Source organism: Hippocampus guttulatus, chromosome 10 (genome assembly GCF_054856545.1).
Source record: "Hippocampus guttulatus isolate MCC_2025c chromosome 10, RoL_Hgut_1.0, whole genome shotgun sequence".
NCBI classification, from domain to species: Eukaryota; Metazoa; Chordata; class Actinopteri; order Syngnathiformes; family Syngnathidae; genus Hippocampus; species Hippocampus guttulatus.
The window spans coordinates 14,609,333-14,896,159 of NC_141270.1; the positions used below are offsets into that span (position 1 = coordinate 14,609,333).

The window sequence follows — 286,827 nt, forward strand, 5'->3', positions numbered from 1 at the left end:
AACAAAAAAAATTCAACTTGCAATCTGTTGTTTTTCACATGCTAAATTATAGTTTTGGATTGAGAATAAAGACATTTTTTCGATCAAATATATCCTGCTGTCCTTTTTATGGAGATCATAATTATAATTTTTGCCCTGATGGAGTGACATTGTAATATTCAATATTATCCTACAAACAATTGCGTAATAGTACAAATAGCCAGAAAAACTTTTGGAAAAGTTTCCTTCTCTGTGCGCTACGAAATATTGTTACTGTGCAGATAATGTCACTTAGAGGTTAGTCTTTACTCTGTATGTGTGTGTGTGTGTGAGAAAGAGACGATCTTGCCTTAACGGTAATGGCAGGCCATGTCCACTTGCGCTGCACCCTCACATGTAAATCCTCCATTTGTTCACAGCTTCTGTGCACCGAGATAACAGATTCTTACGTCAGCAGTGACAAAAATAAGAGCACTACCGTACTCAAACCACAACAGTATTTCTAGTCGTCATTCTCAAGAGCACGATCATTATGATTTGAAATGAAATCGATTTTCCATTTGTACTTGGTGTCTCACGCAGGCCAGCATAAGATTGTTTACTGCCGGGGGCAGCACAACAGATTTAAATGGCAATAACGCCCCATTGTCAAGTGATTGACACGGATTTGAAAAGTTTGAATGGTGGCACAAGCCAGAGCAGATTAAGCAAGCCTCTGAGCAAGATGCCGGCCTGGCTTCAGCGGGGCAGCAGGAATTAAACGCCATTGTGTGCTAATGGCTGCGTGGAATCGCTTAGTTCAGAGTCGCTGAAGCGTGAGCGTACAGAGCTGGACCCAAACGCTCTGCTTCCAAAAAAAAAAAGATACATATAGCAGCAGTGGCTTAACTGTAGCACCCAACTGCCACTGGACTACTGGGCTCCGCAAACCGATTTGATTTGGAGAAGACGTATGGGTCCATGTGGGAATTTCCATCCCCCAAAATGTCTGAGATACGATGCTCAATCATACAAGGCCTTTAAATGACACATAACGTGACACGCATGTGACATGAGCATCGAGGGGCATTTCGTTTTGGCACTAGAAGCTGGACGTAGCCAACACTGATACAGATGGTCATAATGACTCATTGGCCACATTAAATGTCTGCATACCTAATCAACGTTTTCTGACGGTTGGCATGTCAAAAATGAATAGAGGGTCGAGTCAAAAGTGCGTGTCAGTGACACTGCAATTACGCACTTCATTAATTCAGTCACCAGCAGCGAACAGTTGGCAGCAGGGAAAAAAAAAAGTCAACTGATTGATTACCTCAGGAGGAGCACATGATTGCATGAGTTGGGAATCAGTGGCGACAACAATGTGCTCAGCAGGACAGTAATTAAGAGGATCCAATCACAAAACAATGTGGCATATTAAACTACTGAATTATTAGGAAGACTTGACACAACATGTTTACAATACTGTATGCACTTTGAAATTGTTTTGAAAAATGACATTTATCTACGGTTCGTGCATCTGCCTCACAGTGGAGAGGTGCAAGGTTCCTTCCTGTGTGGACTTTGCATGTTCTCCACGTGCCTGTGTGGGTTTTCTCCGGGTTTTCCGGTTTCCTCCCACATTCCAAAAACATGCACGGCAGGTGAATGGAACACTCTGAATTGTCCCTAAGTGTGATTGTTTGTGTAAATGGTTGTCTATGTGCGCCCTGCGATTGGCTGGCAACTGGTTCGGAGTGCCCCCCGCCTACTCTCTAATGACGGCTGGGATAGGCTCCAGCACGCCCGCGACCCTCATGAGGATAAGCGGGTCAGAAGATGGATGGAGATTACCTACGCAAGTGTGTTTGCGTACAAAAGGGTACGTTGAAGGAACGTGGTAAAAGACTAAGGTGTTGTCTCAAGAGGTAGGTAAGAGTATTTAGAGGAGTTGCCTTAGATCTCTAGGTCAGCTCTCGCAACTTTGTTTCACTAATTTTTTAGCTTATATTATTACTGCAACTGTATTATTAATTAATTATATAATTATATATTACCGCTTTATCCTCACAAAGGGTCGCGGGGGTGCTGGAGTTTATCCCAGCTGTCTTCGGGCAGTAGGCGGGGTACACCCTGAACCGGTTGCCAGCCAATCGCAGGGCACACAGAGACGAACAACCATCCGCACTCACACTCACACTCACACCTAGGGACAATTTAGAGTGTTCAATCAGCCTGTCATGCATGTTTTTGGAATGTGGGAGGAAACCGGAGTACCCGGAGAAAACCCAGGCAGGCCCGGGGAGAACATGCAAACTCCACACAGGGAGGCCGGAGCCGGGATCGAACCCGCGACCTCTGCACTGTGAGGTCGACGCGCTAACCACTGGACACCGGGCCGCCCTCAGATGATACAGAAAACTGAAATATATGATGAACATCTTTCAATACGGCGCAGTGCATTTCTACAGCACAAAAATTGACATCTACTATAATCAACATACAACAGCCACTGCGATATTGCCAATAGAAACAAAGCAAAGCTCCCAATGGCACAATTTTTATGATTAGTGTAAGTCGAGATCAATGCAACATGTTCTTTGAGGTCGTAATACCTACGTAAGATTAAATGTAACTACACACAGTTCCTTTTAGCCAGTCAGTCAAAAAGAAATTTATTCTTACTATTTTCCGTCACGGGATACCTTTTTAATTTGTCAAGATTTGTGAAATCCATCATCAAGCCACCATCATACTGTCGCCTCAATTTCCTAACGATGACGACAAATGCTCCTGCAGAGGGCCCAGCAGCTCCTCCCTCCACATTGCTTATGTCACCTCCCCCTTATAAGCATCCGACTGCGCAGGTGTTCAAAAGCTGCCCCCGCCGCCCTGCTCGACTTTCCTCTCTGATCCTGCACCATGAAGAGTCTGAACAACCGTGCCGAAAGCCACCTGTCCAGCCAGGTGGAATGCGAGTTGGAAAACATGGGTTCATGGGTGAACCAGGGTTACATTGACAACTCGCCGCCCTTGCCCCGAGTTGTGAACACCGTCTACAACCCGCAGCCCCTCTTTCAGGGCTCCATGGAGAGCATCTACAATGTGGACATCCCTCGCTCGTTGCCGGAGGAGCCACACTTGGCTGATAAAATCTTGTCGAAGGAACGCAGAGGCTGCTGCTCTTTCATTAAAGGTAGGAACATTCTGGTCCTACTCTCAACGTCAACCTTAAGACTCATCTATGAATCTTTACCAAGACAATGATCACTCCCAAATGCATGTTAATCATGATCTACTAGTTTTATGGATGCTATAGCACAACAATTTTCTTCTTTCCTCTCCCTCCTTCTTTTCAATATTCTTGGTAGGTTTGTGGGGAACAACACTGACGGAGAACACCTCCGACAATCGGGAACTGTTTGTCCGCACAACTCTACGGGAGCTCATGATCTATCTGGTCTTCTTAGTGGATATTTGTCTTTGTAAGTAATAAGATCAATGGAAGAAATGAGGGTGCCTGAAATGTGGTTATAAGACATGTGAAATGTCGATGAAAATTAGACTTATTTGATTTCATACAGGATGGTCAAACAACAAATTTGATTTTTAACCCAAAACTTTACAAAGATGAATTAAGGGTCAAGTTTAGTTGAGATGGATTAACCAAAAAAATACAATGTGTAATGTTGTCCATTAACGTTTTATAAGGGAATACGTTAAATTAGATATTCAAATTTTTTTAATAGAACAATGCAATTATTACAACATTTGCCAATTCCCACCTTTAACCCCTCACAAAACACCCCCCCCCCCCAAAAAAAAACAAACGAATATTTCATGACAAGACTTTTGGACAAATCTTCTCATTTATATCATGAGCGAGGCCGTCCAAACTTTCGAGTCGTCATCCAAAGGCGCAATGGGCCCTATAAGAGTATTATCAAAAAATACTCTGCCCTTACTAATTGGTTATGAATAATGCAGTTTCATTTTAAAAATATTTATTATGGTGGCTGTTTGCATTGATGGTGAACTGCATTGCAGCATCCTGAGAGCTGTTGATCATATTTTGGTTGCCTCATTTTACATGGTCAAGAACTTGGTGAGTATTCATATTACCGAGGTTGGTTATAATTATTAATTGTCACAACTTTATCATCATGAAGGAAACATGTCGTTAAACCGATGCGAGACACTAGAAAATGTTTGACCACAAATGGTCCCTTGATTATGAATACATGTGACAGCGTTCTAAAATGACTTATGAATTAGCGCAAAAAAAAAAGAAAAAAAGAATTGAGAGCATGAGTGAAAATGTATCAATGAAATTGGAACAGTCGCCTTCCCATAAAAAGTGCTCCAGCACACTCCTGCTTCGATGCCCACCACAAACGTCCTCTCGAACGCTCCACCTGAGAGCTTTTGTCGAGCCATTAGCCGTGAAAGGGACATGACCGCAAGCCTTTTTGCCTTTTAGCGATAAGCGCATTGGGCCTCGTCCATTGTTTCTTTGTCTGCGTTACATTGACATTGTTTGACGAGGCTATTTGCGACGGGGCTGGCGCGCTCTCTCCTCAAACAAATTACAGCCTCTAATCTGGATCCATCTGATGGTGGCAACATAAATACATCCGAGGAACAGTGTCCAATGATAGCTTGTGTGTGTCCTGCCTTTGACGTGTCTTATCTTGGGAGCACTGAAAGGAGCGACGTTGAAAGGCGAGCCTGTACAAAGCAAGATAGCATCGCGTGAAGTCGTGAATAATGTCACAATGTTGTCTTTCAGTGACGTACGGTATGACGAGCTCAACCACCTACTATTACACTAAAGCCATGACTGACCTGTTTGTAAACACAGCTGGAGAAAGTGGGGTTAAGTTTCAGTCCATTAGCACCATGGGGGATTTCTGGACTGTGAGTATTTATCCTGATGGATTTCTCAGATTTTTTTTTAAACACAGTAGGAGGCAATTGGGTTATTTTGACAATTTCAACTTGTTTCTCTCTATATATATAGTTTGCTGAGGAACCACTACTCGATGGCCTCTACTGGACTAAATGGTACAATAACCAGTCCCTGGCCACTGGAGATCAGTCCTTCATCTACTATGAGAACATGTTGCTGGGAGTTCCCAGGATGAGGCAGATCAAGATCAAGAACAACTCCTGCAAAGTTCACAACGACTTCCAGGATGAGATCACAGGATGTTACGATGTCTACAATGAGAAGAAGGAGGACGATATCAACTTTGGCCTCATCAACGGCACAGCGTAAGTTACACCTCGTCAGTGCAGATTCACACTGTCCGGGTTGCTCTTCTTTCCTGGGCGGCTTGCCGGTAGAAGGCTCAAGAGTACCGCCTCACCGCCAATGTACTTTGAATAAGACTAAATAATAAAATGAACAAGTCATAATACACTAAAATGACAGAAATGTGATCTAGGTGATGATGAGAGCAGTTATTTCGTTCATCTGTGTTGTGACGGGTTTCCACCCTGCGCTGCAAAAAAAAAAAATCATGACTGACAGACTCTCATTCAAGGTTGCACATGTGCAATAGCTGCTCAATACAAGACTGCCAAGTGCATTTAGTTTTTCGTGATATTCGCCGCGGGAGAAGCTTGCCCATGTTTGGAAGTGTTTCTGTAGCATCCAAACAGAATGTAACAAGCAGGCTTTTTCTACTGCTTGCTCTATTGTTGTTAGAACTCTGAAATCACTCCGCCAGCCCTTCCCCTATTGGATGCGCCTTTTTTTTGTCACAGCAAAGTATGCCCACCTTGAGTGTCGGGGCACAACGCAGAATAAGATAGTCGACCATGCGCTGTGGGTTAGGTGGAGTGTAAAAAGAAGCATGTTTGGGTGCACAAGTACACAAACTCGATTTAAATAGAAGGACCGTCCAGGCTGAAATGACATCGGTCAGTCAAACCACGGTAGTTGGGAAGCGGAGGAAGAGATTTTAAGTAACTCAGTGAAATCGCTTAGACAACACCTTGAGAGAGGAGAACATACAAGCAGAGGTTTGAGATGAAAGAGTGCAGATCTGATCAGCTGAACAACAAATTTACCAAGTTGTCCAAAGGCTAGCGGAGACAATACACACCTGACACCATGTTTCGCAACAAAAGTTGGCGGACCGCATGCAGCGAGAATAAGACACCCAACTGACCACAAGCATCCAACCAGACCAACAGAGAACCTCGACATGGGCCAATACTTGATGGCGTCCGACACATTGGAGAGGTGTTGTCTTCATGCATGAATCGCTCTTTTTGGTTTTCACTGTACATGGAAGGTGTCAGTGTGTGTAGTGTTGTGTGGATTAGCAGTTTGCTTAACCCTGGAGAACCCACGGGGTCAAATTTGGCCCCTATTAATTCTGCTACTCAAATGCTACCCGTAAATCCCAAAGGGTCAAATCTGGCCCTAATCCTAAATTAGGATTAAAGCATTGAATATTTGAAAATACATATATTTTGGTGTTCAGTGAACATATAGCAGTCATTTAATGTATAATTCATCATTTTCCAAAGAAGAAAAGAGTTCTTGGGTTCTCCAGGGTTAAAGGTCAACATTGTGGATGGAGTGACCCAAGGCGGTAGGGGAGCGGTGTGGCTCGGCAAATGTTCTCGTCTCCCCAATACAGTATTTTAGAAGAGCCTTTTATTGTGTGCGGCACAGTGGTCCTTTGATACATTTTATGACTTATATTTTGATTATGACCTGTATTTTTTTTACAGTGTAATTCGGCATCCTTTTATTTTTATTTTTTACATTTTAATTGAGACCAATTTGAATCCATCTCCTCCCTGCCATGTCTCCTGTACAATAAACTAATAATAATACAACTGTATACTTGTTTTGAACTTTGAGCACATTTAAATGAGAGAAATGTGAATAAATACTAATGATGAGATTTACAGCCTTAAAACATATCCATATCGTGTAATTGTTAAAAAAAACTACTTTTTTCACGTATCGCGGGTTATTTTTTTAAACATAATCCCCGCGATAAACGAGGGACCACTGTACAACAATCATGTTTGCTAATCACCATTGTGAATTGCCATACATGCGGCAAAGGAAAAGTGCTCACAAACATAAATGTACACATCTTTGTGGACAATATTTCAAAGAGATATATGTATTTGTTTAGCCTACATCGGAGAAAGGCTACGATGTTTGAGTTAAACTCATGTTGCGTATCTATTACAAATTCTCCGCTGGAGAAAACACTATCAGCCGCTGACTTCTTCGGATATTTATTCCATATGTGACCTCGTACCTCTGCAGATGGAGCTACCACACTGAGAAAGTGATCAAGGGTTCCTCACATTGGGGTTTGCTGACCACCTACAGTGGAGCCGGATACTACCAGGACCTGGGTCGAACCAAGGAGGAAAGCGCGGTTCTACTCAGGGAGCTGGAGGAGAACCTCTGGCTAGATCGAGGAACCAGGGCCATCTTCATCGACTTCTCCACGTACAATGCAAACATCAACATGTTCTGTGTCATCAGGTACAGACTGGGATCCAAATCGCTCGATCGGAATGGCAATTTGTGTTTGACGTGAGTCTGTTGATAGGTTGGTAGTGGAATTCCCGGCAACGGGCGGAGCGATCCCTTCTTACCAGATACGAACGGTCAAACTGATTCGCTACATCAACTACTGGGACTACTTCATCCTGGGTTGTGAGATGGTCTTCTGTTTATTCATCCTCTATTATGTTGTGGAGGAGATACTTGAGCTTCGAATACACAAGTTCTCCTACTTCAAAAGCATCTGGAACATACTTGACATCGTAGTCATACTGGTAAGAAACATGTCACTCGGGAGAAATTCTTCCAGTTTTCGGTAAGTTTAAAACGATGAACGCGTCTCTCATTTCCAGCTCGCCATTGTTGCCATTGTGTTCAATATTTTCCGGACAGTCAAAGTGGACAAGTTGCTTGGCAAATTATTGGACCAACCGGAAATTTATGCCGACTTTGAGTTTCTGGCCTTCTGGCAAACACAATACAACAATATGAATGCAGTCAACTTGTTCTTTGCATGGATCAAGGTAAAATTCTGCCGCGCTCCAACTCTCAACGTTGACATGTGTCACCTTTCCTGAAATAGCGTGCGCTCTTCTTGTCATTGTAGGTGTTCAAGTACATTAGTTTCAATAAGACCATGACCCAGCTGTCCTCCACGCTGGGTCGCTGTGCCAAAGACATTATAGGATTTGCTATAATGTTCTTCATCGTGTTCTTCGCGTACGCTCAGCTTGGATATTTGCTGTTTGGTACAGAGGTGGAATCCTTCAGCACCTTTGTCAAGTGCATGTAAGAGATATATCCGGAACAGCAGAATAACTTGAATCTACGTTGTGCCTGAACTCATCAGTCTTTCCATCTCTTCCCCCCCCCCCCCCCCCCCCCCCGCAGCTTCACCCAGTTCAGGATTATTCTCGGAGACTTTGACTATGATGCAATTGATCGTGCAAACAGAGTTCTCGGACCAATTTATTTTGTCACTTATGTTTTCTTCGTTTTCTTTGTCCTGCTCGTAAGCCATCCTGCTCCGCAAGTCATTTAAAAGTCAGATAATACCGTATATTTACAGTTTCATGTTTCCTATCTCTTCAGAACATGTTTCTCGCCATCATAAATGACACGTATTCGGAGGTGAAAGAGGAGCTATCATCCCAAAAAGATGAGCTTCAAATCAGCGACATCATCAAACAGGTAACACGTGGTGTACCACTGTTTGGGGATTCAACATTTAAATAGGATTTCACGTGGTCTGGATTCTTTCCAATCAGAGTTACATGAAGACATTCATGAAGCTGAAGCTTAAAAATGAGAAAATATCCGATGTTCAGAGGGCTCTACGCGCTGGATCGGGCGAAATTGAATTCAAGGATTTTCGGGAAACTTTAAAAGAGTACGTGGAAAAGATTACGACCGCATCTTATTATGTCAAAAGATTGAAACACAATCCTCACCACTCCGATGATGTCGCAGGATGGGACATGCGGATCATGAAATTTCTGCAGCTTTCTCACAGTTTGACCGTGATGGGAACCACATTCTAGATGAGGATGAACAGGAAAAGATGAAAACAGAGCTGGAGGAAAAGAGGGTTTGTCGAGTTACATGCTTTGACCTCGACACCATTTCAAACATTCTCATGATCTCATATCTTGCTTTCTTTATGTGAGCAACAAAGTCCCGTAAAGCTTTTGAATTTTCCGATTTTCTCAGGATGCCCTTGCTGCTGAACTCAACAATCTTGGAATGAACTACGGGATAGAATTAGGGCAAAAGACTCCAGTGATCTTAAGCGACCAAAAGAGCAACTCCGGTCACACGTTTATGGACCGAGAACAGTTTCTAAGGTCACATTTCGCCTCCCCCCCAAAAAGTCTACATTTTATATGACATTAATCCAAGTCTCTTCACAATGTCTCTCTGTCAATTGCAGATTGGCCAGGCAGGTTCTCCACCTTGAAAGTGCCATGTCTGGCATTACAGTGAAGATTGAGTTGATTTTGAAGAAAATTGGGATAGAGGACATAACCGAACTAAACAAAATGAATGGGAAGTCGGTGACCAATCATATCGTAAGTATAAGCCTCCAGTGTCGGCAATATTGAATTGTATGGTAGGTTAATTGGACACTGTGGAATTGCCCGTGAGTGTGAATGGTTGTCTACATGTGTCTTAAAAGATTGCATCAGGTCTGTCACATTAGTACAGTACCAGTATATGAAATGACTTGACCTGCAATAACTTAAGAAGAAAAAAAAGTGTAAAAATGTGTTACAATCAGAATACATGAACAAATTGATGGCTCATGATGGAAATACGATCGGCATGTATGTGACTTCTTTTTCTAATGACCGCACGCAGGCGGATAAAAATGCCTCTGATGGGAGTATTTTGGTTTGCGTGGACCGAGGGACAAAGGCTGCGCTGCCATCAGGGAGAATTTGCACTGTCCCCACATATGACTGTCATATGTGATAAAGCCATGAGATGTGACAAAGGGGATGAAGAACGAGTTACAGATCAAATATGTCAATGCTTTAAAAGAAACCTGTCATAACTGAAAATATCCTCCAAGATTAACACTCTCAACTCAACACACAAACACTTGAACTTTGGACCGGTCAAGTTTTACTGAAATCTATAAATTATGGGCACTTTTTTTTTTGCTACTGTATCTAGACATCAGATAAAATGTTCAAGCACAAAAACTTAGATGACTATAGTGTTAAATGTTGTAGATTTCACTTAAACATAAAACTACATATTAGAAGTGTTGTGTAAGTTCTCTATATCTAAATAGACTGTTGTGCAACACAGTATAACAAATTAATAAATGCCTAAAAAGTAATTTTTCCGTTTACTCAAAAGTCTGTCAACTTCTTTGCTTAGTATGTTGAAGTATGAGTAATGGTCTTAAATGTTAATGTGCAATAAAGCGTTATTCACGTCCGTCCTGGTCTTGAGCTGCAAATGCTCGAATACAAGTGAGCAACGTTGTGTTGGTTAGATGCAAGATGCAGCTGAATACGTGTCTAATAAACATACTAACAGAAGTGGTTTGAACGTGTCTTTATTTCAAGTGACTAAACTGCGTTTTCTATTTTTTCTAATGAAAACCATCCCCAGCCTTTATTGAACATCACTTATCACGGAAGCAAATTGTCATTACATTCAATATCTTATGCAACAAACATATACTGTGTGCACGTCACAATCGTGCAGTTCAAGCTAAAATATCATCTATGCTTTCTGCTACTTCAAGAAAAAGGACAAATCCGCAGTGGGCGATTTAAAATTGGCCAAACCACTTGAGGGGCCCCCCCTATATGAAATGAATCATATTGACTGACAAGGTTTTTCCAGAACATCCAACCCATAGTGATGTACACAGCATGACCGTAGCTGCAATTATTTGGGGATATTGTTATTTTGTCAATTGTCGTGTTAATCCCAAACAGCTCTTTTAGCCCCCCCCCCAATCCGAACAAAAAAAATAAAATCAAGTCTATTACACACGATACAACAAATGGCACATAATTTCAAGCCAAATGAAAAGGTGCCTATGATTGAAATTCACTTCAGAGTACACCAAGGGGCAAATGTGGAGAGGGCGGGGGTTGCCATATTTACAAATCCTTCCACCAACATGCAAAAAGCCCAAAAAAAAAAAGTAAGGAAGGACATACGATCTGTTTGTCGTTACAAAGGTGGTTGATTAGAAAATGCTCCATAATCAGGGATTGGTCTTCAAGGAATAATGAAAAAGAAAGACTTTATATTCCTCTAGGAAACCAGCCCAGAATCAGCATAAAGATTATCTGTTAACAAGATGATGAATTGTTTTAACACTTCAATGCAACAGTGAGCCTATCTCAAAAGGTTTTTGTTTCCCTCCTTTGCTATGAGACAGGTTCACCAACACAAAATATATCAAAAGCTTACAAAGAACATGCTGTCAGAGCAGTGAAAGTAACATGAACTTTGCTCATCACTCAGAGAAATCTCACCACTGCTTTAATTATTTTAAAGCCACAGCACACGATCGAAATTGTTGTGCTCTGCAAAGTATTTCAGGAGGTCTTTTTTCCAAAGCACTTTTCATTCGCATCAAAATTGCAGTGACTCTATGGCTATTGGCTCAACACAAACCAATACTGTAAGGTTGCCGTGGCTCATTGCAATTGTTGCAGATTTAAATTTAAAATATCAACTCAAGTCTTGTGACTTTTTCTTACCAATTGTATCAAATAGAAAAAAAAACGCGCCAAGCACGAGCAGTACATAAACATTCGCACTCGACTACAACGAACAAATGGAAAATATTAAATGTAGTTTTATATTTGTGAAGAACACGATTGGAGTATGTATTGCTGTAGTTCGAGGTTTCAAGCGTGATTCCACCAGAACACAAATATAGTTTTGGTTGCAGTGATGTGATTTTTACGTATGTATTTTAGAGCTTTTTCTCAAATTTGAAATGTGATTGGGGCGAGTTTTTCCTGCGAGGTGATCTTGAGCATTTCGCCCATAGCCAACAGATACTGCAGCTGTTCAGTAGGACGACTGCATTGAATGTCACCTATTGTCCCTTTGCTCTGGTCCATATCAGTAAAAACAGGCAGGTGGCTCACCTGTGTATTGCAGTACAAGATGGATTCGATGTCTCGTTCCAGAATGCAGGCAAATACAAGGTTAAGTGCACCATGAAGGTCATATGACATGAGGATAATTTTTACTGCTTAATCCCTGATAAAAAAAGATAATTCTCACAAAGGGGCCAACAAGAGCCACAGGAGTGAGAACACAATCGGACTGATTAATTTGATGGCGATGTTTAATGCTAGACTTGCATTTCATTGTCCTGTAGCATGTTCATACACTGAAATTTTCATTTGAGGAAAAAAATAAAATAAAATTAAACATTCTTAGTGAAATGGGCACAATCATTACAAAAAAAAAAGTTATTTGTCCTATGAGGCAAACAGATGCTTTATGTATAATGGTTTGACCAGAGCTGGTTCTTCTTAGTAATGGGCTTGTGTTCGGACCAGCTCACTGTGTCTGGTAACCTGTCATGTTGAAGTTGGTCAGGTTGGACACGACTGAATTCGCAGAGGCTGAAGCCTGAGCCGATTGAGATCCAAATCCGCCGACCCAGCCGGGCGACTGAGACTGCCTGTGAATTCGATCATTTATGAATATGCAAGTTCATTGCAAACGAGGAATATTTAATGAATGCGTTATAACTTTGAGGAAGCATCATGGCAGTCAAAGGCTGCAATGAAACGTTGCATGATTTTGATACATACTCTACTCCAAAGCCTTGTTGGTTCCATGACTGGCCATACATGTTGTAGGAGGGAACTTGCCATCCATTAGTCACATACTGCTGCCCATATTGCTGCTGTGGACTTCCATAGACCTGATTCCACTGCCCCCACTGACCATATTCAACCTGTGACAAGAAATAAAAAAATAATGGAGTCATACAATCGGGAGCAAACAATCAACTTGACTGGAAAGGATGCATGATTGACGTTGATTCCAACAACATAACAAAACATATGACTTCAAGAGAATTACTTTACCTGCTGTGAGCCTTTGGTCATATCAGGAGATTCTTTGCCCCAGTAGCACTTCACTATGTGTCCTTCAATGCCTGTGCCATTAACTGACACAATGGCATGGGCAGCACTGTCATGGGAGGAAAACCTTTCAAATAGAAGAGTGTTATCAAGCAATTTCATCCGACAAGAGAACTTGGTTGACATCTAGGGGCCAAATGCTGTAATTACCTGATGAAAGAATACCCTTTCTCTGGGAAAACTCTGATTTCCATGATCTGCCCAAATGGTGAGAAGGTCTGACGCATTAAGGTATCTGACATAATGAGAAAGAAAGAGTACTCTATAGTACATACTGTATGTCAAAACAACACTAAATGCAAACTACTTACCAGATAGTCCTGACTGGATGCCGCCACAGTACACTGTACAGTTCTGCGGGCTGGATTGGCTCACAACATCATCGAACCGCAGTTGTTTTGAGCCATCTGAAAGGTACAAAAATACCCCCCAAAAAACTTCAGCCCACCATTGCTGTACAATCAGCAAACATTTGCATTCTAAACTTACTGTCCTGCGAATTCTTTGGAGCAGGTGGCTTTCGCGTTGCCCAATTGGTCCTGATTTGGCGACCTCCGAGCCACTGCCCACCCATATGAACAATGGCGTTCTCAGCATCCTATAGGAACAAATCAAGAAGTCAAAACCGAGTTTACTGAATACATTTCTGTATACCGACTAGTAATACTAGTGATCAATAATTGAACATGCTGAATTTAAACAAATAGCGGCCAGCTTACTATAACCGCAAAGGGGTTGGGGATGTTTAGTTTGAAATAGGCAATCTTGGAACACTATCAGAAAAGGACTGTAGCGGAGAATGCTGAAAATAAGACATAAAAAAAAAAAAAAAGCTCTTTGGAATAGTCCCTGGTGGTGTACAGCCTGGACTGATCGCTGGCCAATTGCAGTGTTTTACAATAATATTTACAATTATTATCATATGTACTTGCGGCTAGATATCAAAGCATAGAGAGCTTCTGTCACCAAAAGGAATGGGTGCAGCCTTTGAATGGCGCAATCCATCGCTGTCAACAGCTTCTCAAAAATTTCAAACACTCTCTCCTTGATTTGTGCCCGCTTTCCTTTCTTTGAGGCAATCCACATCTTCCTTGACAAATCATGCCATGTTTTTAAGGTCCGCTTTAAAAAAGATAAATGTGCGGCGCTCTACCGCTTGGCGTACGGGTGTAAGCGGACGACTAATTTTTTCACAGGGGTCCACTTCAGTTGCGGTGTTCAGCGAGCCGAGCCTGAAGCAGATGATGCATCCAGTGACTCAACGAGGCGTGGCCACTATGTGGGTAAATTCAGCAATGACATTCGGGCTCGTAATCTACATATGATTCTGTTCATGTTATTCTCAACAGTGTTATAGTAGGAGGTTATGCAGGTATGACTGTGTGTATTACTATACACTTCTATAGCTATTTGCCCAAAAAAAAAGTAAGAATAATAAACAGGAAAAGAAATAACCTTTCATCTGTGTTGCGGCACTGGAGCCTTACCAGTTTGTTGTAGAAGGACACAAATCCATACCCCTTTGATTTGCCTGTCGCCATGTCCTTCACAACACGAGCATCTCTGGAGCGAAATGTGAAAAGATTTTCAGTGAGTATTCCGGTCAAAATGCATTATTAAAAAAAAAAAAAGGAGCCACGCAAGACACACTGAACTGTGAATCCACTACACTGTCCTATATTACTGGTAGCTATCAGGACCCTGGACTGAGTGCTGACTCACTGACTCAAAAGCAGGAATTTAAGTAGGCATACATGCAGTCTACAGATAGATTTTACACATCGTAAAATGGATTATCAAATTATTGCCACAAGAGCACCACTTTATCTCCTACTCTTAATCTCATGAAATATACGCTGTACACTACCATGCATTCTTAAACTAGTCTTCTGGCCTACAAATTAAAAATGTATAGAATATGTAAGAGGAAAAAAAGGAATAAAATGGCATACATGGCTAGATTTCTTTTTTCCCTTGGTCAATTCTTTACCGCCAATATGGAGAGTATGGCATTTGGGGAGCTGCAAATTTTGAGAAATTGACAATTTTCAGAAATTTGGGAAGAAGACCTTAATGCGACAAAACTTAATAGACAATTGAATATGAAACACTTGAAATATAGATTTAGAGGAATACATTTAATATTGAATGTGATCGTCTATACTATATCACGTAAAGACAGAGCATCTACAAATAAAGACAGAGGAAAAATGGAATAAATAGAGAAAAAAAAACTACATCTGAGTCTCCAGAGTGCACAGTTCCTTGCTGTTAGCCTTCAAGCTCCTGTCCAATCCTATGAGCATTTCTGTAAAATAACCAAAATGCTATTACTTCACTGAGACCCACATCTAAAAGCTGTTCAGGTTCACATACACAGCTTACATTGCGCTGACACTTCCCATAGACTAAATATGCATAGGAGAGCAACACTAGCTGACACAATGCAGAAAACACAAGTGAACAACGATAAGAGAGCACTTCAGTATGTGATTGATAATCGACAACTCCAAATGCGGCCGATACAATTCTCTCAGGGAGTTTAAAAGGACTTCAGTGTCCATTGTTCTCTGGTTACGGTTTCGGATGCTGGTATCACCGGATGGCTCAAGTTATGTTGGCAAAATCTACAGCTTTGTTTTTAATGCATTGGGTGATGTATACTAATTATTAGAACACTCACAGAAGACTTTTATTTATTTTTTAGACCACATTGAATTCGAAACAGAATCAGATCTAAATGAGGTGTAATTTAAGTGCAACTAGATGCCCAGATTGCAATTAAAGTTTCACAAAAATAGGAATGATGGACACTATTTAAAAACATAAATGTCCAGAATCATTGACATAATGAACAAAAACAGGCGGTCATTTAATTTGTCTTCCAAAAGAACAAGTAACTTGGATATTCTTGGCCTTTTTGTGCAAGCAAAGATGATGGCTCTGCCTACAGTTATGTCATATGAGCTCATCGAAAATCGGGGTGATTTGCATAAAATAATCTGACATTATTTCCTCAATGGTAAATATTTGTGGGAAAATTGAAAACTGAGAATATGCACATCAATCACAACTTGACTGTATCTCTCTTTCCGATGAAGGCAAAAAATATAAACTCTGTGGCTCCTCAAACTAATTCTGAATTCAAAATCAACATAAGACGACGAGAGAACATTTTAATAAACCTGCAGAGGTATGCGTTTGTTTTCCTTCCAACTCATCTTTTCAGGAACACTTTACAGAATTTACCAGGCGGACAATGTATACACAAATACTTTTGTTTTGCTTTTATTCTTTTATGGCTTGAAAACAGCTATCAATGTCATTCTTCTGTCTTCTCAATAAGGTAGTACATAACATTTTGAGTACTGTATTCTATAAATATTATTGCTGCAGTAATACTAGCTTTTGAAAATTGGTGACAAAACATGATTCTTAGAGGAAAGCTTCAATGCTGTGATAATGAAAATAAATATAGAAATAAAGTAAACTTACGAGATTCTCCCAAAAGGTGCAAATGCAGCCCTCACATCTTCAGTGGTAATCTCGGGACTTAGATCACCCACAAACACATGAAAGTGATCTATAATGGCATAAAAACAATTACCGTTACAAAAATATCTTCCCTTTTCACTCCCAGTACATAAATGTTCCAAACACTTACTGGATGTGTCTTTCTTTTGGCTACTGGGAGTGGTGGCCCAATTTACTTTGACTTCCTGAAAATAAAGGAAACAAACATTTCATTTTTAACAGCAAGGCAGGCATTTTCTACGCAAGAAGCAAAAAATACCACGGTTTCAAAATGACTAAATTTGTACCAATAAAGGTATCCCACCTTCCCTAGTATTTTCCTCCCATTCATAGCTGCTAGGGCTGCAGCAGCATCTCTGTGCTCAAAGAATTCCACAAAGCAATAGGGGTCATTGGTTGTATGCTACAAGAGAAAAAAAAATTGGCTTTCAATTACGTTGCATACGTTAAATGATGACTTTAAATTCCTGTCACTTTTTTTCATTACTGAGGGAAAAATTAAATCACTGCGAATTTCAAATTTCCAATGTAACGCTTCAGGTATAAATCGAATCGCTTTGCGTACATTGGTAACACATTCATATTTACATTCATTTTGGCATTTCTACTTCAGAATCGCAATATAGCGCTAAACTAAGTTCACCACTTACCTCGGTGATCATTTTACAACTTTTACAAGGCCCTATTTGAGTAAAGAGTTGCAGAATCAGAATTTCAGTCACATCCCTGGAGAGGTTTCCCACGTAACTGAAAGGAAATAAAATAACCTCTGTAAGAGTACTCCAACAATTCAATAATATCAACAACAACACAAGTGTCGTAAGGGCTTGTGAGCGATTAACCTAGACAAGCCAACGTGTTAGTGCAACTTAGTTCCATTCGCTTGAAAGTCGGACAAACCGCCGAGCTAATGCTGCTAATTTAGCTGCTCATGATATTTGCGGTAGTTTGACTCCATTCGACTGTTACGGAGCATATTGAACGAGCAACAAAAATAGCTGTGAATTTATATTTTCACAAACACTGTGGGTGGACGTTGTCTTCAACTTCACTGTTGCCAGAAATACAAACCAATAAACGCCTGACTTCGTGTTGGCAGCGCAAATTAAGTTAGCAACCGCGTTTTAAAATTAGCACAGCAAACGTTTCGCAAATTAGTAAAACTATTGGAATTTACAGTGTCCTGGGGTAGGAATCGTCGTCCATTGCCGATGTCGACTGTCACCAAAATCCAAAAGCAATGAAGAAGAAAAAATCTATTTGCTGGTAAACTAAAGTTTCTCGCTTCCTCGGTACGCTAAATCAACTTGCTAACTAGCCAGAAGCTAGCTAACCGGACACCAGGCTTACGTCATGCTGCTACGCCACAAGTGTCTAGAACGCATGCGTATTCTGTGACGCCATGTATGACAGAGCGCCAAATATCTTCTTCCTCCTCTTTTGGTTTTGTCATGGTGGTTGCCAAACAATTTAATGCGCCATTACCGCCACCAACTGATCTGGAGGGTGAGTCCTAATGATCTCCAAATATCTAATTTAACCCTCGTTTTATTTATCAGTGCCTGGACTCACAGAGTTCGTTGGAATCTTGGTAGCACCCCCCTCCCAAAATGTTCTCAGGCCTCGCCCTCCAAAAAATGATTTTACATAAATTAAATTTTAAAATAAAAATCTGAATTAGAATCTTTATTGACCAAGTATGTAACACACAAGGAATTTGTCTCTGGCAGTACGAGCTACACTTATATTGCAGTAACAAGCAACTATGATCAACAAAAACATGCCATATAAGTATAGAAAGACCTTTTGTAATGTAAGGGTACCATTGTGCAATAGTACCACCCAATGACAGCTGTGTGACAATGCGCAGAGTCATCAAGCAGAGATAAAGTGATCAGTGGTGTGGTACTTACAAAACTATGATGTTTGTGGAGTTGGTGCCGATAATCGTATGAATTCAGAATTAGATTTATTGGAGCCAAACATAGTTACCCCAACACAAGAGCATGGAAGGGATCATCTGGCACTCCCTGTTAAAGATGTTAAGATCTTCAGTCTGCACATCCTCAGCCATTCGAGACTACCTCTAATGGTTAGGTAAGTCTATGGCACATGTGTCAAACTCAAGGCCCAGGGGGCCAAATCTGGTTTCCCATGTCCTTTTATGTGGAGCATTCGCTTCACAGTACAGAGATCCCGGTTTCGCATCTGTGGCCCGCCTTCCTGTGTGGAGTTTGCATGTTCGCCTGTTTGGGTTTTCTCCAGGTACAGTACTACGGTTTCTTCCCTCTTTCCAAAAACATGTTCCTCGGTGTGATCGTGATTTTGAATGATTGTTTGTCTGTGTGCCCTATGATTGGTTGGCAACCATTTCAGGGTGTAACCTGCTGCCCGCAGACAACTGGGATAGGCGCCAGCATGTCGGCGACCCTCGTGAGGATCAGCAGTTTGGGTAGTGGATGGATGAATGCATGATTATAAAGTGGACAGCAACAAGAGATAAATATAAGACAAATTAGTTGGCCCAGGTAATTTCAAAACTACGACTTTAATATGATTTATCTTTAATTTACACGTCATTATGTAATGCTGTTCTTCAACCATTTAGGCACATATGTGGCAAAAATGTATTCTCTGTCACTTCAAAACTATTTCGGAGCAAGCGTTGTTGAGTGTAGTGAGCCATAGTCATGTCATTCGCCTCTATGCACGGAGTCACAACAGAGTGACAGCCCGAGTTGCCATCATTAAAAACAGATGCCATTCTTTGATGCTACCACACACCAAGTAGGGAGCAATTGCAGCGATTAATTTAATTTTGATAACTTTATTAGCTGCTCAAAGAGAAATTGTTGTCTGAAATTTCCTGTTAATTCAAAATGATGAGCTCAACTTACTTTGTGACCTTTTTTCACATACAGTTTTGCATATACTGTAACAATGTGATCCCCCCCCCTTTTTTTTATGATTAATGCTATAACTCCGTGTTGGTGTAATGTACCAAAAAATTACAGACTGAAAACACGACAATTCTAATGTTGACTTTAAACTTTTATAAAGTACATACACTATTTTCAATCTTAATTCACTGCTTTGTGAAATTAAAAAACGAAGGCACATTCACAATCAGCACCCAAAAAAAATAATCTAGAAAGGTTTACTTGCATCTCAGATTAAAAAAGAAAGTAAACGTTTGTTGACCAGTGGAATGAATAATTCCTGTGTTTGTGCATTGTATAAAAAACAACAACAACACTACAAATCTAACAGTGACCAAAAAACTTTTCAACTGTGTTCTACTTTTGTTTGAATCTGAGAAATAACTGTCTTTGAGATGTTTGTGCTTCGTGCTACATTTCTGATGGAGAAAGACAAACTTAATAATATCATGTTTCAAAGTTTCATTTCAGTATATGCTTGATTGACCTCGAACGCTATGTTCTCACAACTTGTACACAATGGAGCACACAGAAAAAAGGTCAAACTTGAGCTGAATGAGGCCAAGGCCTCATTAACTGATAATTTCGACAGGAAGGTTCAACTTCGGGAGGGCAGCATGTCACCGGAAGATGTTTTAGCCTCCAGGTGTCCACTGAGGGGCATATTGGTGGGCTGGGCTGGGAAGCGCGACATGCAAATAAGAAGGAATGTTTTTCTGATATGTTACTTGTACTTTGCATATCCTGTGAATAAAAAGTGGTCGGCGGGGGTGCGAAGGTGGGGGTTCGATCTGAGAGGCAACGCGACTTGTGCTGCCTTCGAGGAACTTCGCCCCCTTTGCTGATCAGCAAAAGACAATCTGTTCCTGAGTTGAGTCGAGTCTTTTCACTCAAAGTTCAAGCTGTGAATTCCCTGACAATTTCCTTTACAGCCCCCACACACACTAAATACTCAGACACACACGCACACGTACATACATACATGTGTGTGTGTGTGTGTGTATATAAATAAATAAATATATATATATATATATATATATATATACACACACACACACACACACGCGCGCACACAAACACGCAACAAAAACAAATCAGCCCCTGTCCACATACCCAAGTGACGCCCCTTAATATTATGAAAAGAACTTTTCAAAGGAGTCCCTGTTGGAAGACTCTGTAAATCCGTTTATAAACCACTATTAGTGTACTAAAGTACTGGAATATAGTGAGAAAAAAACTAATTTGGGCAAAGAGTAGGCCTAATTGTGAAATGATGAGACGTGTTTACTGCGTGTGCGTGTGTTTGTGTGGTCGGGGTTGGGGGTGTGCTGCGCGACAGCCATGCCTCTGTATCCAGCGCTGTCCGCCCCCAGCATTAACCCAGCTATTTCGAGAAACTTCCAGCCCACTTTTCCACGTCACTTGAGGAATCTTTAAAGCGTCCGTCGCCGGTATTAAATGTCTCAGTGCTGGGCAGCCAGAAGCATGAACGGCATGAAGACGCAGTCGCCGACAGCGACGATGGCGAATAACGACAACGATCCCTTGCCCCTCGGATGGGAAGTCAAAATTGACCCCCAGACAGGCTGGCCCTTTTTCGTGGATCACAACAACCGCACCACAACCTGGAATGACCCGAGACACGACACGAAAAAGGTAACGGCGCGCGATAAAGTTGTTGTATTGAGGAGCGCGTGTTATGTCATCTTCATCGTGCCACCGGCCGTTCCGATTCGTGAAATGTTCCGAGGTGCGCAGTTAGCTCCGGGTGTTTGCAAGGAACCTATTTTGACGATAGGCCATGTTTCCCCCCTCAACTCCCCCTCACACGCGCATTCTCCTCACGAGCCTTTTCGAACGGCTCACCAATCCTGTTTTGTCGCCGGGTGCTGATCTAACGACATAATTACTCGGTGACTCATCCTGCAGTATATGTTAAGACCACCTTTGACTTCCAATACCAGTTCCTTTATGGCGACAAACACCGCGACGTCCTCACATTAAACTTTTCCCTTACAAGGCTTTGACGCAGGACCACTGTGGTCAGGGTGCAGTCTATATGTTAGAATTACCATATACTGTATTCATATTCACTGGAAGCATCGAGAAAAAAATTAGATATTGACGAAATGACAACGGACAGAAAGGGGGCTCGCACGCTGCCACTTGTTAATCTTCAGCGAGACGTCGCTGTCGAAGGTAGAAGCTGCTGGAAAGAGGACAGCTGTCAGTGGATAAAATGGGTGCAATGCTGTTGCCTGTGCGCAGCCTCCCATAATGAAATGGCAGAGGGCAAAGGGTCACTCCCTGAAATGTTACAACTTTTGTTTTAGACTGACAACAGATGGGAAAAGTGTCTTATCATCTGAATGGTAGTGGCATTTAAAATCAGTTTTTGTTTTGATATCTTTGAGATTTGTTGTCAGTGGTTATCCGGGCAGAAATCAATGAACTATGAATAAACCTGTTGCTTGTATTCCGCCTTAGCTGTCACTGGCAGTTGCCTTAGACACTTGAGTTATGTTGTCAACAATACAAAGCCGTTTTTAATTGCAAATCCACATGAACTGTAGAAGCAGAGTACATTTATTACTGCTCCTTTTTATAATTGTTTTGGATGCAACTCCATAATCCAATATTTTATTGTTGTTACAGCCAAAATAATGATTCAGAGAAAGCTGTTGAATAACTGAGTGCAGAAACCTTTTTTTTTTCGTAGTAATACATGAATTACAATTACAGCATCTTCCTGAAAGAGCGTCTAAAATACAAAAGCCCATGTATCTTGGGTAATATCCTTAGTAAAATTTCAATTTATAACCTTTGCATTTATTTCAGGATTGAGACCCTTCATCTTTAGGCTTTGGTTTTCTAGAGACCTTTTCACATTCAACAAAAAGGCAGATGTGGCACGGTGTGCGAATTGTTAGCACATTTGTCTCGTGTTTCGGAGATCCGGGGTTTGATTCTGTGTTCCTGTGCGGCATTTGCATGTTCTCCCCCTGCTTGTGTGGCTTTTCTCTCATATTTCAGAAGCATGATTCTTGGGTCAATCGAAGACCCCAAATTGTGCATGGGTGTGGATGTGTCTTTTGGACTGACTCAATTTAAATATAAATATTGCTATAGACTTGAATAATTTATGAGGTCCAAACATTAATACATTCACCATTACACATTTCCTCTTACAGAAGCAAAAATTAGCTTTTTAGTGTTGGAGCATAATAACTTAAAAGTGAAAACATATTTATTGGCATAGTTAATTTTCAGAGATAGCTATAGCTGAGTTTGTCTGAGTTACTATTACTGCATGTAACATCAAACTTGACGCCTGCCAGCTTTATTACATTTCAATTCATGTGTACATACTTCAGGTTAGGGAAGTATCCACGAATGGACCCAGCACACCACCAGAACCAAGCCCTCAGGAGACGCAGAAGACCTTTGTGAAAGAGATGAAGCACCCCATCCTTCGGCCAGGTTATGTCCCCATCCCAGTCTTCCATGAGGGTGCAGATCTGAAACAGCAACAGCAACAGCACCCGTGCTATTCGTACATCCAGCCAAGCACTGCACAGAATATCAGGACAGAGGGACGGATACCTTCGCCGACACCAGGATTTCATTGTAGGCCAAGGTCACCTCTACATGGATCTGGTGACACCTGCTCCACAGGGCCGGGGAAAGCCAGCTCACCTGTATCTCAAACAGCAGAGGTTGGTCAACAACAAAGACTAAAAGTCCTGCGCTCTATGGTTCTAGTTTGCAATTAAGCAGATGCACTTTCGAATGAAAATAAATGAGTGTGACATTTTGACATTTTCCTTTTGCTTTCCAGGTTTATACTGGCCCGCATAACCAACTCCCACGGACCAGCAGTAGCGGTCTTCAAGCAGGTTACATCCCAATCCCAGTGATCCATGAGAGCGCAGGAGGCCAAACGCAAGCACAGCCTCAGTTCAATCCATCCGTCCACTGTCAACGCGTCCCCTATTCCGAGCATCAGCAACCCTTCCACCGTCTTCAGCAGGACCAATGGCCCGGCTATTCTGCAGCAATGCAGCCTCCTCGAGAAAGGGCTTCTCCCGTCTTGTATCCTCAGCACCGCGATACTGCTGCTATTCACCTACCGCATAATATCAGAAGTCAGTCACCGATTGTAACACAGGTGCTGGGCGAAAGGCCGCAGGTAATAACTTCGGACTTACACCCAGATTTGTAGTTCATGTTGGTCCAGATATCCACATATTTAATAAACCTTTGAATGTCCACAGCAGAACATCATGAGAGAGCCACCCCAGAAAGTGGAGCAGGAACAAATGAGCCCTCTACAAAAAACGGAGAATATCCAGGTTCCTCAGCCTTTGCGCACAGACGCTGATGGCCAACAGCCTCATTCTCAACAGCCTCCACCTCAGCAACGTCAACACTTCCAACAGCCTCCGCCTCAGCCACATCAACCCTTCCAACAACCTCCGCCTCAGCAACCACAGCAGTTCGAGCAGGCACCGCCTCAGGCATCTCCGCAGTCCGAGCAATTACCACAACACTTCCCGCAGCCCCATCAAGCGGAGCAAAGCGCTGCCGATGTCACCGAGCAAATGCCATCAGAAACAGAAGCACATGACGAGGAGGCTGTTGCCGCAGAAGTCCCGCCTGTCAAGATGGAGGCCGAACAACCGCCCCAGTGTCCTGTCCACCCAGGTTTGGCTAAAGTACAGAAGATAGTTGAGCGGGTCGCTAAACTGGAAGCGGAGGTGAGAAGCTTTGAAGGGAAAAAAAATGATAAGAAGTACTTGTTGCTGGAGGAACTGCTGACCAAAGAGCTCTTAGCGTTAGACTCAGTTGATCCAGAAGGTCGCGCCGATGTACGGCAAGCGAGAAGGGATGGAGTCCGTCGCGTTCAGACCATACTGGAGGAACTGGAGCAACTGGAGGAGCCGTCCACAACGCCTGCCTGCGAGGCCTCGGCGGAGGGAGACAGCCCGACACAGAAAGGAGAGCCCAGCATGATCACCAAGGAGAATGTTGAGATGGCAAAGGAGATATCCTAACAAGAAGATGCAAGTGTTTATTTGATGGTGAACAAGATTACACCCTGCACTGTTTTTGTGAAAATTGCATGCATTCATTAACAGTGTTGGTATTTTATTTTATTTTTTGGCATTCACCACATCATTGATGGGCGCTCTGTGTTGTCATGCTTTTCGAGATGACATTGTTGCCTTCTGTGTTGTGCCAGTGTCTTTATAGCAAGACACCTGTCAAGAGCAAGGTGTTGACATGAAGTATGAGTCAAATTCAAGTTTGATGATGAGGCCTTTATCATACAATCAAGAAAACAAGTATTTTCTTAATGTTACGTGTAGATCTTTTGTCTTTACTCAACATTGTATGGAGCTTTACTCAATCCAGTCGGCACATTTGTTTGTATACAGTGCATGAAGAGTGCAAACATTTGGGGCTTTGGAGCTGAAATCGCTGCAAAAAGCTGTCAACAAAAGCATTTCCCCTTTATTACAATGTTGGAGCTGTTTTGTGGCAAAAACACAATGAATTTGTCATTGAGGATGCTGCTTTTTGGGTCGTGAGTCATTTTGTCATCTTTGCACCTCATGGAAATGTATCACAGTGAATGATCAGTATCATTTTTGAAATATGTGTTTCACCACTTTTGATGTGTTTTGAGTGTTTGTATCGACATCGGTGAATGTGTACTTTCAATGCAATATATCAAGTATTTATATTTCACTATATAGTATTTTACTATATTTATGACTGCGTAAAGACAAATGGACCTGTGATGTGAGACAATCAGCACTTGGTGCTAATAAGGAATCAAGAGTTTTAGATTGTTAGAATGGTCTTTGCAGAAACACCAAAGCCACAATCTGTAATATCACAGACAAAAAAAAAGGCCTTATCAGTGCAATACGACACCAAGCTATCACTTGAAAAGTGTCAAAATCTATTTTATGATTAGCCTCGCACAATTTGTGTAAAGATTTGTCACCATGGTAAGCCCTCTGTAATGCCTTATAACCCTCACAAATTATGGATTGTGGCTTAGTATATCGATCACAGGTGACGAGTCACAGATAAATGCATTGTTGAAAGCAAGTCATATGGGTATAGTTGAAATAAATTGTATGTGACAGTATTTCTGACTAATATTTTGGTGCACTAAAGTACTCACAACAAGCACAAGTATACAGTAGATACTTGTGTAAAAACAATAGACTATCAGTAGTATTTGGTGATTCACGTTCTTCCATGTCACTGCTACCTCTGCTTTGTTTTTCGTTATAACTCTCAATCAAGATTTTAACCGGGGTTGACTTCATCTCTACATATTTTTTTTACAATGTGTAATCATCTCCGGAGATTCAAATTAGTTCTCGGGTAAGATGTAGAAAGTGCAGATACCTGTGTTCAAAATTATGAAGTCGTCAGAGAAATAAATACGTAAATTCCAGATAGTGGAAAAATCTATGGATGTACAGTCACAAGTATTTGTGGGCCCACTTCCTCAGTTACTAAATAAAGTACACAGTAGGGGTGCAACTAACAATTATTTCAAGAATTGATTAATTGGTTGATAGATGACTAGAGAAATATTTACTGTTGAGAATGTCAAATTAAGAGAGTTTGGGCAATTTTGAGTTAAAGAATATCTTCAAACTAGTTTTTCAAAATAGTTGTTGAAGAATTGATTAGTCGATTAAATGTTGTACCTCAAGATCCCGATGCAACAGGATCATGTCATTTTTATTTTTAGCGAGTCCACACCGAATGTTGAAAGGGTTTTAGTGCATTTAAGAGCTTCAAATACAATCGTCTTCGTGTTATTGTTCAGCCGCACTCTGTATTTCCCCCTAAGGATGCCTCTGAGTCACAGAGAGAAAGCGTTAACCCCTCGCTTTCTGTGTGGAGGGTTGGGAACATTGCAACTTCAAGTACTAAGACATATTGACATGAAAATTCCACGCCCGAAAAATATTCGATAAAACCACATTTGGGTATTAGCAACACTTCTTTTTAGTGTGGGAACTTTCCACTCCCAGTAAAAACAGGTGACTCTTGGCTTGCACGCTACCTGCTTTCCCGTGGTGACGACAGGTCACGTGTCATTGTTTGGAGCAGGAAACTGGGATCTTCTGGATGGCTTCCGCAGCAGTTTACAGAGACAAGTCCACATTTATTTACGCCATACTTTTATGTCCAGCCTAACAATGGGGAGAAATGTTTTTCCAGTGGCGAAGGAGAGCAATCGCCAATATGCATATAAGTGGAGCAAAGTCATCGGACAAGCATCCAGCTGCTGTTAGCTTGTAGCCGTAGCGCACAAGCCGGAGGGGAACGAGGAGCTAACCGGAGTTAGCGACTCGCCGCTTGGCAAACTGCTGACATCCTCTCGAGTTACTTCTTCTCCTCTCAAGGCTGTTCCTCTAGCTAGTAACTTATTCTGTTGAACGTATATAGGCAAAATGGAGTTGTTCCAAGCCAAAGACGATTACATTCTTCAGAACGGGGACCGCGCTCTTTGGTGTAGCCGAAAGGACGGTTCCATGACAGTCAAACTTGGTACGTATCATTCCGCCAGTCGGTCTTTTCTTTGACTCGAAAGCTTATTATTTTCTTGACAAGTTCGAATCAAAACACCTCATTCACATATGGATAGACACTTACATGCAAGACAATTGTGGGGTGATTACTAGTACCACCAACGTCACCCACTCACTACATTCACAATTTGCTCGCCTAATAAAAAATAGTACGTACACATTTGGCCAACTTCACTAACAAATTGTCTCGTACAAAATAGTGTTTGTGCCATTTACTACATTTTTGTTTTAGCGGACACGCGAGAATAAAGACAGTATGATGAGTTTTCTTGTAACATTTTATGTTGGACACAGAGGAGAAAACCAGACATTCAAGTTCTTAATTATGTGAATTAGCTGTAATAGACTTCAATCGCACGTTTATTTCATGAGAGCTTCCTTGACTAAATTGTTTTAGGGAACACTTAACCAGCGTGTTATCTAGGGCTCAATTCCTGTAATCTCATCTGTCACATAGTATGAAACCTTGTATGTGACAAATAATTTATTGTCCTTTTGTAGCTATAGCTGACAATGGAGATCGCAGTACAGTATATGAATGAAATAAGTGATGAATTAATAGAGCCTTTCCAGACTGCTGAGGATGTTGATACTTTAAGTCCTTCGGTTGTGTAGACATCCTGAACAGGTTTACAGTTGCACCACTGTTTCATAATTTAATTGGAACAAGGGTTTCCGCTCCTCTCTCAATTTCCACTCTACTCCTCTGCTCAGAGCAAAGCATTTCTTGAAGGTACACGGAGAAGAGTTGGGTTTCTTTCTTCAAGAATTCGCCTCTATTAATTTGTGGTGTCTGTAGAATAGAAATAAATACTCATACCAATGTTCTGCTCCATTTGCCACGCCCTTCACATGGTTCCAATTTCTTCAGTATGATGGTGAATCCATCACCAGCAATCCAGTTTTCCTTTGAGTCAGCCTTCCCACTGCGTGGCCTTAACTGATGTCATGCCTGGTCTGGGATTTGCAGCAAGCGTGTTAGCAAACAGTGTCTGTGTTATGACAGACTAATGTTTCTCCTTTTAGTATGAATGTGAGGCGCTTGATGATTGACAGACCACCGCAAATTGTGCTGCATCATATGTTAAAATATATTGTGTTTGAAGTGATGTATCTGCGGGAAATTGCTGACAGTTATTCCATGAACTTCAGTCACACTTGCACAGACACTTCCATTTCTATCTTTATTTACTTTCAGCTACGGACCTACTGTTTGCTTGGAACCCAGTATGTTTAGGCCTGGTGGAAGGAATCATCGGAAAGATACAGCTTCACACAGGTAAGACGATGGACTACTCATTTGACGTTTCGTCTTAAAAGATCAGAAAAAAAAATAGATCTTAGTCTTTGGCTACTTCATATGGCAACTCTTCTATTACTGTGACTCGTTTCACATTCACAAGGGAAGGTGTGAATATACTTTGAAATGCATGTAGTGATGAAGAGGAGTGATGTGGTGGTGATGATGCATTTGATGATGATTTTTTTTTCTCTCTCCATACTTGGCCTCTCAGAAGCACAGAGCAGGAGTTATTTTTACCTTACACAAGGACAATTGTGTTATTTTCACAGACATGGTAGTCTAACATGAGCTAATACTGTTTTATTCAACATTTATTTACCAGATGTCTTGTACTGCTGTATTAGAGTCAATTAATAGCTGCTTTGAGTGTGGCTTCTTCACACCTTTTAGAATGTGAGGAATTCTGCATCCGTGTTGCAGACACGCTCTACCCACCTCCCCTTCTTTTACTCCTCTTGCCAGATCTTCCTCTCGGCCTTGTATTAATCCGCCAGAAAGCGCTTGTTGGCCATTTGCCAGGCGACCACAAAGTCTACAAGATTATCAAGATCGCTGTCATTCCTCTGTCTGATGAAGAGCCACAGGAGCTGGAGCTGGAGGTGTGCATCCTAAGTTTGTATTCAGACAATTTGCAGAGTGTATGATGCTTGACCTTAGTGAGCATATGATGAACGTATCAGTGTCTAATTCATAATCGTTTTATTAGCTGCTACAATATATTTCAAAAGCTTTGTTTTGTGGAAAGTTTCGCAGAAAGGTACAACTGAAAAGATTGTTAATAATCTAAGCGAAAGATGGGTATTGCTAAGATTTCAGTCTTTCAGGGGAGCTTCATGGATGGTGAGGCACAATATTTTCAAGTGAGTAATATTGATGGGGGGCGGCCCGGTAGTCCAGTGGTTAGCACGTCGACTTCACAGTGCTGAGGTACCGGGTTCGATTCCAGCTCCGGCCTCCCTGTGTGGAGTTTGCATGTTCTCCCCGGGCCTGCGTGGGTTTTCTCCGGGTTCTCCGGTTTCCTCCCACATTCCAAAAACATGCATGGCAGGCTGATTGAACGCTCTAAATTGCCCCTAGGTGTGAATGTGAGCGTGGATGGTTGTTCGTCTCTGTGTGCCCTGCGATTGGCTGGCAACCGATTCAGGGTGTCCCCCGCCTACTGCCCGAAGACAGCTGGGATAGGCTCCAGCACCCCCGCAACCCTAGTGAGGATCAAGCGGTTCGGAAAATGGATGGATAATACTGATGGTGAAAGATTGCTCCTGAATAGACTGTTTTTAGCCTTCACCCTGTTTTACATTGTGCTGCGGAATAATTATTCCTCCCTCCCATTCTCACTCTTCTGTGCCTTCTACAGAAGTCCTGTAGCTCCATGTAGCTGTCAGGCTGTTTACCAAATTAGTTTTACTACTAGGGGTAGTGCTCCTCATTTTGTCAAGTTTACTCTTATAACATCACGTCTGTCTGAGTGACATTTTGTATATAACTTGTACAGTAAAATGACACAAGTTCCTTTTTTTCAGCCCTGCAAAAAGCATCATTTTGGAATTGACAAGTCAGAGAAACTGGCTCAGTCTCCTGATGAGTCCAAGTTAATGAAAACCTTAAGCCAGATAAAATCCAATGTGGCTGTGCCCATTAAAAAAAAGGTAGGTGTCTGTTCAGTTTGTCACACACCTGATGCTTTTGGGGTTTCTGATGCGTGTTCTTCTCGACCAGTTTAACTACCTGCCTACCTCCCTAATCTACCTAACCTAACTATTTTGCCCAATCCAATATTCCCCTACCTTCCAGGTAAAGGAAAACAAAGAGAAGGAACGTCTAGAGAGGCGGCTGCTGGATGAGCTATACAAAATATTCATGGATTCTGACTCCTTCTACTACAGTCCCACCTATGACCTGACAAACACAGTGCAGCGCCAAGGAGACTTGGAAAGGTCCGATTTACCGCTTTGGAAACAGGTTTGAGGACAAACATAACTTGGACCAAGGTCCCAAATTTTCTGTGAATGTCAAATGTAGAAGTTGGTTGGATAAAATAAATTGTTGATTTTTATTTTTTTTTGTCAAAGGTGGATGACCGTTTTTTCTGGAACAAACACATGATTCAAGATCTTTTAATCCTAAAGGTAATGATTTTTCTCCACATTACATCATGTTTTTTTTCCCTCTCACACTATGTTAAGACTGGAATAAAATTACTGCATCCAGATGTCGACATTTGTTGACCTGAGCAAAGTTGTAGTCATTATGTGACGTGATAATCATAAAATAAATGAAATCATGCAAAAAGATAAGAGCGAGTACCGGTAGCTCTGATTTTATGAAAAAATATCTTTTGTATGCAAGATGTGATATATGCAAGATGGTATGTTAAAAATATTATTTGCATCTTAAATAGGTAACATGATGCTCCTACTCCAGTAGAGGTTGATTTTCTCAGATTAGCAGTTCATTTACTTTTGAACACTTGCAATTACAAACTGATTGGTAAAGGACTTATGCTATTTCTTTGGTCAAATCCTTCCTTGTGTGACATCAGAACTGCCTCTCCCATGTGCTGTGACAATGAAAGACATTTGCTCTATTGTCTCGTTCAATCTCCTTAGTTGCAATGGCCAGTAAAAGCACCAAGATACATAGCAACAGTATACTGCAGTCTTCTGCTAGACAGTAGTACAACCGTGACTCATAGCGATCAGTTTAGGAGCAAAGTGACATTTAAAGATTAGATGACCATTAAATGAGTTTGTCCAAGCAAATATAATCTCATCAGCCATCACTATTTTCAGTTATTTGGCCTTGCACCTGTAATGGGTCTGTGAAAGCTATTCTAAACAATAAATATTTTTGCTTATTTCAGACCCCTGAGGTGGACTTTTGGGTGATACCAATCATCCAGGGCTTTGTCCAAGTTGAGGAACTTGTAGTGAATTATAACGAGACGTCGGATGAGGAACGGAGCAGTCCGGAAACTCCACCGCAGGAGGTGACCTGTGTTGACGACATCCATCCCCACTTCACCGTTGCTCTCATCTCCAGACGTAGCCGCCATCGAGCAGGTACACTGTAGCGCTTCAAAACTCCACTAGCCCCAGTGTCCTATGTAAGGTTAATGTCACAGCTGGCCTAAATTAACAGCATTGGTTATTTCCAAAAATCATTTTTACCTCTCTGTATATGTACAAGTACTTGGAAACTCTATGCCCGAAAAGACTGTTTGAAGCCTTTAACTCATTCACTCCCAAAGACGTATTTAGATGTCTTTTCAGATGCCACACATTTAATCCCAGCTCCTCATTGTAAATTGACTGTACTTGAAAAGGGTCTGAAAATGGCCCCTTTTCAAGTACAATTGACTGTACTTGAAAAGGGTCTGAAAATGGCCCCTTTTCAAGTACAGTCAATTTAAAATGAGGAGCTGGGATTAAATGTGCGGTGTCTGAAAAGACATCTAAATACGTCTTTGGGAGTGAATGAGTTTTAATGTAATATAAAGACATAAAATAATATTTTGAAATATACTGTTTTACCAAAACACTCAATGAGCAAGACTCAAATCTGTGTACACAAAGGTGAATTTGGTTTGAAATTCCCCATTCCTGTTCAAGATTAAAAAAAACAAAAAAAGAACTACTTGAAAGCAAGCACTTCATGACAATGCAGTGAATGTTGTCTTTTTGACAGGTGGTCTATTATCCAGTAAATTCCTAAAGCATCTAGCTGTCAAAGCAATTAGAACTGATTTCAACTCTGTCTTCTAATATAATTATTTACATAACACAGAAACGGTTGTATTTATTCTATTGACAACAATCTTTTCATCGTCTTCATCCATTTTCTTTGCCCAAAGGGATGCGGTACAAACGCAGAGGAGTAGATACAGATGGCCATGTGGCTAACTATGTGGAGACTGAGCAGTTGATCCACGTGCACAGCCACACTCTGTCGTTTGTGCAGACTCGTGGCTCTGTGCCTGTCTTCTGGAGCCAGGCAGGATACCGCTACAATCCCCGGCCACACTTGGAGAAAGGTCAGTGGAACCACTTTGTGTGTGCAGTCAGTCGACGGAAATAATTTCTCAGGAATTTTAGCAGTTCTCAGATTTGTGGTTAATTCTAACAGTACTTACTTCAGGACCAGTGTTCCAGTGAGACATGGTTTTAGTTATTCTAATGTTCAGTAGAATTTGTGACAAAACACACAATAGTAAACCTCCCTTCATCGCGGGTTCCGCGTTTGCAGTCCTGCTATTTTGCAGATGTATTTTTTCTCTACAGTTCATACCTCTGTTCGCTACTGCCACTTGTTTATTTTGGATGTAATTCTACTGTTTTTTGTACTATTTAGTTTGACATTAAATTTGACGGACGAATAATATTTCAAACGGGGAGTACAGTATTTCAGCTCATCCTAGTTTTTGCTGAACAGTATTGAACTTCAGTCCGACTTCTTACGCCTACACAAAGCCACGGTTGTGGGTCAATTTTTTTAATGTACAACTTTGGGCATGATTATTGATGTATATTGTAAAAGCTATGTTTGGGAAATTTTTGATTTGTTTACTATAAATACATTGAGGGATCGGTACACTGTTACACTGTTTTTGTACATTACTTTTATAGTCTCCGTTTCACTTGCTCTGTCTCAATATATTATACTGTACGTGTTAAATGCGTTTGTGTTATTCTAAGTGTGTTTAAAGATGTAAAAAATGTTCTGTGAAAACATGCCTAAGGTGTATTTAAGTAGGGCATCTCAATATTGCGCATTTCGTTTATCGCAGGAGTGATCTGAAACATAACGCCCAAAATGGAGGGGGGAATTACTGTACAATTTCAAGGAAAATAAAATACATAATGTGGTCCAAAAAGAATCAACACTATGTAGCATGTTAACTATTTTGTAAAACGTACTGTCATTAAAATTGTTTATATTTCTGGCATTTCAGAAGAGAGGGAGACCATGCCGTACTTTGCTTCCCACTTCGAAGAGCAACTTAAACTCTATAAGAAAGAGGTATGTTTGCAAGTGTAGATGTGTGTGTGTGTGTGTGCGTGCGTGTGTGTGTGTGTGTGTGTGTAAGTTTGTAATTTTTGTAATTATTGCTGTCATTGCACTTTCATGAGCATTTGGTGTGGATGTTCTTAGCGTCCTAAGTAGTAGATAAGTAGTTTACACTATCCCAAAGGGTATTTAGACAGCTACCGTTTATTCATATATTGTAACATGAGCGTTTGTTCGACCAGCAGTGAGCAATTCAATTTCCCCAGAGGCCATATGATCAATAGTCGAGAGTGCCGTATGGTTAGATGCTTAGAAAAAGTTGGTAGCAATATGTTCCACATATTTATAAAATCATTGTAAATATGTCCTAATTACCACCTAATTTTTGTATGTGGGGAACTTGCGCTGGAAACTCCTAAATGCTATACGTTTTGCCAGTCGATTTCATTCTTTGTTCTTAATTTCAGGTCATCATTAACTTAGTTGACCAAAGTGGACGAGAGAAGTTGATTGGGGATGCCTATCTGAAGCAAGTGCTTCTTTACAACAACTCAAACCTCACCTATGTGTCATTTGACTTCCATGAGCACTGGTGAGAGAAACACTCAGTGTGATGTGTTTGTAATTCTATTTTTGATAACACTGTATGTTTCCTTCCTTTCTATCTTCCTGATGCGCTGTATCTCAGTCGAGGGATGAAATTTGAAAATGTGCAAATACTGACGGATGCTATCTGTGACATCATCACTGACATGAAATGGGCCTGGTAAGTGTGACTCACTATTTTATAATTAGCAGAAAGGTACTATTAAGGTAAGGACAGTTTGCCATTTTGATTTGTTATTTTTTTACCTTACTGCAAATTTGTCATCTCACACACAAATAATGCCTCTCGGTCTCTCCGCTAGGGTGGACCAAGCTGGAGTCATCTGCAAGCAAGAGGGCATTTTCAGAATCAATTGCATGGATTGTTTGGACAGGACCAACGTAGTCCAGGCAGCTATCGCCCGTGTGGTTATGGAACAGCAGGTAAAATATTTGAATCACCAGTACAAAGAACAAGAGCGTCTATTTCCCCTGAATCTATTTCAGCAGTTGTTATGATGCAGCGTTGAATGTCCTATTCCCCGTAGCACTTAAACTGGAGCTCACATGGCCCTGAGTCAACCTCTTGAGTTAGTAGGAGCATCCAGCCAACAGCATTAATCAAATTCTATGACTCATTTCTCTCAGCTGAAGAAGTTGGGTGTGATGCCTCCAGAGCAGCCCCTGCCTCTTAAATGTTACAGGATCTACCAGATCATGTGGGCCAACAATGGTGACACCATCAGCAGACAGTATGCTGGCACAGCAGCACTTAAGGTATTGCTACTGCTATTACTGGCTTCACACACAGCCCATAGAGTGTGGGTTATTTCTGAGATGCATCCATAAATGCAAACGCCTGCTACTCAATACATCAGTGCGAACACCGTTTTGTTTTTAGGGAGATTTTACACGGACGGGTGAGAGGAAACTGGCTGGTGTGATGAAGGACGGCGTGAACTCAGCCAACCGCTACTATCTGAACCGCTTCAGAGATGCTTACAGACAAGCAGTAATCGGTAAGAAACTGAGAGGAAAAAGAACTGCTAACAGTGTGTCTGCGCTCAGAAACAACTCTTTACGGTGTCTCTCCATTTCATTGCAGACCTCATGATGGGTCTTCCAGTGACTGAAGACCTCTACTCAATTTTCAGCAAGGAGAAGGAACATGAGGAAAAAGAGCAGGAAAGCCAAAGAGGAGCCCAGGAGCAAGTCAGCCTGTTATTGCAGACATACATGCAGCTTCTTCTGCCGGATGATGAGAGGTTTCATGGTGGTTGGGCTCTCATTAACTGTGACATGAGGTTTGCAGCACGTTTTTGTTCTCAGTTATCTTTTGGGTCTTTTAAAATACAAACCGACGACTTTTGTGATATATTTAGCACACAGCCAACTTTAGATGTTGACATTGAGACTGTAGCCAGAAATGTCTTAAGTCTTTGCAGCTCAGTGTGTGTCTTCTGCTTGTCAGCTTCATTGATGCCACAAATAAAGATGCGGATGTGCTTCTGCTTTAAGTCTTTGGAGCTCAGTGTGTGTCATCTTCTTCTCAGCCTCATCGACGCCACAACTAAAGATGATGATGTGCTTCTGCTTCTGTCTGACAAAGCCTACTACATTGCGTAGTAAGTCTGAACTATATATTCCAACCTACTAGTATGAATCTGTTCCTTTGAATCATCAGCTGGTTCTGTTCATCCGTAGCTATGACGAAGAAGCAGATAAGGTCAACCAGTACCAGCGCCTCAATTTAGAAGGTTTGGAAAAGATTGAAATTGGTAAGTATTCAGTTTCACTAAAAGCAGAAGCGACTGGGCTTTTGTGCCCTGACTGAGTCACCCAGCACTTCCGAAATGTGTGTGAAACAGTTTCTCTCAGTACCCTTGAAGTAATATTGTTGAGGAATATGATTCATTCAAGGAAATGGACCAAAAATGGAAGTTGTAAGTGTGTGTGTTCTTTTGCAGGTTCAGAACCGACGCTTTTTGGCAAACCAAAGTTCTGCTGTATGCGCCTGCATTACAGAAGTGAAGAGCAAAGTGGATACTTTCACACACTGCGAACATCCACCCGAAATCCTGAGGATGACGGAAAAGGTTGCATATATAACTTTGATTAAAACGAGCCACCCATATCCCTCTAATTTGTGATATTTAAAGACCTTATGACCACATACTTTGTTGTTGTTGTTACTTTAATTCGAAAGCAATCTGTCTGCTGTGCGCTGCTTTACCCTTTACTGCTCTAACTCTGTAATTTCTCTCCTGGGGATGATTAAAGGATTTTCTTATCTTATGTTTCAGATACACTACAGTGCATTGCTGAGATGCTTCGCATTACAAAACAGGCCAGGGGGCTGGACCTACTGGTGGTTGAAAAGAAGCTGGAGAGGTCATTAGGCTATATATTCATAATACGGTCTAAAAACAGTGTTGGTTATTCCTGACGCTAATGTTCTTTCTGGGTGTGTGTCTGTGCCTGTCTGTGCTTCAGGCGTCAGAGCAGACCTCATGAAGATATTATGGGGATCCAGAACAAAACTGGTGAGCAGGCACAGGGCAGCTCTGGGCTAGCTCAAGGCAAAAGTTTCCTCCTCAATAAATTCTCCTCTCTGAATCAGAAAGTAAAACAGACCAAAACAAGCGTGAACATCAGCACCTTCAAGCCTCTCGGCAAGCTGGGAAATTTCTCTAAGCCTGAAGTCAAGGTCAATTTTCTGAAGCCAACTATGCACGTTAACCTGTGGAAGTCAGACAGCAGCTTGGACACATCGGATGGCAATTCCGGCACAGCAACCTTAAAAGATATCACCGACATGAATTTTGATATGTCCGATGACTCAGACTCTTACAATTCTGATCCAGAGCACCCGTGCTCGGGGTCTTTTGAGAACGTGGACTATGTGCTGCCCAGCTGCGGCATCGTAGCATCTAACCCAAGACTGGGCAGTCGCTCCCAGTCCATCGGTAGCGCGGAGCTAAATATTCCCTCTGTTATCCGGGTCAGTGGCTGTCAAGGCCAACAGGAGAGCTCTTCTCAGGTCAACGAAGACCAGTCCCCAGGGGTCGCCTCAGTGGCTGAAGAAGCCATTCTGATTGACTTTGGCACTCCCTTCGATGTCTACTGCCACCAGTTTATCCAGGACGCACAGACCAAGCCCGTCGAGGTGTTCGGAGAACGGCCGCCCGTGGCCGCCCATCCGCCCAAGCCCATAGTGCCTGTGCAGAATAAAAGCCCAGCGGACCCCAATCAGCCAAGCACAAAGCCACAACATCAGCAGGAGGAGCCCAACCTCCCCAGGCCATCCCAGCTCGATGTACAGACCACTGCCTCCGCTTCTAACCTTCTCAGCATTCAGAGGCCCACCTCTGCCGTGTCAGGCGGCTCTCAGAGGAGTCTAGGCTCCCTGCTGGAGGGCAGCCTCGGCCCTTCGCCCGCTGACAGTAACGGCAGCCGGGTCGTGTCCCCCTTTGCCAAGATCAGGAGCTCCATGGTCCAGGTGGCCAGTCTCACCCAGGCGGGGCTCACTCAGGGCATCAGCTTTGCCGTGGCGAAGGTGCAAAAGAGCCCAGAACCCGAGACAGTCAATGAGGTCCAAGAGAGTGAGTTGAAGGCAATGTTTACGCAGTGCCAGACCAGGATCATTCAGATCTAGTGCTTTCCTTGAAAGAAGCATTTCTGGAGGACATCATGCAGAAATGTGTTACTCACTCCTTGGCCAACACCTGTGCCCTCACTTACGCCCTTTAGTCCAAGTAGCCACTGTTGTACAGAATCTAGAACCATCGGCAGTAATAACGTGGCAGTGAATGTTTACATGCACACAAGAACATGCGGTTTCCCTTTTTAAAAGGAGCATTTTGCACATTATGATCGCCTCCAAATTCAGGCGTTTTGTCAATTTTATTGGTTGTCAGTTGCCATCATATTTTCTTGGGATATCTCAACTTTTAAAGCCACTCCTGACAAAATGTGAAATGTAATACTGTATGTTAAATAAATCCCTTCTTCAACAAATCTCGTACTTACAACACTCCCACATCAGAGTCACAATTTCTATAAATTGCTGTATACAGTATGTGCATCAAAAATCAAACATTCTTCTATTCTAGATCAATGGAAGAATTTAACATGTGCTGTATCTGTTGAAGACTATTTTTTAAAAATAAGTTTACATACTGTGTGATTCAATTTAAATGACATCTGAGCGGTCATTCTGGGAAAAAAACTTCAGCATAAGTAAACGCAGATTTTAACGGCGCAATCTTATGTAGTTGGCATAGTGTGCAGTTTTTCGTGCATGTAAACATGGCACTGCTCTTGAGTGATTTTAATTATTCACAATGCTTGCATGACAGGTTGGTGCTCATGGCCGACTTTGACCGAGCAGATAATTATGAGCTGCATGATAATAGACCAACTCTGGATTAATAATATACTACACAGTATGTGCAGGCCACCTATTGGTATTCGTGATAGATGATAATAATAACCTTTTGGAACAGCTGTCCTAATGTCTGACCAAATAACTTGTGTGGATCCAAAATGATGTTCCGGTGTTAACTGCTGTATTGACCTTTGAATAGCAGTCAGAAACTAACAAGACAACCAACTGTACGTAGTTAGCCTATGTCATATCAATATTGTCAAGTGTTGCTATAATATGGTACAAACTTTGACTACACAAGACCTTAGTAAGAGTATCATGAATAGTGAGTTTGTCCAGAGAATTTACTCCCTGTTTAACACCTTCCCTTAGGATTATGTTGTTGTTGTTGTTGTTTTGTTTGGCTGGTAGGGTGGCAGCAAAATGCAGAGAAGAGCACATTAAAAAAAAAAAATATATATATATATATATATATATATATATATGTACATTGTATATCATAATGTAAATATATTTCATAATATAAAGGCATATATAATATATATTTGGGAAAGTTGTTTCAAGAAGGATGTCTCCACATAACCAGTCTTCGAGCGGTTGGACCAATTCAGTGTAATGTAAATTTGCATTGAAGATTGTTGTTGTATCGTCGACCAAGACAGCTGAGTAGCACATTGTCGGTATATATGCATATGCACCAATTCAACTAAGAAGAAACACTCCCAAAACTGAAACTTACTTGCCTTAACGGGGAATTAAAGTGGGACTATTATACGTATATCAGGTATTTATGGTAAACGCTACATTTTGAATCCATTCTCTTACATGTTACGCTGTGTACTGTACTGTATGAAAAAATGTTCTGAGTAACTCCGTTTCATCTTGGGATATTTTATGAGCTGATGCTTTCTTTCCTAATTTTGTGAGGCCCAATATTTTAATGACTCGGTTTGTGTCTGCCATTTTGAAGGTAAAAGGGTTATACCTGATGCAGATTTCAGAAAACTAACCGAGTCCAAGGAACCTGCATATTTTTTTCCATCTTAGCCTTGTGATTAGAGGCGTTGCCTCATTGCTTTCTGAAAATGTTAAATTGGAGAATCTGCCATGCATAAAATACCTAGTCAGATAAAACAATTTAAGTCACAGTATAAAAGCGATATATTGATCTCTATACTCCAATAATCTTGTCAGCGTTGAGATGGAATATCCCAAGATCATCGATCACATGTTTCATATTTACCGTTGTTAAGTTTATGTTTCCTGTAGTCAGCTTGCTGACGATCAGACAAGGTGCGGTTTTTGCTTCGTGGTTGCTGTATCATTATTTTGGAGAGTGGATCTGCCAAAAGCTCTCAGAGATATTGCTGGAATGCACAATTTTAATAATAATAATAATAATAATAATAGATTTTATTTATAAGCGCCTTTCAAGACACCCAAGGACACTTTACAATAACAAATAACACAAAACAATACGGGTTGAGCAGCGGCAGCTAAAACGCGCCAGCGTTCACTCAACCCGAAAGTCAGAAAGAAACAAGGGAGGGAGAGGGGGAGAAAGTTTACTATATATTCGTAGTTAAACCGGGATCCATTGTGGGGGGGGGGGGGGGGGGACTGTTTTCAGTAAAAGTGAAGTGAAAAAAACAATCATTCGTTGTTTACTTTGGTTTTATGTTACCGCTGTATGGTTTTTTTTTTTTTTTTTTTTTTTGCAGAAGTTCTATTTAGATGCTGCATTAGGATTACAACACTGGAGCTAGTTTAAAAGGGATGATAATCCTCAACATTCCTAATCAAGACAATAATGCTACAAGTTTTGTTTTTTTTAATGTAAGAGTTTGTAGTTACGGTAATGTAGTTCCGTTATGCAGGGTGATGTTTTTCTTTAATTTTGACAAGTGCTTCAGCAACCCGCTGTTAATTTCTGTCTGTTGCACCTGTCCCGCCCTCCCTCAAGGACCCCACAACATGTCATCCTCTGAATACTTCTTAAAGCATTTGTTCAACAGTTTCACATCATCTGCTTGTGGTCACACCTGTTTATCAACACTCTTGCAGTGTTGACATTGTATTATATATTAAAGTCTCCTATTTATTCTCATTCTCTTTGGGTGTTACCTGATGGCAAAGTACATTGTAGACTTGGTCCAATGTTTCACAGGAATAAAAAGCGTGAGGGACTGAATGTGTCGCATGAGGTTTGTTAAATATAGTAAGCTTACTGCGCTTTTGGGAATGCCAGGATACATGCATAATTCACAAAGGGAAAAAACCAAAACGACGCTGTAACGATTTTTCAAGAACTTTATTTACATTTGGAAACAATTATAAACATGAAAAACTGTGCACAGGCACACAGGTGTTAGCTGGTGGCATGTAGTGACACAACGTACATGAACATAAATGAAATGAGAGACGTTTTGATGATAAACCTTACGTAACAAAAGGATAACAATAGCTAACAGTAATCACGGCTCATTTCCATTGACACTCTTGTGCTGCTCCATCCGACAACAACGCTGAATCTCCATGTGTTTGGCCCTCAGCCAGATGTCTCTGGACAAAGAGGTGTGTCCCAGGCTCAGAGACAGCAACCTGACAACAGAGACCTGGTTAATCGCATCCCATCGCACCATTCCAGTGCTTTACGGTGTTTCCCAAGGCACATATTTTATATTTGGAAAAATCTCAAGTATGCCATACAAACATTTCACAGAATGTGGTTAATCATGTACCTTCCGCCATCTAGTGGAAGAGCATTTCATTGTTTTGGCTGTCAATATGTGTTGCTGGTATAGAAAGCCGAACAAAGATACGTTATTTGTAGAGATAAATCATTTTCAGGCCAATAAAGTGACATTTTGTCATTGCTGACAGCTCACTTGATTGTTCACAGCATACTAATTGGGAAACACCGCATGCAGCCAAAGCCACTGTGGGGTTAAAATAGTATTTTTTCAGATTTTGAATTCTGAACTTTAAAAAGTACTCCCGATAATACAGTATAGGAGGTCGTTTTTTTTTAAAAGGCCTATATAATCAAAATAAAAACAATTAAAGAGCCCACCTTGCTACAATAAGCATTCGGTGCAGGTCCTCAGCACTTATGCTTTGGGGGTCGTCCTTCCTCATGTCTACAAAATCATCCTCGACTGACTAAAGACGACAGGAAAAGAAACAATTTAAGCAGCTGGAATTGTCTTAACTGACGGCTCAATATATTAAAACACACTGCAGTCTATGTAAAATGTTTTGCCTGCTGGGCTTGCAGCTACAGGGTTCCCGTCAAGTTTTCTGGAAAGGACGAAGAGAGGCGAAGAAGATCTCACCTTCGTCACGTCATCTGAGATACTGTAGTCCAGCTGCCGGGCCACACTCAGATAGAGTCGGAACTTGTTGAACTGTGAGGATGTTTGCGCATGTATGGGGATGCTAGTGAGATATTCATCCATGTTGTCTGGAGCCACTTGAGGTTTCAGGTGTATCTGACAGTCTGACTGTTGAGTTCAAGAAAGAAATATGGTAAATGTTTGACACTGTTTCAATTCCATGTGTTGGAATGCATAAGTTTCTTTGCTGTCTCTCATTATATCACTGCACGCCATCAAGGGGCAAAGCTTGACCAGCCCTCACTGCAATACAAACAACCGGACCTCAGGCCAACTCCCGAGGTTGTTTACAGTGTGCTGCCCTTCTCTGCAGACTGACGCCTCTCTCTGGTTTGTTCCTGTGGCACACAGCTGCCGCCATGGCAACATAACAGCCCAGCACACAGGAATAGCACACAGTGCATTCCTTGCACTGTTCACAACAGAGTGAGACCCATGCTAAAGCCCCCAGCTGGAGGGGGTTTCTGTGTCCAGCCAATAGCAGCTGAGACAGCAGTGTGATGCTGGCTGGAAACAACCGCCAGCGTTAAACATGATCAAGTCTCAGGAGAGGCTAGCGGAAACCCAACACCTGCCAGGCCTGGTAGGGGAGAGGCTTGGTTGTGGCGTGGGCGAAGCGTCAAGTGAGATCAGTGTGGCCGCATGTCCTCACCGGCAGCAGTGAGCGTCCTTCCGATGCGACGAGCACGTTAATATTGCAGGGGAATTCCATCTGGTGGTAGTTAAAGTCATAATCAACCTTCTGCCATGAGATCACATTCCCCAAAGCTGTGACATTGCGCACACCTACAGCACCACACACACAGAGGTAGCCTCGTTAGTGTCAAATCATATTTTCTGAGCTCGCCAGCTCGGATCAAGTCCTCGTGGCATGTGCACGTTTCACCTGTCGTGTCCAGTTGTCCTTGCTCCAGTTGGGTTTCATCAAGGAAAAGGGAAGTGTTTTGGGCCAGCTGCAGGGCTCCGCTCACCAGCCGGTTGGCCAAGTAGTCTTTCTTTGGCACCATACGCATCTGATTCATGTTGTGAAGGCTCATGGCCAGATAGAACGACTACAATGTGTGGATAGAAGAGGGGTTGGGTGGACAGAAGTAATTTTTGAATCCATCTAGTCTTTTCAGAAATAATTTTGTCTTCATGGGGGGGAACGATATTAGAAAGATTTCCAACTTGTGTCCCTTTTAAGCATTTTACAGTACCTGCCACCTGATTATTATTATTATTATTATTATTATGTCCAACATCAAATATGCGGTTCTTCATATAATAATGTCTTCATCTCACAGTAAGCAAATACTAAGACACTAAAGATGATTTTACTTAATATTGGGAGCTAGATGAGCTCAATGGATTCTTTGAGAGACCACATATGGGGCAAGATACCCGAATCAAATAAATCTTGGATTTTACTCACAGAAGGAACAAGTTGCTGGATGACCTTGTAGAGGCGTTCCGTGTATGAGGAGATGGTGGGACATCCACTCAGGTTTAGCGTAAACTTGCCCAGTGGTAGCACATCTCGTCTGGCATACCTACAAAAAAAGCGGCTGAATAAAATCTGCTTCTGTAACTTGCAGCGAAGTAACAACGCATACACATGATACATACACGCTGGAAATAAGATGCAGGATGAGGTACTCGGCAGCCAGGGAATCTCCCAGAAGGACATGAGTTAGATATGCAAGGAAGTCCCCTCTGACTGATACCATCTCATTCAAGGTTGAAGACAAAACTAGAGAGGGGGCACAATCCAAAGTTAACACTGGACATACATTATTGATTAAAACAGACTTTTCAATATCTAGTAGACCAAGAGTTGGATTTCTGAAGAGCATGCTCATCTGCTCAGTACAATATTACATTATCCCTCTTATTTATAGGAGTAATATGTCTTATGTGTGGAAAGAAAGCTGTGCTGCAGTTCATACACTGGCATGTTCAATAGAGATTCAATCTGAGAAAAAAAATGCACAGCATGTTGCAGTTAAGATCACAGGGCACAGACAAGGACTTTGCTCACAGGCGTGATTGTCTTGCAAGGATGCAAAGGGCAGCAGAGGGTTGTTTTGTGCCAGTGGTTTGGCGTAGAGCATGTGGAGACGAGGAACCAGTGACGCAGGTGGGCTGTGCACTCTCTGCTCCTCGGCTGTCTCCATTGAATCCGAAGCGTCGATGAGTGATGAGGACACATCCCTGTATGGATGTACAAAGCATCAACGACAGACGTCCAGGTCACCATTTTCGAAGCATCAAACTACTCTGAAGAGTGTCTTACTTGTCTTCTGCCAGAGCGCCGAGAGCAGGACTAACTGAGAGGATCCCATAGACTTCTATGGTGTCATTCAGTTTGAAGCTCTCCCAGTCCTCGTAGACCTGCCAGAGGCACACCTTCATTTGTGGCCTTACACGCACTTCAGTCCAATAATAAGTCAAGCATTGGGCTCGACACAGATGGATTATATACCTTGATTAAGCAAGATGGGCCTTTCTCATCCGGGAGGGGGAAGTTGAGGTCAAGATGCGAGGCAGACGCCGTGTAGTTCAGAGCAACCTCCGTCTCTTGCCGCCGGGCGTCACCCGTGCAGTGTTGGTCTGGCGGAATCTGAAGACCTGCAGATAAGAGACGGGAGCAATTTCATGTCGGGCAACATGGCTTAATTTTCAAATTATTTGTAATCAAGGGGTGACCAGCAATGAAAAAGCTGCTGGTCTATGACAAAAGGGTCATATCTTCTAGTCCTAAAATATGTATCCTGGGACTTGATACAAATGCTGAAATATCACACCAAAGAAGAAATACAGTACTTCCTACATTCATTACCTCAGTCCGGGGACACACTGTTTTTAGGTAACGAATGGGACACAATTAACTAGTTTAGTTTGTGCAATGGTAAAAGAATACGTTCTCCAGTAACACAATAAGGAACAATCAGTTATCGCCATACTTACTATTTTATTCCATTTGATTACTTTATAATTACTGCCTTCAAGTGTTTTTCATACAAATATTGCAGTCTGCCTTCTGCGTTAGCAGAAGTTGGCGATAGACCATGGTTTGCCCCCAACTTCAATTTCAGGTTGTGTCCAATCCAATGACGCCTGTACAAATGTGATATTTCGTGTTTTGCAGACCAACACTTGCATTGCCGTTTGGAAAATACATAAATAAATCAATAAAAATCACAGGAGTCATTTTGCCATAAGGCAGTAAATCGTCAGAACATACAATTTGTAGGATGACGCAAAAATAACGATTCCACAAAATTTTGGTGTCGCATTAGCCAAGGAATAACCCATTCAGTTTTGTTTAGAATATGGACAAAAGGAATGAATACAGGAAAATATTTTCAATGCAACAGTCAACTTCCAAAGAATGATAATGGCACTGTCTATTTGTCATCACCCGTAACCTATAGTGCCCCACTTACTAACAAGAGTGCATGGACACATTTTCTCCCCACTATTGGTAGAGGCTGAGATGGTTCATGCTCTAGTCTACAGAGTGACATTTCTAGTCATAGGTCATGATATCATTATCAACCCAAAAATGTAGTCTGTAACACTATTGTCATACCTGTATGAGGTTCCCTTTGTTTCTGTGGCTGAGCATCGACGCCATCCATGTCATCATCTTCATAGCTGCGCTTTTGTCTGTTTGGCGCGTACGAGGTGGACGGCAGCACTCTTGCTTGACTCGAGGCAGCATAACAGTGCAAAAGAGTTAAGGGAAACTAGGTAAGAGTGGAATGAGACACACTTGTTGTTTCATCATGGTTCATGAATCAGACACAGTCAGGATATATCTTTCACCCAAGCATTTTCCCCAGGAACAGGTACACAGTAGAAAGTTTGTCTTTCGGAAGTCACAATGCTTTTGGAGTTAAAATCCACCTGAGAATGTATACAAGAGTCAGTCAGTGAGTTGGGACATTTATGGATCTGGCATGAACTAACCATGGTGGACTTACCCCAAATTCTGTCACATCTTTGTACTTTCCACACCGTAACACCTGGTATCAGTGAGAAAGCAAAATAAACAGTAATTAATATATTTAGAGTAGGCATGGGCCGATATTAGATTCTGACTGTATGATAAGGGTGAGCAAAAGTATTACGGTATCACGGGATTAAAATTACAGCCCCAAATTGTGCTTTTTTTGAGGATTAAATAAAATAGCATTTCCCATCCCACTGAAGATAATATAGAATATTTGGTACATTACCAGTGCCATGTGGCATGCCATGAAGAAAGGAAGAAAGACAGAAAAAGAATGAAAGAATGATGAACATTCTTCCTTTAGTTTAATTCTTAGTAAATCACAGTGTCTCATCAATTGAGAGCTATCTTTAGAACAGACCGGTGGGCTACTCATGTTGTCATTGAGCTAACTAGTCCCCGCTGGCGCCATGTTTTAGTTTTTTTTTAAATTCTGGCCAATGCACATTAATCGACATAGCCTCCATAAGTACGTTAGAGTTCTCTCTGTCATTGCCCTCTGTCTTTCCGCTCCCTCCCTCCCTCTCATTCCTGGTTTATTTTAGTGGTGCTTGAAACCTTGACTTTTTAAAACCACTGCAAAGTGTCAAACTGGTAATCGTCCCATGTCAGATTGAGCGTACAGTCAAATATACTGTGAATATGTGAAAAAGGCTGACTCAGAAAGGAATGGGCGGAGCTCACTTTAGCTTGTGATGATGCATCGATAGTTTCATACACTCCCATGTAAAACTCTGGATCGAACATGTCCTGAATTAAACAGCGGAACTTGACCAGGCTGTCGGGCTTTAGGTAGTGCAGTGGGATGTCATTCATTGATGGAACCTTAAACAATAGGAATACATTAATATTTTCAGGACAAAGTATGCTGTGACAAGTGCAGGATTATTCTCAATGTTACCCATGTGTGAGCATCCTTTTCATTTAAATGGCCTTTGAAGAATTCGACCACTTTTGCCTCCCAACCAGAATTCGGGTTGTTCTGAGATCCAGCTGAAATACCAACAAGAGCACATTTATATATTAATTTTGATCAGATACATGGGTCGAGGTCTTTGGATGACAAGTGCATTTCAAACAATTCATAATAACTGACGCATCAGCATGTAAGTAAACTTGAATACATCCCATGTATGGAGTCAAATATTTTTCTGTGCAAAAAATATTTTTGCACAGAAAAATACTAGTGACACATTTATAATGAATCAACGTGCGTCAAGTGGATTCTTACCGGCTACTGCATTGTTAAAACGGCCGGTTTTGGGGTCTCCATGACCCGGAACCCTCATAATCATGTGTTCCGTATTGTCAATTCGCGCGTGTGTGTGGACAATGGTCCAAACTTGAGAACCGTCACATTGCTTCTACAAAACTCAAGCAGCGTTACGGCAACCGACGTGAAGCGGTGTTACTTATTTAAGTGACGGAAAACAGACTGTGTGCTGCCTCCGATGAAGAGAAAGAAAGTCACATGAGTAGACAATGGCTCCCAAGCTAACCAGCTTACACTCACGCGCTGAGCTTTAATGTTGAATAGGGAAGTTAGTGTGAGGGTCTTACCAAACATCTCCTCGATAACATCCAGTGGGTTGTTAATCCAGTCATGTGTGGAAGGCATCGTTGCCATAGACGAAATTTTGATGTATGTGAATTCAACCAAGTAAAATAAATTACTTGAATTGAGTTGTGACAGGATGGCAGAAGAAGCTAGGGCGGGAAACAAACGTCACTGGGTGAAGGCAGGAGTGCGTTTGTTTGAGAAATTGAGACCTCCCGGAGCAAAAATAGTGTGGAGGTCACTTCTGGATTTGGTTTTTGTTTTGTCAGTTTTATGTTGTTTCTGGAGCGACGCAAATTTAACCACTATGAGGAAATGACACACTAAAAATTTCAGATTATAAAAAAGAAACTACAACTACCACTGAGTAAAGAATACTTCCCGCCAAAAGATGGCAGTAAAAACGGGACGTTATCTTCTCTCCAAGCCAACCAACCATCGCGCAATTTTAGTAAATCTCTATATGATACTGAAGTTGATACATCGGCGATGAATGAGCGTAATGTTATAGAAATCAGTCACATCCTTGCCGCGGGCGATATCCGATTGAGGATGCCGCATTCGTGTTAATTCGGAATTCAGCAAACTATATCGTGATGGCAGTTGGAAATTTTGTATTTACAGTTGTGACATGGCGTGACAACCTAAACGAACGTCTGTTATCACGCGTTTCTGAACGAGTTTACCGCCATCGACCCACAATATTAGACTAATGCATTCTTATTTTTACATTCTACAGAAAATGGGACTATAGGGTATCAATATCAACATTTGTATTATTCTTATTCTTATTTGGTAAACGTTGATTCTCTTTCTTCCCAGGAGATTTGAACGCATCATGCCCAAACTGCCTGCCTACTCCGGTAGTGGCTACGTGTAATTTAGAGAAAAATGGCAGATAGAAAAAACAATAATGTTCCTAACCCTGGTGCAAATTTGTTATTTAGTGGGGCTCCTGAGTTTAACTTCAATTTGCCCTTCATGCCAGTGAGTCAGGCCTCTGGTCCGGCCGTGCTGTCGGGAGGTAAGAAGAAATACCGATTGCCGAAACATTAGCATGCAAGCTAACTAGTTAGCAGACTTCCTGTTGGGACGTCAACTGTTTTTTTTACTCCACACGTCTGAGAAACTGGAAGGAAAAGAATATTGTCAAATTTTATTTGTCTGACAGGTTAGCCCCAATTTGCAACCATGTGATGTGGCCAGAATTTATTCTAATCTCATTGACATGTACAGTTCTGTTAACGTTAATCATTGTGACTTCTCATGTTGACTGTATGTTAAGATGAGATTCTGTGACGAGTACCAAATTGCACAAATTTCTTTAAGTTCTTAAATTGTTTTGTTTGTTAACAGAACATAATTGGTCTGTAAATTGGTCTGTGAATTAGTAATACTGCCTTACATTTTATTTTAAACTGTCATGTTTTATGCAAAGCGTAACTGTTCACCAGTTCATGCTTTAAATGTGCACTATGATATCCATCAGATGATTCTACTGAAGTTGGCGAGGAAGACAGCTTTCTGGGTCAGACTTCTGGAAATGTACAAGCTCCTTCTACCTTTAGCTACTTTTCTAACCCAGTAACCAGCAGTGACCCGTTTGCTTCGATTGGCCAACCATCATGCCCACCCCCATCATCATCATCAGCAGAAGCAGCCTTGTGTGCTGTCACACAGTCTGTTCCAAGCAGTGTTAACATGGCTCCTCTGATGCCTCCCAGCTCACAGTTGAACACTACTTCTCCTGTTTTCAGCAGTACAGTGTATCACAGCCCAATGGGGCGCCACACTCCTCCCCCTAATACAATGACCACGCCACCTCCACAGATGCAACCACAGAGTCATAATCCCTATAGACACACCGCTACCAGCAGCAAAGCCAGTCCTTATATTCCAGCTCCAGAGGTTCTGCCGCAAAGCCACACATCACAGCACAATCCCTACTCTGTCACCTCAGGGTCTCAACCATTCCCACTGTCCGGACCCACATTCACAAAGGTAAACTTCATCAGTGACTGTGCTGGAATAAATTTGTGAGCCTAAATGCCCTATTATGCATATAAAAAAAACATTTCCTACTCTGCTCCACTCAGCCTCCTCCCGCTCACGTGCAGGCACCACCACCACTTCCTCCAGCCAACCCTGCTGGTGCAGTCGTGCCTGCTGGCCCCATGATGCAGTACAACTACAATGTTTATGAGCCTATTCAGCCACACTGGTTCTACTGCAAGCTAGTGGAATCCAAAAATGTGTGGCTTCCTTTCAGCATCATTGACTCCCTCCAGCTTGAGGAGACTTTTAACTCTGGTACTTCCTGCACGATCATTTTTACTTAACATCCCTTATTGTCACTCATTGTAATCTAGTGAATCAAGTAGGAATTCAGAGATTTAAAATGTGCGCCGTTTTATTTCTCTAGTTCAGCCAGACCCAGAAAATGTGATCGTGCGTACAGACGGTGGCCGGTTTGATGTGCATCTCTATGACCGCATGCGATCAGCGGTCTACTGGGAAGAGGAGGATTCTGAGGTTCGCCGCTGCACCTGGTTTTACAAAGGAGATACGGATAGTCGCTTCATCCCTTACTCTGAGGAATTCAGCGACAAACTAGAGGTTTGTTATCCAACTTCATTTGACTGGAGTTAACTAAAAATCATTACTGTGTAAGTCACATTTGGAGTGGTCAACCTTAAAATAAATGAGTACCCACTAGTTTCCTTTCAGAATCAATATTCACATACAAAAAAAAATCTTCACTGAAATGTGTCTGATTGATTGCAACACACGTTCAGAGTAAACACCAATAAAGTAGAGAAAAGCTACATTTGAGATGAAACAAATATACGATTCACTGGAATTCATTAAGGTGGCCCGGTAGTCCAGTGGTTAGCACGTCGACTTCACAGTGCAGAGGTACCGGGTTCAATTCCAGCTCCGGCCTCCCTGTGTGGAGTTTGCATGTTCTCCCCGGACCTGCGTAGGTTTTCTCCGGGTACTCCGGTTTCCTCCCACATTCCAAAAACATGCATGGCAGGCTGATTGGTCACTCTAAATTGTCCCTAGGTGTGAGTGTGGGCGTGCATGGTTGTTCGTCTGTGTGTGCCCTGCGATTGGCTGGCGACCAATTCGGGGTGTCCCCCGCCTACTGCCCGGAGACAGCTGGCATAGGCTCCAGCATCCCCCGCGATCCTAGTGAGGATAAAGCGGTTCGGAAAATGAATGAATGAATGAATGGAATTCATTAAGATCAAAATTCTGAAAATTGTTGTGTTTTTTACATATGGATATAACCTGAGGGTACAGACCCTGTCGCCAGACTTCATTCTTTCAGCGAACCCAATTACTAATACCCTACAACAACTGCGTGCATGCATGTGCGCGTGTCTCGAGTGCAAGAGTGCATTGTTCTACGCATTCTTTGATAGAAACATTCGCTTAATAATTATTTCTGGCTTTGGAAAATACCTCTCACAATTTATAACGTTTTTCAATACTGTAAAAATGTTGTGATATGTTTGTTTCATGGGGTGGATCATAACATTGTTATACTCGCTTGCTTCGTTGCAGTTTTTGCTAAATCGGAACAATCTGCACAACACCTCACTCAGGTTTCTCTTTTCTCCAAAACACCTCCAAAAACCGAAGGATTATTTTTTTCTTTTTTTGTCTTTACGTCTGTCGAATGTGTTCTGCAATCCTTTAACTTTCGCCTTGTATATAAATGACCTGTGAACATCTCAGTCATGACTCCTTCCCTTAAATGTTTGTCATTGGCTGTCTCCAGTTGTTGTGCCATGCCCAACATGAAATGAGGTCTGCGATTGGCTGGCTTTAGCATTGCATTCAAGTACAAGCATAAAAACGAAGTGTGCATGCAGGGGAAACCTGTATTATTGACTTTGAGATATTAATATCTTGAATTTTCATATTTCTATGACAGGGATAAATTGTTCCGTCCGACAGCAAATAGGACCAGCGACATCAGCTGCAGTTTAAGGGGTCATCGGAGGGACGTGCATTGCCAATACATACACACACTTCAAACTACTTCTTGACCGTCACAGGTTGATGTAGATTATATTCCCAACAATCAAACACCATTGCTTCTTCATATTTCTAATATCTGAGTGGTAAAGAACGCCACAGCACTATGTCTTTACCCAAAATAGATACAATGATTTAAAAAAAAAAAAAAGTTTGTTAGTTTTTGGAGATCTGTGCCTCAAGTTTGGGGTGGGGTGCATGGTCCCCCCAGGTGCTGAGTGTGCTCATTTATGTTCATCACTGAATGATGTAAATTTCATTCAGATTTTTATTTCCTCAGGCAGAATATAAGAAAGCTGTATCTACCAACCAATGGCACCGTAGACTGGAGTTCCCTTCTGGAGAAACCATTGTCATGCATAATCCAAAGGTAAACCTACTAAAAGTCTCATCGGCACTTAAACGTTTTTTTCAAAATTAGAAAAGTGCTTTAAACACAGGATTTATTATTATTATTATTTTTTTGCTTTATAGCACAGTCACACCTTAGTGTGTTATAGTGCACGAACTTTCTTTTGTATATATTTGTATACATATTTACAATAAAGATAGAAGCTGAAACGTGCCGGACCTTGGAAAAGTTGTGTGAACTATGAGAATAGGTTGAAGTGATAGCCGTGATTTGACGAGTGCCAAAACTTTGTTGTCTACGTTTCTGTAGGTGATAGTGCAGTTCCAGCCCACCTCTATGCCTGATGAGTGGGGAACCAATCAGGATGCACAGACCAGGCCCAGAGTGGTGAAGAGAGGGGTTGATGATGACCATGATCAAGTCCCCGACGGTAGACAAAATCCTCTACACAGCTGACTTAGCCTTTGTCCACACGTAAACAGATATGGCTCACGGTCGAGAGATTCTGGGCTCAAATCTCAGCTCAAGCCTTCCTGTGTAGAGTTCACATGCTCTCTCATGCCTGCATGTTTTTTTTTTTTTTCTGAGTAGCTACGCGTCTTCCCACGTTTCAAAAACATGCCTGTTAGGTGAATGAAAAAGCTCATGGGGTAGAACCAAAATCCAAGACGCATAAAAAATGTGCATTCATGAAGATATCAGTGTACGTGTGGCGATGAATATAAAACTAAATTGTAAAGTTCAGCTTTTTTTACATGGAAGGGAATTGTAGTTCCTTAATCTTAGCACAGGAAGAAAGACTATTATTTAAAACTGCTTTTTAACGCATGCTAGGTAAAGGACCAGCTCTCTCAATATAAACAGACAATAGTACTGTGAAATACCTTTTAATGCACCATGACCAAATGATTGATAAATGCCGTGACAGAGCAAATCCATTCTCTCTACCTTTTCCAGGTGAGCTCCCCAAAGTGGACCATCTTGTGTTCATGGTTCATGGAATTGGTCCCGTATGTGACCTGAGGTTTCGAAGCATTGTTGAGTGTGGTAAGTTGATGCCAGTATTTGTGCAGCCTCTTGGTGGTTTACATCACATCCCCCCAAAATTGCTGTTGCAATAAAAACCGTAGTGCATCTACAGATATTATTTAAGGGCTTATTTGTGCAAACAGTGCTCGAACAGGGAGTACGGCACACTGTAACAGTTTAGTTAGAAGACATTGAGTTTCCTTTCAGAATATTTTTGGTCCATGCCGATACGACATTCTACAATACCTTCACAAATGCAGGCAATTTATCAACGTGTGCACCAAAACGTGTCATGCAACAAATTCATTCATGTTGTAAAAATGAGTGCATGCAAATGTTAATTTAGTACGTACTGACAGTGACACATCATATATTTTAAGAGTTGATTAAATTCCATTCAATTGTTCCATTGATGAAACAAATAATTGTATCTAAATGTAATTTGCATTAAAATGTCCTGCATTATTTTTTTCTGATTACTGTTTGGTAACGGATGATTGTTGTTTATTTGGTATTGTTTAATGATTTAACAAAATCAGATAAATAACAATATCACACAAGAGGGAGCAAGGTTGTACTCACTGTTTTTCACACAATTACTTCTTGGGTACTGATTAACGTGAAGGGCTACGAGTTTCATGTACACTTTCGAGACTACTTCAGATTTAGCACAAAGGATAACCAGTGTGCTTACATGTAGGACTCCAGAAACCAGATCATATTGACTGTTCATAGGCTGAAATGAGAGTATTTTGACTATTTTCAGTAAATTATTTGCGCTAAACGCTCAATCGATTGTTGATTAATCGATTAATTTTGACACCTCTAGCCAAATAATTTTTTTTTCACACGCCTCAAAATTGGGAAAATTGTTCTTGTATTCACCGACAAATTATAAAAGGCTGACTTTTCTTGTTCTTGATACTGTATGATAAATACAAATCACTGTGCTCTCAGTGGACGACTACCGCAGCGTGTCTCTGAAACTGCTGCACAGTCACTTTAAGAAACCCTTGGACGATCACGCCATCAGTCGGGTGGAGTTCTTGCCTGTCCATTGGCACACGGCCCTCCATGGCGATGCCACAGGGGTGGACAGGTGAGGAGACCTTACATCCTTGAGATGCTGTGCTATACAATACATCTAAGCTTGGAAAAGTTAAAGTGCAGGTTTGTAATTTTACTCTACAACCTTTTCATTTCTCTTTGCAGGAGAATAAAGAAAATCACTTTGCCCAGCACGGGACGATTACGTCACTTTACAAATGAGACCTTGTTAGATGTTCTATTCTACAACAGTCCTACATACTGCCAAACCATCATGGACACAGTTTCCTCAGAGATCAACCGACTTCATGCCCTGTTCATGAAGAGAAACCCTGATTACAAAGGAGCAATATCCGTTGCTGGGCACAGCTTGGGTAATGCACTACTTTTGGAAAAAAACAAAAAACGAAAACTAATGTGCTCAACCTTTTTGGAGAATATGTAGAATGCAATTCTGAGGCATTTCTGTGTGGGGGTGGCATGTTTCCCCATGTGCATGTGTGCATTCCAAAAACATGCCTGTTCCATTTAAGACTCTAAAATTATCGAACATTTGAATGTGAGTTCATCGGTGTGAACAGTATGTCCTCTGCGATTGTCTGGCTTGCCCAAAGTCAGCAGGGATTGGCGCCACATTACCCGCAACCCTAATGAGGACATGTGTTATAGAAAATGGATGGATGGACACGATCCAGCCTCAACTTTATGTCCCCTTGCACAATATTCTGATATCCATTACAAGGGCTGTATCAGTTATCTGGCCTAAAACGACAATAATGATGACAAGTTCGAAGAGGTATTCATTTCTCAAAAAGTTCAGTATTACAGCTCATTATATTTTCAAGTGGTCATAATGTTGTGGCTGGTCTGTGTTCGTAGAGTTAACAGAATGATCCTTTGAGCAGAGGTTTTAGACACCGGCTAATTTCTTTCTTTTCTTGTTTCCTCGTGCTTTGTGTCATTATGATTGATACTGTCCTTGCAGGGTCCCTTATACTCTTTGACCTGCTGTCAAATCAAAAGACTGACATGACCCCTCCTGTGGTGCCAGCCATCAATGGAGGAGTGCAACAGGTGAGTGCCATTTTAATTCTGTATCCATCGAGGTTGGCAAGCCATAAATAATCATAGCCAAATATGCTTCAAAGCACTTCAAAAGTTTGCCTCTAAAATCCAGGTGGCAGCTCCGGTTGCACCGGCCGTCATCCCTCCAGCTGCTGAGGAGGTGCCCAAAGAGGAGGAACCAGAGGACCTTTCCGCTGTGCTGGAACATCTTGGACTGTCCGAGTACAAGAGCACCTTTGACGAGGAAAAGATTGACATTGAATCTTTTGTAAGTGAAAATTAAATGCCTAATGAGAAGGTCCTGAGCAAACCGCGGTTTATTGACATGATCCCGCTTCAAATAGAATAGGCCTTTTTTATTTTTGTGTTTACAGCAGTGCCCCAAAAGGTATTTCTGTGGCATCTTAGGCAAAAGGTCGATCGGGCTAATTGTAGCCTTCCCATTAGAATGTGCAGCAGCTGCTCTAATTCAGCTTTTATCTCTGTGGGTATTGGAATGCAAAAGCAAATCACATTGGATCCATGTACTACAATAGTATTTCATTCTAATTGATGTTGTTGTTGCTTTCATGATGCAGCATTGCGAGACGATTGATTAGCACATCTACCTCAGTGCTGCGGTTTGGGTTTTGAAGCTCAGCTGCGGACCAGTGTAGAGTTTGCATGTTCTCCCTGTGTTTGCAAAGACTTTTTCTGCGTACTCCTGCTTCCTCTCCCATTTCAAAAACATGCATATTGAAGACTAAATTGTCCTTAGCTCTCAGTGTGAAAAGTTGTTTGTTTAGATCAGGGGTCAGCAGCCTTTTGAAACCGAGAGCTACTTCTTGGGTACTGATTATTGTGAAGTGCTATAAATTTGATACGCACTTCTGAAATAACTATTTTGTTCAAATTACATTTATGTTGTTATATATATTCATTTATGTGATGATGTTTTTGATTTCTCATCTAATGTCATATGCAGCACTTTGTTTCTATTAAAAGTCTCAGCCAGTGTTGGCATTTTTAGAACAGGCCTGCGGGCGGGCTACACCCTTGTGGGCTACCTGGTGGCAGCGGGCACCAACTTCATGATCCCTGGTCAAGCGCTATGCTGACTCTTGCCAAAGTCTGCTGGGATTGGCTCCAGCTCACCTAATGAGGACAAGCATCATAGCAAAGGGCGGGATTTTTTTGTCACGAATAATAAGTGTGAATTTGACTTTGATGATTTGTGTCTTTGCTGTTTATTTCTTTTAGCTCATGTGTACAATTGAGGACTTGAAAGAGATGGGAATTCCCCTTGGGCCCAGGAAGAAAATCGCCAAATTTGTCAAAGAAAGAGTCACGAAACAGGCAAGTTTGTCAAATTGGTTTTCCGAAAAATGGGCCCCTTGAAACAATTGTATGACCAGCTCTTGTGTACTTTGGCGGCTGCTCAGGAGAAGAAAGCTGAGGTGCAGGTGGTCAGTCAAGTGGCAGAGCCCGCACAAGCTGCTGAGACTGGTCCTGACAAGAATCTGCCGGCAGGCGTCTCCTCCATCCACGTCGACTATAACTACTTTGAAGTTGGTACTGGACAGGTACGTGCGGTCATGTCGTTAAAGCACTTTTTGATTGGTTGTTGAAAATGTGAGTGTACCTACATCATGCTTTGCTTCTTAGGTGTCGGTGGTCTACCACAACCTAGACTTCAGTCCAGTGAATTTCTTTGCCTTGGGTTCTCCAATTGGCATGTTCTTGACTGTCAGAGGCTTGGAGAAGATTGAAGATGACTATCAGCTGCCAACTTGTAAAGGATTCTTCAACATTTACCATCCGGTAGGCATTCCTCCTCATTGTGTAGCAGGCCCTGAAGGATTCAGAAGACGGGCTTGGGGATTAATCAATTTAATTCATTAATCGATTGTTTTTTTTCCAAATGTGATGTCTGCCCTTAGTGACTTTTGTAGCCTGTTGATGCACACAGTTGACACTGAAGACAGCCAACAGTGATGAGCTAGCTTACACAGAGGCAACGTTTCATCTGTCATTTGCATTTGGTTCGCTTTTGCCACGTCAGACGATGAGCAAAATCCCCTCGCTGCACGGCATGTTTAAAGGTTGTTGAAATCAAAGCGAGGCGCTCGCCCAACGCATTTCAGCATTTGCTCAGTTTCAGAAACGACTTTGTTCAGGTCACGTCTTTTTTCATGGCTAAAATGATCGTACAGTTATTGGTCATCGTGCCTCCGGTCACTTTTGAGCACACACAACAGCCTGCAAAGGAATGTTGATGTGGACAGAATTTTGTCGAAAGCAGGCATGTACATGCAGACATGGCATCGGTCCTCCTGTCTGACTCATTATTGTCTCTCACCTCTTTCAGTTGGACCCAGTGGCTTACAGGATTGAGCCCATGATAATACCAGACTTGGAATTGAAGCCTGTTTTGATACCGCATCACAAAGGAAGGAAAAGGCTGCATCTCGGTAAGGAAAAAGACTTGCTTGCGTGGCCGTTTCAATCAAGTCAAATGTGTTGGAAATATTTAAGACCGAAATTCTGTTGTTGTGGGCCCACTAACCCTTTAGGAATGTATGTTTGGTGTTTTAGAGCTGAAGGAGAGTCTCTCCAGAATGGGCTCGGACCTAAAGCATGGTTTTATCAGTTCGTTGAGGAGCGCGTGGCAGACACTCAATGATTTTGCTCGCGCCCACACCTCCTCTGCGCAACTTCAGGCAGAATTGGCTATGGTGGCCGATCAGATTGAAGAACAGGAGAAAAGAGCACAAGATCGTGAGCTTCTCTCTCTCTCTCTCTCTCACATGTGCCGACTGGATACGTTTGATTCATTTTGTAATGTTAATGCTCTGTTTTAGTTTCAGAACAAAAAAACCCAGAGATCCCTGAACCACAGAAAGAAGAAGAGCCTGAGGTCAGGATCGGGATGCTGAATGGAGGGAATCGGATCGACTTTGTCCTTCAGGAGAAGCCCATTGAGAGTTTCAATGAGTATTTGTTCGCCCTACAGAGTCATCTGTGCTACTGGTACACACATTTTTATTTTTATTTTTTAGGGTTTGGCAGTGCGTCTGTTGCATATACCACATGCAAAGATGGTAGTGCCATGATCACGGGTGAAAATACAATCCATGCTGCCTTCTTCTTAATGGGCACCTGGGTTTGCTTCACACAAGGCCTGCACAATATATTGAAAACTATGTTCATCGCAATAATGGCCCGTGTAATATGCATATTGTAAAAACATACAATCAGTTTCATATGGAATTGTGTGCTCTGACCTGACTTTGACCAATCAGACGCACCGTGAAATGTACATCACCATCCAATGGGGGAACATGATGTAGGGGCATTACTAACACTAAATAACTTTAAAAACACACTCATACAATATATACTGTGACAGACACATAGCTGTCCATTCATCCATCCTTCCATCCATTTTCAGCACCGCTTTTCCCTGGCGCCAATCCCAGATGATTTTGGATGAAAGGCGAACTACACCCTGAACTAATCTCCAGTCGCATGGCACATAGAGACAAAAGAAACATTTGCACACCATTACTGTCAGTTAATACAATTAAATAATACGCCTGCTTATTTTGCTGGATGAAAATGTATTTCTTTGACTGGACAACAAAAAAGTCAGTTCTTTTGGTCTCATGGTGCCCATGGCACTTTCATTCGCACATCCCAGAGTAGAGGGAGGTTGGGTGAGCAGTGACTAATTTGTATGAGACCGCTACTGCATGCCCTTGGACAAGATTATTTCAAGAGGGTGTTTGAAATTTTGAAAAAAAATGTGGTGTTGCTTAATATTTCGAACATTTGCGCACACTTTCTGCTTACAAGGAATAATGAATATTGAATTTGTGTTTTATAGGGAGTCTGAAGACACAGCTCTGCTTATCCTCAAGGAGATCTACAAAAGCATGGGGGTGCAGCCAGAACATGGTACATTAGCACAATAAACCCCATCACGAAAGACTTTTTCATTTGGATTATTTCGTGCCTGGATTGTTTGCCATTTCTTTTACTGTCTATCTACATGATTTTCTGTAGGCAAATGTGTAATACAACCATATTGTGGTGCAGACCCAATTCTAATGAAGTTGAGATGTTGTTCTTAAACATAAACAAAAACAGAATACAACAATTTGCAAATCATGTTTGGCCTATATTTAATTGAAAACACTACAAAGACAAGATATTTAATGTTCAAACTGATATTGTTTTTACCAAATGATGAGTAACTTAGCTGCAACAAGTTCCAAAAAAGCTGGGATAGAGTCATGGTTACCACTGTATTACATCACCTTTACTTTTAGTAACATTCATGAAATGTTTGGAAACTGAGGACACTAATTGTTGAAGCATTCGGGGTGGAACTCTCTCATTCTTTTGCTTGATGCATAGCTTCAGCTGTTCAACAGTCCGGGGTCTCCGTTATCGTATTTTACGCTTCATGATGCCCCACACGTTTTCAGGTCTGGACTGCAGTCAGGCAAGTCAAGTATCCGCGCACTTTTACTATGAAGCCAGACTGTTGTAACTCCTTAACACATTGTAACTCCTTAGCACCGCATGAGGGATCGAAGGTCACGGGCATTCAATGTTGGTTTTCGGCCTTGCCGCCGACATGCAATGATTTCTCCAGATTCTCTGAATCTTTTGATGATATTATGGACCATAGATGACGAAATCCCTAAATTCCTTGCGATTGAATATTTTCTCACGCAATTGTTTACAAAGAGGTGAACCTCGCCCCATCTTTGCTTGTGAATGACAATGCCAATTCACAGAAGCTCCTTTTAGACCCAATCATGTCACCCACTTGTTCCAAATAGGTGTTAAATGAGCATCCCTGCACGTTCTGTTTCTTTTGCCACGTGTCCCAGCTTTTTTTTGAATGTGTTGGAGCCATAAAATTCCAAGTTAATGATTATTTGCTAAAAACAAGTAACGTTTCTCAGTTTGAACATTAAATATCTTGTCTTTGTCATGTATTTCATTAAATACAGGTTGAACATGATTTGCGAATGATTGAATGCTGTTTTTCCTTTGTTTAACACAAGGTCCCAACGCCATTGGAATTGGGTTTGTTTTTGTCTTAAATTAAGAAAAGCGAATGCCATTGTAGATTTAAAGAGGTGACATGTTTATTATAACATTTTGTAGTATAAATTATACAGCTGGACAAGGAAAGGAATGTGCGTCATATGATAAAATGGCAACAGATAGCAACAAATTAGCAGCAGTTTTTGAATAAAGCCTTTTCTGAGTCCAATGGGAAAATTGCCCAATAAATCATTTCCTTGCACATTTTCTTTGTGTTCAGTTGTTTGGCTGAGTGGAAGACAATATATACTACCCAAATTAACTAACTGTTTGATTTGCAGTAACATTTATGACGATCACACAGAACTTCGCCCTGCTGCCTTGAAACATTTTCTGGGCTCCTGTGTTGACTTCATCCATCTAACATCAGCGGGCAAATCAACAGTTAACATGGCCTCTGGAACATAAGTAAAAGAGTCTGCAGGAGTCCAAACATCGCAACATGGGCATGAGATCAAAAACAATCAATTTGCATGAATAAAAGACATTTTGAAAAAAATATTTACAAGAATGTAGCGTTCCAACAGAGTCCTGTAGTGTGAATAAATACTGCCAATAAGCCTCGCAGGGTGAAAAACGACACATTTCGGAGAATTAAAAAATCGGGTGCCTTCGTACCCGATATTCGTTTTGCATGGTCACGTTTGATCTTTGCACCTTCAACAATCACATTAACATGCTTCTCTCTATTAAGACAGTAACTGACTGTCACAGAAAATAAAAAAAGGTCCCTTTCATCAAACAGCTAATAAATAGAATTCTAACTAAACAATATGGCTCCACAATTAATATTAAAAGTTGATTTCTCCCAATTTGCAAAAACAAATAACTAGGTTTGCAACTGCAACCCAAGAAGTGGAATTTCACCTTTGTTTAGGAAATGTCAACATGACCAACTGCTGAAATCTATTGACCAAGGTTACAGTTAAAAGGTAGCTCAGCAGCAGTAAGAAATATGGTGGGGGCGGCGTTGTCGGGTCCATTTCACAGCAAATAAATGGTCAATACCTGCAAGGCGAACTGCTTGCTTTTTGGAAAATGTGTACAAAACGCAGCAGGGTAAGCAGTGACGTGATCATCTGCTCTTTTCAGTTTGCCGTAGCTCAACTAGCCACGAAATTGTTCTTTGTACATTCATTTGTCTGCAGCTGTGCATTGATAATGTCAGCATCTCACAGGCTTTTCGCTGATGTGACACTGGACACGCGGCGAAGCTGCTCAGTCTTCTGCTTTGTTCTGAGGCTTGAAGGCCTGCTTGCGGAGGTGAGCCTCAATCTCCTCCCGGAACACGAGCATTCCCAGGTAAGAGTGAGAGGCCTCGTTCATGGCTTTGGACTGGATGCACATGCGGTACTGTTCTGGAGTCAGCTCATCAGCGCACTGCTTCTCGTGCCATAGATGAAAGAGAGTGGACACCGGTGTCCGAACCACCACGAGGTCACTCCGAAGATACTTCCTGTACAAGTGGACGTCTTCAACGCCCCAGCCTTTCACTTCAAGATCAAAACCCCCTAAGAGAGAGAGGGAAAATGAAGAGTGACGTTGTGGGGAAACCGACGAGTAATACATTAAAATCTGCCCTTACCAATACTTAGGAAATCAGAGCGATATTGACACGTCATACCGAAGCCAAAATCTCTCCAGAAACCAGCATCCTTTTTGTGAACCTGTTTCAAACAGACATTTATGCTCCACATTCTTTTATTTACATAAAGATGGCAGGATTAGACTGTATTCAGTCATCAAAGGTCTTACCAGCTGAAGTTCAACAGGTGGAGCCAGCTCTAAATTTCCATAAACTATGGCAGGATTGTACAGACTAAACACTACTGGATAGAAGACTTTCTTGTCTACAAAATAGAATAAGCAGCATGTTTAATCGCAAACCTGACAACAATTTTTTTTTCTTTTCGATTCAAATGGCAGATGTATAAGCATACGTGGATCTGCGTGGAGACGACACGTATTCAGGAAGTCCAACGTGAAATGGATGTCGACGTCACAGAAAAACATCAGAACGTCGCCTTTAGTCCAGGCACGCGCGCCAATATCCAGGCCCCGCCCTCGGGAGAAATCCTCCTCCACCGGGATCAGAGTGTAATTAGAGAAACTCTCCTCTCTGACACACACACAAAAACAAACAAAAGGATATATTCTTTATCCTCTTTATGACACGCTGAATGACCATAGCTTGTGAGCAAAAAGGACAAACCTTGACATTGTTTCCAAAGATGACTTCACCTCTCGGAGCCCCTCTTGGCCAAAATAAACGACTGTGAGGTGAACTCTCTTGTCCTGCTGTACACACACTTCCCTAAAAGCAGTTAGTGTTACACATTTGTCTACAACACCAATTACAAGAACAACAATTAAAAAAAACAAAACAGATGGGCGAGTATCGAATGAACAAGCGAAAACATGTCAGAAGAATCAAATGTTCTCACCTGAAGTTGTGTAAGAACTGTAAAAAGGTTTCTGCTCTGCCCGCCAGCGGCACAATGATGTTGATGATCATTTCCGTTGTGTCAACAGTCATGCTCCTGACTTTCATTAGTGGACCAAAAGGCCTGAAAAGGGTGACGTGGCGGAAGGTGCTGGACTCTTTTTTGGCAAAGAAGAGCTCGTAAAGTGACCCTTTGTCCCGCTCGGTTCTGTACATGCCTGCCGACCAAGGACAAGATGATAGCCGATGAAGGTTAGTGTGTGGATGTGACAGACAAGCACGCCTGCAAAAAGCTCATTTTGAGCTTGCTTGAAAACAGTGATTGCGCAACAAGCATTTATTGGCTCCAACATACTGATTCATATGTACTTGGGAATGGGGGAAAGAACCACAATTGGTTACTTCAACTAAACAAATAAATGATTTATTCCAGCCAAATACTAAAGAATTGGTTCGGGTTAAAATGAATTAGAATGTTGTGATAATGTAAATGACAATGCTTTGACATTGTCTTGAAGTGATATTGTACAGAGTGTTCCAAAACATTTTCACATGATTTCAGTTTTATCTGTTCATTTTTTTTTAAAGGTGAAGAATGACATTCAAGGCAATGAAAAGGCATTTTGTGTGTTCATATGCTCAAACAAGAGTGTGCAGCTTGCATTTGAGGAAACTCAATAAAAATACGACAATTGGAATGCAGATTTGAACTTGGCACAAAATACCCCGAGGGGAAGACAAAATGGGAAACGTGTGTTGTATCATAGGCGGCGCCCATATTGAATAGCTTTGTGAAAATCTGTATCCGCTTGAATATGTTGCTGGAATTCGATTTTTTTCCTTTACCTCTCAGTGTTTTCGAACCTCTATATATCTTTAAGCAACAGATATCGGCACACATGCAGATAAATATAATACTCATAGGCGCATGTTCTTTGTCCTCTGCAAAGAACAGCCTTTCAACCGGAAATATTCTCTGATTTCTGTTGTCCTCAATGAAAGCAGATTGCTGATCTTTGCAAACATCTGGTTTTGCTCTGCAAAACAATGATCAATTTTTGCCGATTCTCTGACATGTTATAGACCAAACCAGTAACTGAATCAAAATGAATTAATGTATGCATTTTCTGCGCTGTCAATTTGAAATAATATCCTGTTTTTGGAATACAGGGATGAAAATTAAAACTTGTTTTCTGGATTAATTCATGAGCCGATTATGAAAGGAATTGTTAGTTGAAGCCCGAGTCATCACTACACTGCCCATGTCATCAGAAGACACCTTAGATCAGGGGTGTCAAACTCATTTCATATTGTGGGCCGCATACGGCCTCGGTCGATGTCAAGTGGGCCAGACCATTAAAATTATACCATACTCTGCTATAAATAACCAAAATATGTCTCTCCTTTGTTTTGATATAGCGAAGCACAAGTACATGAGGAAAATGTTGAAATGTACCCACATTTCATTTACCTAACATTTCATAAAACACCTTAGATTTCCTTCGACAAATGTGCCATTTAATTTTATCATTCACATATATGCAGTGCAACTGATCCCACTGATTGTACAAAGGCACAAAACTTGAACAATTAGTATTTAAAAATATAGTCATGCATTTTAAGATTAAACAAGATTTATAAAGAAAGGATTTTTTAAAACCATTTACACATGTCCATATGAAATCTAAATGTAACCCCCACCTACACTTTACAAACGAAAGAGAAAACAATGACTAGCGGTTAATACATGAATTGCATCTTAATAAAAATATTCGTTGTGTGTCTTTTATGCTTTTTTTTCATTTTTAAATTATCCCGCGGGCCTGATCGACCCCCCTCGGGGGCCGGTTCCGGCCCGCGGGCCGTATGTTTGACACCACTGCCTTAGATCGTAACGTGATGCCTTCAGTAGTGTTGTTGTTTGCTTTCTTTTGGTAAAACAATAATATCGCTCAGCAAAGTAAGTAAGCGCATTGTACAGGTCGTTAGTCTGCTTGTTTCAAGGAACATCCGGTGATACCTTCTATGAAGTGGCCCTCTTTGTAGGCTTGCCTATGCATGGCCATGTCATCCTCCACACCGTCCTCCTCGTCGGGGTTGTTGATTATTTCCAACGCGGCCTCAATGACCTCCACCAGTTCGTCCCGCCGATCTTTGCGAACGGGTTTCTCCTCCGGGTGCCGCGTCAGACCCATCTCCAGCTGGTAAACCTTGGATGAGGTGAAGCTCTCAAAGGGCACCAGCGCGTACTCGCTGGGCAGGCGGGCCGCTGTGTTGACCTCGGCCTTGTCAATCTGAGAGTGCAGGTAGTCCAACAGATCTCCGGGCTCTTGCTCCTTGTTCTCAGCCAAGCCCTGCGCCTCGGGGAGCTCCTTCTTCTCCTGCAGGAGTTTCAGCTTCTCGCTCATTTCCTGCAGCTCCTGCTTGAGCTGCACAATCTGCCGCTTCAAGCTGGCGGCGCGGTTCAGGTGGCGCTCCTCCTGCTCTTGCAGCAGGGCCTGGTAGTACTCCTTTCCGTAGGGCTCGCCCGCGATGCCGGGAAGGACCAGGCTGACGTCGGCTTGAGGGGTGCACTCCAGCAGGTAGGCGAAAAACAGCAGTACCAGCAACAGGAAGAGGCCCAGGAAGAGCCAGCGGACCCGGCCGTGGAGCAGCAACCCCCGTCTGGGCATCACGCTCTCATACAAGCTCCAGCTGGACAAGTCTGCATTCCGTTTCTTCTCTCACACTCTCATTGACATCACTTTGGACATAATTCGGAATACACTTTGCACAGGTAACATTTTAGATTTTTTCTTGAAAGACATTTCAAGAACACTGTGTGGCAAACTAATTCTGGTGATTTCACTCGGAAGTCGCTTGAAACCTTTGGTGAAATATTCCCGTGTAAATCCATCGATCGTCACCTATGGAGGAGAAAAGAAAAATCCACATGAAGACCACGATGTGCTTAACCATCAATGGCAAACTACACTAGCCAACAAATGTTTATTAGGAGATGAGAGCAAACTTTTCTAGATGCGTTTTTGCACTGTTTCTCAATCTGCCCTTGTTTTTACTCTGTCACATCAGGTTTCATAATAAGAATAATTTAATTATGGAATATAGTAAAATGTTCCTTAATATTCATGAATTAAGCGTTAGGTACAGCAAGAGATGGACTTTTTTAAAACATCACAGCAATAAATTACAACACATGGTCAAATGTGTACTGCACAAGCTTTTTATAGGGCAAACTTGAAAACAATGTGTCAAAAGCCTTGATGTGCTGGAAAACAAGTAGACATTTTTCAAACCAGCGTCAAAAATACTTTCAGGGACATAGAGTCATCTCTAATTTAAATGTTCTGTTGACCAGGGTTATTAAGCAAAGCTGGAGAGAATAAACATCTCCACAATGAATATAATGTTCTGTTTGTCTGGAATTTGTTTAAAACGGGATGATTTATGTCACCTACTAAGTCAGACACTACCAGGCTGACGCCAGTTACATAACACCAGTCAAACAGCACCACAAGGCTCCAAAATTGCAAGAAAACACACACACACACCTCTCAAACAGACTCAACTGTCCTGCTACGACTGCCTAACAACAATACAAATTTGAAGCAAGCTACTTCCTGTTAAACACGGAGTTAAAAAAATAAAAGCAAACCACTCACACATAGAAACACTAATGTTGTCAAATTCAGGAGATGATACAAGGGGATACAATAGCACGATATACAATTAAAGAGTTGTATTAAATATTCTATCTTCACAAAGATAATATTCAGCTTTGATTGAAACAGTCAGAGCAGTTGCAGTTTGCAGTGGAACTGCATCACCATGAGAGCCGTGCCTTCTATTTCTCACTAATGTGAGAGTCAAAAAGACATGGAAAGTGCAACTTTTTAAGAGGTTCTCTACTCAGCTGTTCTCTTAATATAAAATTGTGTAAAGGTTAGGCTTGAAGGTCATCTAATCAAGCTCGCAGCAGAGTGGTGCAATTCTTCTAACCTGACAGCTTTGGTCATGACCTGGCCTTTCTGGAGTAAATCAGTCGCATGGCTACAATGAAAAGCAGGAGGACGCAAGCAAAGTCTACCAATGTAATTCTTATGTACAGCTTGAGAACACAATTATCTTGAATGTCCGTCAACATGACAGTTTTTTATTTGATTGTAAAAAAAAAAAAAAGTAATCAAGAGAAAAGAAATAGGAAATGGTATTTTGACATGTGGTAAATCAACAGGGTTTCTTTCATGTGAACTTTGTGGGTGGAGAGGCAGCAAGTTTTGGATGGTGAGGCAGCAGGGTGCACCCAGTGTGGACTGATCGCCAGCCAATTGCAGGGCACGCACGTAGACAGACAAACCACCATGACCAATCACAATCATACCACTGGACAATTTAGAGTCTTCAATTGCGCAACATGCATGTTTTTTGGAATGTTGGAGCAAGCAGGCGGAAATACAGTCGCACAAACACCGCATGGGCATGCAAATTACATACAGGAAGGAACCCCGAACCTCAGAAGTGTGAAACAGACTGGCTGCCACAAAACGACATCTTGAAAAAAATTCACAAAACCATACTGTATTTAGACATAGAGAAAGAGAGATGACAAACACGTTTAAGACTTGTATGGCTTTTCCTTGAGCTCCACACACATTCCAAAAACATGCATGTTCATTGTAGACTTTTGATTATCCATAGCTGTGAACAGTCCCGGGTGCAACCTGGCTCGAACTCTCATGAGGGCAAGCACGACAGAAAGTGGATGATGGATGGACTTTAGTTAGGTGATTTATCAACTGTACATCACATACAGTATCGGCCATACAAACCAGGTAATTAGTGGTGTCGGGCGAAATCTCTCATATCGTGCATCACTAATATATGTAATGCCTGTGAGGGAGCGTGGCTTCGGACTAACGGCGTTTATATTCTGTTTCATAAAAGCCGAAGTGAACCAACAATCAGTCAACAATTATTCTGAAATGTCCCAACCGGAAGTCGCCTAGGTTGTGCTGTTGGCTTAGCGACGTTGGGTTATCGCTACGGTTTCCAGTAATTTGTCTGTCAATAAAGCGTCCCGCAAAGCAAGTCTGTCGTGCAAAACCAGATACTCACGTCATCTTGTGCGTGTCCCTTGCCGTTTGTTCTTGAAGCTGGAGGTTAGGAGGGAAGGCCACAGCGAGGGGGAGCCTGTGTTGCAAAATGCCACGGAGCAAAAAGAAAAGAGTGGCTTTCCATCCACTTCCGGTCCGCACGAACCAATAGAACTCATAAACGTCACACTACACGTTGACGCTCGTGATAATAACAAAATATAATTTAGTACTGTACTTAAAAATATCAACAGAAAACGCACGATGTCAGTGTATTATTTACAGCAATTGTTTGTGGCTTCTAGCGGAAACGGACATGCAACATTTCCAACAACGCATATTGACCAGGTTAAATTCCATCCCAGTGCAGGACTGACTGGACTGATATTGTTTCACTTCCATTTTAGACAGCATTTATGATTCAGATAAAGCCTTCACCAAACCTTTGAATTCGAATGGATTCGTCTGATTTATTTATTTCACATTCGGAAACAATGTGTTTTGAATTACATCACGTGGAATTACGAATCATGCCCTTCTGCATGGAGGAAGTACTAATAAGAATTACATAATCGCAGTGATGCAGTGAGTTTTTTTTATTATAATCAACCCCACCTCAACCCTCAAAAGAAAATGCACCATGAATATATTGTACATTTGTATTGTTTATTAACTGTAACATAATCAAAGTAAAACAGCAATGATAGCACTCATTAGTTTACATACGTTTTCCATTTACGTTTGCTTTTACACCGAGAGAGAGAGAGAGAGAGAGAGAGAGAGAGAGAGAGAGAGAGAGAGAGAGAGAGAGAGAGAGAGAGAGAGAGAGAGAGAGAGAGAAAGACATTTTGTCCAACAATGAAAATGGCCACAATTTGCATGAAGTCATCAAACAAAGTCGGACTATTTTACTGACAATTTTCATTTAATTAAAAAAATAAAATAAAAATAAAAGTAAGGAGTCAGTTTAACCTCTGTTTGGAAATGTTTATGAAATATTGTGTAGGTAGAACAGAAATTAGTCTTTGGACATAGAAAGGAGCGCAGTCCTCCAAGGTAGAAACTTTACATTTTTTTTCGTCCACGCAGTTCCAGCTGTCTACAGCAGATGATGGTAAAGGTGTCCCCTTTAATTCCTGGGCTGGAACAGTATCTTCACAGTAGCACATGAATATTTGGAGGCTAGTGTTGAAGCGGCACAGGCACTTAAAAGACATTGACACTGACATACAATCTGGTACAACAGTCATGCAGTGATACAACGTGGCCAACATGACTGTGAGGTAATAATTAACATACATAAGAGTTGAATGAAACATGGTCTGCTTTGATCTAGCTAGTTTGGCAGCAAAAAAAAATAAAAAAAATACCCCAGTTTGAATACCCGTGCAACAGAATTAAAAGGGAACCAACTTTAGCATCAGATTATATATACACAGTCTTATAGAAATATACACGTCTACCAACACATCTTTTCTACAATGTGGATTTGTCTTGTCACATCTAGCTATCAGGCTTGTCCACGTTTTTTGCGGATGAAGGCAAAGCCATCCAGTTTGCATAAACACTATCATTGGCATATCTTGTAAAGACTGGATTAGTGGCATCATGTCTGTTGAGCGGTACCGGGCTCTTCTCGGGCCAGTTCGGGTATGACATGCCTAAAAATGAGAACACATCATTTTTCTGCACTCAGTGAAAGATAAGCAGCGTGCAGACAGCAAGGCTTTTAAATCAAACTCTGCAGTGGCTAGGGTGGAGGTCGGTTATACCTTGATCACCATTATCAATGGTAGGTCTTTGTAATGCATCAAGGCATTGCTTAATATTGCATTAGCAACCTGAACATTCGGTCTATTCAAGTAACATCGCCAAAGAGTTGCACTCAAAAGCCTTACTGTGTCTCCATTCAGTAATCATTATTAGAGTAACAGCTACACATGGGGAAAAGCGAAGAAAAGTAGTGATTTGATTCGGCGAGGACCTGTTTCAAATGTCACCGGTTTTTGGTTTCGGTGGCAAAAAAGGAGGACTTTATGACTCCAAAAAAGGTAAAAAATAAAATTAAACAAAAGTACAAATAAAAAAGTTAATGAAGGGGGAAGGGTGTTAAATAAATTAAAAGGATGAGTGCATTCAGTATTTGCAAATGTTTTTGGTCAGCGTTCCTGTACATTAGAAACAGGTCCAAATAAAACAAAATGTACGACCACAGAAAGTATTGTATTTCTCAGAGCCTCTAATTTACGATGAAATGGTCAGGAATAATTGACTAAAGGCATGCCCAGATCACAGTCTCACACACACTTGACTATAGAAAGCCAAACAGAACTTGCCAAAACAGAGGGGCTGTTTGTTTGCCCTGTTTCTAAAATCGTGTAAATGCATGGGAAATTCTACCATAGAGCTTGTTTTCAATCCAAGTGGAGGGGAGGGTTCGAGGGATAGGGGCGTTATTACAGTCCACAAGTGGCGTGTCCTCTTCGGAGAGTGCGTCATCGTACAGTAGGGCGTCAGCAGGAGTGGACGCTGCCAGGTCCAGGTAATCCTGACAAAAGCAGATCAAGGTGTGATTAGACTGATTAGGTGGGGCGGACTGAGGTTTTTTTTTTTAATCTCTCTGCTTTCATTAATCTACAACCCTGTTTGAACAAGACAGAATCCAGGCGCAGTGCTTTAAATGCATCTTTGCCAAGGCCACATTTTTGTTATTCAAAAAACAAATGATAGGTTTTAAAGCTTATCAGTCAGACAAATGGAGCCTGAGGTTACATAACGTTGGACCAATAGCTTTTCTGCAATGTAGTTCTATATGAACAGTATACGAGTGCAGTTTGCCTGAAAACATGAGTTTGAAATATTGTTTTACTACCACATTCGTGCATTTAGTTTTACTTGTATAATTGATGTCATCATATACAAGATTTTTGTATGGACACAACAAGCCTCACTGCAAGGCAATAGAACCACATCAGCAGCCGATCAGTGAAGAAAAGTAGTGCTCATAACGCAAAAGTCATTGTTAAATATCATGGGAATAATTGCGCATTATTTGTGCTCTTGAAGGAGATTTGTTTGGTAATGCTTCACCATACCCGACTTTTAACCATCATCTTTTCCAGTTCTTTGCTGATGTCAGAGAATGTTGGCCTCTTGTCTGATTCTTGTTTCCAGCATCGACCCATGAGGTTATACCTACAAAGCAAAGATTTTTGCAGTTGTTTGCGCATTTATTTTGGGATTTTCCCAGCAGAGTGCATCGTGCGATGCCCTGCACTTGTCAGATGTTGCAAACTAACAAAGAGGAGAGCTCACATTTCCTCGGAGCAGTTCTCCGGTCTCTCCATCCTGTAGCCAGTCTTCAGCAGGTTAAATAGGCGTTCGGGTGCAATCCCTGGGTATGGATTACCTCCTAATGTCACAATTTCCCATAAGAGCACACCAAAGGACCAGCTGGACGAAAGAAGAAACATTCTAGTAAACACCATTCAGCGTGATGTATATGATAATGAAGCATTCAGACTTATTTCTTTAAAAACTCAAACATGACGACTGTACTCACACGTCACTTTGTGTTGTGTAAATGTGATCAAACAGAGACTCTATCGCCATCCATTTAACAGGTATTCGACCCTTCAAAAAAAAAAAAGATTTGGATATGAATTCAAAGATGATGGGGAAATGTGTGTTCTTTCTGTCTTCACCTTGCTCCTCTTAACATAGGAGTCCTCCTCATACACATCCCTGGAGAGGCCAAAGTCTGAGATTTTCATTTTCCTTCCCTCTGCTACGAGCACGTTACGTGCTGCAAGGTCCCTGTGAACAAGCTGTTGGCCCAAAAAAAAAAAAAAAAATCAGAAAGCATAATCACAATATATCATGAAGATACACATGGAAAAAAAAAGAGTCAAACCTTCATTTCCGCTAAATACTGCATGCCTCTGGATATCTGCCATGCAAAGGAGATCAGGTCACCCATAGTCAGCGCTCTGTCGTCTGGGTTCTCTAAATAGCTGGAGTTTCGGTTGGCGTCCATTCCCATGAAGCTCGGGCCAACTTTCCGGCTCTCGCGAAGGAAGTTGCGAAGTGACCCGAACTTGGCATATTCCACGATCAGGTACAATGGACCTATTCAGAGGAAAAACAGTCTTTACACTCCATGCACAAAACCGGCTGTCACCGAGGAGCTTTGCTGAGGTCCTACCATCCTGGCTGCATGCTCCATACATCTTTATGACATGAGGATGGTTCACTTGCTTGAGTAAAGTGAATTCTGACAACAGGTCCCGTAGCTCACTGTGGGAGGCGTTTTCTATCATGGAGAATAAAAAGGATTTTGTATGAAGAAACAAACAATCAGGTCAGAGCATGTCTTAATATTGACATACTGGCCACAAGCATTAGGTACATGTACAAATCCATTTTCAAATCCAGTCATGTACCATAGTTACATAAAATAACCATACCATTAGGAACATCTCTCAGTGTGATGCAGATTTCTTCTACGTCACTGCAAAATTAACCGTTACATGAACGTCTCTCTGACAGCGTGAGGGCGAGTGAGAGCTGTTTTGCTCCCCATCTGTTTGTTTTTAACTTTGCTTGTTTGTTAGTGAGAAGAATTTTGCAAAACCTCAACTGCCAAATTCCATGAAAACTTGTGGAAGTGTGGAACACGTTTGGAACATATATTTCTTTCTTGTCTTGCAGTGAAAGTGAACTATTTTTCTTCTTATAAAGCATTCTTAAAGCATAAAGATGGTTTCGATAAGCATAATGAAATGTCTGATGGGTTTATCATCCGATCTTTGAGTTGCATTTGCTGTGGTTTGATCGCGCTTACCTTTCAGCATTTTCACAGCCACAGTCGTGTAACCTGCTTTTCCTTTCAATCTGAATGCTGTTGCTTTGACAACTTTGCCAAACTCTCCCTCTCCCAAAGTCTTGCCAAGCACAAGGTTCTTACGAGGGAATTCCCATTTGGGATCCTCCTGTTGAAAGAAAATAAACACGATGTTCCACATGTCTAAAAGCCTCACCAACCAAAATGTGTAGTGTGAGAAGCAGCTCACGGGTATTTTGAAGGTGTCAGTCTCGATGGATTCCTGCGAGCCTCTTCGTAGGTTGTTAGCAGGGAAGCTGATGGGATAGGCCTGGGCTGGCCGGCGGAAAGTCATCTCAGCGGATGCTATTGGTGGCTTGGGCGAGTTCTTGTGGTAGCGGTGGAGGAAGTATGAAGAAAGGAGGATAGAAATGATGAAGGAGAGGAGCAGAACTGTGGCGATGACCGTCTTACACATGTCGTCGCAGAGCCCCTCTTTTTTGGGAGGAGGAGAGAGTAGAAAGATGGAATTAGTATTGACATGAAGCAGGATCTCATAATGACATTTTTAATACATTATGGCAATCTGCCAATTTTATCCTATGACAAAAAGAGAAAACATTTTAATTGTGCATAATTTCAGTTACTCGAAGGAATGTCTAAATAACAAAATACAAAGATGATGACACGGTGGGGTGTCTTTTCCTAGTCCACAAAACACGGGTCACAATGGTTGGGCAAATTCCCACGCGCCCTCGGTGACCTAACTGAGGATGAAGAGTTGGTCCATCGTTCCACAGCCAGGACAATGGACCCTTCTTCCCACCATGCCTAAATATACCTTATCAGGGAGGCTGAGGAAAGTGATCCCCCTGTAGTTGGAACTCACCCTCCGGTCACCCTTGAACCACCACCATGTTCTGCCAATCCAATGGCACTGTCCCTGATGTCCACGCGATGCAACAAAGCCTTTAGGAACCCTGGGAGGATCACAACCAACTCCTGGGCCCTGCCACCAAGGAGCTTTTTAACTGCCTTGGTGACTTCAATCCTCGAGATAAGAGAGCCTGCCTCAGAGTCTCCAGATTCTGCTTCCTCAAAGGAAGGCGTGTTGGTGGAATCAAGGAGGTCTTTGAAGTATGACCTCCACTGACTTGCATCCCTGAGTTGAGCACCACTGTACCCAGTGTTGATGGTGCACTGCTTCGCCCTCCTGAGACACCAGATGGTTGACCAGAATTTCTTCAAAGACATTGGGAAGTTTTTCTCCATGGCATTGCCGAACTCCTCCTATGACTTCCAAAAGGTGCGTTCCGCTTGGCCAACCAGTACCCATCAGTTGCCCAAAAGTCCCACTAGGACTCCTTCTTTAGCTTGACAGCATCCCTTGTTGCTGGTGTCCACCAATGGGTTCGGGGATTGCCACCACGACAGGCATCGACCACCTTACCACCACAGCTCCAGTCAGCTGATCCAACAATGTAGGAGTAGAACATGGTTCACTCCGACTCAATGTCCCCTGCCTCCCCGCGGACTTGGGTGAAGTTCTACCGGAGGTGGGAGTTCAAACTCCTTTTGACAGCGGACTCCATCAGATGTTCCCAGCTGACAATCACAATAAATTTGGGTCTGTCACCATTCGAACCAACAAAAACAAGGTGGTGATTGGTTGACAGCTCCACCCTTCTCTTCACTCAAATGTCCAAAACAATACACCCGCAAGTCTGTTGACACAACCGAAAAGTCAATCATTGAACCATGTCCTAGAGTGTCGTGGTACGAAGTACACATTGGGATACCCTTATACTATACAATAAGACTGGTACCAAAGCCCAAGCGGTGTGTTGCCCGATTACATTGAGTCGAAGTCTCTCCACCTCACATACCAGCTCAGGCTCTTTCCCTGCTAGTGATTTGATGTTCCACAGTATTGGACCGTACGGTTCACACCTTCAGGCACTGCCCAACTGTCACTGCACCCGACCCCCTTGGCCCTTCCCAAAGGTGGTGAGCCCACGGGAAGGAAGACCCATGTTGCCTTTTTGGGCTGTGCCATCAAGCCCCACCTCCAGGCCTGGCTCAAGGTGGGTTGTGGGGCAGTGACCCGCATCCGGGCAAGGGATGGGTATATCCATAGGTGCTATTCATTATGTGGTTTCTGAGCCATGCTTTGTCTGATCCCTCACCTGGGACTTGTTTGCTCTAGGTGACCCTACCAGAGCCGAAGGCCCCCAACAATGTAGCTCCTCAGATCACTGGGACACACAAACCCCTCAACCATGATAAGGTGATGGCTCAAGGAGATGAAAGCACTTCTTTTTTCATTCATATTTATCAGTCCTTATTATGCTGCCAGGTGTGTCTTTATCATTAGACAAACACAGACAATTGCTTTGGGATTTCCACAGGCTCTCAAATGTTTCATAAAAAGTGATACAAAAACAAATATTAAATAATCAATAGTATCGTTCGTTTCAGTCTTAGTTCACGATTTTAAAACCAAATCAAAAAGGCTCAAACTGCCGTGATCGTTTCGATTGCCCGCCTCCCTAGAAAATCAAGCCTGTCGCTGTTTTGTTGTTTGTTTGAGGAAAATGAAAAGTGGTTTGAAACACTTGACCCTCCTGCCTCTTCTCACTAAGTAAAGCCATGTGTCTTCCGGTCACATGGAATAGTTTGAGTGAGTAGCCCGACCTTACTTAAACAAGGGTATGTAACACATTTCTTCACTCCTACCACTCAATTCTGATATATTATTATGATTATCAGCATATAATAACTGGGAAACGAATGCGCCACACCCCATCAAATTGGCCCTGGAGTGTGTCTCTCCTTCACTGTATCTAAAGGGAATGAAAGAAGTCGCTTCCATTGGCCGGAAAGTCAAAGTGGACTGTGTTCATGCCCACAATGGGACAAGCCCTCATTTTTAACTGCGCTTGTGCGTCAAAACAAAATTGGACCCTGAAATAGGTCTCTGAATGTACATAACTGAAAACAGAAAGCTCTGCTCTTGCTTGGGGCAGTAGCGCTGTCCGTGTCAGCCAATGCGGATGCAGTCGTGATGAAGTGGTTGAGTGACATGAATATAAAAGCAGTGGAAATCATAAACTATATTGAATGTGGATTCTTGTTCTTATCAATTACAATAAAAGAGAAGGTTCACTTTTCAGAGTTTCCAGCGTTCATGAGTGATTTATTCACTCATTTTAAATATGAGTTGCAATTAGTTATCTGACAACTCACCCTCAATATCTTCCTTTTCACAGAAACATCTCTCCGTCAAGCAGTAACAGGTCCCGTAGCCAGCCTGGATGCCGTTCCTCAGGCCGAGTTCGTGACCTCCGGTGACAGTTTGCTCTTCGCATCCATGCACACGCACACACAAAACATGCATAAAGACACACGCGCACGGAGTCACCATTGTGAAAGCAACAGTCAGGATCTGCCATGACTCTTTAACCCAAAATGAATGATATCAGAACTTACTTGTACAGTCTTGCGGGCATATTGATGTATCTTTGCTTTCAACTGCATCGCAAAAGCTATCTGGACATGTGCGCAGGTCTGGGGAACAAGTTGAGTAGTTTTCCGCAATTCCTGGAATAATAATCATATTTATGTTTTTGATATTGAATTAGCGTGGGGAACCTCCCATGTTTGGATCCCCAGGAACAATGTTTCTTAGTGCTTCAAACGAAAAAAAAACAAACGACTGTGTAGTTTTAAACGACCTTTTTCAGTGCCTTGCCTCCACTGGCATCTCCCCGTAGTTGCGCCCAGGCCTCTGGTGGACTCACAGTCTCCTCTACGTCTGTTTTCTGCGCAGGATAGGAACTGCTGACTGTCCTGGTTTACTGCATAAAACAGGCACAAAACATAGTCCACTAAATGGAACGGGAAGAAAAAAGCAACATTAAAAATTACACAGTACTTCATTCTAAACGTTGGGAAAAAAAAAAAAGCAGGACTGAGATGAAATGACGTGCTGATAAACTCAGCTCAAGAACTGAATTGACATTTATAAACATTGCATTGATGAGAGCATTTTCCTGGTATTCCACCTTCAGTATCCAGAATGATTTGGATCTGAGTGCTGGCTTCCGACTGTGGGTGGGCCGTCTGAGCTACAACCATGTACTGCAGATCCTGGCACTCGGGTCTTCGCAGAGGCTCAGAGTCGTTCACGTAGAGGAGTGCCCACATTTCATCGGGTGCCTGGGTGATACTTATGGCTGCATAGCAGGACAGCTCGTCAGCAGAGACGTTCTTATCAGGAACCTTCAGCTGGTATGTGACACTGAAGCCATCAAACTGCTGGCAGTTTTCCACGCAAACTCTGCCAACCTGAGAAGAGGCGAAAGAGGATTTGATGTCACTTTTATATGTGTCCTGTGATTGCCCGGTGACCAGTCCAGGGTGTCGCCGACAAGTAGTTTGTCTAGCTTTCAGATCACCAATATTGCTAAGGAGAATAAGATGTACAGCAAATGGATGGATGGATGGCGTATTCCGATGGTTGCTGTAGAGCGGGGGTGCCCATTACGTCGATCATCTTCGCTTCGGAAGAGGAGAAAACAAACAAACAACCATTTGTGTGTCTTTGTGCATATTAGAAATATATTTGTTGTGTTCATGTACACTGCACCCTCATCATCCTATCAGTCTCATTTTCACAAAAAGTATTTAAAAAATAAAATAAAATAAAGCAGGTAAATCGTTAACCTACGGTGGCGCGTGACATGCGTCACCGGAGGTTGTTAACGCTCTCAGCAGTCTGCAATTGCAGCTTCTGATCAGCGCTGTTGCGCTATATCTTTTATCGTGATCATCATTCTCATTCAGAGTTTGTTTCGTGTACAATTCACCGAGGGCACGGGCAAAGAATAGGAATCCAGAGGGCCGAGGGAGGCACTTTAAAATGTGTGAGCTACGATAGTTAACAGGCTGCAAAAGTGCGTCGCCTGCCTCCGTGTCGGGCTGTCGTTCATCATGGCGTGCGTGTGTATGTGCGTGCGCGGTAACAGGTCGATCGCGGGAGGTTGGTTGATTGAAAAGTCGATCTTCGGTCCAAAAAGTTTGGGCACCCCTGCTGGAGAGTCAGCAGCAGGCAGGCTTGACAAGAGGTAGAGATTTGTCACTGATAAAGCTCTGTCACTTTGATAAAATATCTACAAAATACGTGGCATGTGTTTTTTTCAGGTAAGGCAGACAGCCAGATTCTTACCCACTCAACTAAATAGCGTTTTTGGATTCACTACAATTGTGTACTGAGCAATTTTGGTATGTTCCATTTGCTGAGGTAAAGTTTTATGAAATACATTTTGCGAATTAAGTGTAGTGCTGTATGGCTTCACTGTACTTTTGGCGTTCGGTTCAGCAATCAGACATCTCTTGGCAAAAGTAAGATCTTACCATGTCGCAAGAACAACACAACACAGTAATATATGCACCAAATATTGGCTATCACGTACTAAAACAACAGCATTTATAAAATTATGTATTCCAAATTGTTCTTCCCGGGCCTGCGTGGGTTTTCTCCGGGTACTCCGGTTTCCTCCCACATTCCAAAAACATGCATGGCAGGCTGATTGAACACTCTAAATTGTCCTTAGGTGTGAGTGTGAGCGCGGCTGGTTGTTGGTCTCTGTGTGCCCTGCGATTGGCTGGCAACCGGTTCAGGGTGTCCCCCGCCTACTGCCCAAAGACAGCTGGGATAGGCTCCACCACCCCCGCGACCCTTGTGAGGATAAAGCGAATCAGAAATTGGATGGGTGCATGGATGTATTCCAAATATTCACATGCTAATACTAAAATAAGTTCGCTCGTGTGATCCAATGACATTTTTGACAACTTGCTTTGACGATCTCCCCTTCACCTGAATTTAGTCTAGTCATAAAAATGTGTTCTCTCGAAAGGAAACCACCAGGGTTTTGGGTAACTTCGTTGACAAAATACTTGATTGATCAGGGTTTTAAAAAACTGGAAAAATTGGGCAGCTGCAACAATCAATCACCACAACTAAACTCAAACCTCAAAGATTATCTTGAGTTAGTGGATCGATCTAAATTTCCCATGATCCTCCAACAAAATAAAAAACGCATGACAATTTTGCCAGGGTAGGTTGGCCTTGTGTTTCAAAATTAGCCCACGTTGACCAAACGGATAAAGTCAGACTTAGAATATGCCCACATCAACGGACAGCTGAATTTGAGTACCTGAGCATAAATCGAAGCTCTACGCATAAGCGTGAAGATATGTGTGATGTTCTCAAAGTGGATGTGGACGGGTAAGATGGTGACATTGAAGTGAAGCAACACAGTCGCATCTAGACCGGGGTAGGCCGTGTCATTGACCAGGTAGTCCAGCTGCACGTTGCGATTCTCTGTCACAAGCAGGTTCCTCTTCAGGATCAGCTCTAAAAGGGAGGCACAGCAGGTTTTCTTCTCAAACATCTCTTTAATTAAAAAAAAAAAAAAAGATACAGTTGATGGGATTACTCACGATAGTGATAAATGGTTTCTCTGACGCCGTTACGAGCAGCTTGCTTTTCACTGAAGCTGCGTTTCACATCAAATGTATCCCTTGTCCAGGAGTCAGCGTTGAGCAAGGTCTCAACATACCTATTGTGACTCTGGTCTGTGGAATAGATGGAGGTCAAGTCCCTGTCAAAAACTGACAAAGTACCATAAGTACCACCCTGGAAAGAGACAGATGAGATGAATCGGCATTTCTATGAATACAATTTCAGATCCAGTCTTCTGTTTGTTTTCTTACTTTCGTCCGATTGAAGCTGATGACAATATCTGCTGGGTCTGTTCCATTCACATATGGTGCGTTATCGTCCTCGTCATTGACAAAAACATCCAGAGGGGTGTCCAGCGTGGTGATGGCAGCCTCTGTGCTAACTGTGCAAACCAGCACCAGTCTATAACGTTCACTCTCTTCTCGGTCTAACGGGGCGGTCACAACCATTTCGGAGGTGTTCTGATTCACAGCGAAGGGTGCGGGCGTCTCTGTTAGGACAAGAGCAAAAACAAGGCAGCTTTATTTACATCAAGCACATTTCATGCGCCGGGTAACTCAATGTGCTTCACACAAGAAAAGATGCAACTTTGAATAAGCATTTACAAACACAACAGTTCAGAGGAAATATATGCCACCGTTTAGACAAAATGCTACACTGAGGATATCTGTGATGAAGTCAGAATCCGTTAGATTGTTTCAGGATATAGTCTAAGCCGGGGTCACCAACATGGTGCCAGTGGTGGGCACCGAGTTACTCCCAAGGATCGCATGTGTCACTGTGCGCCCGTTCTTAAAAAAAGCTTACCAGTGATGTGATGTACTTGTTGAAGTGTTCAATTGAGTACAAGTACGATGTTAAATACTACAATACGTTTTTGGTTCAGCATTTTTAAGAGTGACAGTCACAGAGGAGCAGTTGAAAGCAGAAGTTTAACACTGGCTGTAATGCGCGTCACTTCCCAGAGTGTGAAGTGAGAAATAAATGGCCACGAGCATTTGAGCTCCTCTGCACATTAAGCTAAAAGAAGTGTAGAGCCGTGGAAACATTTTGCATCCTTCAATGCCTAAATTTAGTTTTAAATGGCTAAAAATACAAACAATGAAGTTCCTTGATTCTTTTGGGGTTGCTTTTACTCATGGTTTTTGCTATGGATTCGATCTTGCTTTCGAGGCACTTCATGCATGTGTAGGATCGAAATGATAATGTTGCTATTGTGCCAACACCTTCGACATATAGAAATAAAGTTTTGCTGATTGATATTTGTCTCCTACCTTTTTAAATCAATGTCGATCATTATTGTGCAAAATAATGAACATGACTTCTGTCTTCTCGTGGATAAATATAATGAATTACCTGATTCCACACTGTAAGAGATGGTGTAGTTGGGGCACACGTTGCGTCTCGTGAGTCTTCGCAGCTGCATTACGGCCCCGGGGAATCGGTTCTCCATGATGTGTGGTTTGGAGATGTCTTGGTGAGGGAAGCAGAGCTCTTTCATATCTGTCTGTGCACATTGTGGCATCGTGGCATTCACAAAGTCCAGGATGATCCGAGGGTTATTTCTAGTGATGCACCAGGACTTCTTGGTGAACTTAGGTTGTACCATAACAGAGAGGGACAACTTCTTCACAGACCATGAAGGTTTATCTGATGAGACGCAGAGAGAGAGAGAGAGAGTGAGAGAAAACAGAGACATTTTAATCTCTAACAGACCTCTTCCTGATGATGGAACTTCTTTATCTGTATGGGAAGAGTGTAGCCAATCTAATTGAATCATGATGTAGAGGATACCTGACAGCATCACTACAATAGGCTCCTACATCAACGTGAAATGCTTGTATGCCACTCACATAGCGAGGCAAAGTCATTTTCGTCCAGGGTTTTGTTCAAGGACAGCACTCCGGTGTTGGTGTCCATGTTAAACCAAGAGATGTAGGCGGGCCGCTTCAGCGAGCTGGACCAGCACAGGTAGAAGTGCGGCTTCTCGAACTCGCTATCCAGCATGGCGTGGACCTGGAGGACCCAGCTCCCTGCTGTCTGGCCAACATAAATGGTCTCCTTGTACTCATTTTGAGGAAAGTACAATCCTTTAGCCCCTAGTTAACACACACAAGGATAATAGTCTGTTTAGAAAATAAGAGCGACATGATATACATATACAGTGTATAAATGCACACACATTCACATTCACACACACACACACGCGCACACACACACACACACACACACACACACACACACACACACACACACACACACTCAGCAGTCCCCCCCACCCCCACCTTCTCGTCCACTCAGTTAGCAGAAATTGAAAGGAGGGCTCAAATGACACTTAGGCAGCTCTTTTAATGAATTTCTCATGTGGTCGATAATCATGTGGTTCCCGATTGTCCTTGTATTCACCTTGAGATGTTTAAATTACACCAGATCACATGATGCAGAGGGGAAATGAATCATGAGGAGAGGAAGGGGGTGGTATATGTGCTTGTAAGGCTAATCCGTATAGGAGCTGCATCGCATCAGCTATATGTTTTCACAGGAAAATTGAGATGCGAGTGTGCGTCCTGTAATTACATCCCTGCTATGATCCCCTTTGACGACAGTGGGCGACCATTTAGGGAGGGCGCTAATGTCATTAGCAGACAACAAAACTAGATTTTCTATTTCTGTTGGTGCAATTCAGGCCTCAGCTCTGGTTTCAGACATTGATTTAATTTCACAGGACTTGGATGACAGGAGGCTGGATTGATGGATAAAATGTTCCTTCCTGAAAGATTATGATTCACTCAGGGTGGCTGCAACCATTTTTTTGGTAAAAGTGTTCCTGCGGAAAACAAAAAAACAAACAAACAAACAAAAAGCCCTCTTGCTTGTTTCTCCTGTGGGACAACTTCTAAAAATTTGATTTCAGTCAATTTAATTTGATTACTGCAGAAAATATTTTTCAGTGACAGCCAGTGTGTGATCAAAATGTGAGCACCCACAAAAAAAAAGCCACAATAAAATACTAAGTCAACTAAAATAGAGTTGTTTGTTGTTTTTATGGAGTGACTGTCAAGTGGCAATACTTTTAATTAATTGCAATGTTTCAACATTATATTAAAAAGTGACCCGAGACAAAATGATTGATAAAAACAGTGAAAAAGACAATCTTAAATTTGTTGTCTGAATAATTAAAAGCCACTTGCAGAGCGTGCTTTTCATGTTTCTCTCCTTTAGAAGGATTTTTGCTGTCAAAAAAAAATTAATTTGAATTTGGCAATGTTGGGGAAAGACACGGGTGCAGAAAAAAGGCCGGCCTCTAATTATACCAATTATAGCCTTTAGAGGGCACTATTATCTTGGTAAGCGAGACCCACGCTTGTCTTCGTGGAAAGCGATCAAATGATTCTCATCAATCAGCAAACAAAATGACAATAATGAATGACAATGATTTACTTCTAGACACAACGATAACAGAAATATCATATTAAATGGAATATCAGCTCTTCAAAGAAGCAACTAGTTGCAAACCAGATGCGAGCAAAACAAATGTTGGCTTGAAGCCACCGGGGTTATGCGACACAACTTGTTCATATCAGTCAAAATTCAATTTCTCTCCAGGACCGAAGCCAATGGAAAGCAGGTAATCAGACTTAATTGAATGGATCGAGCTGACCTCTGAGGGCAAATAATATCTTTGGTTTGTAAAAATATCATGACTCATTACCTAACCCCCCTGCAATGATGCAAAAGTGACATTTCAGTTCCTCAAACCATGCAGGGTTTATAGTACATAACACAGCAAATGATGCTCTTCCAATAATTGGAATATCACAGAAAATTATTCCCGGAACAGCATTAGCCTGTTTTATCAAAGCAAATATTACCTTGATAAGACAAACCTATTCAACCATCAAACCGTCATAAAAGCTGGTTCTGAGCTGCACCTGCCACATACACGTAATCTAAAGTAGGCGTGTGTAATTTTGCAGACAGATGCTTTTGGAACGAGAGGTCTCTTGCATTCCCTCATGTTTGCAAGAGCTATTTTCTACCTCTGAGTGGATGTGAAAAACACTAGAAAAACAGCCACGGTGACGGCACACTCTTTGCTTGACCTTGGTGCTTTGCCAGGCGGTAATAATGACCCGTGTGTCCATTTTGCCTCGTATATTATCTGCGGAAGGACAAAGGGGACAGAGGCTCATGACAATATCTGTGAGATGCATCACAAACCAAAGTCTGTCTAGAGGTGCTGCTTGGGTGGGACGCCCTTTTCTGTTGTCCCAGACAAAGACGGGAACTCAATTAGTTCAATGCACGCGCCGACTGATAGATTTACCAGCAATGAGCTCATGTGCTTGCTCACGGCGCAAATCTCAAGGAAATAATAGCGAGAGCCGCACACCACATCACAATTCGCAGAAAGCGAGCAGCGTCTCTGATACGGTCCATGTTATTCAACCGCTCCTGCACAGAGGCCTGTGTTTGCCAAGGTCAACATGCACTGCACGTGTCCTTGGAAACGACCCATTGGAAAGGCAGCAGTGCAATCAATAACCGTACTAATCAACAGTGATGCTGATTGTTTTCCTCTTATGAGACAGACATGGAGCTGAAGGCGGCACGTGTGAAATCATCCCACGACACACATAATTGACCGGCTCCATTATTAGTTTGCGAGCATGCACGGGCACGGCAAGACAAAACGTAATCATTTGAAGCTTCATGCACATCAAATGTGTGCTATCACGATCGTACAGTTCAGTAAAATAAACATCACGTTTACACCAAAATCATCAGCTATCATGACAACACCACTTCTTATTACGCAACAGTTCTGGGACCTGCTCACTGCCAGGATTTCCATCAGCTAAAAAGAAATTCCACTTATGAAAGCCATTATTGATCATAACATTTTAAAGTGTCTCCTACACCATATGCAATATTGTTTCATCATATCCACGCAGAAGACCTTTATCGAATAAGAATAAAGCCCGTGCTCTCAAAGCAAGAAGGTGTTCGTATGAAATAGTCATTTCCCGTAACAAGGGCGGCATGATGATATATCTGATCACTTTCCAGCAAAAGCTAATCAGGTAGTTTACTGTGCTGCATACCTTAACATAATAATCCATTACACCACAATGTAATCCAATTAGCTCAGAGGGAAGAGAAGAGCACAAGATCCAATGTACCATGTTCATCAGTCATCAACAAATCTAATAGGACATCTCCTTAGGGGTTAGCTGCAAGTACATATTAAGTTTTAAGAACTCCCAGGGGTGCGTCAGAGGGAGCGGGTCGGTCACGTGACGCAGGCTTCAAGTCAGTCTCCTGCTTTGAGAGTACATCTCATCACAGCGGCAGTGATTAGGCAGCTGAGCATGATGATGATTTCACCTCCAATTCTAGATATAAAGGACTGCGCAAACTCATAGGGTGTTTTTGTTTTGTTTTTTTAATCAAGGATTGAATAGAATGTTGCAGTAGAGACCTTACAGTGATCAAAATTGAAAATAAAAGTGATTTTGTTATTGTTTATTTGTTTATAACGAAACAGGCCACCTGCTTGTTTGAACTGGCAGGCATATATTGACATTGATACAGTGATTAAAACGTTGAAAATGAGTAATAAATGTAAATAATAAAACCATAGCTTTATCTGGCTAGTGATCAACGTTTGGCCAACCCTGTGAACATTTTTGAATAACCTGCTAAAAAAATATAAAATGACTGATAAAACAAAAAAGCTAATTTTGGCCTATAAGGTTTTCAAAGCATATTGAAACATTTCATTCCCACTGCAATATTGCTATTACACATCATGAATGCATATTTGACAATAAATTCGGAATTTTCGATGATTGCTTGATATGAAACTTTCAGCACTTTAAACAGTGCTACTTTGTAGTTCCCATTTCTACAGCTGTTCACTTCTGCATCATCTTCTACAATGAATTTTGGGTGGAGTTTGCATGTTCTCCACATGTCATCAGTGTTACTGGGGTGCCACATTGGACCATGCACTTCTGAACCAGATGTATGACAAAAATGTTATTTTAAAGATCGACAAAAAATGTGCATATCGTATGTGCAAAATATTTGCTCTGAATATATTTAATTTGCGATAATACACAACATTAAGTGCAACTCGTTTTGGACATTGTTTCCCACAAAAATCAACTAACTCAAGATTTTAACATTATTGAGGTCCGATGTTTGTCCTGCATCTCATTCCAAATGCACAAAAAATTATTCGGCCTGCTCACATTACAATGTATGACAGAATACAGTAAAACCCAAGACGTTTCTGCCATCTGGTGGCGATTGGTGATATTACCACTTAAAACTACATTTGATTCCTGCCTAGCCACTGATTCGCATACTTATTAATAGTTTATTTTTTTCATTTCAATGTTAATTTTGGATTTTTCCCTTTTTTTCTGGGATTCTCCCCCCATTCCACATTTCCACCCGTTTTTCGGGGGAATTTTTTTTTGGAAGTAATTTTTTTTTTTTTTTTTAATCAAGAGTCCACTCAGAGTGTCCCCGTGACCCACCAGTTGCCCATCACTGCAAATATATTTTTTTGGGTCTATGTGTGCCCTGGCCATCAATTCAGTCCATACGCTACCTCCCATTGTTAGTCAGCTGGGATGAGCTCCAGCACACCCGTGACCCTCGTGAGGTTAAGCAGTATGGAAAATGGTTTGATGGATGGGTTTAATGTGGAATCCAAAATGGTGAACGGTACACTAATGAAATAAGAATTTACAACTATGCCTCCCATGTGGATCTGCGGTCGTCGCACGTCCCATGAGGACACAGATGCCCTTCTTTGTTTCGCTCCTAGTTGTAAATACTATGTCAAACACGCTGGGTACCACTAGGGAACTGGAGAATAACTTGTCAGGATCTGTGTGAAACAAAAGGGCCACATTCCCAAGGGGCAAAATTTCAATCAACGTCTCCTTGTCCTTTCACCGCAGCAAATTCAATTCTAACCATGCATGAGGAGGAAGCATGACCCATAACTGACTAACGGGTCATGCACAGAGCCGGGGAAGCCTCCATACAGTTAAGAAGGGGATGTTAAACCTCCCAGCAGTAACAGGAACATTACTTCCTCCAGATTCTAATTGGATGTACATTTTGTTGCGTTTCCTGGAACGTCTTATTGAATATTATCATTAGACCCCGTGGAAAGTCCTAAATCGGAATAGGAAGAACCATTTCGTAAACCATCAAACAACTACATTTGCTAATAGGAATAAGCTCTTAGTGCATCGTCACCTGAGCATGAGTCAAGAAAAGATGAACAACATAATAAACAAATACATATGAGTACCTGCATCTAGAATTAGGAGGAACACACGTTGATAGAAAAAATATGGAAGAGACACACTCTTCACCAAATAATTTCTCGCAGCATGTTTTCAAATTGTATTAAAAGAAGCGGAGTGACAAGACGAGAGACAAATTGACAAGATTGATGACGCTTCCACATTGGCAACGCAAAACAGAAGCTTTACTAAACCATGTAATGTAATAAGGAGCTAAATCAAATAGCGGCATGCACCAAATGAGATTTATTGGTTTGGTGCCGCTAAAAGAGAAAGATGTTGATGAAAACGATGCAAGCTAGAGGGGGGAGATTCGAGAGATGTTGTGGCCGACTCCGGCATGGGCAAGAAATGGCTGGAGGTTACCACTAGGTTAAGGTTACCGAAGGGTAAAGGGGGTCAAAGGTAGCGAAACACGGTCACGGTGGTAGATAAACCGCTCGATGCTTTCATGTGAAGACATCTGTGGCTCTCCTCACGAAAGTGATGGATTACGTTTGAATGTTCGCTACTAAAAGGATTCCAAAAAAAAAAAAAAAGGCTGTCGTGAGTTTTGTGTGTTTCCAGCTAAGCTTGCAAATGATTCGTTTGGCCTTCATCAATTATTAGTCGAGGAAACCATTAAGACAAATCATTAGCTTCTTACAATTTTAAGAAAGCCTTTTATGCACTAAAAACGTTTCCCAGCAACAATTTTTAGATCTTTGACCTTCCTGAAGGTGTAAGCTGCGGCTGCTATTTGCCATCAAGCGTTAATTGCCCATTTCCTCAGATTCATTAGCTCAGCAAAAAAAAACAAAAAACACTTCACCGATCCGTTACACACAACCTGGAGTGGGAAGGATGGGCACCGCCACTGAATACATTCGAGAAATGTTCCAAACAATAAAGACCCACAAATAAGGAGGACTTGATTCACTTTACTTCTGACATCATTAGTGCATGAAACATAGCACAACATAAGGGTGACACGCACCATTTATTTTGGATTCAATAAAAAAGATTTTTGTTGTCACGCGGATGAGTTAAGGTCACCAAAATATAAGTATTCGAACCTCAATTATATATATTCTACATCGGGAACTTGAACAAGGAGTCGGCGTCACGTCATTGTCATTAAGGGGTTGAGGGAACAATGAAATCAATGTGATGCGTCATTTCGGCAACTGATAACAAAGTGAGCGCTGTGTTCAGATCATATTTTCCCAAAGAAAACAAATAGGCGGTGTTTGCCCGGAGATGTGAGCAGCTGCTACACACCTGCCTGCTGTTCACCTCCTTTCCTCTTTCAGCCTGCTTAGCTCTTTTGTTGCCACAATCAGCCAGGCGAAGAGATAAAATGGGGTGTCTTTCCGTACCCACCTAATTACTATCACACCGTTCGCTTTCTCAGTCAAACCAAAGCAACAGCCAGCATTTGAAAAAAAAATGTCTTCAAGTGCAGAATACATGCAAGGCGGAATCGGTCCAATGCGCAGGATATGTGATGCAAACTAACATCAGTCAGCTTTTGTGCGCCTTGAGAACCCCGTAAAGCGGCTGTCAACATGAAAAATAATCAGAGGACATTACACGAGGCCATGCCACCTGAAAAATGATCAGGAATCAATTTAACAACCCTGAAAGAAGAAAGGTACTCTCGGGTGATAGGTTTACTGCTCAATCTACTTTTGCCGATACCAACGAGCGATGACAATCCGTATGAGCACGGCCGTCTCATCTTTTGATTGAAATGACGGAAGTGCTCGATTTTTGCTTGATAAGACGACATTGGAGGCCCCTTAGACAATCAGCAATTCCACACAATGGCCCACATCTGGGCAGGCGTTACCATCTAACGAAGTTACGCAAGTATTCAGACACAGTACATGAAAACAATGGATTTGGCTTTTTCTTGACAGCTTCCACTTATAGCAATACTTTTTACAAGATGGCTTGGTGTGACGCTGGGAGTTTTTGACCATTCAGCATGAACTACAGTTCCAAATGTTGGCCGGCCTGACAATATCCATTCTAATATCCCCCCCCCCCCCCCCCCCGCCCCCCATTGCTGTTTCACATCAAACTCTTCCAAGCATGCCTTGATGGGCCTGACTTTGTGCGATGGGGCGCAGTCACTGAGAAAACACGCCTTCACAAAACTGAAAGCAAAATGTCTGACTCAAGACTCAAGGTGAGCGAGGGGTTCACGCCCAGCCCACACCGAGTGAGCCATTAAACCTTTAAAATGTTCACTTCAATACTTCTGTCCACAGAATATACTTTGCTGCCCCACAAAGATATCCACGCTCCTGAACTATGAGCCCAACTTTAAATATAGACCACTTAGAATGACCGTGTTGGTACAGTTGGGCTGTGGGATTGTGAATGGGATTATGATATTATGATATATGGCTGTATTCACTCGACCGTGACACCAACATGCCATAACTCACATAACATGAGATACACACCATGTCTATGTCACCGAACACACTAAGCAATGTTTGGGCTTGGGGAAAAACAACTATCGCGTGATACATAAAAGCTAAAACGATATTTCGTTTAGAGTTGATTGAGTGATTGATTCAACTATTTTAAACATGCAGTTAAAAAAACAACAACAACAACAAAAAACACCAACAACATGAAATCTATACATTAAGGTGTGGTGGCAAGTAGGAAATAATCGAATCCTACTCCTTTACCATGACCCTAAAAATAGATTGTCCAGCAAGAAATGTCATCTAAAATACATATACAATAATATATGCATAATTTCCACATATAGAGCCCAAAAATATATGGATACACTCCCCTTTCAGCCCCTACCTTGTACCCCATACACATTTCATTCAGTTTGTAATCTTTCTTTGGAACTATCAAGCGCATTTTTACACAAAACGCACTGCTACATTGCTCCCAGGGCGAGGAATGCAAGACTCACACAAAATAAATGAATGCATTACTTTTCCACCATAATGCACATCTTTCAGCCTTAAACTTTTTTCATTATAGGAAAAAAAAATAGTAGTGATGCTGATTCTTACCTCTCAGCAGCATCCACAGCAGCAGCAGCACCGAAGCGCCGTTTCCCCGTGAGAAACCACAACTTGACCCCATCTTCGCCAACCATAAGTAAAAGTTGATGCATGCAAATGCAATTGGCACACTCGACGGAATTCTCAAAAAGCGACAACGAGAAAGAATGTACAGGTAGTGCGCGTGTCCCGCGTGGGCTCCACTCCGAGTCGTCCGCGTCCCGAGGATCCAGCTGCGCGGTGCGTGCGCGTGCAGGCTCCGAGTGGCTGCTGGAGCCGCGAGGCGGGCTGGCTGCGCGGGGCGTTGGGGGTAGGGGGGAGGGCGACGACTTGTCCGCTGGTGGGGTGCGCGCGGCTCTGCCTCATTGCCCACGCTGCTTCCGCAGCGGCAGACGGCTACGCAGCTACAGGAAATTTAAGAGCGTAATTTAACAGCGGGTCAGTCATCTCATTAACACGCTGCAGGGAGCAAATCGGGATCGATAACTATTACATGCGGTATAGATATTATTCAAGGTGTAGTGAAACTGTGCCAAGGGGTAAATTGTCATACCATTTCTATCAGTTTTTAAAAAAAAATTAAATCTTTACAGCCATCTTTTTGTTTAATTTCCATTCCTAAACTAGTGCGAATCGGACATTGAATTCAGTGGGTATGTCAAATTTGTGAAAATCCACGAGAAATATGTAGAATGATTGGCCACAGTGTGCTCACTCAAATAAGATCCAACAAGTATTGATAGACGATGCCCCAATGTATGATTTACAGCGTTGTCACGGGTCTGTTGCTTTGAATTTAGCGTTCATTGCATCACATGAGGTCACAGGGAGCCCTTAGTGGGCCGGCTCCTCCACACTTGGTGGATTTGGGAGAATTTTGTTGACCTCTTAGGTCACTGCATTCTGCTGAGTGGCCTTTACTTAATGTCCCTCACACACGATTATAAACTAAAGGCAGTTGAGACTTATGTGAAATGCACTTCCATGTGGGATGAGAGCAGCTTCTTCAGTGGAAAAGAATGTTGAAAAGCAGAGAAAAACACATTTGTTCCAGTAATACTACATAAAAAAAATTTGATTTGTGTTTTTGCTTTAACTGTATAATGTTAAATGTATTTCTGTATTTAATATGCGCAAAGTAAAGGCATCCATTTTCTGAACCACTAATCCGCATTAGGTCCACAGGTGAACTAGCAGATTGCAAACCGCAAAGCGCTTGAGTTAACAGTTGAAATAATCATGAAACTGAAACCAGTCCTTAAATGTAGACGTACTTTAGTTCCAAATACAAATGGAAAATCCATTCATAAACATTCGAATGAAACCTAACAAACTTCCTCTTTAGTCAGACTCTTCATCAAAAGGGCAATTCTAGAGTATGTAAACCGATTTGCCGGGAGTGCATTTTTCGTTGGCCTATTCTTTGCATATGTCATGTGACAACTAACACCAAAATAACTGAGAGATTATGGCCCAAACATGGATCACTGCTTGAATTTTTATCTGGAAGATGACTGTTTTAAAATACAATTACAGTACTCACAAAAAGTTCGGAATATTGGGCTTTTGGGTGAAATTTCAGGACGTGCCTAAATGCATTCAAACCTTCAGAGATTAACTTCATTTGTCCGTCTCTAACCTTTTAAATGCACATGTTCAACTGTTAAATGTTTCAGTTGCTTCATGGCAAAATTCACAATTCACATTTTGACATCACGAGACCAAGAAGACACCTAACAATGGCTCAACAGTGTCTTGCCATTGTGATGCTTCAAACATGACGTTCATGACTGTAATCAGTAGGTTGCAAGAGAGACAACGAGCAACTGGAAGAGTCACAGAAAAATGTAGTTGACGTCCTTTGGCCACATCCCATGCTGATGACCGCTACATTGTGAACAATGCCCTGAGAACCGGATGATGAATGCCCCCCCTCCCCCACCATTGACAGCTGGGATAGGCTGCAGCACACATGTGAACCTTATGAGGGACAGAAAATGGATGGATGGACAACTCACCATGATTCCGAATGAGTTTGTTTGAATTAGTGGGATGCTCTGCGTTGAGCCGGTCCCATCTTGGGGCAATGGAAGACACCGACACCCAAAGTGTATTATTTACGTCTAGTTTACTACTCTGTAATTTACTTTTGGATCGCAGTCTTTGTGAGAATTTCGCTTTGCAGTGAAAGGATGTCGGAAATGGAAACGTGGTATTCAATTTTAAGCAATCTTGGAGAAAAAAAATGCTTATTCTCATTTGCGAGCTTGTTGGCACATATCAGGCAAAGGGTGTTTGGTGAGTAAGAATTCCCTTCAACAATCAAGCACTATCTTAAGTCGGACTCCTGATATTGTCTCTTAAAGATCCCATTCCACTATTAATTAAAAAAAAATTAACTTTGATGTTTTGTTTTTTTTGACAATATAATTTGGATTGGAGATGAGGTTGCCTTTTTCCAAGCTAGTTTTGTTGGTCATAGTGATTTTCCCTTTAGTGCAAAAGAAATATTCAATCTGTCAATAAGTTTTGCTCCAATTGGGTGGCCGTCCTCCTTAATATAAAATATAAACCAACTTTCCTCTGATTGGTTACTTCCTGCTATGTGAGTGTCTTGTGGCCACCATGTCTCTTCGTTGTGTTAGCTCCATTGAAATTCCGACCTCCTCTCTGACCATGTCAATCAAAATTAAGCATTGATAGTAACATCTTTTTGGATGCATTTTTGTATTGTATGCCAGTAGTCCAAGAGGTCATCACACTGTGGCAAGTCGGAAGAAATAACAACTTGCTAAATGCTGCCTTTCTGGCTTGGTGGGAAACAGTGTGGAACCTTTTCCTGCTCAGGAGTGTGTGAGGGTGAAGGCTCCGTTAAAGTGTGTGACTGGAAAGTGTGGAGTGATGCAGTGCTGCTGCTGCCTCAGGGCAGGACACCAGTCAGTCACACAGTGTTTACTTTTGCAAGCAATGCCTACGTGCAGCACTGGATGGAACTCACGAGAACGCGTGCCACAATTTCTCCGGAGCTTCACTTACATTTAATAGTCCTCTATTTTTATTTTATTTATTCCTGTATTTATTTATTAATGATTTTTTTGGGGTGGTTAAACACATCAAATGGCATAGAAAACACGGAGGCGGTCATACACGCAGAAACAAAACTGTCCATTTGAGTAGGATTTCATCATGTGGAATCATAGTCGGGACCTGCTGAGACTCATTCGTATTTTAATATGTATATTTCCAGCCAACGGGAGGACATATACATCCTGTTCTCTCTATCAAGGGACGTAGAAGAGCATTATGTGATATAGGAGTCAGAGATGGCACATTAGAACATTGGATCTGGGATAAAGTTTCCACATGACAGACTATAGCTGTCTTGAGACATATAGATGTAACAAGAATCAATAGGAGAAAGGGAGTGTTGGAGTTTCAGACATGCTATGTCAGACCGCAATCGTCTCCAAGAAGCGTCTTATTTAATGCTAGAGTGGCAGCACATTTTGCTGCATCTTATTTCAATATTTACTCTCTAAAAAGCACCAAACATCATCAGGATCATATGCTTGCAGTTCATCGTGACATGCGAAGTGTTCTTGATTCGCAATTCTCCATCCTCACTCCCAAAAAGTTCTTAAACTTCAACCTGGTTGAAAGAAACCGCCTTCCCTTTTATTTTCTTCCCAGTCGGAACAATCGACGATGTAATGCATTTGCAATGCCGGCAGAGTAGTTTGGGAAAAGGCTAATGGACTCGAGTCTTAGTTAAGAACCCAGCGTGTGCCCACTGGGATCGGAACAACCGGCAGAACCACGTCGCCATATTTATTATTAAAGCACTGCTGGGGAGGCGCTCATCTGTGCAAGCGCGGTACTTAACGTCAGGCATTCAACTAGGTTGAACTTAACCAGTAACCAAGGAAAAATATAAACGACATAATGGTTAGGGAGTAGTAAAAATGAACCTTGTTTATGCACGTTGATCGATTTGTATTTTGAGGGAACACAGTCGGTGCTGAACAAAGGCATTGGGGAATAGCTTTCATCAGTTAATAATCAACCAGAGGCCGGATGTTATTTGTTTAAAAAAAGAAAAAAAACATCAGTTGGACAATTGCATGAGTCCAACTTTGTGGGAACAATTTAGCGAAGGCTCTTTTCTGTTCACTCATAAAGGAGGCATGGATGGATGAGCGTAGTGTGGAAGAACCTGATAGTCTGTCGGTGTCCTGATGTTCCAACACATTTCCTCATATCGCGTATGCGGGAGCTCAGTGCTGGCTTTGTTGGTGTCCACTGATATATTGCATTTCATTTCCTCGATTCTTCAAAAGGAGGAGCGTGAGCCGTGAGGTGTCGATCCCATTAATGTGAGTTGTGCATCTTGACCCCTATTAAAGTATTGTCATTCACACAGCAGGTGGCACACCCACACAAACGCCGGCGCACAAAGAAAAAGAGGAGTGGCCATGGCAACGGACGCGTAATGGCCGTGACCTGGTCTCTGGTGGAATCACTTGGTCTAATTTGTTAAGTACCGCCGATTTGATTTAATCACTGTAATTAATTCACAAAACAAGTGATTTACCATTCTTGCACTTAAGAGGAGCTCCAATATATAAGAATGATTCACAATGGAATCATTTCTAAGAACGTGGAACCATGCGTGGTAATTTAAACGATACACGCCTCACGAGCATCAGGGATTTTGTTGAATTATGATGAAATATAATGAAAGACATATTTTGCTGATGTAGCACTAAATGTAATGGTAACAACTACTAAAAAGGTACTGAAATAACGGAGTTTAATCGTTAATTATCAAGTTACTGATTCAAGTCAATAAGTGCCTGAAAAGTCTTACTGTTTTTAGTTTGACAAGGCCTTAAGCACAATGTGTTTGATACACATTTTTGGACAACAGTGAAATATCAAAATAATTATGTACACAAGCTTGGATAACCGCCATTATACACAAGCGTAGCTCAAGATTTGATTTGCAGAGATCGGAAGAAAATAGAGAATTCAACAAACTGTGAAGGCAGCAGAACAAATTGGTTCAAATTTTGAGGAAGAATTTCTTCCTGTACAGCATGTAGGCAATGATTACCCACAACGCAGTTCCCCACAGGCTTTGGAAGAGCCACTCCCAGTGGCTTCCCTGGAAACGCATCTCCCAGCTGAACGGGAAGTAGAAACCCAGGAGAGAGTGTCCGACGTACACCAAGATGGAGTTCATTCCTGAGGAGGAGAGCGGTGGAGGCATACATTCATGTACAGCCTGACGTGCTTTAAAAGGGAAATGCACTATTTATTTATTTTTGGGAACAACATGATCCTTTAAGGATGAGGCGGGCCACGTTCAGTACCTGGATATATGAACGGTTGTCCGCCCCACCAGCCCATAACATCCGTGATAACGTACATGCCCGCCAGCAAGAGGAAGGAGAGACAGCCCATACACGTCACGTAGGACAATGACCTGACGGAAAAGACCACAACAACATGTTACGACCACAGCAATGTGCATTTTAGCAGAATGGTGTGAACGGGGTTAAAAAAAATGACGGTACTGCATAAGAAAAGTCAGAACTCAGTCTGCGGTTGGATAAAACAGCTGCGTCAACAGTTTAGGAGCAAAAACTTGACCTCCATCCAATGAAACACCTTTGGGATGAAGCGAAACTGAAATTTAGAAAAGAGATGATGACAAATGTTCTGGATGGATGGATATCGCGTCGTACGTCTTCCAAGAAGACTGGAAGATTTTATTGCTCCAAAGGGGACAAATGATTTCTTCTGGTTTGATTTGCAGCCTTCAACTGATTGGACATGAGGGACATCGATCAACCTTGGCCGGGTCACCTGGATGAGTGTTTGTTGATGTTGCGAGACCCAAAACAGGAGGACCCCCAGCTCATATCACCGATAATACATCCCAAGATGTGTCTTGCAAATACAGTGGCTGCAATAGACCCCACAATACCCAAATACGTTTGTTCATTTAATGTCTAAAGCAGAAGTAGTGGATCCTTGGCGCAGGCTTCTTGCCAGCCAGCCGGCCATGTCCCGTCTGTTCCTAAGTGCAAGAATGTTTGATGCAATATCATCTAATGCAAAGTGGCTGCCTCCCAGAATCTCTGAGATGGCTTTTTTTTCTTCCTTTTTTTTAATCTCAGCTGAAGTGGGGCCAAAAAGGACTCTTGGCTGGGAGTTAATTACTGCTCGACATCCCGGCAGGGACTCGTACTCAAGAGCTCAATAACCTGTGCATGATGAACTGCCTATAAAAGCCCAGGCAGGTAATGGCGAGGGATGAGCACAGCTTTACGGAGGGGGGGCTATGGAACATCAGGAAGAATTTGCTTACACATCATAGATGAAAACGGCATTCTTCCTGCTGCAACATTTAAGAGGTGCCCATCATATGAAAGATGATGTGGTGAAGTGAAACAAATGCAGTCATAGAGCAGTAAGTGAGTGAGCAAGTACAGCGGCTTCACAAAGTGGACACGCCCCTGTTGAAACAAATTACATTTCTCTTGCTGTTAAAAAAGTGAGACCGGTAGAAGTGAGCAGACAGTTGACATTCAACTTATTTGTCGTCCACATTTGGCTAGGACAGGCTCGAGCTCTTCGGAACAGGATAAGCCATACGGCGTTCGACTTTTAAGGGTCCACTGTATGAATATATACATGACACAACTGTGACTTAATGACTGCATTCAGTCTTTTTGGGTGGGAGTCTGGCAGCCGAGCACATCTTGACGTGATCTATCTTGACTACTCACTTTTCCCTCCTCCCGCACTCTCGGATTTCAAGGACGCAGCCTTCATTAGGTCATCCCACGGCCTTAAAATGGGATTTAGGCCTACGCTCGGACTGGGGGGGGGGTGGGCTTCTTTTATTTTTATTAGGATGTACAGCGCACTTGAGACCATCAAAACAATACATGACCCGAGATGCTGTGCTTTCGTCTTTTTCCTCCACGAGTCACATGATCGTTTGGGAACAGGCAGCACTGCGGTTACGTTGATGCTTTTCCCAGATCCCGCTTCCATTCGTGGCAGTGAAACTACGGCGCGAGTGCTTCTGCCAAGACTGCCGGAGGGGGTGGGAAAGATAGGGGGGGTCCCGATTTTGCAGCTCGGAAAGGAAGAGGTATCATGTTAGGAGGATACATATGGCACTCCACCTCACACTTCTGCCAATTATTTACAGTCCAGGCTGTCATTAGAGGTAACGAAAGCCGTGTTTTAGTAGCTGTGATTTGTGCCATTTGGAAAACACATCCTTTCCTTTGTGAAGAAAAGTAGCTGGATTTAGAGGGTCAGGAAGCACTTACCAAAGGTTTTTATTGACAGGTATAAATCCTTCGTCTCGCGTGCACTTTGAAAGGACGGCTGCCGAGATTCCCTAAGGAGGGAAATGAAACAGATTTCAAATCGATGAAGAGGAATCAAGTGAGATGCACGGGGCAACTTAAACACCAGGCAACAGAATCAGGCAAATCCAGCAGATGAGATGAGAGGATCGAGATCAATTCCGTCACACAGATGGAACCGAAAACACAACCGTTTGATTGATCACCTCTCCGGTGATGTTTCTTCAAAGAGAGATTGACAGTGTCAGACGCAAGCAGAGAATCCATTCGGTGTCCAGTTGACCTCAGAGACTCCATACACAAAAAGTACAATCAAATGAATCTGGCATCAATAAATGCCCAAGCGGGTCTAATCCTTTCCCATTTAGATATGATTCAGATATTTGAAGAAACATTTTACACGCCGGAGAGAAAGCAAGCGGGGGCAGAGATCAGAATCAGGGCTTGTCGGGTGGATATCCATCATCCATGTTGAGATGACAGAATCGATGGAGTGGAAATAGCCTCGTCGGGACTGAATTCAGCCTCCAGGCTCTCCAGGCTGCAGGATGTGGGATGAGGCTGGTATGTGGGCCAATCGCTCAATTTCAATCTCTCACTTCTGGAGTCTGATCGTTGGGATTTAATTAACATGGCTTCTTGTTGTTCTTCCTCCTTTTTTGGGGGGGAGCAACTCGGCTGCCCCCGAATAGCAATCTGCCACAGGAATCAGACACAAGCCTGCCGTGATGGATAGCGGGTTTGCGCTTTGTGGTTTTATGGAAAAGTATCGCGGTCTTGCGGTTGGCCTCCTGCAAGAATGAACACGGTGACCTGCTAATGTCTAAAACATCTTTGCTTCCTTTCTCCACACAATAGTGGTTCGTTTCAAGAGCAGGTTGCTAAAACTGTGAACGAACGACAGCAAACTATTTCGATCGCGGCGTTGATTTGTTTGCCTGCATCCCTGCATCGCTCCATCAATAAACGCTGCAACGCACCGCCAACATCATGATGTCGAGTAGCATCCGCATCATTAACTGGTCCACCGTGGTTGTGCGGGGAATCATAAAAGTCAAATGTTTATTAATCTCGTTATGTGTTACTTTATCACTTGGTGCCACGGGGGGGGAGAAACTAAATGGATCTAATCCGTCTCACTTCCCTCCAGTCAACGCGCTACATGAATAAAAGGTCGGAAATATTCACCACCGGGAGACATCATGTGGACAGAGAATTTAATGATGACAAATTTTCAGGACGGAATTTCAGATGCTTTTCATGTACGGCAAAAAGATTTTGCAGATATGACACCAAAAGCAAATTGACTATTTAGAGTATGGAATTTTCCTCTCGCTGTACATGTTGCACGGAATTCTGCCGTCTATTTTTTTGAACTGATCAAAGCAAAGTACCACGAACAGTGTTCACTGTTATAAGTCCATTTTCTTTAGAGAGCCATTATTTAAGATTAAAAATAATGGATATTTTCTGCCATTTAAAAAATATTTTCCAGGCAAACAAACACAAACAATGACACACATACACACATACAACGGCACACACATTTTGACTGACACTGTCAGAAAGATATCCATTTCACTATATTTCATTTGATGCCACCCTGTTGTTTATTCCCAAAATAATTTGTCATGTTTCAGGAAGTGTTAATATGCACATATGCAGAATAAAAATATAATCATGTGTATCCCTAAATTTTCGAAGTCAGCGTTTCACCGGAAAAAAAACAACAAAAACCTGGAGTAAAGCACATTTCATAATAAAGAAACCCACTTTACTGGCACTGTTATACTTGATTCATTTCTCAATTCTCAGAGAAGCCCAGTGACTGACTAACCAAGGGTCTAAAAACATGACATCAGTTTGAAATTCCACTTAATGATCCCGGATGGTTTCCTCTCATTGTTATGACAGGTCGTCGAAATAATTTCTTCAGTATCCTATATTACAGCATTGCATTTGTCTACAGTACATCAAATACTGGACACAGCTTAAAGCGTGAGCAAGTTTGTCAAGGCAGAATTTTTTGAGCATCATATGAATAAAATTGGTGTTTTTGTCTGTTTCCCCTGCTCAACATGTCCTCTTGCCTTCCCACAGCACAGTTGAATTTCAAAGGCAGCGATGCAGGCAGGCCAGGCAGCTCCATCATCACTTCAAGTCACATGACTGCCACTTGAGGATGTTTGTCTCCACATAGTGCGCGGGCTGCTCTTAACCTCATTTTCAAACCGACACACTGTACCTTTGCAGCAGCTCACTGATTAGAAAAATAACGGCCAAACGCATTGATGCTTCCTATGCGGACAACTGTCACTCTGGTTCGAGTGGACTAACAGCCTGGTGGCACGTTTTGAGATGCAAAACAGGCCATGTCATATAACCTTTGCCTTTCCCTGTGGGACACTTTCCCACTCACAGTGAAACAGAGGCCAGCTTTGCTGTTTTTGCCCCTTTTGTGTTTGGAGACCACCCACAATGGAGTGAAACTCCAAAACAAATATTAACTAGAAGCTACAATATGATGAAAATGTTTTTTTTAATGACGCTAAGGTGTCTCTGTTCTACCAGTTTATCATGACTGCCATGTCTTTGGTCTGCAAATATTTGCAGAGACTTAGCATGCAGGTGAGCAACCTTGCTCTCCAGCAGACGCTGGACAGTTCTATGTCAGCAACGTAAAAAATATATGCCTTGAAAAAGCAAATCAAGTAATAATAATCATGCTGCTTTATTTATTTAACAATGTGTCTATAAATTCGGGTGAACAAGCAGATTTTATATTCATACGACTCTCGTATTATTGTGTACCTAATGTTGTGGCCTGTGTTTTACATAACAATCCAGAGCTACACATGCACCACTCATGAGAGACAGTACGTATGCCCCTGGGGCGCTGGATCGTCGTGTCTGCCCGGAAACGCGCCGCATGTGGATGAGGTTGAATTGTACTGAGATCACACACACATGTCCTCACGAAGCCCTGCTAATGAATGACTTTGACAGTGATGACTAACATCCAGGCAGCCTTGCAAAAAAACATTTACCTATGAGACGGGTATGGTCTTATTTGAGTATGCCATGCAGACGGCATCATTTCTTGTTGCGTTACAACTTCCAGATGACCTACCAAAATGGTGGCCCATACGAGGAACCTGCACAGGATGTGGATGTTCTTCCCCTTGTAGAAAATGATGATTTTCCCTGCCTGCAAAAAAGACAAGGGCAGATACCAGAAGTCATTTCAATATACATTTGAAAGGAAGCAACAGAAACACCCCTCATATTCATATATTTGACCTTGAGTAACCAAATATGCCTGGGAGGTGTCCCTGATGCGGCGGTCACATTTCGCCCATCCCGTTGGGCCAGATGTGGCGTGTAAGACATCTGCACCTTCTCTTTAATTTGGTGATGATGAATACATTTCAGCCGAGGACATTAGCACACGGGCCAACACAAACGAGGCCGGTGAACACCTGCCGTGTCATCTAACACTCAGTGACTGATGTGCTCAGTCTCAATAGTCCATCGGGAAATGAGAAATGTTGGATTCTGAATGGCAGATTCCCACCACGACACAGTTTAAACAAAGTTGCTAGCAGACTATGTCAAAAGCGTCCCACCTCAAGTCTCATCGCTCTTCGTGACAATATTTAAAATTTTAATTTTGGTAGTTATATGACGGAGAACCAGTACACATTTTTCACATCTTTAATGAATGTGGACTAAGATTTGATTTGATTCAATGAGCCAGTTAAAGAAAATAAACAAAACAAGTATGCTTTGAGCAAATTGCTAGTGTGCATTTGTTGGACATCTTCAGCTTCACTAATCTGCAAAAACATTATGATGTTTTGCATTTGGTTATCTTAGCCCGGATAGTTAAAATTAGTGACTGCAACCATTCACAAATTTGAGTAATGTTGTCACTAGTTTTAAATGTAGGTGATGAAATAATGCACACAATGCGAATCACCTGCATTCCCAGAAATCCCATCACAATGGAGTTGATTGTGCCCAGAATTCCCTCTGGGTCAAAAGGTTGAGTAGTGCGATACATTTCCTGGAGAACACACACACACACACACACACACACACACACACACACACACACACACACACACACACACACACACACACACACACACACACACACACACACACACACACACGCGCGCACACACACACACACACACACACACACACACACACACACACACACACACACACGCTGTTTTAAATTGTCCCAATAATACAAAATTGAAAAAATTCAAATAAACTTACTTTGCAAGTAGGATACCTGTACATGTTATCACCAAATATCCACCTGTCAATGTATCCTGCTGCCCCCCCAGTGCAGTTGGGGTACAGGCCATTATCGCCTATTCCACCAGCTCCCAGATACCCTCTGATGGGAAAACAGACACCAACATTATTTTAAAAAACAAATCACATTTAGTTGCTTGAAATGAAATGAAATGTGTGAAATGAAAATGTATAAATATGTATGCAAGCTTATAATTTATATGGGAAAACAAAAACCTATTTTTTTATTGCTGTTGACAGCACTGTGGAAAATAATTTATCAGGCTGAATACAAATATGCACACATGCACACATTATAGCTCAAACAGACAATGTTTGGTAATTGTGTGTGGTAGGAGTGACACACAAAAAGAAGCATTTAGCAGAGCTACGAGCAAGGAAGATGGATCCTTTGCCTCTCCCCCTCTTATTGCACATGACAGAGCCAGATAGTCTAATTACATCCTCTGAAGCGTTCAGCGCAAGCCCATAAATCACCGTACTTCATAACGCCAACAACACAAGGTGCACACTAACTGGTGATACACTACAACCAGAAACAGAGCTTGCACCATCATGGAGAGCTCTGTGCAATTTACACCTTCAGCATACTAGATGAGTGAATTATTCAGTAGACTGACTCAGTGACATGGGAGCAGGCTTGGCTTTACATACGTGGGGCAGTTGGGTACAGGCAGGAGGAAGGTGATGCAGAGCCACAAGGTCTCCAAGATGATCATGGTCAGCCACTGGGGCCAGTACAACAGCACATCCTGGATGGGGGCCCACCAGTGACCCTGTGGTACAAACTCTTCCAAGTTAACTTGAATGATTATCAACAGGAAAAATGACAGTACATATATTTAGGGGCCCCTTTTTTTTGTATCCCATGCAAATCTAGTGCAAAGTCCAGTCTATCATTTTGCGTTTTTGGGATGGCGTAGTTAGAAATGGGCGTTTGCGCCGTTGTGAGACTCAACAGAGGAGCGAAACGAAGCCTTGTTCCCTTGAAATTCAACGCAGGTAAAGCACGTGGTCCACACAGCAGAAGCATAACAGACTTGGAATTCGTGCAGGGGATCGTCCCGCACAAAGTACGATGATAAAGAACTGCAAAAATTTATACTTGCGGGTGATGTAATGTTGGCCATTATGAAATGGTTGCTTGGAGACCGCTTTCAACCACTGATTGCGTGTCTGTGTTTGGAGCCTATCCCAGCTGTCTTCGGGCAGTTGGCGCGGTATAACTTGAACTGGTTGGCACACCATTGATGAACAACCAGATAATGGATGGATGGATAATAATGCATTCAATTAATTGATTTCTAAGATGATTCAGAGGGTTTGATGTCCGCTGATGTCATATTTCTGAATGAAATACGATGACATCAACCTCACATATCAGCGGAGCGCAGAATCTGTCTGCCTTTGCCTGGATCATATCTGCCAAAATTGCATTTCATCACCTGCGCCACAACTTTGACCTAGTTTAGTGCGCCTGCCTATGAAAATGGTGCCTTTCGACATTAATTCCAGGGATCATATTTGGTAACTTATATCACATTTTCAAATGAGGCAAGTGGAACAGCTAGCAAAAAGAATGAATGATAATGATGAAAATTTGCTAATTTTTAACATTATGATATTTATAATCATATACCATTACATTGAAATAGAATAATCCAAACAACAATAATGCATTTTGGTGAGACTTAAGTTCAAAAAAAGGTCTGAAAACGGCTGGTACTGAATGAGTTTTAATATGTGAACTTTGTCCAGGAATAAAGTACCAAGAATAGTTTTTTTTCTTTTACAAATAAAAGCCAGCCAAGAACAATGTGGAGCTGCTTACTGCTTTTTGTTGATTCTCTTTGTGTCCCCACAGAATCTGCAGTAGAGCCAAAACAAAATAAGTGAAGCCCAGACGCTGCAGTACCCCTGGGATCCGGAGCCACGACCAGGACACTGCAACACATGAAGCAAGTCTCTCAGTGATGAATACATCGATACACACATAACTCACTTGAATTGAAGTTGTTTCTGCTCGTCTCAGCATCTTATAAATCAGCAAACTGATAATATTGGTATTGGGATCTTTTCAACCATCCCATCGCTACATTCCGGAAAAAGACTGATGGAAAGCAAAAGTCAGTGGGGAATGTCAGCATGCCGGATACGATTGTTGCAAAGCGGATCACAGGTTCAAATCATTTCTTGCGCTGCGTAGATCGAGTTGGATAAGATTGACTCGTGGGTTACAGATTGATGGTAATCTACACATTAGTTAATTGAAAAGCTCTTTGCTGTAAAAAAGTGTCGGAAAAACAATGAAATACCAATCATCGATCAGGCCACATCCAATAAGAGTAGGACATCTCAGAAGGAGCGCGCCCAGCTAATGTCACATTTGTTAATGTGCAGGTTATCCCGCAAGACAATTCACTCTCTCTGACTTCCAGGAACATTTCTGGCGCCAAGTTAAACAACACAATACATCTGGATTTACAGTATATAGCGCTGCAGCTGTCCAAAACATTTAACATAAAATAACAACAATACAACAGAATACATTGAGATAAAATATTGACAATCAAAACATATGCAATGTATAAAATAAAACACATTGTGTATAGGTTTGTGTGTGTGTGTGTGTGTGTGTGTGTGTATATACATGTACTGTATATATATATAAAAAAACACAGAGTGTTTGTACAAAGTTTTGGTGTCCAATTTAAAACTGCAACATAGTGCTGATGCTAACACAATGAAGGAGTGTTCTGGCTTGTCCACTGATATTAAAAAATAATAATTAGCTAACAGGATTCTAGTGGCTTTTCATTTTCATCTTTTTTTTTTTTTTTTTTACAAGCCAGTGTCTAATGAACATGATGGTCACATTCCGATGAAATTATACACTTCAGATTTTCCTTCATCAACAAGCTTGCTCCATGCTTTTATGAATCCCAAAGTACTCAAAGGACAGAATCAAAATGGTTTAATGTTTATATGAGGTGACTCGGAGTTAATTTCAATGGTTATCACAGGTTCCTCTGCCTCGTCTGACATTGACGCACCCTCGTATAATGTGACTGCATTCTCTGATTAGATCAAACTAAGCCACAAAACAGCCAAGGGTGTCCTTGGAGACCGAGGTCGAAGCTTGAGTTTATGGTAAAAGTCATCTTGTTGTGAGAAGCTGCAGGAGCAGCTGCATGAAGCTGAAGGCTGTAATTCTATCTCTTTGTAATCGTCCATTACAGCGCGGCTTGTTTTTGGTCAATCTTCCCCTGTTAAGCGTCCCTTGGTGCTGGATTGGGAATCCACACACACACACACAATAACAATATTTTTGTTAACTGGGTTACACAGAGATGCACCCAGGAAAAAAGACCATTAGCATCTGGCTAATGTGCGAAAGCGTGGCCTGTGAAACCTCAGGTGGTCGATGAAATGAGCAGAGTCTACCTGCTTTTCTCCGCTTTATCAATAGCAAATAGCAAATCATAGCGTCAGATCTCATAAGATATTTGTCAACCTGACAAACGGCAATGCTTTTAGTGCACCTCATTCAAATATGACAGAACAAAGAAATGGGGCGCTCACTTGCCGGTGCTTTGTTGCAGAATCAGAGAATCCTTTTGACGACATTCTTGACTGGCAGAGTGTTGTTTTTCCAAAGGAACGGGTACATTATTTATGTGGCGAGTGGATGAGCTATTATGCTTTAATGATGTTCCCAGCACAGAACTGAAGTAAATAACAAACCTGTCCGCAAACAGGATGTACATGTTCCATTAGAACACGCTAATTTTGCACCTACGTGGTCCGTCGCGCGGGGAGTAGTTGAGGAAGCAGAAGCCGAGCGTCAGCAGGACCACAGTTCTCCACGTGATCTTTTGCAGCAGCTGCAGGCGGCCTACGCCTCTCCTCTGCATGGAGCTGAACGCCAACACCACTGAGGTCCCAATGATGAAGACAAACCTCAAAGACAAAATATCTGATGTTGGTAAGAGAGCACTTTTGAATCTCTTTTTCTCAGAATGAAGGTAATAACAAACTAAAAACATGACCTACCATGGCATTACGAGATCAGCCACAGTCAGACCTAAAAAAAAAAGTACAGTATTAAATCATTAGTATATATATATTTCCTTGACTATACATACACAGCTCTTGGCCTCATATAACTCCTACGCTCCCAAAAGATTTACAATAAATAAGAAAAAAATGTTGTCCCTCAACCTAAAGCATCTGTTATTAATATGATTAATAAACAGCTGGAGTGCTGTGACAGTACCGGCCCCTGCAGCACTGAAAAGATTCATCACACCACCTGTAAAATCAATATGGTGTTATAGATTTGGCAAAGATGCTATTATAGAACTTAACGTGCGTACGCCTCATGGCAAAAGAAATCATTTTGGAATTAAAAAAAAACCCCAGCTATGATTAATTCCGTGTTTTTCTTTTTATTCATTTTATACCTTCCCACACAGTCCCATCCACCCTTTAAATACATTCTCCCTCCTCCAATGTGATGCTGGTGATCCATTTGCATGTACTGTGTGTGTGTGTGCGTGTGTGTGTGTCTGTGTGTGTGCGTGCGTGTGTGTGTGCGTGTGTGTGGCTTTCGATCACATTTGTCATCATGAGTAAAATGGGGTCGGAAATTGCTGAAGATGGGGAATTTAGACATGATATGGATCTCATGGCTTTTTTTTTAACATAGTCTATCAATCAGTCCGATGACTAAAACGTTCTTTTTTATATTATTGTGATATTTACTATATATTTCCATTGTGGACCTTTGGAAAATGTCCAACCCGAACGTTAGCACTCACTATGCCTTTATTAAGGTGTCAGTCGCCGGGGTTTTTCTCTGCTTTCCGTTGAGTTTTACGTAACAGACTTGGATTGTGTATAATTGCCAATTCATTAAATTAAGAAAATCCACAGATATACCGTATATTTTTTTTAATTACACGTTTCGTTTACCGTACTTCCCTTTCAAATTAATCTATAGTAACAGATACTCTTGGCCGACACACGCTGCAGTGGAAACACAACTTGATCGGGGATTGTATGACCTGAACTGCTGAGACGGCGGACTCAACTGTACAATTTGGTGGAAACGTGGTGTTTAGTGAACGATATCCATTCATGTATTTTTATTTTCTACACCATTTATCCTGTTCAGAGTCACAGGCAAGTTGAAGCCAATTCCAACTGACACAGGATGGCATTGGCAGACAATTTAGCCTGCGACAACCGCATCAAAAGTCAGCTATGTGAACCACGATATTAGCCCATTAAAATACATTGGCGCAGAAACAGTTGCATAACAACAATATACCGTCAAAGAGAACGCAAAAACACACACGGCCCCAATTTACTAATTGTTCAAACAAACTGACGTGGAAGCTGATCTACGAACTGTGTGCATCCAGGATTGTGTTGGCCAGAACTGCAAACTTGCTGTGCAGTTCATTTTGCACATTATGGGAGGAGTAGGCGCAAATTTAAATTTAACACGCACACTGGTAACTGAGCTGAGGCACAAGTAAAATGAGAGGCTCTGGTGAGAACTGATTTTTTTGCACGCGTTAATATTTTCAGAATACCAATAACGAAGATTATGGTTATAGGTTTTCTGTTGTGCTCAGCAATTTCAGAGCAATTGAATTAGATACGGGTTGACTTGGAGCCAGTCCCAAGAGGGAGTCATGTGGCATCGCTTCAGACAAAACACCTTCAAACTCTGCATTTCTGTGCGTCTGGGTCATTTCACTAACAGTGAAAATCACTCCTGGCCTCTCCTAGCACAGTTTAACTTCACAGGTAACTTCAAATCCAACAAAGCATGCATGCGGTCGTTGGCTTTCACAAAATTATCAGAGACCTCATTGAACAGAACAACTGAATCGGCTTTCATCCAAAATATTTGTAAAGATATCTGAAAATGTCGAAGGATCAAGAATTAGAGCGAACGTTTAACAACCTGAGTAAAATCAGACCGTTTCAGGCGAGCAGTCCTGTCTCGTGCATGAGCCACTTTTCACTCTACTGCGGGGAGTGTCGAAGTGAGTAGGAGTTTGAGTTACCATGACAACGTCAACATTTTCAGACATTTTGTTTCTTTCGAAGAACAAAAGCGAAGGTGCATTCGGGCCAACATAAGGAAAAACATGACGAGGGCACATGACAACACCTGTCAATCAGTACACTGGTCCCCAACATCCATTCTGTGGCCCGGTACCGGTCCACGGGCCATTTTGTTCCTGTCCACACAGGTATTTCGACCCCACCTCCCTACCAAAAAATTGTTTTTTTTGTTTGTTTTTGTTTTTTTATAGTGCAGCATATATGACCCAATCAGGAATGTTTGTTACTGTAGTTGGGAATGCATAAGACTTTACTTCACCATTCCACGGTGCATGTTGGAAGAACCAGTAGCCTCCTCCACCGTAGTTGACAAAAACCATCACTGTGAGGGCAAACCTACAATGACAGCATGAGTCAGCACTGGCCAGGTCTGATTCAATAACAGATACTGTTACTAAAAGAAATGAAAAAAAAAAAAAAACAACTTTGAAATTCTGCTGTTATCCACATGCAGGATAATGCAAACCGAGCAGTATAAATCACTCAGGAAATGAACACTTGTCCTCTGGATCTCCTCAAGCAAAACTGCTGACTAAAGGCTTTGGTGTCTAATATATGATACACTTTATTCTTTGCAGCGAGCAAGGCTGCTAAAACACCGCGCACGTGATGGAGTGCTTCACTGAATCACGCGCACCGGCGGGGAAAAAAGGTGTTGCATTTGAGAAATCTGCGGCGTATAGAATTACGTGGCACAAACACACAGCGGGAAAGCGTGCTGGTATGTTGTAGCTTTGCTCTGGGGCAGACTGAAACCTTTCAACATCCGAAATCCATCATATGTTGTTGTTCTTTAAGTGTTATTCAATAACCCAAAAAAAAGATTGCCTTGAAGTGTCATGATGAAATCAGTAAAAGTTACGGTCTATCTGATAAGGCGCACTGCATCTACTTCTGCCTCCATTCGATTAAAGGCTGCGCCAGGCCATTACTGCTCTTTGAGCTTCAGACTGCAGATACGAGATTTTAATCAGACCCGATCTTCTCCAGAGGTCCATCAAAGTGAACTATGCTCACGTGACCGTGTACTCTATCTGTCGCTCACATATATCATTGAAGTTTTGACGCGTGTATCCATTACTCGCCATAGTGACAAAAGACAAGGGTTAAAGAAGTAAACCAGACGAGACGGGTAAAAGAAACGACTGTAACATGAGGGTTTATGGACCATCTCTCTAATGAAAATGTTGCGTCTTAGGCAGATTAAACTACAGCCGTCACGTACTTGACACTTGCGGCTGGAAATAATCATTAAATCATTCCCCCGGGAAAACACTTGTTCTACTTTTCAACAAATGACCCGTGTGGAGATCACTTTTGGACTGAATCGGGTTATTTGATGATTCCTAATCAGTTGCAAATTTCAACGTGCCATCCTCTGAATATTTATTACAGCAGAAATTGATTGATTTGGTGGGGGTGACACAGTAGTCCTGATTTATAGCGGACAGATTATTTACAGATGGAGCTTGCTGGCAGTCGTGAGTGGTTACGACTCGCTTACAGACCTCTTTGATATGAATTATTGTGTATGCATTCGCAATTTCAGTCTCACCTTCACCATGTAGTGCTGTAAATGTAGAGTAGCACTTTTTCACAAACGAGCACAGCAAAAGCTGCGATGACATGACCACAAATATCGTGACGCATCTCTTTATGAATGAACCAACTTCTAACTAAATGTGATTTTGTTGGCCCATATATGATGATGATTATGATTATACGTACGAAAGCTACTGATACTGTATGTGCATTATATGGGCTCTCGCTCTGTGGCCAAACTTCAGGACACTTTTGAAACCCAATCAGAGAAAAACCTGGAGCTCAGTCAAAACAAGAAAGGAAATGAATGAGTCAGCCATCTGGCGAAGAACTGGCAGTGCTCTGGCCCGCTTTATTATTTGTTCTCCTGTTCCACTAAATACTGACGGGGCAATTTCTTCCGCGCAAACTGGCGACAAGCTTTTAGTTGTGAGGCCCGAAATTAAAATCGGAATCCATTTAGAAAAATTAACATGCAACCGTCACTGCACACTATATCATGTCAGCGGGGCAATTATTACAAACCCCTTTTGCTCACAACAAACGCCTTTTTGCCGTGAAGAATGGGTCAGCATTTACAGTCGATGACTGATGTCTGTGTTCTCTGAGGCAAGAACTTGTTACTTATCAGGGGCAAGGATCATAAGTCAAAAGGCCCAGACGCAGTTTGATTAAAAACCTCTGCCAGATATTTCACATTATTGCAAGTCAGGACATGTATATTGGAAGCTAGACTGGTGTCTTTTTTCAGTTGTTGTCATTAGTTAATGTCGCAATTGTTGTTGTTGTTTTTTTTTACTCGGTTCTTAGCCAGCCCTAGCTACCATTTCAACAAAAGCATGCGAAATGTAATGTGATACCACCCCCCCCCCCACCCGCCTTTTTTATGTTTGTATCAAATTGTCAAATTGGGATTGGATGTAATTGACAGTAAACATCCATTCATATGTGGCCTACTTATTTACATTTTAGTCTGTTTTTTTTTAAATTTCTACTTAAGAACAGGAGTCGAATCAGCACTACCCCTCTTAACTGGCTTCTTTTTGTTTGTGTTATTTTTAAAGTATCTGCACTTCTACTTAAGTACAGAATGTGAGTACTTTTAGCACTTCTGCCCTTTGCATCTCTAACACTTTCCACATGATAAAGCCAGCCAGGAAGTGTTTATGTGTACTTATTTTGAACCATGCGTCCAGAGGAAAGTCATTGATGTTAAACCTGAGAGGGTCTGGCTCACAAACTCCACTCGAGTTCATCTCAAAAGTGTTGAATGGCGATGAGGTCAAGTTCCTCCTGCACACCAAACTCTTCAACCTCTGCCTTTGGTGACCTTGCTTTGGGCAATGGGGCACAATGCTGTGCAAAAACATGAAACAGCTGTTCCAACATTAATCCCAAATTGAAAGCATGGAACCCCCCCCCCCCCCCCCACAAAAAAAGCAGTCTCTGAATTATAAATTTACCAAGAAACCTCTTCACTGTTCATTTATCAGGAGCCTAAACTAGATTTCAACCAATATGAGCAAACAGGTGAGTGGCTGGAAGCGGCACTGATGGGGAATGGAATATCATTCATCTTTTCCTTGAACTGTTAAAAACGCTTGCGTGAATGCACATCACCAGCTGAGCTCCCAAAATAAATCAAGATATGCAGCGTTTTGGATTGGAAAAATTGGTGCTGCGGTTCCACACAATGAAGTATCTTAAATGCAAGCCGCAGATGGAAATGTTTGTCATCTGCTGGATGCTGCCTTTGTGCTGCTGGGTTTCCTCGCGGTCTCCATGTTGGCAGGAGATCTATGGCCATGTGCATGTGTGCTGATATGTTGACTGTATTATTACATCAATTATTTGGCATGGGGGAAGGTCAGAGCCACACCAGCATCCTGTGTCCAGAGAGGCGTGCTTTGTGTCTACCCCCCAGGCCGCAATTAAGACGAGCAGGGAGCCCAGATTCAATCACACACATCCAATAGGGAGACACACACAGCGCTAAGGCAAGACGTACTGATATCAGACACTGCGCCCAAAACTAGCCCGCCTGATAACAAAAGCTTGGGGGAGCTTGTGGCCAGACTGTGACCCTTGTAATTACTCATTACACCGGGCCTGTAGATTTTCATCATGCTGCTGCAAAAAGAGACTCGTGTGGTGATAGATTGAATAACAAGATGGTTGGCACATACCCTCGAAATGCGTCCAGTGAACGCAGACGTTTGTGTTTCACTTTAGTGGCACTGTCCTCAGCTTGTGTAGCGTGCGCTTCATCCTGCAGGCGGAATAACAAGGGAGAATAATATCACGCTGAAACATTAAGTGCATTACAACATGAGTAGAAGCATTTGTCATCCCAACATTCGTGCTTTCTGCATCTTCGACAGTGCATGTTGTATTGAACGGAACATATCAAGCCAGTATGCGTTGATTTTTGCCCTCTTGGGTCACAGAAAAAAACTTCACAGGTTGACAGTTAAACTCAAATGTTAATAATGTCCTGAACATATTGTTCATCGCAGCACACGGACACATGTGGTTAAAGAACGTACCGTGTGGAGTTTGCATGTTCGCCTCATGCCGGCAGTCCCAAAACAAGCGTTTTAGGGTCAATGAAGGCTCTATGTGTCCAATAGGTGTGAATGTAAGAGTGATTGGTTATTTGCCAAAATGTGCGCCGTGATTTGCTGGCGACCGGTCTATGGTGTCCAGGCAGTAACCCGCCGCATGGTGTAAAATGGATGGATATTGTTTATCACAGAAACAGCTGTTCCCAAAACAAATAGGTGCCTGTCCAGTTTTTGATTCATATTTACAGTATAGCATAACTTAATTTCTTTATCATTATTTTATATCTATGTCAATGTTATGTTATACAGTATATATTGATGTTCAACACATGTACAGCAAATAGGATTCATCCCCATTAAGTCAAATGAGTCTCATCATTGCTGATATGAAAATACTGATTGGTGCAGCTATATTGTCCTGCAAAACATCAATTGACCTCCCAGACGTCCCCGTATTTCTTTATTTACAGCATATACTTAATAATTAATAAAAGGCAGACATTGAACTGCACAAAAATTTAAATCATGCTTAAAATTCCATTTTTATTGGGTTGTTTCCAGAAGTGATTCCCAAACACTGTGCCATGGCACATACAGTCCTGTAATTGTACTGTGAGAGGTTATCTAGTGTGCTGGGGGAAATTATCCCAATTTTACTTAATTACGTTCCAACACTATTATTTATTTACTACAAATAATGCATCCTTATTCATCCATCTATGCCACAATTAAGTGAATTTCCAGTGGATGGCAGAAGATACAACAAACCTGTGTACGTATCTTTCAGCATTTTTCCTTTTTTTATTTTAACAGAATAATAACCTTGTGTTCAACCAGACCGGCCCATATTTAAGTAAGTACTGTAATAGTCATGTGTGAATCCGTGAGGCTGTCATCTTTACAAATGATTGACCAGTCTAAAGTGTTGGATATGCACTCTCTGACTTTGCATTATTAAGGGTTGAAAAAACATTTGTGACATTTTTGTGCGGTCGTGTGCTGTGTATGTATTATCATGTATTATGTGTACCATGGCGCACTATTGGTTAGGGAACACTGGTTCTCTGCCTAGCAAAAAGTAGCTGAGCAATCTGTTGACGTGCAGAGAGCAGCACGGTTATATGATGGCTCATGAAAAACTTGTGTTGCCACTTTTAAATTTTCAGTACCAAGACATCAGACAGAAAGACTCCAGTTTGTGATCGTCCTTCTTCCGTTAAAGCACCATGGACATTATATGAAATAACAAATGTGTTTATTTTTCAATGTTTTTTTTCCATTCATTGAGAAATTCCAAGCACATTTGTTCCCAATTGGTAAAAGATGAAATCTGGAACGCAAACTTGTTTTGTCAAAATTGGAAGCAACATCTTTTAAGAAATAAAATTTTATCTTTATATAATGTCAGACTGCGGACTCTTAACTCTCTTTGTGAGAACCGCCCTCTCACGTTGCCCTCTCGCTGGAGTTGTTGGCCCCCATGTAGCACTTTAAAGCGGCAGAGCAGGAAGACACCATCACTAATAAGTAATGATGGATCTACATGTCATTTACACAGCATGTGGAAGACTGAGACATCTTGCTTGGAAGAATGAGAGGAGCCATTCATGCTCACCAAAAAATGCATCGCATGTTTGTCTGAATGCCTCGATGTCAGTCTGCTGCACAAATGGCTCTGCTAACATTTGTATCAATCTTTCTATTAGTGTCTCTGCAGCTTGATGACTGGAGGCTCTGCGAAATTTTATCATGCACCACGCTCTCTATTTGGTCAAGCCAAACAATGTAGTTGAACTGTTGGATCAGGATGTAACTTAGAAAAGTGCTCCCAAATTACAGCGATCGCATATGATCGTTTCCAAACTGACAAAGACTGAGAGTGTTGCACTTACATTGTCAAGCGAGTACTGGGGGCTGTGGCAGCAAATGGTCTTTGCAAATTTCGACGTGCGACACTTTCTGTAAGAAACACCAAATGGCAGAGTGAAAATAATACATTTGAGTGAAAGGACTCGATGGGCGGGGCAAGTCTGGCATGGGGTGCATATCATAAATCTGCACCAAAGTGGTTTAAATCGGGTGTTGGTAATTTCGCAGATGCAAACCAGTGCATTTAAGAAAGGACGCTTTGCACCGTTGAGGCTATGAACATGCTAACTCCATTCGCCACCAATCAAAGCGGCTCGTCTCATTTCAATGCAGCACACTCACATCTTGCGAGGAGAGATGATGAAGGCCAAAAATCCAGGTGTACATAACCGTTTTTGCCAATGTGGCAACAGACAACATGAGTGGGTGCACTCATTAAAGACAGAATGAGACTCTGGCGATTGGTTTGTGAAGCACTTTGTTACAGCTGAAGCTGTTGTGAAAGCGCTGTATAAATCAGGATGTATTATATGGTATAAATATGCCATAGACCTCATGTACGATCCCCCGATTCCAAATCAGTAGTGTGCCACCAATCCAGAGCTGTTGTTAAGTGGGATGATTTAAAAAAATAATGATGATAGTAATGATAATAATAATGATAGATTCAATGAAATGAATGGTTCGGAAGGTTTGATGCCCGCTGGTGTCATTTTTATGAATGAGATATGGTGACATCCACCACAAATGTCCACACAGCCCACATATCTGTCTGCTGGCACCTCCATAAAAATGATCAAAAATCGCCCTGAGACAAGCAGTCGACATTGTGCCCAAAGTTTGACACGGTGTGAGTAGGCTAAAGTGTAGACCGACTTTCAGCCACACAATTGTCTGATGTGCCTTGCGCATGTCGTAGGAAATTCTCTTGCTAGGTTAGACACCAAGCAGGGTTTAGAGGAAATCCCAAATAGCAGCAATGCGGGCTTGCCCCCGCATGAAAATAAAGATACACCAGCATTTCCGCATGCGCCGCCTATGAAAATAGAGCCCCGAACCGACAATATAAGAGAAGAAAAACAGCATTTCAAAGTTATGTAGATACCTGTATATGTAGGGTGTAACAACAAATAAAAGAGCAGTTACAGCCAAGGAGAGAGCCGCCACCAGAATAGCTGGATAAACACAAGGTAAAAGACACACAGGGTTGTATGATCAATGACACGGATCAAATATTATAGCATTCCAGCATAGATGCAAATTCTATTTTTGAACAAAAAACAACATACATTTGCTTGTTTCGACTTTTACGAACATGGCTGACCCCTGATTGACAATGGTCAAATGTGGCTCTCGAGATGAGACCAACCTCTGATCTCGTCTAAGTGCTATAAATAGTTCGCTGTACCCAATTCCCCTGAGTTCTTTGTCTGTCAATCAGCGCCAGAGGTGTCACCTAAGTGACAAACAAACAAGAACCTAATGGACATAATTCCTGGTCAATCCATCACGGAGCAATCACATGGGTAATCTAAAATGAGAGGCATACAAGGAATATGTACGCAAAGGAGACATAAGACGAACCTTTGGGTGAGACATGAACTCTATTCACAAAATAAATAGATTAACTCTTTACTTGACACTTATTATGGCCGCTTGTACAATCTAATGAGATGTAATACAAATAGTGATAATTGTTAGTTTATTACATGTGTCATATTTAGACTATCCCCCTGAGCTAAATGAGGAGGAAAACAAAAAATTTGGAAACAATCACACGCGACTACAAACAAGAAACATGACAACAACTCTCAACTATTTTTCAGCCTGGATCCAAAAAGTTAAAAAATACATCCCAACATACAGGAGTCAATGAAGACAAAAGCGCACTGCGAAATGTACTTCATCCTCATCGTCATCAATAACTTTGAAATGTCAGTGATGTTTTTTACAGCTGTGAATCAGGCTCTAAAAGTAGAGCAAACAAGCTCGGGAGAGATGTGAGTGCGTCAAAGCGGAGCAGAAAGGGAGGCTGTGGATCCTGTGTTTGCCTTTTTTAGCGGAAGAACAAATAAAAAAGAAGCCATTTGAACCCAAGCGGGAGGCCTCACCGACATCCTCTCCGAGCATGGAGTGGTCACTTCATCACCTTTGGAAAGTCATGGCATCGTTGATGTGCGCCCATAAAAAAAACATCATAAAGCTCTCAGCGCGTGAAGTGAAACACACTTTGCAGCGGTTGGGCTCGCTCTCTTACTGTCAGGATAAAGGCAAGATGAATAGAGGCACTTCGGCGCAACTAGATTAAGTTCATCAATACATTTGCGTAAGGGAGACACTTAATGGGGGATCGCTATTGAACTTGAAGTTGTGCTTTGGGTACCGTCATGGTACCAACATTGTGCGCAGACACACGTTCCTTGAAGAAGACCACACCTAACAAATGACCTCACGATATGGCCAATCAATGGGACACGCAGAGCTAAACTTTTAAATTCCCTAGCACGGCTTCGACTGCTGACCAAACCATTACTTAAACCGAGCATACCCTGTGGGGAGTTTGTATAATCACCAACGCGTGTAGCTAATGGAAGCTCATCATACTGTGAGGGGTGCCATTCCACTGACCGTATATCTGCTCGGATAATGGCTCCCCGGCCTTAAAAGTCGGATCCACAACATAATCTGCAATATTGTTAAGTAGGGTGTACATTATGGACAGAGACGCTTTCAAAATCCCATTATGGCTTAATCCTTCCTCCCTCCCTAATGTATTACCCACAGTCCTCCACGCACGGGTCTGGGCCTTCAAAACAATCACAAAAGCTTTTCTTTTTATCCCTTTTTAAGAAAGCATGTCTCATGTGATCAATACGCAGGATATCCCAAGAGAGGGAAGAGAATACTGTGCACTAAATGCGAACAAAGCAAGTATGCTGACGCCATGAATAAGAAAGTGGCTTGGTTCAGAGGCAGGTTTCTTACACCCAGACAGTTATTTAGACTGAACAAAAATATAAAAGCAGCATTTTGGTTTTTCGCTCCCATTTTACATGCTATGAACTCAAAGACTTTTTTTTTCCGAAAAAGTCTCAAATATCGTTGACAAAGCAGTCTAAATCTGGATTAATGAGCAATTTTCCTTTGTCAAGATCCGAAAAGCAGTCCATGCACATGACCTGAGCACCAAGTGTTGCGCTGATATTTTTGTTCACAATGAAATTAGCAAGCAGTTATATCATCCTCCTTCGACAGGAACACATCAGTGTTGTTGGACACTTACGCAAGTAGGAATTGTGAGGTTTTCTGTCCACAGTATGAATACAGGTGGCTTTGCTGGCATTGTCTGACCTGAGGATCCAAACCGAATAGTGACCATCCTCCTCATAGGTTTGATTCCATCTGCATTCAAGACAGTGAAATAGTTATTAAGTTACGCCAGTGGACCATCTGAGGCAGCAAAACATTGCTGGTCAAAAGATCTGCAGCACTGAACTGAATTTCTGAGTTAAATTGTAATATTTGTGACATGACATTCTATGCGTTTACTCCCAGCAGTCTATTCTGTTCATTTCAGAGCCTTTTTCTTGGCTGCACTGCTTCCAATAGTTCAATGTGTATCCAATTAGATTTCAGTCTCTGAACTGCCATGTGAATCTATTCTGCCCAGAATTTTCAGGACCAGAAATGCTGTCTGAGGTACTGTAACGTAAACAACACTATATTAACAACAAACTGTTTCTCTAACCCATAAGTCAAGTCAAGTCAAGTCAACAGTATTTATAGAGCACTTTCAAACAGCCATCGCTGCATACAAAGTGCTGTACATAAGACTTAAAATATGTCCTCATGGGCCAGAATGTTGGTCCTCGATGATGTCACCATTTTTATGTCCTGTGATTGGTTGATCAAAGCGAACCAAGTTTGACTGGCATGACATTTTTGTGATACGGTCACATTATTTATACTATACATTGATAACTAACATCTCTGGTGTGGCGAGTGTGATGCATTTATTTTATTGTTGTTATTTGTTTACATGTGTCCTGAAATTGGCTGGCAACCACGAAGGTCTGTAGTCCGCGTCAAGCCCAAAGTGAGGGGGGGGGGAAAGGTTCCAGTACGCACACAAACCTAATGAGGACAAGTGGTATGGAATATGGTGGTGGTGGTGACCACTTTTACGATTGTTGTTTATTGTTTTCTCCACTATTTTTTAACCTAAAATTGTATTGTATTCACTCTACAAAATACAGTCAAATGGAAATCTCTAGCTGTTTTCTCTGGTCCTGACTAACTAGGCCTCTCTCTTACCCTGATAATTGAACGCCTGTGACACCAATTGAAACTCTGGAGTGTCATCTAGTGCTTATCAACCGTAAGTGCACCATTAGTCCTCGCTTCTGCTCGCTCAGTTTCCTCAACTTACATTGCATTGATCCACCATTGGAATGACTAACTAGCTATTACTTGGAGTGTTTTTTAAAAGGGGAGAGGAAATCAATAACACCAGCCTGATTAGAGACCTGAGCATTGACTAAGAAAGCACAAGTCCAGACCTCTTAAGATGGCTTATAATGTGACACTTGGCCCCACTTGCCACAATGGGAAGCAACCATGTCTTCTTGTCAGACCTGACCAGTTTATTTATGACAACTGTTGTCTCCAATTTAACCTCTGTTGTGAGGTTTGAGCTGGACATGGCACTGTGTAGCTTTAATGATCCCCTTCCATCAATATTGGAATGCCAGGTCTTATTAACCCCAAAAAGGCTGCTGATCAATATCTACTGAGGTCGTAGTTTCAGAGAGGACATCACTCAGCTATACAAAGTCCGTCAGTAGTACTCCCCCCAGCATTAGTGACGCAATCGTGCCACCCCATTATGCTAGATTGAGTGTGGAGAAATGGCAAAACACTCCCTTAACAATAGTTAACATGAAAACTGGAAACAAATTACATGAGAGAAATATCAGCTTTTTTTTTTTTTTTAGCTGAGTAGTGTTGAGTCGATTTGAACTTTTTACCGGCAAAGAATTGCATTCCTCTTGTTGGATTCCACTTGCAAGCTCAAAGGGAATTTGGTGCTGATGGCTGCAGACACATTGTTGTAGCTGGCTTTCACATGGACCAAACTCTGGTAAACACACTAAAGAGAAATGAAAGTAAAAATGCCAAAATTACACGTGACACATGATAATAAGGCTGTGTTTAGAAACCCCCACCGCGACTGTCACCACACCACCACCACCACACACACACACGTCAAAATGTTCTGATGACAGAAAAATCTAAACATTTTCTCACATGATATTTAATAATAGCAAACAGAACGATCCAGTTAAGCATCAGAAAATCTTACTTTTCCATTGTATCCGTGCATGCACAGTAACCGTTCTAAATCAGATCAGATTTTACACAAGTATGCTTGTTTTATGTATGAGGGGGGAAGCATATCGTTTGCTGTGGAGAGAGGCAGTTCATTTTCGGAGCTTGGCTGTGAAGACCTTAGGTCATGTCCAATGCAAACTGATGTCACCACCCCACAAAAACTTTAAGCCCAAAATGATTAATATGCTGGCTGAGGTTTATTATTATTTTTTTTTAAATTTTGGTTTGTTTGTTTTTTCTTTTGGTGGGGGGTTGATGGATATCTTACAACATTATGTTTCAGTAGGAAAGGACAGGAAAGTGGCAAAAGTCTGTCAACTGTGTTCTCAAGTCATTCATTTTCCATACTGCTTATCCTGTTTCCGGTTGCAAGAAGCTCGTATTTACAAGATCCGAGCTCACTTTGAGCAAAAAGGCCAACTTAAACTCAGGCATGGTCAGCAGTCAATCACTGCACACATACTGGATATAGACAAACATTAATTTACTTTCACACAGTCACTGAGTGGCAACTGTGTCCGCAAACCTATACTACCAATATCATTTCATAGCCTTTTTTCAAGAAGTTAACCCAAAAATGTCCTGGGTACGACGTTAAACTGCATCCAACTGGTCCTCCAGGTTGGGGGTTGGGCGTGAGGTTAACAACCTCACCCTGTAAAACAAAACCTGTTACAGAAACGACGAGAGGAAGCCATTCCGGTAAACCACGGCGAAGAAGAGACGGCACATCCTTGGATGTATCTATGACGGGGCCGGGTGAAATCCAGCAGGAAGCCCGACCCCTGATGACCCCGATCTTTGGAACCAAAACCAACACCAGAGTAGGCACCTGGAATGTGCGCACAATGTTCCAGTCTGGTCGCATGGACCAGGTGCTGAAGAATATGAGGGACTATCGCCTGGACATCTTAGGCGTTAGTGAAATGAGGTGGACGGGGCAAGGGCGTCTCGTGGTTGATGGAGCAACTTTTCTGTACTCTGGGAAGCAAGACCACCATTCCCATGGAGTCGGCATCATCCTCTCCAATAGTGCAGCAAAAGCATTGATTGGATGGAAGCCGGTGAATGAACGGATTATTACAGCAAGGCTCTACACCAGATATGCCAAAGTAACCATCGTACAAGTCTATGCCCCAACCGAAGCTGCCTCAGCGGACGATAAAGACACCTTCTACAACCAGCTCCAGACCGTGCTTGAGGAAATCCCCAGACATGACATCAAAATGCTGATTGGAGACTTCAACGCAAAACTGGATAATGACAGAAGGGGCCTGAATGCCACAGTTGGACCACATGGGTCTGCAGGCTCCACGAACGACAACGGGGAGAGACTGTTGATGCTAACCAGTACCAACGGCCTCAGCATTGGCAACACCTTTTTTGAGCACAAGCGGATCCACAAAGTAACCTGGGTTTCACCTGGTGGCGGGACCCAGAACGAACTGGACTACATCTGCATCAACACAAGGTGGCGCTCGTCATTGCTCGACGTTCGCTCCCACAGAGGTGCAGATGTGGGTTCAGACCACTTCCTTGTGGTGAGTAAAATCAAGCTGAAGCTGAAGAAGGTGAAAAAGGTGCAGCCCAAGAGACCTTACGCAGTGGACAAGCTAAAGGATAACAACATCTCAGAAAGCTTCTGTGAGGAGTTGAGTAGGAAGCTCAAGGTATCACAACACCTTGCAAACATTGAGGAGCAGTGGAGTATGTTCTCTTGTGCCATTGCTGAAACTGCAGAAGCAGTTATCAACTGCAGAAGCAGTTATCAGCAGAAAGAGGGGTACCAACAAAGAGAGATGGATAACAGACAACACCTGGAAGTTGATTGATGAAAGGAAAGTGGCCAAGATAAAAAGAGAACAAAAGAGGAGGCTCCGGAGCTGGAGGATGGAAGACGAGGAGTACAGGCGCTTGGACAGGGCAGTGAAGAAGAGTTGCAGGAAGGATAAAAGACAGTGGCTAGAAGAGAAAGCAAGAGAGGCACAGGAAGCAGCCGAGAACAACAACACGACGACCCTATACAAGATCGTGCGGGAGCTAACCAACTCCAGGAGCAGCTCTAGCGTGCCAATCAGGAGCAAGGATGGCAGGACACTTCTAAGCGACGAGGAGCAAGAAGCAAGATGGCTGGAACACTTCAGGGAGGTTCTCAACCAACCAATGCCTCCCGTGCTCTTCAATTTCGATCAAGAGACACCAGCTCCAGCTCTAAATATTACATCGAAAGAGATATCCGAGACTGAGGTTGCCAAAGCAATCAAGGGCCTTAAGAACAACAAGGCACCGGGACTCGATGAGGTAGCTGCCGAGATGTTGAAACACGGCCAAGACGCTGTTGTGGAGAGCCTTACCCACCTGTTCAACCTGATTTGGCATGCTGAAGAGGTTCCTGCCGACTGGAGACGTGGGGTCATTGTCACGCTTCCTAAGAAGGGAAACCTCGCAGACTGCAATAACTGGCGGGGCATTACACTGCTGTCAATCCCCAGCAAGGTATTCTGCAGTGTCCTGCTACATCGCCTTAAAGATGAAGTGGATAACATCTTGAGGGAAGAGCAAGCCGGTTTCAGGAAGGGAAGGTCTTGCGCCGAACAGATCTTTACCCTTCGAAACATCATAGAGCAGTGCCAAGAACTTCAGACACCACTCATGATCAACTATATCGATTTCAAGAAAGCCTTCGACAGCATCCACCGGGAGTCACTGTGGCAGATCGTCCAGCTGTATGGTGTACCCCTCAAGTACATCAACATCTTCAGGTCATTGTACCACAACTCAACCTGTTGTGTCAAAACCAACAGTGGCACAACTGATGATTTTGACATTGTCACTGGTGTAAGACAGGGTTGCATTCTGTCACCCCTACTCTTCATCATCATAATTGACTTTGTGATGAGGAAGTCCATCACAGGGGAAAAAGTTGGTATCAAGTGGGGAGGGAGCAGACTAGCTGACCTGGAATTTGCAGATGATTTGGCTCTGTTAAGTCACACCCAGCCCGCACTCCAGGAGTTGACCAACAATCTGCATGAGCACGGAGTTAAGGTCGGTTTACGAATTAGCCAGGAAAAGACCAAGGCCATGGCCGTCGGACAGCACCAACACCTTCAACCACTCACTCTACACCAACATGACATAGAGTACATTGACAGCTTCACATATCTTGGGAGTAACATCTCAAATACAGGTGGTGTGGAGAAAGACGTCAACAGTAGACTTGGTAAAGCTGCGGGAGTGTTCCAACGCCTCCGCAACATCTGGTCATCGAAAGCCATCACTACGACCACCAAGCTACGCCTCTATATGTCAGTGGTTATCCCAACAGCGATTTACGCCTGTGAGACATGGATGAAGACAGCCAACATTACCAACAAGTTAGATGTCTTTCATCGGCGTTGCCTGAGATCCATCCTGAGGATCTCATGGAGAGACCACATCACCAACGAGGAGGTGATGAAGAGGGCAGGAGTGGCTGAACTGTCAGACATTGTCTCTGAAAGGAGAAGGAAAATGATCGGCCACGTACTGCGGCTGCCAAGAGAGAGACCGGCAAGTGTGGCCATGGACTGGATGCCAGAGGGTGGAAAGAGGAAGAGAGGTAGGCCAAAGAAGACGTGGAGACAGACTGCCAAAGAAGACCTCAGTGAGATGGGTGTCAGCTGGCATGGAGCAAGAAGGGTCGCCAGTGACCGGAACAAATGGAGGAGGCTCGTCGCCCAATGTTCCAAATAGGAGCGGGCGGAACTAACTAACTAACTAACTAACCCAAAAATGTTCTTTGCAAAAATATGTTCTATGCGCTTCCACTAAATCTCTCACACCATTTTGATTAGTTTTGCGTTTGTGCAATATGGGTTTAGGCAGTAAGATTCACCTGTTTTTAGCCATCTCAGGAAGCGGCCATGTCGCCACTTTCTGTCAACTGACGTCACAGTTGATCAGGAACAACTAATCATGGCTCATTTGTTTTCTGAAGCTAAAAAAAACAAGAAAGCCCTAATATGTACCTTCTGTATTCTGTATTGTATAAGACCTTAAAACCCAAATGACTGTTAATGACTCCGTCTAGTAGGCTTGTGTACCTTGTAGCAAAAATCTGAAGTGTACAAGACCTCAACTTCATGGGGCAGCCGGTTATGAAATATTAACAAAGCCTGGTCCGTTTTCAGAGTGGGTGCTGCATGGAGACAAATAACACAGATTTACAACTGACATGTGACACTTTATGTTCATCATAAATATGAGATATCAAGTCTTCTTCAAGATCACAATCACCATTCCATCCCAATCATCATTCTACTACATAAGGGTGTACTATTCTGTGTTATTGTTTCAAACAGCACCGTTTTAATCTTAGCTGAGAGGAAAACATAATGTAATAAAAATAATGTATTACGTTTATTGAGAGCATGCACAATGGAACAATAATTTTTTGTTTCTAATCATCAAATGGAAGTTCTTCCACGCTTTATTTTAAAACTACTGAACCATGAAATAAGTGTGATGATCTTGTTCAAGTGAGGCCAATCAGAATCACAAGCACTTGACTCACCTGATGCGATGAGCGCGCCACAGCCACAGGTGAAAATAACAACTAAAGTCAAACACACTCGCACAAGTCTGACCGGCTCCATGTTGTCACTTGAAAAGACATCCTCTGCTTATCGCCATAACTGATCTGGAACTAATAAAAAAATGGTCAAAGGGCAGCGTGCGGATGAAGTTTGTGCTTCCTGTCATATTGTATGTTTTGTTTGGAATTCCTTTTTATGGAACACTGACTATAATTTTGTACAAGAAACACCAGATACAGAAACTGGCCAAAATAATAAGTACACCTAATTCTAATTCTGCAATACTTTTCTGTTTTGACTGACAGTGCCAACAATTCATTTCAATTTATGTTTATCATTGTGGTTGCTGGCGTGTGTGAGGAGCTCTTGAGGCCCAAAAAAAAAACACTATTTGCCCATAGTTTGCACACCCCCACTCAAATGCCAGGATTTTGTGAAAAAAAAGTGCTGCTTTTTTTTCCCCACAAAAAAAAAAACAGATACTCTTTTGGTAATGACTTTGATTGTGTTTTTGCCAAACAAAAAAATTTGGAATTATGGTCAAATAGGTCAACATTAGTTTCGTTGAGCCATAACCTATTTTCCCACGTCGGTTTGGCAGATTTCAAGTGTATTTTTGCTACCCGAGCCTATAGCAGAAATATGAAGATGAAGGGAGAATTTCAAATATACTAAAGAGCCAGTATTTTTCTGGGAATACCTGGAGCTCCTTCAGTTTGCATCAAAGTGGGAAGGATGCCCAGTTCTTGGTAAAATAAATCGCTTGGTCTGTTTCTGGTAACATCATAAAAAAAAATCTCACATTGAACAGAAGAATGTCCCCCAAATCTGTGTTGTTTTTTTGTATCAGTCTAAAGGTTTTCTTGAACAAGAAAGAGAACTTTTTTGGTGTGTGTGTGTGTGTGTGTGTGAGAGAGAGAGAGAGAGAGAGAGAGAGAGAGAGAGAGAGAGAGAGAGAGAGAGAGAGAGAGAGAGAGAGAGAGAGAGAGAGAGAGAGAGAGAGAGAGAGAGAGAGATTCTTTGATGAGTTTGAGAGATTTTGGTGTGTGACAGATGTTTTTGGGGGGAGGAGTATCCTGAAATTAAATGATTTTGGAGGTACAAGGATTCGCCAGATGCTAGCAGCATACAGGATTATTATATATATATTATATTCTGACTCTGACTACCAAGGTGGAGTATGCGGATAAGAAACACAAACGGTAAAATGTATAGTTAATGTTATGCAAACTACACACCGAGCGATGTTACCTTTCAACGTTTAGGATACCCCTTTTGTTGACTGTTGTCCACACTATACTGTAATGACTTTTAATTCAAATCATCTTCCTCTGCATTTCTTTGTCACATACAGTAGTAAGCTGAAGCACGGTTCTCATTTCCAGATTTAGTAGAGCGTTAAAAGCTAACAATTTATCACATCCTGCCCCTTGTTTCATTTCATTAACCCCTTTCCCCCCCCCAGCCGTTCACTGTGACAGATTAATTCATGGGGGCATCCTCATAGGAGGAGCTCATTGACCTTTGGCATGAACTTCCCTGTCTTATATGGAAGTTTAAATTGACCTCTAACATGTTTACATAAATCCTTTGCAAATAGTCTGGGCTTGATTTTGCATTGTGAAAGCCTGAGCACGAGTTTAGCAGTAGAAGTTGATAATTAAGCCAATGTTGACAGATAGATTTCTGCTCAGGCTTCTACCAGGGCAGCTAAAAGAAGGACCTTGGTTGCAGATCATCTGTTGATTCTTTCCAGTTGTTGTCGCAGAGCTGTAGGAAGAAACTGTTGCCGTTGTGCACGAGACCGCTCTGCAAACATGGTGAGTACACAACCTCTGACACACACTTGTTGGAACGCTTAGATGGAAATCGCTTATACATTTACCACTGCGCTAGAGTCATGATTGGAAGCACAAGAACAGTATTAGTGTTAACATTTATCCAATACTGCGTTATTTTTTTTAATTGCATGGTTGCACGGTTTATTAATTCACGTTCATTGCCCACGCACACGTATGACGCTAGTGTGAGAGCAAGCGAGGCTTTTGAGTCTTTGCTTAGGGTTGGCTTCTGCCACTGATCAGCAGATTAGAGCGTTGCTATGGTACCTGTTGATGTCATTGCTCCCTTGTTGACTCTCGCGTGTGTTCTGAGTTCAAGAACTGGCTTGGGGACACATCCTTTTTCAGCGTCCCCTGCCCTACAAAAATACATTACACCAGCCAGAAATCAGGAAGTAGTAATAAGGGTCATGAGGCCTGATAGTAAATTAGCATCAGATGTGAAATTCATGTGATTCCGCATCATGTGCTAAATGAACAGAGGTTAGGCAAATACCACCCCCCGAATAGCACATACTGTATGTACCATTCGTACCAACCTGTTTTAATGAGCCAAGAATGTAGCTTTTCATTGTTTCCAGATGGAATTCCCGCATAGCCAATCACAGTTTGTGTTGGTGTAACTGCCCCCCTCTCTCTCTCCTTTGTGTCATTTCAGGCTACTAAAATCCAGAGTTTGACTGACGCGGAGAGAGCTCACCTTCTGCCACTGCTGCAGAACGCCCAATGGGTGGAGGTGGTGGGCCGGGATGCCATCTACAAAGAGTTTCTTTTTAAAGATTTTAATCAGGTTCCCTATTCTTGCCACACATGCACACAAAGACATTCAATAGGTACACTGTACAGCATATTGACAACTAACATCAATATTCTCCCATCCAGGCTTTTGGTTTCATGTCCAGAGTGGCATTACAAGCAGAGAAGATGGACCATCATCCTGAATGGTTCAATGTTTACAATAAGGTACTGTGAACCCCCACATATATACAGTTTGGCGTTCGCGCAAACTCATGATGGAAAAAAAGCAACCTATCCTCCATGATTTACTTGAAAACCCATCTCTTGGCTGCTACCATCTCATGGTATTTTGTTGCAAAGGAACTGTGAAGTGAGCTGAGGAAAGGAATACTTTGCCACCATCTTGTGGCATCTATAGGAAATTCCAAACTGTTTTGGGTGGCAGCTTGCTTTTGGAAGAGATAGCCAGATAATTATAAGGACCAAAGTCAGCGGAGATAAATTCCAGGTCATCCATGAGCCCAGTGAGAATTGGCGGTGTTGAAAATGGATGGACGAGTTGATCAGAATTGTTACCCAAAACAATATGTTAAAATATCACATTTTGGCATGTGTACACATGGTAATGAAGATATTGTATAAGATGTTAGTCACTTTTGTACACGAATTGCAATTTTAAGATATGAGACTTTGTTAATATACATAAAATGGATTGTCTTTGTGTGTGTGTGTGTGTGTGTATATATATATATAATGTCCTATGTGTAAATCTATTTTCATGCACTATTGCAGGATTTCGTGTCAGTCAAGCGGTGGTCATATTTTTTAACAATTAAATTTTTTTTCCAAAATGTAAAATCCCTTCATTTCTGCTGCCATTAACTAATTGGCTTTTTTTTAATGTGTTAAACATAATACATTGAATGTAAAACCCCCAGTAATCCAGTTATATCTATTTGATGAGGTTATTTTCAGCACTATTTAATATTTTTCAATTGCTTCATGGAACCCAAACATTTTTTTTTTGTATAACTCACACGTTGGACATTATTACATTTTTTTGGGTTAACAACTTTGTTATGTTAGTGTCACTAATGACCCGGTATTGTGACCACCCAGGTGCAGATCACCCTGAGCACGCACGACTGTGGGGGGCTCTCGCAGCGCGACATCACTTTGGCCACCTTCATTGACCAAGCCTCACTGATGTGACCACAAGCTGAAGAAGTTGACCAAGTCTGTGTGCCTAAATATCCAAAGATTAACCTTTTGCCATTTTTGTTGAATATTGCAGTGGCCTGTAAAGTGTCAAATGTGTTTTTGCAGGGGTCTGTTAGTGGCTTTGCACACACTGAAGTAGCTGATACGAATCGTCATTGTAAAATGTTCATCTTTCAGGAATTATTTTCCTGTATTTTATCAAGAAATTGTATTTAATGTCAGTTAGATCTAGATTAGCGCAATGTGTGTTAGAGGGGAATGGACTATTTCCAACCAACGCTCTGCTCTATATCATTTTAGTTCATGGTGTATTTTTGGTGAAAAGACATCTTGTGATCATGTCACATCATGTCCCTTATTAACACCGAGAGTGCTTTTTTTTGTACTAAAACAATTTACTGCAAACCTTCCCTTCCTTTTTGTTTTCACAGAAAAAAAAGACCATGCCCCACACATAAAAATGCAAACACAAAGCACAGTATATATTTTATTGAAAACAGAACATTAAAGATTGCAAGTGAGTAAGTCTTAACACTAAATGCTAATTTTTGACGCTGCTTAAATTTTGACTTCTTGATTGTAGCAACCTGAGGGGCGCAGGGGGTATTAGATGAAACTCCTTAATAAGATCACAAGCATATAGTATATCCTAAGCCACGTATTTTACCTTGTGTACACAAATCTCAGACCTGCAACCAGACTGGAATCCTTTCTCTCTCTCTCAATCACAGCTCAAGTTTAAGTTGGCTCACTATTGCGCCCACCCCAGATAAGCGCACTGGACCTCAATGATGTCTGAAACAAGACTGAATCCCTGAGCGTGTTAAAAGGAAATAAAAGTAGTTTGAATGGAAACCTCTGAAGGCACAGAGGTGAACACATTATTGCTACATCATTAAACGGCCATTGAAGCTGCAACATAGTCTAAGTTACTTACAGAGCGCTGTTATTTTTTTCGACTGAAAAGTAGAACTTGTGCGATTCAATTGTGAATATTCATCCATTGAGCTATACATCATTGGTGGTTGGAGGGGAGGGGGTGTTGCCATCAGATTTTGAACCAGGCACTATCACATTCAACATTCAAACCCTGATAGGAGTGCAGCTCAGGCATGTAAAAGCGTTCATATATTTCAATCATTTGAAAACTATTCTACATTTGTAAGAGTACAAACACCCACTGCCTTGATAAGCTATCAACAAACATGATTACATTTTGTTAACCATTACTACAGAACAGTCCCCATTCTATCATTTCATAAAACAAACACTTATTGCACAAAGACAAACATTCCATGAATATAAAACACGGTCCTTCGAGTGCAGAGGTGAAAATCTGCTGTCTTGTCAATCAATAGACTCAAACATGGCGGATCACTATCATTTTTTTTCTACAATAGAAGATAACTCAAAATGCCCAGACAGTGTTAAAAGTTAAATAGGTGCAACTTTTGGAAAGAAAAGGTTAACAATTGATTGGTAGGTTTGCACCAAAAGTAGAAATGCAAAGTGAGGTAGATTGATTTAGGGCACAAATATCAAAACATGGGTGACCCGACAAACGAAGCCACGCACTTGAGCACATACTGTTCGGAAACAGCTACAATCGCTTCAATGATCTGACATGTGATTTACTGGGTTGTTATGAAAAGGGTTAGACAACCAGTACAGCTGCTAAGCTTTGGGTTACACTAGCTGTTTGACTTTTAAGCATTTGCCGGACATCGTGTGATATAAAACGCTCCCATATTTGAAGTCTGACTGCAAATGTACGACTGCGGCTCAATTGAAAATAATTACATTAAGTGCGATCAAATCAGCACGTAAGTGTACAGGATGACCGAGTGGTACTACCATGTGGTTTAAAAAGGAACCTGATGTGATCCTGCCCAGCCCATTGCAGTGCTTTTACATTAAAAACGCGATTAGAGGACAGTTGTCATGCATGATATGTAGAACCGGTCTCATGCAGTTAGATCCCGTTTCACAAGCGCAGTACAGCGACAAGCGCTCAGTGGTCTGTTTTTTGCTGAGTCATCAGAGATTGCGAAACCGACAGCAGCAAACTGAAATGGTCCGACTTTGCTATGCCGATTGGTGAACATTGAAATGAATCTCATGGAACAATCACATTCACTACATTATTTAAATCAGTGTGAACACCAAAACTCATCGAGGAGAGCCAGTCTTTAGGTAAATTACCTCAGGGGGTCGTCTTGTGCTTAAAATATAAACCAAAAAAAACCTTTGCAGGCATTTTCCATGCAGTGATGCAGGATAAGGCAACCTTTCAGCCATGAACTCGGAGCGCTGGGAGGAGATGAGCAAATTTCCCGTGTGCAGCGAGTTCAAAACAACCCTGATCCATTTTTAGTGGGCTTTGCCGTTACCGTTCATGTGGCTGGTATTGGACTTGGTCACCTCCGTGCTGTAAAGACAGTCCAGGAAGCCTTGGGAGATCTCAGTTACCATGGATCTGTCTGGGATGGACTGCGCCATGCCATAGATTGCTCCCTGGAGGTGCAGGGGAAAGAGAACAGGAACGTGTCAGCATACCGTTTGAAGTCTTATCTTATCTCTGCTCTGCGAGAGTACTTTGAAGTGTGATCAAAAGGGTGAAAAATTGCCTTTTGCTACCACAGCAGCACATTTATGTTCTTTAGAGAAAGTGTGTCCGAAGTGTCATCTCACCATTCCTGTGGTTTTCTCTTTGGGGTTCTTCATAATGATGGCAACTTGTTCTCTAACATCACTCACAAAGTGTTCCACGACACCCGGCTGGGTGTGCAGAACTGTGCAACAAATGTGGATGCTGTCAAGACATTGAAACGTTGTCACGCTTGTGCGCACGGCTGGTACGATGGAACCATGTTAAAGGTGCGGCTACCTGGCTTCTACTCACCTAGATGGATACTGAAGTGTGTTCAGATTCCAGCCCTTTGACGTCAGTGCGTTCGACAGTCGGAAAATATCAAAATCATTCGAGCCTATCGCCACCACTGAAACTTCGGGATCGCCGAACACAAACACACCTTTAATTTTTCGAACCCTGTCAATAAGGAAACGAAATGAGCTTTTCAATGTGCGAAACTATCACAAATCCACAAAAGAAAATGCACAGGTCTTACTCCGTTTTGATTCTGCGTGCTACACTGATGATCTTCCGAGTAGCGTCCACGTATCCATTCTGTCCCATGTGCATCATGGTCGCCCAGCAGGCTGCGACAATTCCTCCGGGCCGGGAGCCTGCGATTGAGGGTGAGGCGTAGATTCCGCCCTGCCAGTCTGGAGCCACAAAGTACTGATAGTGACGGTACTTTTTATCACTGTAGAGAATCACTGAGGAACCTTTGGGAGCGTAGCCGTACTGAAGAGGAATGTCCAAAAAAAAAAGACATGCTGGGATTCATTTGGAAATTCGTCCACAGAAGAACATAAAATGCATTTTATCTGGATTAAACCTGTCGGAACAATCCAAATTCTGACAGATAAAATCGTGCAGTCAAGTGGTTTAATGTAATGTAAGATTTTTTTTAACGCATTTGAAATAAAATGTATAAATAAATAAAAATCCACTACTTTGACTTGAGTTAATATTTTACTCAGCTTGCTCCAAACAATTGTATATAAATTTACATTTTTCTTCAACTAAGAGAATGACAATTTATGAACTAGAACCTGTGTGAAAGTGGTTCAAATTTTAGTCAACTCTTATGAGTACTGCACGAGTGAGATAGCATTTTTTTCAATGACAGAGCTCACAAGTAATTTCCAGCAAAAACAGTGGTTTCCCTCACAGGTAAAGAAGTCCTCCCAGATTGAGTTTCTGTGTTGCATACAACTTCTGTCTTTCACACGAGTCATCGTGCACGCGTTGATTACTGCCTGACAACTCTTCTACTTGTTTGAACGATATTTAAGTGCACTGGAGCCTTCATAACCTGCTACCCACATAATGAAGCAGTTTTATTTGGGTACAAAACAGCCATTGCACACAGACGTGCTGCTCTCGCTGTCACATGTTTTGGGCTCATGATAAAAGGTTATGAATCTCAAGTACTAAAAATTGTTTTCAGTCTTTCCACTTTCAAACTATGCGCACATCATTATTGAAAAACAAATTTCACCTTATGAGTGTCTGCAGAGATGCTGGTTACACCTTTTACCCTGAAGTCAAATGGTGCGAGGGCGTAGCCAGCCTTAGCCATAAAGACGATCAGAAAACCGCCCAGACAGGCATCCACATGCAGCGGCAGGTGGTTGCGCACAGCCAGCTGCAAAACAGGTCACCAAGTTTCAAATACGGAACGAATTACATTCATCAAATAATAATATTGAGGAATTAAAAGAGAAATGCTGCCTCTGACCTTGGCAACGTCTTCGATAGGGTCTATAATCCCGTGTGGAAACTGGGGGGCTGAGCAAACAAGCATAGCTGTGTTCTTGTTGATCGCTCTCTTCATCGCCTTGTCAAAATAAAGCAGGAACAAAACACAGGGAGTAACGATACAATTACTCAAGTTCAGTCACACGCGCTTGATTTCCCTCTCACCTTTACGTCAACCTGCATTGTTTTCTTATTGAGGGGAATGTGAACAAGCTTCATCCCAAAGTAATGCGCCGCTTTGTCGAATGCCGCGTGGACGCTAACTGGGGCGAGACTGCAAAAATGACAAAAACAATGTTTTGTCACTCAAAAGCTCACTAAAGTACCACTTCCCTTGTGTATAGTACATACCATGGAAAGAAATGGTCAAGAAACAGTCATAACATTTCAGACGGTGCGCATTACTGTTTCAAATTATAATTCTAGTTACTACTGTGGTGGATGACTTTCTGCTTCTCTCACTCAGTGCGTGCCACAAAAGGTAAGAGGCGGAGAAAAAAACAAGCTAAAAACAAAAGAGGGTGCGACTCACTCAACAAAGAAAACGACACCACACGCATAGGCATATAATAGCTTTGCACCTACAAAGAGCACTAGGGCAGAAGTGTGGCCATATAAGATTGTAGAAGGAAATTTTAATGACGATAATCACACAGTATGTTAAGAATGCAGAAAATAAGCCAAGCATCTATTTCACTGTTGACTTTAGTAATTCTGAGTAAATTTGGTGGGACCCTTCATGCCTGAAAATTTCTGTATTGAGGAAGTAAAATGAAGTGACACCTTAGAACAGTCGACAATATGTATCTTTCATTGGTGCAAAAGAAAGCCCACTCTTTAGTCATTTTAAGAAGGACGGCGAAGGGAAGATAAGGTGTATCTTTCATTTGTTCATACAGTAAATGTGTTATTTGTACCCACGGTTATTGTTTCGCTAAAAAGGAGAAAATGAACATTACTTGTAAAAAGGAAAACACCCCTTCATGAAGTTTATCTTACATTTCTGGATATTTGACACCTCGTTCATATGCCATGTCTCTGTACGCCTTGCAGGCCATCAGTATGCTCTCTGTTCCTCCGGAAGTCACCTAAAAAAACAAAACAAAACAAGCAAACAAAAAAAATAACAACAATAAACTGTCAGCTAATGTCAACGTCCTGTTTTGTGCCAATCAATGTACTCTTAACGTTGTACGTCAAGAGAGAAAGAAGGAATGAGCTTACTGTGCCACATGAGTTGGGTCCACCGTGGAAAAGTGTGCAAGCCATTCTGACGACCTCCGCCTCCATCTTTCTTACACCGGGAAAGATGTCTGGATGAAGTGGGTTGCTCCATGCAAAATCGCCATACACCTTGCAACAAATGTTTGAGAAAAACTTTTTCAAAAAGATCTTCTGAGAGCAACGCTAAGTCATATGCGAGCCACTTAGTTACCGCTACAATATTTTGGAAATACGTAACTTCCATCATGAGGTCACAACATGTCAGCATACCTTCCTCAGCAAGTGTTGACGGAATGCGTCTGGGTGTGTGTTCCGATTTTTTTTACAACAGTTAAATTAGACAGACCGTCATTATGCGTGTCATGGAACACAGCGGCATACAAGGCAAGACCTCGATGTACCTCACGAGAGCTCACTTTCTGAGTTTGTCCGTTTTTTTTTTCACTACAGCAAACTTCTTTTTACACTTGTCTCTCAATAAAGAATGCCAATAATGAGATTCATGAGGTGCAACACAAATGAACTTCGTATTCATGCCGACTCTGTTTTAATGTTACAGCGGTTAACTTATCTTTACACTTGTATGACCACACTGACAGTAACTGGTGCATACCTTCACCAGGAGTTTTGTCAGCGCTTCATCACCCCAGTATACTGCGCCTGAAACACAGCCGTTCTGCCACTGCACCTCATCTGCAACAACACATGTCTTCAGAACAACAGTCCACAGTCGGTGTGAAACACCATAAATTTCATGTCATAATTCCAACAACTTCTGATACTTACTCAGAGTTTGGTACTCGCTGATCTTGTCCAGCACTTGGCTCTGCGAGAGGCCTTTTGAGGGCAGCTTTTGAGTGTAACTCATGCCGTTCTTCAGAGTGCACATACTGGCAGACATGTCGTCCAATGCCTTGTTCAGTTGGCTCTGGATCTATGAGAGCAGAGTTGCTTGAGCAACAATGTCTGGGTGCCGCAGAAAAAAAGGATTTTTGCTAGAGCCGCTGATTTAGACTGAATGTGATAAGATGTTCCGTGCGCTGTCAAAGCTTGATGTGAATTTATTGTAAGATGGCAATGGCAAGAAGGTGGTCAATGTTATCTTCAGTGCACAGCGTTAAGTGTGCCAAAGGTCTACCCCTCTGCACTCAGTCATCAGTTGTGACTCATAGGCGAATCAGAGGATACAGACAGACAGCGCACGTACCGCCCCGCCGACAAAGGGTATTTTTCTGATGAGTCGAAAGCATTGCTTCTTCATTCTGGAAAGGAGACCTAAAACCAAAAAGAAAGAGACAAGGAACTTCAGTGAAATGATGTCACATCATCAACCACAATTTTTTCACAGAAGACGATGACACATAATCACATGTCAAGAAAAAACAACAACACTTCGGCTGGTTAAGAAGAAAAAAAGGGAAATAATATAATAATCAGACTTTGGCTGAATAATCAGACTTTGGCTGATTATTTCTGATCTCTGGTACAAGCCCTCACTCCAAGCAACACACGAGATGGAATTGAGCTCACAATAACGGAATTCAAATGCAGATTTATTGAAAGTCCATTCAAAATGCACCAGTAAAAGTACAACAAACAATGATTGCGATTCTTATAATGTCGCCTATGTCATACTGTGCTCACTTTCTTGTTGGAAGAGAAATCCTTTCAGCCATATTGCTGCCAGTGTGGTGAAAAGCGTCACTCCGATGATCTGCCATGGCTCAAAGTCCCTGCAGTACGAGTTCACCTGCTGCCGGCCCTTCTCCAGGTAGATGAGCACCATCTCCTTGTATACTTCCAAGGCACTCTGGATTAACATACAGACACACACACACAGAAACACAGACTGTTATTCTGGTTTCAAGGTCACAATGTCTTGTCAGAAATATTTGTACAATAGGAGTCCACCGCATGTCCTACCAAGTGTAATCGACACTCATGTGATAGGGTTTATGTATGACCAGCAACAAATCCTCAATGTCAAATTTCTTTCAAAAATAAATAAATAAAAATAAGGATTGTTTTTCTGCCCAAAGCCTAGCGGCACTACTCTCACTTTGCAAGATGCAGACAAGCAGCACGTGTGTCAAGTTCGGCCAATAAAAGTAACACAGACATGGATTGAAGGCCACTGTGTTAATGTGTTCAAAACTCGGATTAAAACAAGGTGAGAAATGTCAGTGTCACGGGCTTGCTGCTGTGGAGAAACCACTAAAGTCAAAAGCACTCACACTAAAGTCATTAAATTCAGAATCAGATCAAAACGTCACAAGGGTGTTGTACAAAGCACTGTCATTCATGGTACTACAAAAGACATCTGCATAAATTCCAAGACTTTTCTTAACTCCGCATTATCATTTGTAATTCGCCATGATAGCAAAGGTTTTTTGACTGCCTTTTGCCTTAATACTTACAGTGGTTAAAGGTTTAAAAATGTCGATCACGTATCACACTATATCTGATATTTCAATCAAGTCAAATTGCTTAGCACAATTAGTCATCAGTCATAGATGCACATCAATGAGAGATCCAATTATTGTACAGGGCAAAGATCTCACTCACACAGATGTAAATAAATAATGACCCAATAATGGATGCATAGGCTGCTGATGTACTTACATCATAAGGCATTGTTGGCTCTAGAGAGATCAGATTTCCCCTCTCACAAACACCGGCAGCAGTTTGCTGAATGCAAATAGCTCAGACGCCACCGTACTCGTCTTTCTCCAAACAGAGAAGCGAGCTAGTTTTTCAGATGACTTAACGTCTATCACCACAGACTCCTCCCTGCGGCCGCACTGCTCATCAACACACGCAGCAGACTGGCGCAATTTAACAATCTACCTGCAAAATCCCTCAAATCATCCTAAAACCCAATACACAACGTACTGTATTGGTAACGCTGATGCGTTTTAATCACAGTGGGAAAATAATGACAAAAAGACAGATTATGGTTGCTTAAATTTATCATTATCTTGGGAAATTTTATGACACAATAGGTCCGATAGCATGGGTACATGTACGCCCACCTCATCGGTTGAGTGATAGAGGAAAGCTTAAGGTTCAAAAAGATAACATCTTAACTCATCACAACCTGCTCAGCAGTAAGAACACTCCATTGCTGGGCACCTTGGGCAAGTTGTATTATTATTTTCAGTATCCTCAAGTCAGAGATGCATGTGGTGAATATTCACATTAAAAACAGTATAGCTTAAGTTTAGTTTGACAATGCTGGTGTATGTTAGGATAACAAACAGATTTGGCAAGGTAAGCCACACCAAGCGATAGATGAGTTGGGAACGAGGACCACAGGTTGAATGGAGAGTTCACACTGCTGTAGCCAAATGTGGCAAACGTACCGTACTCTCATTCTGTAGTGTGGACTTACTGTCAGGAGACATACATATAATTGGGGGGGAAAGTCGTAACTGATTCAACTCCTCGAACTTGAAAAAAGTAAACATCACATCTTGGACTTAAGTACTAAAGAAGAAGGTAAAAATTATTTATTTTACAGTTAATTATTTACAATACTTGATTGGATAACTTAAGTTTTCTGCACACTTAAACGTAAGATTTGCTAATGTTTTGAACCAACTATCCCAAAAAAAGCTGAATGTGACACAATAAGCTCCTGTGACAGCAACTGAAACAAACACATTTTATTTGGTTAGGATTTTTCAGATTAGACCGAAAATATGTGATTGGCCAAAGCAGGTGGTTTTTGGGCTGTCACAAGATGACACATTTGCCAAAGATCATTCCTGTAGCCAACACCATCCAACAATAAGGCAATGAATATCTTGTTTCTCTGAATCTGTTGTTGTGGTTGTGAGTGCTTCCTCCTCGTTCACGTTCCACACCATGTCAGTGCTGTCCATTTTTCCACTTTATAAGACCCCAAGATCTCAATCAATCGATATCTCAAGCACGGTTGACTTGACCTCGCCCTAGGTACGTCTTTTTGACGTCATGACATTTTCCACGTACTAGTAGGAGTAGAAAACCCAGACATTGGTTTTCACATTGAGGGAGCAGAAGTAAAATACTGTTTAAAAGCAGGCAGGGAGGAGCAAACGAGTTCATCGTTACTATTTTTACTTTTATTAATACCAATCACGAACTCGAAACGCTGTATGTTGAAACTGTCGTAAAAGGAGCCCCTGTAATTTTTTTTAGTAGCTGTCTACGACCCACTCATTATGGGTCTGTGACCCAATTTTGCATCCCAACCCAACAGTTGAGAATTTTTTAGTTTATTAAGATAAGAGGTGCACGTTCGGCACGTCACAGCTTTTTCTGTCATTAAAAAAAAAGAGATTAAACACTATCTCACATGAGTTCAAAAGGCAACTCTTTCCACTTTTACATACAGATATTTTCTTTTGGTTCCACTCACGAAACAGCACGTGTCAAACTTAAGGCCCAGGGAGTCAGCTCTGAACCATCGCTTCATTTCGTGTGGCCCACTAAAGCAAATGCTGTAAAGTGTTAAGACTTATTGTTTCTTGCTTTTCTCAAAAATCTGGGCACGATGTAAAGTCTGTACCAAACTTGAATTTTTTAAGCAAATATTCCAAGATTATAAGATCCTTCTTGACATGTGGTTGAAATACAGTTGTACACAATCTTTGCGTGCCACAATTTTCAATGACATTTTATTTAAAATGCATTTTGGACTTAACAATAGAAAATACCAACCCAATTGCCGTGAAGTTAAACAAAAATAAAAACAATACAATGATTTGCAAATCATGTTCAACCTATATTTAATTGAATACACTGCAGAGACAAGATATTTTATGTTCAAACTGCTAAAAGTTATTGTTTTTCGCCTCCCTGAATTGCAAGGCCGTAAACCAACATTGAATGCCCGTGACTTTCGATACCTCAGGCAGCACTGCATGAAAAACCGACATCAGTGTGTAAATGATATCACCACACTTGAGAAAACCAATGTCAGTAAATACAGGTCACCGCTACATCCGTGAGTGCAAATTAAAACTGTACTATGCAAAGCATAAACCATTTATCAACCCCACCCAGAAACGCCGCCTGCTTCCCTGGGCCCGAGCTCATCGAAGATGGACTGATACAAAGTGAAAAAAGTGTTCTGTGGACTGACGAGCCCACGTTTTAAATCATCTTTTGACAATTCAAAAGTCATGTCCTTTGGGCCAACGGGGAAAAGAAGCATCCGGACTGTTATGGACGCAAAGTTCAAAAGCCAGCATTTTGATGTTACAGAGCTGTGTCCGTGCCAGTGGAATAGGTAACTTACACATCTGTCAAGGCACCATTAATGCTGAAATGTACTGTACATACAGGTTTTGGAGAAACAAAAGCTGCCGGCCAAGCAGTGTGTTTTCATGGACAACCCTGCTTATTTCAGCAAGACAAAGCCAAACGACATTCTGCACATGTTTACAACAGTGTGGCTTTGTAGTAAAAGAGTCCGGCTACTAGACTAGCTTGCCTGCAGTCCAGATTTGGCTGTTGAAAATGTGTGGCCCATTATATGAAGTGTTATACCGGTACATATATGACAACGGAGATGCCGAACTGCTGTTCAACAGCTGAAGCTGTATATCAAGCAAGAATAGGAAACAATTTCAGCTAGAAAGCTTTAACATTTAGTGTCCTCAGTTCCCATACGTTTATTGAATGTTGTTCAAAGAAAAGGTGATATAATACATTGGTAAACATGACACAGTCCCAGCTTTTTTGGAACATGTTGCTGCCATAAAATTCTATGTTAATGATTATTTGCTAAAAACAATAACGTTTATCAGTTTGAACATTAAATATCTTGTCTTTGTAGTGTATTCAATTACATACAGGTTGAACATGAGTTGGACATTATTTTGTTCTGTTTTTATTTATGGTTAACACAAGGTACCAACTTTATTGGAATTGGGTTTGTTTATAACAATCAATTGCAGGGGCAATTATCTATGTATAATACTATGATGTGGTGCCTTCATGCTTTTTATATTCAGGTCAAAATGTATGCTTTTTTTCCCCCTCCTATACAAGATTATGGTCTTTGAGAGCATTTCTATGATCAACGATTCCAAAATCATTTTCCTGCATTGTACATTCTTTTAGTAATTTTTATTGCACCACTTTGTATTGCTTCGCTTTACTTGTAAATGTCAAATATCAAAGGCTGTCAGTGTAGTTTTACTCAGTGAGGCTTTTTGTTGTCTCCAAGGGCGGTGTTCTCAGGGAAATTATTACGGTGTGCTGTAAAATCTTACAGATCCCACAGTTCACCAAATTAATCAAATGAGGAACAAGTTGGTAGGGGTAACTGTTTCATGAAACGATTACAACGACAATTATCACTGTTGTGGCTGATCGACAGTAGGGTCAGACTGGGACGGTGGAGTTAATTGTGCCCCCGAGGAAATTCAGAGTCAGATGAGCCGCCCTCGAGTGCCCCTCAGTTTTGTCCCCGTACATTACTTGCGTCCGTTGTCATGACTCACGAATTCATTGTCCTCCTTTGACACGAACTTTGACTCCACATCACTCATGCGATAAAAACCTTTGTTTGTAACTTCCTGCAGGCTCAAGTTGAACAGGAACTCCCATTTTAAACTATGGACGCCACAATAAACGATTGTTAGAATATAATATGGTTGTTTTTTTTAACAGAGGAAGAGCCGTCTGTACAACCACTGTTACCTTTTAAATGAGAGGTACCGTAGTGTACATTGTAGTCAATTCGATTTTGAGTGAGTGCACAGTTTATTGCTGTCGCCCTATTGTCTTGAGTATGGCAACAGTTCAAGCCAAGGCGTTCATGTAAACAGTTTTGCAACTCGCCATAAATCGGACCGTAATGCTTTTACATCACAGGTCACAACTAAACAACGCGTGTGGACTTCGAGCATCCTATTTCAGAAAACAGCTCATCTGATTATCTCACGTAACTACTGATAAACAAGCCTGAGCCCAATACGATCTTTTAACAATTGTAACCGTTTCCAGCGTAACCGTTTCTAAAAATGCATAAACTCTGTAGAAAGAAGCACCACTTACCCAGTAATTCATGTTGTCAGGACTGTTTATAACCGACAATTTTATTTTTCTGTCTGAGACAAAGGAAAGTCACCTCCAGCCGCCTGCTTGAGGTCTTCGTTCTCATCTACATGCTACTACTACACAACTAGCTGCGAGCTAACGAGGATACGGGAAGTCAGCAGCAGCCGATTCCGTTTTTGCGCATGCGCAAATATGACAACGCACTGGAAATTTAAAGCACCGGCAACAAATCTGTCACCATACTATTTGTACATTCGGGCAAAGCGAAACGTGTCGCTTCAAAGAAACATCAGCGATACACTTTTGAAGAACGTATTCTGAATGTATTTTCTATTGTCATGGAGATCACAGTAAAACTGAAAGATTAGATTCTACTTAGTCTTACTCTTATTGTTTTGCAATATTGTTGAATTCATTTGACGGCTGCACCTGCCACTACAGTACACACATGTATGTATGTATGTATGTATGTATGTATTGTAATATCTGTTCATTGTTTTTTGTGCGTGGGGGGGGGGGGGGGGGCAGGAGGGGAAAATTGGCCCGGACAGGCAGTCTGAGTGTGGATTTTATCTGTGTGAGTAGTGGCCGTCAGCAGCTCTCGTGTGTATGTGGTCTGTTAGCGCAAACAGATTGCTTCAGCGGCTGAATACATCCTTGAGGACACTGAAGGGCAATACAGTATGTATGTATGTATGTATGTATTGAAATTGGTTAATTTCCTGTGACACGTTAAAATGTCTTACACCTATATCGGGTGAGAGGGCAGATCAATGGTGTCAAAAATGGTCCATACCTACAGATCATGTGTTTGAGCTGCAGTGGGTCTCGAATACTCCTGCAGACTTGTTGGTCAAATCCATTCTATAGACAGAATTGAAGGAGTGTATATCAAGTGTAAGAAATAAACAGAACACAGATGACAGTGGGGTGAAATGGGAAGAGAGCATCAAATACATAATACATAATACATGTATACTGCAGGAACAAGCAATCCATCCAAAACCTACGAACCCCTCAATTTACACATGTATACTGCAGGAACAAGTAATAAGATAAGATAAGATAAGAAAACCTTTATTAGTCTCGCAATGGAGAAATTCCCAATTCACAGCAGCAAAGTTATGAAAGCAAGAAGTAGAACAACAAAATATAGGAGCTGCTGGAAAGGCAGCCACTCTCGCGGCGCCATATTGAAGTCAAAATAACAAAAATAACACAACACAACACATAGGACACAGATAGTCGCACAATCTTCACCACTTTTCTGCATACACTTTGTTGTCTGAAGTAGTTGTAGATGAAAGAGGAGAGGATCAAAGTGTCCTTTCACCAGTGGATCAGAGACGTCATGCTGAAAATGTGCACACGTCTGCTACAAGCTAAGTTTTGAAAGCAAACGCGAAGCTATAGCGTCCATTGACGAAAAGAGATGAGTTCACTTCTCCTGTCCCACGTAATCCGCTTCAAACTCCAAGCCGCGACTCCCAGTTCCAAATCCGCATCGGCGCTCTGCGCTAACGCTCCTTTCTTCTCATCGTCGGCTCCTCAAGACTTACATTCATCCAGCCGCAGACCGTTCAACAGCACCGATATCTCCACTGAACAAAGCGGGGCTGTGAAAAATGCTGCCCATTACAGGCGCAAGACACAAGCGCCCCGGCTGTCCAGCAACGACAGTCAAATGGCGCCGACATTCCTCCCAGTCAAAAACAGTGCTGGTATACCCATGCTGCCGAGAAGGCGCAACCACCAAGCACAGAGTCTCCTCCTTGATGAATGTCGTGGCCAAAAAATGCTGAAAAAAGTCCACATCAGGTCCACACGACGTAAACAACACAAAGTGACAAAACAAACACAAAAACAACAAAAAAAAGCAAGGCTCATGAGAGCACTTGCTGACGGCTGCCTACTCGGGCGCCATCTTGACTTCAAAGTGTAATAATGCTGAATGATCGGATTATTCGAAGATTAGCTCTGTGTTTAATTTTCTTAATGATACAGACCAAGGACCGAATTCTATTTTAACTAATAATTTTGATGCTTCTGGTCAGCAATATTTTCTCAAGATGGCAGATTAATCAACGTGAAAATCTAAACTATAAGAAAAACATGTGTACAGTATTTTAACAAAATTATATTTACATTGAATTCACTGTGTGTATGGTTTTGTTTTGCATGTGTTTGAGATATATTATATGCAGCTCGCAAGTGGATGTGTGTACATGGAAAGGGCAACCGATAAACACGAGCATACAATTCTGCCAAGTTTGAGCATCAATGCTTGGCGGGCCAACCAACGGTTGAGTGGAAAACAAGCAACAATTTTGAAGTGTGAATAAAATGACAACAACAAAAATAAAATGATCTCGTCAAACCATTTGGTGACGTCACGTGCGTGCTAGTCAAAAAGCACCACAGGTGTTGTGCTTTCTCGCCGGGTACGTGGCGCGCACCTGTAATCCAAGCTACCGGGAGGCTGAGGCTGGCGGATCGTGTGAGCTCGGGTGTTCTGAGCTGCAGTGGACTATGTCGAGCGGGTGTCCGCGCTAAGTTCGGTATCGATATGGTGCTCCCGGGGGAGCTCGGGACCACCAGGTCGTCTGAGGAGGGGTGCACCGGCCCAGGTCGGAAACGGAGCAGGTCAAAGCCCACGTACCGCTCAGTAGCGGGATCGCACCTGTGAATAGACGCTGCAGTGCAGCTTGAGCAATACAGCGGGACACAGTCTTTTACACTTCGTATGTAAATCCCCAAAACTATTATATTGTTGAAAGTCAATGCTTGGCAGGGCAACCAACGCTTTAGTGGGAAACAAGCAACCATTTCTAAATGTAAATAAACTGACAACAATAAGAACAAAACGTGTCGCAACTGTGACGTCACGTGCGTGCTAGTCAAAAAGCACCACAGGTGTAGTGCTTTCTCGCCGGGTACGTGGCGCGTACCTGTAATCCAAGCTACCGGGAGGCGGAGGCTGGCGGATCGTGTGAGCTCGGGGCTTCTGAGCTGCAGCGGACTATGTCGAGCGGGTGTCCGCGCTAAGTTCGGTATCGATATGGTGCTCCCGGGGGAGCTCGGGACCACCAGGTCGTCTGAGGAGGGGTGCACCGGCCCAGGTCGGAAACGGAGCAGGTCAAAGCCCACGTACCGCTCAGTAGCGGGATCGCACCTGTGAATAGACGCTGCAGTGCAGCTTGAGCAATACAGCGGGACACAGTCTTTTACACTTCGTATGTAAATCCCCAAAACTATTATATTGTTGAAAGTCAATGCTTGGCAGGGCAACCAACGCTTTAGTGGGAAACAAGCAACCATTTCTAAATGTAAATAAACTGACAACAATAAGAACAAAACGTGTCGCAACTGTGACGTCACGTGCGTGCTAGTCAAAAAGCACCACAGGTGTAGTGCTTTCTCGCCGGGTACGTGGCGCGTACCTGTAATCCAAGCTACCGGGAGGCTGAGGCTGGCGGATCGTGTGAGCTCGGGGGTTCTGAGCTGCGGCGGACTATGTCGAGCGGGTGTCCGCGCTAAGTTCGGTATCGATATGGTGCTCCCGGGGGAGCTCGGGACCACCAGGTCGCCTGAGGAGGGGTGCACCGGCCCAGGTCGGAAACGGAGCAGGTCAAAACCCCCGTACCGCTCAGTAGCGGGATCGCGCCTGTGAATAGACGCTGCGGTGCAGCCTGAGCAATACAGCGAGACACAGTCTTTTACACTTCATGTCTTTTTACCAAAAACTCACACAACACTTCACGTAGTATATTTTACGACAGGAAACCTTTTTATAGTCCACATCTTCCTTCACAAACACAGTACTGTACTCCTTTTTGTATGTTCTACACTGCCTCCTTTTGGAGAAAGCTGGTGACTGCATGTTCGAGTCACTGAATAAAACCTGATGCTTTTGGGTCTTTTTCAATGTACAATCATGACAGTGCTTTGTTTTGTACATTAGTGTATTTATCTTAAATGTATGTAATATTTGTCTTGGACTGTCTTTGCTTATACGATCAGCGACACCACCAACTGGCAACAAATTTCTTGCGGGTTTTTTAAACATATTTGGTCTATAGAGAGGATTCTGATTCTGACACATACCACAACATATTATTTCTAATCCTGTACATCCTGGTGACTCTTTAGAATGCATCCAAATTCCTGCCTTTAAAAAAAAATTCAGTTTACATTCAATCCATCAGGAAGTTATTCATTTAACCACGTGACGCTTATCCTGCTTGCAAGTAGTATTAAGGTCGTTTGAGAAGAATAAGAGTATTTAGTGTATGTTTATTTCGGTCTTTGAGATGTGAACAGCACACTTGGTACTTTAAGCACGAACCAAATCCATCAACTAAAATCAGAAATTGGTCAAGACGCAAATGCATCTTTGTGAACGCGCAGCCTCACGTGTCCTTAAGCTTGAACAAAATAAAGACAAAACCCCTCCAGAGGACAGCTATTTCCTGTAATTGGTGTACACTGGCTTCAAAAGATGAGGTGAGATGCACAATGCATTGCTTGTGAAAGGAAACTCCAAAGCACATTAAAAGTGAATTCGTCTTTGTGTAAAGTGTTTTCAGGGTCATTCCGGTCACGACGCGCGCACCTCTCCAAAAGCGCACACGTCTCCAAAGACGCACTCTATACTTTGTAAAAGACAGTCACATTGTTGAAGGGTTTCACAAGAGCTGTACATATGGCATCCGGGTTGCAATTAAATGTTTTTTAAGATGTTTTCTCTTTCTTGAAGAAGTTTCCCTTTCCCTTTCTCTCTCCCGGCAGCTCTTAGGCAGAAGGAGCGTGAGGAGGGGGGGGGGCGCATTCAAAGGCGTCCCTGATAACAATCTGGTCAGCGAGTTGTTGGACTTGGATTGGCCTTCTCAAAACGTCCTTCAAACAAAAAGCTGAAGACGAAAATAAAGCCCCACCTGGTACTTCTGTTTGCTAAAATAATAAATAGATTTGGTTTAATAAATAAGCAAAGGAGAGCGTGAAGTAGTCGGGCAGTATAAACCAGGCGCATCGTGCAGGTATCACCTGCTTTGGAGATTGGACATTTGTATTGTTAAATATTATTAAATCACTTTTCGTACCCACTCTGCGGTCATATCTGCTTTTACGGGTGCTTGTGTTTGCCCACACTTAGCATAACAAGCAGGATAAGACAGCACAGTAATAAAACCAAAAAAAAAACAAGAAAAGACCTGACTCCTTTAAACTAACACCTGTCGGTCATATCACAATATGGATATGACATCGTTGATTATTTGTTAAGTGGGGGTATTACGTTTACCTTAGAGTTTTCCTGCCTTTTACAATTGCAAGAGGACGTCTCGTATCTCGCCCGTGTATTTGTCTACTTTATTGAAAGCATACGGCGATCAGATTGTTCCCAAAACACATATTTGGACAGAATGTTGAGGATAATTTTAGCCTTAAACCGGCAATTATGTTTAAGATCTGGTAAGCGGACCCTCATTCCTCGCACAACAAATACATTCAAGACTTCCAAGTGACAGTTCATGGGCTTTCAGGAAAATGCAACTTGTTTATGGTTTATTTGCACTGCGTGGCTTGAAGTTGTGACGATATCTTTGAGTTGCGGTCTCTTTACGCGTGGCTCGCATCATTGTAGGAATCGAGTTGAATTGGTCGTGTCACATAGGAACAACCATTTATAGCCCAACAACACGGCTCACATTTCCAAACGGTATTTTTGGCTGGCACCCACGCGTAATAACCTTTGTCCAACTCACAACGGTTGCGCTCCAATGCTTTATGGGTGGCGTTGGCTTGAAATGTTAATATATTTTATGGTCAGATCAATATAGTGTCGATTCATATGCATTGTTTGTAACGTACAAACGTACGTACCTACACGTGAAGTCTCAAGCAAGAACAAAAGCATCTGAGATTTATTAGTTTATGCCATTTTGAGGGTGCGTTGTACGCATCGTAAATACGTTACGTACGTTAGGATAATGACCAGAGCTAGTTTATTTTCAAAGCAACGTCCGAGTTTCGCTGGATTTTGCGTCATTTATGAATTAGCCGCCGAGCTTTCCGTTTAGTTGAGGACTACGTTTTATCTATTGCTGGACTCATAATTGTTCCATCCGAGTGCGTAAAATGCACCATCACATCAGCATACGTCAAACCACATGAAGCGATTATGACGTGTTGTAACTCAACATCACATTCGAAATGATATTCGGGATTTCTGTCTTTTGGGAGACGTTTTGTCTCTTATCCGTCTTTTAAGACTAACAGAGTAGTCCAGGTGCGATTGATTTATGAAAGAGATGACCTGGATGAATGAATTTATGGTAACAGTGATAAATAGTGTTGTTTCAAAACCTTTTCCTCATATAAGGTCTCAAGTTCAGCTGACCTGAACATTACAAATCAACACTCAACTGTAGTTCATTTTGTATACTCAGAACTGAAGACCCCAAACTTAAAAATATGACCCTCAGTCATCAAGCAAGGGGGGAAGCAAAATTACTAAACACTATACAGCTCCGTGTCTTGAAAAAAAACCCAACCAAAGTTCAACAAGTTTAATAGAAAGTCTAGCAATCGAGGTAAATCCGTTTCATTCCATTTAAGTCAAAATATTTTTTCTTGCACGCGTTGCTCTCTCCAAGACGCAAAAACACACAAAGAGAGGAAAGTAGTGAGGCAGATGACGGGGAGAGGGCGCAAGGCACGCTGCCTGAAAGCTGATTGGCCAATCCGGCACATGCTGTTGATTCAGGCGCACAAAAAGATAAGATAAAGGCCTTATAAAATGACAGGGATGCGCATCTAGCACTCAGTCTGCTGCCTCCTGTTGCCACATGCAGGTACGTGTCGTGTCTTTTCTTCATTCATGCACATGGCTCCTATATACGTTATAAAGGTTTATAAAAACAATACAATGGTCAGTTTTGATTGACAAAGCCAGAATTCTTTTATGTTTATTTTAGTTTTATTGTGTTCAGTATGATGCATTGTACGTCTACAGTAACCAATCTCACAATAATACACATTATTTTCTGAAGATTTGTAATAAAGCTCTTGTACTGGATTGTGCAGATGTACCATTTTGTTCTGAATACTCATGATTAATCAAATAAATTAATCATTGATAATTAATCACACCCAGTTGTAAGGTGGAAATTGTTAAAATGTTTCAGAACATATACTGATTTTACGTACTGTTAAATTAAGCGGGACCATGTGTAATGATTTCAGTGAATTTCAACAGGATGTTTTCCAAAGAGCACTGTGGGCGAACTGACGTGCACACATCCAGCAGCCCAGTGACACGCAGTTGTCCAAATGCCCACAACGCAAAAGACTACAGTGAACATGCTCGTCAAAAAAGCAAATGTGTACAATCCGCACTGCGGGGCAGACGCCGGGTGAAGGCCAACGACAGAGAGCGTCACCGAATGCACAACCTCAACTCTGCTCTGAACACGCTCAGAAACATATTGCCAGCTCTGCCTGAAGATGCCAAAATGACCAAGATAGAAACTCTGCGGTTTGCCCACAACTACATCTGGGCCCTGACTGCGACTCTACGTATCGAGCAACAGGAACACAATGTCGACTACCTGCCTGCCCTCAGCCTGGCCTGTCCACATGGAGCCGAGGCTCACTTGGCACATTCTGATCAAAACTGTTGTGCCTCACCAAGCTTTTATCCCAACATACGCTACAGTGAAACAGAGCTCAGGTATTAGTGGCAATAAAATTCTGATGCCTACATTTGTACGATCACTTTCACGCTTAGTGGGTGCAAAAACGTTTACAAGTGGCTATTTATTTATTTTGTATCAAATGAATAACTTCACCTTTTTATGTGCTTTATTTTCTAGCTACTGGATCGGTCTTGCTGAAGATATAGCACTTTATTTAGTTTTACGGGCACTTCTTTGACAGAGGCGACCAAATTAAGAACAAAAAGGCGACTAATTAAACGAAAATATTTATTTGGCATTGATATGAAAATGTTTTTGAAATAGTTTTGCATAATCATCTTATTCAATAAAAACAATACAAAAATTATGAATTTTGTGTGTTGTCAAACTGTGCCCCTTGTTCCCAGGGGTAAAAAAAAAAAAAAAGTATTATAAAACAAACGTCTACAAAAACAGTGGTCCTTTTCCTGTGAATACTGGACTAATCATCATTCAAATCAGTGGCAAAACAGGAATTTACTGGAATTAAAAAATATGAAGCCTTTAGGTATTGCATATGCCAAAGTTCTTGTGTGCAAATCAACATGTTCCATCTCCTCTTCCAGTGTCTGCACAAGAAGAGTGTAGAAACTAAATGCCTTGAATTGTCTTAAAAAAAAACTAGCGTGCAGTCTGAGGCTGAGGTCATTGATCCCTCTACTTGGGGAAGACCGTGACCACGTCGTACCCCTCGGGCGGGGTCATTCGCTCCCGTGCATGCTTCTCGCAGTAGATCTGGTCCTCCACAAAGAAATGTCCCTTCTGTTTCAAGTTGACGTCACAGTCTGTGCAGGTGTAGCACTCAGGGTGTCGGAACTTGTCACGCAGCTTCACCATCATCCCTCTGAGTCACAAAAGTCAACAATTCAACCTCCACTCCAAGATGAACTGGGCTCACTTTCCTCTCCAATTGAAACAAAATGGCATAAGCAGTGCAAATCAACTATAGCAGAAAAAAAGACAACAAAAGCACCGATTTGCGGCTGCTTGATCAAGTGTTACTTTTTCTGACAATTATTATATTACAAAAAGTTTAACGACCACAGCATTACGGCAGTGATTCTTAGTTGATTTTTCACAGCAGCTTCTCAAATTTAGGGTTGGGACTCATTTTCAGTTTTTATTGTAGGGGTCCCAAACCACTTGCCTCACTTATCGATGTGTACGCAAGTGGTTTGTGATAGATCATCATTCTTCTTATTTGTTTTTTTAAATAATGGGAGAGCCCTTTGATTGACTTGCTGTCAATCCAGGGTGTAGTCCACAGCCCAAAGTCGATAGGATAAGCTCCAAACTCACCCTTGACCCCAAACTATTTTTTCTCTCTCCGGGGACTTGAAAAATAACAACTGTTAATTCTAATCAATTAAAGCCGACTTTGTTTTTCATCATTAACGTCATTAGAATCAATGTGTTTTATTTAATTTGATTGTAATTTATTGCGTTTCTAATTTGAGCCTTGGGCTAAATTACTTGCACTTCATACAGAGTGAAAGCATACCTTTACCTGGGCAACAACCGTGTGGACTTTTTAATTTGCAAATAAAGCATACCAAGATATGATACTGTACTTAAGGCAACCAGCATGGCCGCAATTAGCCACATGGGGGCGCCAGAGTAGAAGAATAGAACAGGTGAGTCTGCCAGCTTGAAAATGTAACGACATGGAGAGAATTTTTTTTTGAGACTTAAATACTTACACAACCCCGGATCCACATTTATCACAGATGGGAAGCTTCTCAGCATTTCCAATGGAGGAGCCAATCTTTGTTGTTGGAGCTTTCACACTCCTGAACCCTGTTGGTCTGTCAGAATTACCTACAAACATCAACCGCCACTTTTGTGTTACTTTGCATTGTGACCTCAGCTCCTTATTACATAGAACTGATAACCTGTTATTTACATTTAGAGGAGAATATTAAGTGCAATCAAACCTGTTAACACTGGCGGTTGAAAACGGACCGTAAACCGTTAAAGTGAAAGTCAATCGGATTCGTACCCGTCTCAAGAATCTCCTGAAGCACTTTGAAGGAAGCAGACTGTCGGGGGGGCTCATCTGACTCCTGGTTCTCCTGCAGCATTTTGTAGACCTCTGAATCAGCCACTATAGGTGGTCGCTTGGTGGACTTTGCTGGATCTGCAGCTCTGCAAGGAGGTGTCAACCAAGTTATTGTATACGTTTGAATGAACCACAAACAGAAGATCCTTTCAAGGTAAGATGTTACACAGGGTCTTTCTGTGTGTTGACATAACACTGCATCACATTAGCATGATGGAAAAGCGGGCCAACAACATTTAGGACAGGAGACTGCATTGGACTAAATGTAATTAAAAGGCAAACAATGCTTTTAGTAGACAGAAAATGATATCGAAACCAACAGCATCCATCCACCAATCCATTTTCCGATCCGCTTATCCTCACAGGGGTCGTGGGGGGTGCTAGAGCCTATCCCAGCTGTCTTCGGGCAGTAGGCGGGGGACACACTGAACTTGTTGCCAGCCAATCGCAGGGCACACACAGAAAAACAACCATCCACGCTCACACTCACACCTAGGAACAGTTTAGAGCAGGGGTGCCCAAACTTTTTGGACCGAAGATCCACTTTTCGATCAACTAACCTCACGGGATCTACCCTTACCGACACACACACGCACACGTACACGTACACGTACACGCACACGCACACGTACACGTACACGCGCACATACACGTACACGCGCACGCCATGATGAGAAACAGCCTGAAACTGAGGCATGCGATGCAATTTTGCAGCCTGTTAACTATCGTAGCTCACACGTACCGTTTAGGCCCTCCTAGGTTCCTATTCTTTGCCCGTGTCCTCGGTGAATTGTACACAAAGTAAACTCTGAATGAGAATAATGTGGATAAAAGATTGAGAGCGCAACAGCTCTGATCACAAGCTGCAATTGCAGACTGCTGAGCGCAAACAACTTCCGGTGATGTCATCACGCGCCACCATAAATTCAAGATTTACCTGCTTTATTTTTTTTTTTAAATATTTATTTTGTGAAAAGGAGACCGATAGAATGATTATGGTGCAGCGTACATTAACACAAAAAATATATTACTAACATGTACAAAGACACACAAATGGTTGTTTGTTTTTTTTCTCCTCGACACTCTTCGGATCTACTTGGGACCTGTTTTAGATCTACCGGTAGATCAGGATCGACGTAATGGGCACCCCTGGTTTAGAGTGTTCAATCAGCCTGCCATGGATGTTTTTTGGAATGTGGGAGGAAACCGCAGTACCCAGAGAAAAACCCATGCAGGCCAGGGGAGAACACACAAAGTCGACACAAGGAGGCCGCAGCTGGAATTGAACCCGGTACCTCTGCACTGTGAGGTCGACGCACTAACCACTGGACTACCGGGCCGCCGACCAACAGCATAAACAAAATTTTAATGACAGAAATGACTTGTGACAAAAGGGTTGAAAAATGCATCGCAGCTGCAGCAGATGCTCTTGCAATTGTGAAAGCTCAGCATTCAGCATCCTAAACCACGACGCACCCTAACACTAAAACCCCAACACCCTTGGTTCAAGTCCACTTTTAACCCTTTGGAGGGGTTCAGAGCATTTAGAAATATGTTATCTTTTCCTCATACAGCGGACCCTGGTATTTGTGAGCGATAGGGACAGAGCATGCCCTCAAACAGCAGGGGAAAAAAAATCTATGAATAATTGATGCCCATTGCATTGGTGGGAGGGGGTGATACCAACCCCAAATCTTGAATAAGCGGAGCTATACCGCTAATAAGGACTTTCCGTTAAAAAAAAAAAATTAAAAATGGGGGTTTGTTCTTACACAGTCTCAGGCTCGTCGGTGGTTGTCACGGTTTTGACTTCGTCCACAGCCGAGTTGAAGTTCTTGATATTCTCTGAGGAGTAAAGGCCAGCTGGGTTGTTGTACTGGTTGGTCACAACCTTGGAACCAAAACCAGAGAATGGCAGAGCACTCCTGTTGTGGGCGGAGCCTATTTGTTTCACTTCCTGCAAAAGAAAGACAACAATCTTAAAGCTTTGTGTGAAACCGACTAAGAGAAGTGTGTAACAGATGGAAAACAAGGCGATCGTTTTTTTTTGGGGGGGGCGCAACACAGCAATGTGATCATGTTTCAAGCATCCCATAGGGAAATTACAGAACAGACTGACAGCAAGCCGAGTCACAGATCAAGCAGGTCACGACACAATCGTTTGAACAAATAAACGAGTGAGAAGGCATCCACGTGACAAATCACATACAGGCATTCAACACGCGTGTTTGTGACAAAACTGCACAGCAACTAAACAGGGTGGCCTGTGGAGGACACGCAGCCTGAGACACATCCCACTGGCCTTTGCTTTCCACTCAGTAGACAGGAACTGAGTCTTGCGTCAGAGCTTGGCAGATAAACTACTGTCGTCTAGGAAACCCTCCTGTTGGGAAGTAAACAATGACTTCATCGTTGGCTGGAAGGGTGCGGTGCGGAAAATGTTCAGACTCGCAGAAAACTATATGGCTACCGGTAAGTTGATATGATGATTTCCCTCTAAATGACAGGGGAGAAGCAGTCATTATGCAAGTTCCAGTTTAGATGTTGAGTCTGCAGACACGCACCCGTGGCTCTGATGCAAGATTCATCTTGTAGGGATGCGGCTTTCCTTCTTCTGATGAGAGTGGCGACCACAACTTATTTTCTGATCTGAAACATAGGGGAATGATCATGTTTATTGTGGGGCAATAGTCATTTATAAATAGCCATCACACCGAGTCCAAGTCTGTAGGTGTATTGACACAGAAACACAAAACACCGGTGCCTTTGAATGAAATGCTCCTAGCTTATATAATTTTTGGCTTGACTTCCTCAGTGTATTGCTTTAGCTTACTTTTTATCCTAAAGTAGACTTGATTGTGTCAGGCATTGACTAAACCAGTGTTTCTTAACCTTGTTAGAGACCGAACCCAACCAGTTCATATGCACATTCACCGAACCCTTACTGAAAAATAAAAAAAATCGGATTCAAGAAGTGTTCCTTCAGTTTTGCCGGTGCGAGACTAGAGTTGCTCAACTTGGCATGACAAATGATGCAGCTAGGACACTGAGTCCCATCACGTTCTGTGATGCATGTTGTACATATTCGTCGGAGCACTTTTTTTTTTATTTTGCTCGACAGAGTTAGCATGTATTAAAACATTGTAAAAAATAAAAATAAAAATCACACAACGTACTATCACATCCGTCACACGTTGACGACCGAGCTAAAGTAAATTTCCCACAGCACTGATTGGACAAGCAATGTAATGTGATCATCTGCAGCCAGTGATGGCCAAGCGAGCGTGTCATAACTCATTGACATGTTGAATCGGGTGTGTCTTAACCTCCATGGCAGAGGCTCCTCGAACCCCTGAGACCGATTCACCAAACCCCTGGGGTTCAATCGAACCCAGGTTAAGAACCACTGGACTAAACATTTTAAAAACGCGTTTCAAGCATTTTTCTTGGAATATGATTTTACAACATAGAAGGAAGCCCGAATTTAGAGTTGCACAGCTGCAGTGTATTCCACATTGTGCAATGAGCGGAACCTACATCAAACTCTTACAGGAGGTCTACTGCACAAGATGCAGTATATTTAACATGAAGAGGCTACCAACTAATCTGCATACATTAATAGTTGTCGTCAGCACAAAGCAGATATATCCCTGTGCATATTGTTGTCTGCTATGTTTGTGAGTGAGAAAGACACATAGTTGGTGTCAGGTTTTCAATTATCTTAAAATCTAAACAAATTTCCTTGAGCCTGTCAATTGGTTTCTCTCATAGTATGTTAGCATTAAACTAACGGACTTTGATCACACAAAATTCTATGGTTTGGTTTCACGTTTTGGTGTTTCAACATCTCATCTTCGATACCTCTTATCCTTACGATATACAATATTTAATTCTCTTTTGTTTTATGCGTCCGTTTTACCGAAAACCTCAGCAGGGAGTGACAGAAGCTTGATGTAAGCATGCTCTGCCTCTTATTTGGAAGAAGAGATGCAATGGAGAAGTAAGTTTGACTAAGTTTAAGTGTTTTCACAGTTTTGAGGAGGGGTAAAACAAACAAACAAATAAATGTTTATGTATCTAGAATTAAGATTCTCACCTACTGCGGTTGGGGCCGTGATCAATAGTTCACTGTATTGCAATAAAAATCTCATGAGATATTTCACACATGATAAGGGCAGCGTAAAAGAATGCTCTTTCTGAGATTTGAAAGATTGCGTCACACCTGGATTGGGAGTTAGCTGTCGTTTTTGTGAATGTTCTTAAAGTGTAATAATCTGAATGATCTCTTACCTGTCTATAGAAAGTGCCATCTCCTGTATGCAGCCCTTAATTTTGTTCTGTGCTTCCAAGTGAGTCATGTTGTCTGTGGCTTCACCATCGATTGCTAAGATCACGTCACCGATACAGAGATTGGCCTCGGCTGCCTTGCTTCCAAGCGTCACCTGCATTCGAGAGACAAGTGACGAACAATAAATGATTATTGTGTGAGGGTTTTTTATGTGCCAAATCTCTAATTTCAACAGAAGCGTTCATACACTGCTGTACTCAGGATAATTGACCGTCACACACTGACCTGAATGTGTGTTATTGTTTGTTTACAGTACAAACACATAGGCAGAGTGCGCTGGAAGGCAGACAGTATTGAAAATAAAGCCCTGACGACAAGAAACTTGGCACAGCTCAGGAATCCGTAATCATGTTTTTTGAGTGGGGAGGACGGAGCTCTGAGACGCAAAAATAGCAGCCACCACTCGACTAAAATAAACAGACTAAAACATACTGTATTCACACTAACTGGCCACAACCTTCAGGACAGACGATTAAAATCCGACCTTTTGAAAGACACAAAATGCTTGTTTTAATTGACAATAAACGGAAAGTATTTTCATTACTATAGTTTGAGTTTGTAGGGATATACAAGTTCATTGAATCATTTTGTGAACAGTCTAATATTTTGGTGATCAGGGGGGCAAAATGAAAGAAAAAGTCCCAATGCGAGCCAGTAGTGTACGCCCGGGCTTGAGATGCGTTTACGAACCTCTGAACAAAAAAGTTTTTCAAATCTATTCAACTGAGTTTCAGCATACACAATCTATGTGGACCCGTATTTTGCTCAAACTCCCAAGTTCGCAGTTCCAAACATCAAGACAAAAACAGAAACTCAAGATTCATTCTTTGCGCAACATTATATAAAAACACTTGCAGAACGAGCCAAAAACGGAACATTAGCAAATAGAACGCACAATCAATTCAACGACACGTCACCTCAGTTAGCTGCTTGTTAGTTATCTAGTTGAGCCAGTTAGTTAAGTGCGTTTCAGTCCACCCCGGACAAGTTCAGGTGTGCTTGACGCAATTTGTGATTAGCAGTTAGCCACCCAAACTTACCCGGGAAATAGTCAGCGGCTGTTCGAAGTCTTTTCCTCCGACCAGCCTGAATCCCCATGGCCCAGGACCCTGTACCACCACTCGCAGAGGCATAACTAACGTCAATTGACCTGCTCACGACGCGATGCGTTCAAAATAGTTCCCACTCGCTCCTGCAGCTCGGGCAAATGACCTCTGAGGTGATCAATGGGCAGGAGCCCCGCAGGCATTAAGAGGGGCGGGGCAGAGGTATTAGAGGGGCGGGGCCTCAGGTTCCTGGGACGGCCAGGTTCGGGAAACAGTTCAGGCAATATTCGAGGATCGTCTATTTAGCCATTGCCAAATGCAGCGTAAATTCAGCCGGTCACGTGACGCAAGTAAACCGGAAAACCCCGTTTCTTCAACAGGACATCTTTTCAATAGCAAAGGATAAAAGGTCATTTGAGAAGAGATTTTTAATTTTTGTTTTTTCTCAAATAAGTCAATTTGCTGTGTTGAAACGCATGCAGCCATGCATGCATGCACCGCTTTTGAATTTGGAACACATTCATTATTAGTTAACCGTTTGCTTTATATTTTTGCAATACTTGTTTACTTTTATTGTAATTGATTGAAATCGTAAACCTTCATTTGAAGGCGCATGGTCGTTTCGCAAACTACGGTCATGAAAATGCTCCAGAGTAACTCCTCTGCACTATGAACGATCTGAGACACGCTTGAAGCAGGTTTGACAAGCCTGTGGGTGCCGTCATTCGTGTTCCATACAAGTTTACCATTTATGGTAGAGCTTTAATCCCAGGATGTGGAATGTGCCGCTCCCATTTCTTGAATTCCTTCCAGGATTGCTGTTCAAATGGAGTGAGAAAGCTCATCCACGCTAAAGGAGACTGTTTTTCTTGTGTGATGTAAGTGTGTGTGTGTTTACGAACAAATCAAGAGGACTCAATTTAAGTGTTATTTTGGAAAGTCTCAAGTGGAACAGAATTAAACACAAATCATTAAACTGACATAAATACGAACATAAATGTGTCAGGTGACATGATTGGACCACTTAATTTTAATTTAATTTTTTTTTTTAAACAACAGTTAATAGTTATGTTTACTGAGCAGTGTAGTTAAAGGTTCAAATCCAGAAACTCGGAATTCTCCCAAAATATGCAAGCTGTGTGGTATATATTGATTTCAAGTGTGGACTAGAATTTGAATGTGAATTGTGGCCTGCCTCTCACCCAAAATCAGATTAATCTCACCTGTGGCCCTGATGAAGATGAGCACTGAAATGGGACATGCACAAAGAGAATTTCCCAACAATGACCTACAAACAATGCGAGGATTCTATGCTTTGTTAATACAATGGTTTGGAAAAGTTGATTAAATGTTGCATAATAACAAAGTCATAGCAGTGTATAGCATCTTTATTTTAATATTGTCAATGTAACAGCACTGCAAATTGAAGCAAACAGACCAAACTTGTTGCAGGTTGTGTGTCACAAACAAATCCAACCGGAACATAATCATTGAAATCATGTTGTCACACGATTGATACTTGCACAGTAATCGACACGATCTCTGTGAATGTACTCCGACCACAGAGACTGGAACTACATGGGTAAAGCAGGGCAAGTGTAATATGTCATGGATTTCAGAAATATTCATGAATGAAAATGAGGCACACGTTTGTATCAAACGTAAGGCATTATGAGCTCACAAATGGCAGCGTAATGTTCATGTGCATCAAATTTTCTGTGCTCAGTAACATTCCACACTGTGGCAAAATCCTTCAGGTTGATAAAACGCTGCATGTGACTGAAAGCTCCATCTGATGCTCTCATCATATAGTCGATTTCTTATTATACATATTTACAATCCTTCTTATGTTCTGTGTTAACTCAAGATGACCTTTAAACATATTCTGCGTACACTGGATCACATTCAAATATCATACATTCATACATCCTGTGATGTGTTACGACACACACGATGACACAAGCAATTTATTGTGTGTTGAAGTTGATTTTTACACAGCCATGTTCCTATAGTCCTGTCACAGGAGAGCGCCTTAGGTCAGCTGTCTCCCAACAAAACAAAAAAACATTGATGAAGAGCTCGAGTTAAATGAGAACTTAAACAAACGGTTTGGCCAGCGGCACAGAATGAAACATGCTTTTGTGAGGTGACAAAATACCAGAACAGTCTATCAGTTCTATAACAGGCACACTCATAATACAGTAAATTGTAGTCATTGTGACAACGGTCAGGAACACACGCTTGATTTTTGCCTCAAGAAACACACATCAGTGAGGACAAAGTGCAGATCGCTACAGGGTCTTGTTAAATATGCAATCAATCCATATGGCGTGACACTCACCACTGCACAAATGTAGCTAATACGCTGTGATGCTTCCATACTCCGTATAATACTGACGGGCTACTGATAGTCTGGCAATGCTTGATTAGATATTTACTCATCAACATCCATACAGTATAAATATTGAGACTTTTTTTTCAACTGCCCTATATACATCTGAAACAACAAGAATGAATGTGAGTGCTAATATACAGCTTGTTGAGGACATCTCAGTGCCGGTGAGGAATTTGAGAAGGACAACGGAATTGGGTACCATCCTATATTGCTCGGACTGCCGTTTTTCAAAGGGAAGTAGGAAATCACAGTCACTACACCGGCTTTTGGATGCCAGCGTTTCAAATGTGATTTTGGCTTCTTTTATGGCGCATGCAGCACTAACGCTGACTAGACCATTCCAATCAATTTGAAAACTAAACGTCGGGAGTTACAAATATATGTATCCATATTTCAAAGGCCTCTTAAGTAGCTGTACACATTTACACGACTGGAACATATATAATCCTATCAAGAAGGGTGCTGAATCTCACGATACTTTCAAATCATTATTTTCTGAGACACATTGTCTGCTTCAAAAGCTTCATAATCCTGCGGTGATGTGGTTTGGTGGAATTTCCCAAAATGACCAAGCAGGAAGTTAAATGCTGCAACGCCTGTCCTGCGGTTGCAATGGAGCAAGGTGCCTACCACCACTACCTTGGAGGCATCATGGCGTCAGCAAACATGTTAATGTTTTAAAAGAAAAGATATAAAATAATAAATAAAGTGTCTGAAATTATTTGCATTATTTAGACTGTTTACCTCTTCAACATACGATTTAAGTGTCTTTGACCTTGTGGTTGAGAGAAAATAGAAGACAACTGCACATTTGGAAAAAGTGCTTCTAAGCATGCACATGGCGTGTGATAAAGGTTGTGTCAAATATTATCTGTGTTAAACTTCCACACTATATAGAAACAGCAATCAATGCATTTTGAGTTGTGAATTATCTGGCCAGTGCTGACTTTTGACCTCAAAAAGGTAAAGTCAACCCCCAAATTTTCTCTACAATAATATTAACTACACACCTCCACTAGTTCTAAACACGATATTCTAATTGATAGTGCGTTTGTGGAATATGAGTTCAACAGCAGCAAAATCTACCCATTTTGAGCCATTTCACAGGCCGGCCATTTTGCCACTTTCTGTCAACTGAAAATGTCGTCGCAGTTGCTGACATAAACGCGTGTAGTGTAAATGACACTAACAGATTGGAAGCTTGTGATTGATTTTCATAAAGAATATACTCATAGGAGACCGGCATGTGTCTAACATATACACCATGCTGTGTTTTGGGCATTGAGTATACAACCACCTTCACTGTGCAATTTTACATTCTTGAGAATGAACAAATCATTTTGACTAAATATCTACGCTAACCCACAGCCATGCTCGATATCCAAAGCTTGACAGGCAAGTGTGTGTAACAGTTGAGATTCAACACTTTACAGTTTCACCTCCTTCACGTAATTCCCAGGGAAAGTCCCAAACTGATTTGTCCTCTTTGAGGTACCTGTAAATAAACAGAAACGGGAATCAGAGCTCTGCTTTGTTAGCGCACAAAAGATATTGAACAGTATGAATATAAAGTGTGAGAAATGTCTGTGTTGACGAATCCATCACATTTTTGAGGTAACCCTACGACATGCTATGGCAGTGCAGTGATAAATCGGTACACTTGCGCATTACAGGGTTGCAGACCTCATTCAGGAGAATCGCACACTCTGAAACAGGGTAAGACTGACTGCATTTGTCAGGAATGTGAGGCCTGCGGTACATACCAACAAACCAGCCGTCATCACACTTCTCCATGACGCTGATGAGATCTCCCTCCTGCAGCTCAAGCTCGTCTTCGTTTTGCGGGGCATAACTGTACAGAGCTTGGAAACTGGAGTGGAGCAGAGGAGGACACTGGTAAACATTACGGCGAAGACAGACAACTTGAGACCAGTGAAGAAGATTCAGTCAAACCAATGACAAATCACATCGTGAACACCGTATGGCTTTTTTTGACAGCATTCAGCATTAGCTGCCATACATGCCAATTCAATCCATCACCTGTACAAATGCTGTGGTATGCTTTGGAATAAAACACCTTCATCTTCCATTCTAAGAGTGGATGATATTATAGCTGCAAAGAAGGGAGCACCTCCGTTTATGATGCCGTGTACACTTTCTATAGATGAAATGACCTCATGTCGCGATAATTCTGTCCATATGTTGTCGATGTGAAACGCAAATGTACATGCTGGTAGATCCTACTTACATTGCACAGTTGAGACGGCTGGGCTCTGGGCTGCTGCTTTGGGACAGGGGTTGCTGGGAAATGATCAGAGATTGTTTACTGGGATGGGAGTGCAGTCTATGTAGTGCGTTGAGAGGGTGGTGGGACAACGTGCCGCAGTACCTCACTGAGGTCTCAGCTATATTCAAGATCTCATTACACACTGCCTCCTAGTAGGACAAGCAGGCGAGTCCCAGCAGAGGTTTAGGTTGAAAGTTGGGGAGTAGAGAAAGGAGTTAAAAGAGTGAGGTGGCAGAATTGAGGCAGGAAGGAGAGGCCCAGTAAGTAGAAAGGAGGAAAAGGAAGTGATCCGTTAAAAGCCACAGAGGAGCAGAGCATGGTGGGGACCAGGAAGGAAAGCATGGAAAGGCAAGACACTAGTGTGAGTTCATGTACAGGAAAAATGAAATATTAGTTCATGTATTTTAACTTAGAAGATGTTATTTGCATGCAGTATTTAAAAAAAAAAGATGCAGCTCTTGAATATTGCGTTTTAATGTCAAGGAGCACTGTGAGCATTAATAAGGACGACTCGAAACAGAGTAGGTGAATGAAGGAAATGAGTTTGAATTTTACAGTAAATAAAATTAAATGAGACAGAATTGAAATAAAACATGTAATGGTCAAGAAACTTACCGCAAATGAGTTGACGTTGTTGTCATGGATATCAAACAGCATGACGGGACTTCTGGAGTTCCGCCCATGATGATCAATGTCATTCCGCGCAAGCTGCAAGGCAAAGGACAGCTGACTAATCTCCAAAATAAATAACAGCTTCGTTCGTCCCAAAAGAACACACCACGGTTTCCATCCACCTGCTGCAACAATTTGAACAGTTTTTTTTCAAAGTGTTTTAAATCCATTTAGATTTTTCAAAGGAAACTTTATTTATTCACACAGAGCTACAAATTTGACAACGATTAAAAAAAATCTCTCTCAGTCTGAACATGTTGGAAAAAAATACAGTCTTTTTCTCATCAGGATGACATGGCAAGATAGACTTCTGGCATTTATCGTGTTTTGGAAAAGAGACCTGTTTTTATCCATCCTTTAGTCAGATAAATTCTTTTCGACTAATTCATATGCAGCTAGTGTGAATGACCCCTTCACCAAACGATCAGACGGAAATGCATGATGAGATGCAATCAATGTTGACTTCTTTGAAAACTCGAAAATCAAGGAACACAAGCATCAATCGCCATTAACACTTGTGCGTTAGTTGTACACAACATGCAGACCTGCAACTGTCAGCACCACGGTGAGGTTTCTATTCTAAGCCAATGGCCAAAACACTCATGTTAAACATGTCTTCCACACCAAAATGTTAGCCACGCTATGTCAGCAAAGACCAAATTGAAGGGTCACAAGATCGCAGAGTGAGCCTGAACTATAATCACGGCACACCATGCCAAAGGTACCTCTGCAGGGCTATTTTGTCTGCTCCCGGGGGCGGCACAGCTGCCGCCGCACCCCTCTGCACCTTCGCCCTCCGCCCTAAGCCAACCTTCCAACACTGGCCCGCCACAGGGGCTAATGCTACGAGACAGATGTGCTGAGGGTGGGGAAAGCAGGAAGCCCTCCCCCTGAGGAGGAGTAAAAGTGAGGAAAGGAGTGGCGGAATTGGGCCTGGGTGGGTACGGCGGGGGCAGTGGGGAGGCAGATGGCGAGGTCACGGGAGAGATGCAGTATGGGCTGCTGCTGATGGGTGGCACAGGGCTGGCAGAGTAAGGAGGGGGCAGGTATTCGCCGCAGCGGTAAGAAACAGTGGGCAGAGGAGGCAAGGGTGGGGTTGGGGCGGCAGGCGGGCTTCCACCTCCCACAGTCAGAGAGATCCACTCGGAGGACACGGCATGGACCTCTGGGGACACGGAGCGGCAGGGCGAGCGAGGAAGCGGCAGGGGCGAAGTGGTCAGGCGATTACGATACAACTTTTTATAGAAGACGAGGCGGGTGTGAGAGGAAGAAAATGGAAAAAAAAAAGAGGAGACACATTGACAAGACGGGAGAATGAAAATTAAAAGTTGTGCGCAAAGATGGAATCGAACTTTGTGAAGTTCAGAAGTCATGTTGTGGGTCCTTACCTGAGGGGAGGCATTAGTGCTGCGCTGTGGCGAGGAGCTGAGAGGCGGGTCTGGGTAATCCAAGCCATTTTTGACACGTGGTCGTTTGTGCACTTCGACATAGGTGACAGGGAAGATGCCTTGGCGGTTTGTGCCCGAGATTTTACCTTCATACCAGTTCTCATCCACTCTCCGAATCAGCGTGATCCTTTCCCCCTGCACACATTTTTGGGCTGTAAATCACAGGGTCTCACATTAACAGTGGCCTGATGGGCCGGGTCATCATGTGACCGGGTCGGGCCACCAGTACAAATTTCATATCACACTGGTGTTGGGCCGAAACCTCAAAAGTCACAATTTGGTCAATTTCACGTCTTTTCATACATCTATGTGGGTGTTATTTTTACAACTTAGTGACCAATCTTAAGTGTTGAAAATGGTTTGCTCTCTTTGATGAGGCAATGTTAATGATTGATCAAACACACCGTTTTTGTGGTTTCTTGAAAAGTGATGATTTTGGAGATACAAGGAATCCGTCTGATGCCAGTGATATATAAATGAAATGAAATCAACACGTTCTTGCTTTTTGAATATGTAATACAGTATTCAATATTTTGAGTTTTATTCATCTGTGCATATTTGATCACCCTCATTTGCTGGCGCATTGTGTGCCACAGATGTACTCATGCGCAGTTTGGCCATTGAGTCTACAAGCTTCACTATTTCATCCAAAGGCAGATAGGCCTGAATATTTATAATTGTAAGTATTGTTACATTTTATTTTAAAATCACAATATCTATATACTGGGAAGTGGAGAGTGTGGATATTTTTGAAAGCAGCTGCATTGATGGCCCACTGACGCTCAGTATTTGTGTGCACTTTGGCCACTAAAACGACATGCTTCTCCGGTTCATCCACTGATAGGCCGACACATATATAATTATGAATTTTGTTAAGTATTGTTTTAAATCACATTATGCATTTAATGGAGACTGTGGCAAATCTTTTTTCAGCGGCTGGTTTGATGCCCTGTACGCGGATGCATTTTGGCCGTTGAGAACACGCACTTCACTATTTCATCTCAGATAGGTATATAATTAAGAATTTTAAGTACTGTTTTAAATCAGGGCCAGTGCTGGTTCTGACATGGCCACCAGAACTGGGCTAAAAAAAATGTCAGATCCTGAATCATCAGGCATACTCTATATGAGTGCCTCCAATTCACTTGAATTTTGTGTGATGTATGGAAGTGCTTCCACACGTTTGTCATACCTTTCTGAATGACATCTCCACCACCGTGTCTCCTGTGAAGTTAAAGCGGGCAACGGCATCACCGTATTCCAGCACCTGCACTGGGACACTTTTCTTCGGCTGTGCTTTCTCAGTGGGGGGCAGGAGCTGTGCAATTAGGGAAACACATAACAAGTCTAACTGAGCAAGAAAAACATTGTAGAAGTTGGATCACCAAAAAAAAAAAAAGTTCTGACAAGACAAATAAAATAACAGTAAGCGTCGTGAGTCACAGTACCTCAACATAGCTTCGAGGGAAAATCCCAACTCTTCCGTGGTGCTCTCCTTCGTACCAGTTCTGATCCACCTGTCTAATGATGTAAACGATGTCTCCCTTCTGAAATGGTAATTCCCTAAAAAGATTTTGCAGATAGATTTAATCTAAATAACATAAAATCGCAGATATTATATTTGACAAAATAGTAACTACATAATACTCCTGCACATCGATGTTGGATGATTTTTTTTTGTGTGTGTGCATGATACTAAGAAATAACATCATTGGCATTTACTCAACTTGCCCCAGCATCTACCAACACTAACACCAACACCATTACTCCTGTAAATATCGACATCAAGAGAATACATGAGGATAGTTTGATACAGCGTCTCTTTCAGATTATCACTCAAGACGCTTTATTGGGAAACTGACTCCAAGATCAATTAAACATTATGAGGCTTTAGATTCTCATGTATTGTACTGGGAAAATATTGGTTGGTATGATGCTTGAATGATCATCTTTACCCTTCACATGCATTGTAATTGTAAATTCTGATTACGTGCGCTTACTTTAGAGTTTCCGCTCTGAAGTCGAAGCGTGCCATGGCTGGAGTTCTCTGTGTAGACACACATAGGAGAGACAATTAATTAATGGTGTTGACAGGAGACGTTCATAATTTAAAGCAGGTCCCAGATGTCTTAATTACATGGGGAAGTGGAGGATGGTGAAGGGATTCCGCCGTTTCCACAACAACACGTTTCCCCCTACTTGATTGTCCTCCAACACATGCTTTTGTGAAAATACCACAGGGACTTATAGACATTTTACAGCATATTTCTGGTGTAACTGGTGAGGAGAGATTGTCTCGTTTTAGGAGCAAATCTGTCTCATCCAAGGCTTTCACAAGAAGAGCCTTGAGTGTGGAAAACACGAGAGTGGCCTTTAGCTTCAAAACAATTAAATCGTTTCGTGGATGCAAAAGTTATATCACCAAACACAAACACCTCCTCCTGCCACCGGCACCTCTTCACAAAGCAATTAAGTGCCGCATTTCAGCAGCTAACGTTGTTATCGAATTTGAATCTGTGAAATAAATAAGACTTAATGCAGCTCTGTTTGCCTTGAAGCCAACATGAGGTAATTTAACTGTGAACGGGGGTGAATTCCGCTATAAACCTTAAAAAGTCAATTTTATCTCCCCTTTAACTATAAGCCTGTTTTTTCAATCATATTCATGCTTATTGTCATAGTGCATATAGAATGGTGATCACAACATAAAATTTGTTGGTCATTTAGAACACACAGGATGCAAAATGTCACAAGCTTGTCCAGGTGATTTGTACTATTTGGCCTCTCAGAGGAGAGGAGTCATAGCTTGCAACAGAAAGAAGTGAAACTACTGGTAATACCAGGGAATTATTTACAGTATCTGAGTAGACATTTATTGTGGATATTAGCACAATGTCGGAAGATTGAAGTCAAGATGGCGCCCGAGTAGGCAGCCGTCGGCAAGTGCTCTCATGAGCCTTGCTTTTTTGTTGTTGTTTTTGTGTTTGTTTTGTCACTTTGTGTTTGTTGTTACGTCGTGTGGACCTGATGTGGACTTTTTTCAGCATTTTTTGGCCACGACATTCATTTAGGAGGAGACTCTGTGCTTGGTGGTTGCGCCTTCTCGGCAGCATGGGTATACCAGCACTGTTTTTGATGGGGAGGAATGTCGGCGCCATTTGACTGTTGTTGCTGGACAGTCCCGGGGCGCTTGTGTCTTGCACCTGTAATGGGCAGCATTTTTCACAGCCCCGCTTTGTTCAGCGGAGAGATCGGTGCTGTTGAACGGTCTGCGGCTGGATGGATGTAAGGCTTGAGGAGCCGACGATGAGAAGAAAGGAGCGTTAGCGCGGAGCGCCGATGCGGATTTGGAACTGGGAGTCGCGGCTTGGAGTTTGAAGCGGATTACGTGGGACAGGAGAAGTGAACTCATCTCTTTTCGTCAATGGACGCTACAGCTTCGCGTTTGCTTTCAAAACTTAGCTTGTAGCAGACGTGTGCACATTTTCAGCATGACGTCTCTGACCCACTGGTGAAAGGACACTTTGATCCTCTCCTCTTTCATCTATAACTGCTTCAGACAACAAAGTGTATGCAGAAAAGTGGTGAAGATTGTACGACTGTCTGTGTCCTATGTGTTGTGCTGTGTTATTTTTGTTATTTTGACTTCAAAATGGCGCCGCGAGAGTGGCTGCCTTTCCAGCAGCTCCTATATTTTGTTGTTCTACTTCTTCCTTTCATAACTTTGCTGCTGTGAATTGGGAATTTCTCCATTGCGAGACTAATAAAGGTTTTCTTAAGATGCTACAGAAAAGTATCATTAAATTCAGCCTTTAGATCAGGGTTAGGGTAACAAGTAGCGACCGAGGATCATATGAGCAGCCCGCAGGCCTGTTCTCAAAATAAGTCACCAGTGATCGGATATTGTGATTTCCTGAACTATTGTAGAAAAAAGCCCCGTTCCTTATTAAGAATAACATAATTAAAAATAGTTTGAGCAAATGCTCTCTCAACATAAAAGCCCTTTGCATTAATCAGAACCCAAGGAGTAGCTCTCAGTTTCAAAATGGGTGGTGACCCCTGTGTAAGATTGTCAAATAGGTGATTGAAGGTGATCCATATTTAGCCACATAAATGGGTGAAATAGTAGCAACCCCACTAGGAAGGTGTATTTCAGTTCTATACTACTGTAAAACAACCATAAAAATAAATCTAGTTATATAAACATTACTGCGTTGATTAAAATTGACCAGTATAATCTTTGTAAAAGCAGACGTTTTTGTACACTTAATGAAGTGTGTATAGTGAGTGTCCAGTTTATACTGTATGCAGAAGACAATTACCTATGCGTAATGTGATTCAATTATAAATCCAGCGACCAAAAATGGATTTCCTATTGCTGCTCACACTAATGTTCTGACCAGCAGGAAAAAGGCAGACAAGTATGCAGACCAACTGCTGACAAGACATCACCAAAACCCCAATAGTTCCCCACCATCAGCCATCCCGACGCTTCCCATTCCCCCCCAAGCCTGACTCATATGCTAACTGACAAAGCAGCTGCGGTGTTTTTCCTGTTTGCAACAGACCTGGCCTGTATTTGTACCTCCATGCCAGATTTCCGTTTCTCTGTGTTATCTGTTATGTTGAGCAGGTCTCCAAAGCGCTCGTTGGTGATGAACTGGTGATGCGTTGGGACGATGCCAGTGTGACGTCTTGACGCTATGTCAGCCTCTTCCTGTTCCCGCTTGAGCCGCCGCTGCTCCTCCAACATTTTCTGCCAAGGAAACAGACTGTTTTTCCCTCTAGATAAGGCTCCCCTTAAAGTGTGACACAGTAACAGAGCTGTTGAACACATGCCTCCTCGTTCTAGTTTCCAGCACACCCTTTAGTACTTACGTATAAATGCAAAAAACAAAACAAAACAAAAAATCACCTCTTTGTCCCCATGACGCCTCCTCAGCACTTCATCCTGGCTCTCTCCGTGCGCTGGGGATAAGTCTAACAAAAAGAAACAAAAAGAGTTGGACACTGTGAGGAATTTGCTTCTTCGAGACAAACGCAATGGAAGAAGAAAACATTGCGAATAAGATGATATTGCAGTCAAATATCTGATTCCAATGAGTAAAATCAAAAGATAAGCATTAGATAATGATTAAACGAACATAATCCCTCTCACACAAAACCAAAACCCACACATGGCAAACTCCATTCAGCATGCACAAAGGAGAAAAGGAATGAATACAGAATGATCAAATAAATGTGTTCATGAAAAAAAAAAATGTACAGATTCAGGAAACAAAAATAAGTACCCTAATTTGCTTTGGCCAAAATGCAACTAGGTTGTGGCATTGATCTACAAGCCTCCAGACAATAATCTTTACATTTGTAACTAGAAAGTCTGATTACTACCGTATTGGCCCGAATATAAGACGGTGTTTTTTGCATTGAAATAAAACTGAAAAAGTGGGGGTCGACTTATATTCGGGGTCTAGACATTATACCTATTCACGACGCTAGATGGCGCCAGATATCATTGAAGCGAATGCTGAACTTGACTCCCCAGGCCAAAGTGAACCTCTGTCACGAAGAATAAAAATAAAAATAGCGATAGCACGAAGAAGAAAAATAAAACATAGCGGTAAGAAAGAAAAGAGAAGAAAATAACAGAAGAGATAACAGAAAATGGAGAAACGTAGCGACAATCTGGAGAAAAGTGGGTTGATCGGCCAGGTTAACCGGCAGCTGAGGAGAAGTTATGATGTACTGTAATTTACATTTCAAAAACCAGAAGCCATTCATTTACGGATGTGATTGCACTTTAGTTTACATATTTAAATGTTCAGATATTAAGATTTGAATGAGGCAAGATAACATGCTTTTTCTCTCAAATATATTGTTATAATCATTTGTTTCAGATGCACTGTAATTATTTTCTGTATAAAAATTAATTTGGTGTTCAAAAAGTATTTTTTCAAACTTGAGTCTTGAAAAAGAGGGGGTCGTCTTATAATCAGGGCCATCTTATACTCGGGCCAATACGGTACGTTTGACTGCAGCGGCTTATTTGCAGTTTCCTTTTGCGTACCAGCAAGGGTCACAACAAACATATTTATGGATAACGGATGGATGGATATTACTGTATATTCTTTATTTACCTTGTACATTAAGTAGTGTACCTGCTTATTCTGACAAACAAAGCAGGAAGTATTATCGGGTGGGATACTGCTTTGCGTGCGACTCAAATCTGATGCCACCAGGAGACTAAGGACACGTTATTAAAAAGCTGCCTCAACCTCCAACAGTCACTCTTGTGCGTAGCTGGAACCATAGTGATTCACATTTGAATGGAGGAGTATCAACTACCACACGCCAAAAGACACGGAGGCTTGACTGTGACTTTGTAAAAACACCACTTAGAATAAAGATGGATGGTGGTGTGTTGAGACGGGAGACAAGGTGAAGTGTTGAGCTGAATGAGTGAGGCACAGAGGAAGGGAGGAGGATGACAGTTGTGATGGAATGGAGATAGCCACCTCTGTGGTGAGCTGCCAGCGGCTGCAGAAGGTTCCCGTTGGCGTCCAGGCCCTGTCCGTTACTCAGCTGCTCACAATTGTCACCCTCTCCATTACTCAGCCTCTCCAGGACCTCCAGGGAGGACAGACGCTGAGGTATGAGAGGTTTGAGCTCAGGAGATGTGCTGTGGGGTCTCTGAGTGCCTATTATCACTTTAGTGGCCGATAGTGTCCTCCGAGGATGTTGGGAGTGGAGGCTCTTCCGTAACCTGAAAGGGGCGGGGCCCATGAGCAAGAGATTCCGAGGCAGCATGGTCTTCTTCTCTGGTGGTGCTGATTTCTCTTGCTGAGCTGTGGCCTGCTGTCTCTCATGCCTTAGAATAGTAGTAAAGCGGGTGTAGGAAGCTGGACAGGGCCCTTTGCATTTCGTGGGTTTAAGGGGGAAGTGATGGTGGTTCATATGGTGCAGATGGTGGTGGTGCAGTGGGAAAGACATTGGAGGCAGGGCGGAGGGACTCTTTGTTCCACTAGGAGCCGAGTGGTTCTGCTCTGTGGAGCTCTTCTTTAAGATTTGTACAACCTCAGGATCAACAGAAGAAGCCGACTCGGCCCTAACCTGGCCTCCATCCTTTGAGGGGGAGGCTGCCTCCTCCACAGTTTTATTCCCGGGTGAAAAGGACTCCTCCGTGTCGTTTCCACCTGCCTCCACAGGAGAGCAGGCATCTGTCTGGGAGTTGTCCACCACCAAAAGACTCTCAGCTGACAGCGCAGAGGGCAGGTAGAGAGAGGCAGCACGTTCTGGGCTATGGATGTAGTTGGAGTTCAGCGTGGGCAACGAGGAGGAACGACTGGGTGTCAGACTGGACTGTTGAATGTACATTTCAAACTCAGTGACCCGTGACAAAACAGTGTCCCGTGTAATTTTACCACCATCAGCTTCGGACTTTTCATCCCCGTTCGCTTTTTCCCCTTCAAAGAGATAAGCCAGGCTGCGGACGCTCCCTTGGGGGCTGCAGCCCACTGATCTGGGCCGCTGAATGTGATGCATGATCTTGTACAGGCTCGAAAACTCTGACGCACTCCTCCTCACTGCAGGGGAAACTTCCCTGAGGCCATCAGCACAGGAGTCTGAATAGTGACACCCCTCCCTCACCTCTGTCCCAGCTCTGTCACGATCACATGTACTTGTGTACAGATCCTCACAGCTGTGCGCTTTGGGTTGCTTCACAGGTCGCGTGATGCTTTCCTGGATGTCACCACCAGACGGCAGCAGTTTGGGCTTGAATTTGGACGGCAAGATTTGGGGTATGCAAGCTTTGGCAGCAGAAAGGGGCTTCTTACTCTTACATTGGTTAGCTATTGCATGACTGGCAAGAACCGATTGACTATTTTTAGAGGGGTAGGGTGAGTCTAAACAGCCATTCCCACCTTTATAATCCACTGGCAAGCATGCAGGACAACAGAATAAACAGCATATTAGATTACAATGGTCACAGGTTCACCCACAAACACGCTAAAACAGAATTAGCCACAGTTCGAGAGTAAAGCAATTGATTCAATTGAGGCTATAGGGCAGACTTGATGCAGTGTACATCAAGTTATAGATGACCACAATCGAAACAGCACAGTGTAAGATGAAAAACTGTGCTCTGTGAAATGCTAGTAGATTTGACATAAAGGAGGAGAACATAAACATGAAACAAAGTGTTAATAGCAGTATGCAGTGAAATGTTATGCGATGGAGGTTGCGGAGGAATCCGAACTCTGACTGCAGTATCAATACTTTCAAAACAAGATTAAAAATTATTGCATTTAACCTATTTCATATTCATGTTAACGTTTCCCTCAACATGCCCTATGAATGCCCTACATTTGCATTAAGATGAGTGATGGCAATGCTTGTTTTTTGGGTGTTTGGAAATACGAATTATTGGTCAGGGTAAACTACCTCCTAGCTTTCTGAACTATCCATAGTGATCCAGATGGGAGCGGGAAATGACACAACACTTTCACATGCTGTGACACACGTTTGCAGCATAAGTGAACCATCTGCCACCTCTCATCTGCTGTACTAATAAACACACATGGGAGATGTCCGCTTGATATTATAAACCAAAGCATGTGGCAAGTTATCTATTCTGCAATAAAAATGCCTTCATAATGGAGCAAGAGGTTCTGTTTTTTGAAAAATGATGATAAAGAAAGCTTTTGTTTGTTTGTTTTTTTAACAGGAGCATGTGGCAGCTTTGGTAAATTTGTTCAACAGTGAGCCTGGTGAACAGTGACTGAGTCGAATGGGAAAGTTTGGACGTCTGGTGTTTGTCATTTGACTAGAGTAGCAAATGCATTTAGAGCACGAGCCTCTAAACGGACAGTGTGGAAGCTGGAACAGAACTCTCTTTTTATACTGTATATTTCTTTCAAACGGGGCTGTTCTTACAAAGATCCATTACATTTGATAATGCTTGTAAATTTCTCAACATCAAAAAAGGCATTTATCACAGCCTCAAATAGATGGAACAAAAGATATTTGCTGTGTGTATGCACGGTCTTGGGCTTGAAAGTGCAATGAAAGAATTTAATGTGGGTTTGAGCTAATTTACATTTGTTTACATGCCTATGTTTCTGTATTACAATTTAAAATAATTGCAAAAAGGCTGTCCACATTTTATCCAGGCCTAGGATTACCTTCTTTCAGGCAAACATCTCTAGTTTTGTCATGATTTTTTTTTTTTAAAGGTGAGCATTATTATATCGGTACGGAAGCGTATTGCTGCCACATCAGGGAGGGAAAAAAAAAACATGAAATGGACCAAAAACATTAAAATGATCATCTAAAATTTGTGATACTTGTCGTGTACAAACATGACAATGATCATGTAAAAACATGACGCTTATGTAAAAACGTGAACATTATCATGTAAAAACATGTCTTGTAAAAATGTGAAAATTATCATGGAAAAACGTGAAACGTACAAAATGTGACCAAGTTGGCTCCCTCTAGTGGTATGCAAAATAATCACTGAGTTCAATGTTCGTACTGTACATTGTGCAATAAAGTATCTCAACCTAAATAAATAAAAGAATAAATAAGTAAAAATATCCAGTTAAATACATTTGTTATGTACCTTTCAGTTGTATTTAACTTGCTGGGACAATACATTTGCATTTAATCTTTTAGAATTTGCATTTAGGTACGATGTTTATTTAACTTTTATGTGCAAGACATTTGGACTGAACCATTATTAAAATAGTTATCAATTTTCCTAAATGCCCATCTTATTCTTGATGAACACTGGGGCCTACTACTTTCATGGATTTTAATGGTGTTCATTATGATGGTTCTTGGAGAGCCAAGTATTTTTTTGGGTGGTACTTGGTGTAAAATATTTGCAAACCCACAGACTAGACAATCAAAAAATCATGTGTCATTACAGTATATTAAAAAATGACAGTGATTAAACCTTTTGAAAGAAAACAAAAAACAAACAAAAAAACATATTGCAATCATTATCTGGGGTTCTAGGTGCCCCCACAGATTAAGCCTCGCAGGAGGTTTCTGCTCATTGATCAGTTTTGTTGACATAACACATTGTAACGTAGAAACAACTCAACTGTCTGCCACGGTGTGATGTAACAGTGCCGGATCATGCGCCTGATCTGCCCATTCTCTCGCTTCCTTGCATTCCATCTTTTCTCCTCCCACAATGTTTGACTCTCCGGCCATGTGCTCAGACATTCCGGCCACTGACCTCAAACTGACAGCTGACTTCCTCCGGCATGCCCACCCTCTGTGTCCCTCCTGTTTATCCCCCCCCCCCCCCCCCCCCCGGTTTTGCAGAGCACATATCTTTTTTATCTCACTCATCCCTTCTCATCCATCCCCTCCCCGGGTCTCTGTTCTATGACGAGGGAAGACACTGAAGTCCTGCCCAACCTAAACCTGCCTAGCGACTGCAGCATGAAGGGAAACACTCCCCAAGGTTAGCTTCCGTAGTCTGAGAAAGACAACCTCATTTCGCCCTTAAATGTTTTCCAAAGCAGATGTCCAGTAATGTTATCATCCGTGTCATTGGTAATAAATCAAAAGTGACTGGGGATGAATGCTGTGGGGTGATTGACTAAAGCTGTGAAGCCTGGAAGCAAAGATGTGCGGACTCCAGCAGAACGGAAACACATGTTCATCATCAATGTTTTTATAGCTCAATGTTCGTTTTACACAAACGACCTAAGGGGCTGTCTAACCCTGATGTCCATGCACATCTACCATACACACTTGTGTCCATATTAATTGGTCGGTATATACCTTTAGGGGAGGATGAGCTGCCATGGCGCTTATTTAAGGCTCGTAGACCTTGTAAGGGAATATCACCGCCTTCCAGGACAGTCTTGTAAACATGACGGTCACATTCTGAAGCCACAGGGTCATTTTCGGATGATCCTCCATCCTTCTCCACCTCATTGTGTCCAGACTTGCTGGAGGAGCTAGACAGTGGAACGCAGACAGCATATTAAAGTTCGTTCATTCAGAGGAGTGTTTTGATGATAAACAGAAAGATACTAATTCGGCAGTGAGCTTCCATATGGTTCTTATTTAGGATGTCTTGAGGGAATTCCTGCCTTGGGAGACTTGCGGAAGTCAAAATAATGAGATGAACCTGAGTGCAGAATTTACAGGTAGCTCTTTCAGGGAAAGCACTCACAACCACAGATATTTTGGCATTCCGTAAAGGCCAATATATCAGATGTTCCTATAAATTCCCGCATAGCGTATCATCCCTTACAGTTGCATGATGTCTCATGTTCACTCTCGTTCTTCTGCTCACGTGCCACTCATGGCGCTGCTCTATTTCAAGAAAAAGGTGGTCATTAAACCGACAGGGCCTCTTGGATCACTGGCAGCAAACAAGCATTCGATTTCTGTCCTCCTCTGTCAAAAGGAAAATTTTGTCCATTGGTGAAGTGGGTTTTGTATCTACCAAGTCAGAGTTTTACAAGCTTGGCAACATGCATGGATTCTTTACGGTGCTTGTCCACTACCGTGACAAGAAGCTCTTTTCAAACTGCTGGAAAAATATGTGAATTCCCGACTGCAGCAAGCCAATAAAATCATGTTGGCTCTCGGTAAGTAAGGAGTGCTGTGGCTTAAATTCAGAAGCAATGTGAGATCCAAGATAACTTCTTGAGGAGGTTCTGGGAAGATCAAGACAGGATGCTGCCGGGCCAAAACACTGACCTAAGATCCTCTTTTACTTTGGATATAGGGATGACTTCAGAACTTACTGTCAACAGTTTTTTTTTTTTTTAGCAATCCCACTACCCCAGCTAACTTGTTTATTTTTCCTGTCAATGCAAATGCCTTGTACACACAAACTACATTCATTCATTCATTCAGATGTTTTGTGTTTTAAAATCAAATAGCAACTTCACATGACATTCTCTCAACAACTTAGGGGAAAAAAACCCTGGTATGAGACTTTGAACTAAGTTACTTGTGGCGCTGTGGTTTCCTTTGGAAAATGTTAGTGAGCACGAACTTGCATCCGAGCAACCGACCGAGAAACACTTTCTTCAAATTTAAAAACAAATCAGTGACCATTCCAATTCAAGACCATAAATAGGAAACTCGTAACGACATAATGCGAGTACCAGACGGGAGTTGGTGCGAACAAAAAAAGGGGAGGGAAAAGAACTCTTTCCCAGTAGATGTTTTACATTTTATTACAAACAGAGAGGAAAGCGAATAAGACAATGGACCTGTCTGTGTACTTTAAATAATCCAGTCGCTGGTTAATTCTTGCAGGAGATAACAGTTTTGATGTTCTACAGCAGCTATCCTCGTGACATACAGGTTGGTGTCTAATACTGATGCAATCCATAAATCACCACATAGCAGCCATGCCCCTCGACACAAACGCCACTCTCCAAGCACTACCTTGTCCAAAATTAGCAAACATAAACAGAGAACACCGTGTTCTGGTAGCTTACCGCCTAATTCAAAGGTTCCCCTCAGGAAGCAGGAATCCCCCGCCGAAGGGGGAGCAGTCTCGCACTGACATTTATCCCCCACAACATGCCGGAATAATAATTAGCGTAGTGGAAGGGGCAAGTGAGCCCAAGTATTGGTATGAGATTGAGAAGCATGAACTCACTAGTTCTTCAGGTCGGAGGCTGTTTCCAGGGGGCTGAAGGAGGGGGCACTCTGCAACAAAGCAAACAAAGAAGTCATTGATAGATCCACAGGATGGTCTCCTCCAGCTAGAACAGAGGCAGGCACATTAGCAATGGCCAAATTCTTTTCTCGCTTTTCCTCTCTGTTGTTCACTCGCTGATGTGGCTTTCAGTCTCCAGCACCCTGCGCTCTTAGCGTCTCCGGACTGGGCTTGGCACCAAGTAGGAGAACGCATGTGTTTTGGCCTGCATGCAAGTTAGAGGGGGGCGGGGACGGCAGTGAGGAGAGTGGAGGAAGGGGAGGGGTGTGTGAGTGGGCGGATGGGTTCGCATCAGTCAGGGGGCGCCCATGCGGGGAGGGGGCTGTCACAGGTTTAGCCAATGGCCTGCTGTCTCCCGGTGAAGCCGTTCTCTTTTGTCTGGTATTGAGTCACTCTCATTACCACTCGAGCAGACCGGAGGACAATTAACCAGCTGGTGGTGCAAACAGGCCGAATTACACACTCACACTTTTGAAACTCTGGACCACACTCGAGGCACAAGTGTTGCAAGAATTCAGGAAAATACATTTCAGAACAGACTGATAAAATGTTGTCGAAGGGCAAAAAGCAAAACAATAACTGATCAGTGCAGGAGCAGTTGTGAGTAGTGAGTAGTGAGTCCAAAAGTGGCCATTCAGTGTTCCGGCAGCACCCAGCAGCGCTTTGAGTGAGGCTATAATTTTAGGTCACTGTTTCTGCTGCTTTCCTCCTCTCAGACGTCACAGCAGGTAAAAATAACGGACGTGACACGAGCACTAGGAATATGAGCGCGAGTGTTGTTTGCAAATACGATTGCACAATCCTCATCCCAGCCATACCGGCCTCGCTGCTAATACCACATCCACTTCTCCACCACCACGCTTCTCGAACCGTTGGCCAGACAAGGAGCATTCTCAACACCCCATTTGCCACAACATGCCTTTCTCCTTAGTTGCCAGGGCAGAATGATCATTAATAACCCATCAGAATAAACGTCTGTCTTTATAAGAACAGGACATCAGGCTGCCAGGTCGATGTTCTATTTATAAAGCCAAATGTTCCATGTTAACTTGGAGAGAATGCGCGTGTCATTGAATAATCTCATGCTCTTCCTTGCACCTCCGTGACTTGTATCCCCCTGAAGATCTGGCTCACACACGCACATACACACACGCTCAGCTTCAATGGAACGGTGTAAGAAAACAAGTGCGGAAGGCTGATTAGGAGTGAAGTCACCTTCATCAGATGAGTTCTACAATGCGTAATTCGTGTCACTTTTCCAAAAAGTTAGAAAAATCATAATAATAATCTGACGCTCATCACTGAAAAACATAACCTTATGCAGAAACGGTTGCTTGACTTGAAAACTACACAAACCACTATATCAAGATTGAAAATGAATTGAACTGACACGATGACAAAGTTTCTGCGGAATTCCATTCTTCCTAACAGGTGTCCCCAGCTACTCAGAGGCTAGGCTCCTGTGTGCCCATTTCATATTCAAAATAGTCATCATGAGTAGGTCATGGTAACATGAATCCCATTCTTTCCAGCACCTTCTGTACGTTGATATGCTCTCATGGCACCACCAGCTCCCCCAGTGTGAGCGATCTGGTGCAGCCATGCGCCACTTATCGCATCAGCGTTAAATGCTTAAAGGTAAAGGTTAAGTGAATAACAGAGGTTAAATATGAAAGTACAAAGAGCCGGTGGGCTTACGATGTTGCCTCCTTTAGGGGGTGTCAGGTGGTCAGGGGGGAGGTTCCATGATACTCAGCGCTGAGACAGTATGGCAACAGCCCCCTCGTCAGCATGTGCTCAACAGATGGAGTCACTCTGGCACTTATAGCGGAGCAAAATACTCATCCTGACGTGTGGAATTCCAGCTCCCGGTCATGTACGTATCTCAGTGAGACTGTTTGACCGGAATTGCCACTGTGTTTTGGAGAACTGCTCCTGAATCCACAAGTTGTTAACATTATTCAAGAGGGCAACTCTTGGTATTGTCAACAGTTGTCAGTCATCCCCTGACAGGCTGGTTGGCTGTTTCAGAGGACATGGTAGCCAAGTAATGATAATGGCAATGTTAAGTATGATAGTATCCTCACATACACAAACGCACACACACACGCGTCAATTTATTGTCCTATGGTACACACAAACCTAGCTTGTGGTAAATTCTTGCCTTTGTATGACCTCAAGCCCCTATCTCCTAACATGAGTCGATTTTTCAGAAATTACGTTTCCTTGCGTGCGCTGAATTGTTACAGGTAACTGTTGTCCGTCACTTGTTGATAGTCGGCAAATGAGTTTTCATGTGGGCAGACTTATTTATTAATGTATTTGTATTTTTACAATTTTTTACAAAGAAACTGCTACTCAAGCATACTCAATAAATGCAGTAAACTAGCTTTTTCGGTTAAAAAAAAAAAAGGCTCCTGGCTGTGTTACAACAACGTGCCCAATCAGGCTTTCATTCTTTCAAGAACATGTTATGTGCTACTTTTTAATTAGAAGATGTTGTCCACCGCACTCCAAGAGCTTCCTGGGCAAGAGCCAACAAGGGCTTCACTTAAGCACTGAAGTTTCTGCCTTGAGTCACTTCTGTCCTCCAGTAATAATGCATGCGTACCAATGTCAAAGTCCAATGAGTTAGTACATCCTAAGGTCAAGCGCTCCTCATACCGGGTGTCGCTTTTGAAGTGACTTTAACAGTAAACAGGAGTAGTCATCAGGCCGAGTTTATCGGGCATCAATCCAGGCTGACAGTCAAACACCTCCAGTGCTAATCCTTCTCCACACTTCCACTAACTTGGAGCTGTTCTCCATGGGAACAGCAGACTCAATCCCTACAAGCACATGAGCTCATGTCGAATTCACTGGTGCTACCTCATATGATCCAGGGTGCGGTGGCGAAAATGAGGACTACATCTGCTCGTGACTGGCCAGCACCATTTTTGTTTGGTGCCAAGCACCCGCGGCATGGATGTCCTTAACTTTGTCTGTTTTACAAGTTAGATAGCTTGGTAAATATACCAGGGGGCACACAGGCAGAAATTGTTATTCAAGGTCCTGGGATAATCCTGGGGCCTGTTGAGTGGCCGGCAGCCTCTCTGTGTGGTGTGGGGAGTGACTTCTGGATGAATTGCCCTCTATGCTCTCAGGGTGCACCTCAAAAAGAATGTTTCACTCTTGTGAGTTGAGTTAATAATGTGGAAGAAGTAAAAAATATTATTATTTAAAGCAACGTTTTATTCGGTCTTTCTTGCACAAGCTTCAATAATAAACTCTCCTGACCCCTACTCTGTATAATTATCGAAACCACAGCACAGTGGTAGTATTTCTGCCTGAGCTGATGCTTACTCAGACACACAGACAGAAAAATAATGCTGACAAACACTCTTGAAGAGAGTAAAAATAGATCTCAGTTGACTATTTTAGGCACAACTGAGAATAGCCAGCGATATCAGGTGTGTTTACGGCAAGAGATTAGATCATAAACTCCAATCTTGAATTATTGCCTCATCCTGCCAAAGAAGTCTCAGAAAAGATTGCGTAGGTCAAAAACATCATTCTGCGTGACCTTGTGTATGACCTCAGCCAATCATGCACCAATTTAGCTTAGTGAGTGGCTAAAGGACTAACACCACAATTTTGTTTTTCCTTTTGCGTGTGCGTGTGCGTGTGCGTGTGTGTGTGTGTGTGTGTTCTAAAGGCACTACAAAGGGGTGCAGGCATGACAGAGGAAGAGTGTGCTAATATCATTGAACCGCAAATGGAAATTATAGTGGCTCTGCCATCTTCTTGGCAAAACTGAAAATAAGCCCACATTATAAATAAATTAGGAATTGAATGTGAAAAATATTCTTCATCCCATTTGCCACTACACATCAAAGTTAACGATGAGTATATACATTTTTGATTAGTGGTTAATTTATTTTTACACTTGTATGAAGTTAAAAAGCAAGTCACATAAAGCTCACACTTTATCGCAAGTCCTTATATTTAAAGTATATTATAAAGCTACTTTTTATTGATCAGGTTTGGGGTTTGAATCTTGGCTTTGGCTCTCCTGGGCATTGGCGTGCAAAGGGGGCGAGGGTGGGTGTTTACTTCCTGGCATCCACCTGAAGAGGGGGCATCCAATGTCCCCTCATATGCTCGCAAACAAGTAGCAATCAGAGTCACAGACAGACAGCTTGTTTGGAATTATTTAAGCATCGATGTTATCACATGCAATTAAATAAGATACACTGACAACTTACCGTTTTTTCAAACTCCATCTCTGAAAAGAATTTATACCACGGCTCATTCTCTAAATCTACATCTTCCGGACATACATCCTGAGTCGATAGGGGCATGGCAACAAGAGGAACAGGAGGAGAAAGACAAAGAGAAGACAGTTCAGACAGCATGGAATAACACACCAAGGTAATGAGCCATCAGACATGATATCTCAGGATTTCTCCAAGAGCTCTGCTTGTTAAGGGATAGGTTCACATTTGATTAAAACACGGCTAATTATTTGGGGGGAATAGCTTTTTCAAAAAGTATCGCTGTGGCAAATATCACAATTTATCGTGTAAAAGAAAAGACTCACTGTGGGATTAAAATATTGGTCAGAAGTCACCTCCCAGAGTGCTGTCAATTTGAAGTTGCTAAGTAACAAGTACAGACTTGGAAAAAAAAATTACTGGTCCGACTCACCTTTAAGAGCCTGGAGCTTTTATTTGCATTAATAAATTGACATGTTACGTTTGGGCTATATAAAGGAGGCTTGTATTACAATTTGCCATAATCAATGAACCTATCCTTTAAAAAAGTCATTTACCCCAGGATGCTGGTTTTTACACTTTCATTTGATATAATCAACAGATACACAACGATGATGAAAAAGCATGCAAATCGAGACAAACGTGAGCTGTAACATAATCTTCCAGAACATTCATCCCTTTTCTAATCCGCTCATCCTCACAAGGGTCGCGGGCGTGCTGGAGCCTAACCCAGCTGTCTTTGGGCAACCCTGAACTGGTTGGCAGCCAATTGCACACATAGACGAACAACCATTCACACTCACAATCACACCTAGGGACAATTTAGAGTGTTCAATTAACCTATGGTGAATGTTTTTGGAACCCGGGGGAAACCCACGCAGCCACAGGGAGAACATGCAAATTTCAGACAGGAAGAGCCAGACTCGAACCCCGCACCTCTCCACTGAGAGGCGGATGTGCTAACCACTGGACCACCGTGCCACCCTTCTTTCATACCATATCTGTTCTATATGTGTCACAATGAGGTAACGGAAAACAACTTTTAACCCGACAGATTGACCAACTGAGCTGCTAACTGAAATGGAATTGTCAGCCTCGGAACAACTGGAAAGGACTGATAACAAACAAGACCTTCAGACAAACACTAACTACAGAAACAATTACAGTCTTAGCATCCTGTGTTAGATATGCTCAACTGGAATTAGACCAGCAACGTTTGAGTCAATGTTATCATTGTCTATACCACACTGTCAATCAAGGACAAAGCAGCAAATCCTCATGTAAAGAGAAGGACAGCCATCAAGGACACTGACATTTGGGTCGGCACATGTCTAAAGGTTAGCATTTCAATTCCTCTTGCCAAACACCGAGCATTCATGAACTGTGTCTGCCCCGCGAGCCGATTCGGCCCAATAACCTTAAATTGAAGAAGAACGACAATGGATCCCCTTGTAAGCGATACCCCTCCCCGACGTAAGATGGGATCATCTGTCAAAGGAACAGGACACCCTTTAGGAATGTGCCCGGCACGACGTTGTTGCCTTCGGAGCCGAAGCAGCCACTTGGGAGCTTAGATGCAGAGGTGGGTGGGGGATGGATGCATGTAGGAGCGGGGTGCTGCTCACACAACATGCAGCGAGAGAGCAAAAGGAGAGAGAGAGAGAGAGAGGGAGAGAGAGAGAGAGAGAGAGAGAGAGAGAGAGAGAGAGAGAGAGAGAGAGCAAGGCAGGTGGCTAACATACCGTTCTCTCCAGCTTCAGCACCGATGATTTCCCCGGCTCATACTCAAAGATGCTCTTAGGCTCGGCGCGGTACTTCCTGGTGTCTACCTTTTTATCCGGCGGCTCCCACTCATTTCTGTGGAGAGGCGAGAGTCAGGGCGGGTTGCGAATGGGATGGGAGAGAGCTGGTCCTCATTATGTAGTCACCATGGCAACCATCTTTGGCTAAGATGTTTTTTTTTAATCGAAATATTCTGATGATTAGCCCAGCGCTTCTCTCCCTTCAAAGACAACAGAACTGTTCAATTCGCGGTTAAGCCTAACTGGTAGTCAGGTAAAACAAAGTGGGGCTCAGTGACGAAATGCACAATGCTTCATTTCGCAGTTGAATTCCACAACAGAAGAAAAAAAATCAGGAAGAAACAGTATTTGTTATTTTCATTCTTGTTGGCACACGTCACATGTTTTACAGCGTGTATTCAGGTGTTGACTTCTTCATGATCAAGGAGGAAAGGTCAGACCTCGACATCCACAGCCATAGTGGTTAATGCTTCCAATCTTCTAATCCGTCCATCACCTGTTCTCCTGCATCACTCATCTCTCAACAAGCACATTCTCCTTTGCCAACTTCTAAGAGTGTGTGTGTGCGTGTATGTGGATGTGTGTGTGTGTGTGTGTGCGTGTGTGCTGACGGATGCAGCTGGAGTCACATGGAACAAACAGTCCACCTTACAAAGTTGAGAAGCAAGACGCACCAGTTGTTTCACATAATGATGATAATTAAGCACACCCGCACAATCTCAAAATAAGGATAATAATGAAATTTCAAAACCCAGAGTGAAAGAGTAGTCTAAAATTGTACTGCCCTAAATATTGCATATACCCACAATTATACAGATACAGATAATTCATTGAGTATGATAATGCTCAACTGAGCATAGTGTAAACTTACTTATTTTAAAGGCTATTACATTGTCTCATTTTAAATGATTCAATCAGTGTTGTGATTGGTGAATGTATGTACTTTGTAAATAAATATGGAAATACTCACTCACTTTCATTTGAAAAATATCCTTTTCTGAAATGACTAAGCCTTTTTTATTCTCCACGAGGGCGTTATGATGTTGATGCAAGTTGCAGATGGAGGACACAAACCTCTTGGCAGAGGGCTTAAGTGATGAGGACCGTGTCGGCACTGGCATCGACCTTGCTCTTGACCCAACATCTGTGTCACTTTGAGATCGTGGCACACCTTTTACTTAAAAAAAAAAAAAAAGACACGTAAATAACCACACCTATGTCTATTAAGTCTATTCATGCCTCACTTGAAGTGAGATTAGTATGTTAAATCAATTTCCAAACTCACCATCTTCCAAGTAGCCATAGGGGTTTGGACCATTCTCTAGTGAGCAAAAATCAAATATTTAGAAATATATTTAGCCATTAATAATCTGTAGGTGTGCTGTATTTCTGATGCAACTTTTTAAAAAGGCGAAGAAGGCACTAAAACGTTGTTTTCCGCACTCTACAAATGATCAAAGGTTCACGAAATGTAATCAAAGAGTGTCAATGCAAAGCACTCTACAGAAGCATTACTGAGCTAAAATGGGAGCCAAGCATCAATGAGCATCACGGCGAGAGTATTGCAAAAACTGCCCATCCAGGAGACATTATAAATAAACATCGACAATAATAGAACTGGCTGGGGGCCAGTTGAAGGTGTATCCTGCCTCTCGCCCATATAGTCAGCTGGGTTAGGCTCCAGCTCACCCATGACCCCAATGAGGACAAGTACTACGACAAATGGATCGATATACAATATTAATAGAACTGACATGAACCACATGTTGTGCTGAGAGGGACACACAGTTCTGTGTTGAAGTAGGATTGGTATGCAGCCTCAAATGTCATTAACCATCAGCTGTTATCCGAATACAAACTTCTGCCTAGCTCTGCCAAACATTTAATCAGTGATTGCGCAGGTCAACAAATTTGCGTTATTTTTTTTAATCAGAGGGGCAAGTAAACTCTTTTAGATTAACTTTTTGATTTTTTTTATTCCGAAACAAATTTTTTTGGGTCGTGCACATCAATTTTCCATAATAATAATAATAATAATAATAAACTAAAAAATAATATTTTTGGTTATCTTTAAAAATTAAAGGTTAGGGTCAGAAACTTCAAAGCAATAAATTACAGGGCATAATAAAATCCGTCATTACGCAAGACTTTCGAGGTCAAATTTAAAAACAAAAAAATGAAAATATGTCAAAATCGTGATGTGCTAGAAAAAAAGTTGACATTTTTGTAACCGGCATCAAAAATAAACCAGGGGAACAAAGCCACCTCGGATTATTAACATTTCTAATGGACAGCTTCAAGAATCAATTTAGACCGAGCAAAACATGTGGTTGTGGTTGGCCTGTAGCGTCATCTAGTGGCAACAACGATAAACTACATGCAGAAGGTACACGTGCACAATTAAATCAAATGGCAATGCTGGACTAGAATAGCTTCAGAAACTCTGCCATTGCAAACCTCCATCCTTCCATCTCTATAGCACTCATCTTTTTTAATTCACACAGTGTCAAGAAAGTGTAAGCAAGGTGTTTTATTTACAAATGTAGTTTGCATTAGCATAGAACTACTGCCACTGAGGGGTCGCTCAAGACTTGGCTACCTTTAGCGAAATGAGAGAGGAAAATATACGAAATGTCTCTCAATATAGTGAGTGTCAATGTGAAGAGCTCTTTTGCAAAACACTGTAAATCCATCTCGACTATGGCATTATGGAGCATTTTGAGAAAATCATTTTGCAAACTTGAATTTTATCCGGTTAAAACGAATCCTTTTACCATGATATAATAACATTAAAACATGGTAAGATTATTATTATTATTTTTTGGTGGTCTCAAAAGACTATGAGATGAAATGCAGCAGATGCAGATTGATAATGTGAGATATTAAAAGTGTAAGAATAGTGACACGGGTGAGCCACTTCTTTGTGCCATGTACTGTATTTCAAGTGATTGTTAGACAAGAGTAAAAACACGTTATTCACTTAGGTTTGTGGTTGATGGATGTTATATTAGAGCGATAAGTAGAGGTGGTAGTATGTGCAGGGTCAGATCAGCGAAGTCAATGAGAATAGAATTCTACCCCAAAAAAATACCTTTTGATTTCATGTCATAGTTTTCAGGAAACATGTAGGTGGGACGGTAAGGGTTTTCCTCAATAGTCTCTGAGTGAAGTGATGGAGAGACACGCCGCAGTATGACATCAACACACACATGCACAAACACACAGCGTATGGACAAGCGCAGGGAAACGTGACCAGCAAATGTCATTAGCGTACAAAGAGTTGAAATTGTCTCTTACCGGGTATCCTGTGAATCTGCTTGAACATTGTCTTGTACCATTCTTTGGACTTTTCAGTGTTCTGAAAGGAACCCAAATGAATATTACTGTTTGGACAAGGCAGATGCAGTTCAGCAGACAGATACAGAAAGTCAAGATTGAAGCAATAATAGTAAGTTTCAATTCATGTCTTAGTATCCCAGTACATGCGTCTGTACGTAAGTGGCTCGAAAGATGACATGAGGTTGTGTTACTCACCCGCGCCGGCACAATGGGCCTGTTGAGAGGACTGAGGACGGGGGAGTGTAGCGACAGTCGCAGCCTTTTGCCGTCCATGTCCGCATCTGAATTGACAGAGTCTCTCCCAGGATCAGGGTTTTTGTCTCTTTCTGGGGTGGGGTCTGCAATGCAAGACAACAAAAGGCCACAATAAGTCCTGAGACCGGGAGAACTTGATAGATGAAGACAAACCTTAGAATTGGATCCAATTGGCCATTCTGACTCAATTGCCAAATTAGGTACACTTGCACTCGTCGAATGAGTGCCGAAGCAAAAACTTCAACACAACGACTTTAAAAAAGATGAAGATCGGTTTTGAGCGACCCTTTTCCGAGAAGTATTACTTTGATGTGTTTATTATTGTGGTTGTAGTCTGTACTGTTGTACTGCATCATGCCGACTACCCACCAAAATATCTGAAATACTTCTCAGTACAATTGACGTTAAAACACTGCAACAGTGTATATTTCTGCGGCTATTATTATTCTTTCAAATGAATGTTGTGCATGCAATGCACATCTTATTACCGGATCCCATTTGATAATGCAAGTGCACCATTTGAACAAAAAGCTATTAAAGGTTATATTCATCTATGGATGCCTCATTAACCCTTTCAGGGACAGCGGGTTACTACAGCGGACAGCTTAACATGTTATCATGTTACAGGGTGCATGAAAGTGTTAATGGGAGAGGGTGACAGAGAGACAGATAGACTTTGATGCACAAGGTAGGTTTGGGTGATTCGAAATAATAGAAATGGCACGTCTATGTATATTGTATGTCACGTTATGTTTGTTTGTAATCTCACCTCGGAGACATCTTGCGTCTGCCCTGTTCTGGACAATTTTTGAATTTGGATGTCTGCAATCTATACTTTCAGATTTGCTTGTGGATTTTCATTTCACATTGAGTCCAGATCATTTCCATTTCCTATGTTGTTATATAGCATTGATTGGTTTTCCTGTTTTTCCTTTTTGTTGCGTCCCGATCTAGTCATTACGCCTTTAGCTTCAACTGGTATCGTCAGCCGGGCTCCCCTTGAGTCACCCAATCAGCTCTCTCCATGCACTTGTGTCTTGTCCAGATGTTTGCATTTAGTTCCTGGTTTCTGTTCACTCATTTTCAGTTGTAAAACACTTGTCCTGTCGTCCGTGCTGGTGAGTCTGTTCCCCTAGTTTCTCTGTTACTTTGAACCTCCATTGTTTTGTACTTTGTTTTATATTTTTATGTCTTGCTAGCTGGCTAATACTTCTTGGAGAATGCCCCTGGACTCCTGCCCTCATGGCTTGCTTCTCTGCACTTGGGTCTGCCTACCTCTTTGCCTGCACAGCAACACAATCAACCCCCCCCCCCCCCCAACATGATGGTGCTGTTTTTCTTGTAGTTACTATAAAGTTGTTTTTTTTTAACTTATTTCTTTCCAAAATCTGATTAACGAAGGAGAAATCTATTAGAACACATAATAGATTATAAAGGTTCATCTGGAACAAAATAATTGATTTTGTGGCTACCAATAATTAAGCATAGAATTTGATTCAACCCATCTATGGTAAGGGCCAATATAATATGATTTATAAAATGAGGAAATACCATGCCCATGATTTTGGTCCAGTTCAATTTAATAACCATTAAATAGTGAGTTGTTCTAAAATGATGACAGCTTTGAGAGTGGAAAAAAAAACTTACACCAAGAGCCCAGAGCATACCTTTCAAGTGAGAAAGTTGCTTTTTCTGCTCTGTTGTGGAAGAAAGACAAAGGCCAGCATGATGACGGAACAACAACAACGTAACAAAGTGGAAGCACTGGTTAGGAGCAGCACACAAAATGACTAAGCACGCGGACTTTCCAAGTTAAAACATGTAAAGTGACAGACACGTATATTGTAACAGCAGGTTTAGAATGCTGAAAACACAAATGCCCAACTCAAAGAATGGCATGCCTCACCTCTGTTGTGTTGCAGCAAAACTATTGTGGGATTGACAGAGCTAGTGCATGGATAGATGGAGGCGGGGGGTGATGGGAAGCAATTGTTGTTGACACATGTCACTGGAGCCTGATTTTCTTTTATGCTTTCCGGTGACGAGGTCTAAAAGTGACAAAAAAAAAAAAAACAACAAAAAAGAAATTGACAAACTTTGACTTTACATTGATGTGGAAGGTACACTTAATAAAATGAAGACATAACTAATACATTTGTCAGTTACCCAAGTCATACTTAATTGGGGTGAAAAAAATCATACCTGGCAGTGACTGCTGTTTACAGGCAGGAAATCAGCTGGGATGTTCCCGCCTCCCTCAGCCAAGCCTCCATTCATATGGCTTCCGCAGACACCTGCAAAAAGTCCAGAAATCTCTCTTTGAACGCCGGTGCAGTTAGCCAACAAATTCAGCTAATCAATGATTAAACACCAATCACAAGAGGGGAACGTTTTTGTTTCGGTAGATATGTTGATATATCCCCTCACAAGGAAGGAATTTAAAAAAAAAAAAGATTCTACCAAAAACTCAGAATTTTGTCATCAGAACAAAGCACCTATTCAGTGAGCTGCAAAGCCTCATTGTGGCAGTGGCCTTTATAGTCAGACTCGACAACAATTAAAGCATCGCCCCAAAAGACTTGGCTGGCCTCCAGCACTGTCCCGATGTGCCCATCGCAACAAACAGGCCCACAGTCAAGGCCTCTGCAGCAAAGTGCAATGTGGGCACGTCACTACAAAAGAGCTCTTTGACACGCAAATGAAAATTTGAGCAATTGCCCTTTGTCATGACCCTTAGTTGCCTAACGACGACGGATTTACTTCAAAACATGATTAGTTATATAAGTCTGACAGCTAAACAAACATCTACAAGCAGTGGTAGGAAGTAATTGTCAGGCTGAAGTGCAAAATAGAGTACGTTGGCGTTGAATTTAAACAGACTTTTCTTCAGCATCTGTACTGTACTTTAGTACATATCTGATGACTTTTTGCTTGTACTCCCAGATCTGTTCTTTCTAGTCCTTTATCGGAATAGAATGGTTAATTTTTCAGAATCTGCAGATGAAGACAAAATGGAAATAGAAAAAGGTGAACTCAACCACGGCTGACTTAAGGGACTTAAATGAAAGAAATGGGCACAGCAGCAACATGGAGTAATGTGAAGAACCAAGGGGAATTTATGAGAACCCCATTTGTCTTGTGTCAGTCTAAAAATAAGCAGCTTCTACTAACTATTTTTAAGACTCCCCCCCCCCCCCCCCTCCCTATTTTGTTACGTTATCAAAAACAGGTACTGGACACATAATCCACAGTAAATATTCATTCAGACTTACCAGGGGTGCACAATATACCGAAAAAATATCGTCATCATGATAACGGCACATGCAATTATGTGCATCGCAATCACGTGCAAACATATTCAAATGCCTTGTACCTTGACTAACCAGTTGCAACCAGCCTGTATGCCACTGAGCGGCAAAGGTTTGCGAGTGTTTGTGCAAGGCCCGCATGTTGATTTTTCGTCAGGGTTTGTTCAAGGTCGCAAAAGGTCACAAAGACGTTTGCCAACTGTTTGAATGGTCGCAAACTGTTTTCCTTGTCGCAAGAAAATTTTCAACATGTTTAAAAGAAAGAAAAACTACTTTTCATGTAGAGTTTTTGTGAAGCAGTTGTGGCATCCGCTCAGAAGGCTTACCTGGCGTTGCGACAGCGTTGGACTCCGCACCGCCGCTGCTTTCGTCATCAAAGTGGACGTGGGTGGCCCTCAGTGTCACCACTCCTTTCCCTTTGCACACCCTGCTGGGGTCCAGGCCTGAAAATGATTGTCATGAACGTTTCAGAAAACATCCACTGCATATTCAAAAATCAGTGCGCTTCATCATCATGGTTTTGCATCCTCACGGCCCAAATGATCAAATCAGAACACCGTAACCAGGCCATCTCATTAATATCCTGACATGTAAAACTAATTGCCAAGATCACTCAGTCAGAGCAGGAAGTAGAGCACAGCGCACCCTTGTTATTAACATGATTCCACATCCTTCTAGGTTTTCATTGGGGAGTATGAGATGTCCCACACTTACAGACGCTGAAAGATTCATGAGGAGAAGGAGGGGAAATACAGTATCACCTGCGGCAGGAATCAGGTCAGGAGATCCTTTCATGTTTGACAGAGGCGTGATCTTGACGGTGCTCACAGCCCTGGGACCTGACGGGACTCAAGTACACGCATGCATGCAGAGACAACAGCTCAGTTCTTCATTCTCCAAGCAGAATTCCATCAACTTTGTGGAGACTTACTGGGAGTGGGTTTTGGTGACACGCCGCCCTCTTCTGGAGAGCCCTGAGGGGTGCAGATACCAACAAAACGAAATCAATGCTTTCATCCATCCATCCATCCATCCATTTTCCGAACCGCTTGATCCTCACTAGGGTCGCGGGGGGTGCTGGAGCCTATCCCAGCCATCTCCGGGCAGTAGGCGGGGGACACCCTGAATCAGTTGCCAGCCAATCGCAGGGCACACAGAGACGAACAACCATCCACGCCCACACTCACACCTAGGGACAATTTAGAGCGTCCAATCAGCCTGCCATGCATGTTTTTTGGAATGTGGGAGGAAACCGGAGCACCCGGAGAAAACCCACGCAGGCCCGGGGAGAACATGCAAACTCCACACAGGGAGGCCGGAGCTGGAATCGAACCCGGTACCTCTGCACTGTGAAGCCGACGTGCTAACCACTGGACTACCGGGCCGCCCGCTTTCATCCATCACATGTTTAAGCAAAAGCTTGTGCAACAGCCAGATGCAGGAAAGACAAGTGGCATATTTTGTCTTGCCGCGGGGAGGATGTCACCAAAGAGAATTAGATTGAAGGCAACTGTGTTGCTGGGTGATGCGTGAAACTTCCTCTGTCCCAGCTGCATCAGACGAAAGCACTTTCCCACTAGAGGTTCTAATATTAGCTGTGGATCAGGCTGAACTTTTTAACCAGGCGTGCACTGTATTTCATAATGAAGAACTGTGACAACTGAGCAAAACAAAATGCTTGCTCGCATGCTTCGTTGTAATCAAAGCATAATCAAGACTACACCGGAAAGAACTGGAAGGAAGGTCGGGAAGTTACGCTGGAGTAGAATACAGGTTTGAGCCCCGAGTGTTTTGAAGAAAATAAAAATCCTGGGTCAAATGTAACGCCTAAAATAGGACAAGATTGATCGCATTTTGTGAAGAAATTACACATGTCCCCTTAAGCATGTGTTATTCCGAACTTCACCAGTATTGCATGCAGAGGGAAACACCAAGGGAAACAGTGTTAAAACAGTGAAAGACTTCCATCACTCTCCCGGGCCTCCCTTTGAGCACAGCCAGCACCGCTGATTTAAGAGACTTTCCCCATTCGAAATTCCAAGAAAAGGCACAGACACACTAGTTGTTTGGGGAGGGGTCGTTGCACTAAATCACAGCCAGTTCTAGTGTACCTATCTCAACTACAGCTGGGCAAACTATTACCTCTTTTGACCCGCCAATATAAATATAAATAAATAAATATACATAAATATAAATAAAGAATACAAATAAAAATAAAATTATGTGAAAAACAATTGTAAAGAGCAGAGCCACCTTATCTATATCTATATATATTGCACTTAATTGAACTGTGTACATTAAAACGGAAACATTTATTTTTGTGAATGCTAACACTTTGTTTTTCTTCTTTCTACCCCCCAATTTTGCTGCTCGAGACTGTAAATTTCCCCCGTGTGGGACAAATAAAGGATATCTTATCTTATCTTCTCTTATATCCTAAAACCCCAAATAAAGGACCGAGCACAAACAATAGGCAGGGTTCTACAGTAGATTCAACTTGTCATATGCAAGAGGCTAAATTGCCTTAATGGATATGAGGGGGTTGAAGTGAATCCAAAAACATCTCAAGGGGACATGAAACAGAAACCTTTCCCATCCCCATTTCCTCTTGGTCTACTGCTTATCCTACCTTGGTTCAACGGTAAGCCAGAACCGAGTCAAGTCAAACCAAATATCAACACTATCATTTCATGACTTCACTACTTCTACCAGTGGCATCCGTTACTTTTACACATCCTCACATGAAGCCAAGGCAGTGAATCCAAAGTATAAAGAACGATAAAGGGCGAGATGAAAGCTCACGCCGTTCAGTTTGCTGTATAAACACAGAGGAGCAAAGATTACTCCTGGCCTTTTTAGGAAGAGATGTCTCAGAAGAGATTCATCTGTTCCGTCTGAGGAAATGACTAGTGACTAGTTCAGAAGCTTTAGGATGGCCAACCGTCGGTCACAGAAAGAAAGAAAAAAAGATGAGTAGAAAAAGGTTCACCTATTCAATTTAAAATAAGACATCACTAGAGCCTACATATCTAAAATGAAAATTGGGGTAACTCAGAAATTGGATTAATTGACATTATATGCAGATTATACTGTGATTATTGAGAAACAAACAACACAAATGAAGTTGCCAAAAAGATTGGGAAATGGGAAGCAAACCCCACGCACACACTGAATCCAAATGTCCACATGAACTAAGATGTATTTTACCCCCAAATCCACTCCCCAAAATCTTTTATGCAATCATAAACATGACAAAACTTTACTTACACGTTGAAGGACAAGCTTGTCTTCAGACGGATGCTAGGTCCAGCTCACTGTCCGCATGTGTCAAGACCTTCTGAAGCCTCCTGAGACGTCTGGCTAATCTGAGGGGATCTGAGCAGAGCGTCCCAGCTTTGACCTTGACTTTGTAGGGGGTCTGTTTGTTTCTGATAGCAGGTGTGCCCAGATGGACCTGTCACCACATGCCACCTGAGAATGTGGCACCCACTCTGCAGAATGCATGCAGACCGCCACATCCAATCCTATTTCCCCTCCCACATAAAGTGTTTGCTCTGAGATTCAACCCTCCATACCCTCCGTCAATATGATGCACGGCTATTATGTCTACAATTGCTTGTATGCTAATTGATATATGCTAGGTATGTTGCTAAATGAGAAGAGGGATTTTCATTCTGGTTAAAAATAGTTTGTTCACAGTCGAAATGGTCTGCTACTTTATTTACATTATCACCATGAAGCATAGGCATTCATGGTGTTGGATGAAATTTAGAGCGAGTCCAAACACTAAATCTTTCCCAAATAATTAACATTTTTTTCTCCCCCACCAAAAGATAAAATTTAATAAAAACATGATGACAAGGCGGACGGCCCGGTGAGCTAGTGGTTGGCGCATCGGCCCCACAGTGCAGAGGTACCAAGTTCGATTCCAGCTCCGGCCTTCCTGTGTGGATTTTGCATGTTCTCCCTGAGCCTGAGTGGGTTTTCTCTGGGTACTCCTGTTTCCTGCCACATTCCAAAAACATGCATTGCAGGTTGATTGAACACTCCAAATTGTCCTTAGGTGTGAGTGTGAGTGCGGATGGTTGTTCGTCTCTGTGTGCCCTGCGATTGGCTGGCAACCGGTTCAGGGTGTCCCCTGCCTACTGCCCGAAGACAGCTGGGATAGGCTCCAGCACCCCCCGCGACCCTTGTGAGGATAAAGCGGATCAGAAAATGGATGGATGGATGGATTATTACAAGGCATTGATGTCAAAATTTTGAGATAAGACTTGATTGTGGGATGCAGCTGATGTAATCTAAATAAATAAATGAACGAATAAATAAATCCATAAATTCATCCATCCATCCATTTTCTGATCCGCTTTATCCTCACAAGGGTCGCGGGGCGTGCTGGAGCCTAACCCAGCTGTCTTCGGGTAGTCGGCATGCTGAGCTGGTTGCCAGCCAAAGCCAAGGCACACACGCACACACAAAAAACATTCACACTCACAATCACAACTTGGGACAGTTTAGCGTGTCCAATCTTATGAGAATAAAGTCTTGAATTGGAAGAATGAAGTGATAATGCTCAGTGAAAACAAATATAATTCTCTGCAGATAATGATACAGTATGTGTATTAAATTATACATAAATTAAGATAAGGATTATTGAGGATGTTGTCAATTTACACTTTCGTAACCAAGAAGATTCACAAAGAATAAAGTATCTACTGCTTTGGATCAACACCATCATCATCAGTATGATCCATTTATTATGACTATGTAAAAAGTAGTTTGTGTTCCAAACAAAGAACTACAGTACATGTTTTTAATGATATTGCCAAATGTATATCTGTCAAGGTTGTAGTAAGCACTAGAAAGTGAGCTACCATAAAAACAAAACTGGCTAGAGGGATGGCACAAATTCTAATGACTGTGTGACTTTATTCCACATACTCTGCCCATAGATAACTAAACAAAGTCTGTCTTTCAAAAGAGCCAGGTCAGGGATGGGCAACTGAAATGATGATGGCCATTCAAATGTATTGGGAACAATGATTGGGGGGGGGGGGGGGGGGGGGGTTGAATTCTTCAAAAACTGCTGATAGACCTCCAGTAACGTGTTGCCCCCCCACACGAAAACACAAAAATATTGGAAAAAACATTGCAATAGGTGAATCCGCTCGGACTGCGGGCGTGAGATGCCCGCCCATCCCTGAATGAGGTTCTCAGAAAACACCACAAACTCACCTATAAAATAGACAGAGACATGGATGTTATATAACACCCTTGGACTTCTGTTTTGTCAACGAATGGCAGATAGGTGAGAAACTGTGCAGCGGTGTGTGTGCATCCCACCAAACAGCTCCAAACATGGCTCGAAAAGGCTGCAGCAGAGCAGCAGCTTATCCTCCTAATTATGAATCACCCCCCTGCCTTCTCCCGCGCCCTCCCAGTTCTCTTCCATAAACAGCTTCCATCCTGGAAAGCAGCCGGGAATTCTACGCATTCCTCCACCAAGCTATTTGAAGTTCCTTTCAAACAACTGCAGCATAAAAGGAAATGTATGTAACATGTCATTATAGGCCTCGCAGAAGGATTACATATTCATGTTGATAATGGAAAGAGCTTAAAGTATATCGGCATGGACACCTCTTCAATGAATTCTTTAAAACCTTACTAGTTAAATTATCATAGTAACATGAGAAGCAAAAGCTTTAATGAATCCATCTGTCACACTTGAGGGTTTATTTTGAGGTTTGTTGAGGACATTAAAGACAAGTTGTTCTCGCGTTCATGTCTATTGCAACACACCAACATTAGATAGATGTGTCTCCGTCTGCTTGGAGAGCTGAACAGATAGTCACCGCGTCCATGGTAAATTTGGGATGTGATCGTGACCAGATTTCAGGGTTACAAAACACCATGATGGCAGATGTGCTTGTTCTGGCGACAATTGCAGTTGGCTCCTTTGGACAAAATGCCTGTTACAAACATTGTTTCCAAAGCCAGGCTTTTAACAGGCCTGCTCGGATTTAAGAGACAGCGCAATAAGAACGTCAGTAAGCCGACAGTAACCAGGGCGCTACTTATTCTCAGCGATACCTCCAGGCTATACTTGAAGAGTGACAGCATGGATCATGCGCCCATAGCCCAAAGGTTGTTTACTACTTGACGACATAAAAACTTCATCCAAAATTGTGTATATTTATAAGACGTTGATTTATAAGACATTTATAAGATGTTTTTTGTTTATATAGTGAATTGAGTGGGTTCACTCGTGGTATTAAGTTTGCCCACAATATGACAGTGTAATATGACGATGTTGGGAATTTGTTAAGGGAAAACCAAATTCACCAGCCACCATCTATTACGGTAAATGTATCGTTGGTATTCAAGCCAGCCGCCACAACAAGAGCTGTTCATATGCTACCCAATGTGCAACAAGGAGAACTATACATGGATAACAATGCCTCACTTAGCATTTATTTTAAAGTTGGAAGAAACAATATTTGTCATGGCTAACTTGACTTAATATTGAAGCTGCGTAGTCTGACCACAGTCAAGATGACTGATGAGCTCCATTTTTCTAGTGCGCAAAAGCGCAATAACATACTTGAACTGGAATGCATTATTCAATTTAAAGTGCGCGCTTTGTGCATCTCTGGTTATAACCCTTTAAACAACAGATATTGGAACACAAACGTTGCAGCAACCCATGTAGACAAACAAACTGTGTGCAGAGTGCTTGGACGTGAGTTGTAGCTGACAGCAGCTCTTCTTTAAATGTACATTTTGTGACCGCTCGTGGTGCGAGAGCGACTGAAGTACATCAGCGATTGCGTCGCCCTTGCCCACATACATTACATGCACTATGTAGAAAAGGCTCAGCTCATTTCTTTATTTATCGCGAGACATTCGTGTTGACGCTTATCGCCTCCCCAACACACTACAGTATGAATTGGCCTTTATACTGACCCCAGGTGCCCAAGGTGGGCACACCAGTATTAGCAGCACGATGTGCTGAATGAGAAAGTGTGGCAAAACCCCTTTTTTATGTTTCCTACAATAAAATATACATAAACATGGAGTGCCAAAAACAAGGCTGAAATTACTGAATTAAAAAGAAAAATGAGTTTAATGGACAAAATATGAAAAGGATGAAAGACTGCAACTTAGCGGGGGATCGTTAAGCAATGCTCACTGTGTTGTTTGATGCCATTACAAGATAACAAGCTCAGCTGTGGTCGGATTCCTTATGACTTAGCTCATAGGGCATACTGAACATTGGCTGAGTGGCAATGTTCAGTCTTTGTCTGTGAGAGCGCTTCAAGAATTTCCTCATCTCTGCTGGATGTTTTGTCTGATGCATGGAATGGAAGCTCTGAGCACGTTCCCTAATATAACTCCCGGAGAACTTTGTGCAGCAGGCCTACTTGATAATTGAGTCATAGGATATGGCGGCTAAACGTGAATCTAAATAGCAATGTGATAATCCAGCAATTTTAAGCGCTATGAGATTATCCTCGTGTGAAATGGGCTCATGGCGGGACTACACCGGGTCTCTGATTGGCTATTTGAGGAACACACACCATGTCTGACTTGTGTCATTGCATCAAAAAATACAACAGGCAACTCAATCAGTATTAGCCTGGTTTCTTGTGTATTGACACACATCTCCCATTTAAATGTAATACTTGAGGTATTTCAGAAAGTGCAGTATTGTACCTTAATGTCCATTTTCTCTTCTCGTGGGGGTGTCGTAAATCACACCCACAACAAAAGTAATTTATGACTTATGATGAAACTTCACAACTAGAATAAATAAAATCTTGGAAAGACGCAGTAATGGAGATCAACAGAGTACACACTTGGCTAACTACTTTGTTGTCATCTTTTTTTATTTTTTGCCTGGTTGGCCAAGTAAAAAAATTCAGCCACTTGTATAGGCAATTGATTGGAAAAGATTGATTTCAGAAATCAGTCCAAAATTGCTATTACATAAAAAATGCATAGCGTGAAGGGGTACAAAGTCTTCAACATTCACTGCAAGTTGTCAGCAAATCTTGTGAGACTTGAGCTGTTCCTATTCATCGGCTTTTATTTCTGTTGTTTATGATGCCACCCTAGGAGGATAACATAACATGTATCATTGCGCTTTCCTTATTCAATTAACAATCAATTAAAATTAAAATGAAAAATGGACCACATGGGTGAGTTTGATTTCAATATTCAATGGTTTGGGTTTGGTGAGCTGGAGGTTTTGTAATGGGCATTAAGTTAGCTTTTTAGATGACGGTCAGTCTGGGCCACGACCACTTTATCAGCCTCACTATAAGACATGGGTGTGTCTAGATAATTTTTGGGGAGTTCTGAAGCATCCCTAAGATAAATCAACCCCCCCCAAAAAATTGAGATATTTTAAGATTTTAATTAGTGTATGTGCTTATTGTTAACAAGCTAGAGAAGTGTTAAAATCATACAGTACTTGTAAGAAATGTAATATTTTATCAACAACAACAACAAAAAAAAACAATACACCTCCCTTTAACTCAAAAATGGATGGATCCTTTTCTCACAGAACATCCACACATCCACATGCAGTCTTCCAGATGGAGTAATTTGAGTGAGTAGCCCTACCTTGCTTTAAACCTTGTGGTAAATTTCTACATTTCTACCAGTCAGTAGATTTTTATTATTACCAGGCCTGATCTTAGTTATTGCTTATGTTGTTAGGTAGGTGTTAGCCAACATTTTTTTTAGCTACAAACATTAAAGGTGGTCAGACAATATCACACTCCTTTTTGAATTGAGAGAAGCACACTTTGGACACGGTAATGTGTTAATATTAAAGCCAATGTGCTACTGCAAGCTAACTGAGTGGATGCCCATTATCAATGAAACACCTCTTTTGTGTGTGTGTGTGTGTGTGTGTGTGTGTGTGTGTGTGTGTGTGTGTGTGTGTGTGTGTGTGTGTGTGTGTGTGTGGGTGTGTGGGTGGGTGGGGGTTGTGTGTCCTGCCAATCGAATGCAATACCCGTCCATCGGATGTGTTCTGGCACAAAAACTGTAAGCACCCCTAAACTTCTGATCATAGACTTGCCCCTGTAATAAGATGGACAATTACATATTGCTGAGATGATCAAAGTGCAGATCACGCCAACAACACTGCAATGATCATTCTTCTGTCAACCACGGGCAATGATACACGAGGAACTATGTGGATACGTCTTGGTTGACTGATTGTGGAAAGTCCGAAGCTAACGTATATTAATGATCGTGACCAAACATTTGGGTCCAATGACCAATTACATATTAAAACAAACTCAGTCTTGTGGCATGATTTCATCGAAGCCTAAAATGATTTTATTTCTCGCGTGAGACTGAAAAAGAAACAATTGAATGAACCATTTTTTTTTTGTCATTGCTGATGTACGGATTTATTATTGATGGGAAAGAAGAGGATGAGCAGAGTCCCAAAACATAATTACGTTCTCCCTTATAGCTTCCAATGTTTTACAAGAAAGAAAATCTGCATATGGTGACGAGTGTCTGTAAGTGATGACCAGCAAAAGTGAGTTATACATTTGCAATGTATCACTCACACATTGATCACTGTGGTTTACGTGATGATGAGTCACCTCACATGCTTATTCTTTTTAAAACATTTTCCAGCAGCTGCACTGACGCGGTTGTTTTCCATCAGCTGCTGACTTGTAACAGAACAGAGCAGATGGGCGGGTGGGTGTGGCACTGGAGGCTGGCGCTGTTCAATTCCATCATCAAAGCACAAATTGCATTTTGCACACTTTGTTTTCATGCGTCCATACGTGATGGACCATGAAAAGAAAAAGCATCACACTTCACTCGCCACTTCACCCAAAGGAGAAAGCGGACAAGGGGGAGATGAGGTGGTTGCTAAGTAACCTGTTGTAACATTAACATGCAATGAAAACAGAAGCCTGCTGTTGGCATGTAGTATCCACATCATTCCAAAATCCTGTCAATGCGCTCATTATTTGGAACTTTCCATTCCATCTATTTCTGAAATTTCAATGAATCTTTGCACTGTTCCTCAATGTGTTTACAGCCTCTCACAGAGATGACATGGATCCCAATCATCATACTGCTCACATCGCCGCAAATAATGTACGAGCAGCTAAGAAATGCAACTACAACTCTAAATGTTTACTATGCTTGAAAACGGTTCAGCTCAAAACACGTGAGCAGCTAATTAGTACATGGTTTTCATAAATCTTTAAAAGTGAGTTCAGACTTTCAAGCTTTGCAGCGATTGCTCCTCTTAGACTAAGCCACAGTGGGATGTCAGGGCGGTGGTGTTGAGTGACTCTTGAAATGTTTCATTAATATTCATAACTGTGCCAGGTTCATACCAAGAGGTCCTGTGCTAATCCCCTTTGTCCTGATTAAACACAGCAATATATCCTTCAAAGAAAAAATCAAGATGCAGGATGTTTAAAAATCTTCCAACGCAAAATAATTTGCACAAAGCCTTTGAGCATGTCTGAAAAGTAAAAATAAAAAAACAAAAACATAAAAGCACTTCTACAGTAGCTGACAACATTTGCCTTCAATTGCATATGACAGTGTAAGACTAGTTCCGGCCCTTGGTTTGACAAAATGAACAGCGGCTGAGCCAGCGGCTATCCAACATGCATCCTTCTCTGTGTAAACACTCACAACTACACGTCATGTTGCAAAGCAGGAGTTTGTGTGTTTTTCGCTGCTGTGTTACCACTGAGTCAATACTTGGAAGCAAAACACCTTGTCGCCCTCTTGCTACATGGACTACTGTCAATGTCAGCTATAAGCAAGACATACAGTACTTGTTGTAACATACAGTATATTAGCATACATAACACCGTTTCATATATCAATGCTTTTTGGATAGATAAAGGCAATGGATAGAAGGCTTTTTCTTTTTGAATAAACACAGTGGAGGTGCTCCACTAATCCTGTCCAACCAGGCGATAAGAACAAGAACACACCTTTATTTGTTGCCATGAAGGAGTAAAATAATGTGCAAAAGAGAGATAGGCCGGAAACATAAATATTCACAATTTGGATCCTTAGGACATATTAGAGAGAGGGAATGGAAGTGTATTTGGAAGCTAACTTGCACCTCTCATCGAGTCCCCAATTTTTGGGCCTGTAATGGGACATAAAACCAGCAACCCAATCTTTATACCAAGAGATGGTGGGAATGTGGCAAACACACACCAAAAAAAGGTCAGGCTTTCATCTGTCTTCAGACCCATTTGATTAATTATTTGTTTGAGGTTAATATTTTATCAAGCCTGTGTAGCGTCATGTTACGCACATCACTTGGACTGAATGCAAAAATCTAATCAAGAATGTGAATGAGAGTGTGGAAACAGTGACTGAGGGACATTTGAATTTTTATGAGGCGGGTGATAGTTTATTCTGTTTTTCCAAAGTGTGGAGGCAAGACACCCTTTCATATTGAATCTGAAAAACATTGAATACAAACCTCGTGATGTAAGGACATGTAAAAGAACCAATGACACATCTAATCTACACAGCGATCGCCATTCAGTGATTTCTAGGTTTCGGCATCTTTTTAAACTCACGTGTGCAGTGTGACAGTTGGCCATGTCACATGCTGCCGTTTGTCCTGGTAGATCATGTAGTTAAACATTTGGGTTTCCTGTGTCAATAAGAGCAGGGACTACTGACATTATACGGGGTGTACTACTGTGCACTAACGTAACACTCTTAGGTGAAAATTAAATCCAGGAAGAAAAATGTATAAGGCAACAATCAAGTTAGGGCAGTGGTGAACATATACATATGACATCAATACTGCTCGTAGTAATCAGAAGAAGAGGTGGCGTGGACTTAATAATACATAGCAATAAATCAAGTCATGGTAGTCAGAAGCAAACAGAGACACAAGGGCCTTAAAAATAGCTTGCTAGAGACAATTTCACCCACACATAATAATCTCAAAAGTAATGATACATAAATTCATCCATTTTCTATTGAGCAACTACCCCAGTTGATGTTGGGCATGAGACTTGATAGCGACACTTTGCAGTGGTTACCAGCCAATTACAGGACACATTTAGACAACCAAGCATTGATGCTCACATTCACACCTATGAAAAATATTGAGTCTTCAGTTGACCAAAACATGTATGCCTTTGGAACGGCCAGAAATGTCACTCAGAACTGTGGACCGGCTTGCTAAACACTGTTGTACTATGCTGCCGTTGCTGATATATTAATTCGAGACCATTACAGTACAGTAGTTCTATTAAATCAACATGGTCTGTCAATGTTCAACAGTGTGGACTAATGGGAGTGATGTTCCTGACTCGACTGCCGAGTCAAAGCATGTTCCCATTCTCTCCTTTGCTCAAAATGTCATCACCATTAAAGCCTGGAACCAAAGACAAGACAAGCAGCAGTCTGATCTAACAAGTGATTAATGTCGTTGGTGGGCAATAAAATCGTGGATTGGCTCTGCTGGGCATGCGGCACTTAAAGGCTCTTGGTTCTACTGTGTGCAATTGCCTTTGCTGCAGTGACTGTCCCGAAAACAAAAGTGAGTGACAGAAACGCGTTGGTTGGATCAAATAAGCTGAATTGACATTTAACAATAAATGGCGTACGCTGCGGCAGCGTTAGCGACAGTCCAATAAAGTCAGCTATTGAAAGAGTTGGCAAGGTAATTCAAACAATATTTAAAAAAAAAACAAAAAAAACATCGGTGATGTTACTAATGAAAACACGTGCTTACCTGTATTTGCTGGTAATAATCCAGTGTTGTGATGGCTCGTGGAGTCTGCACTGTGCTGGGATGGCTTCTGCTTGTCTACCAGCGTCCTTTTTGCGCGACACACACACACGCGCACACACACACACACACACACGCACACGCACGCGCACACGCACACACACACGCACGCGCACACGCACACACACGCGCGCGAGCGCGCGCCCTTACACGCACACACACTGCACGTAACAAAGCCTCGGCTGCGTCAAGCTGCAGCAGAACCTTCACAACAAAAGCATTCAGCACAGCTGCTCTTTTAATGTGAAAGTTCCAATCAGTTGTCCGGAAGACGTCTAACATTATGTGGACCGTGGTGAGCCGGTTTTCGTGCGAGTAAAAGAGAAATATAATGTACGTATTGCAAACTGTTGTTTATCTGGATTTAGGTCTGAAGTATATACAGTGACCTTTTGCTTTAGTTCTTCCTATTTTAAGAGTGAAAAGGCATTATGTCTTTTGCATAAATTTGACCGTCAGACACATATAGTGAAGTATCCATACATCCGTCCATTGTCTAATCTTCTTATCCTAACGAGGCTGTCGGTGTGCTGTAGCCGATCCAAGCTATTTTGGGCAATGGGCGGGGTACACCCTGAACTGGTTGCCACCCAATCACAAGGCACACAATGACCAACAACCATTCGCGCTCACACTCACACCTAGGGACAATTTAGACTCTAATAGAGGTGCGCAGACTACGGCCCGCGGGCCGGATCCAGCCTGTTTGTATTTTTAATCCAGCCCGACGAAGGTTGGTCCACAATTAAGGTTTGATGTGAATGATTGCATTAATTTCTTTTGGACTTGTAATGACAGGCATTTCAACGCCAGGTGGCGCGTTGCCTTGAAATTGCAGAGCACCGGGGGAGAGGGGGAGAGACATATGGAGAGATCTTATTTCCCACCTCCGGACCTGTCAAACAGAAATCCACGAACCCAGTAAAAAAAAACAAAAAAACGTATGCATTAAACTTTCTACTCCTATATTACATTAACGATCTATTCATAACAATGGAAGATCACACACAAAGCACAAAAAACAAACCTCATGCTTCTTTGGCACACCTAACAAGTTCTTAATTCCACAGTACAATCATCTTTTTTTCAAAACGATACTGTATGATACAGCATTCACAATTAATTAAAAGCTGGGAAAATGTCTCTATGTGGAGAGTAGCTCTTTTTTTTTTAAACTGAAGTGATGACTGCCCAACCTCTTCATCTCTGTTGCACTACAAAAAGCACACAAACTGAACCCAGATTGAATACAAGAAGTTAAGCTCTGTCCATCACCGCAGTCGACGTGGAATGGGAGGAGCAGAATTGGTCTGTCTTTGAGGAGGTCTTTGAGGAAGCGCTCGAGTCGGGCAGGACACATACCGCTCGTGCAACATCTTATCTGAAGTGCTGTAAGAGAAGGTGGCAGGTGTGTTGGCTTGCAGTTGCAGTCAAGAATGAAAACATTTCATTAAAAAAGCTCCTTTGTGATGGCACTGAGAGTTGTTAGTACATCTGCTTCAAACTTTTGAAGTTGGGCTCCATGCATATTCTCCAATCACCTACTTCTGTCTGGATACTCCAGCTTCTTTCACATTTCAAGAACATACATGTAAGGTTCACCTAAGACTCTAAATTCCACACTTAACTGCAATTTGATTGCGACTAGTCCGGGCTGCACACATAAATTATGCCAAAGCCAAATGTCTTTAATATTTTGTGTTGGTGGTTATTATGTACAAATTGACTGTGGCGTGCGCACACACACACACACTTACACACACACACACACACAGAATACATTATTATTCGCGTTAGAGAATAGCGTCATGTGTCTTATTCCTTTGTAATTCAAATTAATTTTTTCGTCGAGTATTTTATGAACTGATCACTGATTATCTAAAAGCTTTCCGCCTTTTTAAAAATCATTTTTGTCTTTTTACTGGTCTGCCTTTTTAATGGATTACTCTTTATTCATTTTATTTCTTGATTAGATTTTTCTAAAATTATAAGTTAATCTTTTGATCTTTTTATAATATCAATGCTGTAATCAATTCCACATTTTCATGATTATCACCTCAATACATTCCATCTTATTTGCTTGGTGATTATTGTTTGAATGATTGCTTCGCTATGAAATGTTCAAAAAATATAACAATCATTCGATCTTTTTGTTATATAATTGCTGTTATAATTTGCATATTTTAATGATTATCAACTTAATATATTTGATCTTATTTGATCGATAATATTAGTCAAATGATTGCTTTTTTATTAAATCTTCTAAAAACATACATTTATTTATTCTTCAATTTATTCTTGGGAGCCGTATTGTTTTACCACACTCACCCTCTCTTAAATGGAAGAACGGCAACACCCATAACACCGGTTTTTGTCATTAAGGAATCTAAGTATCTACTCCGGCTCTGTATAGAAACTAGAAACGAGTCCTTGCAGTCTTACCAGGACATCTAAATCCCATCTAAGTCTGAACAAGTGCACCGGATCTAAAAAAGAAGAGCTCCCCAAAAAAGGGAGTGGCCTGACGTTCGCCTTATTTCTCTTCAGGTTACTCAATAAAGGTGGATGAAAGGGCCTAAAACAGGACTGACTCCTTAAAACTGAGGTAGTGAGAACTTAGACGAGTCTTTCTCATGTCATCTTAGGAAAATTCCCATCCCCTCCGGTGACCGTGTTAGAGCGGGTGAGGGATAAGGGGAGTTTTGACCCTTTGAACGAAGATTCGACCACAGGGCTTTCCCGATAGTCCTATAAGGTAAGCGGGATCTGACAATGAGGAGAACATGCAGACTCCACACAAAGAGGACGGAGCCGGATACAAAACCATGACCTCTGCACTATGAAGCGGACGTGCAAATCAGTCAAACTCCATGCTGCCCCACTGTCACTTCATATGAGCAAAAATATTTGTTCATTTACGCCAGCGCTGAAAGGCAGAAGAATTGAATGCTCGTGTATTAGATGGTCGAAGATACAAAAATGCTCGTGTATTAGATGGTCGAAGATACAATAGACCTGTGCGTTCACCTGCTACCATTTGCACAACAGAAAAAACTCCAAGAGCTTCCTGCGAATATACCAGCTACTTTTTTGTGACATTTTTGATGGTGTGCTGGTACATTTTTTTTTTTAGGTAAAATGCATCCCTCAATAAATCAATCAAGGTTGAAAAACGGGGCTCTAAATGACCAACACAGCACACCACATACAACACAATCTCCAGCATCATTCATTCAGGCATGGTTGGATGAGGTTAGTGTCGATGAACCAGACAAGCCCTGACTTCAACCCCGTCAAACAGGAAAGAAGTCTTCTCAGATGAATGGAAGCCCTTTTAGCTCCACGGAAGGGGTCCTGCTACATATCATGTTCCATTTTTACTTCTGGTCTCATAACACTCGCACATGGTATTCAGGACATTCTCCTTTATGTCTCCCAAGTATATTTTTGGACAATGTCATATTGCTCTGTTTACTGTTGCATTCTTTTTACTGTGCATGTGTTCATGGACAGACTAACCTTTGCGAATTGCGTCTAGGAATTCTGGGTGGAATTAGTGGAGCAGCGTCAAAAGGCCGTGGAGGTCTTGACGGAAGGGGGAGATTTTCTAAAGAGTCCTTGGACAAAACACAATACGTAATACTGTGTTGTAATTCAATCGTGGACAAACACCTTGAACAAAAGGCGACGGGAATGCTTTGCAGCCCTTTTCAGGCTTACCTCTAAATCTGGCTCTGTCCCACTGCTGTAGCTTAAATTGCTGTGAGTGCTGAGTCTGTTGCTCTCAGTACCTCATGTAAAGGAAGACGCACACTCACCGTTAATGTCATTAGATAAACATACACAATGTCAGAAAAGCCAATAAAATAATTGAAGTGAGTAAAAAAAAAAAGTACTTAAAAATACTTATTTTTGACTGACACTGTCAGTGCAGTATTACAGTATCCATTAATTCATTTTCTATACTGTTTGTACTCGTGAGGGTGAGAGGTGAGCTACAGCCTATCCCAGCTGACTTTGGCCGAGAGTTCGAGCACGCTGTGAATTATTGACAGAACCAAAATAAACAGTAAAAACAGCCATTCGTATTTTTCAATTAACCTGAGTATGTTTTTACAGGATGTTTTATTTGTGCCTGGAGAATGTAGCACGATAAGAAATGGGCAAAATATTCAAAACGCATGAGATATCAAACTCCGGTCCCACAACAAGCTGATCATTTGAATCAGCTGCGTTGCAGCATGGAGAGATGGAAAACTCGCCGGATAATACAGTAGCCCTCAAGGACGGGAGTTTGACACCTGTGCCTTATTGTGTGTCCAAGGAAACACGAGGAACTGCTGCGCCATATCTTAAAAACAGTGAGACCCACTCGATATACTGGACGTGCTCCCTGTCTTCCAGCTTCCTCTTTGGATAAGATGAGCAGCTGAGGTGGATGGAGGCACCATTCTGGGTGTTCCGTCATATACAGCACACTCCATTGTCACAGTGGCTCCCCAAAATGAGTTTCTCTGCAGCGGGGCACTTATCTGATAGTCTGATAGGAGACAGACAGCATCATACAGTATATTTATTTAAAAATCTTGAAAATGTTGTTTCCCTAAATTTGCAATTCATCAAATTGTATTTCTTCACTTTATTCTAACCTCGGTAAAGACATAACATATGCAACATTTCTTACCAAGCTCCTTGCTTGTCTTTTCTCTCTCATTGTGACGCCTGTTGATGCTCTCTCTCAGTCTTCTCAGATTATCCTGAGGGAAATAAACAGACATTCAGGAGATGCAGTCATTGCTCATGAATGGACATTTCACACGTGGTAACCAACGGTTTCACCTGCTGATAGCGCACTGAGCTTGCTCTGCTCTCATGGTCCAGCTGCCAAGCTTTGAATTCGTGGACAGCTTCATCCACAGTAATCTCTCCCACTTTGACCCTCTCCTGGAGGGTTATGAGCTGTCTCTGACCAGGCGTCTTCATTCCAGCAAAAAAGTCATATACAGGTATGGGGGGCTCCATCGCAGACTGACCTGCAGGTGGGGAGAGGCCCTTGTTAATTATGCTGCAAATGTTGTACAGTGTTCAATATCTCTGAACTTCAGTTGGGGTTGATCAGGGTCACTTTTAATGCATACTGGCAGGTTTGTGTTTATTCCAATTTAACAGGAAGTGTGACTGATTCAGTGAACAGTTAAGAGGGTGTTCATGTTTGTGCAACCACATTATCACAGCTGTTTATTTTTCATGTACGGTTATGCGTCATATTAGTATTGGAATGAATTTTGAAATGATTCCTACTCCTCTCATTTTCTTATATCACAAAAACCTGGCATTGGGATGGAGGTGTGAAACTTTTGATACCCGCTGTAAGATTGGCTAGTTACTTTTTACATTTTTTTTTTTAGTTTTATGATCCAGCGGTATATTTATTTTTAATCTTGTATAACTGTTACAAGAGTTATGATGGTGGGTTAAACTGTAACCTGGAACAGATTATATTTATATTATTTCCTAGGCACTACTGTTGCCTACGCCGGGCATGTCTCTCTCGCAGTTTTGAGGTTCAAGGTTCGAATCTCGGCTTCAGCCTTCTTTTTTCTGGGTTCTCCGGCTACCTCCACATTCCAAGATATGCATGTAACATTCATTGAAACTCTAAATTGTCCAGGTGTGAATTGTACGTGTGAATAGTTGTCGTCTCAACCGTATGTGCCTTGCAATAAGTGGAGGAACTGGACGGATGAGTGAATAGATGGAGGAGAACAATTGCTTTTAAAATCAAACTAAATAGAGGTTGACCAGAAGATGGTGTTCAACCTCAGAAATACCCCTGTACTCATTTTGTTTACCTTGCGGACACGTTGCCATGGTGTGACTTTGGGATGTAGCTTTATCTGAAAATACTGTTAAAAGTGCAGAGTTAGTTGTGTCAACCAGCAGCAAAATTATACTAAGTGCAATGTTTGGATGTGAAGTACCTCTTGAAATATAGGTGACAGGCTTTTCAGTTTCAGGCTCAATTTCAGGTCTAGGGATTGGGGCTGGTGGTCGGGACAGCACTGCTGCATTGTGGCAATTATTTTCATCCAAAGTATCATATATGTCTTCACTAGCGAGGCTGTATGGGTCCAGCTCATTATCACTTTCATCAGGGTCATTGGGCTCTGCGTTTTCCATTTGAGGTTGTTCTCTTTCACCTTGGACTACACTGTTCTGAGGTTTTGCTGAAAGTAAAAAAAAAAATTGTTTATTTTACATCATTGCTATTCAAGAATATCATTTTTTTAAAGGTTGTTCACCTTGAAAAAACGTCCTCAGCATAGCATCCTCTGTGTTTTCCACAAGAGCATTCATCTTTTCATCTACAGGCGAAATCATCAAATCACATCTTTTCAATCCTTGCTCAACATTGTCATTTGGAATAATGTGAACAAAATGTATCACATAAAGACTATAATTACATAGATCATCTTCACACTCGGGGTTTCCGCCCAGCATTGACACATATATGTCGTCGGGACAACCTGAGTGCTGGGTAGACGACATCTCTTCGTAGTCCTCTGTACACTCCTCTGGATCTTCGTTTTGAGATTTGAGCATATCTGCAGTCTGCTCCATTTGTTAGGAAACAAGAACGAGTCTAATTTAAACTCTGACGTGTGTGTGTGTGTATGTGTGTGTGTGCATATGTGTGTGTGTGTGTGTGTGTGTGTGGATTGGAAAAAAAATAGAATATGTAATTTCTGGACTTACAACAAATTCATCAATAAACTGTCGGAGATCTGGGAAGCCGCTCTTTTCTGCCAGCGTGTTTGGATAATCTCCATTCTTGTTCATCACGCTGTAAGCTTGCAGCGCCCCGGGAATCTGAAGGAGGAAGCTCATCAGCTTCTTCAGGCCATACTTTGCAGCAAAGTGGAGCAACGTGGGAAGTTCCTCATTGCGCTTATCTACAGGACACAGTGTTGGTTAGCCTTCTGGCAAACTTTCACTATTCACTAGGATTCACCAGTAAAAGGTTAAGTGACAGATTTATTTATGTCGGCACTCTTCATTCAATTTTGTTATCTAAATCCCAAACGAGAGATTTGGTCTCACAAAGACAATTATTTTCATTCCATTTTTTATTTGCTAATGTAGCTACATCCCGTGTATGCATTATGACACGAAATTGCACTCTAGTTCATGCGCCCACGAATACAATAGCTTCATTCAAACAATTCAATTCCCAAAGCAAATTTCATTTGTTTGCATCATATGCTTACTCTAATTAGATAGGTCACTATAAGGAAGAAAAATGATGCTTTTTATTGTTCAGCTCTTCTTTGTTTTGTTGGTTGGACTATACTGTATGGTTGTTAACTTTGCAAATAAATAAATAAATTATGGAGTTGCATGACGTTGTATACAACTGTAGGCAAAGTATCAACAGAACAAACATCAGAGAGACACTCCATGATAACTTAGATGTGTGTACGTACATGTCATCATGACAGCTGGGCTCAAAGAACAAATCTAGTGGTGGTCCAAGACTTTTGCAAAGTTCATGGCTTTGGTCAGCACAAGTCTAATTTCTAATTTGATTAATTTGACTCCATGATTGTGACAATTGTTAAATTCCGCAGATCTGCCTCAATGAGGATTCCCTCGAACAGATTAGCAAGGCGAGGTGTGTTGCGCTTACATGCCGCCATATTGTGCTCCTCTATCTGTCTGATCCCAAACAACTGAAGACATGCTGGCATCTTGGATTTGAGTGAGTCGGTTAGAATTTCGTCCAAAAACTCAATTGAATTGGACATCAAATTGAAAGCCTGGGAGAAGAACAAAACAGGATGAATATCAAAACCCGGGAGATTAGCATGCTGACTCAATAAATAATACGCCTCACCTGACAGAGGAAATTTATGGGATCGGCAGCATTTTCAAGACAGCGACTGACTTCTCCCATGTTGGTATAATATGTGACACACTTCAGGCTTATACGTGATTGGTTCGAGCACAGGGTGAGCGATACCTCCCCTGCAGGCATTTCTAGGAAGTAAAATAGCAATCATCATTTTTTTGGGAGAAAAGTAATTTCAAAACGTGATTCTGAACGCATTTGATGACTGATTTCTACTTTTTGTATTCCAATGATTGTCATGAGAACAGGCTTCCCACAGTGTTGCGCTAAAACACAAGATTGAAGTTTGGAATCTTTGTCAGTGAAGAAACCAACAAGGACTTGAATTCTGAAATGACTTACCGGGTGCAGTGAGACGTATTGTGTACTCATTTACAACAGTGCATGAAACTGTTTTTGATGGGGTATTTCCAGAGGAAAACTCCACTTCTGGTGATGACAGGTCATCTATTCTATCACTAAAGACGATAAAAATGCTCTCCTCCACCTGAATAACAAACAGAATCAGATCAATGAAACAATGGAGCATCTACGATGCATGTCTGGGGCAACTCGTCTTTTAACATCTCCCTTGGTGTCATGATGTAATGACCACACACTTACCCCACACAGAAGTCGGGCTGGTTGAATAGTGAGGCAGTTGATGCGTGAGGGTGGACTAATTTCCTTGGTTACAGAAAGAGCCTTGGTTGAATGTTCATCATCCCCCAAGTTTCTTTTTCGACACTCTCCTGACATCATTTCCTGTATTTCAGCGGTGAGATGATCCTCCCTTGAGGAGGCTCGGGCGACGTGCAGCTGTTCTGAGGCCGCGCATTTGATCACACGCTCTGCCTGTAGCCTGCCTTTCAGAAAACAACCAGGAAACAACAACAGTCAAACAATTGACTCATTAATAATGACATATAAACTGCGGCTGTAGCATATGTTTTTCGATTAATGTACGAGCAACCAAACAAAAGACACCAAATGATTCAATGATATCTAAAAGGTACATTTAATCAAATGTGTTTTTATTACCAAGAGGTGTTTCAAATATTTAGCCTTCCTTATACTGTAAGTACAAGTGACAAATTATGTGAAATAGCTCTCAGTATGCTACAGTGCGCCCACAGTCACAACCACAAGATGAGAAACTGTTTATTTTTAGAAATGTTTCATTTTTAAGTGGGTATTTTTACTTTATTGCTTCTGAGTGTGTGTTTTTTGTATTGTATTGTCACATCTCTATTCATTATCCTTTCCTGCTATTTTTTTAAGTAGCAGCTAAAAACTAATTACAGCCAAATTGAGAGCGACTCTAAATGCTCAGTAGCAGCAACAATGCCGTTAGCACAATTACACTGTACAAAGACAAATAAAGATAACAAAAATATGAAGACTCCAGCCTACTGCTAGTGATGGTTTCCAGAATGGCCGAGACATAGATAGCGGGCTCATCCTCAGCATGTAGTTTCCTCCAACTGGGCCAGTCTTCAAAGCCATCGAGCGTTGATATGTCTTCTTCAGACACGCCACACAACAGCGCCACCACTCTGTGTGATGGGTGGAGCAGCCTCTGAAGGGCTCCATGTGGCTCAGGCTCAGACATGAAGTCTACGAATCCTCCAGTGAGGAGCAGCACAACGCATTTGAAGGTGTGGAAACTTTCGAAGTTGCACCCATGGACCTGACCAGCAGGGCCGATGGTATAGAGCAAAATTGAGCTTTTGTGGAACCTCTCCGAGGACTGCTGCAAGATCTGCTGCAAATATGTTGCCCATTCCTGTGCCTCAGCAGTGTGCAGAATTAGTAGCTCATGCGTTGAGAGGGATGCAGAATTCACTGTAGATTGCAAAAAAGTAAAACATTTTTGATTATATTCACAGTTCACCTTATAAATAGAATACTTATTATTCATACACACACACTATGCATACATACAAACATACATGCATGCGTTTGTTTATGTCCAGAAGTACAGAAATGTAAGGCAATTTACCCAAATGTTCTGGCTGAATTGGCCTACAATTCTGTTTAGTAAGTCAGAGTAATAAACCTAAAGTTAAAAAAAAACAAACCAAAACAAAAATGTTCAGTCTATCTGTGTAAATACTACACTGCAAGGAATGATGTTGAGAAGAAGAAGAAGAAGAAGGAGAAGAAGAAGAAGAAGAAGAGTCAAAAGGGGCCTTGTTCAAGGGCCCCTCAACTGTGCTCCGCAAGCAAAGTGACTTCCTCTGCAAAAGTGAACCGGTCCAAATTTTCATGTTTGGTCACTGAAGGTGCTCAACTTTGAACAATATAGAGTCTTCAATTAAACTTACACACATGCTTTGCAATGTCTCAGCAAACAAGGGGAAAACATGCATACGCCACACAATGTAAATTTCCCCAGTGTGGGACAAATAAAGGATATCTTAATAAGGCCGAGAGTGGAATCCCCAGCTTTGGCTGAATGTCACTCCATAAAACTGGAAACGTTTATTTGCGCTAAACCTCTATCATCTAGCCAAACCATGGAACATGAATTACAATCCTTGTAATCATCACAAATATTATGCTAATGATGTGACACTGCCGATATTATAGGTTCGTGTCCATGAAGCTGTTGCTAGTGTTTATCATGGTAATGCTCGACAACATACCGGCTGTCCGGCTGTGGAATGTCAAGGTGAGTGTGGTTTGAGCATGAATGTCCAAACTGTTGGCTATTTCCGTGCAGAGAGTCCAAAAGGAATAGTGCAAACACAGCACTGTGTCAACAGCAGTCAGAGTAATTTAGTTTGACTCATTAAAGTGTTTAATCAGGTCAAGTTCACCTCTGTGCTTGCAAACTGGGAAAGAAACCCAACAGGAGTAATCACCTTCATCACAGTTCCCACTCATGGCAGTGCTGAGTGAGTTGACATGTATTTGTTAATGGGCTGCTGCCATGCGCGATCAACAGACAAACTTGTGAGGCAGGGAAGAAACTGACATGAATTTAACCTCAAAGGAGGGCTGAAAGTATTTCGTCCGCATTTATTGTGCTTGTACAGAAGGGTTGGCAATGAAAATAATGTATTCTTTTCTTAAAATAAATCACATTTGAGAACAATGACAAATATTTCACATCCAGTGAAGCAAGGATTGTTGAAAGAGAGTACTAATTTACCTGAGTCCCCACAGGCCAGCTGTTCTTCCATGGTTATGGTGTCTTGAAAGTGTGTAAAATCAGTCCACAGGGAACATAGTTTGAAAAAAATGTATTTTTATGTCCTTCCTAAACAAGTGAATTTGCGTAGTTCTGCAAACAGGAATGAGTTAGCTTTCACCCGTCGCCCCTTGTATCAATAGCAACATTCAGTTTCCTGATTTTAGAGACTCACGCCCACTTCCTGAAACAGTTGAAGAAGTGTGCAACACACCACAGTCATGACTAAAATGTGCAACATGTCAGTGATTATGCGAAACCTTCTCACCCCTGGAGGCCTGATCATTCAAAATAAGGGCAAGGAAAGAGGGAGCCAGGACACACACACACACGCACGCGCGCGCACACACACACACGCACACACACACACACACACGCACACACACACAGACATCACTGAGTGAAACAGATGCAATATTGTAATTTTGGATTTGAGCAACACACAATAGGCACTATTTATATGCATCTGCAATATCAGAGTCATAATAGCATCAGTAAGAATCCAAGTGTATTTGTTTTTCTTCAAGTCTTTTTTTTTCTTAACTAGGTAAATACTAAATACAATGGGTTTCATGCTAAGGTGGTACAAAAAACAATTGCAGATTCTGCTGATGTCAATGTAAACATCTCAATGACAGGCAGGCCAGTAAAAGCTGTTTCACTTTCACGTGTGTGTTTGTGCGTGTGTGTTTGTGTGTGCGTGTGTAAATTTCTCAACTACTTCAGCAACATGGTTGTTTGTGAACGTCACTACGTTAATCTTAACGCTAGAGGGCAGCAGAAAATCATTTACCTCTGTCGACTGAAATTTCTTTCACCGTCACTATCTTTGTGTGTAACAACCAACCAGCATCTAAGTATCTCAGTATTTTAAATATATGCGGCATTTGAAATGCACTCAGTATTTATTTAAAGTGAATAAATGAATTAAAATAAAAAAGTAAAAGTCTTGTGATCTAATCTATCTATCTATCTATCTGTCCCTCTCTCTCTATATATATACAGTGTATATGTATGAGATAATTCTATGTGATTTCTGAAGCACTGAAGCAATGCAATGCAGGCATTCTTTAGCCTACCGTGACTGGCTAAGTCAAGCTTGTTCTAGTCAACTGCATAGTATTTACTCAGTGTCATAAAGTCGCCACAACTAAATAAATACAGTTTCATCATATATTTGCGACTTCAGAACAAGTCAGCTAAGTGAAAGCCTCAATCTAAACAATGAGTGAAGGTTTGGACTCTCAGTGGTTTCTGAGGTAAAACACATTTTTATTTATGTCTGGTGGAAAGTGTTTAAGGCTATACTAGTGGAACATTTTCCCGATGGATGTACCCATATCTGGACAAATTGAATGCCAATGAACACACGGTCATCATGGATGATCACAGCCATCGCACTGAATAACCAGATCTTGGCACTCCTGAGGTAATACCTAAAACAGCAATTGGCAGCATCCAACCACCAAACCACCACATTTCTTGGTGAAATTATTTACATAACCAAATACACTCATCAAATCAAACTCCCAAGATGTTAGATGGCCACGCAAACATTTATAGGCTTGTCTCGTGTATTTTGGCATCACCTGTGTATTTGCAATGGCCTCAATCATAGTTTTCTAATACTGTAGTTCCAAAAGACAGCGTATACACTTGTCTTACAATAAATCCCGGCCATGACATCAATTTACTTCGATTCACCTCTCTCTAGTTATACAATTAGTTTGGTTTCTACTTTGACCTTCTGCCATGGAGTCATTTTAATGGCTGCGGCAAAAGTTCACTCTTTGGCTTTTGAAGCTCCCTGTGAAGAACAGGGTGATCCATGACCTGTCTTTAAGAACAATTTCCTGTCGAAAACAAATCCCCTATTTTTTTCTAACCCTACTATTAGCCGCCATATGCATGACCGTCCCGTTACCTTTTGTTTGGTCTCCCTTAAAACCACTATCTATTAGGCGGCTCAAGTGAAATCCTTACAGCCCAAATTTAATAAGAGAATATTTTGCTCCTATATTTTAACCTTGTTAGCCAATATCCTGTTTTTTTTATTTTTCATTTTTTACTTTGCACACTGAGCGGCTCTGCTAGTTTTGTTAGGTCACAACTGAGACCTGACATCCTGCTTCTCAGGACACAAATTCCAAGAGCTGCATGACTTAAAGCTACTATAAGGAAATACTGCAACTTTGTCACTTCTGCATTGATCTTTTTTTTTTCTTTAGAAGCGATTCCTTCACTTGTTAGTCTAATTTCCATGAACAATAAAGATTCATTTTAATCCAATGTAATATATTATTGGTTTTAGCACCGATCAAAAAGATTTTTTTGAATAATCTATTATTTTGGAGCATTACATTTTTAATGCATGGAGACAAACCTTTGATTTGAGCCCTCGCCCACTTTCAAATTAACAGGTCAAGCAACAGTTTTTGCAGTTAAGTGGATAACTGCTCATAATAGAGCTCAATGGAACATCATTGCTCATCCTCTGGAAAGTTTTTGTTGGCCATTTACAGTCGGCAAATGACCATTGCTACTGGATACATGTTGGGCTTCCCAAAAACGGTCAGTTTCAAAATGACTCGAAGGAAATGGACAGTGACTGAATCCTATACTCACTGACTGACTTATTCATTTGAAATACTGCAACATTGACAACGGAAAGTGTCACTGGTCAAAATCATGTGGTCTGCTGTCGGTCACACATGTGGGAGTTAGAGGACGATCCTGTCTGTCTGTCTGCCTGTCTCACTGTTGCATGGTGCCTCACAGTTCTCATGTTCTGAATTTGAATTTTGTGTATTTTAGCTTCCTCCAGCATCCCAAAGACAGAAAAGACATACTAATATGTTAAAATATATATTGCATTGATATTTAATTTCCTTTTATTTTTTTCCCACCATATTATGTATTGGAGTCATCCAAAAGTAATTAAATGTGATTCAGTTATATTACTTAAATATTATGGTACTTGGATTACATTCCTAACATTTTTTAACAGGTAACAGGTAGCTGTAACTGTATAATTTACCTGGTGACCTTCTCATTTACTGTACTTCCCCATATTGAGAAAGCTCCAGATTATCGCCACTGCCAGTGGTTTGGGAGACTTTTAAAGTGGAGGAAACTAGAAACAAAAGTCCAATCTGAAGACACAGACTGCAATCTTGAAATGGAAAACTGAAATGGGGAGTCCGTCTCTAGTTCAAATGTTATTTGAATGATAGCCTGCAAAAGAAAGAGAGTGTGTTTGGTTTCTCATTGAGAGTCACCAGCAGGGCTCATTGTGATAAGAAAATAAGTCTAATGTTACCTGATCCGCTATAATGCAGACCAATTACCACTCCATTGCACTTCATTACAGGACTGTAATAGGGCCGGGGGTCAGGGTTTCAGAAGGAGCAGCAGAGGGAAGTTGAGTCGCCATTGATAGTATGATAAACGGATGGCGAGAGGGCTCCGCCAACAAATTATTGAAATTTACAGTTGGTAGGGAAACACTATAACCTCATTTGGTAAGCAGCTGGCAAGAACATGTACAAGGCAGGTCCTCGAACACAATGAGGGGCATAGAGAGAGAAATTCAAAACGATCACAGAATAGTTTTAGAGTCCGACTGTTTTGCCGCTACTAAATGTACCGTCTGGTTTTACAAAAATCTAAAGTAACAAAGCAAAGCACTCCACATTAGAAAAAAACAAAAGTCTGAATAAAGTATAGTTTTCATTCCTTGTGTTTCCTGCTATTAAGCCCACGCGGATATGCTAAGAGAACATGAAGAATTCAAGACAGACAAAAAAAACCCCACTTTGCTGTTGAAAAGGAACGGCTGCCATTTGTTTGCCGGGAATCATCTTCACCAGGGGCTCCTTTGAATAAATAAATCATATAAACTGACGTCAGACGTATATTTTCAATCCAGCTTGGTAATCAGATTCTGTTTACTTGAATGGGAACTATTCTAAAATGTTATTAAACTTTAAATGGAGTTTAGGGTTGGAATGAGGAGGAGCAGGAAGTGATGAGCAAACAGGAGGATAAGAATCCAATTACTATTAAGCAAGCAATGCATTGACTGGTAAAGAGGAAAATAGCTTTGACGTTTTCCACAATCATGACAACGTTGTCCTACAAGCGCACAGCAAATTCAATTCAGGGGCGGTCGACTTGCGTTCGTCACATGCTTGCACGACTGTGATGCTGCGCTAAATGCAGTAGTACGCTGTCTAACTGGGCTAACACGTATATCTAAAAAAACAAATATTTAGTAGACTAGGATGGCCGCTTCACTGTCACCTGACAATCTGGTAGTAAACAATAAGATAGGAGCAAATGCTTTGAAATACAACAAAACAAAGTAGAATGTATGAACGGTGTAAATCGAAATGACGTCATATTTATAAAGTAGAGCACTTTATAAATAAACAGTAAAAGGAGGTTATGGATTTTCTGACGTATAAAAGACAATATAATATGTATTCAAAATGTGCCTTCCCCCCCCAAACATTCTTCAAGTCTTTGCCAGATAGTGAAGGAAATATAACTTATGAATCATTTACAAGACCAGTTAAGTTTATCTCACATATCTAAATAGGCAATATATTGAATGCATGCTTCATTGATCAAAACTGTTGTGGAGCAATTTATCAAGCAGCCATCTTGAACTACTATTTAAAGATTATTTTGCTTTCATCTACAGTCTCCACTCAGCTGAAAACCACTACAAGATGATAAGACAAGTCAATTTGGATGTCAACTCGGTAATCACACTGTCCACTAGATAAGTGCAACTTTTATTTATTTATATTGAGTCTCTGCTCGTCTTGTGGAAGATAATAGTTTCATTTTCCGGGCAAAGTTTGCCAGTTATCCTCATTGTGGCGCAAATGTGACACATTTCTGCTTCATTAGGATTCGCTGGGTTGACAGAGATTGATTCATGTGATGAATTCACAATGGCTAAGGGAATAGGAAGCATTCCACCAATGTCTTTGCGTGTCTTATAATGGTTTCAAAGCACATTGCTGATCAGGAGTGACAGGAGGAAAATCGAATATGTCAACCTTACATTCATGATTTTAGCAATATTCAAGAAAAATCTAAATTTGGCGTATAATACAGATGGTAAACATCTTTGTTATGAGAGGATATTTGGTTTTAAACCACACGTAGTGGGTCTCTTATTATCAACTCTGCAGTTTTTTTCAAAAGCAATCTTCCAGATTCACTAATTCGTACTACGAGTATGTCTGGCAGAAAGACATCTTGCAGATTTTTATAACCAATTTCCTGCAAACACAACAACAAAGTGAATGGAGGAAAAGTGGTTAAGATGGCACAACTGTTTTATATGTTGTGTTGTATTATTTTGTCATTTTATGTTGAGTGTTCTTTTGATGGCGGCGCGGGCACCCGCAGCGGCTCCTCTTGTTGTCTGTTGTCTGTTTAAGAGGGAGGAAATTTCATCTGTGCTGTATATAATAAAGTTGTACTTGACTTGACTTGATAAAGTGTGTCCTGTTGTCAATCTGTTAACTTCCTGTAAAATTGTTTTCAGGTTCGATACACTTTTAAAACTGTTCTGTTGACAACATTTATCGTTGGCCTCAGAGATTGTCATAGCATCCCGTTGCTCTATCTGTTATTCATCTGCTTCATTCCATACATTTTTATGCTGTGCATTCTTGTCGAGTGGTGGTATATTTTGTGGTCTATTTGTCTTAACAGTGTGCAGCAGAGGGCAACTGAGAAAATGAAAAGAAGTCAGGCATGAGAGGGAGCAAAAATGCTAAACCATATGGAACAACAGAACCACTTAAAATGCAGATCAATGAAATGAATATCTGACCATGTATTACGTCCGTCGCTTTGTTGTACTGACTTGTGCGCTTTGAGAAATGTTCCTTCAAGGGGAAACATTTCTATAGCCCTTTCAAAACCTGATCAGAACCATTTCTAAAAGAAGTCTCCTGCGGGTTCTATCAAACACTCTTTATGGCTGGAGTGAAAAATGAACCTTCAAGTGGATTCAGATTTTTTCTTTTTTTACAATAATACAAAGCTTTCTATCAGAGAGGCTCGAGAATGCACTTCCACTAAAAAGCACAAGAGGTCAGAGCTCCACTACGAATCCGAGGTATCCAATCTCTCGACGTTGCATGCCAGACATGTCCCCTCCATTGTTATCATCAAGACCACCGCTTGAAAGATGTCCCTTGAAACGAGTTTGCTTCAAACATCATTGAGTGACTCATTATACTATAATGAAAAGGAAAAATCTTTTAAATGACGGTAAATAAAACACTAGTAATACTCTGACTCGTGACTTTAATGAGGAAGGACCAAGAATAGAGGAATTATTGAACAAAAAAGGTTTCATCAACCTACCAGTGAAAAACTCAGCCCTAAACTGTTGTGTGTGACTAAGTTTTGTTCATATTACTTCTAGTAATATATCAAGCAGTGAAACGCTGATATGAACTGGGGGAAATATAACATCCACAAGCGTTAGCTGTCAGTTCATCAAAGCTTATGTCCACAGTGCGTGGAGAGAGTCTGTAAGCTGTTGTACTGCTGCAAACTGACCACTGCCGATAAAGCCCCACCGAAGGAAATGGCTTACTGGAATTTACCATCTGATCAGTGATATCGCTGTTGTTTGGGAGAAGCCTCTGCGAGTGCCATTTTCAGCAGAGTTCAAGTAATATCAAGCACAAGGGCTATAAGAAACAGATTAAAAAAATAAGGTAGAATGTGAAACAGTTTAGATTAGAAACAAGATATATTCTACGATACAGCCGTCGTGTACACTACATTCATAGACATTTTAACGAAATGTATTGTTCGATAATAATATTTTCATTGCATTAAATATGCTGTACTTCTGAAGATAGTGCTTACACTACCTTTCCCTGATTTACGTTGGTGTACACCTGAACAGAGGTGGCCCTCTTTTGTAGCTCACGACTGTACAGTGTACTTGTTACCTTGTATGTATGTAATGTACAGTATGCATTGTTGCCGGATTTGTGGTCAGACAGCGATAGAAAGTGGGTCATAAGATATGAAGTTGCAAAATGGTCTATTATTAAAAACTGCACATTCAGTCAAGTAACCATTAAGATTCTGGAAATGTAAATCGTGTTTCAATAGATCAAAAAAAGAGCTCAATTGTTTCTGTATGACTACGTTCGCATTTATTCCCATATATTTAAAAAATCATTGTGTAAATGGGTCATATTTCCGTGTCAAATCTCAGATTTATTAGTTTGTACAAAAGTCAAGCCAAAGACAAAATGACATTGATAACGCTGGTTAACACAAGTTGAGCGCCGTGTATCCAAACGATTGGCAACGTGAATATCAGTATTTCATTTATGCAAATCTGTTGTCCCATTTTTGCATAACATAAAATGTATCAGGTTATTCAACCTATTACCTGTTTCTCCGACGTCAGTGACAATATTAACACTGAGGGGATTACCAGGAAAATCAATAAAAAGCCCGGCCTTCATGAATGATTCCATGTTACATGTACTGTATGCGCTTGTGATACCATTACTGTGGGAGGTTACTCTACTTTATGTGTAATGATGCTACCGTTGGTGCTAAAACCCAATCCACTGGTGTTGAAAGTCTTCTCTGGTTTTATAAAATGAGTAGAACCTAAAAGCAACACTGACAAGTAAATGTCTTGAATGACATAATCCTCATCTCCTGAAACGATTGAGGCTTTGCAGTTTTTTGTTGATCTGGAACGCTAACGTGCAGGAGCAAATGGCGAGAGACAAGACTACCATCCAGACAGACGAGTGTTCCACTCTCCAGCTCTTAACAAGCATAGTAACACATCAGTCAAAAGTAATAATTTCACTATTAATGAAATTCTAATTTGCCTTCAGTGCATTTCACGTTGACATTTCCCACATTGCAACAGCAGCTTGATAAAGTTTTTAAAATGCAAAAATGCATCGAAGAGGCTAAAGAGCAGCCTGGGTTTCAGCATGCCTGGCAGAGGACGATGGTACTTAATTTTTATCGCCATATGCCCAGGGCATCGGAAGCCTGAATGTTAACACTGGCTCCATTTTCATTATCATCGTATGATTGTGGATTTTACTGCATTTAGCTGATAATACAATTCGGCTCTCACCTCAAAAGTATTGGCTCCGAGGTTTCATTTCTGCCCAAATGAAAATTTCATTTGACAAACAAGCATAATTAGGCTGCACTTCTTATTCAGTGTCAGTCTGTTTTCTGATTGAACTTAGACCAATTTGCTACCACTAAATGAGTTTGAATAATTTCCATTCTGAATGTCTTGGGGACATTAGCTTTAGGAGTGCTAAGTGGCAGCATGCTTTTTGAAGTTGCTGATTATTTGATGCCACCCTCGTCTACCTATATACATTTTCAGCTAACTTCAAAGTTAACAAAGGGAGGAGGGGGCGGGGGGGGGGGGGTCCACACGGCCTTCCTCAGAGTACAATGAAAATGTGAGTGTTTTTGCCCAGGTCTAGAAGGCAAAGTGAAAATTACTTTAATAAGTGTGTAATGTATTTCGTGAGCTTCAATCCACTTGGCTTCCTCACTTTATTTCTTTGATGTGGCCACTTGTATTGCACTGAATGAGCGGATTTGTTTCCAAAACTACATACATAATAGCTAATATTGCAATATAGTTACATTAAACTCCTAATTGTTATGTAAAGCAAGAATTCTGAGAGGATCCAAATTAGCTGGCTCTAATTTTGACTCTCTGATATTGACAACAAATTATCCTCAGTGGATGAGTTAATACCACTTATGAAGTTTTAAGAGAGTGCAGCAGATTACTGAGCTTTTAAAGCACTTCTGCAGCCAAGATGAGCAAAAGAGAACGGGTTTCTATAGAGGGCAAAGGGGAGCGGGGGTTATACGTAGATTTCTTCTTTAATGGATTTACTAACTAGATTATCTTTAATCTGAATAACAACTATTTCATCAGAGATAATCCAGTCTTTCTCACCAAAATAAACACCAACACAGAGAGAAATTGAATGAGAGGAATAGGCTGTATAAACTGCAAGGGCAACAGCAATGGAGGGCCACAAAGTGCAATATCGGATTGATGAGAGGAAATGGGGATTTTGACAATGTGACTAAAATATGGGAGCAAGGGTAAAAAAAGATTCATTTACGTGGTTAAAAGACTACTGCGTGTCAATAAGGGCCGGAATTACATTTCATTATCATAAATACAGGAAGGCAAATAGTGGCTGGGTTATGGAGAAGTTGAAGAATGAGACAGTTATCCTCCGAAGCAGCGTTTTCTCACTCCACAAGGATAAGCTCCATCTTTTCCAGGCATAATTTTATTGGATAAGGATTTTTACTTCACAGTAACGTCCATAGGTGGCGCTCTGACAAGTCCCCACTTTTCAAGGTTCAATGGACTATACTACAGTTATTTACTGTACAGAAGATATGAAATAACATCAAGGGGCTCACAGACCAATATGAGTCAAATCCAAAGGCAGCTTTAGATGTGCGTTTGACTTGTGTCGGCTGTAGCTTTGTCTTGTCTCCATTTATGCCAATAGTTAGTTGACAATGTGAGAAAATGTGATCACCGTCATATTTGATGAAATATCGTTTCAACAAGTTACACCTGACTGATGTGACTTTGATTGATGACATGAATGTCAGACAAGCGCTGCAGGAGTTGTGGCAAAATTGGCAGCACCAAGTGTAGAGAAGAAGAATCTCCTAACAAAAAGAAATGATTTTCAAAGTAACAGAGAAACACAGGGCAAACAAAAACTGTAAACACTCCAAATGTTAGGGAAACTTGACGTGACATAAGATGGCAGCAATCACAATGAACCAACACAGACTGAAAAAAAGCAGGGAACTAAATACAAGCAAACTGGCGAGACAATGAGGCACACTTGAACAAGGCATGAGTGGCTGGAGCAAGTTGATTGGTAAGACACAAGGAACAGACTAAATAAGAGAAATTCTAATGGGTGACGATACATGAATAAGGGATACTGAAAAACATGACAGAATATCGATCGAGCCATTTTCTGATCAGCTTATCCTCACGAGGGTTGCAGATGTGCTCCAGCCTGTCCCAGCTGTCTTCGGGCAGTAGGCAGGGTACATTTGAACTATTTGCCAACCAATGACAGGGCACACATAGACAAACAACCATCACGCTCATAATCGCACTTAGGGACAATTTCGAGTGTTCCATTAACCTACCATGCATGTTTTTGGAATGAGGGACGAAACCAGAGTACCCGGAGAAAACCCACGCAGGCACGGGGAGAACACGCAAACTCCATACAGGAAGTGGAATGGACTCTCTGCACTGTGAGGAGGCGGTGCTAACCAGTCGACCACTGTGCCGCCCACGTGACAGAACATGAAACACATCAAAATCGAATCTAAACAAAGTCAACAAAAACACAAATCATTACAATGAGGTGAGTTAACCAGCACATAGACGGCTGAGGGTCTTGTGTGGAGAATGATTTGACAGATTTTTTAATAAATCATTAAGCATTTATAAGCACAAGTGGTAAATTACCTAAATTCACAGAGGACCGAGTTCAATTTGTTTATAAAGGAGTGCAGGTGAAAACACCCTCTGCTTGATGTCCTGATGATGGAGAGTGTTATATACTGTAACTTGAAAACATTTGACATTTCATTGACGTTGACCAAATGAATATGAAATATTTATTTAATGGCTGGTGCCTAGTGGTGTGGCGAGAACTTCATTGCATCTTAATGGTTGACTTAATTGGACCTTCATGATGACATACTGTACTAGTATAGTATAGGAAGGTAGTATAGTAGTATAGGACAGTATAGGGGTTCACCCAGCAGGGATTTCTTTCGGTACACCTGCACAACAATGAGCATACGACACGGTACGAGGTGTAGAACTGCTTCGCATCATACTTTGGCACCCCCAAAAAGAATAAGAAAACCAAAATATTAGACAGCGGATGATGGGTGCTGCCCGTTTGATTACAGTGTGTATTATTTATTCCTCCATCTCTTCATGAGTTAAACTCATTTCAACAGAGCTTGCCATGGAAGCTTTTTAAAATTGTTTTGTGAATTCCGAGTCAAAACAGAAAAAGCTTCTTATACAACATGGAGGCATCCAGTTTTAATAGATCTGGTGAAATATTCTACTGGGGCATGATTCAGTGTTGAGTATTCATCTATCCCAGAAAGTCTGCCATGCTGATTACTGAGAGCTTCTCTGCACGGTGGAGTCAAGCATCAAGCTGCCGCATGCGTTCATGCCTCTACAGCACCTGCGAGATGTGTGTGAAGACTGTGAGATATTACTATGAATGACTTTCCAGCCCAGGATATCTCAGCACCATGCCCTGTAGGTTAACGGGTTAAATAAAAATACAAATATATGATTGACATTTTTGGAGTAAATACTGAAGACAGTTCAGTCTGTCCCTTGGACTGATTTCTCGCTTGCCAGGAGCAGGTATCCCCGTGATCAGTACGTTTTGAAATCATTCATGTTACAAAGAAGCACCTTAGTTCCTACGCACATGTACGAACTCTGAATTGCAAACACGTGTCGGTTTCTCACCATATTCTCATGAGAACAATCTGCATTATTAATTGGAAGCTCACCTTTAGCCAACAAGCTCTCGCGTCAACAAAAAAAGTTTAAAAAGTAATGAGAACACGCTGATGAACTGTCATCTCCCCTGGTAAGGATTTCCAGAGATGAAATCTCTCCAAGCCCACTCGACAAACACTGATAAAACCAAAATCAGATTTTGGTATCTACAATCCACAGTTTGCGTTTCTCTCCATAAGAAAGCTGCTTAGCCTTGGCAGCTGGTGCATATTTGAATGACTCCAGTCAGTGACAGCGGAGCATATGATACGTCTGACTCAAGTAGTCTGGAGCAGTATGGCTTAATGTGAAGAAACAATGCATGCAGTTTGAAGCCATCGTTATTAAAGCCACTAAGATCCAGCGGAAGAAGCGCTTTTACAAATGATAGTCGAATGAATAATAAGGCGTTGGGAGTTTACTCAGCCTCAATAGGCATGAGAGTCTGCCCATTCAAGATGTGCCGTTAAATCCCAGGTGAGTGACAGGTGCCCACGCCAGGGCTGTTGGGAGGGAGCGTTTGTTGATATAACCGTGTTTTCCTCTCTTTGAGCCCCTGATCTGCAAAGGTACACATAAAGGCCCTCCTTCAGCAATGCACACAGAGCACTTGGAAAGGAGCACATAAAATGCACCCCCCATCTCCTACCGCCGCACCTTCCTACACATTAAACAGTGTGGAGGAGGTGCAATGGAAGCACAAGATGAGAGGCTGGGGGACTCAAACAAACGTCGGAGAGTGGCGAGTTTGCCTTTGCCCATACCAACAAGCTCCTATCTCATTAACAAACCGCTGAAATAAAAGAGTGCTTTTTTGGCTCACAGCTATTTAAAAAAAAAAAAAATTATCATAGTGATGATGTTTCTCAGCCGTCAACAGAGCTGTGATAACGTTGTTTGATGATGACTTTCCCATGAATGTTAAGCAGCTGCCGCGGCAGAGGAAAGGAGCTTATCAGCGCCTAATGCCCATCTCTAATTCCTGCCCTTCTTGAACTAGCCATTTTCTAACAGCATTAACTGTCAAATTTACATCCCGTCTTAATGCCACTAAAGAGTACGGGGGATGAAGAGTAAATGACAGCAGTGTAATGAGGAAGGCAAGGCGTTGCGTCTCCCACTTTCTCTCCCCCTCTCTTTCTCCGTGGAAAAAAAGATTTTGACAATATCCTGCTCCTGTGCCACGATGCCATCATACCTGTGAACTTACAATACTCGAAAGGTAGGGTAATAACATAATAAACTGAGTAAAGAAAAAAAGAGTGTACTATGCATGAAAAAGCAGGGAGCTTTTAGAAAGCCACGTAAAAAACCCCCATCAACCTTGAAGGTTACAGGGAGCAATGAAAATTCAGAAAGCAAGCATTTATTGTCATCTTCACGTTATTAAATCGAAAGTATAGACCATATTTGCAAAACTAAATTAGAGCATTTTCCACTTCCAGGCAACAGACAACATTGCTTTCCTGGCTTTTAATGGATATTTTATGAATTAAGGTAATTAAAAATGAGAAATTATTCCGGAAGACAATCATTTCTGGCATTCAAATCAAATTGTTGCCACAGCTTCTATGTGAAAACAAATTTAGAGTCATAAATTCCAACCTTTACACTGGCCAGCTGGGCACATCTTTTCAATTAATCAATTTTTTTTGTACGATTAAATGCTGGAAGTCATTATTTTTCTTTTCATTGCAGTCTGATCTAAAACGAGGATAATATAGTGATGAGGTGTTACCTGTAATTCCACTTTCATAATAATGAACACTTCTGGTTATGAAATATTGATTTATCTACATGGTTTCCTGCATCGAAGATGACATTTCAGCTGCCAACCCTGGATGTTATTATCATAATCAAACCATTAGTTAATATTTCACAGCTGTGAAAGGTTTCTTTCGGCAAAAAAAACAAAAACAAAAAACACACACACACACACACACACACTCACACACACACAATATTGTTGCTCCCTTTTCTCACAGGAAAATTGAAGTAACGACAGAGAAGAAAGCTTGCTCCTTCAATCCTATGCTATAATCAACCATACAAGTGAACCTATGAATACGTAGTCCATTTCATCTGAGGGGTCAGAGTCTGGTGCATGAGCAGGCTAGTCCAGATTAAATCTGCGCTCATCTGATTGGACCGAATAAAGATTCAAATTGGGCTAATTTCATGCCTATCCGGTTGGCTCCAGTGAAACTATGCGGAAGGCAAAGGACCTGCAATTATTTCGAAAGAAAGAGACAACAGATAAATGGGGAATCCAAGTTGAAAGGCCTTCTCACCTTTGAAAGATAATGATTTCAATTTAAATGTATCACTCTATCAGTATAATATGCGCTCTGTCTTGACAGCTCAGCGATCGCATTTAACATCAAATATGTCACACGGGCATGTGCTTGCTGGCGATGGCTAGTTATGACAGGTTGTTTGGAGAAAAAAAATATATAGTTAGACCTCGCAATTAGCTGCCTCTGTGTTAAGAGTTGCCACAGGTTATGACGTTTTAAGACCACACAGAGTACATTTGTACCAAAAGTAGAGTGGTGCATGTGCCTTGAGATATGAGTGAGCTGACTTATGAGTTCTGCGAGATATGAGCCATCGTCCAGTAATTTTCTTTCTTCTTTTTTTTGCCTTGACTTGTTCGCTGAAATTTTATATACAAGCGTTGTAAGGCCAATGAAGTCAAATTACTTCACAAGAAGCAGCAGTTTGACAGACAATGATCAATTCTTCATATAAACAATTCTCAGTTAATGTTTACCATCAAACAACATGTAAAACAAGTGAAAATGTCCGCTAAATAATCCTAAACCCGTGTCCCTTTAAAAAGGACGAGTTTCCTGAAAGATCACCTATTAAACAGGAAAGATTGTGAGAAGGATGCAACTGTGCTTCTCCTGCCTTCCCTCCCTGTACAGTTGGCTGGTGCTGAGCTCTGCCCGTGGGCTCAGTAGATTTGACACAAGAGTGCTGATGAATCTCATCAGTTTTAATGTGTTTATGCTTGCTAAGCCCTAAAAGCTTATTGCTGTTCAATGGAGTGCTACAAAGTTGCCTAATTTTCTCCCTTGGTTGGCTGTCACCGCGTGGCCTCTCACTGGGTCTGCTGTATCGGACAGACTGCCAGTACCTTGCTACAGTGTGCAACATGTAGAAGACTAAGGGTGCGCTGTCTCTGTGATTTGTGTTATCGAGCACAAAATAGACCTTGACGCCCATACAGTAAGCACAGATATTACTGTTTCATTCACCACCTCATGTCTCTCAACCCTCCACATTGATCCTTTTTACAGTCTTTTCACAGTAAATACTCCAGTCTTATCTTCAGTGCCCCCCACCTCGCCTGTCTCCTACTGGAGCCAAAGAGACTGGCTTCCTAAATGACAGCTAACACCCCGTATTAATTCAAATGTCATGCCTCCAAAATCAATATCGTAAAACAGTTTAGACACAACTCATCACCACGCCGGTGTTTTTTTTTTTTTTTTTTTTTTTGGGTGACAGGTAAGTTCAAAGGAGCCGCAGCTGAATGCTATGATTGAATTATCCCAAGAGAACATGTACAAACCCGCCAAAATGTTTCTTCATAGACACGATTGTAAATTATCCACACTGTCATGATGTGTGCTGCTTTAACCTGTTCGATGCGTAAGTCAGCAGCAGCAGACCAGACGGCACAACTTAAGAACACGTCTGGCTGCGACGCGCTAAACATTCACTTGGGAGGGAATCTGTCATTACCGGTGCTTCTGAAATAGCTTCGCTCCATCTGATTATGATTACTCAGCTGTGTTGGGTGAAATACGGAAGAAGGATGCCGGGTAATGGACTTCTGCAACAAAAGGTATACGCACTTACAACATGAAAAGTTTCCAAGAGTTACGGTGATAAAACAGCAACCCCCTAATAATATTCTGCCTTGTGTGTGACAAATAAGGTTGTGTCAAAACTTTGTGAGGGTCGGCCATGTTCACACATACTCATTGAGAGACACTGTTCCAAAGCAATGCTCAGGATACGGATAGAATGTGACAAATTCCGTCAGAGTAAATATGGTTTAATAAATGAATTAGCTTCATAAATAATGGCTGTAATGACATTTTAGGGGACAATAAGCCAGAGCGTTGTCAGAAAATAGTTGATGTATGAGTTTCATGCCTCAGCGGTTCCTCAAAATGAACAGGCTCGGGAAGATAGCAGCGGCCTGCAACTAGCCTATTTCCTCGAATTATCTACTTGTTGTCAATTTGCACAGTGGAATTACACATGCAAATTGAGCTGCCTGCACAAACACCACTTGGAGATGATAAAAACAAATTAACAAAGGCTATAGAAGGAGGATTTATTTCACTGGCTAACCAGGGTCAAGCAACACATGTATCTGACAATTGTGTGCACCCAATTCTGCTGTAATTATATCAGCGAATTATTTCATGTCATCGTATTTTTCCCCCAACCTTCTACTCACACACATAATTAACCTCATATTCTAACAAATAAATAAACGTTTTGGATTTGCCGATCACTAATCTCACTTCTATACGACTACAACACACAGTGAGGTGAAAGGTCAAGAGTTAAGTGACGCTTAAATAGCGATCGCTCTAAATAGCACAAGTGTTAAAACATCTACTATCACCTCATAACATCTTACTTCCTATTGGCGAGGACCTCCATGTTTGCTATTAGATATCTAATTCACTTCGTACACACAGTGCTAATCTGCTCTAATGAATTCTGCCACACTACGCCAGATCGAAATGACTTAAAATTATTACCACTTTTGCAGATTTGCCTCCCCTCATTTGAGGCTCAATTTGGTCGCCTTGCAAAAAACAGTCTGTCACAGCAAGATACTAATAATTAGGGTTTTAAGATGATTAGTTTATCTCTGTGCTCTTACAGGCCTGACTCTTATCCACCATGGCCAAAACTTAATAAGAAACTCGAAGTTTTAAACAGCCAACTCCAAATTACCAAGAAATGATGGAAATAACCACCCGGAGCACGTGGCAGGGAAAGAGAACGACACAGAGGTCGCACTCGGGAAGTCTCCATGCCATTATTCAAGTGTGAATTAGAGCACAAAGTCTGGTGATCAATAAATACATCATTTGTACCAGTAACAGCAAAAATAGTGTCGCATGAGTGAGATGTGAGCACTCAAATTTACTTTCAGAAGCGACTGTGCTCATCAAATCGTCACACATGTAATTTAAGTCCCCATAATGCTGAGTGAGTGATACTAGTTCATGGTTGAATATTTTGAGGATGAGTTTGAGATTTTTCCATGTTGAAGATGACATTAAATACAGCAGAAGGCTTATCTGTCCGGTTTAACGTGCAGTGCACTTTGAAAAACTCATCTCTCATATACGGTATGAGGAGGTCAAGGACACAACAAGGTCCCTCTAATTTTGTCTTCCTTTTTTTCCTTTTTTTTAGAATTTTTTTTTTTACTCACAATGATGCCTCATTTCTGAAAAAAAATTTTGGTCAGAAATAATAGACGGCCATAATACTGACGAAGTTGATTCAATAATGGTTGAGAATTGTGTGAATGGCATTGAATGAAGTTCAGAACTGACAGTGAAAAGAATATCCTACCCCTTTTAAAAAGAACAAATGCATACATTTTCTGGATAGAAATGGCATATGCATAAACATTTACTGTTAAAGGTCAAATGCACAGCAATAATCTACATATTTGAATATTTTGGCTCCACAAGACTGGAAAAATAATAGGTTAAGCAATCCATCCATCCATTTTCCGATCCGCTTATCCTCACAAGGGTTGCAGGGGGTGCTATAGCCTATCCTAGTTGTCTTCAGGACACCCTGAATGTTTGCCAGCCAATCGCAGGGCACACGTAGACAAACAACTATTCGCATTTAAAATCAATACCTAGGGGAAATTTAGGGTGTTCAATTAGCCTATGCATGTTTTTGGAATGTGGGAGTAAACCGGAGTACCCGGAGAAAACCCACGCAGGCCCGGGGAGAACATGCAAACTCCACACAGGGAGGCCGAAGCTGGAATTGAGCCCGGTACCTCTGCAACGCTCTAACCACTGGACCACCAGGCCGCCCTTAGATTAAGCAATCAATAAAAATATTAGTAGTTTACCTGAAAACATATGCTTTCCTGAAACTTTTTTTCAGACAAACATGTTTGCTGTATGTGTCACTCTCGGTCCACTTCACACAAAGCGAAATCTTACCGCAGCTTTGCAATATGACATTCCCAAAAGAAAACTTAATGGGAACAAATGTGAAAGAGCAATTTGAGGGTAGATGTGCATGTGCCAGCGCTCTGGGTTATACAAGATTTGCATGCTAATCATCCTAATAATAATGTAATGCCCAAAGCAATGAAGGCCAATAGTAGGAAGCTTATCTCACCAGGAATATGGCACAAAAATAGGTTCACATTTGAAGGCGTGCTTATAATTTATGGACCTCACCTCATTTAGAAGTACATCACTAGAACCTGCAAGTGTCCTTAAACAGTAGTTTGGGGGCTGCAAACTAGCTTCGGTTGTTGCCAAATTTCTTTGCTTGAACATGACTGTTCATAAAGTACTCTACCCATAATAATTAAATATACAATGACTTTGTTGATTTTATTTAGGTATTTATTATTATTATTATTATTGTTATTGTTATTATTATTATAGTGGCAGTAGTGTTACTATTTCTTTCAATTGTATTAAATCATGTTCTATAACAAAATAGTATAACAAAATAAATGGTAGTGTTTGTATTGTTTATGTATCGCCCATCCATCCATTTTTCTCAACTGCGTATTCTCATTATGGTCACGGGTGAGCACAAGCCCATCATAGCTGACTTTGAGCGAGACCATAATTGTCAAACAAACAACCATTCAAACTCACATTCCACCTGAGGACAATGCACAGTGTTGAATGCATGTTTTGGGATTGTGCAAAGAGGCTGGAGGAGCTGACGCAGATAAACATCCTTCCAAGTGCAGGTACAGATCCTCTCCTCAAGTTACTAGTTTCTCATGTCTGTGATGGCAAATGAAATATCACTAAAGGCGGACAAGAAGTAGCCTAAACGTGCAACACAGAGCAAGAAAGAACAGAGGAAGTCAAAAAGTCAGAAAATGTGCTTTAGTGTACAGTACAATTTTCACAGAAGTATGGTTGGAACTGTTTCAGCGGAGCTCAACCACCTACGAACAGCAAATTATTTGGCTGACTGAACACGGGATCTTCATTTGCTTCTTTGCTAGCAACTTCTAGCAGACCAGGATCTTACACCGTGAACATCAATTATACTGTAATCATTAGTTAACTGGCCAGTATGATCATTTTTAAACACACATTTTTACAACAATACAGAGGTTCCAGCATGCCCATGAACCTTTTGAGGATAATCATTTCGGATAATGAAAGGATTGATGGGAAAGGGGTTTCTTAAAAAAATAAAAAATAAAAATAAAAATGCAATTAGCAATTTGTGTTCAGGAATTAGCTCTCAGTTCAAAAGAACTGCGTGAACGCAATGAGTCTACTTATTTCAAATGGTTGAAGGACAGGACAGCATAAAACTGCGCAAGCCGATGTATACAGATAGTGCATTGCTGGAAATGAGGTTTTAAATGTATCATATTATTCTGAAATTCTGAATAGAATAAAAGGTGTAATTCAGTGTGATGATTGCAATTAATTATTTTGAAATGCAGTACCTATTGTAGTTTATTATTATTATTATTATCACCACCATTATTCATGAGTAATAATTATTACCACTACTACTACTAGTAGTTGTAGTAGTAGTAGTAGTAGTCATAGAGTTATGTCTCTTGCAATCCAACATTGCCGGGACGAATGTAATTGAGTATTCAGGTCATCTGACTAAGTCACAACCAATCGGTCCACCATTACTCATGACGTCACCATGTTTACCCGGAAATGTGAGCTTCTATTCACGGCTGCTGGTGAAATATGAATTTATCACAAATTCGGTCCGTTTTATCACAGTAATGGAATAACATACTTTGCCCGTAACGTGTCTTCTATCAGTATGTACAGCGGTCTTCTACCCAATGGTTTAACAGAAGACGACCTCAGTCCGGATGACCAGGAAGAGGAGCATCATGAGAAAGAAGTGGAAGTAAACGTGAAGATGCCTACGGTTACAGATGTTACAAATGACCTCCCAACAGGTTGCCCGCCTGGTGTTTCCCAGGAAATGTGGCAAGTATGTTGTATATAATATGATGTCTCACGTGAGCTACTGTTCATCTGTGCTTGGCTGTTTCTTTGTGTCACAATGCAACTGGGGAAGATCTTTAAGAACAATTTCCTGTCGAAAACAAATCCCGTTTTTTTCTAACCCTACTATTAGCCGCCATATGCATGACCGTCCCGTTACCTTTTGTTTGGTCTCCCTTAAGTGCTCTTATCCAGCGTTTCCGCTGTATGTCAAACCTGTACTGCACTGTATATTTGAATGGGATGTACGTCTGAAGCAGTTGTTATTCCACTTGATATATGTTTGCATAACTTTTGGGTACTTACTGTGCTGTCTGTTCAAAGAAATTTAATGAGCTGCGTCAGAAGAAAGACGAGACGAAGATGACGACAATCCCGAGGAAAAAAAGAAGGAAAAGGCGACAACGCAATAAAGGTGTTGACAGTTATCTTTCGTAAATATTACTTTTCCTCGTAGTGGCTATGTTTTTTTTTTAAATAACTGTTTTTATTTAATTGAACTTCAGGGGTGACCAGGCATGCATTTGGAAAAAGGTGTTGAATTAGTCTAGAGATCTTTACTCAATCAATAATGTTCTATAAAATTATACTATACTGTATATACTATATAAACCATATATTTTTTCTGAACTATTAATCAAACAAAACAGTGAAGAGGAAATTCAGAAAATGGCAATAAATATATTAATCTAATTTAATTTATTTTGACGATTTGCCCCTACGCCATGAAAATGGTTTCACACAACACTACTGTACTGTGGAGTAGTCAGAGAGCTAACCGGAACACAGTTTATTTTTTTTATTGTCAAAAAAGGTTTGGCATCTATTTCGGGAGAAGTGCTATGATGTTTCGAGTGTTCAAGTTCACCGTCCAGTAGAGTGAAGGCCACTATTTGAGGAAATGAAATGCTATACACGCAACAGCCTAACTAAATATGGTTTACAGCTCCTCACTTACTTTAAACAACGTAGAAAACTATCCTGTTAAGTAGAAACAACATTGCGGACACCGTGTGCTTGATTGTTGGTCTTCCAATATTGTTTATGCATCCAATTGAAATAACAGTAAAATAATTAGTGTTGAGAATTAGAAACAATGTGTTTATATGTTGGTGATAACGTGTACCTAGATGAAGAGGTCGGAAATCGGGGTTGATCACGTGAATTTCAGCTGATTCGATATCGTGTGAAAAAGATGGTTTTGTTATTTTCTGAACATTTAAAGGTCACAAAGCTAAAGATTTAAAGAACCCGCTTGGCATTTCGGGTTGAAAAGCTGTCATGATAAAAAGTTCTGAAACGGACCAACACATATTGAAATGTTCAATATGTGTATCATCAAATTTAGTAGTTAAAAAAAAAAAGAGAATATGTAGTTTATTTTGAGAGTATTGCAAATAGCATTTGGCACTGATTTATAATTTAAATATATATAACAACATATAACACCTACACATTGATGTATGTACATTTGCATATTAATTTGAGAAAGATCGGATGCACGCTCTTTTTTTCTTAATGCATCGCCTAAAGCCTGATCGGGACATGCTGGTTTGTATATGGCTAACAATGTCTGTTTTGTCACCTGACAGAAACAGAGGGCAAAGAGCCAACAGCGACAAGGTACAAATTGTCCTGATATCCTTTCATCCATAATTATGATGATATCCATCATGCACAACACAAAAATGAGAACTGAATATAATGTTGAAGGGCCATCAAATGCTGTCGTCCACATGACTGTGAAACTATCATTTCCTGTCAACAGAGAGCGTCAGGAGGAGCTGGAGAAGCACTGGGATGGTCTTAAGCAATATTTTGGTGTAAATGATCGATTTCATCCTCCTGCATGTTCCAACCCCCCTCTAAAGGTAATAAAACCCTCCGCCTTCCACCTTATCTGCGAGTGAGTTTTAGCGCCGTGTCTGTCCCTGCTGTTGGTAACACTGTCACATCCTTTGTGTTTCCATGCCACCATGTTCTTTCATTGTTTTATATGATATGACATCTGGATTAGAAAAATCCTCCAAGAAACTCAACCTGACATTGAGTAGAATATTAAGGATTATGTTCAGACACATTTAGTGATAAAATTAGAGGCACATTCCTTTCTTGTGTGGTTGAGATTAAAGTCAGATGTAGGGTTCTCCTCCACTGTGCAAATCCTCATAAAAACCCAAATTTTGCTTCGCAAGAGGAACAAGGGTTTGACTAAGTACTTATGGAAGCGATGAAAATAGCACATTTTCCTCCGGCATGTCTCACAAGTTGTGCATTTTTATATTCAGATGCATTGGAAACTGCACATGAAGCAAAATGGGTGTAAGATTAATGAGCATTATAACTGACCCAGAGCATAAAAGCTGCTCCCATTTCAGTTTGAAATGATTGTCGTTATTATTTGTGGTATATTAATATTTCATTTAATTGACGCTGTACCGATTTAGTTTCATTTTGATGGGTGCAGCCATGAAAAGATTAAGAAGCTGCATGAATCCAAAACATTTTTTTTACACTTGTATAATGAGGCATTCATCATCCCTCAAATACATTTTCTCTTGATTGCATTACAATTTCCGTCCATCCTCGACATCGCTTTCTCCAAACTAGGGTCGATCCCAGTTGATTGTGGGCGAGAGGCGGTTTACGCCCCGCGCTGATGTCGACAACATTCAAAAATATAGCAAGTTACGAAACGTCATGATGAGGTGTGGATGTTTTGGGGGAATCAACACTATTTTCCTCATGTGATATAGTTTGAGATGAGGTCCACAAAGGTTTCATCAAAGGAGTCACAGTTGCAGCAACCTCCTACACTTGTATTTTTTTTTTAATGTGATGATATTTTGAGGCAGAAGAAATCTGGCGGTCTGCTTCCACAGATAGGCTCATCACAGCAGAACTGCCTTGCAATCACAAAGCTCTGCTTCGTCCCGTAATGGAAATTTGTAATTAAAGTGACATTTATGTTTGGTAATCTCCTGTAGCATTTTTAAGATTTTCCCACTAATATCCAATCAAAAAGGTTTTCATTTGTTGGGGGGAAATCTACATATTTGTAGTAATAGCAATCATATTAAAAATACGGCCCTGGGGACTTTTGAAGTTACTCTTTGATTTTTTTTTTTCCCCCACTGTACCCTTATTTCTCCCCCAAAAAAGCCTGATTTTTTTTTTCTCTCTTCATGCAGTCCGGCCTCGAAAAGAGCATAGAGAAGGCCATAGCTGAAGGGGACACTGCAAAGGCGGAGGAGATGAGCGACAGACTCGCCACTCGAGAGGTACATTGTGCTGATAAGAGATCTTTGGGGTGCTTGCGCTGTGACAAATCAGGCTAATGGATCCGTGGCCATTTCTGCCGCAAAGACATAGAGGAACATAAACACACCCAGACACCCACCATTCAGTCCTGCAGCCCTTTTCCATTGAGTTAATGGAAAGCCCTCCCCTTAGTTTTGAAGTGCTGCAGTTTTAAAGGACTTTTGGCTCTGCTTTTTAATGAAGGGTACATTGCTTTCAAGCCAACTCTTAAATAATTCCGCAGGTATGAGTTTCATACCTTTGAAGTGTACATGTTCCTAAATGCAGTGCCTGAAGTTTCTAACTTACCGCCTTGGTAGGCATCAAGGATCGAGTGGTTTGGAAATTAATTTAGCATAAAGTGTAGCCCCCAAACATGTGATTGTATTTAAAAAGAAACACTGCAGCTGCGGTACTGGTGTTTCCCTTCCTTCCATTTTTGGTGAGTCTTAAAATCAGAGTTCTTTGTTTCTTGATGTATTTTGCTGACAGCATTCACTGCACTTTGCATTTTGCAATAGTTGCAAACAGGTAACCGTGACAACGATGTTGGGGTTTTTTTCCCCCTCAAAGGCACGCAAATTTAGGAATTTCATGGTTACCGTAATGATGTTACTTTTAGCCATTCGCTCGTAATTTGTAAAAAAAAATTAGTTTAAATAAATATGCTCCTTGATATCATCGTCATCATGATGTGGATGTGAAATGATGTGTCACCATCAGCAGTGATACGGGATCACGTTCTTTTTCTTCTATACATCAGTACCAAATCTGCAAACGAAATAATTGTGCTTACTATAAATGTAAATACAACAAATATCCACAAATATCCAACAGTAAGTGCGACTGTAAAGATATTCCTTTCAGTGTTTGATTCTTATGACAGTTGCTTTCTTTTATTTATTTATGTATTTAGTTCTTCATTTTCATAAAATCAATCAATCCAATAATTACGGTGATATCTGATATCAATTCGATTTGATGAATAGGTTTGTATGAGCAGCAGTTCTATTGTAAAAACAAAATCAAACAAACGCTCTACTTAATTTTACATCAACAGATTTGGTATGTTGTTCTTTTAAATTATTGAGTTATTTTTTTATTAAATGTATATACTGTAAGTATTTATTTAATTTTTTAGGTTCATTCATTTTAATTTTCTATCAAAAGATGTTTTATTGATTTGACGTGTATATCATACGAGACATCAGATGTTATTTTTTGACATTTCCAGAGAATGTTTTTGAAGAAAAATGTCCTCTTCTCATATGACATCGAGTTCATGAAGTAAATTTGATAAATATCAAGGGTTAGGGGAAATATTGTATAGTCCATTATATTTTAACCTCAACTTTGAGTGGACTGGGGAAGTTTGAGCACTCTAAGAAAAGCAATAGTGACTGGCACTGGCGCTGTACTTTGAAAAAGCCTCTTAGAGTGTTGGTGGCTGGTGTTAGCCTGAGCCGAGGTTCTCGCCTTCCTGGCACCTGCTTTCTGTCTTGCCAGAATGATGATGGGACCTGACAGCAGTCTGGCATCCATCCTCCTCTCCTTGTTTAGCCGTGCTAATTTCATTTCCATCAGAGAACTTACTGTAAATGTGGTAAAGTCCTGCAGCAGTCACTTTCGAACCGAAATGCGGAAAAATGCAGACCTCTACAAACAGGATGAACAGAGACACATGATATCAAATAAGCTGTAATTGTCAAGGATTGATTATTGAGTATCTTGAATGCCACTACATGTTGTGCGGATATAGTTTTTGTTTAGAGCAGTCCGATTCACTTTTGACAGAGGCTTGGTGACAAATATATTGAGGATCAATTGTCCCCGGTATGGCCAGAATCAATTTCAAGGTTCTAATTGAGTGGGTCATTTGCTATGCAATGGCTTGGATCTTTAATTTGTGGATGCTCATAACACCAAGACAAGATTGTGGCAGGCTTTTTTTTTGTCCCAGAAACAGTATGAACAGGTTATCCTTGCAAAAGATGCAAAAGCATTCTGACAGCTGTGAAGAACTAAAGAGGTCTGTTTGTCCCTGTAGGCATTGTTTTGTAAAGAAAATGCTTTGACATCTTGATGACATGATTTATTCAGAGAGAAATGGAAGGAGACGGGAAGCCGGCTGTCAGCATTAACAATTTCTACTGTCTTGAGCTCACATTACATGTTTAACGGTTTGAGTTTACTTTTTACTTTCTTTTTTTTTGTTTTGTTTTGTTTGAACAACAATATGGCAAAAGTATTTTAGAAACTCATTACAAAGGCTGAAATATATCACTTGGGAATATTACAGGTTGGGTTATTTTATTGTTATTCTAGTTCTTTTTAAGTAATATTAAAAATGTGTTGATTCGTGCATGATGACAAATGTTGTTTCTAAAAGGTAAGTCAAGTCATTAATTTGCTTTACAAAAATATGTTCTATGCACCCCCCACTAGTCTAAACAGTAATGGGACGAATACTCGTTTTAGCCATCTCCGGGGCGGCCATTTTGCCTTGTACTGCCACTTGCTGTCGACTGAAAATGTGGCTACGGGCTCAGTTCATAACAGTCACGGCTCACCTGTTTTCTGGGTTTGGGGTTATGTTAGGTTCACCACGGAGCCCTTGCTTGGCTCTGTGATGTCCTTTTCAGTTGACAGCAAGTGATAATACAAGGCAGAATGGCAGCCCCCTGAGAAATAGAAAGTGGTGGGTGTGTTTTCTGCGTCATGAATTTTCCACCAATGCATTATTAATCAGAAAACCATTTAGGCTATTGGAGGTGCAAAGAACAGAAAACATTTAGACTAGTGGAGGTACAAAGAACATATTGTAAAGAACATTTTTGACTTGACTCCCCCTCTAAGTGAAAGTAGTTACATATTGCTGGCGTTGGTAAATTTTCCATTTTTTCCCCACAAATCTATAGTACTGGTCAGTCCACATATGAGATTGTTATTTTTTACAAATTACTAAAGTGATGCTTTTGGAGGTATGTCCGTCTGACACCAGCATTCAAAGACAAAGTAAAGAAATCGCATCTTAGGTAGCAAATGATCACAAGTTTCTAAATGGCTTAGACAAAGCTACCTCATGTATTCCTTTAAATTGTGCAGGGTCAGGGTTCTTCTGTCATAAAGATGTCTGTAGGTTCTTCTCATCATGGTGATGATACCTCTTCTTGGAAGTCGTTGCACACACAAATGGGAAAATAAAATGATTGGCTCTGAACCAGTCCATAAAGCTCATTACCACATATTCGAAGGTCCAAGTCCTCCAATTAAGCAGACAGGTTTGCTGTATTTTGATAAATCCACATGCTTTTGCATTTATAAGTTTTATGTGGGCTAATTCATTTTGTAATTAGCATAACATTGAGTGACTGACACATTGGGTAGCCCCAAGCAAGCTCTGTCAGGAGATGTGATAGCGTCCAGAAACCATAATTGACAGATTGATTTTGCAGCTATTTCAGCTAAATGAGGCAGTGCAGGAAGTTGATAACAAATTAGACCTGCATTGCTACAAGGCCTCGAAGTCAAAAGTGAAGTTAGCCCTGCAGCAGGAGCGCTATGTACTATATGTCAGACATTTGTTACAACACGTAATGCACTGTTTATCTGAGGCAACATGTACAGTATACTAAACTGTATTTTTGCCAACACAGCACCTAAAATTCAGGAAAAAAACGGGTGTAAAAATGGATCATGATATTGAGTTCAATTAAGCATTATTAAATAGCTAAAAAAATCATAACTCTCTGGTTATAGAAACGACTCAATATCGTCTTTTGGATGAATTAGGAAAAGCAAGAGCCCTAAGATTGAACCCTGTAGTACAAAACATTTACTAAGTCTCGGAGTGGATTTGGATAATGACCACTTCAAATGTGTCTTAAAATGAAGAAAATATACTTCATACTTTGCAAGAATATTTACTAGTTACAGGGAGAAGTCGGTCTTGGTCCCCACATTACAAGTATCAAGTCAAACTAAAAAAACTTGCCTTTGAACTCAGCAACATTCTTTCACTAATTAACTCTTTGATAATTGTTTTATTCATCCTTAATAATTACTCGCTTCCCCCCCCCCCCCCCTTTTTAAATAACACTGCAGGTGAGGTCTTTTGAAATTGAGGTTGTCCTTTATGTGGAGAAAGTGGTCTTATTTTATGACAAAAGACTGTCACGCCATGTTAGTGTGTCGAGTTTCCCCATAGCACTCATCTCAACTATTAAGAGAGGCATTACCACTTCAAAACAGAAACTCGATTCAGTCTGCCACAATAGGTAGTGTCGGGTCCATTTCATGATTGCAGGAGCCAAGGAATATGAAAATGAAAAAATATACTACATGGCCTAAGAATAAGAGACACTTTCTAGCAGATTATATTGCAGGCCAAATTACATTTTCATCAGGCAAGCCCTGGTTTTCTTTGTAAAAGTATCTCATTATTACCTGTAGGGATGCGATGACAACGAAAGCTCACAGTTTTGTTTTATCGTGGTGTTGCTGTCACGGTACAATAATTTTTGCGATATTGTGGGAAAGCTCATGGTATTGCAGTAAGCCTGTCCCTCAGGTTTTGTCCTCAAATGTAGATTACCATGCACTTCTGTCCCCGCCCAACATCCATCCATCCATTTTCCGATCCGCTTATCCTCACAAGGGTCGCAGGGGTGCTGGAGCCTATCCCAGCCGTCTTCGGGTAGTAGGTGGGATACACCCTGAACTGGTTGCCGCGCTCACAGTCGCACCTAGGGACAATTTAGAGTGTGCCATTCACCTGCCATGCATGCTTTTGGAATGTGGGAGTACCCGGAGAAAACCCACGCAGGCACGGGGAGAACATGCAAACTCCACACAGGAGGGCCAGAGCCCAAATCGAACCCTGCACCCCTGCTCCATCCTACATTTACATTCTTTTTCTGTGCTTACTGATATGCTTGAATACGGATGGTTGTCTTGTCAAATGTCAGGTCCGAGGCAAGGCGGGCAAGTCAGTCGCAAATCTTGCGAACATAATGGACCCCACTGTTCTTTCTGCACCCAAAATGCGTGCACATCCTGATGACGTCATCTTTTTTTTCTACAAACTGAAAGTGGGTCTGCAGACCTGCTTTTATTACAAGGTTCTTGGAATAAATTCATGACACTGACAAATACTTCTACCGTAATTAATTAACAATATGATAGCATAATTATGGTGTTTTGCATTTGAAATATATAGGGGTGTTCACACGGCACACATTTGCATCGGTGCTGCATCGATATATTTTGTTGTGATATATCTTACACCGGTGTACATTTTGTGGAGCGTTCACGCGTATAAAACTTCTTACCAAAGAGAAGCGTGTTAACCCCGGTGCAGCCCCACTTGCATTCACACGGCAGTTTCTACGGCCGTGCAATACGATAATAATAGTAATAATAGGAAAATAAAACATGCGGATGTGTAAAGTGTACTTCCTTTTCCCCGCCGTGTTTGTGACATATCGAAAAACCGTGGTTCATACTTCTCCAGACAACGCTGTGGTCTGTCAGACACTGTAAAAGGATGAGAGAGAGAAAGGAAAGATGACGGAAGTACAACAGAGCACGAAAGCAACGCATTCAATACCCGTATGTAATCAACTCTTCTCACAAGTAGCGAGCCTACCCCTGTAGCGTTCACACGTCCCATTTTATATCGGTGCTGCCCCCGCAAATTAGCATTTACTCCTGAGCAGGGTTAAGTTTGCTCCGGTTTAAGCTGTTTTCAGGGGCTACACCAGTATAACTTTGTACGTGTGAACGCTCTACGGCGGGCAGCCCCGGTGCTACACCGGAGTAAAAGTTGGCATGTGAACACCCCTTATGCGTAATTCTTTGTATCCTTTACATTATACGTTGCAGTAACCATCATACGGTAATGTTCTTGACAAAATGTAAAAAAGAATAAAAATTGGAATTGTGGAAGTCACGTTCTGTGGGTTGGCAGCTACGGTTAAATAATTTCTGATTATGGCTCAAATTTCAGTGGCAGTTTCTCAAAGAAAAAGCCACGCTCTCCTTGAAATCTACCCTTTGAAAGGCCAGCCTGACTAGCTGTGAAACAAAGGTTCTGTGGCATTTTGTCAGGGCAACGAACGTGGCAGTTTAGCTAAAACAAAGAGCCGAACTAAGCGTGTTTTGTGATATTAATATCTATTTTTTTCCCTTTCCTCCTCCACACCTTCACTCTGCCCTCCCTGTGTTGTAATTGGAAAAAGAATGAGCAGAACATTAATGGAAGGTTGGCGTTATCAGATTTCGACTTTCTCCTCACCACCATCAGAGAATTAGGCTGACTGTCCCTGCTCAACCCCCCCTCGGGCCACCCTGCGCCGAGTTTCGTCAAACTCTCTTCTTTGTTCTGTTTCCCTTCATCATAAGCAATTTATCAGCGAATGAACTTTTATTGTATCTCCGGATGACTCACATTAAATTTTCACCCATTAATTTTGAAATGGATTTCCAAAATGGGTACAAAGCTTTTATCAAATGCCTGGGAATCTCATTTGGATTATTGTATTTCATTAATTACTTGAGAGACAAAGCATACTTTTCAATGTAGATTTGTGTGCTGTTTAATTAATTAGCATGTTTTCTCTTTTAATTAAAGCAATTTTTAAATTGGAGCCCACAGCAAAACACATATATAATTTGTTTGTAATTATGCCTTAATTGGTGGTAGTGAAAGCTTAGCACCCGTGGTTTCTATTTTTTAAAAAATTTTTTGTAATGATTGCCGTTTACTGCTAGTCACTCGTTAATTATACTGTTTTCTCTAATTAGCTTATAAAACTGTTGATGGCTTATTATTCTAAGTGTGAGTTCAAAGCTTGCTAATAAGCCCACCCCACTCAGAAGAGGCAAGATAATGGCTTGTGCACAAGCAAGTGAACTTTTTGTGTGTGGGGGGGGGGGGGGGGGGAGGGGGGAGGGGGGGGGGGTTCCCTAATGACGACACGTCATGTGTATCTCCAATCAGATTACTTGATGAGAAAATGGAGACATTGTTGTTCGGCTGTGTCCTCCCCGGAGTTTCTTTTTTGTTGTTGTTTTTTTGCTGCAGTGAGCCATTATTGCAGATCCTCCATTCGTGCAGATCCTACAAAAGACATTGGCAAAGTCGGTAGAACTCGCTTTGATCTGTTCGACTGCACCTTTTTTTAAGAAGAAATATTTAACCGTGTAGATCTGCGCCATGTTGGTGACCCCTTGTCGAAATGCTCATTTGATGACTCCGATAATTTACTCTCGCTTGTGTTGTCTTTTGTAGGATTTGAAACTGGTTGCGTGTTTACGGCCGTTGAATTCAGCCCGTTGGCTCACATTCGGATGACGCGGGGTCTCTGTCTTTTCGAAGGCGATGTGGGTGGTGTCCGTTGATCTCGCGATCCTTTGACCTTCCCAATGTTGCCGCAACAAGGCATGCTTTCTTACCCTTTTGTCTCGGTTTGAAGAAATTATGACGGAATAAATACCGCACGCACACTGCCTAATCTGATATTCATTCCTTTCTTATATCGGCCTTCTTGCCAAGGTTGACTAAGGGCACATTATTTAGGCATTTAGGTAGTGTGATAAGGGAATTAGGTTGGTCATTAATCGTTTACACGTCAAATGCAGCAGAGCAGCTCGGGGAGGTGATTTAGTGAGGCAAAGCCACATAGCCCCTGTTAATCCACCTCTCACACGATTTAATTGGAAGAGTCTTTCTGGATAGGAAATTTATGAATGGCTTTAAGGCAATTTCGTCCTTAAAGCCATCATTTATTTGATATTGTTCAAAGAAGCTTTAACACTTTATCCACATGGAGATGCGGTTTTCGTGTTTAATTGAGGTCTTGTATTTTTGCAGCTCTTTGATTGGGACTGTTTTGAGCGCTTTAACAATGATTTCAGTTGCGTAATATGCAGTGCAGCGGGCAGCTATATTACTTATCTACGTTATTTGTTGATTTATTTATTTTTGAATCGCAGTGGGGTCCCATGTTTGGGCCTCCATTTGAATCTCCATGACGATTCAAACTTGAATGAATCTGTACTATTGACTTAACCTTCATTGTGGCCTTAAGCTGCAGTGGCAGCATTGAGCACAATGATGTTTTTTTCTTTTTTCTGCTTTATTTGCATCCAAATCTACCAAAGGTCAGGGTATTAATCCTCAGAATAAACCTTTTTCTTAACAGGGCTGTGCACAGGACACACAAGAGAGAGAAACTACAGAACGGGAACATGAGGATGACAGGCAGTTCATCATAAAATATGCACGGCAGTGGGAAGAACCGCCTCTCAGGGCCACAAAAACATAGACTGCAGGAGGTTTCTTGTCTCGTGCCTTTGTCCCAGCTTTGTACTTCCATTCTTATTTGCACTCGCTTCTGATGTGAGAGGATTTGGCACTAAGATACATGGGGTGGGGGAGGAAAGAAAAAAAAATCCTGAAAAGTGGATCAAAAAAAGTAAATGAAAAATAATGTCATATTACAGAAAACATGAGAGGCTAATTTGTGCCGACTTTTTGCTAATTTTGTTCTCGCCACAGAAAGAGGAGCCGTCACCTGCTCAGCGCCACAGTGCTGACAGTGCCAGTGATCCATGAAATAAGCTGCCGCTGGCTTTGTTCAGATAAGAATGAACAAATCTGCACAATGTACTGCTCTCGGAATCTCATTTTCATACTTGCATGCAGGCTGAAGGAAATAAGCTGTTTGCAGGCTTGATTAATCAGACATTTGAGGGTTTTTTTTCTTTGATCTGTTCTGTCTCCTAGGTAACCTGTTTGACATTATTTAATGTTGAGCGTCAGCTAAGACAATCAAGAGACTAAAACGATTAAAGAGGCGTAATTGTGAACCTTTTCTTTAATTTTACATATTTTGTATGAAATATATGTTTAAATGAACAAAAATGGGAACGATTGCATGGAAGCGTGTTTTAATTTGGGTGTAACAGGAAACGATGGCGCGTAATCTCTAAATCGGGGGAAAAAAAGATGCCTCGACATGAACCCATTTAGAGTCATGCTGATTCATTTGATTGTTCCCCAACAATGAGGCCTCATAGCCACAGAGTTGATGTTGGGTTTGTCAATACCATAATTTAATAATCCTGTATGTGTGTGTGTGTGTGTGTGTGTGTGTGTGATCTCAACGCCCCATCGCAGCCGCTCAGAAGCATCGACACCAATCCAACAAAGAGCAAGGAAAAGCCCCGGTGTGCTATCATCTGCTTGCAAATCTACTGCAAATGCAGCCATAGTTGGCCGTTGTAAGGCTCTTTAAGAGTCGAAAACATGATTTGGAGAATTTTAAAAGCTAGAAAACGGCCGAGGACTGTCATCGTATGTACGCTTCAGGTTATACAGACACTTTCACAAATCTTGTAGTGGCTGTAAAGATGAATGCCTTGAGGGCCCAGCCACAGCCCGGCACTCGCAGCCAGCCGGAGCCCTTATCTTAAATCCGAGCAAAGTACCATTAATCTTTTTGAAAGACCTTTATGGCTTTTAATGTATCCCAAATTAGAACATTTTACACCCTTGGTTCCTGAAATATAGTGATAAAAAGCCTTTAGAGTTTAATTTTTTCTGCCTGCTCGCTCTGACCTGCTTAATCCCAGCATGCATTAGGAGATATTTTAGTTTCAGTCTTTCTAATAAAGTTTATCCCACTTAATTATAATTGAAACATTTCTTTCCCGACCAGGTCTTTTTTTTTTCTTCCCCCCAACCCCCGAAGTGGTGCAGTGGCGGCAGATTTCTTCATTACCTCAAGACTTTCTTCCCCTTTGATTGCGCTGTGAATATTACAGAGAATTACCCCCAACGCTGGGTGAAATTGTTCCAAGTTGTTTATCAAAGTTTGCCCGCGCTCGAATAATAAACCTATCTCAGGAGTGACAGGAGAGGCAGGATTTTCTCTTTGTTTCCCGTGCTTCTGTGTGACTGGGGTTATTGGGATTATTCTGCTTCACAATACACTCGTGTCTTCCCTGGGATTTGAATGTTTGCCTCTTGCTGTCACGGTCCTTCTCGTCACTACTGTTTTCAGGGGCTGCCTCCGCTATTTCAAACAGAAAAGTCACTACTTGGGATGATTGAGAAGTGCATTTGCCATTTTTCCCCCCTTTGTTTATTGTGAACTCTTTTTCACAACAAATAGATAATGTAAGCTATAAGTATGTTTTACTGACTTGTTCAAGAATCTTCTTCTGAGCACCTGTGACCTGTTGGTTGCGATAATGTCCTGTGCCCTCTTTGCTAATCAAAGTGTTGACAATAGGCTTCATGTGACCACGATTTTTGAGCCAATCACCAATCAGCGAGTTACAAAAAAGAAATGTTTTTTTTAAATGAACAATCAGTGAACCGGTAACAACCAATCACGGCTTACCTGTTTTCTGGGTTTGGTCATGTGACCTTCGCAAGCTAAGCCCTTGGGCACTGCGATGCCATTTTCAGTCAACAGCAAGTGGCAAAATGGCCGCCCTCCGAGATGGATAAAAAAACGGTGTGGACAAGTGTTTAGGCCAGGGGTGTCGAACTCATTTTAGTTGCGGGCCAATTTGGAGTTACATCTTCCCTCAGAGGGCCGTGATGACAGTGAAACCACAAAATTATTACTTGTACACAACAAATTAATAGAGTAGTAGTTTTGAAGTCAGTCAAGTCGATTAAAATAGTTTGTTCAATTATTGTTCAAGTGAGGGTCAACATGGTAACAAAATTATTGCAAAATCTCAATGTTATTTATTACACATGGCAATTTGACATTTTGGTACAGATCTTAGCAAGTTGACACACATGATTTGCTTTCGCGGGCCACATAAATTGACCTGGCGGGCCCCCCCTTGAGTTTGACACGTCGTTTAAACGAATGGGGCCGCATAAAGAAAATGCTTGACTTCCCCACTAAAGCATGATGCTGCCATCACTATGCTTCACTTTAAGTATGGTGTTTTTTGCGGGGTGAGCAGAGTTTAAACAAAAAGTTCAACCTTGGTTTAATGGGACGATAACGCATTTTAGCACCTTTGGAATTTGTTGTGTTTTTTTTTTTTTTTTGGGGAGATATGGCCACTTGACAGCCTCCCTCAATAGTTTTTTCATCTTACTCATCAATTTTGGACTGTCTACATCAGGGGTGTCAAAATCATTTTCGTCGCGGGCCACATTTTAGGTACCATTTTCCTTGGAGGGCCATTATGATTGAAATCATATAAAGAAGTCAAGAATAATAGTTCATAGAACTATTGTTTAAGTGATTGTAATGGGGTGTTTGGCAACAAAAAAAATGCTTACGTCTCTCTCATTTATTACATATGAGAATTAGACATTTTGGTACATATTCTAGCTAGCTTCATGGAACCTGCCATGTTTGAATTGCTTTCGCGGGCCACATAAAATGATGTGGCGGGCCTTGACTTTGACACGTTGGTCTACACTATGTTCCATACACACACACACACACACACACACACACGCACGCACACACACACACATATATACAGTATATATATATATATATATATATACAGGTGTATATATATACTGTATATAAAATATGTGTGTGTATGTACAGTATATATACACACACACGCACACATCCTATTTCATTGCAGTATTGATTTAAATGTGATTAATTGCTTAGCCCTCAAATGCTGCGTTGGATGCTGAGCCCCGCTGTGGTGTGGAGGAGGCAGCAGAGACCGTGACAAAAAAGCACCCTGACGCATCAGTCAGACAGTTTTTATTTTATGCCTCAGACTGATTTCCATTTTCTATTGGACTTCTCCTCTCTCTAAATAGCTTGCTGTGAAAATCGCCAAAGCCACTGATTGCCGTGACTTTGTGCAGCGCAAACAGGAAGAGGACGCTTTGAGGGCAGCAAAGAAAAAGAAGAGACAAATAGCTTGGGGGTACGAAGTCTCTGTCCTCATGTTTGTGTCTGCCATCCCATCTTTCATGGTGTCAAGTACAGTTAAAATGGAGTTGCTGAAGTCCAGATACTTTGAATCATTCGTCATTATGAAATGATAGCTGACAGTTTGAATGCGTGTGTCAAGTTTACAGTAATGCAGTGTTGTTTGTTTGTTTTTCAGGTTCGAGGCGAAAAAACGCTGGGAAACCAAAAGCAACATGGGTTACATGTGACCAAAAGAAGTCAAAAGATTTTTTTTTATGTTAAGTGAATAAAACTGTTTCTTAAGGAAACTTATATGGTTTAGTTTTATTTCTTGCACAGTTGAAAGAATTAACACCCGCAAGACTGTGTGTTGGTTGAGGGTGGGATAGAAAATCCATCTAAAAGCGAGGAAAAAAAAATCCCATTCAAATTAATTCCCAAGGCGTCCATTGGAGTCTGCATTGTGTTAGTTTTCCATTACACTTCGGTGATTTGAGCGGTTCTGGCCTTCAAATTAAATCTGCTGTACATTACTGGATGATGCGTTTATTTATTGCTGTAAAGTGGGTTAATCATGAAGGCGCTCCTTTCTTCTCCCGGGGAAGAGAAAGGAAAGATTAGGCCCCTAATGCAATGTACAGGATAATGTGCGATAGGATTTGTGTGAAGAAAATGAAATTTGCTTGCTGTAAATTGTTGTTAGCTAACATAAACTGGAAGTTGAGAGAACGGCTGAGTGGGGGTCTGGGGGGGGGGGGGTGCACAAGAGACATGAAACGGAGGCTTTGCTTTGCTGTTGGCCGTCTCCCATGCTGCAAGACATACCATTGTTTCTGTATCTGAACAACAGGCACGCGTTTCTTGAAGCATCCACTCGGCGCTCTTTGTGCGATGAGCGCTCTTCAGCGTGTTAACCAGTCAAAAATTGTGACTTTGATCTTTGTTTCTGCTTTTTGCCTATAAAGCCGCTTCTAAATGATTATTCCCCATTCTTGCAACCGTTAATTCTAAATAGCTTCGGAAGGATGATCGCTTGTATTCAGAATGCTCATGTAGTTATTTTTCCAAATGTGGGAAATAATTTCTTGCTTTAAGGGAACAAGAAATAAAATTCATTCACTGACGTTATTGGTCTCCAACGTATTTTGGCCATTATGTTGGCCGAATCAGTATGCGAGGTTATGAACAAAACATCAGTCGTTTGGTGGCCATTGTGGTACGTCAGGTCTCATGAACAGAATTATGCAGAATCGATTTTCACATTGTGAATCCTGTGAATTTTGTATGTGGGTACGATGCTGTAAATTGCCTAGAATGTGTGCTAATTAAACTATTAATTATCTCGGTAATGAGACGTGAGTCCAAACTCATAAAATACAACATGGGATTTCTTCGCTTTGATGCCTGCAATGAAAAACATCTTGACTGAGAAGTGAAGAAGCTGAATTTTCCAGCCTTCAAAAGTTCTGGATGACTTCGGATGTCACAACCGAGTAATTTGCTGCAGAGATCACAAAAAGCTCTCTCGGTAGAGGATTTTTTTCCCCTCAGACTTCCCAAGCAGTTTCCCAGTTGGATTTTGTGAAACGATCATGGCAAATACTAATCAACTGTAGTAAAAGTTGCATCAGTTTAAGCAGGGGTGTCAAACGCATTTTGCGGGGAAATCACAATCGCGGTTTGCGCCATCACCTACAGTTTGCTTACAACAAAGTCCAGCCATGTCTTCGTCCGGAGATTGTCTCATTCCGAGGGAAGGGTGGCCACAAACAAGATGTAAGCGGAACATAAACACATAAAAACAGAACATGCAAAAACAGATTGCTGTACTTACAAATCGGTGACAGAGTGGGTTGCAAACGATGACCTGCAATATAGTCGGACTTCACTGTAAACCTCCAAGATAAATTTACTAACGTATAGTTTCTCAAGATCCAAATCATATTTTAGCACTTCACCGTCTCATTTCACCGAAAGAAGAATCAACCAACAAAAGACCAAATTGTTCTTATTTGTTCATAAATGATATGTTTGGTTTTTTTCATCAAAGCTAGCCAGATAGTATTCAAAGCAGTATGTTGTCAGTGAATATGAGGAGGGCTGATTTAAGAATGGCGCACCACCCTATCCATAGCATCGCCTGTTATTAATCTCTTTGAACACAAGATAATGCCTTGAGCAGAGATGATTCTGCTTTTAAGCTGGAAAATCCACTTTCCCCCCTTGTCATGTGGAGGAGCTGTTTTCAATAGTCTGTAACTGGAGGCCAATCTTAGCCCCTGACCTAGGCTGATTTGTTGGGGAACACGGAGACAAATTCCCTGGGCACATGTCGAACGACTTCGAGGAAAAGTGTTTGTTGTGCAGAGCGGGTGTAAAGGGAGAGGAGGAAAAGAAAACAACAACAATCCCATTAAATGGTTGGGAGGCTTCTCTGGTATGAAAGGGGAACATATGTTGGTGATAATAAGACATCGGCACTATCGCTTGCTGCTATCAGCAGGTAGAATAGGATTAGCGCATAGGGAAGATCGCAAAGATATTGTTGGTTCTCCAAACACCTCACACAAAGTGGAACGCAAACGTGGAAGCGGAAAATGTTCGTGTCTTGTGAAAACTTTCAGGAAATGAAATATGTACAGCAGGAGTAGAGAGGTTGGGAGACCTTTGACTTCAAAAGGCTCAAAATAACTTTTTCTTCTGTGAGTTAGCAATTTTGCTAATCAACGACTTCACTTGAGGAGCAAATTGCTCATTTTGAGGGGCTGCTGCGATCACCCCATACCATAGAGATAGCGGAAGCAAAATCAGCCCACGGTATCTGCGGCCACTCTTTCTTTCGGACACAAGCGGCCAAAAAGTGTTTCCTCCACAGGGTATCTAGGCTGTCCCTTAAAGATAGGGTGAGAAGCTCGCTCATCCGGGAGGGACTCAAGAGCCAAGCCGCTAATTCTCCACATTGAGAGGAGCCAGATGAGGTGGCTCGGGCATCTGATTAGGATGCCTCCTTGTTGTCTTCCTTGGTGAGGTGTTTCGGGCATGTCCCACTGGGATGCCTTGGAATCCCTCCGGAAGAGTTGGAAGATGTGGCTGGGGAGAAGGAATAGTGAGCTTCCCTGTTCAAGCTACTGCGTCCGCGAACCGATTCCGGATAAGCGATAGAAAATGGTATGGTATGGTATATAGGCATATTGTTTGTCAAGCAGCTGATAAATGATGCTGATTAGACTGATAGGAGTCACCTGGGCAACACACCAGGTCACACATAACTCGTTGGTGGACTCAAGCAGCGGTTCCCCATCCATCAGTACTGACAAATTGAAGAAGTGGCTGACCTTGAGAAAACATACCAATGGCTGGAACAGGCTGGATTGAAAGACAGCATAGAGGCAATAATCATAGAAGCACAAGACCATAAAAACAAGATTATTAGAGCCCCGGGTTTACCATATCAGACAGGACCCTCGTTGGAGGCTGAAAAAAGAAGCCCCAGAGATGGTGCGGCATATCACAGCAAGGGCGTAAGATGCTGGCAGCCAAGACATGCATGGAGCGGCAGAACCAGGTACAGTAGCAGCAATGATATTCCAGAATATCTGTAACTGTGTCAATATGGTTAGTTCTTCAGGTAAAATTTGCATGTCATACAACACATTATTTTCCTTTTTCTGTTGATAGCATATCGGAGGAGTGACGAGCTGTGTGGATGTTGACATACTCAGTTGATTTAATGACCTGTTTAATTCTGGCACGTCTGCAGCTCTCAAATGTTTTGCAGGTTTAATTAGTGTAATCACTGCTCGGGAAAAAGGCCACGGGGTTGTTTAATGGGTCATGTTTGTCAAGATGCACAGAATTATAACACAAAAGCCATGTCATTCATGCAGTGCAGCAGTCTTCCAGTAATTACGGCTGTCACAATTGATAATTACAGAAAGGGGTTGCTTCATGTGAAAGCCAAAAGGGAGCTCTGTGCCGTGAGCAAATGAGTTTGACAGTCTTTTGTATGAACAATATGCCTGGTGCTATGGTAAACACTTCTACTGTACCTCAGTGGTATAAAAAAAAAAATACTGACTAGTTTTGATGCAACATCTGGAGAGCCCCGGAGATATTTTCTATCATGGCTTGACTCCATATAAAAACATCAATTCATTCTGCAGTTTGACTGAGGCGTGGTAAAGTAAAATTAAGGCTCAAAATTGAAATAGGGAAGTACAGAACAAAGTATGATTTGCTTCCCTAAACATGTACTTGATCTATAATTTTAAAAAAAAACTATAGTTTATGCTGTGGTTACTTATACGTCCTCTCGATGGCCTTTAGTGGAAATTGCTTGGGAAACATCCATTTTATCCTTTCGTTTAACTTAAGGAATGGAAGAAATCAAAAGGAACTTTTAATTAATTCTTTCCTTTGCTATCATGGACTAAAAACACTTCAATGACCAAATACGCTGAGCATGCACTTATTATGCGTTGATCTTCTATGCCCAAACCACATATTACCATTCTTCTGAATGAATTATTAAAGAAGTTAATTAATATTTCAATTTCCTTATAGAACCATTTATCAGTCCCAACAGAGGTAATCACATCTTAAGAAGTGCCACAATGCTGAAAATAGTCCTCTGGCCCAACCTTTCTTGGATGGTTTCATCGTTGTGCGCATCACCAACACATCTAGGCCCCCAAATTTGTAGAACATTAAGCAACACTTTAAATCACAGGTGTCAAACAAAAGGCCCAGGGGGCAGATTCGGCCCGCTATGTCATTTTATGTGGCCCCCGTAGAAAAAAAATTGGGTGTCAACTTGCATGATCCTTGTTAAAATCTGTACCGGAATGTCAAATTGTAATGTCTAATAAATAATGTCGAGATTTTGCATTATGGTAATTTTGTGACACTCACTTGGACAAACTATTGTAGTTGACTTAACTGATTTCAAAACTCATAATCCATTAATTTGTTGTGTACAAGTAATAACGCAATGAGACGATTAAACATTTTTTTTATGGTCTGACTGTCATAATGGCCTTCCGATATCTAAATCCAAAGTGGCCGGCGACAAAAATGAGTTTTGACACCCCTGCTTTAGGTGGACAATTTAGTACGGGGCTGTGGTTTGGTATGTGCCAATGCCATATTTAGGTTCACTCCATGTTTTCATGATGCCTTTTCTCATTGTTTCCCCCTTAGCCTTGACATTGAAAGAGAGAGTCAAGATGTGTGAAGTGAGTCCAAAAAGTAGCATTTGGATTTTTTAATTATTTTTTGCATCCACGAGAGTTATTCGTTTCTGTGCTTTTTTTTGTTCATGTAGCTACTTGTGATGTATTTGTATATGAGTGCCAAAGAGAACATTTGCAGGTGTTACATTTCCTTGATTCATCCCTGGAAAGTCTAGCTCATGTGGTAATGTGTTGCTAAGTTCCAAAATGAAGAACACTTGCCTACTGTTTAGCCGGCAATTATACGGTGGCACCCTAATTAAAAGGCGGAAGAAACTCGTTATTTCTGTTTTGATACCGGTAATTCTTAGCGGACATGACAACAGTGGCACTGTGGTCCTTGGTTAAGCTCTTGCGCTGCTTGATCGAGGCTTGTCTGACTCTCAGGCCAGTTGAGCGAGGAACTAATTTGTGTGCAAGCCCCAAGGAGCTCCAAACTCTTCCAAGTAATTCCCTTCTTTCAGACATAGAACGTTGTGTCGACACAAACAATGGCAGCGCTTTGTAAAAGTGATGCTAAAACCACTGCCAAGTATAATTCATCATTTGAATGACAATAGACCACTTAGCACTGCTTAAAATTACGTCTGTGTTCCATCACCACCACTTCACTGTCTCAGCTTTGGGACGGTGAACCGTCATTAAAATCGACGCGTTATGTGGCGCTCTCTTATCTCAGACTGAGTCCTCTGAGTTTACTTTCGACAGAAACTGCTCAGACATGACTTTCACGCCACGCATCTGGGCCATAACTATAGTATGTTTAAGTTGTACATTAGGACCAAAACAGAATGTGAAAATAACGTGCAAGCAGTGTCATAATTTGATTTAAAAAAACAAACAAACATCAGTTCGAGAATAGCCCATCTTTTTAAAACTGTCATGAATTTACAGTAGTACATGAATAAAAAGATCTGGGGGGAAAAAACTCTGCCCTGCGTGGCCCCATCTAGTACTGTACCTCTCATTTGATTTTTAAGAAACAAATGCATCCAAAGAAAATCATCCAATCGGAGACAGAAAGCATGACCGATCAGGTGTCAATCATGCTAGCAATGTAGCATCCTTGGTTGATGTTGTCTTGTATCTCGCTGAGCGGAAAAGGTTTGCAAATGTGCACGCTGCAAATGTAAATGCTGTTTTTCCATCAGGGCTCAGTCAAGGTCGCAGTCGCAAAGACTTCGCCAACAATTATAATGGTTTCAAAACATTGGAATCATGAACATGTTCAAAATTCTGTGGCGACAAGAAAAATGTCTGGCGAACGTCTTTGCAACTGTTGTCAACATTGAACGAACATCATTCACAACGTGCGCACACACTTGCAAACCTTGCCGCTTGGCGATACTGTATATGGGCTTTACAGTGCTAATGCTAGCTTAGTATTGCTAGTATTGCTAGCGTTATTTGCTGAAACATGCGTTTATCACGACGACTATGCACATCCATAATCGCCTGCTACAATGAAGGCATATGTTTGGGAATCGCGCTTATGCACGTCAGTGAGGGTGCAGCTTTGGTCCGAGGCTCAAGGGAAGGGAGGGATTAGTGAAGTCAGCCCACATTCAAATCATAAATCGCTTTCCTTGAATGTCTCAAATACTGAAGTACAGTATTGTCTCTGACTGCTTGTTGAAGCTACAATCGTGTGCCCCATCTTTGAAAACCTTCGGGGTCATATTCGATTCAGTCATGCTTTTTGACAAACTGTCCCTTTTGCTGCATATTTCATTTCAAAATAATTTCAAAAGTGGTTGTCTTATTCTTAACTAGAAATGACCATTCACTGTAATGGGCAGGCGACTCTTGCCCAAAGTCACCTGGAATAGACTCCTCCATAGTGGGCGAAGCTAGTGTTTTACTGTCCTTGAAACTGCCTTTTACTTAAGAAACTTGTGTACAGTGTTTGAGCAAATCATTTTGCCCAGTAAAATGACGAGGCACTCCTTCTTTCAAAACATCCGAACATATCTGAGGAGAATCGTTTTTGTTTATCAAAGACATGTTTACATCTGTTCCTTTCTATTATGCTAAAGGCAAGGTACATTTCACAACTGTTACCAGATTAGTAATGTTTTTTTTTTTTAAATTGTAACCCTTCATAGCGCTCATTGAGATATTTTTTTTGGTGGGTATTTTTCTCACCATTTCCACTCATTATCATTTTGACCCATGTTAGTCACCTATTATGGTTCCTTTCCCTATTAAAAACAAAACAAAATGATTAATTTTGTCATTTCCTTAATTAACGCTGCTTATTAAGAAACGGACTGTCTAATGTTCACATATGGTAGAAAAGCAGGTTTTAATACAGCTGTTGGCTTGAGTAATTAACTTTTCTGTGTTCTGCTCTGGTGTCTTCAGTACCAACAGTTTTTTCTCCCAAGTTTTGGCATCATTGTTAGTTGTATTATTATACCCATTGCCCACATCTAACCATAAATCAGTCTGGAAACCAGAAACCACTATAGTTCAATTGTAGTTTCAGTAATGTATTTGCCAGTTTCATTTGAACAAGACGAACTGGAAGCAAACATTCGCTCGAGCAAAGACATTCCTCAATCCAAATTTTATTTCGCACCAAAATTTAAATGGGTTCTTGCTTTGCACCTGTTTCATGGAAACGGTGATATCATCCTACAACATACTGGAACTAACTAAACCAAAAGACAAACTCACCATCCATCCAGCCAGCCATCACTTTTCTAGACCACCGGCCCCACTAGTAAACTGAACCCCCCAGTTGAATTTGGCTGAGAGACGGGGTACAGCTGCACTGGTCGCCAGTCAGTCAGAGAATACGGGTCTACTTCATTCATACTTACATCCACATCCATAGTGTGGACAATTCATTCTTCAATGAATTCAGTGTCTGTGTTTTGGGATTGTGGCAGGACATCAGAATTCCCAGAGAATATTCACATGAGCACAAGGAGAACACGCAAATTCCACGCCGGAATGTTCAGACCCCGAATTTCAGAAGTGCAAAGTACACGTGTTAACCACTGGGTTGCCCACAAATCAACCAACGGCAAGGGAAATAATAATAATAATACATTTTATTTGTGGGCGCCTTCCTAAGCACTCAAGGACACCTTACAACAAGCAGTTAAATAGAGTTTTCACCATGATTTGACCCACCAAAGTATCATGCTCACGGGCAGGCAAATACTCTGCCGATTTTTAGCCCTTTGTCGACGTCTTATTCCCTATCCCGTGATAACTACCATAATGAGATTTGCCATTAAGGAAGAAAAAGAATGAAAAGGACCCCTGACCATCTGCTAGCTCACTATGGTAAAAAAGCTGAACGCTATCACGCCGGAATTCAATCACTAAATTATAGCCTCTTTGTGTGTGTGTGTAGGTCTAGTGAGTACGTCACACAATATTCATTTCAAAACTGCCTCAATTAAATTAGCTCTCATATGGTGAAAAAAAATCATGAATTTGTCTGCAAGTCTCTGTTCCATTGTTGGGCATGACTTAAGTGCTGATGTTGGGTATTCATGCAATTTGGTGAAAGAGTACCCCTTCTCTCCACCATCTCACACACACACACACACACACAAAAAGAACCTATTTATGTGAATAGAGACAGCGTGTTTACTTGGTGGAGGAAAGTGAGGTGCTGAACACAGTTACACTTGGCATTCGTCAGCCAAAGGGGACCTCTCACCGTCAACTTCAGCCTTATTAAACTGATTACCAAGTCTCCTTAATTAATCAGAGACAGTGCCCTTTCTTGTCATGCACGGAGGGAGCTCTGCGCCTCAGAGTTCCTGGCTCACTCGCCTCCATCCTTAACCCATCTGTTCTCCTGTGGTCCCACTGTCCTCGCATTTCTTCTCTCGGCTTTGATTGAAGCAGGGGAATGGTAATTTTCATGCATCATCTGGGCCGGCAGGATGCTAGGACAAGTAGCAATTACCTAAAACAAACAAAGCTAAGATTGCTTGAGACGCTACCTCTTTATTCAAGCTCACAAAATAAGACAACAGACTGAGAGCATAATGGTTGCAAAACACAGTTTACGGGCCATTTTGTTCATTGTTTTGGAACCGCAGAGGGTGCGATGTGCGCTGACAAATTGCGAGTAAGGTGCTTTGTTGTCGTTGATGATGGGATTTTAATGTTAAACATTCTGTGTTTTGAGAAATGATGGGAAAAAAAAACATTCAAACATAAACGGTCCTTCTCGAATCTAGTATCACATCCAGTCTTTTATCTCAGAACATCGTTTTTTAAAAAACTTTTTTTTAACACATCTGAACCTGGTGGCGTGAAGTCAGGGCCTTCAAGGCGTCCTCTGGTGGCTCAAGCACTAAACAGGAGCATGGACCCACATTAACACCTGACAGTAAATGCTCAGCATTTTGTCTTCATCCGACATTTTGTGTGTCTTGTATATCAGGTTAGACTTGCCATTTATTTGGTTAAAAACCTGGTTTTGACAGGTGTGCTTGACAAATGGTAACCGCCTTAAAGAGACCATTGCCTGCATACATTTGTGGCCACATTTTGTGCACTTCGGACATTTAGTTATCATGTTTATCCTCAATTCCTTTTCTGACAAGCACTTTGAACATGTAAGCATGTGTAAGTATGTTTGTAAAATATGATTGTTTCAAATGTTTTTTAAAATAAATGCACTCTCTTTATTGTTCTTACCCGTACCTTATCTTTGCAAGCGCTTTTTGTTTTATGCATTGTTTTTTTTTTTTCGGGCTCCTTGTGACTAGCGATTTCACTTTGTACTTTGTCGGTGCGCTTTTGTGTAATAAATATTTTTGTTGTCGCAATTTGTCTTGAACGTGCATTTCTGGAATCTGAAACATGATTCAGTTCGGTTCAGAAACTGACACTTAAAGGCATCTCAGGTATAGAACGCCGAGTAACAATAAATAATGGGAATCCTCGTGAATTTATTTTTCTCCGCTTAATGATACAGTATGCTTAAATTCAACGGGCGGTCTGCCTAACCTGAGGTCGGAAGTGAGGGGCCAGCTTTTCTGAGCCAGCAGCCTTGTTTGGAGGTCGGGGGCATAGGGGCAACATTAGTTCTCTCTCAATTTTCCTCAATTTTTTTTTTTGTTTAGTCAGGTGATTAATGAACACTCCTTATGTAAGCAGTCAGTCAATCATCATTGTATTTCTTGCAACGAGGAAAATATATGAGCCAGGCGCTGTGAACAAGATGCTCTGAATGCAGCAGACTTAAAAAGCACATCGCCCCAAAGCTGGTAAACTCATACTCGCTGCTATTCTGTTGTCATCTTTGTTTTAGCCCGGCGCGCTCACTTCCGCCTCTGGAGAAGCTAATACAGGCTTTTTATTTCTCCAGCAATCACACCAAATGCCATGTTGAACTGGTCCCCCTATTGCTGCTAATTAATGCCTGATTAAAGAGTGAAAATCAGGATTCTACCAGTGACTTGTTTTTCCAAGGAGTGCGGAATTAATCCCCTTTGGATCTTGCGGAATCATTTAAGGACTCGCCTTGTTCTGTTTATCAAATAAACCAAGTAATTAGAGACTTTAGATAAGTCGGCTAAATTGATGCCCACCCTTTGTCTTCCCCAGCTAGTGCCGGCTGATAGAAACGGCTGTGTTGCTCTGGTAATGTGCAGCTTTATACTTGTCCAATAACAATGCCCTTTGTGTTTGGTAGGCTTGTAATTACGCTGGGGAGCCTCCTTGACCTTGGTAAGCACATCTATCTTCCTTCTAAATCAGTGTATTTCATTTCTTAACCCACAAAGATACATCACATGGGAGTTTACTGACATCCCCATGAATGTAACTCAGACCTCAGACTGCATAAGAGCTCCGCACTGAGGAGGCGTGACTATTTAGCAGCTTAATCCTCCATTAGCGTCGTCTGTGGCTCGACTGTATATGGATTGGCAATGTTTAGTGATGTGCAGTGAAAATTCTTTTTTTTTTTTTTTTAAACTTTCACCTGACAACCCAAGGCAGTTGCTTTATCTCACCACTTGATTTTGGAAAGTCTCGCGTGAAATTTTTGAGTTCGTGCTGCACGATGAAACGCACCTTGGTTTGGGACCGATCATGTCTGGTGTTGTATCTACAAGATGTTCCTGCCGCCGCAGAGCTGCTAACAGAACCTCGTGTCTGCCATAATGACTCCATGATATACAGATGAATCAGAACACGTAAGGTGTCAGTTCAAGCGTGACTAACTTTTGCCAAGTCTGTGTATGCATCGAGGGTTCAATTCTCACTCAGCGATGGTGTGAATGTGAGCGTGGAAGGTTGCCAATCCTTTTTATTTTTATTTTTTGGACCCTATGATTGAGCGGCGCCCAATCCAGGCTGTATTTCGCCTTTTGCCTGAAGTCAGCTGGGATAGGCTCGAGCTCTCCGCAACCCTGAGCAGGATAAGCCGCATGGAAAATGGATGCTTTAATGCAGCTTTTGTCAACTCTACTTCGGTTTACGGATTGAAAGATGCCAAAAATACAACACAGACCAAAAATCTGTTAGTAATTTCTCGGGAAGTCTGACTGAAAAATCACTTTACTTTGCATTTGTATGTGAATGGGCAAATCAAAATACATATAGATACTGCACAAAATATCCGTATATGAATGGCACAGACAGATTTTGTGTTTATATGTGACTGGACAGGTTTTCGCATGTGAATGCGAATGAACCAACCAATGTTAGGTGATGTGTGTCGATAAACAGACAAACTGATAAATGTGCATAAACAAACACACTGTTACTAAATTGATCTTAAACGCTGACTTTACATATTTCATTGAAAGCGGGCTATGTTGTTATTTGCCCGTGCATCTTTATTTCTTCAGTTTACCGCACTGTGCATGTATTGTTTTTCTATTTATTTCTGACTCACTGCCTCCATCTTCCCTTCACGTAGTCACGTGGTCTGTGCTCTTTATTCTTTTATGGCATGCCTAACGCTGAGCCTTCCTCTAATTAGATCAGGAATTATAGCATGGATTAGGTGTTGGAGGGGCATGCCAATTCTTCTGACCACGGTAGCTATTTCAAGTCACCATTTCAAAGTTATGCGCTTAATGCCATTTCCACCCCTCCCCATTCCCTCCTTGCTTTGCATTATAGCACAGCTGCAGGAAGAGTGACAAACACTGTTAATCTCTTGTTTGTTGGCAGCCCATTACAAAGGAGTAAAGAAGGATTTTTCGCAAATGCAGTAAACACTCAAAATTCATCATTGTCCATTACCTCTTAAACACAGCTGACAACAAGCGTCATTAATTAAACTGTGGGAGGAAGTGGGGTTACATAAATTAAAACTAATAATTGGAGGCAAGCATAAATAGAATGTTTGTTTGGGAACTGGTTCCTCTCCAATGTTCGCATTCTAGATTAAGAGTTTGGCTATTTTTTTGTTTTTGTTTTTTTTTGGGGCCCCCTCCTGACGTTTTTACCGGTCCCGAGGAGAGGTTTAGTCATGGAGTCCTCTTTTAAATTGTTTACCACATTTTACCAGGGAAATGATCAAGTAGGCATTTAATTGCTTTGACACAATAAAGTACATCCCATGGCTGTTGTTTTGCTCCGAAGTCCGGTGCACAAGCTCCAAAAATGGTGCAATATTTCAGCACTTAAATATTAAACACCTAGACAATGCCTTTAAATCACATGTGTCAAACTCAAGGCCCGGGGGCCAGATCTGGCCCACCACATTAATTTATGTGGTCTGCGAAAGCAAATCAAAGATGGCAACTTTTATGATGATTGCTAAAATCGCTACCAAAATTTCAAATTCTCATTTGTAATAAATAAGAGTGATACTGTAAGCATTTTGTTGTCACCAAACCCCTCATTACAGTAACTTAAACAATAGTTGAATAAACCGTTATTATTGACTTCTTTCTCTGGTTTCAGTCATAACGGCCCTGCATGGAAAACGGTCACTAAAATGTGGCCTGTGACAAAAATGAGTTTGACACCCCTGCTTTAAATGGATTCACATACTTAGTAGTCATTGGGGGTTGTCGTCCTTCGCTCTAAAGTCCGCATCCTCCCAAAGTGCTGGGAGAGTAAAATGCAAAACACAGTTTTCGTACCCGTGATGTCATTTGTAATGATGTCATTAAATGGATTTGGCTGGGTGCGCAATCACAAAGAGTCATCTGTGCGAGGTGTAAACATCTGAGGGACACAAAGAATCGCATGTTATGTTTCCACGTGAAAACTCAACAAGGTCTCCGAGGACCGATGACCCACTCACTTGTCAGGTAGAATCAAATCAAAAGAAGCCCATTCCTCTGACAGGAGTGGGAATGAACTGTACCACCACACTCATTTGTTGTTCAATACGAGAATGCACAGAATGATCAGAATCATTTGGAGAGAAAATAGATCTACACTGGAAAGATTCGAGTGGGTTTTACAAGCCAGCCTCGAGACTCCTATGAATGACTGCAATCACTTTGGAGCATAAATAACAGTCCTTTTGGGCCATGATTTCCCCATTGGGGAAACAAACAATCCTCCTGATGAAGTCTGACGACCGAAATCGGACAGGAATCCGCTAAATTCCCAAAAGGTGACACCGAGACTCCCTGGTGTTCCAAATTGAGCGGTGGGTTTGCCGAACAGCTGCCAAAAGTCACAGTTGAAATCCATATGGCTCCAAATTAATTGGCGCGCGCAGGCCCGGGCTTGATGTGAGCATGGATACATAACCTGTGTGGGTGGCCGTGAGGTGGCTGGAGAATTGAGGTTGAGTCTCAGTCCTCGATTGCACAGTTTCACAGAGTCTCCTGAAAGCTTATCTGATCGATGGAGCGAAGACCTTTTGGCGCTTGCTGGAAATTGTTATGAACACCAGTGACCTAATTTTATGGGCCTCATGGAAATATTGTGGCCATTATACACTGACCTATCTGACAGCCACGTCAGTATTTTTTTTAAAGTTATTTCATTCATGTCGCGTGACATAAAACGAATCATCTCTGGTGACTTAATTTGCTTTCATCATAAATAATCACCGCATCCCCTCCCAGGTTGTTCTCACTGAGGAGAGGCTTGATTGACGTGGACAGCGAGTCTCTTGTGGGCAATCTCAAGGGTGTTAAAGCCATGCAAGTCACAGCACACTCAACACAAAGGAGCAAGCCTACCTGTATTCAGTGTTGGGAAGCAAAGAAGTACAAATACGTCGTTACTGTGCCGTAGAGCTTTCAGGGATGCATCTGTACTTTTGCTTTTTTAACTTTTTACACCATTAGAAAATAGATATTTGTATAATTCGACTCCTTACTCTGTCAAAGCAGACATTGCTTTTTCCATCGCCGTGAATGACAACGTGATGAGATGGTTAAGATGGAAAAAAAATATGGACAGAAGTGACATGGAAGTACGAACAAGATCCAGCATGGGTCCATTCGTGACAGTGATCCAACAGATTTTTGGAGAAGCATTCTTATTCATGGACTTAAAAAAATTGTTGTTGGCTTCAAGAATGACTTGTGGTGTGGCAAGTGTGCTGTGATTTGCGTGGGCCGAAAAACCATCGGCGTCTGGTGTGGAAAAATTCTCTGCCTATTTTGAAAAAGGCATACTGGTAAGGTGAACTTTTCAACAAGGAGTTGCTGTATGGCCAAGTTAATCAGACTCCAGTGACTCATGTCAATCTTTATATTAGACAAGGTTTGGGCCTGGAGGGGAAAAAAGTGAATAGATGAAACAAAATTCATTGAAGAAATGATTTTTGAAGATTCAGGGGACCACTGTAATTTTAATGGGGAAAATGAATTTGATGGATGAGTAGATTGAGTTCCGAGCTTGATCATGGAACGAATTAAACTCAAAAGTCAAGGCACCACTGTACGTAAGTAAAGAAATTATTATACTTTTTAGCAGAAATGTAAGGAGTATGTGCTTTGGCCACCACTGCCTCTACTTTGCAAGAACAATCATTGATTTTTGTTGTTTTTTTTTTTCCTTTTCCTATTTTCATTCACAGCAAAACAAATGAGCTCTCAGTCAACAAATTGCCACAAACTCCCAATCCCCCCCCCCACCCCTGCCCCCCCCCCCCCCCCCCCCCCCACACACACACACAAATTCCAGCTTTGGGAATTTCCATTAGAGGCGTTTGAGTCAGAATCAGCGTACAAATAAGTGCAGCGCTCCTGGGAAATCACAGCAACATGTACATACATGTTAAAACGCAAGAGAGGCTTCTCTGCTGTGCCGGGCTTCCCGAAATCCAGATGTGGCGGACGGGGTGGGGGGCTCAGGCCTCCACGCCAATAATGAAGCAATTAGACAGACTATTATGAACACCTGTGACACTGATTGGCACGATGTGGCTCGAGCTCATCGGCTGTACTAAAGACGCCCCAATGTTGCTAAGTTAACCTCTAACAAGACCTATAATGATAACGCTCATACTCAGGCGCTCACACACACACACACACACCCACACACACACGCAGGAGGTTCACATTAGAGGAGGTGCTCATCCCACATCGCCCATTGCGTCATATATTATTGAAAGCTACGCTTGTGCAAACACAACTCCAGTAAATTGGGGTCTCAATTTTTCAGTTTCATTAAGGTTAATGCAGTTTTAATTGCTGCTTGATTTGGAGGCTATTAGAAGTAATTTATAAGTCCTTTTCAGGGACCCTCGAAATGACGATGTGTGGGATTAATAAAGTAAAAGGCACCAGTTGGAAATGTGGGTCCCCGCTGGATTGATGCGCAGTCTATGGGATTCTTTTTTTTTTCCCCTCCACTCTTACAGCTTGTTTATTTGCACAAGTGCTTTCAGGCCCATTAAGACAATCTACTGAAGAGAGAGTTTTGGCATCATAGATTGCATCACCCATTCAATGAGCAATTGAAATGGTGTTTATGTGTCTGATTAGGGCCGTTCTGTAAATAGGTTGCAACATCTGAGGATTATAAACCATACTATTCAAATGATGGCATTTTTTAGTAGTCATAGTCGTAGTAGCAGCAGTACCTTTGCAGGTCATCAGTGGAATTGTGGTTATACTTCTGTTAAAAACGTTGGCGGAAATAAAACAATAATACCCTCAGAATGTGGATATATGGTAGTGCTTACTGCAACTCGTCATATCATAAACTTGGTGTAGTATGTTTGTTTACAAGATAAAGTTTCTCAAAATGACAGTGAGTCAATATTAGTGTGTTTAGAAACAAACAATATGTGACCCTATAAAAAACCCAGAGGTACACCTAAAAGGGAGTGTATGTTAAAAAAATAATAATAAATTGACTGTCTTGTTCAGTATTCTAGCCTTCCACGTTCATGTTTAGCCAAAAACCTCCGAATTAAAATTTTTATTTGAATTGATGTTTTGGACACGTCTTACCTCATATTCATGTAAAATTCAGAATGAACACACAAGATTCTTTGCAGCGCATGATGCAGTATGAATGGTGTTTCTTAAGTGCTGGACTGCTGACAGCAGGAGCCACACTACATTAGCAAATCCTGCTCCTTTTCTGCATGACATGATCACTGCAACCGAGTTCAATTGTTAAAACACACTGACGTCGTCCCAGCTTTTTCACCCGCCTCTCTGTAGGCAAGAAAATCTCCCTCCAACAAGATTATGAAACAGGTGGAACTCGCAGGTTGCGGAGTGGGGCAGTCAGTTTTGCATGTTTGTAAATTGCCTCCAAAAGTGAATAAAATGGTTCCATCTGTAAACTGGTGCGCCAAAGACCCACTTCAGAGACCTGAGATCAATTTTAGGCCATTTATTCTTTGAGAGAGGCACACAATGGGAGTAGTGAAGATCAGTTTTCAATTGGATAATAGTGTTGTGAAACGAGGGGATCCAGAGGGCATTGCTTTCACACATTCTTCTGCCTTCGTATGCCTGTAACACAAAACCATGTACTGCCGCAGTCTCAACACCTCCACAAACCTCTTCTACCCCCTCAATCAAATTCAATACAAATGCTATTGCAATTTCACACACGATTGTAGCTTTCCTTAATGACGTCTTCAAAACATAATCAAACCGAACCCAATTAGGTTGCTGTTTTCTTTTAATTTCACAGTCATTTTCTTCAAACGTGTCAACACTTTGAGCGAGGTTATCTATCTATCTGTCTATCTACCTATCATTCTATCTGCCTGTCTGTCTGTCTTGACAATTCCCCGGGTTCCTGACCCCCAGCCTTTAACCCAAAGCAGCCACTAGATGGAGTATCGTAACCACAGAGAGGCTCTCCCACTGGGGCACCCCCCTCCCACTCCTCCCAACTTCAGTTGGGCGCTGTTTCACGGGAGAGGTGTGGAGAGGAAATTGTTTGCCAAATTTTTCACAGATCCCTATCATCCGTACGATCTGTGTCTTTTCCAATTCAAATATTTCTCAAACTAATTTAATGTCTCATTCCCGCAAAGTATTTTTTACTCCGTTTTTTTCCCCTTTTTTATGCAAACCCCGTTTGTGGATGACTTAATCGTTAAAGTTATCACATTAAAAGGGACACACATGAAAAATGGTTTCATTAAACTCCATTAAACTTGATATTGATATACTGTAGGCCTACTGTATCTACATCTGACTTCTCCTGGATTGTAACCCAATTCAGGTGCTGTAAACTACCAAGCATAAATTTAACAAAAAGTCTTTCTCATTATTTAGAAATGATTTAATGTGACGCAGATCATGGGTGAATGTGACACAATGTGTGTTGTGTTGTTTGGAATTTCATCTTCACCTCAAAAAATGCAAATTTACTCATGCCTGCCAATAACAATGTTTCTATTATAGAGGTATACATATTCATTATGATAGCCATTTTTTTTCTTCATACAAAGTTTTGTGATAACCTTTTGTTCTTTATGATTTGATGTTGGAGGTGTGGCTGTTATTAATTGTTTCAAGAGAAGATGATTGTTTGCATATTATTGAAATCACACTGAAATGAAAGTATTAGAGATTTTAGTCATACGTATGAGCCAGATAAAGAGAATAAATTATCCATTACATGCATAAATTCTTTGAATGGTTCACACAGAGTTCATTTACATCAATGGGCAAAATCGATTTATTTTACTTGGGGCACCTATGTCAACAGTAGTTACAGGAATGACTTTGGATGCAATCCCATTGTCGGATGTCAAATATTCCAATGCCATGGGTAAATGGCAGATTGGTGAAGAGGACAACAACTCGATGGAAATTAAACAATTTCTGGATCAAAATAAAAAAATATATATATACAGCCTGTCCACTCACCTTTGCAATCTCAGGCCTCACCCCAGTCGGCAATATAATACTGAACAATGAATTTTAAATAAAGTCAAACATTTGCTTCATGCTCCTCCACAGTTTAAACAAGACATTTCTGATGGAGACGTGTGGATTTATTGTAAGTAAGAGATATAAGAGATAACTTAATCCCCAATTGGATTGTAAAGCCCACCTCCACTTCACAGAGCTCCACCCTGTCATACTGCTTTCTTGACCTTTTGTCTCATTTCTCTGTGGGTAATGAATGCTTTCGGACTATTTCAGATGGAAAGATCTTGCGCATAGTCCGCCGTTGGAATGTCATGTCAAAAAAAAAAAAATCACCCAATCAGCATGCCGGTGTTGAGAGCAAACAGAGAGAGCTGGGCCGCGGCGTGCACAGAACAGTGGTGGACTGGGTCGTCTAGATGTCAATATAATAGACTGGCTTATGATGTGTAAATAGCACACCACTTAATAGTCCTCTCCCTCTCTGACGGAACATTTTGAATCACATGGAGGGCAGTGTCTCCAGTCCCTGGACACACACAAGGTCCTGTCATCCAGTCTTCATCCCGACTTGCTCTATTATACGCTACATTTGAGGAACAGCTAAAACCCTCCTGTACGCGAGCCGAACAACAAGATGATCTCATTTCCAAATGTCTCCCGGTACATCTAATCACTGAATATGTGTTACATTTTCTTATAAGGTCAAAAAAAAAAAGGCCAACATACTGTTTTCCATATGCGTCTATTTCGAGAACAAGATAGTTTATTCATGGTTAATATTATGACATTTCAGAGGGTTTGAGGGATAAGCTTTGCAAAAAATGATCCATGGTAAATTTTGTAAGTCATTGCATATATTAATATCCCCAAAGTCTCAATATTTGAAATGTGAATGAAACATGTAAAAACACATAAATACAAGAAGGCATACTTATGAAACATACTGCATGCCATGCCTTACATTCCTTTACCCGACCGTAAAACAATATTTCATTTAAACCACATAAACATGGTAGTTATTATTTTATAACCGTTAATGTTGAATTCTTATCAGGTATTATGCGGTGCAATATTCAATGTGAACAAATTTTTTTAAATGAAGTACAACAAATTGTAATATAACCAAAACTCATCACAGTATGAATAAAGTGTCACCATTAACACATTCTGAGCAACTTGCTTAAAAATCTTTCGCCACATGACGTGAAACCACGTTTCATATTGTCCTTTTGTTATGTTTCATTATTGAGTATTAAGTAATACATTTAAATCGTTTTATTATTCAACCATCAGGTCTCACCATTGTTTTTTTGTCCAGTGGTTGTTCAAAATAAATTCTGAGCAATCCAGCATTTGTTAAACAACCTAATTCTCCTACCTGAACACATTAAACAAGAAAATGTTTACCCCCTTAACAAACAAACATGCCCTAAGGGATCAATAGGACCCAAAGGGTGATATCTTTGTAGGTTAATAATTAGAGCACACAAACATTGCTGTTTTCATTTTTATGGAAAAATACCATGACATTTATTACAATAACCTTGAAATTGCAACATTAAATCAATGCCACCCTTTCACTGTGTATTTGTTTGAGCAAATTCTGACATTAATATAATACAGCGTGTTCTTTGTCAATTTCGCACTGTGCAACGTGCATTAAAATAATAGCAGGGGAAAAAAAGTACTGCCTGGGGAAAAATACAAATGTCATGAAATATGAACTAAAAACCGGTTCAGCTAAAGTGGCATCATAACTTCGCTGAAGACTGGCAATACGGCAGCCGTCATCACTGACCCCCTTCTGTTCCAGACCTTTTAGTGTACGTGATCCGTTCCGCGAGCAGAACTAAATAGATGTGACCTCAGAGAACGTATCACTCATGAGCTGCCTTTGATTTTGGGACACTATTTCCGTCTGACCCAGGAGACTGCAACAGTTCCCACATTGAGTGACCTTGGACTCTCTTTAGAGCTCTCTCCAAACTTGCTGCTCAAGGTTGCGTCGAATCTGTCTGTTGTTTCATAACATTAGCCAACCTCACTCTGGAGCCCCCTCTTGTTAAACTAACACCTTCCAGGCGCCTCTGAGGTGTTGTGAGATTGCAGGTTGAACTGGGTCAGATACGATGATCAAAAAACAATGCAAGAGGATATAAAATATAATTTTACCTCCCTCTTAATCCCAGGCTTCCACAAATGACCTTTGATCTCGCAGCATGCGAGGTGCGCTGAGCTGCCCGCTTGCGCCGCTTGCCGCTCTGATCCTGGGAAGCAATCACATAGTGCTCGACTATCAGAGAGGCTGCCGAGGAAACGCGCTAAACCCGCGTCTGGAGGTGGGCGCACCGCTCACAGCGAATGTGCGCGGATGGAAAAATGACCAAGTGCAGCCAAGCACGCAGAAAGCTTGATGTGCTGGAGAGCAACGTGATAAAGTTCAAGTGGATATTGTATCTACAGCACAGCCCGAGGCCTGCTGTGGTTCAACACTAATCAAAAATTAGAGCAACACCAGTAGGAAAGTTTGGCAAAAAGAAGAAGATGATGCCAACTCCTTTTTTTTTGCTTCCTGGCCACAATTTACAATTACAAATTGCACAATTTAATGAGAAATAACACAAGAGGGATATGAACAAAATAGCTTTTATGACGATATTCATGTTTACTTTTGATGGACGTGATCAGAGACAGCGGTTTTAACAGAGCAACGTGTTTTGCCGGTTTCGGAAATGCAGTGATACAGAGCGCACGTACCAAATTTATTTTCATTTAAAAAAATTGAAACAAAAAAAAATTCACAAAAAATATTTAATTTCTGAAGTTTTCAAGTGTTCTATTTTATAATTATAAATTAATTATTATACATTAATTATTCGTCCATATGAAAGCACCACTGGTCGAAAAGGTAATCATTTACCAAATCGTACATTATTCTGGTGGTCTTTTGCAGTGGCTGAGAAGCGAACTGCATTATACTGAGAGCTACTTTGAATAATTTGCCCCTCCGTGGATGTAAAATAAGATAACCCGATGGAGTGATGTTCTATAAATATAGAGATGTATACATAGATGTATATATGTGTATATAGTATCAATTAACATCCACTCATGCATTTTTATGTAGAACTTACCCACACGAGGGTCAGCTGACTTTGGGCAAGAGACGGAGTACACCCTGGACTGGTTGGCAGCCAATCACGGGACACATGCAGACAAAACAACCACTCAAGCTCAAATTCACACCAACAGACAATTTAGAGTCACCAGTAAACCCAAGAGCCGTGTTTTTGGAATGTGGTAGGAAGCTGGAGTACCCAGAGAAATCCCAGGTGAGAAATTTTGATTGGGCTGTTGTAGCCGATTCGACAAGAATATGAAGGGTTATTGCTTTTTGACCGATATATATATATATATATATATATATATATATTTGCTTTCTGTCGTGACACATGTAACAAAATGTAGCCTGTACACCTAAAAAAAAAAAATCCATCAATATTGATATTACTCATTGTTTAATGGTCTCAACGGTGTCAAGTCCAACCAGTGAATTTGTAATCACTGTTTGAAAGGCCCAATCTGAGAGCCTCGGGCATGGCAAATTCCCCACATGAGCGTTTATTTGATTGCTTAAGAGTGATTTCCGGAAACCAAGTTTTGGGCGACCAGGAGCTGCCTTGTAACAATTATGAGGTTAAATGGCAGTTGGCCACACAGAAGGGCATTTGCCTGCTGGCAGCCCCTTCCTGCTCCGGCATGGTCAAAGGTCACAGACATTTCAGGAAAAGTTCATTTCTCAAGCCCCCTGAAGCAGGTGGAGGCCCGGACAGCTATGTTTACTCTAACAGCAAGAGGAAAATGCAAAAGATCTCATCTATACACTTGATCAAAAGCTGCAAGTCTCCTGATTGTATCTTGACATTGGCCATATTTTCAATCTATGCAACATACAAGACACGCAATCTGTGAAAATAGATCAACCTTTAATATAATAGTAAGAGAATGGTAATCTTGGAAATTGTTCATTCGGTTGCAACCACCCGCTTACTCTGTCGAGATTTAATTCCCATATCAAAATGCAACTTTAACACGTTAGTGAAAATGTCCATTTGGAGATTCCATTTAAGAAATTCCCCAGATCTACATAAGTCCCAACCGGTAAACAAGGTACATACTCCACTCCAAAAGATTTGGAGCGATGAGGCACATTCCTTTACGTTTGCTTGAGACTGAAAACATTTGGGCTTGATTTCAAAAGATGAATATTGGACAAGAGATCAACATTAAAGCTAGTTTTTCTAAGTACAGGTATTGAGATCTTTTGTTCAAACATCAAAAGAGAACACTAAAAATGTCTTTACTCCGTTTTAGATTTGGGATTCGCCGTTGAACACATCATATGTACAAGTTAGAGATGTGAGCAGCATGCAAGCTGGAAAGAATTCTATGGGTTGAAAAACAGGCAACTGTGAAGCAGACAGAAAATGGGTCATAACCAGTACAACCATTTGGAACAGCCTAAATAAAAAGAGAGACCACAATGAAATTGAGAGCCTTGGACGAGAGAACATGACGAGAGCTGTAAAGAAAGACCCTAAAACCACGGTCAGTGATATCATCACTAACATGCACAAGAGGCGGCACAGTGGTCGACTGATTAGCACGACGGCCTCACAGTGCAGAGGTGCAGGCTTTCGATTCCGGCTCCTGTGAGTTTGCATGTTCTCCCCATGCCTGCGTGCTTTTCCAAAAACGTTGCAGTTCAATGGAACACTCTAAATTATCCCTCGGTGTGAGTGTGAGCGTGAATGGTTGTTCGTCTCTGTGTGCCCTGCGATTGGCTGGCAACCAATTCAGGGTGTACCCCGCCTGCTGCCCGAAGACAGCAAGGCTCCAGCATGCCCGCAACCCTCGTGAGGTTATGCGGATTAGAAAATGCATGGATGGATGGAGTATGCAGAAGTGAAAGTATCACCGCTTATTGTTCATGAACACCTCATGTACAATAGAATGGAGTCTTACAGCAAGGCCATCTTGGGATTTTCCAAAAAGTACAGAGATGAGCCTCACTAATTCTGTGGGAACATTTTATGGACTGATGAGACAAATATTCCTTAACCAAAGTAATCGAAAGACTGAATCTTTGAGAAAGAATGGGACTTAACGTGCATACAAGCTCATTTGTGAAACACAATGGAGGGAATGTCATGACTTGGGCTTGCATTTCTTCTTCTGGTATGCACTCGCTCATCTGCATTAATATCACACATGATGACAGCAGTGACATGGACTCAGAAGTCTACAGCGTCGGCTCATGACTTGGCCACAAGACTAAGCTGAGAGCCTCCATTTTCGAACTCCGCCCCCAGTCATCATGGTAATTAAAGCCGTATTCACAATTGGCCCAGCAGTAGAGGGCAGCGGGGTGAGCAGTGGCTTATTCGCACGGGACAGCACTTGCTTCTTTAAAGAGCTGCGTTTCAGCAAGGCAAAAAAAAAGACGTGTAAAGTGAGCTGGATTTTACGATGCATGGAGTATTTTTACAAAATGATGTAAAAGACATGCTATTGGCACACCTGTAAACTGTAAACTAAAAAAATAAAATAAAAATGGACTATGATTTGGCGGTCCCTAATCATGAAACAAGATAACACACTGCCAAAACAACAGATGAGTTTGTCAAGGAAAAGAAGTAGAAGGTTATAGACTAGCCAAGTTGATTTTTAGATTTAAACCCAATAGAGGATGCATTTTATGAAGAAAAAAAGGACTGTGTTGAAAATGTGGATATCATAAAGATAAATGCAGACTTTTTTTTTTTTTCTTTTAAGTTGTGTACGAGATCCAAATATTACACACTTTAGAAATAAAAGCTGAAAGTTGATTTCTTATCTCATATTCATCTTTTAACTGTCAAACACAAATATAAGCTTAACATAAAGGAATCAGTATTATTGTCCCAATACTTTTGGAGGGTAGTGTAGCTACTTGCGCACTTCTTTTTTGGCACCGCTTGAATGTGAATTTGCATTTCCTAAAAATAGGGAGTTCCAAAAATATTTGTGATCTATTGATCTTGACTCAGTGGGAAAGTGTCCATACTCTGAATTAAAGGAGAAAGGGGGGCGGGGGGGGGGGGGGCAGATCAGGATGAATCCGACCTCTTGTTGATCTCACTATTTGGATTGGTTAAATCGTTGGGACCTGAAGTTGAACCCATCAGGAAGGGCTTAAGTGTTTAGGATTAGGGATCTAAAAGGCATTTGGGGGGCCTTGAATCAAACCCCCAGGACCGAGGCGGAGGCAAGCTTTGCTGTTTGGCCGGCACCATAATCAAACAGCGAGAGCTGGGACCTTTGCACACCTGCAGGAAGGGGCCACCACAAAAAAAAAGAAAAAAAAAAGTCCTAGCATGAGGGGGCAGGCCAGAAGGCAGAGGGCCGCTGCAGAGTGACAACAGCTGGGGTTGGTGCACAATGGTGTGGCCCAAGGGCAAGGTCAGCCCGGCAGACTAGGGGGGCGGGGGGAACAGCAGCAGGATTGTTTTCACTCCACTAGTGAAAATAACAAGTGTGGAGACAGTGAATGTGCCAGCTGTGGCAATGGATTCCTAGTCCACAACCTGACCTCGTATTAACACTTTGAAGGGAAGCTTGGATTGCTAATGACTGGTGACCTTCGGCCTCACCTGAGCTCCACCCCAGGAGCTAAAGAAGGCAATCAAAACAGCTCCCTGTAAATAGTTTGCTGCAGCGTACAGTAAGTACGTCTACACCCAAACACATGAAACACAGATACACCACACCCAGCAACCTGACCTTCCAACAATTTTGAATCAGAACCCTCTTGAGAATGACAGTTTGCTCGATTTCAATGCAACTATGCACTGAAAATAAGTTGATGATTGAGGCGAAAAGAATTGAAGAGGTTCTCAAAATTAAGAAAGCATTCCTAAATTTTGCCTGAATAAAATGAAGAATCTCGAGGCCTTCTTGTAATATCGGCAGGGAACAGATTCTGTATTTAGTATAAGAATGAAGTCAGTCTGCCAATAGCACAAAGTGCTGTGGTCTTCAAAAGTATAAACTGCAGTCACAGTTTAAAAAAAAAAAACATTCACACGATGAAGGAACACACACACACACACACACACATAATGTAACTATGGACACATGGTTGCAGGACATGAGCCGACACGCCAGGATATTTCACATTTGATCACTTTTTTTCGTCTCAATAATTTGATTCCCCGGACACATGAGCATATGCTGATACTACTTTAAAAGTTCTGCTAATGAAAAGAGTTTCATATTTTAAAAGTCCCTCTTAAAATGTGCTTTAATTGAATTTCCAGAAGTTGGTGTGTGGTTGCAGCAGAGTGCGAGTCAACCTGAATCCATCCATGAAAGCGACAGGATTCACTCGTTTCCTCGGGCCTAATTGGTCTGGACAGTTAACATCAAAGAAAGCTGGGCTTTATATGTAATCTGCTCGCTCCTCTGCCACATTCTCATGCCGGCGCTTTTTTTTATTTTTTATGTTCAGACCTTGTAATGAAGGTCATTCTCCATCAATTCACTTTGATCTAAAATGACAAAAATTTTGCATTTTAATAAAAATGGGCAAAAAACTCATCGCTTTCTGTCGACTGCACACACTTTGTTTTTCTTACCAGTGTCTAGTCTTGATTTTCTCTACAGTACTGTGCAAAAGTGATATCCCATAATTCAAACTGTTTTTTGACCATTCTATGATATCCCTTATACTAAAAACTAATTTCTTACAAACTTTTTTTCCTAAAGCACAAGATTAATGTATCGAACCCTTTTTAAGATTATCTGCCAATGTGAACAAAACAAACAAAACAGCTCTCCTTGTGAATCTATCATGCCAAATGGAGCTACGTCTGTATACATACATATATAAAATAAAGTGCTTATCGTGTGAAAATCATATATTAACAATAAGATTCCACAATTATATTTATAACTCCCCAAATCTCTTTTGGGTGCGTATCGGGATGGGGATGAATTTGTCAACTTTGAAAAACAAACACCAAAAAAAAAAAAAAACCCTAAGATGATCTAAATTAGTTTATTATTGTCTGTATGAAGATTTACCGAACGAGTTACTAACTCATTCATGAAACCTTCATAGCCTGCCATTTTAGCAGATGTACTGAATAGAATTGTCAACATCTCATATCTAACCAAATGTTTTGGTTTCACTGTCAGTAATGGCTGCGGTCATTAAAACCACCAAACTGGTCGCGGTCAAATAATTTTACAGTGTGTGCGCGTGTGTGTGGGGGCGGGGGGGGGGGGGTGCATGTGGGTGCGTGTGGACCTGTTTTGGGACTATATAAGACATAAAAAAAAGGATTTAAAAAATATATGTGTGAACATCTTGATGCAGAATGTGACATGTCCCAACATTTGCAGATTACAGACTGAAATTACACTGTGTGAGTTTAGCATAGTTTATGAAGATTTATGGGTAGAACATAGTCAATTATCCGTCTGTATAAAACAAAATTGTTGGTGATAAAATCCACCTCTGTGGAAATTCCCTCATAGAAGACTAAATATTATCATTTGCCTTTTTTAAATTAGTAGGGGGAGTTGAGTGACTTCGTTTACTTTGAATCGCAGGAAGCAGACTAACACGCACTTGCGTGAATCATGCGTACATTTTCATGGAGATGAAAGTTGCATTGCATGCTTGGGCAGCACCTCCTTCAGCTATGTTTTTTTTTTTTTTTTTTTTTTTTTTTTTATCAGTCTTCTGTACTCAGAAATCAACTGTCTGGAGATCAGCTGCTGAAACACTGTAATGAGCCATGGGCTCTAATACTTGAGGATCAGTTGCACTGGATGAGGCAGCTTTATCCAGTTATTAGGGGAATGTAATGGAGTCTCCTAATCCAAACCCACCAAACTCTTCCGCTGCAGGGGGCACAATCGCGAGTTAACACGTTATTCCTTTAAAACTGACTTTGCCACTAATATGGTGCAGTGCACGCAAGCTTGCGCTCTGTTCATTGAAGTCCTTCACACTATCTCCCATAAAATGATTTTCTCCCTTTCTTTCTCCCTCCAACAAATGCAGCGCCGGCAAGCATATTCTACGCTGCTTTAAGCCAAATTAAACCCCAACTCTTTTATTTTAAATGAGAAAAGGGAAAAGAGTGCTGACAATCTTGATTAGGCCATAGCGAAGGAGGGAAAAGAAGAGGGGCAAAATTAAACGGAAATAAAAAATGTAGAGAGAACATTTAATTAATGCCGTCCAGCGCAATTGGTGCTAATTGGCAGATAATCCAAGAGCTCGGGGCCGCCTAATGCCAGCCTGAGTAACGGGACGAGCCAAACCTCTCGTTTGCTCCCACCACAGAGTCCGACAAGCCACTGGGTGAGGTCAGAGCATGGTGGAGGGGGAAGGATTAACACAAGCATTGTTGGCTCTTTCCATTGGAAGTTGACCTTGATGAGAGTTTGGTTCAACCGCGACTCTCTCTTCGTCCCAATATTGCAGCAGGGTGCACTTCAATACGAACATAATGAGCAGTTTTCGAGGGCAAAGAAAAACACGGATCGAGGACACCCCTAATGCAACCTGACAGTCCAACATCTTCGAGTTACAATACTCTTGGGAGAGACGGTTTGCATTATATTTACGCAAAATTCAAATAACTTCTCAAATTCGGATTAGTTTGATCTGAACATATATATATATATACAGTATATATGTTTGTGTGTGTGTGTTGTGGGAATTTTAGTAGATGTTAGGCGTTTGGAAAATGGTTCCTGATAATCTTGATGCTGATCCATTCAGTGGGAGTCAATGTGGCTTCCAGTCAATACACAAAACTTTGGTTTGGTCGGCAAACAAGCTCTTGAAGGGAACCGTCTAAACCTGGGCACCGAGCGTGTCTTTCAGTACTCTGAAGAGGCTTTCAAGCAAGTCTTGGCTACCATGTTAAAAGCACTACCTATTAAGGCACATCCGAAAGGGACGTATTTCCACAGTGTTTGAAGATTTTGCCATTTGCATAAAAAAGGGGCCCCAGCAAAACTGTAACTTGTGAACTGATCAAAAGCCAGGGGCCGTTCTCCAGTTCAATGGCTTTCCAAGGCTCTCTTGAGGCGCCTTTGCGGCGGTGGCCTTGGAGGTTAGGAAAATGTAGCCTCTCGGTCTGAGAATCCTTTTTGGAGGCTGGTCAACACTCAAGTCCACAGCAATAGAAAGGAGCTGGTTTGCTGCAGTGGATCCGCTCATCAACGGACCTCACTAACATTCCATAAGAGGGCTTTTATATTCCTTTGGACTGCCTTTCATGTTGAGTGGAGGAAGTTTGTGAGCGTGAGTGCGTGTGTGTGTGTGTGTGTGCGTGTGTGTGTGCGTGTGTGTGTGTGTGTTTGTGTGTGTGTGTACACATACGTGTGTGTTGCATGCAGTGCTGTAGCAAGGACATTTCGACAGAGAGGAATGAATAGAGAGGGTTTTCATTTTTCTTCTGAAAAGATTACTTTAAAATCGTCTTGTATTCCACATCGTTTTCAAAAATTGAATTACACACACTTGTGTGGAAGTATACTATATGTGAGAGGTGGGACTTTAACGTATTCATAACAATTTTGTGTGTGTGTGTGTGGCTTTGATACACGCTCATTGCAGACGTACAGTGCATTTAATTTGACGAATATCGTTTCTCCGTGCAATAAACTCAAGCACAGAACACTTCCTTGGCCCAGCACACTTGGAAAAGGTGGAACTGGGCAAGGCATAATTGCACATGCATTTGCACCCAACCTAGTATTGTATTGACACGTCATGACAGCTACCACTTTGCAGAATAGAAATTACCACTAAAGACTCAAAATAATTCAGTCTAGTCAAACTGGAAAGTATGCTCGCTCACACATAAGCATGAGCATCTTTAAAATGTGTCTTAAAAAAAAGAGTTTGGGATGTATGCAGTGTTGCTGTAATGTTGGGGTCATAATTGTAATCCTATAGGCCGTGCAGTTGAAATAACCATAAATAAATGTATTTACCTTATCTGTCAACAATGAACCATTCACATGACTCTGGCTGAGATGACTTTGGATCGGGGGTCAACGGCTTTGTCACAAGACAGTCATAAAGATACGGTCTGAAAGAATGCTTCTGTGGCCAGATATGTCCCATTTTTTAAGGACAAGCGTGCCCAAATCCAGACTTTGAGAGCCCCAAGACAGCCTTAAATTGAGTTTTTTTTTCAATTTAATTAAAACTATTCATGTCAATAATACAGTGATTTGTTTGAAATAAGAGTCATAATAAAGTTAAAGATATCCATACTTTCCAAACATCTTGTAGGTCGCTCTGGCTTCTTCCATCCATCCATTTTCCGAACCGCTTGATCCTCACTAGGGTCGCGGGGGGTGCTGGAGCCTATCCCAGCTGTCTTCGGGCAGTAGGCGGGGGACACCCTGAATCGGTTGCCAGCCAATCGCAGGGCACACAGAGACGAACAACCATCCACGCTCACATTCACACCTAGGGACAATTTAGAGCGTCCAATCAGCCTGCCACGCATGTTTTTGGAATGTGGGAGGAAACCGGAGTACCCGGAGAAAACCCACGCAGGCCCGGGGAGAACATGCAAACTCCACACAGGGAGGCCGGAGCTGGAATCGAACCCGGTACCTCTGCACTGTGAAGTCGACATGCTAACCACTGGACTACCGGGCCGCCTGCTCTGGCTTCTGCCCTCGCTCATTCTCTGTCTCTCTCAAACACACGCACAATTGCACACACGCACACACACACTCACACACTAAAATGTTTAGGTGCAATCCTTCCCAGCAAACATCTTCAAATTTGATGGCGTTAAGATGCGGTTGAGCTGAATTTGTTGAACTTTCTTCCTCTGAATTTGTTTTTCTGCGCAGATGAGCGGCTGTCAGGTGAAAGCCTTCACACCAGCTTGGTGTTCAGAGTCGTCTCCGATGGTTATGCGGAGCTCGGCTGTAATTGGTCCAACCCTGCCATGACACCCTTCCCTCCCTCTCCTTCCTCCTCTATGTGACTCAGCTGGTTTCACTTAAAGAACATGGAGAAAGGGGGGGTTGGGGGGGTCACGGGGTCACACCATGACCTCATCAAATTAGCCCAAACGAGTGAGGTGTTTAGCACGAGTTAAAACAAGTAATCTGAATGGCATTAAATGCAAATGCGGTAACCATCTGCTCACTTCAAACATGGATGGATCCCATCTTGCAGAACACCCCCTACCTACGCAGACCCCTTGCATGCACACAGCGATACCGTTCACATGAGTCAGAGTTGGGTGGGGGGCTGTTATGATGACAAAGAGTTTCTGTCATGCTGACCAGGTGTAAAACACTTCCATCAAGGTCTTTGATATCTGTCCGCAGATAATCTCCAACAACTGTAATTGCTTTGCCTTTGAGCATGGCTATCCCAGCTTACAGTGTCATGTGCATCCATATCGCTTGCCATTTTGACCTTAAACTACTAACACACGGAAACAAAACAGAGGATGCTTGGAAAGGTCGAATAGTTCAGCGAGAAGAAAAGGAATCGTGAGGGTAATACCTTCTGCTCAAGCGCATAAATGCTCCGCCATGTGCCCCTGTTAGTGAGAGCGAGGGCCTGGTCAGGTTGTGAAGATTATGGGCCAAGACTGATTTTGCACCCTCGGGCAGTGGGTGAGCGGGGAACATGTGGTAGCTCATATGTGCTAATAAGCACCTGTGGAGAAGAGTTGGGAGGGTTGTGTTAGTGGGAGCTGAAAACCCCCGGCGGGCTCTGCAACCATGCCACCTGCACAGACCTCCACTGTGCCTCTGACTCACTCAGTGCTGGGAAACCTGAAGAACACATCTCCAGCTAGTCATTTGAGGAGTCTTTCTGGAATTTCCTGTTTGACTTTATTCATGTATTTGTGTTGCCAAATTTGCATATAATTATCTCCCAATTGATTTAGATTGAACTCTTAATCTTTTTATTTATTTATTTATTTATTTATTTTGCTCCTCATAAGCGTTAAACGTAAAACACTTTCAGCATTTTAAACTCATCAGCAGACTGCCGCAAGTTACATTCATTAAAAAAAAAAACCTACAACACCACTGAACAACAATTTTGATTGCTTGTACACTCGTCTCATTTACACAACTCTCAGTGGCACAAAATAACACTTCCGAAATGTGTCGTGAGTAGCACATTCAGGCTTGTATCAAAGTTCACTTTGTTTGAGTCGGCGTGCGCATGCACGCATGTGTGTGTGTGTGTGTGTGTCGTGAAGAAAGTTTGAGCCTTCATCTCATTCAAAACGGTGCACAGCTGCTGATGAGGAATGTGAGAGCAAAAAGAAGACATTGTGGGAGAGAGCGCTCCTGTCAATCAAAAGAATTCTCAATAAATTTGTTTAAGCTGTGAAAGCATTCTGATGGAAAGAAACAATGTTCCTCATGTGTTCTCCATGACCACCAATTCTCCTCAACAAAAATGTCCAATCAGACATGATATATATTTTTTCAAAATCAAGGTGGGAACGGTAATTACATTTATTTTTCTTTCCCAAAAAAAGAACATGACAAAGTCATATGAAGAGATGTTTCTTTTTTTTCCATGACCGATAATGGCAGTGAGGTTTGGGGTCCGAATAAATACAAATCCAGTCCTCACATGCTCAGCTTCAAGGTGATGCAGCTGAGAGGGCACAAGAGATAAATAATTGACTTCCACAAGCATGTGTTTGCAAACCACATTAAATCATATTTCTAAAATATATATCTATTTGTATGTATGTATGTATTTATAATTTATGCAGCAATGTAATCATTACAAATTGGCTTTGAGTGATTTAGGTGCAACTATGACAACACAAGGAGTACTAATCGCTCTCTATGGATTTACGGTAGATCATAATTCTCACATCTGGATTTCCAACATAAATACTTAGGATGCCTCTGAATTCTCATCATCACAAATGCCCTCTTTGTGATTTAAGAGGAAGATGCCAAGAACTGTGTAGGGGCGGTCATATAAGTGTGCACGTGCGTGTGTGTGTGTGTGTGCGTGTGCGTGTGCGTGTGCGTGTGCGCGTGTGCGTGTGTGTGTGTGTGCGCGCGTGTGTGTGTGTGTGTGCGCGCTCATGTGTTCGTAACATGAGTAACCCGTTTTGTTCACCCTGAACTAGCTACAAATAGCATTCGGCTTTTCAGGCAATTTCAGGAACCCCACAGAGGCAAATGAAAAAAATATTTATTTTCAGTATTAGCACTGTAGTTTTATCTCAGCTGACTCGATCTGATACTCCAAATACATTATTTCTCTCCTAAAAGTTAGTTGAAGCAATATTAATACGATTTTCAATTTAAATTTTAATTGAAGTGTTACAACAGAGAGCCTGAAGTAATTTCTTTAACAATTATTGAATGTTTGATTTTTAAAAAAAACTGTTTTTTTTTTGCCTGTGTCAGCAAGCAAGTTATCGCGCGCATTATACGATTCTGTGCGTTTTTAACTTTCTCAGAAACATTACAAATTCACACGTCATTAATTAAACGAGTTCACGTCATATGCAAATTCAATTTGCAGTTTGGCCTTAATTGATAGCACAAGCTGGATTGTTCATTTTTCTTCCATTTGAATCAAGTTTACTTATCTGGCAGTTAATAAGGACCCATGTCTAGGACAAAAATGGCGATGCGGCTGTTTTTACGACAAGCGCAGACTACTTTCTAGGACCAAATTGTCGGATTAGTCCAGGGGTGTCAAACTCATTTCACATTGTGGGCCACATAACGGTCTCGGTAGATGTCAAATGGGCCGGACCATTGAAATGATACCATACTCTGCTATAAATAAACAAAATAATATGTCTTTCCTTTGTTTTGGTCTAAAGAAGCACAAGAACATTAGGAAAATGTTGACATTTAATGAACATATCTTTTACAAAACATTTCATGAAGCGGCTTAGACTCCAACAACTCCGGGATTATTGGGCCATTGTCCAAAAAGCAGCACCCTCCACTTGTTGCAGCGGGTATAATACCGTAAGGAACACTATTCGGATTAAGTGGTTCCCCTTTCACATCTGCAACAAATGACAAAGGAGGAGATTGGGCAACTAACCTGCTGTTTAGATAAAGGTACTCTATCAGCTCTAATAATTGCTCACGGGCTCTTCTGTCGCTCCATTGTCTCCGGACAAGTGCTGCTTAGCCCTTTTCTAATTGCTGACAGATTTGATTTTTCAGCAACAACAAGTGTTCTGTTTGTGGCCTTTACATCAAGGAATGACTCCATCCCTCTCTCCCGACTGCCACCTCGTTGGTCCCCGAATCTTCCTCTTCCTTCCCAGTCTGAAAACCAAATTTCCCCGCTACCTCAAATATCTTCCCGTAGACTCTTAATTGAAGTCCTCGCACATTTTCACTGTTTATTTGTGAACGGACAGCTGTGTTATGTTGGTGTATATCAAATCATAACAAGCAGGCTAAATATTATGTTTATGCTTAATTGTGGTAAACTATGATTCTAATTAGGAATCAATCCATGCCACTTATGCAAGACTTGGTGTTTGACATACAAATGGAAATCCAGTCTCTTTCAAGTCAAGTTAATTGCACATTTAAATTAATGTTTTTAAAAAATTTACAAATCAATATTTTACCACCCTTTTTGTCATCCTGGAACTTTTTGATGAGACATTTTAAAACGTGGCGAGCATTTCTGTTTGAGATGGATTAAGCTAAACGTTTATTCATTTGGCAAGTGTCAAAACAAAATCAAAAAAATAACAGGTGGAACATTGATTTCACGGTTGAGCTCAAGTTGACTGAAAATTTGGATACATATGCGCAAGACTCCTCACTCAATTTAGTGTTGCCAAACAATATTCATGTTTACATGCAACAAAGTCATAAATACAAGGAGACGTTAATTGTTTTGCTTCACACTTTACCGCTGTGGGTTGCCTTCCAGGGGGATGCATTTATTAGGAGGGGAGTTAGAGGGCTCACTCCAAAAAGCTGCACAGCGGGAGAGGCCTCGTCATCACCGTCACCGCATTAAAAAGCCAATTATGCCACGAACAAAAGTACACTTTATTTTCACTTAATGCAATTAGTCATTAACTGTGATTCTAAGTTTTACATTTAAACAGGCTCCCTTTCTCTGCCAATTATTCATAGTTCCATGTTCATAAAGCGTTCGCAGTTTCAAAGCAAACATATTTTCAGTGCTGGTGTCGTCTGTGTTAATCACCCAACCCACACGTTTCATGGATTAGTCATTCGCATTGCGTGAAATATGAGACGGGTGCAGCTCTGCCAGCCATGTGTGTCCCCATTATCCAGAATATTTCTCTTGCATACTTGACAACTTTGCAAGCGTAAGGTGTGTGTGTGCTTGGACGCGTGTGTGTGTGTGTTAGTGTGCACACGCATGCGTGTGTGTAACTATATAAATGGCTAAAAGTGCTTCTATAAAAGTAAGTAAATGAATCTAATAGGCAACATTTTCAGTCACATCTCTCTCTCTCTATATATATATATACTGTATATATAAAACGACTAAGAGAGAAATGAAACAATGAATTCTAATCCCGTCAACAAGCAGCGGGAATAATTATGCATTTCCTAAATGATGAGCAAAATACAGAAATATTTAATCCGTTATTCCATTGATGTATTTTAAACAGCTCTTTGGTACACCAGGGTGCATGATGAGCATCAAATTGGCATTTCATCCCGGAAAATAGAGCACATTTGTGACAAAAGTCACATTTGAAGATGCCACTTAAAAAGGTTTTTAAAATAAACACAGGCGAAAATATTTGAAAACAAATTGATTGTACAAATGTTGGAGTGGGAGTGGGAGGGATGCCACCAATTATGTGGGTGGTGTTTGGATAATGCTATGTTGGGTTATGGGGCGTGTTCAATTTATCATTTTACTGTAAAGACAGCCTATTATCATGAAATCAAGTGGATGTTCAGAAATTGTGCGTGTGTTTGTTGTATGTAGAGATTCAAAATTCATTTACCGGTACTTCATAAGGCTGGGTGCCTGTCAGAAGAATGTCTTGATCCCATCAAAGTCTTCCTGCATTTTGAAATGATTTTTAAATGTGACAGGCGGCCCGGTGTTTGAGGGATTAGCGCGTCACAGCCTTCCTGTGTGGAGTTTGCGTGTTCTCCCCGTGCCTGCGTGGGTTTTCTCCGGGTACTCCGGTTTCCTCCCACATTCCAAAATCATGCATGGCAGGCTGATTGAACACTCTAAATTGTCCCGAGGTGTGCGTGTGAGCGCGGATGGTTGTTTGTCTGTGTGTGCCCTGCGATTGGCTGGCAACCAGTTCAGGGTGTCCCTGCCTACTGCCTGAAGACAGCTGGGATAGGCTCCAGCACCTCCCATGACCCTTGTGAGGATAAAGCGGATCGGAAAATGGATGGATTATTATTGTGACTGGAAAGAAAAAATTAAAATGTATTTGCTTGGAAAAAAGTTTTTAATCAGGGTCATGTGAAACATCGTAAATGAAGATGAATATGTTATCTCAACAGAAACATTGAAGTCTAAGCCATGACATTAACTCCATTGTTTCTCACAATTGAGGTTGCGCTTTTGGGGTCATAAACACATTCCTCTCTCAAAACTTTAACGTTGCTATTACTTTGGAAAAGATTGAGCTCTCATCAGTTAATGAATCTTTGCCCCAGAATTTTGGTTCAAAAATCAACTCAAATTTGAACCTGGTCTTCTTATTGTTGTTACCGATTTCATTAACATTTATTTCAGGGTAGGGTTTTCTTGACAGATTCTGGCTATATTTCTGTCATTAACAGTTATTGTTTTCTTTGGTCTCCCCATTAAACATCTGGAACTTATTGGACCAGTGGTTTCTTTCTTCTTCAAGTTGCACAGTCAATGGGCAATGTTTTTGCAATTGTTCTGATATCTTTTACGTATTTTTCTCATCTTCACAATCCAATCAATTTCCCAACCGCAGCCTGCTCTTTGATGTTCATGTTGGTCACACCTCCAACATGTCTAATGAAGCAAAACCGAAATATAGAACAGAGTGAACACAATCAACACTGTTTCAAGTTTTAATATTGATTATTAACAGGACACACCTGGGCAACAAAATGCACCTGTCAGTCACTTGTTCCAATACTTAAAATCAAATGAAAATGGTTGAGGTCAAAGCAAAGATGCTATCTTCTAAGTTGTGTATCAGATCCAGATGTAAATACCAAGCCGATAGCTGACATGTTGACATTGTGTCGCTGTGGTGTTTGAAACCCAAATGTCCTCAATCTGCAGGGCAAATAAACCAATTTGCCCAGACGCTACAATACTTATTGAGGGGGAAGTAGCAGCTTCCAAGAAGGTCCAAAGATTGACAAAGTGCTTCTTTTAACCATGCTCCAGGGATCATCCTTCCAAGGTATGATTAAGCTTTATTTTATTTTTTTGCTTCCAACTCCGTACCTTGCGAACTTCTGATCTTCCCTCTTGTTTTTCCAGCTCAGCTACATGTTGCAAGTTAGCCCTTCTCCACTTCCTGTTCCTTAGTTGTCCTTCCTGAGTAATATGAGGCCTTTATTATTATATTTTTTTCTTCCATTGTAACTTTTCTGCCTCGGTGTCACACCATGAATCTTTTGTGAATACGAAGTAAGACATTTACATGAATAGAGAAGTATTTGTAAGAAGACATCGTAAAAGGAGTTGTTTAATATCATCAGGAAGCGGCAACTGTATAACATAAAAGGTTAGGAGCTTCAAATTGCCAATCAAACATGGCGGCTCTGCTTAATGTCATCTGCCTAACCTTTTGTGGTTGATATAACGCAAGAATGAAACAGTGTTAGAGCATCTCTCCATCACTGGCCTTGACCTTTGTTGTCGCACTGACAAAATGAACACGAAAATGATCTCGTGGCACCAGTATGTCACCAAGCAAGCAGATACTTTATATCAATTAATGTACGGTACATCCATGTGAACTGTCCATTAAACTATTGTAAACTTGATTGTCAAAATACAAACCAACAAAGAATTCTTTGTAGCACCAGCGCAAACTTTTTATCACCATCTTGTATCAGTGTACAAAGTATTTGAAAAAGTCTACATCTGACGAAAGATGAAATCATGTTCCTATGAATTTCAGCACAAATAATCTAATCATCTTGACAAACTGTACTGAAACGGCATTTAACAAGCTGTTGCTCAAATCAAAACATCTGGCAGACATGTTAACTCATATGAAGTTATCGTATATGGAGAGGACAGCGTGTCTGTGATATGTGTTTTGCTGTGATAAGAAGAGCAAGAAGGATGTTGAAAGACCAACAAAATATCTGACCAAACTGAGGAACCACACTTGGGAATGACGACTATAGATACCTAAAGTTGATTCTGAGACATTTAAGGTGACTCATAGTAACACACACACACACACACACACACTACATAATTCTTTTCGAGCCCCTCAATAAAAGAGGAGATATTCCCTTGATTCATCTGAGCGAGGATACTTAGAAGATTACAACAGGTATTATTTAATCGCAACGCAACCATTATCAAATCACACCATGTCACAAGGGGATGAATGACTTGGTGAAGGCCTAACTGAGCAGCCAGCAGTTAGATAATCATTTTACAAAGTATTATAATATGCAATAAAAACTGTGTAGTGCCCAATCAAGGAAAAAGAAAAATCAGTTTCCAACCTATTACGTTTTCCATAAGTCACAAAGTTCCACAGAGATCTCTGCTGAGTCCAATGACATTTTGATGACATAGTCTAGGCCAGGGGTCTCCAACTCCGGGCCTGGAGGGCTACTGTCCCGCCAGTCTCCCAGCTGCAACACACCTGATTTAGATGATCAGATCATCAGCCAGCTCTGAAGCAGAATTAGAACGATCCTGATTATTTGAATCAGGTGTGTTGTTCCTGCGGCTAGTACTTAGTACCTAGAACCTGCGGCTGATACTGAGTGAAATTTTTCTGAGAAGAAAATGTTAATTTCATATTTAGTATAGGCAAATTGCTATACAGGTGAACAAAATGAGTAGCTATGTGGGTTGCATATCGCCTTGTTGGGAATAAAGCTGATTCCATCCTGCTTCTTGCACAACGAGCTTGTGAATGTAATGATACAGCTCACTCTATTTTTCTGTAGCACGAAGGCATGTGTCTCTGCAAATTCATATACGTGCTGTACATGATGAAGGTTACATTGCACACAAGAGTTATCCCATTTATTATCTACCCTGTAAACCCAATTTTTATTTCCACTTGAATGAAAGAGTACAATGTGCATGAATTTATCATTTTTGTTGCACCGCTTGAGTAATTCAAGCATACTTTACTAATTTGGGTGTATAATGCGCTATGACATTTCAGCTTAAAAGACTGCTTGAAATGTGTACTTTTTGTCTTAACCACACCCCTATTCACTGATTGGTTGGCAGTATGTCCAACCCAAGACATGCACTGGTGACTGAAATAATGGATCGCCCCCTTTGGACTGGTTTGTGTGATTTTCTGCTGGTCAAGTGGTGTTGTTGAATTTGAACGAAGGTATTTTTGAACCGTTGCCAGCCTATTACCTGTGTGAAACATAAACTTTGCCAAGTGCTGTGAAAGAAGGATGGTCAGTTTATGAGCATTTTTAACATTATCCAAATTTCTTGGGGACAAGAGAAATTGTTTGCAAACATCTTTGCCCCCTTTTGCAACCTTTGACGAACCCTGATGAAAAGCCAACATTCTCTACGTTCACAAACATTCACAAGCATTTGCCCCTCCGTGTGATGCCACTTTATTTGCCTCTTGCATTTTGAATGTATTTGTTGATTCAAGTTAATTCAGCGTTTTTGTAACATAAAGTCCAGTGGTTAACACGTTGACTTCACAGTGCAGAGGTGCTGGGTTCACTTCCAGCTCCCGCCTCCCTGTGTGGAGTTTGCATGTTCTCCCCGGGCCTGATGGGTTTTCTCTGGGTACTCCGGTTTCCTCCCACATTCCAAAAACATGCATGGCAGGCTGATTGAACACTCTAAATTGTCCCTAGGTGTGAGTGTGGGCGTGCATGGTTGTTTGTCTCTGTGTGCCCTGCGATTGGCTGGCAACCTATTCGGGGTGTCCCCGCCTATTGCCTGAAGACAGCTGGGATAGGCTCCAGCAGCCCCCGCGACCCTAGTGAGGATGAAGCGGTTCGGAAGATGAATGAATGAATGTAACATAAAATGATGTTTGATAGCTAGATGGCTTGGTGGGTAACACAGCTGACTTTGGACACATGGACTGACATTCAGAGCGAAAAGTCATTTCTTCCATCAGTTCTACAAGAGATTTTGAATGTAATTGACTCAGAATTAAAACCAGTTAACGAAGAATAATTCTTGTTAAATTATTGCCATTGCTTCATATTTGAAGTTGTACAGAATAAGCATTATGTTTATTCAATTACTGATATTCTGGAAAATCATTTTCCACTATAATTGGAACTACTGAGAATGCTGAGCTGAATGATTGTACGTTTTCCTCTTTTAACTTTTATTACTTTATAGCTTTTTCAAGGTAACCGTTTTATTAGCATTTTCCAAGTAAACTCATCTGGTCCGGGTTTACAGAATATGTACATGCTGGTGGACCGAACATTCCAATGGTGATGATACGAAAGGCATTTGAATCATGATTTACGTTAATTGCTGAAGTTGTTAAATCATTCCAGTAAACCATTTCACAGCGTGCTTTAAAAAAAAAGTATACTAAAGATATGTTTTCCCATTTTATTTGAGGTTAACAGCTTTTAATTGTTCACAAACACGCTCTTGTCATGAGAGCGCCTCCCAAGCAGTTTTGATAAATGATATCACTGTTTATGGGATGACCTCAGGCCATACACATGTGGGTAGATGGCAGGGTGGACACCTGTTTCCCTGCCTCGCTAAACATGACCTGTGAATGTGCTGCTCACCCCAAACTGTGCATGAA

The 286,827-nt window shown here is 41.5% G+C and overlaps 15 protein-coding genes, 1 long non-coding RNA gene and 3 other non-coding genes across 31 annotated transcripts; 9 read left to right on the forward strand and 10 right to left on the reverse strand.

Moving 5' to 3' along the window:
- The first annotated feature begins 2,874 nt into the window (after positions 1–2,874).
- Positions 2,875–10,495, forward strand: pkd2l1 (polycystic kidney disease 2-like 1). The gene is made up of 15 exons (XM_086122064.1): positions 2,875–3,154; positions 3,330–3,443; positions 4,748–4,875; positions 4,979–5,232; positions 7,259–7,483; positions 7,551–7,779; positions 7,858–8,028; positions 8,112–8,293; positions 8,396–8,516; positions 8,597–8,695; positions 8,773–8,894; positions 8,975–9,092; positions 9,215–9,348; positions 9,435–9,573; positions 9,863–10,495. Exons 1-15 carry the CDS (start codon positions 2,881–2,883, stop codon positions 9,974–9,976), a joined length of 2,424 nt encoding a protein of 807 aa, XP_085978190.1. The 5' UTR covers positions 2,875–2,880; the 3' UTR covers positions 9,977–10,495.
- A 60-nt stretch (positions 10,496–10,555) lies between these two features.
- Positions 10,556–18,050, reverse strand: tial1 (TIA1 cytotoxic granule-associated RNA binding protein-like 1). Of its 2 annotated transcripts, XM_086122062.1 has the most exons (12): positions 17,858–18,050; positions 17,331–17,427; positions 16,985–17,083; positions 16,811–16,865; positions 16,642–16,729; positions 14,634–14,709; positions 13,636–13,744; positions 13,458–13,553; positions 13,297–13,381; positions 13,090–13,213; positions 12,811–12,956; positions 10,556–12,677 (listed from the first exon to the last, which is right to left on the reverse strand). In XM_086122062.1, exons 1-12 carry the CDS (start codon positions 17,884–17,886, stop codon positions 12,554–12,556), a joined length of 1,128 nt encoding a protein of 375 aa, XP_085978188.1. In that variant the 5' UTR covers positions 17,887–18,050; the 3' UTR covers positions 10,556–12,553. The 2 variants fall into 2 exon arrangements, with proteins under 2 accessions (XP_085978188.1, XP_085978187.1); XM_086122061.1 differs by having other exon boundaries at positions 16,642–16,865.
- A 2,763-nt stretch (positions 18,051–20,813) lies between these two features.
- Positions 20,814–25,779, forward strand: bag3 (BCL2 associated athanogene 3). 2 transcript variants are annotated; one of them, XM_086121922.1, is made up of 4 exons: positions 20,814–21,275; positions 22,994–23,335; positions 23,458–23,808; positions 23,897–25,779. In XM_086121922.1, the coding sequence occupies exons 1-4, from the start codon at positions 21,078–21,080 to the stop codon at positions 24,671–24,673; spliced, it is 1,668 nt and encodes a 555-aa protein (XP_085978048.1). In that variant the 5' UTR covers positions 20,814–21,077; the 3' UTR covers positions 24,674–25,779. The 2 variants fall into 2 exon arrangements, with proteins under 2 accessions (XP_085978048.1, XP_085978047.1); XM_086121921.1 differs by having other exon boundaries at positions 20,815–21,275; positions 23,894–25,779.
- On the reverse strand, positions 22,188–26,858 carry LOC147199385 (uncharacterized). Its single transcript, XR_015102029.1, has 3 exons — positions 26,716–26,858; positions 23,223–24,669; positions 22,188–23,137 (listed from the first exon to the last, which is right to left on the reverse strand). It is a non-coding gene; the product is annotated as an uncharacterized LOC147199385 (long non-coding RNA).
- Positions 26,859–27,058: 200 nt separating this feature from the next.
- On the forward strand, positions 27,059–39,041 carry inpp5f (inositol polyphosphate-5-phosphatase F). Its single transcript, XM_086121920.1, has 20 exons — positions 27,059–27,203; positions 28,443–28,523; positions 29,010–29,146; positions 30,071–30,196; positions 30,342–30,509; positions 30,620–30,676; positions 31,411–31,609; positions 32,401–32,580; positions 33,499–33,566; positions 34,022–34,146; positions 34,243–34,320; positions 34,463–34,583; positions 34,788–34,916; positions 35,041–35,158; positions 35,245–35,443; positions 35,693–35,764; positions 35,844–35,917; positions 36,107–36,235; positions 36,443–36,530; positions 36,633–39,041. The coding sequence occupies exons 1-20, from the start codon at positions 27,107–27,109 to the stop codon at positions 37,792–37,794; spliced, it is 3,408 nt and encodes a 1,135-aa protein (XP_085978046.1). The 5' UTR covers positions 27,059–27,106; the 3' UTR covers positions 37,795–39,041.
- A 1,781-nt stretch (positions 39,042–40,822) lies between these two features.
- Positions 40,823–48,007, reverse strand: mcmbp (minichromosome maintenance complex binding protein). 3 transcript variants are annotated; one of them, XM_086122754.1, is made up of 16 exons: positions 47,479–48,007; positions 46,820–46,911; positions 46,603–46,743; positions 45,890–45,913; positions 45,723–45,812; positions 45,496–45,631; positions 44,386–44,531; positions 44,197–44,294; positions 43,942–44,114; positions 43,530–43,653; positions 43,336–43,453; positions 42,808–42,973; positions 42,574–42,707; positions 41,862–42,029; positions 41,600–41,688; positions 40,823–41,127 (listed from the first exon to the last, which is right to left on the reverse strand). In XM_086122754.1, the coding sequence occupies exons 1-16, from the start codon at positions 47,543–47,545 to the stop codon at positions 41,001–41,003; spliced, it is 1,893 nt and encodes a 630-aa protein (XP_085978880.1). In that variant the 5' UTR covers positions 47,546–48,007; the 3' UTR covers positions 40,823–41,000. The 3 variants fall into 3 exon arrangements, with proteins under 3 accessions (XP_085978880.1, XP_085978879.1, XP_085978881.1); XM_086122753.1 differs by having other exon boundaries at positions 45,890–45,931; XM_086122755.1 differs by lacking the exons at positions 46,820–46,911; positions 47,479–48,007 and having other exon boundaries at positions 45,890–45,931; positions 46,145–46,738.
- Positions 48,008–48,243: 236 nt separating this feature from the next.
- sec23ip (SEC23 interacting protein) lies at positions 48,244–60,323 on the forward strand. Its single transcript, XM_086121989.1, has 18 exons — positions 48,244–48,500; positions 48,966–49,477; positions 49,573–49,786; positions 49,899–50,092; positions 51,804–51,893; positions 52,185–52,305; positions 52,833–52,922; positions 53,862–54,003; positions 54,117–54,325; positions 54,937–55,025; positions 55,129–55,284; positions 56,256–56,351; positions 56,438–56,578; positions 56,661–56,816; positions 57,364–57,466; positions 57,591–57,773; positions 57,857–58,025; positions 58,882–60,323. Exons 1-18 carry the CDS (start codon positions 48,368–48,370, stop codon positions 58,967–58,969), a joined length of 2,886 nt encoding a protein of 961 aa, XP_085978115.1. The 5' UTR covers positions 48,244–48,367; the 3' UTR covers positions 58,970–60,323.
- Positions 60,324–60,409: 86 nt separating this feature from the next.
- Positions 60,410–67,812, reverse strand: csgalnact2 (chondroitin sulfate N-acetylgalactosaminyltransferase 2). Its single transcript, XM_086121990.1, has 8 exons — positions 67,675–67,812; positions 64,580–65,465; positions 62,561–62,777; positions 62,329–62,430; positions 62,057–62,235; positions 61,872–61,966; positions 61,702–61,783; positions 60,410–61,627 (listed from the first exon to the last, which is right to left on the reverse strand). Exons 2-8 carry the CDS (start codon positions 65,229–65,231, stop codon positions 61,335–61,337), a joined length of 1,620 nt encoding a protein of 539 aa, XP_085978116.1. The 5' UTR covers positions 65,232–65,465; positions 67,675–67,812; the 3' UTR covers positions 60,410–61,334.
- Positions 67,813–68,618: 806 nt separating this feature from the next.
- Positions 68,619–89,653, reverse strand: ret (ret proto-oncogene receptor tyrosine kinase). The gene is made up of 20 exons (XM_086122705.1): positions 89,361–89,653; positions 80,854–81,099; positions 80,357–80,650; positions 79,252–79,490; positions 78,979–79,174; positions 78,693–78,892; positions 76,539–76,821; positions 76,209–76,331; positions 75,964–76,074; positions 75,721–75,834; positions 72,725–72,969; positions 72,496–72,643; positions 71,857–71,964; positions 71,566–71,780; positions 71,357–71,479; positions 71,215–71,285; positions 70,968–71,105; positions 70,748–70,847; positions 70,053–70,200; positions 68,619–69,313 (listed from the first exon to the last, which is right to left on the reverse strand). Exons 1-20 carry the CDS (start codon positions 89,431–89,433, stop codon positions 69,156–69,158), a joined length of 3,333 nt encoding a protein of 1,110 aa, XP_085978831.1. The 5' UTR covers positions 89,434–89,653; the 3' UTR covers positions 68,619–69,155.
- A 4,318-nt stretch (positions 89,654–93,971) lies between these two features.
- Positions 93,972–123,212, reverse strand: LOC147199391 (heparan-alpha-glucosaminide N-acetyltransferase). The gene is made up of 18 exons (XM_086121751.1): positions 123,131–123,212; positions 122,661–122,755; positions 118,212–118,333; positions 116,468–116,586; positions 114,290–114,359; positions 113,208–113,274; positions 110,938–111,020; positions 107,469–107,545; positions 105,122–105,152; positions 104,868–105,028; positions 102,900–103,012; positions 101,723–101,844; positions 101,027–101,150; positions 100,719–100,805; positions 99,870–99,947; positions 96,701–96,771; positions 94,724–94,836; positions 93,972–94,595 (listed from the first exon to the last, which is right to left on the reverse strand). The coding sequence occupies exons 1-18, from the start codon at positions 123,210–123,212 to the stop codon at positions 94,414–94,416; spliced, it is 1,797 nt and encodes a 598-aa protein (XP_085977877.1). The 3' UTR covers positions 93,972–94,413.
- pcbd1 (pterin-4 alpha-carbinolamine dehydratase/dimerization cofactor of hepatocyte nuclear factor 1 alpha) lies at positions 118,094–127,357 on the forward strand. Its single transcript, XM_086121750.1, has 5 exons — positions 118,094–118,324; positions 124,847–124,972; positions 125,652–125,783; positions 125,876–125,956; positions 126,851–127,357. The coding sequence occupies exons 1-5, from the start codon at positions 118,310–118,312 to the stop codon at positions 126,941–126,943; spliced, it is 447 nt and encodes a 148-aa protein (XP_085977876.1). The 5' UTR covers positions 118,094–118,309; the 3' UTR covers positions 126,944–127,357.
- Positions 127,358–127,426: 69 nt separating this feature from the next.
- On the reverse strand, positions 127,427–139,759 carry sgpl1 (sphingosine-1-phosphate lyase 1). 2 transcript variants are annotated; one of them, XM_086121748.1, is made up of 14 exons: positions 139,614–139,759; positions 134,208–134,373; positions 133,771–133,838; positions 133,350–133,497; positions 133,177–133,256; positions 132,564–132,692; positions 132,339–132,427; positions 131,505–131,613; positions 131,320–131,418; positions 131,080–131,226; positions 130,081–130,319; positions 129,855–130,001; positions 129,644–129,764; positions 127,427–129,466 (listed from the first exon to the last, which is right to left on the reverse strand). In XM_086121748.1, the coding sequence occupies exons 1-14, from the start codon at positions 139,623–139,625 to the stop codon at positions 129,323–129,325; spliced, it is 1,698 nt and encodes a 565-aa protein (XP_085977874.1). In that variant the 5' UTR covers positions 139,626–139,759; the 3' UTR covers positions 127,427–129,322. The 2 variants fall into 2 exon arrangements, with proteins under 2 accessions (XP_085977874.1, XP_085977875.1); XM_086121749.1 differs by lacking the exon at positions 139,614–139,759 and adding an exon at positions 135,186–135,285.
- Positions 139,760–142,052: 2,293 nt separating this feature from the next.
- On the forward strand, positions 142,053–142,350 carry LOC147199394 (signal recognition particle RNA). Its single transcript, XR_015102168.1, has one exon.
- Positions 142,351–142,544: 194 nt separating this feature from the next.
- Positions 142,545–142,842, forward strand: LOC147199395 (signal recognition particle RNA). The gene has a single exon (XR_015102174.1).
- Positions 142,843–143,036: 194 nt separating this feature from the next.
- LOC147199396 (signal recognition particle RNA) lies at positions 143,037–143,334 on the forward strand. Its single transcript, XR_015102169.1, has one exon.
- A 4,250-nt stretch (positions 143,335–147,584) lies between these two features.
- pdlim1 (PDZ and LIM domain 1 (elfin)) lies at positions 147,585–154,976 on the reverse strand. Its single transcript, XM_086122429.1, has 7 exons — positions 154,797–154,976; positions 153,699–153,850; positions 151,973–152,057; positions 151,181–151,365; positions 149,349–149,494; positions 149,050–149,167; positions 147,585–148,193 (listed from the first exon to the last, which is right to left on the reverse strand). Exons 1-7 carry the CDS (start codon positions 154,887–154,889, stop codon positions 148,007–148,009), a joined length of 966 nt encoding a protein of 321 aa, XP_085978555.1. The 5' UTR covers positions 154,890–154,976; the 3' UTR covers positions 147,585–148,006.
- A 1,199-nt stretch (positions 154,977–156,175) lies between these two features.
- sorbs1 (sorbin and SH3 domain containing 1) lies at positions 156,176–200,239 on the reverse strand. Of its 5 annotated transcripts, XM_086121529.1 has the most exons (27): positions 200,034–200,239; positions 188,199–188,241; positions 188,029–188,115; positions 187,594–187,710; positions 186,162–186,253; positions 185,866–186,007; positions 185,627–185,656; positions 183,900–184,042; positions 183,663–183,723; positions 183,457–183,525; positions 181,651–181,686; positions 181,440–181,542; positions 180,306–180,420; positions 178,555–178,632; positions 174,251–174,300; positions 172,405–172,583; positions 166,520–166,584; positions 166,190–166,360; positions 163,605–163,651; positions 163,053–163,167; positions 162,797–162,922; positions 161,545–161,739; positions 160,882–161,391; positions 160,100–160,192; positions 159,446–159,633; positions 158,961–159,067; positions 156,176–158,692 (listed from the first exon to the last, which is right to left on the reverse strand). In XM_086121529.1, the coding sequence occupies exons 3-27, from the start codon at positions 188,060–188,062 to the stop codon at positions 158,625–158,627; spliced, it is 2,934 nt and encodes a 977-aa protein (XP_085977655.1). In that variant the 5' UTR covers positions 188,063–188,115; positions 188,199–188,241; positions 200,034–200,239; the 3' UTR covers positions 156,176–158,624. The 5 variants fall into 5 exon arrangements, with proteins under 5 accessions (XP_085977655.1, XP_085977656.1, XP_085977657.1 ...); XM_086121530.1 differs by lacking the exon at positions 185,627–185,656; XM_086121531.1 differs by lacking the exon at positions 183,457–183,525.
- Positions 200,240–200,310: 71 nt separating this feature from the next.
- pik3ap1 (phosphoinositide-3-kinase adaptor protein 1) lies at positions 200,311–211,321 on the reverse strand. Of its 2 annotated transcripts, none has more exons than XM_086121535.1 (17): positions 211,136–211,321; positions 209,392–209,823; positions 208,603–208,844; positions 208,342–208,486; positions 207,985–208,127; positions 207,778–207,907; positions 206,847–207,043; positions 206,555–206,702; positions 206,393–206,455; positions 206,072–206,317; positions 205,943–205,996; positions 204,930–205,123; positions 204,775–204,847; positions 204,463–204,630; positions 203,811–203,881; positions 203,610–203,707; positions 200,311–201,479 (listed from the first exon to the last, which is right to left on the reverse strand). In XM_086121535.1, exons 1-17 carry the CDS (start codon positions 211,164–211,166, stop codon positions 201,362–201,364), a joined length of 2,553 nt encoding a protein of 850 aa, XP_085977661.1. In that variant the 5' UTR covers positions 211,167–211,321; the 3' UTR covers positions 200,311–201,361. The 2 variants fall into 2 exon arrangements, with proteins under 2 accessions (XP_085977661.1, XP_085977660.1); XM_086121534.1 differs by having other exon boundaries at positions 206,555–206,705.
- Positions 211,322–230,762: 19,441 nt separating this feature from the next.
- Positions 230,763–246,608, forward strand: fam204a (family with sequence similarity 204 member A). 3 transcript variants are annotated; one of them, XM_086122661.1, is made up of 8 exons: positions 230,763–230,778; positions 230,888–231,065; positions 231,404–231,494; positions 232,672–232,702; positions 232,848–232,950; positions 234,271–234,360; positions 246,204–246,313; positions 246,497–246,608. In XM_086122661.1, the coding sequence occupies exons 2-8, from the start codon at positions 230,889–230,891 to the stop codon at positions 246,546–246,548; spliced, it is 654 nt and encodes a 217-aa protein (XP_085978787.1). In that variant the 5' UTR covers positions 230,763–230,778; position 230,888; the 3' UTR covers positions 246,549–246,608. The 3 variants fall into 3 exon arrangements, with proteins under 3 accessions (XP_085978787.1, XP_085978786.1, XP_085978788.1); XM_086122660.1 differs by having other exon boundaries at positions 230,765–230,802; XM_086122662.1 differs by lacking the exon at positions 246,204–246,313 and having other exon boundaries at positions 230,768–231,065.
- The last annotated feature ends 40,219 nt before the right edge of the window (positions 246,609–286,827 follow it).

What these genes read in the sequence shown, in the direction of transcription:
- pkd2l1 (XM_086122064.1), top strand. Translation starts at nt 2,881, where the DNA reads ATGAAGAGTCTGAACAACCGTGCCGAAAGCCACCTGTCCAGCCAGGTG. An exon ending in CCATGGGGGATTTCTGGACT is followed by an intron (nt 4,876 to 4,978) that starts GTGAGTATTTAT and finishes CTATATATATAG; the next exon opens with TTTGCTGAGGAACCACTACT. An exon ending in GACCGAGAACAGTTTCTAAG is followed by an intron (nt 9,349 to 9,434) that starts GTCACATTTCGC and finishes TGTCAATTGCAG; the next exon opens with ATTGGCCAGGCAGGTTCTCC.
- tial1 (XM_086122061.1), bottom strand. Translation starts at nt 17,886, where the DNA reads ATGGACGACGATTCCTACCCCAGGACACT. An exon ending in CATCCAGTCAGGACTATCTG is followed by an intron (nt 13,382 to 13,457) that starts GTAAGTAGTTTG and finishes TCATTATGTCAG; the next exon opens with ATACCTTAATGCGTCAGACC. An exon ending in TGACCAAAGGCTCACAGCAG is followed by an intron (nt 12,957 to 13,089) that starts GTAAAGTAATTC and finishes TTCTTGTCACAG; the next exon opens with GTTGAATATGGTCAGTGGGG.
- bag3 (XM_086121921.1), top strand. Translation starts at nt 21,078, where the DNA reads ATGTCTCAGTGCTGGGCAGCCAGAAGCATGAACGGCATGAAGACGCAG. An exon ending in CTGTATCTCAAACAGCAGAG is followed by an intron (nt 23,336 to 23,457) that starts GTTGGTCAACAA and finishes TTTGCTTTCCAG; the next exon opens with GTTTATACTGGCCCGCATAA. An exon ending in TGCTGGGCGAAAGGCCGCAG is followed by an intron (nt 23,809 to 23,893) that starts GTAATAACTTCG and finishes GAATGTCCACAG; the next exon opens with CAGAACATCATGAGAGAGCC.
- inpp5f (XM_086121920.1), top strand. Translation starts at nt 27,107, where the DNA reads ATGGAGTTGTTCCAAGCCAAAGACGATTACATTCTTCAGAACGGGGAC. An exon ending in TTCCATGACAGTCAAACTTG is followed by an intron (nt 27,204 to 28,442) that starts GTACGTATCATT and finishes ATTTACTTTCAG; the next exon opens with CTACGGACCTACTGTTTGCT. An exon ending in CTCATTAACTGTGACATGAG is followed by an intron (nt 35,444 to 35,692) that starts GTTTGCAGCACG and finishes TCTTCTTCTCAG; the next exon opens with CCTCATCGACGCCACAACTA.
- mcmbp (XM_086122753.1), bottom strand. Translation starts at nt 47,545, where the DNA reads ATGGCAACGATGCCTTCCACACATGACTGGATTAACAACCCACTGGAT. An exon ending in TCCAGCAACTTGTTCCTTCT is followed by an intron (nt 42,974 to 43,335) that starts GTGAGTAAAATC and finishes CACACATTGTAG; the next exon opens with TCGTTCTATCTGGCCATGAG. An exon ending in CGAATGCTTATTGTAGCAAG is followed by an intron (nt 41,128 to 41,599) that starts GTGGGCTCTTTA and finishes CTCTGTTGTCAG; the next exon opens with GTTGCTGTCTCTGAGCCTGG.
- sec23ip (XM_086121989.1), top strand. Translation starts at nt 48,368, where the DNA reads ATGGCAGATAGAAAAAACAATAATGTTCCTAACCCTGGTGCAAATTTG. An exon ending in TGAGGAGACTTTTAACTCTG is followed by an intron (nt 49,787 to 49,898) that starts GTACTTCCTGCA and finishes TTATTTCTCTAG; the next exon opens with TTCAGCCAGACCCAGAAAAT. An exon ending in TCAATGGAGGAGTGCAACAG is followed by an intron (nt 55,026 to 55,128) that starts GTGAGTGCCATT and finishes TCTAAAATCCAG; the next exon opens with GTGGCAGCTCCGGTTGCACC.
- csgalnact2 (XM_086121990.1), bottom strand. Translation starts at nt 65,231, where the DNA reads ATGCCCAGACGGGGGTTGCTGCTCCACGGCCGGGTCCGCTGGCTCTTC. An exon ending in TCTTTGGAAACAATGTCAAG is followed by an intron (nt 62,236 to 62,328) that starts GTTTGTCCTTTT and finishes TGTGTGTGTCAG; the next exon opens with AGAGGAGAGTTTCTCTAATT. An exon ending in CTCTGATTTCCTAAGTATTG is followed by an intron (nt 61,628 to 61,701) that starts GTAAGGGCAGAT and finishes TCTCTCTCTTAG; the next exon opens with GGGGTTTTGATCTTGAAGTG.
- ret (XM_086122705.1), bottom strand. Translation starts at nt 89,433, where the DNA reads ATGGGGTCAAGTTGTGGTTTCTCACGGGGAAACGGCGCTTCGGTGCTG. An exon ending in GAGGCAAGGCACTGAAAAAG is followed by an intron (nt 76,075 to 76,208) that starts GTCGTTTAAAAC and finishes TTATTATTCCAG; the next exon opens with GAATTGCGGAAAACTACTCA. An exon ending in AGATGATGGTTAAAAGTCGG is followed by an intron (nt 70,201 to 70,747) that starts GTATGGTGAAGC and finishes TGCTTTTGTCAG; the next exon opens with GATTACCTGGACCTGGCAGC.
- pcbd1 (XM_086121750.1), top strand. An exon ending in GAGACCGCTCTGCAAACATG is followed by an intron (nt 124,973 to 125,651) that starts GTGAGTACACAA and finishes GTGTCATTTCAG; the next exon opens with GCTACTAAAATCCAGAGTTT. An exon ending in GGTTCAATGTTTACAATAAG is followed by an intron (nt 125,957 to 126,850) that starts GTACTGTGAACC and finishes GTGACCACCCAG; the next exon opens with GTGCAGATCACCCTGAGCAC.
- LOC147199391 (XM_086121751.1), bottom strand. Translation starts at nt 123,212, where the DNA reads ATGGAGCCGGTCAGACTTGTGCGAGTGTGTTTGACTTTAGTTGTTATT. An exon ending in CTTCAGATTTTTGCTACAAG is followed by an intron (nt 118,334 to 122,660) that starts GTACACAAGCCT and finishes ATTTCTCTTTAG; the next exon opens with TGTGTTTACCAGAGTTTGGT. An exon ending in CCCAGTACTCGCTTGACAAT is followed by an intron (nt 111,021 to 113,207) that starts GTAAGTGCAACA and finishes TTCCGCCTGCAG; the next exon opens with GATGAAGCGCACGCTACACA.
- sgpl1 (XM_086121748.1), bottom strand. An exon ending in GACCCAACTCATGTGGCACA is followed by an intron (nt 132,428 to 132,563) that starts GTAAGCTCATTC and finishes TTGTTTTTTTAG; the next exon opens with GTGACTTCCGGAGGAACAGA. An exon ending in ACACTTCAGTATCCATCTAG is followed by an intron (nt 129,765 to 129,854) that starts GTGAGTAGAAGC and finishes ATGTCTTGACAG; the next exon opens with CATCCACATTTGTTGCACAG.
- pdlim1 (XM_086122429.1), bottom strand. Translation starts at nt 154,889, where the DNA reads ATGCCTCTGCGAGTGGTGGTACAGGGTCCTGGGCCATGGGGATTCAGG. An exon ending in ATGGCACTTTCTATAGACAG is followed by an intron (nt 152,058 to 153,698) that starts GTAAGAGATCAT and finishes CCTATGTTTCAG; the next exon opens with ATCAGAAAATAAGTTGTGGT. An exon ending in TCAGGAGATTCTTGAGACGG is followed by an intron (nt 149,168 to 149,348) that starts GTACGAATCCGA and finishes TGATGTTTGTAG; the next exon opens with GTAATTCTGACAGACCAACA.
- sorbs1 (XM_086121533.1), bottom strand. Translation starts at nt 188,062, where the DNA reads ATGAAAGGATCTCCTGACCTGATTCCTGCCGCAG. An exon ending in CTTAAGCCCTCTGCCAAGAG is followed by an intron (nt 180,421 to 181,439) that starts GTTTGTGTCCTC and finishes GCCTCTCCACAG; the next exon opens with AAATGAGTGGGAGCCGCCGG. An exon ending in GCACTAATGCCTCCCCTCAG is followed by an intron (nt 161,392 to 161,544) that starts GTAAGGACCCAC and finishes TTCTATAAAAAG; the next exon opens with TTGTATCGTAATCGCCTGAC.
- pik3ap1 (XM_086121534.1), bottom strand. Translation starts at nt 211,166, where the DNA reads ATGGAAGAACAGCTGGCCTGTGGGGACTCAG. An exon ending in AAAGACAAGCAAGGAGCTTG is followed by an intron (nt 204,631 to 204,774) that starts GTAAGAAATGTT and finishes GTCTCCTATCAG; the next exon opens with ACTATCAGATAAGTGCCCCG. An exon ending in GGACAGAGCCAGATTTAGAG is followed by an intron (nt 203,708 to 203,810) that starts GTAAGCCTGAAA and finishes GTTTTGTCCAAG; the next exon opens with GACTCTTTAGAAAATCTCCC.
- fam204a (XM_086122661.1), top strand. Translation starts at nt 230,889, where the DNA reads ATGTACAGCGGTCTTCTACCCAATGGTTTAACAGAAGACGACCTCAGT. An exon ending in AAGGCGACAACGCAATAAAG is followed by an intron (nt 231,495 to 232,671) that starts GTGTTGACAGTT and finishes GTCACCTGACAG; the next exon opens with AAACAGAGGGCAAAGAGCCA. An exon ending in GTTCCAACCCCCCTCTAAAG is followed by an intron (nt 232,951 to 234,270) that starts GTAATAAAACCC and finishes CTCTTCATGCAG; the next exon opens with TCCGGCCTCGAAAAGAGCAT.